The sequence below is a fragment of the Mya arenaria genome, chromosome 12 (genome assembly GCF_026914265.1).
Source record: "Mya arenaria isolate MELC-2E11 chromosome 12, ASM2691426v1".
Classification (NCBI taxonomy): Eukaryota; Metazoa; Mollusca; class Bivalvia; order Myida; family Myidae; genus Mya; species Mya arenaria.
Genome location: NC_069133.1, coordinates 8166499 through 8437330, shown reverse-complemented (window position 1 = coordinate 8437330; position 270832 = coordinate 8166499). Strand labels below are relative to the sequence as shown.

Sequence of the window (270832 nt, the reverse complement as noted above, 5' to 3'; positions counted from 1 at the left end):
ACAAACTTTTTGCGCCTGATTTAAATTATGCTGGAGAAGCTTGGTGATTTGTTCAAGGCAATCAAGTTGAATGGATTCAATTACAAGTATGTCAACGTCTTCTCGGTGTCAAAAGACGACACAAAATGACTATATTTATTGAGAGTGAGGGAGAATGAGTTTTAAAACAATTAGAAATATGAGTAGAATTAAATACTGGGTGAAACTACTGCATAGTAATGGTAGAAAGTATTAGAAAAAAAGGTTTATAACATGCAGTCAACTGGTATGGAACAGAATCGTAGCAAACCAAATTGGTGTTAAACTCACAAACGACCTGCTTTGTAATCTGGGACTATATGATGCCTGGCTTTTCTGGAGCCAATAACAAATCCTACTCCCAGATTCGGATAAATACTGTTACAGGGTGTGGAATTACGAGAATTCTTCTCACTATTAGGTAAAATTCAATTAAAAGTTCTTTTCCTGGATGATAAAAACTAATATGAGTGCTGAAAATTTGGCATTTTTTGCAAATTTTCAACTTAATATTTTTTAAGTTGACCGTTTTGGTAAGACTATTATATTAACAAATAATAATAAAATATATTATTATTATTATTATTATTATTATTATTATTATTATTATTATTTGAACTCACCATACAGTATCTCTAACAATGAAAACAGAAGAGAGACTTAGTAAACCAAGTATGGTTAATTCTCAATTCTGTGATTTACTCACTGTTTATACGTTTCATCACTCCTTATTTTTATATGTATATTATACACTTCGATTTCTGTTCTGTTTTGTTCAAGATTTTCTGCAATAAATACTGGTTAAACCAAAATATATTTGCTGGTATACTATATACAAAGTTTCCTAGGCTAGCAATAATTTCGTTTCGTTAAGATGGTAAATCATGACAGGGATTTATAGCTATGTTTATAAGCTATAGGTATTTTTCAACCATAAAACACGTATTACTGCTACCTTTATATACTTTACTGAGTAAAATTGAATGAGGATTTTTGTACATATAGGAAAAAAATTGCATCGTTATAAAACTGCACACATGGCATTAAAACGCCAATTTTAATGTCTATATTAATAATTTATTATATTGGTATAACATTCACTAAATAGTTGACATTCAGTACGAAATGCATGCACTGGTGATTACGCTCGTAAGAATAATTAATATCAGGTACTTGTTGTATTTGCACATTCTAAAAATTAATTGTTATTGTGAATTAAAAACAAGAATGAAAATGTATAGCTTTTGAAAATTTGAAACTTCTTATTTCAGTAATCACTTTATGTAAATATATAAAACGATTTCCTTAAAACATGTGAATTGGACATTAATTTTCGATAACATTGTAAAGTTGAAATATGCAATTATCAATTGAAAATGTAATAATTAGTACGCTATGTTGCCTGTATTGTATGAAACTGACTGTATATATATGTATAGACGTAAAGACATTGTTTATGCCTGTCGCCATTTTGAATGAAATTCGGGCACATTTGTCTTTGATCTTCTGTTAAATATGTTATGTTATGTTATTTAATGTCATAGTGGCGGTTCTAGTGGGGGGGGGGGGGGCACATGGGCCCGTCCCCTCCCCCAAGTTTGTTGGCCAGCAAATAAACCCTAAAGCACATAATTTTGACCGCAAATTGGTACATTAACAAGTAAAACGCTTATTAAATATATATTTATTTTATAAAAGTATTCTTGAATGAAGGGTTTAAATGCTTAAACGATTTTATACGTGTCATTTCAGTGAAATAAAAGTGTTGAGGGGATGGGGGGCATTCCCAACCGTCAGTTATGAATTCCTTAATCCGCAGGGGATCCAACGTAAATTATTTTAGCGGAATTTAAGTGGGAGGCATGTTCAGTGTGGAACAAAATGGCGGATTCTCTACGGTATGTTTGACTTGAATACTTGACTTGAATATGTGTATTTAGTCAAAATATATACCGTTTTTGGACCTAATTTAGCTAAATTATTATCGAATATTTGCATCTATTTCTTTACGACGGCTTGTGCACTAACTGTTTGCCATGGAAGTTTTAAGCATTTTGTTCGGTGCTGAGACTATCAGGCGCGTAGGAAGTTTTAAGCATTAATAGAACCGATTTCCAGTGAGTTCAGGTTTTATTTTCATGTTTTCTTCTAAACCTTTTTTCGGTTAAAATAGTTGATAGATATAAAACTAATATTGTTTAGTAACATTTATTCACTATTACATTTATTTCATATTTTCTATTTCTTTAGCAAATACAAACATTTATAAATAATCACAATAAATCAAACACAATGTAAACATGAATATGCACATTCTGTCGAATAATCTATGCACTATCATACAGAAATAGCCGAAAATGAAAACTCGGTGTTCCATACCACTGACAAATTCATTTGCCACAGTCTCTAAGTTCATAATGTCAGTGGTCACCTTGTGAACACGGAGGATCATCAAATAGTTCAGTCTTTCCTTGGTCATTGTTGATTGCAGGTAGGTTTTTAGCCGGTGCTGATGAGCCCGCTCTCAACTTTCGTGTTGCAAATCCTGCCGCCTTTTATCGCCGTCATACATGTAAAGCGGAAGGAACGACCTGTAACCTACAAGCAAAAAAATAACGTTATGAGCAACAGCGACATATTAATTATTGTGCAATCATAGATTATTAAGTATATAGTATAATATAACTAATATTGACAGAAGACGGGTGCCTGATAGTAGCACATATTATTTGTGACAGACGCATAACTGTAACCATGTTTGCTCCTGTAATAGCATTAAATAATATTACAACAAAATTAAGATTTTGCTTTTTTGAGTCTTCATATCAGACTCAACCCATGAATTTGTCAAATATCATTATTACAGCATTAACATATCAGAATAACTGTATCTTATAATCTAATATATGATAATAAATATTTATGCCATATAACATACCTGAAGTATTGAACTATTGGTGACGCTGAAATTTTGAAATTTTAAGGGTAAAAAGTTTAAGAATATAAACAGATGATGGATATTCTGAAAATTGCTAACATTCAAATCAAATTCAGCATCATACTGTCGGAGTTATTTATTTAAAAGGAAAGAGATGTGAAATGTGGCATTTATTAAAGATCATGTTTATTTAATCAAAATGCTAGATTGAATATACTTTCAATGCAAATATTATGCAATATGATAACACAGTGATTTCCCTTTGTTATACATGTGCCATTCGTTTTCTTAGACTAGCAGTCGGTTTCCAGAGAGGATTTTACTGAAAACTCTTTAAGCAGGGATAATTCTAGTAAGCGATATCCGCGATTTCTCGCATAAAAATCGCTCAAATCGCATCCAAATCACATAAATGCGAGATATCCTCGCGCTTGATCGCAGTTTGTGTATTTTGTGCCTTTTCCTTTTTGTTGTTTTACAAAATAAAGCATCGTAGTCGCAGACAGCTTCTTGTTTATATTTATTGAATATCTCACGAATTGCCTCCCCTACATTGAATGCATTTGTCTTATCGAATGTTTTGATCGATATCGTCCACGCACTTAGTCTAATTGTTTTCAAGCGTTTTTGCGACCCGGAATAATTTTGTTTACGACTTTACGAATATAAAATACCAGGTTCAGATGAAAACAACATTAGAAAAGCCTAAAGAAAAGTCAATGCACATTTCAGCAAGAATGGCTAAATCCTATTATTTGCTCAAGTATAACGAGTATGAATGAATTTCTTCTAGTCAAACAAGTGTATATATTATATCTATATATCTATATATTATAAATTTGCAAATAAATTGATATTCATGAAACAATGAAAAAAGTTACGGTTATGCATTGTTTTATCACTGTGTTATCCATGTATAAAAAAATCTCACTGTCACCAATTTTAGACAAATGGGAGCAAATCTCTCATTGAAAATCTAACAAAGAATTATCCCTGTTTAAGGGACATGTTGTTTGCTGTGCACATATTTTTAGCTAAGAAAGTTCTGTTGTTTTGTAACTGAACTTGATATTGTGCTATCATTTGAAAGTGTAAAAAAATGGATAAAATATACACTGTATATATACTAAACTTTGATATACAATATCTGAAATGAGTGCCCAATATTTTTTGTCTATTGCTAGCGCATAACAACATACTTTAAAAAATGTTTTTGCTAAAAAAACATATTATACGCAAACACATGTTAAAAATGGAGCGGTAGGAATGTATGTTTACATAAACGCGAACTATGCGGGGCCTACGAAACGTAATATTTTCTTGCCGTATTTTGAGCACATAACTGCACTTGTCTTCAAGGGTTTAGATGCACAAGCTTACGCGGAAACCCTTGAAATTCTTGAATGCAATAAACCTTTTGCAAAAATTTACAACAATAAAATTGGATTAAGTGTTGGATGTCTCGTCATATATTAAACATTGTTTCCGCATTCAAATGAAGGTTTGTGCTTATTAATTTTGCTTACAAGTTTATTATCATGCGCTTATCTAACAAGAGTTTTATAAAATGTTCACTTTTTATTATGTGTAGTCCCTGAAAGATACTGTCACCTACATTCTTACAGATATCTGTCATTTGACCCCCATTTCTGTGTATGATGACAAATAATAAACACTTCTTGTATCAAATCTTGGATAATGTTGTATTTTGGCTTTCTTAGAGCAACTGCTCCTATGTGTGGAGATCTGTCTTCGCTTCTGTTTCCCCTGGCTCTTAAAGCCACCCGGTAACTTACATCCATATTCGGTCGCGAATGATGCGAAAACTGTCCAATCAAATGTTGTTGTTTTCTTCATCTAGGTCTCTCTCTTCCTCCACCCATCTCTCACTCTCAACACTCTTCCTTCCTTCTTTTATCTCTTCTATAACCTTTACATCACAGGCTCTTGCCTCACCTTCACTCTTCTCTACTGCTTTCCCTAACCTCACTCCTACACAAAGGGTACACAAGGTAGAAAAATCGGCTCTCTTTATGGTTATCAAAATTAATAGTGCTCTCCCTGAACCAATTTTCCTCTCTTTTTCACTTCTCACTCTCCCTTTCTACCCCCCCCCCCCCCTCTCTCTCCCCCCTCTCTCTTCGCCCCTTCTGACCCCTCTCATCATCTCTTTCCCAACCCTCCCTCTATTTTCATGCATCTTACACCCCAGCCCCTCTTCCTTTCTTCTCATTTGATAACACACATGACAGAGTAGCCATGTCAGAGTCAAGGGAGCTACCGGCCAATCTCACTAATGTAATTTAGTATAACCTGGCGAAAGGTGACTACCACAGCTGCTTTTAGTTATCACGCAATGCAAATCGATAGAACTATAGCAACGAGTCTGCAGAGAAATGCGACGTTTTAGCACTAAACAGCTTGAGAAAATTCGCTTGCATTCCTGCTGTGTAAGGACTTAAATATTATTAAAGGTTGTTCCTTTTGGTTTCACTAGCATCTGCTACAGTATAATATACATTGGTGATTATATACGGCGAATTAAGGCCGTTAAGAAATGTACGATACAGCAGGCACCATGCTATCGATATACATTTCCTGGCAAGGGCTACAGTGTTGATACAAGATGGAATGAGCGATTGTCAGATTGTATGAGCAATATATCTGCCAGCGTTGATGGAGATCTAATACGATAAGCCCAGTACGAATAAACCGGATGTATACAGACACACATACCTCTATATTCTTGTAGAAACAGTGTTGTGAAAATCACTTCTATGAATGGTGAAAGGTAAGATATTTTAACTTCTCTGATATCATAATGCATTCAGAATTGTAATCTATCATACAGCATGATGTCAGTTTTTTTCCCACAGTATTTATTACTTTTTAGAGCAAACTACAAGCACACGTATTCGTTTAACTTCAAATTTAACAATTTATTACGTTTGACGTAGTTTAACGTTTAACTTGGCACGGAATTTATCGGTTCAGTTCATACATTCTATTTATGCTTATTATCATGTAAACAATGCTGTGAAAGTTGGTATAAATGAATTACATGTAAGTACGTTTTACAATAGCGTTAAATTTGAATAATTACGGGAGCATAATTATATAGGCTATCATATAATTGTATATCGTATATTCTGTTGATGTGATCATATAGTCATGTCGACGGTGTTTATGTCGACTTAAAGAGATATATTTGGACAAGTTGACAAAAATGTCGACTTTTTCACCAGTTAAGTCGACATATTGAAGTCATTTGTTTTGAAACAAACAGTTGAACATTCTATGTCGACTTAATTCCTTTGTCAACAGTTAAACTTTTTTAAAAGTTTGTCGTCGTATCTAGTTGATATGAACTTGTGTTCATTCTTGTGAACATTCAAAATAATCACAATTTTAGTACACACGATATACTCCTCCGTGTGATCTGATCAACAGTATATTCTCATCTGTACGTTCATAATCACACCATCAGAATACACATATCCATACGTTCATGATCACGTCATCAGAATACAAATATTTAAACGTACATGCTCACATCATCAGAATACACATATTCATACGTACATGATCACACCATCATAATACAAATATTCATACGTACATGGTCACACCATCATAATACACATATTCATACGTACATGGTCACACCATCAAAATACACATATTCATACGCACATGATCACATCATCAAAATACACATATTCATACGAACATGGTCACACCATCATAATACACATATTCATACGTACATGGTCACACCATCATAATACACATATTCATACGCACATGATCACATCATCAGAATACACATATTCATACGTACATGGTCACACCATCATAATACACATATTCATACGCACATGATCACATCATCAGAATACACATATTCATACGCACATGGTCACACCATCACAATACAAATATTCATACGTACATGATCACACCATCATAATACACATATTCATACGTACATGATCACACCATCAAAATACACATATTCATACGCACATGGTCACATCATCAAAATACACATATGCATACGTTAATGGTCACACCATCAAAATACACATATTCATACGTTAATGGTCACACCATCAAAATACAAATATTCATACGTACATGATCACACCATCATAATACACATATTCATACGCACATGACCACACCATCAAAATACACATATTCATACGTTAATGGTCACACCATCAAAATACAAATATTCATACGCACATGATCACACCATCAAAATACAAATATTCATACGCACATGGTCACATCATCAGAATACACATATTCATACGTACATGATCACATCATCAGAATACACATATTCATACGTACATGGTCACATCATCAAAATACACATATTCATACGTACATGATCACATCATCAAAATACACATATTCATACGTACATGATCACACCATCAAAATACACATATTCATACGTGCATGATCACACCATCAAAATACACATATTCATACGTACATGATCACATCATCAAAATACACATATGCATACGTACATGATCACACCATCAAAATACACATATTCATACGTACATGATCACACCATCAAAATACACATATGCATACGTACATGATCACACCATCAAAATACACATATGCATACGTACATGATCACACCATCAAAATACACATATTCATACGTTATTGATCACACCATCAAAATACACATATTCATACGTTAATGATCACACCATCAAAATACACATATTCATACGTTAATGATCACACCATCAAAATACACATATTCATACGTACATGATCACACCATCAAAATACACATATTCATACGTTAATGATCACACTATCAGAATACATATATTCATACGTACATGATCACCAGTTTTTACGATATAATCTCCCATACCTACATGATTATAGGAAGTCTTGTCGACTTGTATTATGTCGCTGTTACGAATTTTAAGGCGACATTTTGCAAAAACATATAATGTCAGCATTTTCACATATTCGCTGGATACATCGGCTTTCTTTTGTTCGAAAAGCGATTGATCACACCATGTGGAGTTCTATGAAATATTTAACTTCATTTGTAGACTAAGTGCCGTTGGCCCGTCAAAATGGGAAATTGTCTATTACCTCAATTTCAATTCAATTGGATTCTTAATGGATGAAATGTGCACCATAAAACAATTATGTATGCGCCGCAAATGGCACAACTTCATCAAATATTTAATGGCAGCATTAACGTTTTAATTTATGTGTATGGGTCAATAAAGGGTAAGAAAAACATCACAGTTTGCAAGAACAAACCTTTGTCCAAAATCAATATTCTTAAATATACACTCTTACTCCCAAATAAGATTTACCACGATTGATAACATTGTTAAAAGATACCAATTCGATGAAATAGGTCGCAAACAATGGTTTTTATTAAGGAAACCGAGTTTAATTTAAAAGCAAGATGCAGAAAACACGGTATTTCTACCTAGTGTATATCGCAGTTAATCTTTTAGCATTAACCAACCATTTAATATGTTTGCGTTTTCAGCTTTTAAAGCTGCACTTTCACAGATTTACCGTTTTGACAACTTTTTTTTTAATTTTTTGTCATGGAATGAGCAAATGTTTGAGTAAATATCTTCAAACCAGTGATATAAAACTGCTGACAAATGATCAGATCGCAGATTTTCATATTTCCGCTCGAAAATTAAAGTTGTCAAAACGGTAAATCTGTGAGAGTGCAGCTTTAAAACACGGTTACAATCTTGATATCAGTAATTAATATTTTCCATAAATGCATTATTCAGTCAGTAGTTTAAGGTTTATTACTCAAAAATTATGTTTGTGAAACATATGTGTGTATTGATTTGAATAAGAGTGTTACTTTAAGCACATCTGCCACATTGCCTGTCCGGCCGGTAGTTCTATTGATGTTAGTAATGTCTGTTATTATACATGTATACTGGATAGTAGGTTCAGTCATTGTTCAGACGGTGCTGAAATACTGATTAACAATTAATGAGGGAGGTGTTGTATATATTAACTTTGTACCTGATGTTTGAGAGGGTTTCCTTTGTTTTCGTCTATACATGAACTATACATGAACTATACATGAACTCGCATATCGGAACTGTAAAAATCAGGTGGAGATTATACGTCCGGAAAGTACATGGTACAGCATAAAAATAGATGGTTGAAATACCGAGTAACAATCAATTAAAGGGACTAGACACCAGCTGGTCCCCAAAAATATAGTATTTCCGCAAAACAAGTCTTGGATTGTTAATATGAGGTAGTGTGATGCCAATGATAGTATTAAATACATCATTTTACATAATTTTATTATTTAACGAATATTTTGACGCTGTCTTAACTGTGTTCACACACTCGAAAACAGGGCATATTGGTTTCCCAGTGTATATTAGGCAGGTTAAAGTCACCTGGTTAGAACAGATAGATATACTGACGGTTTTTTAATCATAACTGGGATTTACGTGGTAGACACACCCAGTAAATTTCGATTTGGAAAAATACGCAAAAACTACGAAAGATACAGTTGTCGTCTACGATGGGATACATCAGTATAAAGTAGGATTCAATGCGTTGTACACAACGATATCAATTTTATGTAAGTTTTGACTTATAAATATTTTCTTTTTTTCCCTTGCAATGGTATCATCGGGTGTCTAGTCCTTTTAAGGTGTTGTATGTCTTCAAGTAATGAACATAAACTTTTTTCCGCATATGTCAAGCATTGTTTGCCTTTCGTTATTAATTTATTTTAATAGATCACCCTGTGTATATTGATGTTCCAGTTATCTAGTCATTAATTGGAAATTAGATTACTAATTAGGGACAACCCTGGCCCGTTTTTAAATAATATTAATACACTGGTCTGTAACCTTTGATTAAACTCCATTGTTTTCCGAGAAAGTTACGCGGTACACGATGATACGGTGACATAAATCATCGTGTTAAAGAATGATTGCGTCTAAAGCAAATACAGATATATCTTTCTAAGAAGCCTGACTATTGATTTCTGTCCCTCATGTCTTTATGACAGCACTTAGCCAAATCATGCTGGCTTTAGCTGAGAAACACATTTCTCAATGTCACACAACCAGCCGTTGCTTTCTACAGAAATGTCTGCAACATATTGCCCCCGGGCTAATGTCACTGGTCGGAAAAAGCTATTAGCTAGTGTAATAATGTTTATCAAAACCGACTTGAAATAAAAATTCTCTTATCTACTCTTATCAACATATATTCGGAAATGACATTGCTTCATCATCATCATCATCATCGTCGTCGTCGTCGTCGTCGTCATCATCACCACCACCACCACCATCATCATCATCATCGTCGTCGTCGTCGTCATAATTATCTTCAGCAGTAGAAGCAGCAGTCTCATCATAATCAGCAGCAGCAGCATCGCCAACAACAACACGAGTTCCATCACCACCACCATCATTGTCTTTGGTTTGATTATCAAAATCAGTTGTGGAATAATTGGACTGTATACAATACATTTACTTGATATTCGAAGATATCATCAAAGCTTACATTTCGAAAATGATATGCAATTCAACTATTTTGTTACGAGAAAGCTTCGAATAAATTTACATCTAAGATTGCACAAGCAATAGCGTGATAAATGTTCCGAAATCTCAGATCAAGTTTCTGAATTATTCCACAGCAGTTGCGCTCTATCGATTCTTGTTTTAAGTATTTGTTATCTGCAGTTTTAAGGCACGCAAGCTATGCCATGAAAGTGAAAATCATCGGTCCAATACAATATCCCATAAGTTGCCAATTGAAACATCTTCAGACTCCTCACAGAAGTAGCCTGAAAGAAAAGTTAAACACGGATGTTTATTTTAAGTATTTTGTAAGCTACTTGTAAAAGTTAATATATGGTAAATTTCTTATTTTTCTCTCTATTTAAATGCTAATTATATTTTTTTTCTTGTGCACTAATACAAAAGTAGAAACGGTGGTAATATAAATGGATATACGAACAAACGAACACAAGGGTGGTGAACCGTCCCTACCGCATCTATCGGAATGGATTGTCTTGCTTAACCCATGTCAGTATTCGGACCGATGATTGTATACGTACGGACGGACGACAGATGATCGAACCGAGCATAGAATGCGCGTATGGACGAATATACACACGGTTGATTATCTGGTAATATCTCATTGTTCAAATGTTTGAATTACATAAGTTATGTTTATCATGTCACGGTGACAATTTTTTTTTATATCTATTGGCAATGTTTCACTACGGTTAACCATTTTCTCCCTGTATTGAAATGGAGGAATATCCTATGTGATTGGAGAGGTATTGATATTTTTCGGTGAGCTTTTTAGCACACATCGAGGAGTGTTCTACTTCCGGAGTCCGTCCGTCAACAATTGCTTTAAAGACATCTTCTCTAAAACCCTCATGTCAAATTCACTGAAACTTCACAGAAAACTTCATAGGGTCACCTATAACATTGCAGCAAGACGTTAAAATATTCCAACAACAACATCAAAATGTCTGACTTTCAGTTTTGCTTTAAAACACATCTCCTAAAAAACTTCTGAGTGAAACCAAACGAAACTTCACAAGCTATCTGATGTAACCGTCTACGAAAATATGACAAACGTCTCGATTGACCTTAAACAACAGCGAAAAATGGCCGACTTTCTAGCTACATTTTACAGCCTACAATTTCCGCCAATAGAACTGCAGACAGGCAATTTTTAGGTAGTAGACTTAATAATGCTTCTCTCACTCTGCCCATTCTTAATCATTAAGAATATACTTCAAGTCATCTAACTTATAATAACGTGTACCAGCGTAAACTCAAATAAATTCTGAGCAACTTTTCCACATAAAAGTAAAATAGAAAGGGTTTATAAAAATGGTGAGTAAATATTCTATATTGTTATTTAATCTCAGTCTAAAACAATACACTTGAAGCCGGGGGAGGGGGGGGGGGGGCAAATCTTACAAATCTTGCTACATAAAGGGAGCTTAAAGGGATACCATCTGGTCCCTAAATCGGCAAATACAGAATTTCCTATAAAAAGCCTTGAATTGTCTATACGAGCTAGCATGTGCATCAATTTACATCTTTTAAAGAATAAATGCAACAATCATGTCGACCCACGCCGTCTCAGAGGAGTTTTCCCGTTCAAAATTAGCGCGGAATGGTTTCCCCGTTTTAAAATAGCGCGGAATGTTTTTTTTTTATCCTACAACATCGTAATCGTTCAACACATTAACCTGTCAAGAAGCGTTTAATCCAACTCGCTGTCATTATCAGCAGTTTTTAATCTCTTTCAGACTGTTCCGTCGATCATATTCATCACCGATGTTAATACGCAAAAAATGCGAAAGATAGATGTGTCGTAATTAGGAGATGTGATATATCAGTAAGTGCGATTCACTGCGTCATTCACAACTATATAAATTTTATCTCAGCTTTTGAGAATTTTCTTTTTTTTCTGCAGTTGTTTCATCTGGTGTCTAGTACCTCTCGGCTATAAAACAATTATATACATACGTCATAATAACTATGAAACCTGTTTTACAGTATAATACTTACGTTTGATTACATTTCTTATAATAAATTATGTTTTATACCTACACAGCGATGCCTGCAAGATAGAGGTATTCTCTGACGATTAAGACGTTCACCGTAAGCCCATTGTTTTTCTCTATATTTACCACTTACGGTCAGCCGGATTAAAAAAATGTACGTTTTTGAAATAAGGAAAAAATGAAAGATGCCGTCAAACTCCTGGAATTCATACCATTATATTAAAGTGTATCACATTTCTTAAAAGTTTGATTAAAGTTTGGCGCGTATCAATCTTGGACAAAAATAATGCTAACAAACGTTATGGATGAATTTGACTGACAATTACGAGTTACAATCAATTCTCAAGCAATGGGATGGTTTTGAATGTGCTGAATCATATAGCTATGGTACACTTTATAAGAATTATTTTAACATTTTGCCTTTGAATTTATAATGCTATTTAATTGGAACTTATATTTATATATTTATGTGTGTGTGTGTGGGGGGGGGGGTGCGTGTGTGCGTGTGTGTGTGTGTGTGTGTGTGTGTGTGTGTGCGTGCAATGAAATGAGATTATCGTTTTCTTTCTAACTTCATGTCTGATGCTTAAACGTTTTAAAATTTATGTGTTTAATATTGCGTCACAAAATATGTGCGTATACACACTCAAGCGTACCACCTCATTATAGTTAAAAATCACGTTCATCTACGGTACGTTCAACATGAACACAATATATAACTATACGCAGTCGGAGGAAACCAGATTTGACTTTTATCGTTTAAAACTTTAAAGAATGTGCGTTGAACAGTCAGTAGCAGTAATATAAAAGTGATTAAATCATCTAGTGATTTTTTTTTATTTCTTTTTATATTATACCTTACATTTAATGAATATTTATTTATTCAAATTGAAAATTAAAAAACAAAAACATTCGACTCTTTAGTAATTTTATATGATAATTGAAGAGTTCATGCAAAATATGTGCAAAATATGTGTCACTTACTATATATATAAGACATACAGCCAATCGTCATCCAGGATATTTGCAAAACCCATTACTTGGAAGCTAGGTAATGTTTTACTGTTTTAGATACTAATTCGTTTTGGTTGTTAGTGCAACTAAGATTTGGTTACATGTATGCAAAACTTTAAACAAAAATTAACAGTACTTCAGTAAAACTGCGGTCATTCGAACCGGCGGTCGTTCGGGAACTGGCGGTCAGTCGAGGTTGAAGCTCAGTCCCGACCATTATTGCTTCTATTTTCATATAAAATATGCTGACGCTGGATCGAAACTCGAGGTTTTAGCTCGGGCCGCGGTGTGCTCGAGTGATCGCAGTTTTACTGTAAATGAATTCTGCCAGCTGCAGTCAGAAAGTACATACAGTCTAGCAATATTGTTCAATGGTATTGTGCTGATGGCATGGATATTGTTATGGAGCAATAGATGTTCTTAAAATTAATCTGAGTCAGTGCCTGATGCATGCATTTGGTATCTGTATGTGCAAAGAGACCATTGCAATTAGACGGTTCAATACTTTTAAATATGTAGAAACGTCACAATTGTACAGAAGTTGTTTTGTTTTTTATTTATATACTTTGTATTAATTTATCAATATTGGCAAAGGTCATATTCCCACAAATACGTAGCAAAATCACAAAACTATGTCACTAAGATAATTTCAATTTACGACTATAGTCGACAAAGCTCTTTATTCAAACAGCCCTACGAACATAGCATAACGTAGAAAATCATACTTTATAAGCCATTTATAAAATGGTTTATATTTGCGAGACATAATATTATTATAATTTTCTTCATTGTTTGCCTTGGAGGCTGGAGATATCGCAGCTTAAATTAGTTTAGTGTAACCGCACATTGTATAGTGCAACATAACCTCTGTCATAAATTAGCCTCGTTTTGGATGCGCAGCAGCGAATCCTTTCAGAGAAATTTTACAAATTTATGCACCAGTCAATTGTAACGAAGGCCCTCAGGTCCAGGGAATAGCCGGGACTTTGACTTTCGGTCCAGCAAAACCCGGGTAAAATCTCCGCCCTGCGGGGACGAACTGATGGTTAAACTCCGGCCAAATGCCCCCGCACCCCAGAGACTCTATATAATGCCCAATATCCGCTAAATTTGGCGCTATGACATAACCACCCCGGCCTTGCGGGGCCACCTGGAAAGTAAAAACACGGAGAGGAATGCTTATAGTTGGCGACGCTGGAACACTTCAACTTGTTAAAACCATAGTGAATAAATAACGTTATTGTTTGCTCAATAAGCTACTCCTTTATGATAAAATGTGACCTCTGAGTAAGGAAGACTAGTTTAAAGATGAACTTTTACTCCAAAACAAGCAGTACCACAACTAATACAATTGTTTTCTAATTTACCGAAAAGGATGAATACATATCGAAAACAATGGTTAGTATGAAGAATACCGTGCTTAATTTTGAAAGGAAGGTGCAGAAAACACGGTATTTCTACCTTATGAGACGATAGTTGATCACTGTTAAACTTTTAGGACCCCCTTGCTATTTAATATTTGTGTTTTTTCAGCTATTAAATACACGGCTACAATCTTGTTATCAGTAATTAATATTTTCCATAAATGCATTACTAAGTAAGTAGTTCAAGGTTTATCATTCAAAATTGATGTTTGTTTTACAAGTGTATTAAATCTGATAGTAAGATATCTTTTAATGTACTTTGCTTTTAAGATTAATGTTTGTAAGGGCAAAGCAATTTCACAGATTGATAATTGGCGATATATTGGCGACAACATATTTTAATTTTCTTTCAATAATTTCAAACTGGCTGTAGTGTCACAAGTGGTATGGGATCTTTGCCCCAAATAGAACGCCATAGGTTTTTGTGGCTTACTTTTGCAGTGGATGCGCTGCACTGCAACATGGATACGAAACAAAACAGTTTACATACGCGAGCTAACGTGGGTGCGTAGTTAGCTTATAATTGAAATACAGCCCCGGTTTGATAATAAGGTTCGGGGGTAAACTCAACAGTAATTTGTTCAACGCAGGATGTGCTTAGGTGCGTTTTTTTTCTATATCTTTGAATAAACAAGACACACACATATAAAAGATGGAATTCAAGACTGGCAAGTATTTTTTCCTGAAGCAAACACCCCATGCCCCCTCGGTCTAAAATTTGTTTTTGGACCTTTTGTAAATCATGTGATGGCCCGAGTGCCAATGTTAACTCAGGGATTCTATCCGCGACCATCATTTTGCAAAGTCGAATCAGAAGCTAGCCCCCACCCCCTCCCCTTGACCCCAGGGCTACATGCACGGTGTTAAATTTACCCGATTAAGGCATATTGCAATAAACCTTCCTTTATTGGAGTTGTCCAGAGTCGGGCCATCAAACGATCGTATTGGAATTGAAGATAAACACCTTCTGTTGGAAGTAAAGATTTCCATTGTGAGAGTATCGGTCTACGACAATTCATGATCGCAGTGATAATAGGTATAATTGAAAACCTCCGTTTCTTAAGGAAAATAAAACTGCAGACGTCATTATAAAATCGATGTCAAATAATTTTATTATCAAAACGAAATTGCATCAACAATGTAATTGTGAACAACTCAAATCGAGTTTACTTAATTAGATAGTATGCAAATATATTCGTGTGCTCGCTTTTGTATGTGATTGTGCTTTAGGCATACATTTGGTAAGTCTATCTTTACGCATAATTTATAACCGTCTTGTGTCGATAGTTATTCTTTAAAAGTCTTCGTTTTTTAAGCATGTTGTTTTAAAAACATGTTTGAATTTATACATAGTATATTTGACGTGTCATTGATGTGATCATACTTCATTGCATGAATATATAAAACGTAATAATTATTATAATAAAGAAAATAACTGAAATTCAGAAAGAGCGGAATTTAAAGTGACAGTACATACACACATATAACAAACATAAATTTTGAGTGATTAACCTTTAACTACTTACTAAATAATGCAAGTATGTGAAATATAAACCACTGATAACAAGATTGTAACCTTGAATTTAATAGCGGAAAGCGCTAAAATATTAAATGATTTGTAAATGTTAAAAGATTTATCGATTGTAACCTTGAATTTAATAGCGGAAAGCGCTAAAATATTAAATGATTTGTAAATGTTAAAAGATTTATCGTGGTCTTCTATAGTCTCATAAGGTGGAAATACTGTGTCTTATGCTCATATCTTTTAAATTAAACTTGGTAGCCTTCATAATAACCATTTTTTTATCCTTTTTGGAATGTTAAAACAATATTATTAATTGTGGTTAATCGTATTTGGGAGTAAGAGTGCATCGTTAAAGATAAGTATGGACATACAAAAGTATTAGGCAATATGTCATATATTTTATAATGTAAATTGTGAAATTACGGGCTCCGACTGTACACAGCATACACTATTCAGTAAATCGCGACGAACAGTCAATGACCACTGAGTGGTTTCATAGAATATAAAAACTCAAATTAAACATGTATACCGTGTATAAGATCTGCTATACATGCAATTAAATACTTTAATAAACACATTCAGTATATATTTTTTTAAATGTTTTTAAAAGCAATGTTTAAACTTTATCATTGCAGTGCCGTAGCTACACTGAGGCACACCGAGGCAGCTGCCTCGGTGTTTTTTGGAGGGCATATAAAAATCATCTCTATAGCTCTAAAAATAACTCTTTTCGACTTACTTCATTTGCCTCAATGTACACGAACCATTGACAAATGATACTCCAGAATGCAGGAAATCGCTTCTTGTAAAAAAACTCGGGGGTGGGGGTGGGGGGAGGTCTGCCTCGGTGTTGTTTTGGCTACGGCACTGCATCGTCGTTGTTGTCATCATAAACAGTTGAAACTCGCATCAATGTCGATGGGATTCCTTAGAGATATATGTTGTCAGTGTGTCTCGCAAATTGCCGGGAACGGCCCTTTTCCGATTTTAATCTCGCACAAATATCAGAAGGAAAATGTTCTTTGTTCTTTGGCGTTTTCAGTTGCCGTTGTCGCCCATTGTCGTTTTTTATCCGCTTTTGTCGACGTCGAAAAAAACTGTCGGCACAAGGGCATGGTGGTAGAAATTCATGCAAGGGGGGGGGGGGGGGGGGGGGGTGAAGCGCGACTTGCCTCGACATAATGTGTATTATTCACTTTCTAATTACAACACTTCACGTAATTTGCTGTTTATTAGTTATTATCATATAAACCACTTTCTGTACAAATGTTTCAAGCATTCGAACTGAACTTGCAATTTACCATTATGTCGTAGCGGGACTTGATTGTTTTGTGTATGCATATGTTCGTATATTACAATATATACGACTTGATTCCAAAGGAGAGACTGCGACCATACGATTTTTTGTTTAATTTGTAACACATGTCTGGACAGTTATATAATATATCGTTTAAACACAGGAAGGTAGATCATTATGCATGACTTTAACGCTTAAAACTATTAATCGATTCAGTACCATGGCCTAATAAACGAAATACAGTATACGAATCATTTGACTCTGATTAGCTATTTTAAAGCAGCGATGAACGATTAATTATCACATCTGAACGGAAACTTTAACTTAACTTTAACTTTAATCGTATTTTATTGCTTCATAATTGTACACTTTTTGACAATGCATGCAAAAGAAAACAGACAAAACATAAATCTAAGGAACATGAAAAGCATGACATATTTTACTTAGTCAAAGGCAAAATGGTTGGGCCACAAGTTTTTACAACATTAGAAAACGGCCCTCCTGAACGGAAACCGCTATCGTGCAATAACTTTCGTGCGAATAAAATAAAATGGTATTTCAATAGACTCATAGTGCTTATTGCACAGAAATCCTGACAATATAGTGAAAACATTTACCACACCCAATCCGTGTATGAAATTTCAATCCCTCGGGTAGTATGTGCAGTTTTTATTACTTATAGCGTACTCTGTCGAACTAATACTGTACTGGCGTCGCAATGAATCGTTCTATATCGTGCTAAATCGTGCCTTACATGATATAGAACTCGCGCTAAATCTGATTAACTCAAAGTAACTCATATTTCCCATTCGTCTAGGTTGTTCGTTTGAAATGACTGCCCATGTAACTGCCCGCATTCTGGCATTCTACGAAATCTTTAGAGATCTAAACGGAGTGAATAGGAAGGCAAGATACTATTTTCTAACAATTAGATTACACCAATCAATACGAGGCAATTAATTGGACAGTAAACGGAGGTCTTTCCCCGGGAAGGCTCCTCGGCGACCTGGCTCATGGTAATCATGGCGTACAGCTGCTATCCACGTGAACGGCTTTGAAGGGCAAATGCAGGGCGGACTATGCACACTAGACTTGAATAGCAGGCAAAACGTACGCAACCATTTCGTTGTGAAATGGCTATGATTCGACCTAACTTCCAAAGCCCAAGGCTTATAGTTTCTTTACTACTTGCTGATTTTGATAAATACAAACATTTTAGTTTGCATAGAAACGTCACCAAATGTGTTTCATTTGGGATTAGGTTTATGTAAAAGGCGTTGACGTTGCATATACAAGCCGGGCTTACTAGCTAGAAGCTGTTTTACATGCATGATGTGAACCGTGCTATCTGAGTTGATAGTTGATCAATGTGGGCTGTTTTTGTCCTGATAGTTCCTAGTCTTGCACTTGTAAATTTTTTTATGTTAACGGCGATTTGGTTGCATATTGAAGCCGTTTTTACAAGCTAGAAGCTGTTTTACATGCATGATGTGAGCCGTGCTATCTGAGTTGATAGTTTTTACCCGTGCTGGTGCGGAGTCTTTATCTGTCGCAGTATCTGTAACAATTGTTGAATAATTAAATTTTCAACAAACAGAAATTGTATTATTGACTCAACGCATTCTAGCCGCTCGTTCTAAATTGGAAACACGTATAACTTCTTAATCAGATCTCTCTGACACACGGAAACTATTGGAAAAAACAGCTTTTTACAGAGGTTTATTAATGGACTCAACCTTCAATGGTGTCCAATAATAATCAATGCTTATGTGAAAAACTACAGGAACAAGCTCAGTTGCCAAAAGTTCAAACATAAACCCTGTTTAATGGCACAGGGTAAACGCCAAAGACATATAACACAAAAACAAAAAATCACAAACAAGAAACATGGAACAACACAGAACAAAACTCCACAAACAGCACAGTGCATATATACTAAATAAAACACTAGGTATGTTTATCAAACTAATTTAAATTGGCCGATAAGAGACCGACCATTAACAGCAACAACAATCGGTCTCAACGACTCGCATAAATAAACCATTTGTTATGATGTATGGATCTCCGTAATAACTACAATTATGGTATTGTAAAGCCCAAGTATACACTATCTGCAGCCACTTTAATTAACTTAAGATGTAAGACAATGTTAACATAACTACCAAGTGTTTTAAATTGTTTGAAGGTTGCCGTCATCCCCCCGAGCGACAGGCTGAATTATGTTGTTACGTGCGGACATTTATTCGGTGTTATGATTGTCAATCTAGAGAGTTACTGAAGTCTCGTTCCTTCGCCCTTTGTCATTTGTTTATCTGGTCTTGACTCTTAGTTGTTGTGGGTTATTTTTTGTTGTTTTCTTTATAAGAAAATTTGTGCGCATGCGGTGTTAGTGTTTTTTGATGGGATTATTGGCAAGACTTCCAAATGTAAGGTTTATAAGACACAATATATAACTGATTAAGGATTGTCAAAATAGTATATAAACAAAATAGACTTCAGTCTTAAAAGTGTCTCTTTAACTCGATGGATTAAAAATCCCTCTGGATTAAAAAAAAATAAGTAAGGTAAAAATCTGTGCTTTAGTAATGTCTTTATATCATCCGCAATGTTTGTATTATGTATAATTGTATTATCAATTTGTACAAAAATATTCAAATTAAGCCGTCAGTTGTCCACTTAATGGATATTTGAAGGACTAATTGACATGTGTTATACTGCTAATAGGGTAGGAGGACTTGTTTTTCTATCAGCTTATAGGGAAGATCTGACCAAACGTTTGATGTACTCAGCTTCAACCTAGCAACGAATGGCTATACATTAAAGCTGCACTCTCACACAGTGACCGTGTTGACAGCTTTTTTTTATTTGTTTTGGAATGAGCCATTTTTGTGTAAATGTGTGGAAACCAGTGATGTAAGTCTGCTGGCAAAGTATCAGATCGCCGTTTTGTCATATGACGTTTCAAAGTTGATGTTTTTCAGGCTAAAAGTGTTACTAACGCTTTAAGAAAAAATACAAAATACCCCCGGTCATAATAATCTTTTGTAAAGGCGGGCACATGTCCCTTAATTCAAACATTTGATGTGGCTGAATTTTATCCCAGGGTTGCCCATGAAAACATCATATATACATGTTGTATTTTGCCATTTAATATTTAGGAAAAGAAAAGGTGTAAATGTATGTCTGTTTGTCCATGCATTTGTGATAAAAGCTTCTTCACATTAACCTAATGTATAATAGCAATTAGAGTAAACATCGACGGAGATATTAAGAAATATTCACATTATCGATTGTTTATGTTGTTACGTTGTTGTAGCCAAATCATTGAAACTAAATCAATTCCTTTCATGTGGGTTTTTAACTACATACGAAAACTTACCACAGAAACTATTAACCAAATTATATAACACGTATATGGGCATGACATTTTGTTTCCGTGGGTGTGTAATGGTTTAAGGCTATTGATATGCATTTACCAAATAAATGGTCTTCGGCGACGCAGTAATGTATAATAAATCAACTTGTCAGACTTTCATAATTGTGTTATGCTTGAAATGGAAAAACACTTTTTAAAAAGTATCTCTGGTATTTAAAAAAATAAACGCGTGTTTGACTTAGACACGTAACATCTAGGTTGATTGATGCTTGCGGGGTTAAGTGTTGAATAATTTCTTTATGTTCGATGATGACGAACGCATATGACCTTAGATCTTAGCGCGCCCTTGCCAAATGTGAAAAATTTTAAGATTCAAGTTAGTAATTGATAATAAAACTGTAATAATTAGTTAAGGAATGAATCGCGGGATTGATGTCAATATCGGGGTATGAACGCAGTTGGGCTGGGACTCCACGCATACTTTTACCAGCCCAACTGCGTTCATATCCCCGATGATGACATCAATTACGCAATTCATTACTTATATTTACACCAACTGTTCATTATTTCTTTCAATACCACGTGCGTAGCTTCCTATAGGTCATGTATATCGCAGCTTCCCCATTTTTTTGTTTAAAAAAGTCACAACATTAAATGAATAATTGTAACGTTGTAAACGTAAGTTCATCTTATAAGACATTTACATCTCAGGTAAATGTCTGGATATTGATGTTCTTGTAAACATATTTCCAAAATCGAAACAAAGTCCGAAAAGCACCTCTTTTGAAGTCGGCCTACACATCATTTTCGGCTAAGCTACGCCCCTGAATACAGTTTACATTTCATAAATTAATACTTTCTAACATATTTATTTTTTTCGTGGCCGGTAAAATACAAACAATCACAAGATAAACACTTTTTAATATATATGTTAATTTGTATATTGATATTCGATGGTTTCCGATCTGAACATATTCGAAGGTGTTGCGTTCATCAAAATATTCGAAATTGCCGAAAGGCAGTACAGTTGAGGTGTTTTTATAATTACATACACAACAGTGATTTTAAAAGAAATATGTGTTTCATATTATAGATTATGACAAAATTGATGGATTTATTTAGATGCATCTAAAAACGTAGAAGAAAGTGTGCTGATTGTTTTTGTCTGATCGTCAAAGAAGTGACCTACAAGAGATAGTTTATTGAAACGTTCCGACTCTTTTCGTGCCAATTTGCGGAAGGCAAAGACGGCGGGTTGCCAAGGTCAAGGCGCACATTTTATTTGCCTGTTAAAAAGGACACTGCTTCAGACTCGGACGGACTCCAAGCTTGTTAGATCAAAATACAGTCGACGTCTTCACAAGACGAGTATTAACTTATGATGTATGTTTCATATAGCTTCAGAAAGACGGACTGGGTTTCTAGCAAGATTGGAGAACGCCGAAGATAATGACAGAGAAGACATCGGCATTAGTTTCAACTTCTGGCAAAGGTAGTTCATTTTTTTCACTTTATTAATCATTTGCAGTTAGGTGTTCAAGCATTGTCAATCGTTTTAGCTTTTACTAGGGATGCAAACGAATGGCAAAATTGATATTAGAATATTCGGTTATTCTTTCGAACGAATATTCGATAACCAAAATGCATCTTTTAAAAAGTATTATTATATTCGCTAAAGTATTAGCGTGGCATTTTAGCCTTTCTTTGGCGTAACCACTACGCACAGCGGACCCTGAATTTCACCAAATGAGCCTCTGATATTTCTCATTTAAGAAAGACAAAAATTATTACAGTATGAATTTGGAAATTAAGTATTAGCCATGTAATACACACTTTTTTGAAAGCTTTAACCATCAACATAGTTATAATCACGGTACACTTTGGGACTTATATCTAAATTTTAAAGTTTTTTTTACCGTGAATTAAAAAAGTTAATGTTTTATAACACCGACCCCACCGAACCCACCGACCACCGACTTCAAGGGCTACAAAGAACGACAAGTAAATATTTTGTCTATATTTGAAATATTTTCGCATTATCAGAGATTATGAAATAAACACAAGTGTTTCTGGTAATATAAACTTCAGTTAACAGAAAACTAAAGTTCAAACGAACACAATATTGATAGAAATGAGAAAAAAATCATTTTGATTGATCTTGTGACTCTTCGGAACAGAGCAGCTTTTCGATGTTTGATAATATGTAGCAGTTTTATAAAATTTATAAAACAATATAAGTATAAGGTAACCTGGTGAAATCATTTTAGATATTTTCTATGATGTCTATTGAACAATTTAAAAGGAAATTTATGATAGTTTACCGTCTAGTTTTAAAGAAAATAAACATAATGTCATGTAACCATACAATTTTATTGCTAAAAATGCTTTAAAATCGACCCTTTTCGTGTAAAAATTTATAAAGCCTAATTTTACTTTACATTTATAAAATGTACTCTTTCAAAAAAATGCATTTTACTTATGATATTATCTCAGAAAACAGAGTTTAAAAAATAAGTGTACTATTAAACTAAAATGAGTGAAATAAGAACACTAAGCGGGCAGAAATACCGGCCTCGAAAACAGTCAAAGTGAAAGATCTCAACAAATTTTATTTTAATATTGTGACATGTAAACAATCTGTGTGGATAATTTGATGTCTATATGTTTGGCCATCTGTTTCATTATGTCATTGGTATTCTAACATTTAGATTTTATCACAATAATTCATCACTCTTCAACATTTTATGTTTGGTCTGTTCCCATGCATTTGTACTTGTAGAGTTGTCATTTGGTTTTTGTTTATGTGTTATAAAGAGAATTGCGGTCAGTTGAGCTTATAGACATATATATATCGTTATCGTTAGATATCATTCATTAAATGAACTAAGTGAAAACTGCCATAAAAATCAATCGATCCATCGGAAAGTTAATTTAAACACAAATATGTCTTTTCCAGTTTAAGATAAGCAGCTGCATTCAAACAATGTCTTCTCAATTTTAGATAAGCCATTGATACCGAGCATACAACTAGAGCTGTCCAACCCTGGCTGAACATATTGAAGCCAGAATTGTGTTACTTCAAAATAATAACAAATAAATCGCGAGGAATAAACGATGAGAGTAAGGAAGATATTTCTTGGGAAAGTTGTTCTTGCAATTGTAAGCTTGGTTTTCATCGTCCTGTTGTGGAAAACTGATGTGACAGTAGAACTACCTGGAAGTAATTGGGAAAAGCTCTCCGTAGACCGAAACAGATACGGTGATGGCAAAAATGCTGACGGTTCTTTCTTTTTTGATGCTTGGAAGTTTCTTTTTGAACATGGAAAATGTGTTTCCTCCTTGAAATACTGGACAGTTACCGCCAACTTCACTATGAACGATGTGCTAGATAAACTGAAAATAGCGTACAATACGTGGAACCCTTCCGTTGGAAACAAAGCTATCGTAAGTGAGAACAATCAGAAACTTCCCGATGACGTTCTAGAGGTTATAGTTATTCCACATTCCCATAATGATCCCGGCTGGAAAAAGACATACCAGCAATATTATGAGGACCAAACGCGCCAGATTCTGTCTCTGATCGTCGAAAAGCTGCACGAGTACCCGGATATGACATTTATCTGGGTGGAGAGCTGCTTTCTGGACACGTGGTGGGCAAACCAGACGGCAGACACCCAACAGAAGTTCCGGTCTCTCGTGAAGAGCGGGCGGCTGGAAATCACTTCCGGTATGTGGGTGGCGCCGGACGAGGCCTCCCCGCATTACTTCGCCTTGCTAGACCAGATGATCGAGGGCCATTACTGGGTAAAAAAGAACTTGGGAGTGGTGCCCGAGTCCTCGCTCAACTTTGACCAGTTCGGTTACTCCACCACGATGCCGTATTTGGTTAAGAAGGCGGGACTTAAGAACGTGCTAATTAAGCGGATACACCGAGCGGTAAAGGAGCTGTTTGGGAGCGAAAACAAGCTAAACTTCCATTGGCGACAACTATGGGACCCGGACGGTAAAGACGACATATTCGCCCATGTAAGTTGATTGCAACTTTATTTTAATTTTTTGGATGAACATAACTAATCAGTCAGGTATTGATTGGGTAAGGTGGCTCATGACTTTTTATTCGAAACGTCGAACCATCAACATTTTATCAATTCTTTATAGTATTTTCTGTTAAAACATATATATGAGGTTTGTGAATTGAACTTATGCAAATAATATTGTTAATTAGAGGATTTCATTTTATTCGGTTTATACCTTTTCTCTTTCTGGAATTGTCAGTCTATGGCAGTCGGTTTATTTTGTAATAAAACATACAGAATGTACAACTAGCATTATCAATCAATGTGGTAAAATAGTATTAAAAGGTACATACGTTGAAGTGTTTCATATTTAGCAATATATTTGACCAAATCATTCAAAAAACCCGCAGGAAATGCCTTTATTTTGTTTAATAAGTTTGAAGACCTATCAAATCATTGTATGAATGGTGCATTATATTATTCGGCTTCGTTCTTCTTTCACAAATAAAGTAAGTCTTGTTAATACGATAAGAAACCTGACTTAAAACAACGTTTACAGTATAATATTCTATTTGAGTAACTTTATAACCTAGAACAATATGTAAAATTTTCTTTCGTTCTTTTTGGATTCATTAAATGGTGATCCTTTTATTTTTCTAAAAGCTCATACTAATTATATACATGACAAATAATGAACAAAAAACTCATGTTAACATTATACAACTATTCGGTTTATACTGCTTATTAAATGACAGTAAATTGACGCGCTTCGTAGTTAATTTGCACAAAGGCAATGTTAATGTTATCATTTAAATATGAACATGCATTTCATATGAAACAATTCACACTTACCATATTATTACATGTATACGGTCTACTCAGGTTCTATCAGATTTGATATAAAACATACATACAAGGCTTTGAAATTAATAGTTTGTAAGATGATTTATTTCGCACGAATGACAGCCATACACAAAGACATTGGCCAACGTTGTATTTAATGAAATTGCGAAACTGTTACACGTTTTAGTATAAACAGTCCTGCAACCCCGGAATAATCAGTTTAGGCACTGACAACAAAGAAACTGGCCACCAGTAATTATTCTAGTAATTGTTTCTGTATCCCCAGGTTGATACGTACGAGTGGATGAGCATCTCCGATAGCTGTGGTCCTAACCGCGAGATCTGCAACAAACTCGATTTCCTGAACGAGCGTGACCTCCCGATGGCCGACGCTCCAAAGGCACCTGCGCCGCCGGGAGCCAGGGTAAATGCTGGCAGTCGAAATATGCATGCCTTCACGCAGATGTTAGTGGAACAGTTCCGGTTAAAGAATGCCAACTACAAGTATAAAGTAATGATGTTGCCACACGGAGGAGACTTCCGTTATGACACGCCGTTTGAGTGGGATAAGCAGTATAGGAATTTGAAGAGATTTATGAAATATGTCAATGACAATACTAAGTTATATAACGTTAAAATGCGCTTTGGGACGCTGAAAGATTATTTTTATGAAATAGAGAGGCAGAATATGAAGTACGATATAAAGTATCCGACGGTGACGGGTGACTTTTTCACTTACACGGAAAACACCGAGTACTGGACGGGATATTTCACTACCCGTCAGTTTGACAAGCGTCTGGGTCGGGAAGTGCTTGAGAGCCTGCGTGCTGCAGAGATGTTCACGTCACTAGCGTTTACCTGTGACATACCGTCCGATGTCAGGAAGGAGATGATAGCTGGTCTCGTGATTGCACGAAAGAACCTTGGCATTTTTCAACACCACGACGCGATTACTGGGACGTCACAGGAACATGTGGCTAAAGACTACGAGGAACTACTGACGATCGCGTTTTCGAAGACACAGCGGGTACTGTCCCTTGCGTTAGAGTGTTTGCTGAAGCCAACGAGGAAATCATTTAACAATTTAAGTCCAATGTTACGAAGAACAGTGCATAATGCACTTACATTGAAAGTGCCAATACCCGTACCACATAGCGAAACGAAGCTGGTACTTATTAATTCGTTGACACAAAATCGTCTGGAGTTAGTGACTCTTCCCGTTCATTCAAGTAATATTTCAATATATAACCATTTAAACAATGAAATTGAAATCGATATAGTATCCAACAAAAATGGGTTATATGATATTAGTTTTATCGCTGAATTCCCGCCTCTTAGTATGTTGACGTACACCTTAAAGCAAGGTGCGAAGAATAGAGCGCAATCAGTGGAAGGGCAATTAGCTCGCGATGGACGCTTTTCCTTTGACACCGCAGGCGATATCAAGGGAAGTTATTTCTGTGAAAACGACATTCTCAATGTGACGTTTTCCAAACTGACAGGCTCGCCTGTTATGCTTTGTTATAAGAAGCGCAACTTCTGTTTCAATCTCCAGTTAGACTGGCGACACTACACGAGTTTCGGCGGCGCATATTCCATGATTTCCAATGGCAACAACCAGCAGATCAACTCAAAACATTCCAGTGTAAAATTTGTGTCAGGGAGGTTATTTTGTGGTGTGGAGATTACTCATGATGTGTTTTCATATTCCATATCATTGACCAATACAAATAGTGCTATCGGTCGGGCGTTACGTGTGAACATTCTGAGTGACCTACTTTCCATGCCGAATTTTGTAGGAGATCTCGCAATGAGGGTTGTGTCTAACATCAATAGCAATGGAACATTCTTTGTAGACTCAAATGGCTTCCAAATGATGGGTCGAAAATACAGAACTAACATACCGTTCGACGGCAATGTTTATCCAATGTCGTCTATGTCCATTTTGGAAGATTCGAAAAGACGATTGGTTGTTCACTCCGCGCAGCCGCACGGGGTTATTTCTTCTGGGCCCGGCGTGATAGACTTCATGATAGACAGAATAGCAACCAGGCCGGAAATGGACATGCCCGAACCAGTCAAGGACAATAAACCTACACTCACTTCCTTTTACATAGAGCTATTGTCATCTGATGAATTTGAACATTCAGCAACACATGAAACCACTTTACCAACCATAAACAGCATTTACCTGAACGATTTACTTCAACACCCAGTCTATGGGTTCTACGCTGAAGGCAGTCTCGAGGGGACTGCTACTGTACAATCATTCCTCAAGACACAACTCTCCTGTGACGTCATACTAGCAAACGTGAAGAATCTTGCCTATTCTGGCAATAACGTCTCGGATGGGACGTCGTTAACCCTGTTTCGCCGGGCTGCTGGTTGCCATGGCAATGTTCAGGATCTCTATTGCCCAGTGACGAGCAATATTGACGTCAGACCAGGCTCGCTGTTGAAGTTTCCCGGTGTTAAACACGTTAATATTCGCGAAATGTATATCTCGTTGTTGATGGAGAAGGAATCTCTTACATCTCACCAAAGTGTTGATTTATATCCCATGGATATCAAAACATTCCAATTCACCTTCGAATAGATGTCCTAGATGGGTCTAAAATCGGCCCATGTATTGAAAGCTCTGAATATTGTTCCACTCATGTGACCAAAGTTACATCGGTTAAACTGTTTATTGTAAGGCGCGTTTGTTGTGAAGAGTGTGTAACAGTTGCCGAACATCAGTTACATCGAACATTTTCAAAGTTTCATTTCAAAAATCAGGTTTTCAGGGCGATTTCAGATCATAGTGATGTGGTAACAATAGTTGCAATTAGTTATAACAGTATATTACACCTCACTAAAGTGATGATTTATATCCTATGGATATTAAAACATTCTATTTTACTTACGAAAACATGTGCCATCCTTTGCATACACTATTGTAGTCTTAACCGCAGCGTAAAGTTTACATTTACCTTGTGTTCACAGCAAAAAGTGATATTTTGTCCAAATATCGTTTTCTGTTAAAGAACCTTTCATTAAAAATGGTATTTCATTGGTATTTCAATATTTCAATGGTATTTCATTGGTATTTAATTGTTATTTCAATGTTTTATTGGGATTCGATTGTTATTTCAATGGCATTTCATTGGTATTTGATTGTTATTTCAATGGTATTTTAATATTTCATTGATATTTGATTGTTATTTCAATGGTATTTCATTGGAAAGGAATGAACTGAAATTTAGTTCTTTGAATTGTTCATTGATTATGTGAAATTAACAACACAATGTCCGATCAAACTACATAATTTTGCGTAACGTAGTTATTATTTACGCGTTTATTGCATATGCTATTCTTTTTATATGTATGATTTGAAGAGGGTGTCTCGTCAGAAAGAGCAGGAATCGTTTTATATACATATACTCATTATTGCTTTTAATGTGCTACAGCATCATTCATGCTAACATTCAGATTTCATTTCTGTTCTTCTTTCCTGTGTTCATATTTTCTTTATGCACTCCACAAATAAATTAAAGTAACCTGCACACAACTCTTGTATTCATGTAGACTTTAATATCACATTTTTGCATTTCTGTAATCTTAGGATTTTACAGCTGACTCAACATGTATTCATGTAAAGTTTTAATTCCATTGCTGCATATTTACTCATATGTTATAAATTTGGGTTGTCAGTGTAAAGAAACAAACTTGGAGTATTCCGATACGGTTGAAGTGCTCTGATAACATCAGTTTGTCTCAACATTGACACCAACCTCGGCTTGCGAGTTCCCTTAAAGTCGGCGAGTTTGAAAACAAACTTAGTTTGAAAGCCTTTTCCTGCGAAATGCCCAATTTCCACACAGATTTCGACTTTCACAAATCAGTCGTCGGGGTCATGACAGTACATAAATATAGTGTGTATCTGGCTAGATCATCAAACATATCTACCAGGCGTCTAAATTCCGTGACATTGTTTGGCACGCAAATGATTTTTACTGCCTGAACCTGATTATCACTGACCTATTTTCGCGAATTATATGGTCAAAATTTTCAATTTGGTCTGTATGAAGAAGCATTTGTCTTTGTTTTTTTTCAGTGCCGAATGTTCGATCCGTTGTTGGACTCAATTTTTTTATCATATTCCTGCACGTTTTTACAATGGACGACATTGTCATTGATGATGGCATCAACACATGGCAGACCACCCTATGCTCAGAACTTTTTAGATATATTTCTGAAGCTGACGCGATGACGAACGGAACGCTTTATAGTGTCTATTGTCCAAATTGGTTATTAAATGATATTACCATTCAGAAACCACTCATTGCATCCAACTTTGAAAAGACTGTCATGTTCGCCAGTTTCGGTGAATCATCGTCAAGATAGTTTACCATATATCGTTCTGTTATCATGTATGCACAGCAATCCGTTACGTTCTCTATGGCACCGTTTTTTTAACATGTCATTAAGTGCTTTTTCACACTTCGGCAAGAATGGAAATGATACATTGCGGCACGCTGTATTCACACTACACGGTCGCTAAATTTCAACAGACTCGCATTTCATGGTACCCGCGATCCTGAACGCAGTGACAAGTTCATAGGCTTCACGCTTCATGTCCCTCTGCACAGCAGACTATTTTGATCGTTTCCGGGAACCATGAACACGCACAACAGAACCCTTTTATCACCTCTGTACGTCATATCAATGAAGTTACTCTTACAATCATTTCGATCAATTATGAAACACCAAGAATGAAGGCATTAGCGCCGGGTGCTTTTTCAGCGATACGCATATGGTCTCAGAAATATCTGTTACGTTTGCCACTGTATCAATTTTAAATACAATATTTGTCAAATACAAATTGTCATTTCGATTTTCTACGAATATTTCTCGTAGGTGCAACAATTTATGGAACCTAAATGGTAAACATTGTTTTTTTTATTGTTTTGGTCACTATTTTTATTGTCGCCTGTGAAATCCATATTTGATTCTACACATTATTCAATAACACTTTTGCAACACAATTCAAAACTATTTAAATTACAACCATCCTGCATTTGTACGCTGTATCTGTACGCTGGACATTTTCCCGAAGTTCCCCGTGACTGCGGAATTGTGAAAGTTTCATCACGTCGTTAACGTCGGAAACCTTGTTTGGATTTTGGTTGGCCACATCCGCCAACAGATCTAGTTTTTGCTCCTTAAAGCTCATCCAATTTGGCAGGTCCAGTCGACTGCGCTCAAACCTGAATCAGTACCAGTTTGCTATTTTGAGACGCCTTTTCCCAAGGTCAGATTGCCTTTTAACTGCATTTTCACTGACAGTTAACTTGTTGACAGCTCCAATAACTCCACATCTGTATTGATATTAACTTTAGCTCCCTGAGTTTACTCCTCATCGATATTCATGTTTACGTATTATCCAATAGCCGTACTTACTCCATATCTATATTAATGTTAACGAGATATCCAATAGCTGCATTTACTTCTCATCTGTGTTTATGTAAACGTTATCTACAATAGCTGCACTTACTCCACATCTGTATCCATGGGTAAGTAATATCCAATTGCTGCATTTACTCCACATCTGTGTTCATGTTACCGTAATATAAAATAGCTACACTTACTGCACATCGATATTTATGTTTACGTATTATTCAACAGCTGTACTCAATTCACATCTATATTCATGTTTACGTATAATCCACTAGCTGCACTTACTCCGCATCTATATTCATGTAATATCCAATAGCTGCACTTACTCCACATCTATATTCATGTAATATCCAATAGCTGCACTTACTCCACATCTATATTCATTTAATATACAATAGCTGCACTTTCTCCTCATCTATATTCATGTTTACGTCATATCCAATAGCTACACTTTCTCCTCATCTATATTCATGTTTACGTCATATCCAATAGCTACACTTTCTCCCCATATATATTCATGTTTACGTCATATTCAATAGCTGCACTTTCCCCCCATCTATATTCATTTAATATCCAATAGCTGCACTTTCTCCTTATCTATATTCATGTTTACGTCATATCCAATAGCTGCACTTTCTCCCCATATATATTCATGTTTACGTCATATTCAATAGCTGCACTTTCCCCCCATCTATATTCATTTAATATCCAATAGCTGCACTTTCTCCTTATCTATATTCATGTTTACGTCATATCCAATAGCTGCACTTTCTCCTCATCTATATTCATGTTTACGTCATATTCAATAGCTGCACTTACTCCACATCTATATTCATTTAATATCCAATAGCTGCACTTTCTCCTCATCTATATTCATGTTTACGTCATATCCAATAGCTGCACTTTCTCCTCATCTATATTCATGTTTACGTCATATCCAATAGCTGCACTTTCTCCCCATCTATATTCATGTTTGCGTCATATCCAAAAGCTTCACTTACTCCACATCTATATTCGTCTTAACTTAAGATCTGATAGCTCATTTCACAGCTATATTCATGCTTAATTAAGTTCTTAAAGCTGCAGTTACTCCACATCTATATCCATGTAAACGTAATTTCTAATAGCTCCACTTACTCAGCAACTATATTCATGTTCACGTAAAATCCTATAGCTGCATTTACTCCAAATCTGTGTTCATTTTAACGTAACATACTATAGCTGCACTTTTTCACACCTTTATTCATGTTTATTTATAATCCAATAGCTGCACTAACCCCACATCTGTTTTCATGACTTTGAGATATCACTGCTGCCCATCGCTTTACTTACCTCCACTTAATACACAGTATATGTGTAAACCACATATGAATACGTATAATGTTTAGATATAGATAGATGTTTATTTGTATATGAGATGTATGTATATTCAGGTAGAGTAATCCGGTTATGAAGGTAGACTCTTACAATCACAACTTACTTTTCAATAGTTTTACTGGCAAACATTCAGGGCATTAGTTATAATTGGCTTGTTAAGAACCTATTTTTTCATTTTTCTGTTTTTTTTTTGCATAATATGTGTCGTATTTGTTTAATGTTGTCTGCTATAAACGTTTTTTTTGTTTTTTAAAATGATATTTTATTAAAAAATATTACCATCATTATTTTTGTTTAATTAATGATGATGATGATGATGATGATGATGATGGTGGTGGTGATGATGATGATGATGATGATGATGATGATGATGATGGTGGTGGTGATGATGATGATGATGATGATGGTGGTGGTGGTGGTTGTGATGATGATGGTGATGATGATGATGGTGGTGGTGGTGGTGGTGGTGATGATGATGGTAATGATGATGATGGTGGTGATGGTGGTGGTGGTGGTGGTGTTGTGAAACATTGATTCAGTGGTTGTGTAATGGATGAAGGATATTAATAAGAACAAGATTTTATTTCATTTCAAACATTCAAAATACATGGTTTCAATGAAATAAGTCGAAATGACCCTTGATCATTGCAAAAGCTGATACATATTCATATATATATTTATATGTCGATCATAGTCAATAGGTCAAATGTAAACACATTTAGTATTCGAGCATGTATAGCACATAGATAAACTATACACACAGAGAAATGAAAGTAATATATGCGTTTAAATTCAAGGCTTAAACTCTTTATAAATTATTACGCTACCTAGTTAACTCTTTCCTTATTTCAAAAGCTGTAAATACAAAAAACTGCAAGATTTTTTAATACATTAACATTCTTCGACATAAAAAGCGCAATTGTTTTATACATGCTTGGATGACGACAATAGTATCGAGGTAAGTATCTTTGTCTAATATCGGTATACATGTTACATTCAAAAAGAAAGTGGAATTTATCTTCTAAAAAGTTACAAGATGGACATATCCTATTATCAATATCTGTACGGTTCCATCGACCGGTTTCAATACCTAATCTATGAGATGATAACCTCAATTTGCTGAGAGCAATCCTATATTTTTCAATATTAACGCATTTTAAATAAAACTGAAAATTAAAGTAAAAAGTATTTCTATAAAACAATGCCCTAGAAGATTCAATTAGCCTACTCTGAAGGTTTTGAACACAATTATCCGTTAGTCTTTGTTTAAAAAGTGATAGAAAACTCGTGTAGTCTCCTACACCTTGTGTTTACCAGACATGATAGAAACCCAATGAGCTTAGAACACTTTTAACCTGTGTTGCCCAGTTATGCTTTAAAGGACGAATTTCAATATCATCTAACATGAGTTTATAAATAAGATTAATGTATTTGTGTTCCGGAGAACAAATAACCTTAAACCAGTACTTAATCATGCTTATAGTGCTGTGTGTCTGAATATCTAGTCTACCGGTCTCTGCTAGGATAAAATCATTTTGTGTACTAGTTTTCACAGATAGTATATATCCAGATTTCTAGGCACTCTTCCACCTTTTCTAGAAATTAACACTTTTGTTTTATTTATATTAACTTTTAATTTCCATTGTTTGCTGTACTCACCTAGTATATCAAGATTAAATTGGAGTTCTTCCGCAGAATTTGCAAAAATTACAATATCGCCGACATACATAAGTAAGAAAAATTTCAATAAATTAATATCCACCCCTTTTGCCCCTCTAAGATAAAGTGTATCTTCCAAGTCATTAATATAAAGAGAAAACAATATTGGCGAAAGACATTCACCTTGTCGCAACCCTAGATGACTTTCGAATATAGTACCTATGTCATTCTGAAGCTTAACTCTTGTATATACATGACTATACATGGATTTTATAACTTTAAAAAGTCTACCCTGATTACCAAGTAATACCAAGTCTATATATTTTAAACCAAAGATTTTCCCTGCTCTTAGTTTTTTGGATATATATGTGGTTATAGAACACGGAATATACAAAACTTTATATGGATTTAAAGTGTTCAATGAGTGCTATGCATGTGTTGTAGCAATTCTGCGAATGGAATATCAGGAAAAGAGTTATTTGATGAAAACAACTTTTTCTTTGTGCAAAATCTGTTCACAATATCACATCAATTTGATTGGTGAGCGATATTTAACGTTGCTGTACACGTTCAGTGGATCAAAGATTAGGAACCTAACGGGTTCTAACTGTACCTTAATGGCCGACATCGAGTATGAGCCAATTATCGACGATGACAATACCGAGCTTAAGGTGCCCTTTGTGCGTGCGGACAATGGCGTTTTTAACACGGACAATATTGATGATGATGCAGTTAATTCGGATGCAGAGAGTATATGTAACCTGTCCGGAGTTCTCCAAGATGATAAGTTCTACCAAGAGTACAACCGTATGCTTGTCTGGTACCGTGAACTGCCATCGGGAATGTTTGTCTCCTGTCTTCTGCGTGAATACCCCTCTAGTGAACCGGACCTTGAGAATATAAGGTCGATGTTCTTTGAAGCTGTTAAAGCATACGATGACTTTCCGTTCTCGCACACCGCCGAACCTAAACGCAGGATGGAAACCCGGAACGGCGAGAGACGGTCAGTAAAGCTAGCTAACGATATTTATGCGCTGGTGTCCGTGCTGGAAAGTAAGGATTTCTCACAGATCAAGGACATGATAAGCACTGCCAAACGCACGATATCACAGACCCCGGCTCGTAAGACACAAGATGATAGAAGTCAACATCACCCGGCAGAAGTGCAACTACTCAATGACACTACTGCAGCCCTCCAGGCTGACGTTTTAAACATAAAGCAGACGATCTTTGCGAACGAAAAGTTACAAACAAGTAGATGAACAAAGTAAACAATTGTTAAAAACTGTAAATGATGTAAAGGTGGACCTATTTAACTGTGGCAAAACTATTAAAGATTGTGCTTTAAAGATGTCAGTGTACATGAATGATGTGGGATGCATTATTAAACCAATTGAAAATGCGCTTGGATCTCTGGATTCTCGTATTGGGCACCTTGAACGTTTTATCGATGGGGCTCAGATGTTCGCAGTCTCTAGCCTCAGGCACATGTTTTATTCAAATAATGCGTGCGCATCAGAACAACATGAAGTTAGATCGCCAGCATCTAGATGTGAAACAGATGTAGAACGTGACGTCACTACGGATACGAATGACGTCACCACAGATACTAATGACGTCACCACGGAAAACAGTGACGTCACCACGGAGAATAATGACGTCACTGCGCCACCGACCGTCAATGAAAGGGCATCCAGAAATGACATAGATGATGATGAGTGGCCCACGTTACGCGCCTCCATTGAAGTAACGCGTAAAAAGATACCAGTGATTGTAACTCATAACGGTGAGGAACAATTTACTTACTTGTCACGACGATCTACTAGGCGTTTTTATGTTGGTGGTTATCATAAATCGGTGACTGTTCAGAACATATACTCATATGTGAATGCACGGGGCCAAACTGTAACGAACGTGCGGATTTTCCCAGTACGTAGGTCACCGAGCAGGGTTGTTATTCGCGTCAATGTCGAGGCTAATGACGCAAGTGACTTACTTTTATGTGATGGGTTTTGGCCGGACTTTGTCAAGTGTGCGCCGTGGTTAACGCGCAATGAGCTACTGGAACAATACCAGAAAGGTGGGAGTCGGCCCCTTCCTGATCGCAGCGGCCATATGGAGAATAACCGTGGTCGCAGCAGGGACGGTCATCGGAACGACTACGAGGGTAGGCGTTACCATTCCGGACGTACGGGGGAGCGTGGGGATGTAGGGGGCCGCCGCTACCCTCCTCGTGCAGGCGGGGCTGCATCCTTTCGAGGGAGGAGAGGACATCAACGTCGGTTCACTGCGCCAAGGTTCGAGGCGCGTGGTGGTCAACCCGGAAATGGATACTCACGATACGACAGAGACATAAACTGTGAGAATAGGTTTGAGTGTCTCGGACAGATTGATACATCAGAAAACTATAATGCTGACTAATTCCATGTTTATGCGCATATTAATCATAATCTTTGTTCTGTGTCTAATGAATTTAAATATCATTACATGGAATGTGACTGGTATTTTTTCGAGTGCAACATACCTTACTGACACCCTTGTGAAACATAGCGTTGATATATGTGGAATTGCTGAACACTGGTTAAGTCCACAGAACATACACTTGTTTGATAATTTGTCTTCAGATTACTGTTACCATGCTGTTTGCGATAGTGATTTATATGACATATCGAACACTAGAAAAGTAGGAAAAGGTGGTGTTGCTATCTTATGGCACAAAAAGTACAATGATAAAATTGTACCTCTTAACATTGATAGTGACCGTTTAGTTGGTATTCAGCTACAGTTATCACCGAATGAGTATATGTTCTTTTATGTAGTAATCACTCTATTTCGTTGTATAGAGATCATATTGGTAAACTGTATGATTTATGGTACCAATACTCAAATAGTGGAGTTTGTGTGTTTCTGGGTGATTTTAATGCCAAGTACATACCAAATTTTAGTATTAGTAACCGTGACAAATTGTTAAGTCGATTTCTCGATGATTGTAATACTGTACTTGTTAACTGTTTACACATGTGTACGGGTTCACCATATTCTTTTGTGTCATATGATGATAAATATCGAACACTGATCGACTTCATATGCATTCCAAGGGAGCTCATTGACTGTATATCAAAATGTTTCGTTTTTGATGATAGTTGTCTTAATGTGTCAAGGCATGTGCCTGTCTTTTTACAATTGCATGTTCTGAATATTGTTTTCACTGATAACGAAGCCCATGTACCAAATGTATGTCCTAACTGGCGTAAAGCAAACAATTGTGACATTGATATGTACAATAATTGCATTGAAAGAGACAGAGATATTTTGCATATAGGAGCTTGTGATCTTGATATTGACGGTATTGATAATGCATGTAATATGTTAGCTGATAAACTGTCATATTATGCTGATACTTGTATCCCAAAGAAAAGATTTATGAAATTCCTTAAGCCATACTGGAACACTAATTTGAAAAATGCCCATAAACATATGCGTGCGCTGAAGATCGTTTGGTGTGCTGACGGACGCCCACGAGGTGGCACCAACAAAAGTTATACTGACTATGAAACGGCAAAGACCGACTTTCGTCGTCTGCATAGGTACTGTGTGACGCAATATTTACAGAAACTCGATCATGATATTGACAAAATGGCTGAAGTAGATGCCAACGGTTTCTGGAAACTTATGAATAAAAGGCGACATTGTGGTAAAAGTAAACTGTGTTCCGGTATAAACTTTAAAGGGACAGTGGTACGAGATCCCAAAGTGATAACGGATGGTTGGGCTGACTATTTCCGGGATCTATACACGCCGTCGGACATAGCAGACGACTACATCGACTGGGAACGGTCGGTGACGGCTGAGGTTCAGGATACTATCGCTTCACTGGAACCAGATCGTAACGCTACAGTACTTCCGGATACGGTTTATGACGTCATTTCCGCTCTTCCGCGTGGTAAAGCTGCTGGGATGGATGGCATACAATACGAACATCTTATTCATGCGACGAAACCGTTATCCCACGCTATTGCTAACGTTTTTTACGTGGATGCTTAGAAACGGGCACATTCCCAATTCACTGAAAAGAGGGGTCATCATAACACTACATAAAGGGGGGAAGAAACCGTAGGATAATCCTGACAATTATCGAGCAATTACCCTTTCTCCGGTTCTATTTAAGTTGTATGAACAGATACTCTTAGTGCGAAGTAAAGAGTGTATTATGGAAAACATCAATAAACAACAAGGTGGTTTTCAGGAAGGTCTTGGGTGTTCCATGACGTCATTTGTCCTTCGTGAAAGCGTACATTTCGCACGTGAACATGGGTCTAGGGTGTACGCAGCGTTTATGGACTGTAGGAAAGCATTCGATACCGTGTGGCACACCGGCATCCTTTACAAACTATTAAAGGAGTGTAAGATGGACCCCACTTCCATATTAAGTTATGCAGCGATGTACCGAGATATGACTAGCTGTGTTCGCTACCTGGGCAATATTTCCGTGTGGTTTCCGGTCCGGCAGGGTACCAGACAGGGGGGCAAGGCCTCGCCGTTGATCTACCTCCTATACATCAACGAACTAATTAACACTCTACAAAAAAGCGGTCATTTTTGTATGTTTGACATGAAACTCGGATCACCAACAGTGGCAGATGACATGGTGCTTATCTCTTTTTCTGTCAATGGACTAAATTCCATGTTAAACATTTGCGAGTTGTATTCAAAACAGTGGAGATATACATATAATGCTAACAAATGTTCAATATTGGTATTTAATGAATGTAAGAACATACAGAGTAGACGAACATTCAAACTTGGTGATAAACTTCTAAATGAAGCAAAGGACTATACTCATTTGGGAATTAAATGTGACGCGCATCTAAATACTTCGGATATTATTCGTGACGCATGTACCAAACTGAAGGGAACGTTCATCAGCATTTGTAATAGTGGTTTACATCCTGAAACTCTTAACCCGCTGACGTCAAAGACAATATATACATCTATTGTCATACCGAAGACTTTATATGGGTGTGAATTATGGCCATTCATATCGCCATCGGACTTACTGAAACTAGAAAGAGCGCACCGATTTTGCATTAAATATATGCAATCACTCCATAAGAGCAGCAATACAGACTGGTCACTCTGTGCTTTAGCTATTCCACCCATTGAAACATATGTGGATTTGCGAAAACTTCATTTTTTCGGGCAATTATGTCGGCTCCGAAATACATATATCGCTTAACAGGTGTTCAACATACGACTGTGTACGTACCTTGGATATGATAACCAATCTCGTGGCTGTATACCAGATTTTTACAGACTGTTATCGAAATACGGACTTCTAGATATATTGCTAAACTACATGCATAGCGGGACCTTTCCGTCACAATATACGTGGAAAGCAATCATTGATACTTACGTCAAAAATCCAATTCTCGTAAGTCAGTATAGAAGACTAAATCGGTCCAGTTTCAGCCCATTCGTTTGCACTGTACTAAGGGAGAAGACTGGAGCAACCTTATGGGAAGTGTCAAGAAATAGTCCTAGATTATCTCCCCTGTGTTGCACAATACTTCGCACAATGTGTCAACTCGTTTCGAACAACTTTACGAGACGTTGCGTCAAATGTGATATGCTGACAGATAATATGGTTGTTCACAGAATTTGCTTTTGTCTCAAGTTGCAAAATTGTAGACTGAAAATGTGGGATTATTTAATGCTCAACTTTATGAACTTCAATAACTTGCGCACGATGAGCCCATTGATACAATCTGTTCATATTCTATCTCAGGCAGGAACAGTGGATAGTACTTTGTCAATGAGTGATTTGTACCTTGCTAAAATCATATGTAGCTTGTGTCAATAACTTGTTGAATTAAGTTGATCCAGAATTAGGTATATTGTAAAATCACACTTTGCTTTCCTAGTTATTTCGTCTTTCGTACTAGCTTTGCATTTATGTGTGTAATTATACCTAGGAATAGAGGGCTGCTCTAAATCTAAATATTTCTTACCAATGCTTAATTTTGTTATCTCTCGGGAGTACTTGATATTTTATTCTGTTTGTCTACTTGTGTACATAATATGCATGTTTGGTTTACTCGTACTGTTTGAATATTATTGTGTTAAATGTAATTCATAATATGTGTCATTATTTGTATATATATCAATGTTTTGCTCTTCATTTCATGGAGGAATAAAAAGTATCCATCTATCTATAGTCAAAAGCTTTAGTAAAATCAATAAACGTACAGAATAATTGCTTGTTTTGATTAATAAAATGAGTTATTAGTCCATGCAAAGCAAAAATATTGTCGGTAGTTCCCATCTTAGCCCTAAATCCTGCCTGTGCCTCTAGTAATACATGGTAATTTTCGGCCCAGTTTGAAAGCCTACTATTAATTAAATTTGTAAATAATCTTCCAAGGACGCTTAACAAAGTAATACCTCTAAAATTGTTTGGGTCATTGATACTCCCTTTTTTGTGTATTGGAACAATAAAGCCTTCGGTCCATTTATCCGGAAAATATCCAAGGAAAAGTATTTTATTGAACAGTTTTAACAAGAAAGGTGAAAGTTCAGTTTTACCGTTGATAAAAAATTCATTTAACATTAGATCTGGTCCTGCACTCTTTCCAGTATTGCGATTTGAAATACCCTTTTGTAACTCGTTTGAAGTAAATGGAATGTCCAATTCTACAAACATGCTATTTAATTCAGTCTGCATTACTTCATTGTTAAAATAAACTACATCGTCGTCAGCTTGAAAAAAACTCATTGGGATCATTTATTGCCTGAAAGTATTCCGTAAAAGAGTCCATGCTTATATTTTTTGGTGTTTGGTGAGCCGTGCCTTCTTTTAATAGCTTCCAATAATCTTTTCATTTTAATGTTTTGCTTTGCTTTTAATATATATAATAATATTAATATCCACTCACCAAAACCAATGGTCAATGGCGACGCTGTTATATAATTTGTTAACTTGATTGCCCCAGTTATAGTATGCTTATTGGTGAAATTTATGTTTAAAAAAAATAAAAAGGCACTTTTGATATTTGAAAACAGTGAAAATGTACTTCCCTCACTTTAACACGCAACATCAATATTGATTGCAATAGCGGTTTCAGGATTTGATGTTAGAGGGGACGTAACTAAGGGGCGAGACCTTTACACATGCGCCCCTCCCTCAGAACCGAAAACTATTTCTTTTAAAGTGTTGAAAGGGGGAGGGGGAGGGGTACTCCCCCAAGATTATTTTAACTTTGATCCTCAAAATGGTGCATTTTAAGCGTATTCTTTAACTGTTTTGTTGTCCTATATTTGAATAGAAAATGGACGATTTATTGTTGTTGTTGTTTTGTTTTTTGGTGGAGGTGGGGGCTCGACGGGTGTCAATGCCGAGTTAAATTTGTAAGTATACTAATTACTTCGTGCTCGATTTGTAACGAAAGCTTAACTCAATTATTTTAACAAATGTGATATATATTTTGATCCAAGTTAGTTTAAAAGAACAAAAATACAATAATTATTAAATACAATAACATGAAAGTGATTTCGAATGAAGTAACAGCTACATACCAATAAAAGGTATACTGTAAAGATTGAACATTACTTCACTTTTCGTTAAACATTCTGTAATCCCACGTAGGAATGTCAACATTTTTTTAAACAAACGGTCCATTATACATTGACTGCGGTATAAAATAATAATTTTTAGTTAAAGCCATAAGTACAAATATAAGAGAATTACAAAATAGTGGTGACAATGTAGTGCATATAAGTAATGTAAATGTAAGACTGCATAATACAAAAATATATATTGGAAAAATATAACTGATAGAAACTATCGACCACGAATGAATTCCTTTCGAATACCAAAGGCTTTACAATATACTTTGCAACAGATAATTTGTAAAATGAATGAAGCGTTATAATTCTATATTCAAGTTGATCATGCAAGTATGTTTTTTTTCACATGATCATTCAAAGGGCAGAGTAATAAAAAGTAGTATGAATTCTCTATAACATAAACATTTCGTTTCAAACAATAAGGACAAAACCTTTAGTCCCGTTCAATGTTATCGGGTCAGCTTTTTTTCAATGTGTAATATATGACTAGAGCAACGGAATTTAGCAAACGACTTTTTTAGCATAAGTATAAATTCTTAATCTGTATCAATTACGGAACGACTCCTGATAATAACGCATATAATTATGGTACTGTTTTATTTTCAATATATGTCAAACGCAACACCTGAAATGTTTTACTTATGAATAATTATATTTTAGCCTTAATAATCTCTCTGTTCCTGTCGGGATTTCACAATACCACATCTGTAAATGAAATATAGTTAATTAGTTTATTTAGGTCGCACTTGTGTGTATCTGCTTTGTGCCTATTGAACATTTTAATCACCGCGTCGGTCCGTTTTTGACCTTTCCACTTGCTTTTAAATTTCTGTAGATACATTGTAATATTATTATGAATTTACTCTTCTATTTTATGCCTTTTCTTGATAAGCTTCTCCATATATTTCGTACATACATGAGTAAAATGCATTGAAAACGTCGATATAAAAACGGACATAATTTATTTTCAAACTTAAGATAAGGCGCTATGAACAAACAATGTCTAATTCAATTTTAGATAAGCCAATGTTACCGAACATATAGCTAAAGCTGCCCAAAGCAGACTGGTATTGATGACAAACTTGTTGTGTTGATAAATAAATATAAAATATAAATCGAAAAAAGATGCGAGTTAGAAAGATATTTCTTGGGAAACTTGCTCTTGCAATTGTAAGCTTGGTTTTTATCATTCTTGTGTGGAACAATGTTGTGACAGAAGATTCCACTGGTAACAACTGGAAAACGCGCTCGGTAGATCGCAGCACTTACGATGATGGCACCAATGCTGACGGTTATTTGCTTGAAAATGCTTGGAAATTATTGTTTGATACTAGAAAGTGTGTATCCACCTTAAAATATTGGACAGTTACCGCCAACTTCACTATGAACGATGTGCTAGATAACTTGAAAGAAGCGGACACTACGGTGAAGTCTTCAACTAGCAGCAGTCCTGTAGGAAGTAAGAACAAACAGAAACCATACGATGGCGCACTAGATGTCATAGTTATTCCACATTCCCATAATGATCCCGGCTGGAAAAAGACATACCAGCAATATTATGAGGACCAAACGAGCCAGATTCTGTCTCTAATCGTTGAAAAGCTGTACGAATATCCGGATATGACGTTTATCTGGGTGGAGAGCTGCTTCCTGGACACATGGTGGGAAAACCAGACGGTCGATACCCAACAGAAGTTCCGGGCCTTGGTGAAGAGCGGGAGACTGGAAATCACTTCCGGTATGTGGGTGGCGCCGGACGAGGCCTCCCCGCATTACTTCGCCTTGCTAGACCAGATGATCGAGGGCCATTACTGGGTAAAAAAGAACCTGGGAGTGGTGCCCGAGTCCTCACTCAACTTTGACCAGTTCGGCTACTCAGCCACGATGCCGTATTTTGTGAAAAGGGCGGGACTGAAGAACGTGTTAATTAAGCGGATACACCGAGCGGTGAAGGAGCTGTTCGGGCGGGAAAACAAGCTAAACTTTCATTGGCGACAACTGTGGGACCCGAGCGGTAAAGACGACATATTCGCCCATGTAAGTTCATTGCAACCTTAATTTTGATTTGACTTGTTATATGCATATAATCGAACAGGTATTTATTTCACCTTTAATTTCCTTTTCATTTTAAATCGAACATAATGGGGACTCATGATAACTCTATGCGAACCATTTACATTTAATCAATTAGTATTTTTAAAAATGATTTATTCATTTGATTCGGTTTATTCTTATTATTAAATGGCAGTGATTTGCCACGCTCCTTCAATTGAACAAATTTGATGCTACTAGTAATAACGTAAATGCATTCACATGATACATCTCACACTAACAATAGCATTTACAGGTTTAATCATGTTTTTAGAAAACATACATGAAACGTTTTTTGAATAAGTAGTATATGGCTATCAGTAATTGTTTAACTTTAAAACTGCTGCTGTATCCCTAGGTAGAAATGTACGAATGGATGAGCACCTCAGATAGCTGTGGTCCTATCCGCGCGGTCTGCAACAAACTCGACTTTCTGAACGAGCCTGATCTCGAGGTAGCCGACGCTCCCAAGCCACCTGCGCCACCGGCAGCCAGGGTCAGTGATGGCAGTCAAAATATGCATGACTTCACACAAACGCTAGTGGAACAGTTCCGGTTGAAGAATGCCAACTACAAGTATAAAGTAATGATGTTGCCACACGGAGGAGACTTCCGTTATGACACGCCGTTTGAGTGGGATAAGCAGTATAGGAACTTGAAGAGATTTATGAAATATGTCAATGACAATACTAAGTTATATAACGTTAAAATGCACTTCGGGACGTTGAAAGATTATTTTTATGAAATAGAGAGGCAGAATATTAAGTACGATATAAAGTATCCGACGGTGACGGGTGACTTTTTCACTTACACGGAAAACACCGAGTACTGGACGGGATATTTCACTACCCGTCAGTTTGACAAGCGTTTGGGTCGGGAAGTGCTTGAGAGCCTGCGTGCTGCCGAGCTGTTCACGTCCCTAGCGTTCACTTGTGACATACCGTCCGATGTCAGGAAGGAGATGATAGCTGGTCTCGTGATTGCACGAAAGAACCTGGGCATCTTTCAACACCACGACGCCATTACGGGGACGTCACAGGAACATGTGGCTAAAGACTACGAGGAACTACTGACGATCGCGTTTTCGAAGACACAGCGGGTACTGTCCCTTGCGTTAGAGTGTTTGCTGAAGCCAACAAGAAACACATTTAACAATTTACGTCCAATGTTACGAAGAATAGTGCATAATGCACTTACATTGAAAGTGCCAATACCCGTACCACATGGTGGAACGAAGCTGGTACTTATTAATTCGTTGACACAAAATCGTCGGGAGTTAGTGACTCTTCCCGTTCATTCAAGTAATATTTCGATATATAACCATTTAAACAATGAAATTGAAATCGATATAGTATCCAACAAAAATGGGTTATATGATATTAGTTTTATCGCTGAACTCCCGCCTCTTAGTATATTGACGTACACCTTAAAGCAAGGTGCGAAGAATAGAGCTAAATCTGTGGAAGGGCAATTAGCTCACGATGGACGCTTTTCCTTTGACACAACAGGCGATATCAAGGGAAGTTATTTTTGTGAAAACGAAATTCTCAATGTGACGTTTTCCAAACTGACCGGCTCGCCTGATATGCTATGTTACAAGAAGCGCAACTTCTGTTCCAATTTCAAGTTAGACTGGCGACAATACATAGGTTTCGGCGGCGCATACACCATGATTTCCAATGGCAACAACCAGCAGATCAACTCAAAACATTCCAGTGTAAAATTTGTGTCAGGGGGGTTGTTTTGCGGTGTGGAGATTACTCATGATGTGTTTTCATATTCCATATCATTGACCAATACAAATAGTGCTATCGGTCGAGCGTTACGGGTGGACATTCTGAGTGACCTACTTTCCATGCCGAATTTTGTAGGAGATCTCGCAATGAGGGTTGTGTCTAACATCAATAGCAATGGAACATTCTTTGTAGACTCAAATGGCTTCCAAATGATGGGTCGAAAATACAGAGCTAACATACCGTTCGACGGCAATGTTTATCCAATGTCGTCTATGTCCATCTTGGAAGATTCGAAAAGACGATTGGTTGTTCACTCCGCGCAGCCGCACGGAGTTATTACTTCTGGGCCCGGCGTTATAGACTTCATGATAGACAGAGTAGCAACCAGACCGGAAATGGACATGCCTGAACCAGTCAAAGACAACAAACCTACACTCACTTCTTTTTACATAGAGGTATTGTCATCTGATGAATTTGAACATTCAGCAACATATGAAACCACTTTACCAACCATAAACAGCATTTACCTGAATGATTTACTTCAACACCCAATCTATGGGTTCTACGCTGACGGCAGTCTCGAGGGGACTGCTACTGTACAATCATTCCTCAAGACCCCACTCTCCTGTGACGTCATACTCGCAAACGTGAAGAATCTTGCCTATTCTAGCGATAACGTTTCGGATGGGACATCGTTAACCCTGTTTCGCCGGGCTGCTGGTTGCCATGGTAATGTTCAGGATATCTATTGTCCAGTGACGAGCAATATGGATGTCACGCCAGGCTCGCTGTTGAAGTTTCCCGGTCTTAAAAACGTCAATATTCGCGAAATGTATCTCTCGCTGTTAATGGAGAAGAAATCTCTTACACCCTACCAAAGTTCTGATTTATATCCTATGGATATCAAAACATTCCATTTCACTTACGAATAGCATACACTATATTAGTCAAAACCACAGCATTCAGTTGACATTAAACTAAAATTGATATTATTCCAACTTTTTGTTAAACCAAATTCGACTCCTCTGTCCAAATGTCGCTTTTAGTCAAGAAACGTTATTTGGACAAACATGCACGCGCTTTAAAATCTTTAAGAAGTCTTTGATTGTACGCTTAATATTATCAAACCTTTTCTGACATTTATATTAAAATAACAACTCGATGCCTAATCAAGTGCTAACTTAATTTAATGCAACGTAGATGTTACTAACACGTTTACAGTACATGTTCTTCCTATTATTTGTATGATTTCGATGGGGTAACACGTCAGACAGTGCAGAGATCATAAACACATTTTTGTTTTAATGTGCTACACCATTATTTATTCATACGTCAAAATACTATAGCTGCACTCCATATCTGCATGCATGCTTACTTTAAGATCACATTTCTGCAATCAGCACCTGTATTCATGTAAGACATAGAATCATTCACCTCCATGCACTCCTCATCTGTATTCATGTAAGATGTGAGATCACATTTCTGCACTCCACACCTGTGTTCATGTAAGATTTAAGATCACATTTCTGCATTCCACATCTGTATTCATGTAAGATTTAAGATCACATTTCTGCATTCCACACCTGTATTCATGTAAGATATAAGATCACATTTCTGCAATCCACACCTGTATTCATGTAAGATATAAGATCACATTTTTGCAATCCACAACTGTATTCATGTAAGATATAAGATCACATTTCTGCATTCCACACCTGTATTCATGTAAGATATAAGATCACATTTCTGCATTCCACACCTGTATTCATGTAAGATTTAAGATCACATTTCTGCATTCCACACCTGTATTCATGTAAGATTTAAGATCACATTTCTGCATTCCACACCTATATTCATGTTAGATGTGAGATCACATTTCTGCATTCCACACCTGTATTCATGTAAGATTTAAGATCACATTTCTGCAATCTACACCTGTATTCATGTAAGGTTTAAGATCACATTTCTGCATTCCACACCTGTATTCATGTAAGATGTGAGATCACATTTCTGCATTCCACACCTGTATTCATGTAAGATGTAAGATCACATTTCTGCATTCCACACCTGTATTCATGTAAGATTTAAGATCACATTTCTGCAATCCACACCTGTATTCATGTAAGATTTAAGATCACATTTCTGCATTCCACACCTGTATTCATGTAAGATATAAGATCACATTTCTGCATTCCACAATTGTATTCATGTAGGATTTAAGATCACATTTCTGCATTCCACATCTGTATTCATGTAAGATTTAAGATCACATTTCTGCATTCCACACCTGTATTCATGTATGATATAAGATCACATTTCTGCAATCCACATCTGTATTCATGTAAGATTTAAGATCACATCCTTGCACTCCACACCTGTATTCATGTAAGATTTAAGATCACATTTCTGCATTCCACACCTGTATTCATGTAAGATTTAAGATCATACTAACTCCACATCCACATTTGTCTTAACTTTAGATTCCATAGAATTACCATACTCCTCATCTGTATTCATGTTTACTTTAGATCCCATAGTTGCACTGACTTCACATATGTAATCCCATTAACTTCAGATGCCATAGATGAACTTATCCCATAGATGTTTTCATGTTAACATAGGATCCAATATTTGTACAAACTCTACATCTGTAATATTAATTTCAATCCTGCGCTGAAACTTAATAACATTACTCTTGAGAATCTCAATCATGAGAGTAACCAGATTATGAAGGCACTTGCAATCATAAATTAAATTTTATTAATATGTTTTGGCAAACATTCAGGGCATGGGTTTTAATTGTTTTGTAAAGAAACTATTTTCTCTATGTTTGTGTTGTATATGCACATTATGAATTTGTTTTATGTTATGTTTGCTTAATAATAACTATACATTATGCTTTTTCTTTCATAAATCATACTTCAATTGAAACATATTACCACGATTAATATTGATGATGATGATGATGATGATGATGATGATGATGATGATGATGATGATGATTAGTTCGGTTTAAAAATCAACAAAAGAAAACTAAAAAAGGACGATGATTATTCTTTCGAGACCTTGTTTATGTGGAAAGGAGTTGTACACGACGACTGCGACCAACATGTTGTTATTCATGGTCTTCACTCTCATGTCATCATTATCTGATCCTTTGCACATGTTTGTACAAGAGCGCTCGTAGCTATGTCTTACGTTCTTCCTGCCCCTTGTTTATTACATTTAATTATTTTGTCACTGCTCAACTGGACTCAAGTTTTCGTATCCACAGGATTTGGAAAGTCAGTATCCCTGCCAGTACCATGGTAAATCCGGAGAAAACGAGCGTACCAACATAGTTTCCCGTATTGTCTTTCAGAGCCCCTGGAATCAGAAAGACTTTTTAGTTCTGTTGAAATTATTAAAATCAAACGATTTACAGGTATAACCGTATTTGGAATGATAAAAACAGAAGAAAAAAACAGTTGACTTCGAACGGATATTATTTGATAATATAAAGGTAACATGCCTACATGGCAGAAAAAGACAACTATTTTTAGAAAGTATAAGTAACTCCAATGTGTCATAGCCAGGCCAACCAAACATATTTTTGCTGTACTACTAAACAAGTTTTTTTCGATTCTAACAGGTCATACCATTTTATTCTTTTAAAATACAGATGCAAATGAAGTCACACAATTCCGCTAAACAACGTATACGAAGCAGGCGGACATACGGGTTTGTTAATATATATAAATATATATATATATATATATATATATATATATATATATATATATATTTATATATATATATATATATATATATATATATATATAAATACACACACTGAAATTTATGAGCTGAACTTATTTTCCATAACGAGTTTCATTAAATTGATCAAGATTGCATTCATTTTTTGTTAGAAAATTGCCCTTAATTAGTAAGGCGAAATAAGTACGTAATGGTCGCACAAAACAAGCAAAGTTGGATAGAAAGACTGCCATACTGACTCTCGTATATACTTACTATATCTCAAAAAGCTTTGCTTTACGGAAAAGAAAATACTTACCTAATACAGTTGATATAAGGCAGAAAACCGCCCGTGAAAGATTCTAATATATTTGTGACTCTAAAGAAACATGTCCAGTAGTCGAAAGCTTAAACATAAACCCCTTCAATGGCACAGGGCCAAAGCTACACATTTTACAAGAGGAAAATAAATTACATGCCTGATACAGGAGCACCAAATAAAGCAGAAAAACCGTCTGTGAAAGATACCAAACCAAATGCCGAGGCAAACTTGGCCTTTTCTACAAGTTGCAAAACAACCACTGGTTCATTTGTAGTCAATGTACCTACAAGATATGTATAAAAGTTCAATGCAGATTTCCGAACCTGTCCGCGCGATGGCTCAATAATACTGTCTTTTTAATGTTAGTCTCGACGGTTCCTTATATAATAACAAAAACATAGCTGTACTGTTATTTTTTGCTATGATTATATAAGTCTACTTTAAAATGCCTGCACAAATTTTAAAAAAACTGCCAACACTTATACAACAGAACATAAAGAATCTAACGCTGTTGTTCTAAAAAAAAAAACGTTTTATGTAGACCAAGTTTTTTTTAATATAAATCAAGTCTTACCCAAACAAATTCCAAAAACAACGCAGTATACAATAAGCGTCGCATAATTTGGATAAAAAGGGACAAGTACAGTTGATATACCCGCAATCAACGATCCTAAGGCATAAATCAAAATAGGATTTGCCCACGCCTGGTCAGACACCCAACCACTGATAAATACAAATACAGTGCTCACAATTCCAACAGTTGAGAGCAATATAGTACTTTTCTGTGCCGAAAAAACCTTTACTTTGTCCAAAAGCAGGCAAAAATGCAAACGGAATAAACGACCCTGAAAATATAGAGTGTAAGATGTAACATATATTTACGATCAACACTGAGATTATTAAGTATCAAGTAATGAGTAATATTTCGGAACAATTCTCAACACAATATGCCCTTTAATAAATACAAAATGAACGAATTTCTTACCGAATACACAAATACATTTGAAGATTGCAAACGATACAAATGATGGACTTTTTAAAAGGTCCAGATGAAAGTGAGACAGACAGCAAAATGTCCCGTCCTTACACTCGCTTTTATTCTCATCTTCATTTGTTTTGTGTTCATCTTTTTTATTTGCTTTAAGCGTCTTTACAAAACGAGGTTGCAGGAGAAAACCCAAAGGAACGCCATTAAGAATAATGGCTGCCACAATTCTCATTGCCCCACGCCAAGAGTATATCCGGATCAGGTGTTCAACAAGGGGAGGCATTGCGAACGTCCCTATACCGCATCCAGAGAAGGCAATTCCAACAGCTAAAGCATGTCGCTTTACGAAGTATTCGCCTATGGCAACAACAGGCGGGATGTACATCATTCCAATTCCTAATCCTGAAAAGAAACCAACCACTAAATAAAGAAACACAATGTTCAATGCAGAGTAAAACGTGCCGCCACTTAGGGTTACTTGATGCTTAATCGATCTATATGTATTTTCATTTTGATCCGTATCTTTGTTTCTGTGAAACGTAAGGTTTAATCACCATACCTCCTACCAATCCATACAATACAATCATCAGCTCAATGTTTGGACTGTACGTGCAAGCAAACAAGGCTGCAGATGTGACAAGGGATCCGACGATAGCTACGCGTCGACATCCAAACCGGTTTACCAAGGCACCGGCCAGGGGACCTGTTGTCAGAAAATTATGTTTTTCATAGAATTATATTCGATACTTTTGCATTGATGGTACTTGTAGGTACATTATCACTCCGTAAAAGTCAATCAAATTATACGAAATATTACATAAATCCATACAACATTTCATACCGTTACATCATACATTTATATTTCATCTCTTTCTATTCACATTAACATTAGAAATTTCATAACACATGCTATATTTTTTCTTCGTCAGAAATCATGAAATGATTAACGTTTAGCAAGAATTCCCAAATGGGATTTCTGTCATGTGGGGTGTACGTAGGTGTACGTATCTTAATATTTACTTAAATAAATAATAATAACAATACATACCGACAGAAGATATGTGCCCAGCAGAACAGAAACCACCCAGGACGCGGACGAGCTGCTGGCGTTGAAGGTGTTCATTACTTCCACATAGAAGACGCCTGAGGAGAAGGATATTCCGTCAATGACAAAGTAAAATATGAATGCTGCCAGAATCACATCCCATCCCAATCCACCATCCGTCCCGTCCAGTCGGCTTTCAGGCTTCGAGTTTGAGTTCTCCTGCATCGTTGACTTTTTACTCAGCTCCTCTTCCGATGAAGAAATTGTCTCATTTTTATCAGATGGTGTATTCAAACTTTCCTGGTGCGATTGGTTGCAAGCGTTGTGAGTGGTAGTTTCCTTGTCTACCTCTGTGGTGTTTCGTTCTGCTATTTCATTAATATAACACGTTATGTTATCGGAATCATGAGTTTTACGTTCTTCAACAAAACATCCCTTCTCCATTTTGAAAGATCGTGTGACCTTTGCAAAAAAAATGATTGTCTTTTCATATCTTAATTTTTACCTAGTCACGACCTAGATACGATGCCCTTTCTGAACATTTTAAAAATCTTAAAGCCACTGTCGTCCAATAAAAAAAGAGTTAAATGTGGGTTTCGACGAACACTCAACAAGTTTAGCACTAATCGATCAGGCTACACCTAGATAATATTTTATTTCTGGCATTTTGCCAAAAAAACACATTGGAGCGACGGAGCGCATTTTCTTCTTTTTATTTGTCATGAATAGCGATTTTTGACATTTTCTTAAGATCAATATAAATATGTTAGAATATGCAATATAATCACACTTTCACCCTTTTATTTAAACACAATATTGATCTTAATCTTTATTGGACAATGGAAAAAAAGTTCAAATACTATTCATTCATCTGTTTTGCGCATGCCTTGATATGGATAATACAAATCACTAAGATAATTATCATAAACATTAACTCTGCTTTTAGGAAAACGTTTTAAACAACTTATCTATCAAAATCTCTTTAAAATCGTTTGAAACTGTATTTAGACATTTACTATGATTGCTTTTGGATATTTAAAAAAGGTTAGAATAGTTTCATACAGGCAGAATAAAAAGTAGGAGTCCATATACATTTCAATTTCTTGATTTTAATTTCGTCTTGAATATCACTGTAAATGAAATGAATGATCAGAATATTATTTAGGTCAGCGGCTGTTTTATTCATCTCATGTATTAAAGTAGGCTTAACTATTTTTGATGTGTCCGAACCAGTGTTCCTTTCTATTAATTGTCTAATAAAAAAACTCAAAATGTTATCACTTATCTTTCAAAGACGTATTGGTGAGGTAACAGCTTTAAGAAAATGTTTAAATTACAAACTCATGATTGATGTGTGTTGTTTCATATGGTAATTTCAAGTTTTTATGACAATACTTACAACTATGTTGATGTATTGCAGTTTTGTAGGTCGACTAGAAGATGTCACTGGTGGGTGTCGCTGCCGGGGCATTACCTAGCACTCTCTCCAAATAAGCCAAATTGTTCGTGAGGAAGGACACCCAAACCCCGTTTCCACGATTAGAGTCTATAATATTTCCAATTTCTGGGGATGTGGCTTAAGTTGCGTCCACAAATTGTACCCCCTCTAACATTAAATCCCTATTTGCCCATGCATGTTGACAGTAACTGATCAGTTCATTTATTGAATAATAAAACAGCTCAAACATTTAGCCTCTGCCTTGTTTGATGTTTTGGTTTGATCTGACAAGCGAATATTTTTCTAGATTCCTTGGCAAAACTAATCATCTCATGTTGGCCGACTACTTGCCGTACGTGCAACCAGGTAAAAATTAATGACAACCCCAGATTTATGTAAATATTATTAAAAACGGTCGTAAGATGAAAACGGCAGACTGCTAAATTTCAATGCAGCCATTAAATAATACTCGGTTGAACGTATTATCACCATCGGTAAGACAATGAGGATGAAGCTGTCCAACGCGTAAGACTATCTGTTTTAGAGTTATTTCAATTATTACAATTATTACAATGAAATCATAGAAATCATATTATGAAACAATGAATTGTTCGGTACAGGTTTTCGTACAGAGGGATTAAATTATCTGTATTCTAATGATATATCAACTTTGATGTACAGTGTGAACTTAGTGTTTTTAACATATAGTCGTTCATTTATTGATTTGAATATCTAGTAGCACTTTGACGTTGACTAATACATAGATGTAGCTATACAAAACTGTTTATCATATATAACATTCAAACATCATATAAAATAAGCATTTGAGTTAATAAACACAATCTTCTTTCAGATATCTCACACTGTAATAATGCTTACACCAGTTTACCCACATATACACACATATACACACATATACACAACAACGATCATCTTAGATAGCACTAAATGCTGATTCAACATTTTACTATATCGAAATTACTACAATTATATAACTTATAAAATTAGTTTATTAACTCGACCCGTTTATTCTAACGTTCCTAAGCTGAATGACTATTTAGCACCTAAAAACCACCCGTCTAGAACATATATCACGCCACCTGGACATTTCATCAAATCAAGGTAAATCATTTTATTCTTATTCATAATTTCAAACGTAGAAAATAATATTGTCGATCTGTCGGTATCCCTAAATCCATTTGTTTGTTTGGGCAGAGACGCCAGGGACATTAAAATATGACGGAAAGACGAAGACTGTACAAACTAGACTAAGTGTTTCTATTCTATTGCGATTTGTTATCGAAAATTATCAAGAAGTATATTCAGTATTTAACAAGTTTTATTTTAAGGATTTCAAACGTAATAATAACAATGCATTGTTATCTTCGTCCATTCGCAAACAAACATGAATGTATGTTCGATTTCCTGTCGGAGCGCATGTGACTTTTGTTTGTGCTGACTAAGCCGGACAAGTTGGTTTCCTCCGGGTACTCCAGTTTCCCCTAAACACCAGACCACGAACATTAAAAAATAAACAAAACCCTGTTTGGATGCCCAAAGCAAGGGCCCAAACGACAATGAACTAGAGACACAGACGACAATGAACTAGAGACACAGACGACAATGAAATAGAGACACAGACGTATAAGAACCACCGCCATACTACATACCAAACACCACAACCAGACCTCACACGCAACAAAATATCTTTACCGATAAAGGATGGTTTGAAATTAAATTTAAACGGCATATTTTATTTCATGGAAAGGTATAAATGACAACATATGTTTCAATACCAAAAATGTAAGAATCTGATTTGTTTCTAAACGCTTGATAAGATCATCTTCTTCGGCTCCAACAGCTAACAGATATGGTTTCTGGCTGGTTGTCTTCTTAACTTTAGCAATGTTTTTGCTGGAAGATGCAATTTCAAAAACAAAACAGGACAAAAAATAAAACGACTTGACTTGAATGTTATTTAATATTTTGACTGGCAAAATATATGCAATATGTATTATGCATTATACCGTAAATATTGTATACGACTAAGTCTATACGTATTACGGTAAACAGATAGCTTACAACCGCATAACAGCATATCAAGTCCTATTAAACAGCACAACATGAACTCAGCAGAACTTTATAGGAAGTAATGTACAGAATTAAAGATTTCAGAATTTATTTACATTGTATTCAGAAAAAAACGCATGTCAGCATGCAAGAGAACACCTACGGCGATAGCTGCTCTAGGAACTCGCCGAAGAAGAATGAAATATTGCAATGAATAAGAAGCATTGCAGTAAAAAGTGATAATGGTGAGTAGAGAATGCGAAAAAAGAATACTTCTTGCACGTTTAACCATTGCCATGAATTCAGATAAAAAAAGCTTATTTTTTCTAATTTATTTCATTCGTTAACCTTAAGTTAATGAACAAATAAACGCAGTGAAGGTGTTCCAACAATCAGCGTATTTTATTTCATATGTAATAGCAATTTAAACATATGCACACAGGTACTGATTCCTCTGATTGAGTAGCCAAAATTGATGAATGGCTGACAGTTTATATACGCTGTGGGTTCATGCCTCTACATTTTGGTCATGTCCGGTATCGATGCTCCCAGTAACTCTCAACAAGAACAAACCTCGAACTCGCACATTGGTAACAGAAACAGTAACAAACTGAAATATAATTCGGATGTGTTAATGATACTTAACAAACAACTACATCCTATTTTTTTTATCATCATATGCTATTATTTTACAACTTCGATGTGTACTACAATCCGCTTGCTAGCCGAATGATTTACTAAATCAGCATGTCACTAAATATTAGTTTTCCCCCCGAGTGAAATGTAAAATTTTATATATGCAATAGTACTGTATCAACTTTAAACACACTGCCGTATTTAACCTTATCAATTCAGAAAATAAATACATAATTTTTTTATGAAATACTTACATGCGATGCGCTCCGTCACGGAGCATGGATTTCAAGCCCATCTCTTTTGAATAAAAGTTTGCGTGTTCTCTTGAATTCCAAGCGGTTAATCCATGTAATATGTAGGCCAATGAATCCCGCTAGCACCATTGTCATGCCAGAAAACAGGAATGTCCATCTGTAATTTCCAAACATGTCATAAAGCGCACCTGTGGAAAAGAAAGATTAATTAGTGAACATGCATGTATTGCATCGTCTTGAAATTAATGGTTCAACAAAAAGGCTAAGAAAAAAAATCATATGCACTCAGTATACGACGATTTGAAAAGATAAAAAACACAATAATCATTGATGATCGAACAGTCATTGAAACGTACATCTTTATTATTGTTATCAATACAATTGACACTGCAGGGTCGAACCAATCCCAGCAGCACAGCCATTATTTATCATTTCGTTTATATACAAGGTTCAAAACCCAACAGACGCAATCCGGGATGGACATCGTTACAAGACAACACACCTTTACACATAATCAGAATAAATACACATTAAATCATCGTTATCAATAAACCGTGGGCAACCGTATTGACACAAAACAGTCAATTGTTTTAATGTTAGACACACATCATCAAAGGACAACAAAATGCTATACAATATGGGAATAAATAAAACTAAAACATCATCATCAATTAACATCTTGTGTTGATGCTGGCTCTGCTAAGGCTCATATTTTAATAGTGTAATTGTTGCTTAATGCTAGGCCAGGTTTGGGGTTAATGTTCGTACAATAAATTTAACCCCCCAACAGACTCATCCAGTGTACCACTGACGTTCCAAGGCGGGAATCCCATCATTTATCGGTAAAGGTATTGTGATGTAGGAACCTTTGTGGTGTGTGTGTGTGTGTGTGTGTGTGTGTGCGTGTGTGTGTGTGTGTGTGTGTGTGATCTGTGTGTGTGTGTGTGTGTGTGTGTGATCTCTGTGTGTGTGAGGGCGTGCTTGCGTGCGTGCGTGCGTGTGTGTGAGTGGTCTGTTTGTACGTTTGTGTCTCAAGTTTATTGTCGTTTGGGCACTTGTCTTGTGCCTTTAAACAGGTTGCTGTTCTGACTACTGGGCTCGTCCATGTAGTTTTTAGTTGAAAACAAAACAGTCGATCCTATAGTCAACTTACCGGATATAGGAGCTCCGACCATAGCTGATATACCGTCTCCCATTGCCACAATCCCGAAAGCAGAAGCAAACTTTGGCTTGTTCACCAACATGGTCACAACTATCGGCTCATTTGTCATGATTGTACCTGGATGTAAACAAACGTATATTGTTTGAATACATCTGTAAACTAGGTTATAAAATACACCCGTTTTGGAAATCTCTAACACAATATGATAAAATTCAGATAAGGCAAAATAAAGGTTTGATTAGGGTTACATCAGTTTCAAAATACAGGCAGGGTAGGCAGGTTTTTTTAAATATTTATAAGGCCTTCTGTCAGATCGTTATTGTCATCATTAGAGGATGGTGTTAAAGTAACCTTCTATATAAAGCCTTAAAGGTTTTAAACTACGTATTAAAACAGACACTTAAAAAAGATAAATTAAATGCACACATAAAACAAACCATAATATACATTTACATATAACGATATAATGACCACCAACAATATTGTAGCACATCTTTCTTAAAACCCCGCCAAGAACTAAAGCACAAGGGAAACAAGAAAACACTTATTACCTATACATATACCGTATAAAACACAGTAAGCCACCAGTACCCAGTAGACTGTGTAATGTGCTACCAGTGAAGTTGCTGCACCACCCAATATCGTAGCCACAGAGTAAATAATAATTGGGTTTGCCCAAGGCTGATCCGAAACCCATCCGCTAACCACTCGAAACACCGTGTTCAAAATTCCAATCACCGACACCAATATGGCACTTGCTTTAGATGTAAAACCAATACTTTGTCCAAAGGCAGGCAAAAATACAAACGGTATGAAATAACCTGAAACGTGAAAAGAAGCTAGATAGCTTAAACAAAGTTACATACGTACTTGAAAAACAATACACGTAATGGAAAAATAAAAAAGTAACACACGTTCCTGCAAAACAATACACGTAATGGAAGAATAAAAAAGTAACACACGTTCCTGCAAAACAATACACGTAATGGAAGAATAAAAAAGTTACACACGTTCCTGCAAAACAATACACGTAATGGAAGAATAAAAAAGTTACACACGTTCCTGCAAAACAATACACGTAATGGAAGAATAAAAAAGTAACACACGTACTTGCAAAACAATACACGTAATGGAAGAATAAAAAAGTTACACACGTACTTGCAAAGCAATGCACGTAATTGAAGAATAAAAAATTTACACACGTAATGGAAGAATCAGCACATTTTAAACGAAACACAATGACTCACTGTTATTATGATGGATAACAATATGTTTATGGTTAAAAAAAACAGAAAGAATTCACTTACCAAAAGAGCAAATCAAATTCATCAACGCAAAGCCCATCAACGATGGACTTCGAAAGAGATCCAAATTTAACGATGACAGGTCACAGCAACATCCTCTAACACATTTTTTCCGACAACAACTCTTGTTTCCATGGAGATCCCCTGATTCTTCCACCTCGACGGCTTGCCCATTGGCAACTCCTTTGTTCACCTTTTCAATGGGCCTAAGAAGCAGGCCAAGAGGAACGCCGTTTAAAACGAGTGCGGACAATATTTGCATCGCACCTTTCCAAGTGTATGTCTCTATCAAATACTCAGAAAGTGAAGCCAGAGTTAACGTTCCTATACCGCTTCCACACAAAGCTATTCCAACTGCTAAGGCGTGTCGTGTTTGGAAGTATTGACCGACAGCAGTTAAAGGAGGAATGTACATCATTCCGAAACCACAACCTACCAAGGATAACATAAAAAACACATTTCAATCCGACAAATACTACAAACGAATACATTTTTATCAATTAGGATGTGAATGCGAAGTTGATCATTGTGGCGGAAACGTGACTAACCAGAAAAGGCGAGATAAACAATGTGTCCACTGTGTGTTTTACATAATTTCAAAGAACACTACAACAAAACAAAGAAGAAAATAATTGTGTTCTTGATTTCTTCATGAATACTCAATTTGCTTTAAAATGAGTATATGAATTGGTAATAAAGTTTTTTTTTGCTTTTGTGTTCAAACGGTACATTATCACATAAAATGTTTACATCGTCATATATTTTGTGGCGAGAGTAATTTGAAATACATCCATTGCATATTTTCGAAAGACCGTTATGTATTCTCAAACAAACCTCCAACCAATCCGAATAAAATGACTAGAACTTCTATGCTTGAGGCAAACGTGCAGGCAAAGAATGCTATCGATGACAACGCCGCTCCGGCTACCGACACTGGCCGACACCCAAACTTGTTGACTAGCACTCCAACAATAGGTCCTATAAATATATTTTTTTCAATTAATGTACATGTTATGGCAAATTATATCTATTTCTTCTTTGAAATTCTGATATTATGCAATACAGCGTGATTGCTATTGACTTGCTGAAATAAAAGAATGGGCTTTAAGACAATTAATCAAACTGGTCGGAGTTATATTAAACCAATGGTGCTTTGTGAAATACCGGCATTTACTGACGACTTTCTGAAAATAGGTTACACACATACATATTCAAGTGCATATAAGAGATTTGCCACAATGAAAACATTTAAACAATCGAACAAATGATCAAATCCGGAAAGATACCTATACATAGGTAAGTCCCTGTCAGGACGGATACATTCCTTCACAAAGGTAAGTCCCTGTCAGGACGGATACATTCCTTCACAAAGGTGAGTCCCTGTCAGGACGGATACATTCCTTCACAAAGGTAAGTCCCTCTCAGATTGAATACATAACTACACAAATTTAAGTCCCTATCAAAACTAATACAAGCTCGCAAAGGTAAGTCCCTTTCAGAACTAATACATACACACAGAGGTAAGTCCCTGTTAAAACGGCCACATACCAACACAAAGGTAAGTCCCTCTCAATACTAATACATACACACAAAAGTTAAGTACCTCTCAGAACTAATACATGCACACAAGGTTCAGTCCCTGTCATCACGGATACATATATTTATGCAACATACATACACAAAGATATGTCCCTGTCATCACGGATTCATACCTTCACAATAGTAAGTACCTGTCAGAACAGATACATACCTACATAAAGGTAAGTCCCTGTCAATACTAATACATACACCCAGAGGTAAGTCCCTGTCATCACGGATACATACCTTCACAATAGTAAGTACCTGTCAGAACAGATACATACCTACATAAAGGTAAGTCCCTGTCAATACTAATACATACACACAAAGGTAAGCCCCTGTCATCACGGATATATATATATATATATATATATATATATATATATATATATATATATATATATATATATATTTATGCAAACATACCTACACAAAGGTAAGTCCCTGTCAGAACAGATACATACCGACACAAAGATATGTCTCTGTCATCACGGATACATACCTTCACAATAGTAAGTACCTGTCAGAACAGATACATACCTTCACAATAGTAAGTACCTGTCAGAACAGATACATACCTACACAAAGGTAAGTCCCTGTCAATACTAATACATACACACAAAGGTAAGCCCCTGTCATCACGGATATATATATATATATATTTATGCAAACATACCTACACAAAGGTAAGTCCCTTTCAGAACAGATACATACCGACACAAAGATATGTCTCTGTCATCACGGATACATACCTTCACAATAGTAAGTACCTGTCAGAACGGAAACATACCTACACAATTGTAAGTCCCTGTCAATACTAATACATACACTCAAAGGAAAGTCCCTGTCATCACGGATACATACCTTCACAATTGTAAGTACCTGTCAGAACAGATACATACCGACACAAAGATATGTCCCTGTCATCACGGATACATACCTTCACAATTGTAAGTACCTGTCAGAACGGAAACATACCTACATAAAGGTAAGTCCCTGTCAATACTAATACATACACTCAAAGGAAAGTCCCTGTCATCACGGATACATACCTTCACAATTGTAAGTACCTGTCAGAACGGAAACATACCTACATAATAGTAAGTACCAGTCAGAACTGATACATACATGCACAAAGATATGTCCCTCTCAGACCGGATACATACCGACACAATAGTAAGTCCCTGTCGGAACAGGTACATACCTACACAAAGATATGTCAGTGTCATAACGGATACATACCTACACAATAGTAAGTACCTGTCAGAACGGATACAAACCTACATAATAGTAAGTCCCTGTCAGAACGGATACATACCTACATAATAGTAAGTCCCTGTCAGAACGGATACATACCTACACAATAGTAAGTCCTTGTCAGAACGGATACATACCTACATAATAGTAAGTCCCTGTCAGAACGGATACATACCTACATAATAGTAAGTCCCTGTCAGAACGGATACATACCTACATAATAGTAAGTCCCTGTCAGAACGGATACATACATACAGAATAGTAAGTCCCTGTCAGAACGGATCAATACCTACATAATAGTAAGACCCTGTCAGAACGGATACATATCACATAATAGTAAGTCCCTGTCAGAACGGATACATACCGACACAATAGTAAGTCCCTATCAGAACGGATACATACCTACCCAATAGTAAGTACCTGTCAGAACGGATACATACCGACACAATAGTAAGTCCCTATCAGACCGGATACACACCTACACAATATTAAGACCCTGTCAGAACAGAAACATACCTACAAATAGATATGTCCTTGTCATCAAGAATACATACCTACCCAATAGTAAGTCTCTGTCAGAACGGATACATACCTACACAATAGTAAGTCCCCGTCAGAACGGATAAATACCTACATAAAAGAAAGTCCCTGTCAGAACGGATACATACCTACATAATAATAAGTCCCTGTCAGAACGGATACATACCTACACAATAGTAAGTCCTTGTCAGAACAGATACATACATGCACAAAGATATGTCCTTGTCATCAAGAATACATACCTACACAATAGTAAGTCCCTATCAGACCGGATACATACCTACACAATAGTAAGTACCTGTCAGAACGAATACATACCGATACAATAGTAAGTACCTGTCATAACGGATACATACCTACCAAATAGTAAGTACCTGTCAGAACGGATACATACCTACACAATAGTAAGTCCTTGTCAGAACAGATACATACCGACACAAAGATATGTCCTTGTCATCAAGAATACATACCTACACAATAGTAAGTCCCTATCAGACCGGATACATACCTACACAATAGTAAGTACCTGTCAGAACGGATACATACCTACCAAATAGTAAGTACCTGGCAGAACGGATACATACCTACATAATAGTAAGTACCTGGCAGAACGGATACATACCTACATAATAGTAAGTCCCTATCAGAACGGATACATACCTAACGAATAGTAAGTACCTGTTCGAACGGATACATACCTACACAATAGTAAGTCCCTATCAGAACGGATACATACCTACACAATAGTAAGTCCCTATCAGAACGGATACATACCTACCCAATAGTAAGTACCTGTCAGAACGGATACACACCTACATAATAGTAAGTCCCTGTCAGAACGGATACATACCTACATAATAGTAAGTCCCTGTCAGAACGGATCAATACCTACATAATAGTAAGTCCCTATCAGAACGGATACATACCTACACAATAGTAAGTCCCTATCAGAACGGATACATACCTACATAATAGTAAGTCCCTGGCAGAACGAAAACATACCTACATAATAGTAAGTACCTGTCAGAACGGATACATACCTACACAATAGTAAGTACCTGGCAGAACGAAAACATACCTACACAATAGTAAGTACCTGTCAGAACGGATACACACCTACACAATAGTAAGTACCTGTCAGAACGGAAACATACCTACACAATAGTAAGTACCTGTCAGAACGGATACATACCTACACAATAGTAAGTTCCTGTCAGAACTCATGCATACATACACAACGGTAAGTCCTTGTCAAAATGGAAACATACACATAAAGGTAAGTCCCTGTCATAACGTATACATACCTAGACAAAGGTAAGTCTATCAGAACGGACACTTACTTACGCAAAGGTAAGTCCCTGTCAGAACGTTTACATTCCTAGACAAAGGTTAGTCTATTAGAACGTATACATACCTACGCAAAGGTAAGTCCCTGTCAGAACGGATACATACCTAGACAAAGGTAAGTCTATTAGAACGGATACATACCTACGCAAAGGTAAGTCCCTGTCAGAACGCATAAATACCTAGACAAACGTAAGTCTATTAGAACGGATACATACCTACGCAAAGGTAAGTCTCTGTCAGAACGTATACATACGTAGACAAAGGAAAGTCTATTAGAACGGATACATACCTACACAAAGGTAAGTCCCTGTCAGAACGTATACATACCTAGACAAAAGGTAAGTCTATCAGAATGTATACATACCAACGCAAAGGTAAGTCCCTGTCAGAACGTATAAATATCTATACAAAAGGTAAGTCTACCAGAACGGATACATACCTACGCAAAGGTAAGTCCCTGTCAGAACGGATACATACCTACGCAAAGGTAAGTCCCTGTCAGAACGGAGACAGCCCACGATGTTGCAGAAGAACTGGACCCGTAATAAGCCAACAGTTCCACGTAGAATACACCAAATGAGAATGATATTCCGTCCACAAAGAAACAAAACATGAAGGCAGCAAAGGTGACTACCCAGCCCCATCTTTTCTTTGAGTCCTGACCAGTACATTGTACACCAGGCATCCTGTCATTATCTTGGATGGCGATGGTGCCCTTATTCTTAGTCTGGTCGGCGCTAATTGCCTGTTCCTGATTTATTTCTTCGCTTCCATCTGGTTCACAATACCCGCTTTTCTGATATTTCTTATCGTAAGAGGTATCTTGCAAACTGCCGTTCTCATATTCGAAGCAAATGTTCTCCATCTCAGTGCTTTAAGTATGCGTTTAATTACCGAAAATATTTTGAGTCTCGACTTAAATTAATTTAAGTCCGTTTTCACTTCATTACAATATATAGTCAAAATATACAGTCAAAACTTACAAATGTATCTCATGTTCGTTTAATCAGTATAAATTATAATATTAAGAGATACTTCTGTTCGCTCTATATGCTATGAATTCTCAAATCAGTAAGATTAACATTTTTTATTTTGGTTAAGTACAGGTACACCTACGCTCATTTCATGCTAAAATGAAGTATTTGTCATTATGAGGTTAAGTCAGGTCTAAACTAGATTTAACTTAACGGTATATACTTTTTATCCACAACATCTTCTCCGCACCTTGACATACGACAAACGTCATACAGTAAAATTGCTTTCATAAACAAGCAACATGCGTATTATGAATGTTAAATGATCTCAAAAATCAAAGTGAATTGCGTATTTAACATAACAGTAGTAATGAATGTTACAAGAGCGCAATACACGATGTGTTGTACATCTATAAACGTGTTTTTGTCACATTAAAATGTACGCTAGTTATGTTCATTTCTAAGTTAATACCATAAATAACTATATAGCTTCATTTCTATAATAAGATTTGTATATACGCTTGAAATGACGCGATCATTAAGAAATGTCATGAGTCATTTAAAAACAAAATATTGAAAATGAAAACAATTTCAAAATGAAATGTAATAACCTGACCTTGTATTAAAAAATGTTATTTTTACTCGGGTAACAAGTCTACTAATTCGACCATATGCTTTCAAACACCATAGCTACCATGGCTATAACTAGTAATAGAGCAATTTGACTGACTGGTTCGGTAAAAGAACAAGCGCTTTGGGTGAGAAATGATTTTATGCTCGTGTTTTGATGAAAAATCAGCGACGTCAGGACACTGGCAAATATTACATGATGTATTCTACAAATATAAAACTGACATAAACTTGGTATTAATGTGTACAATGCATTGAATCTTACTAACTGAAGTACCACATAGTTTACAATTTATTTTAGCTAAGCAGTGATTTTGTATTTTTCCATTAAAAATATTACTGGGTATGTCTACGAAGGTATATAGCTTAAAAATACCACCCGCTTGAAGTAAGCCTTTGTAGCACAGCGGATACAACACTGGACTGCTATTTTTTTACATTTTGGTCCTTTCTCTATAATTATGATTCAAAGCTTAACACATTCTATTAAATAATTGTCCTGAGTTGCGTTACAGGAAAAAAAAATTGGCGCCAATCTGGTGTACAGTCCCTTTAAAGTAACCCGAGAACAACAATGATGAATTGTTTTCCAAACATAGCAACATTTTATTGCAGAGGCCACAAAAATAAAAAAGTAAGTGAAAATGTCACAATCATGGTTAGCCAAACACAACATTCATAATTATTCTTAAAGCAGTACATTTTATGAAAGAGGGTCAAAAGGTCACAGTAAAGAAGATCTGGGGACAACATTGATAATTGTTTTGCAAAACTTACTGAACTTTCGTTGCAGTACCTTAGAATAGAAAAGATGGTCAAACGGTAATTATCAAGGTTATCCAAGTACAAAATTGATATTTGTTTTAAAAGTTATACACATGGTCTAAAAAAATTTGCTGTTGCTTCAAAAATAGAATGTATGTCAAAAATCATATTCTATGTCATCAAAGCACAACATTGCTTTTTGTTTTGAAAACTGTACTAAAAAACTTTCATTGAAGTAGCTTAAAAATAGGAAAGTATGTCGAAAGGACAACGTTATCAAAGCACAATTTTGATTTTTGAGTTCGAATCAATGGTCTTAATTTCATGGCTGAAGCTTCAAATTTTAATGTGTGTCAAAAGGCCACAATCTAGGTCATCAAAAGACAACATTAAATATTGTTTTCAAAACTGTCTAAAATGCTATAGCTCTAAAAAAATAATTAGGTCAAAAAGGTCCCAGTCAGGGTCATCCGAGAACGACATATATAAATATATGTTTGTTTTCAAAACAGTACTGATGTCAAGTTTTCATTGATGAAGCTTTAAAAAACATATTCAACAACTTCAGGAAATGTGTAAATAACTTAGCCTTTGTCGATCTTACTAACATATTTTCTTGACGAGTTGTATAATACAGTCTATTATATGATGACGAGTTTTAGTATCTTTTTATCAAAATATTCTTTAAGTAAAGACAACGAAAACAACTTACCTGTTTTACTTCTCTAGTAAACAAGAGCTGTCACAGAGACTGCGCGTTCGACTATTACGCCGCTGTTCAATGTAAGGATTAAAAAGTTTTAGCGAAACATGGATCACTGTAAAATTAGATTAGATTTCAATGCAATACATTATGTATTTGTTGAGATATTAACATGAATGTGGTTACATGGAAAATTTTAAGTCCAATACTTGAAACTTAAACAGTATTTCTAAGTTGCATAATAGAGGGGCAAAAATGATAAAATATAAAAGATAGAGTTATCTTTCCTGATTATTTAAGAAGGTTGAATAGTTGGGAGCCTGTGTATAAAGTTTCAATGCAATACATGATGTATTTGAATTTATTTGTCAAATAATAAAGCAAAACCTTAACCAGAATTTTTAAGTCGAATAATAAAGGGTCATTATTTGCATTAAATGCAAAGTAGAGTTATCTTACTTGGTTAATTAGGAAGGTTGGATGGTTGAGTACTATTGTATAAAATCTTAATGTAATACATCAAGTAGTTGCTGAGATATCAACCTATGTGTGCTTACATGCAAAACATTAACCAGAATTTCAAAGTCAAATAATAAAGGCCCATTTTTTGCATTAAATTCAAATAAGTGTTATCTAACTTCATTAATTTAGTAGGTTAGATAGTTGGGAATACATATCTAAAGTTTCAATGCAATACATGATGTATTTGCTGAGATAATGACTTAAAGGTGCTTACATGCAAAACCTTAACCAAGGTGTGACGCCGACGCTTGGGTGAGTAGTATATAGCTCTCCATATTCTTCGAATAGTCGAGCTAAAAACAGGATACATGTACCATTAAAGCGATGCTATTCTCTGGACTACAAGCATGCATTGCAAAAATTTGTATTAGGAAAAATTTCAAACCAAAGAATCATGCGATCATTCTCACACTGTTTGTAAGAAGAATACATATAAAGGTGATATCAAGTACAGCAGAAAGGAATAACAACAAAAAACTAAACTCTTTTTAATTGTGATATCATAATGGTCACCGGTAAGATGAAGTCATAGATTACTATGTGTTCATGACGTCATTTCCTATTTAAACCAATATATAGTACCCCATTCAGTACCCAACGTGATTGAAAGTTTTTATCAGGAGATAAGATAAATATCACATTTTCCTCTTAAGAATTGGTTGGAAATTTAATTTTACATTTTTTTCATAACAATGAATACAAAATGACAAATTGTCATTTGAAAAAAAACATTCTTGTCTATGAATTTGTTTAAAAACATGTGGAAGGATACTATAAGTTCCATGGTCAGTAGGTAACCCGCGATATGGGATATTCAATGTAAAGGAAACCATATTGCTGTGGAGTGAAGCTCAAACCTAAATATGGATTCTTGCCCCCCATATTTCCAATACTATGTCACCTACTAACCCCGTAATGTAAGTATAACGTTGACAACCTGTTCTCCTGTTTAAATGTTTTATTTATTCATTGAAATATTCATCAAATCCGAATAAAGACGCCATTTTGTTGTAATTTAAATTTGGAAAATGGAAAAATGTGGTGTCACCGCGTGACCTGTCCTTGACCAACAGCGGTGTATCATAAATATTGGGAGTCGTGACATTTTTTTGACCAATAGAAATAGACCAATGTTATATTGATATCCCCATGTGTATTTAGGAGAGAAAAAATGTGTGATGGCTGTATTTAACTGGATATAAAGTATACAAGTAAATAAAAAACACAAAAAAAAAAAAAATCTTTATGAATAAACATTATTCAGAATGGGTGGAGTGATTGATGATAATGAGCCCTTCTTAATCATTAAGCTAGTTACTTTAGGTCATTTAATTGACTTCGAAAACAACCTCATTGTCTAATTCATTGTCGACGTAAAATCTTATGCAGGGATTGTGCATCAGGTGAGTAACAGTAGGCTGAGGAAAAAACCCAACTTGAAGAATGAAATTGTTAATGATTAAGGATAGCACTTCATTTATACCTATCTGAAATTTCATTTGCTTAATTGTAGGTTTGTTCTATTTTTGTTGTTAAAGCTGCACTCACACAGATTGAAAGTATTGACAACTTCTTTATTTTTTGTTTCCGAACGAGCCATTTTTTTGCGAAAATCCATGGAAACCAGTAATATAAGACTGCTGACAAAAAAATCAGATCATAGATTCTTATACTTAAGTTCAAAAATTGATGTTTTATGCATTTTTTCTTTAACCGTTAGTATCAGTTTAAGCCATTAAGCATCAATTTTTGAACATAAATATGAAAATCTAAGATCTGATATTTTATCAGATATCTTATTATTGGTTTGCACATATATATTTACGCAATAATTTGCTCTTTCCAAAGAAGGTGTTAAAATAGTCAATCTGTGGGAGTGCAGCTTTAAGGGCTCATTATTTCTTAGTAGGGATGGAAACCGGATACCAAATCGGTATCCGGATATTCGTATCAAGTATTCGAATACTATCCGGATACTTGTATCAAATTGTTTTCATAATAAGTAAATTTCCTATTATATGTCACCCACCTTCTGTTATTTGACGTAATTGTCCACTCAATTTATTATTCGTCATATGGCAAATTAACTTTTTCATTCATTCTTTCTCAGTCTTAATAATTTATAATGTTATAATCAACGCTAAACAACTCATTTTACGTCAAAAACTCATGATGAATACCACATAAACACCTCGCGAATTTGATAGTCACTTCGGCCGAGGTGGTTGCTTGGTTACTGTCACGTGCTTTCGAGTTTGTTATTTATCAGCAGCTTATTTATCAGCAGGTTTCATTTTAAATGACGCTTTGATTATTTGATAGTCTATTGTAATTTTATTTCATTACATTGTTTGATTTAAAGATGCACTATTACTCCCAATTTAGATTTAACACATTTAATACAATTGTTCTAATATACCCAAAAGGATGAAGAAATGTCGAAAAGAATGGTTCTTATGAAGGATACCGAGTTTAATTTAAAAGAAAGGCACAGAAAACATGGTATTTCTACCTAATGAGACCATAGTAAATTGCAGAAAATCTTTTAGCATTCACCAATGATTTAATATTTTTGCGTTTTCATCTATTAAATACACAGTTATAATAATGTTAATAGTAATTAATATTTCGCAGAAATGCATTATTTACTAAGTAGTTGAGGGTGTATCACACAAAATTTATGTTTGTTTTACATGTGTATGTATTGATTTTGAATAAGAGTGTCACTTTAATGCAATACCTACAATTTCTGCGGTGTTTTGTAATGAAGGATATAATTGCGGAAAAGATAAGAAGACAAAAAGACGATCTGATTTTTCTTTATTTACATGCGTGTACTTTTTTTATTTATCAATAAACTAAACATGTTTACATATCATATGTAAAATAAAATACACTACACAAAATAAAATGTGAATAAATACTAAATTGGAAATAAATCATTTATATATTTGATAATTTAATTAAACACTGTACACACACTACTTTCAAGCCCGAAAGGTTCGAATACTTCACAACAGTTTTCATTCGATGATAAAATTTGTTTTTGTATTTATTGTTCAGAAAGCAATAATTTCTTCTTGCATATTCACCAAAAATACGATTGGTCATTATTAGCTTTGATTGCACGACCCTTATCTTGTGATTGGACGATCAATTCCTACGGATTAATGATCAATCCGTTTAATATCAACTAGTGCCAATTAGTGTCAATTAAGCACACCTGAGATCATAAAACAACACTTGTCATTGTAAACAAGGTCATAGAACTTCACAGGGTGCTGCACAAGGACACAATATCACGCCTTGTGCAAACACCCAATTAGCAGACGATTTGACACATACCCGCTTCGCGACAGACACTGTTGATCACCTGAAATATTTCATCTGAAAAGTTTTATAACAATTGCTATGTCTCTGCTAAGCTATTACATTGAAATTTTAATTCTTTACGAATATTCGAATACCCATTTTGGTATCCGAATACTTGCTTGATATCCGGATATCCGGATACTCGGATGTTCGCTTCCATCCCTATTTCTTAGTCTAAACAAGTTTATGTTCAAATTAAGAGTCTTCTTATCCATAAACATCTATTAAAACAAGTTTTTAAAAAAGAGGGTGTTTTGAAAATATCAAAATTGAATTAAGGAAAAGAATTTCATATTTATCAGGTTTGAACTGACATTTCCAAATGCTTTACCCTTTGGAACAAGCCATGTGGTAACTAAGAAATATGTCAAGTCCATGATATACGCATTAGCACAAAATTAATCAAGCACAATTTTGATCACAATTCACACACTGTGCAAGCATGTCAAAACATGGCTATGTTAAAATTGCAAAATTTCCTTCTGATTGAAATAAAAAATCACAGACTGTCAGACTAAATTACTGACACTCCTTTTCTATAAAAGTTCATGCTGTCTTCAGAAATAAATTGAAATAACAAATAAGGGTAATGTAACATTCTGCCAAAGGGGGAATGCATTCATAGTATGTGGATGTCCTGGATTAAATATGCAAATTAACATACCAGGTCTCTGTTAGGAGGGAGAATATATGTAGATAAAAGGGTTATGCATGATTTTCTCTGAAGGGATCTGTTAGCCTTGAACATTTCAGTAATATGGCTTGTTTTTATTGATCTTTTTTAGACATACATGTTTGATGCTTTATAGGCATACCAATGAGAATGATTTGCCCAAAATTGCAACAGAACAATTTCAGGGGCGTAGCCAGCGTTACACACTTACGCACATGCGTAACATCAATTTGAAAAATGAAAAAAAAAGGTCAATCATGGCATCAAAGTCGAGGGTTATGTTTTGACATCAGAATAAAACCTTAAAGGGTAGATCAGCTATAGAAAGCATTGTTTCTCTGTGCTAGATAGCTAACACAGCCTTAAAAATCACTTAAAAAAAATCCGTGAGGAGCAGCCCCCCCCCCTAACCTCCTACGGTTACAGGGATTCCCCATCCCATAGCCTCTCACAATTAGTACAGCCTGGCTACACCCTTGAATTCAATTAATTGCCAAAAAATGTCAAAATCCTGTCTACATTCTAGTATTTTGATTTTTTTTTCATTAAGTAAGACCCTTTTGAGCTATTTAAACACTGTAAATATCCGTAAAGCTATATGCATGTATACAATATCGATATCCCCAGCATGCACAATTAAGTTATGCATTATCTTTTACCATTGTTAATTTTAACATACAAGAAGATACTGTATTTTACTCTTACCTAAAAAATGTGTAGACAATGATAGAGAATAATAAGTGGCAGATTTCAAATCAAGGCATTTAAGGCTCACCAGGGGCTTAGCACCATCCAGATAATACAGACAGGCTAGCTCCATGTCCTAATGCCAGGATCATTTATAGTAACTTTATCTTGTTGAAAAGTTTAATACTTGACTAGTCCAAATAAACAGCAACTTCAGAGTCTTGGACAAATTTTGTTTTGGCGAGTCTTCATGTCCACATCCAACTTTTTCTCCTAGCTAAGAATGACATTTCAAGTTAGTTCAAATAATTGTACATTGAATGATTTTTTACCATTTTTGATATGGCACGTCACATAGTGAACACATCTATAATTTTCGACTTGATGTATATTGAGCTTCAAGATGACGCGCATCAGCTAGATAGGTCCAAACTGGCAATGCTATGTTGACAGAATCTGATCGGAATTTAAGTGTTTAATGAAACACTTGTGTAATTATACACACTTGTGTGATTAAACAATGATATTGGCTTAAGATAAATTATGTGAAACTTTCGTGTTCCTATTTTGCAATGCAATGTTTAATATAGAAGTGTTGTTACAGTTGAAGAAAATATTTTACTATGGTAGGAATCAGATCAAAATGGCATAAAGGGAACCAAATTATGCACTGGTCAGTCAATTGTAACCATGCCCCCCGCCCCCCACCCCCACCCCCAGATCTTGGGAATAGCGGGGACTTGGACTTTCAGTACAGCCAACACCGTCTAGATTCCATGCCATGCGGAGACGAACAGTTGGTAAAATCCCCACCAAAGTCCCTGCACCCCGGGGACTCTAGGCAAGGCCAATTACCCGCTGTATTTAAAACAGACAAAACCACCGGCAATGTGTAGTTGGACTAGGCAATGTGGGGCCACCTGACAAGCATAAACACGACCCATTTCACCGGCTATTCCCCGTATATCCCCGGACCTGGGTTGGCCGTGGTTACAATTGACTGGTGCATTTTAAAGAAAATCTGAAGTACCTACTGTACTGTAATGTATGTTTTATGCAGAAAGATGACAACTGTGACGCAGATGCAAGTTGTTTCGAGTTATTTATATTATCATTATTTTTCACATCAATATTTGCAACAATTATTGGCACGAAGCAAAACGACGTCATTGTTTTTTTGATTTTCACTGTTTGTATTCCCGTGTTTTACTGCAACTTACTTTTAGTCGTGGGTGACCTTTCACCAGATGTATATCAGTCATTAATTGTATTGCGTTAAATTCAGCCAATTTGACCACAAGGTGATGATGTTATTCAATTATTTATTTTTAATTCTCCTTTTTAGCACTAACAATCCATTGTAAAACTCGAGTGTGATGCCTTAAATCCAATTTAACATCGGAAATTCCACGGACATGTTTTGATTCATCCGCCATCTTGGATAAACCGGGTCATTTTGGGTCATGCCATTAACACATCATATTTTGATGATTCTACTTAAAGAATCTACAGCATGATATATATTTTAAAATATTTCGATAGTTCAAAGTATTGAATTAATTATGTTTAGCAACAATGTACTTCAGTATTCAGTTCGAAACATTTACGGATTTATTTTTATCGATACAGTAAAATGGCCGAGGAGTTCCGAATGCATTTTTGTAGTAATGTAGTGGAACTATTTCCATGTAGTAGTCAATATTGGCGAAATGATTTATCAATATAAAAATTTGATTTCAGTACCAATTGGCAATAAATTATACATGACCCACTTCTCTCACTATTCGCCCAGACATTTTAGAAAAAAACTATGTAACAGCCACTTTAAATCAGCTGTGTATTCAAAACAATGATGAGAACTATTTACTGAGCGCACTGGCGTTCTTTGGCTTGTAGTTTGCTCGGCTGATGTGCCTACTTAGGACGGGCCATGAGGGGCACCGTCCAAAAAGGGCACATTGTTCTGAATCGTTCTGAATTTGCCGGGAAAAGATAGAAATTGTGTTAAATTGAAGTAATATTAGATTTCAACTGCCAGATATGTTAAGTGTGGATGTATTTATAATCTTGATACAATTTAAACAAAAAGAAAGTGGACAGTCTTGAGCATTTCATTCCATCAAGGCAGATATGGGACCTCATGCTGGTCTCCATGATAGCGGGATGTAGCTACTGAAAAAGGACAGGTGGCAGCACCCTTCCATAGCCCTTTAGCAAAAACCTTGGTAGAGATCCCTTGTTTCAAACAATGTTGATTTGACCGGTCGTAAGTTGTAGTCTGGACTCGACATTTTGGGAAAATCTCAATTGAAAAGGGCCATTAACAAAGTCAAGATTGACCCGTATTGTATGGTGTTCAACGTATGCATCACAAATAGTCCGCCAATCCTTTCAAGATTAGCTGTCCGGACACCGTTTTCGTACTGGAAAGTTTAAGATAAAAAGGGACATAACTTCGTGAAAAGCGAGTTGTAACAAAAGTAACCAAAGTGAAACTTCACTAGTATTTTATGTAATTCATCACGTGTACCAAATATTATTTAAATCCGCCAGCCCTTTCTTGTGTTATTGTTCGGACACGGTATTATTGGCAAATTCTGAAGTTGAAAAGGGGCCATTACTCCCTCAAAAGTGGGTGGTTTGTAATTTCAGTCAAATTTCACCTGCATTGCATAGATTCATGATTCAAACATATTTATTAATTAACGTCAACATACACTGTTTCTTGTTACATTGTTTAAATGATTAACATTATTGGTGATCACAACTAATAGTATATATAGGTATTTAAAAATAAATAATAACTACATGAGTGATAATGAAAACCAGGTAATAGAGTAACCTTATCATACGAAAAGAAGCATAATTCTTTCATGTAAGTAAAGCGTTAACACAAGTAATGCGAGGTTGGAGTTGCATTAAGTACTTATTTCAAACACATGATTGCTATCGTTCATAATTACAATACATTATTGTCATTTTCCGAACGAATAATTAAAGCTTCATTTATATATTTTCATAAGCGTACAAGTACATTAGTGTTCATTTTTTGCAATAATTCTATGTATTTCATAACACTTGCTGTAAGATAATACGATTACTTAAGATAGTTTTTCCTAATATATAGTTTTACAATTAAATACACAATAATATTCACCTTCTTACTCATCAGAGCATCACATAAGAGGGTATCTACTAGTTTCAATGTGTAAAAGGTTCGAGGATAGCTTAGTGAATGCAATGCAGTAAGTTTTCGGAACTTTATCCAAGTATAATGAGAACACAAATTCACTTTTAAACTCATTGTCCACATACAAAACATGGATAATCTATTGAGGTATACCATACTTGCCTGAACTGAACTAACAGCCTTTGTTTGAATACAACATAGAAATATTTCAAGTTTACATTACTTGCATTATTCCAAATATGTAAGAAAGCTGCAATGTCTTAACAAATTCTTACCATCAGATGCTCAATTCCTTTTCTTCGAGCAATATCAACATATTTTCATATAGTGTATGTACAATACAATTATAAGATTATAATATTTTACACCAACATTTAATAATACTAGCATATAAATTAATATATAATGGGTATCATCCAAGCTCGCCAAACACAACTGGTATAGATGATAAATTTGGCATGTAACACAGTATCACTGAATATCAGATGTATACGTTCTGTTTCCTTATTCTGACTTAATCCCCATATATCACATCCGTAATTTAATATTGAAACAACCAATGGATAAAACAACTGACACGCCGTACTTGGCTTAAAAACAAAAGGTTTAACATTTATTAACAATGTATGTAATGCCTTTACTCCTTTACCAGCTAAAGTGCTTTGATTGAGTACAAATTTTAAAATAAATCATAGCATTAAACGTGTGTCCAAAAATCATTTTAATCGGTCATCCCCTTCAAGAGTCATTGTCCGGGCACCGTATTTTTGGCAAATTCTATGATAAAAGGGCGCCATACATCCGTCATTAATCAGTGAAAATTGTTCTAAAAGCTATCTAAATCCGTTGACCCTTTCATAGGTACCCCATGCGGACAAAACCGACCGATTAACATACCGAAAAGCTCACTCCTACATAACAATCGCCACCGTCCGTCTTTGCTTTGAGGAGGTATTATACCTAGATGTTTAGAAAATAGGGCAAATAATAAATATTTAATACTATTCATCTAGACCATAAATCAAATCAAACAAAATCACCAAAATCGTTAATTGCGTTTAAAATTTTGTCATATACTAAACACGTAAACAGAAAACAGAGATGTCCATAAAAATATAAGTAATACATGACATACATATATAAACCCTTGTCTTCCGGCAGCTAAAACATGCAGGCGGTGCGTCAATATAACGCTATGCAATTAAGTATGATCTTTTTATTCGAAGGTTCTCGGTAAGTTCCGTGTTGCTGTACATAAACGCAACCCTGTTAAAAAACAATGTCCATCCTAGTCATCAAATATCAGTAAATTTCCTTTCTTGGGTGGTTGGTCTTCTGGGGTAGGTTTAGGTGGCTTGTGTTCTTCCTCTCTCTTTGGTGTGGTCGTGTATACGTAATCATACGTATTCTCATTATCGCCTCCAGTACTAGCACTTTGAACAGAAGGGCCCGCTAATTTACGCGGTAATGGTTGCTTTTCAAACTGTCGTTTGGGTTTATTTTCGGAGTCCTTTTCCCTATTAATAATACTCGTTTTCCGACTTTCATTGCCATCTTGACTGGAATACGTTTTACCCTTGCTATATCTTCTGTTGGTGCTATCTTCCATACTTCTGGCGCCATTCTCGTAACTACCATCACGTTTCCGAGTTTCACTGATATGCGTTTGATCGCGCTGAGACCTGTTGCCTCCTGAACCATCATAGCTATTCTGTCGTTTTGCGTGGTGGCCATATCTTTTAGTCGCTGTATCAAACACTCCCATCAGTGCTTTACGAACAGTCTCATCGTTATTAATTAAATGGATTTCTGTAATTTTCAAGCTCTTTCCAGCATTCTCATCACAGAACTTGTCAAATGCTTGTAAAACTGCGATGCAGCATTTCTTCAGCTTTTCCTCATTTGTTTGAATAAGACCTAAAGAATAACGACTTAATGAAATTGTATATAATTATATATACATATTATCATTTCATACAGGTTGTATACAGATCATTTGGGTCAATTATATGTGCAATGGGAATGAAACGAATCAGAAAATGAAAGCTTTGTAAATATGGGGATTATGTATAAAAACTACTGCACCTTGTGAAGTTACAAAAGGTTAAAAAAATGTGTTTGAATTTACCTGTGGCAAACATTGGCATAGCAATTTTCTTCAATCCCTCTTTTCTAGACTTTTCCAACACCTTGACAACACATGTTTTGTAATGTTTTAGTTCGTCATGGTTGGCATCTTTCAGCTTTTCCAAAATCACATGAAAAACATTCCTGACTTTAAGGTTACCCGCCTTACATTTCACAACGGATCCAACATCTGGCTTTAAGAATTTCTTTTTCTTGGCTTTGATAGCAGCCCCCAGACTGTCCTTATATGCTTGACCGCCTTTTGTTTTAAGAGCATCAGCAATAAATCCCTTGGGCTCCAAATCCTTTCCTATTCCACAAACAACAACATCCATGCCAGTAATCTTGTCAATATCCCCTTTGAATATTTTTACAGTCATATCTGAATTGATATTGTAAACATTTGCTGTTTCACCCCAACGAAACGTTTCAGGTTGGAGCTTCTTAACTTCACATGTTATGCCCAAGTCTTCAAAAGCTAGTGGTTTATTGCCATCATTCGGCCATGATGCACCACGAGTGCCTGTAAAATTCGCTCCGCCTGACAAGCCCGCTTGCCCAGAACCTTGCTGAGGAGGACGATGTCTGCCTCTTCTCCAGGCTCGACCAGCAGACATCGGGTTGTCCTTCAAGTACATGGGTATAGTCTTTCTCTGATCTATCGACCCCGGGTCTTTTTCCCATTTTTGCACCGACTCTTTTACAAGTTTTAGAATTTCGTTGTCAATGTCGACAAAGTGAACTTCAGTCGGATACTTGTATTGACCTTTTGAGAACATTGTGTCGAAATCTACAATCGCCTTGACATACATGTCAGAGCACAACTGCTTGGGGACACCAAATATTCCTGAAAAGGTAACGATATTTGTTTAGTATATAATTTAATACATTAACAAAGCAAACCTTTGACAGTCTTGTAAATTTACTATGCTAGCATATAAATAAACTATCTGAAATCAAAACACAACAATAACAACAACAACAACAGCAGAATACTGTAGTTTACCTGCACTTATAGCTGGTATCGCTACACTTTTAATTCCATCTCTCTCGCAAGTCTCGAACACCTTCATGATGGTTTCGTGAAGAACGTCTAGACACTCCACTTTATCATCATACCTGTTAATTCACCAAGATATACATTATAAAAAATGTCAATTTTTATCATAATTACACAGAATTTTCTAAATTACCCTAAAGTTGTTCACTCCATGCTTTTAGAAAAAATTACCGACATACACAATTCAACGATTGAATAAACAGTTGAGGCATAATTGTTATTAGTAATTACCCATGCATGTGCCACTGTGGTCCCACATAGGAATAACTAGAAATGCCTCCATAGCACACGGATGCCATAATTGTGTCTATTCTTCATTAAATTGAATCAAATTCATGAGTTCCTCAACTTAATAACATCAGATACCTTCCTGAATGATATCTAGTGTATGACTAATAATAAGTTATAAGCGATACAAGTTCATCAAGCCCCAAAATGCCTTTTTGCTTATTCAGGGGCCAAATCTCTGGTTGTACTAGGTGCAGCAGGAAACAAAAACCCCAGGTGCACACATCCATTGCCCGAACAACATTCTCCAAAGGTTATATGACTCTAGGTGAAATAATTTGTAGTTTTGAACGACACAAGCCCAAACATGCATATTCGATGGATACTCTAAATATACTATGTGCAGCGGCCTACAAGGTGCACAACTTCACCACCCAAACAACATCCCATTGAGCTTTTATGACTCATGATTCATGAGTTATGAGCGACACTCTTCCAGAAATGTCATTTGTTGCTTATCCAAGGGCCAAAACTCTGGTTTTATTAGGTGCAACTTAAAAACGAAATCCTAGGCACATAACACCATCCCCTAAATAACATTCAACCAAGGTTTCTTGGTGAAATCGTTTTTGAGTTTTGAGCGACGCAAGTCCAGAAATGCCATTTTGTTTGCAAATTCAAGGGTCATAACTCTGGTTTTATTAAGTGCGGCGGGAAACGAAACCCCAGTTACACAACTTCATCACACAATAAGCATTCCCCTAAGGTTTCATGACTCTACGTAATAGGTTTTGAGCGACACAAGTCCAGAAATACCATTTTTTGCTAATTACTCTGGTTTACTAAATGCAGCGGGAAACGAAACCCCACTCGAAAACATTCAGCACCTAAATAACATTCTACCACGGTGTCTTGACTTTATGTGTAATACTAAGTTTTGAGCGACAAATGTTACAATAGTAATAATAATACTTAAGTACGGAATCACGCTAGGACGTACGCACGCACGGACGGATAAGTGCAAATCTATATACCCCCTTGTGTATTACCATACCCCATGTGTATCATCCTTACATGTGCCACTGTGGTCCTACTGCGTGTATAACACTTTTGTATCGAAGCTTGCCAGCAGATGTTACTATATTCTCGGTAACATTTAAATCACCATGTTTGTCAACATAGGCACGACTTTCCATGTCAAGTTGTCGACCAGCACCGTCTGATATTACCTGTAAGGAAAGGTTATAGCGTATCACAACAATAGATTACTCTTTAATATTAGATGGTTAAGAATGGCTTTTAGTTGATAATTGCCCCAATGAAAAAATAAGCCTCAGGCAAAAGCTCCCGGTCAATTAATCTTCCCACTGGGGCAATTATCAACCAAAACCCATGGTCAACCATGTATTATTCTAGAACGAATTACAACATTGAAAACGAATGCAATTTGTGATCTATAACATGATACTAGAGAGAAGACAGACATCATCACCATTACTATCGGCCATAATGACTGTTTGCAGGGTTTGATAAATGCGTCCTTCTGTATAAGCCACCTTGAGGCTTTTTTCATCGTCCGACATGCATAAAACATACAGCATATTAACGTAGCTCAAAGATACACTGTTTCTAATATGATGTATTTCATGTCAATATATATGCAAAAAGCTACAGAAACATGCTCAGTAGCAAAAAGTTTAAACATAAACCCGGTTTAGTGGCAATGGGCAACGCCAAAGACATAGAACACAAAACTTCCATTCCTTAAATTAACGGACTTTCCGCAATTGCGACCATCATTTAATGAACGCAACATCTTCGGATATGCTCAGATGGCGAATGATTGCGTATAAATATGCATGTGCATTAAAAATTGTTTATCTTGTTATTGTTTTTATTGTGTCAGCAGGCCACGAAAAAAATAGATGAACATGTTGAAAAGTATTGATTTATGATTTGCTATAATATTGTTGTCACTAGCGTTTCAATTCTACGTTGAAAATCATCTATGAAGTTGTTCACTTTTTCTCGCGTTGTTATGACGTCATATGCCAAACTGTTTCCGGTTACGGTCGGGTCGTTCTATTTATAGAATGGGTGAGGAAGAATGATTGAAAGGTTTTCTTCATTGAAATAAAGTATTTTTTAATAAAAAATCTGGAAATAAATAATGAACTATTGGTGTAAATATAAGTAATGGAATGCGTGATTGATGTCATTATCGGGGATATGATTGCAGTTGGGCTGGTTAAAGTACGCGTGGAGTCCAAAGGAGTCTTTTGGACTCCACATCTTTTAACTAGCCCAGCTGCGTTCATACCCCGATAATGACATCAACCACGAAATGTATTCCTTAAATAAGCCAAATAGATAAAGGAGCAAAGACTCGATGGTTACCCTGGCTACACCTCCTCCGTGCATCATACAGTCATTGGCCGCATTCACGATGACGTCCACCTTGAGACGAAGAATCGATTCATTATACACCTTAAACTTGAATCCACTTTTAAACTTCTTCTCAAAAGAATATTTTCCACTGGGCAACTTGTGTTCCGAGCCGCTTGTTTCCCAGTCCATTTCCTCATATTGACAATCATCGTCATCGTCGACATTTCCTGATGCTTTGCTACCAAACTTGTAAAATGAAACGAATATCAAGTTAGAAGAAATACCTCTTATAAAGACATGTTGTACTGTGTCCTTTAAATTAATACCTTATTAAATAGTAAACCTTAACACAACGAAATAATACCAACATTGGACATTAGGGCATATGCATCTCAAAGATCTATTGCCTTTAAATTGTCAAAGTTTACATGAAACAGCCAGGGCTATTTCAATCCTTTAAAAACAATCTATAATAGAAGAAGAAGAAGAAGAAGAAGAAGAAGAAGAAGAAGAAGAAGAAGAAGAAGAAGAAGAAGAGAAGAAGAGAAGAAGAAGAAGAAGAAGAAGAAGAAGAAGAAGAAGAATATAAACGTCATGAATACGTATGCGAACATTCCATTGCATTTTTTGGTGATAAAGGGTAGGAACAGAACCTAGATTCCCAAGTTTGTATCTCACCTTTATCAAACCATGGTTGTAATGCCTTTTGTAAGGGGCATAAGGTATGGGTGCCGTAGAAATGGACCTACAGATGCTGTATTGTCAATGAGATTATCCTTGAGGCTACAGTTATTGAAGGGATCCGTTGTACAAATTAGCTCTTCATTTCAACAGCCTTTGACAATAATGCAAAATGTGGATGCCAGGTGACCCCATATGGTATCATTTCAAAGGAAATTGTCGAAAATACACTTCAGACAGAGTAGGTGGGTTTTTTTGTTCTTTATTTAAATGAAATCGACGCTATTTTGTTTTGCTATATTTCAAAGCCAATTATTAAAGTTGGCAATAAATTGGTTCCGTATTCTTTTTATATTTGTCTTCATATCAAAATTTCGAATTACACCAAATAGTATGTGTTTCCCGGACATCCAAAATAGTAACATAACTGTGCATAGAAAACCTTCATATCCCCAAATTACCCCAAGTCTTACTTTCATGGCGTCGTCAAAATTGCGTCTCGGGTCACCTTGTGGCCGCACGTTTGAATTGTCATGATACACATTCATCTCCTGTTCCTCTTGCTGTGTCTGCGTTCTCCTCCTACGAGATCCTTGTTTAGGTATGATACCTAGCTCCCTCTGATCAGCATAAGAATAAAGACATTGGGTCAGTTTGAAACAAAAGGAACAATGAACTTTGGATTATGTTAATGACATCAGTGTTATTTAGGTTTTCATGCAAGCTGTTTTATAAGGTGCAGACAAAACTACGTATATTATCAAAGAAAACTACTGATGGAACCACTAATCGCATTTTTGGCTAATAGACTGACAAAGATCAGGTATGTTCTGGCTATGTGGATTTTGGTAGCATAAAAATGCCCTAATTCTGGGTACAGGTATAGTAAGTTCATATACTGCCTTTATACACTTTACTGGGACACATACCCTCAACTTAATAACAATGTGTCTGTCGTCTTCCCTGTAGTAAACCCTAACATTATGATTGGCTGCATCTGGCAGGTACAGCACCGGGCTCTTTGACTGCTCCTCCTTCCTGATGTAGTCCGCTAGCAAACTGAAGTTCTCGGTCATAGAAACATCCTCGTATTGAAATGATTCTATTTCCCGATCAAGTTTGTCTAGAAGTGGGGTAAGCCGTTCCCTTTTTGATGGAACGCATTTGATAATGAACTTTCCCTGTTTGCCTATTTCCGGATCTCTTGTTATAAGACCTACATTGTTTATTTTAAGCAATTGGTCTGTGAAGAACTTTTCGATGACCTGTGTCTTTTCTGGCTCATAAACTTTTACTGTTTCTGAAAACAATCGGGGAAAATCAACACTGTAAGAGTTACTACAAGGCTGCAATGGTTCAAAACGTGTTACTTTAAAATAATTCGGTTGTCCGGCTAAAGTGCAGCAGTTAGCGCATTCGCTTCTCACCTAGGCGACCAAGGTTAGTTTCCCGGCATGTGAGTTTGGATTGTGGTCACCAAGTTGGACAAGTAGGTTTCCTACGGGTACTCCGGTTTCTCCCACAACATAATGCCACACTCTCGCGTAACACCGTGCCAAGGAGAGTGATTCATATATATATATATTATGTTGCATTTGCTTATTTCTAAATCATTGTAAAAAAAGTTTAAGTGTGAAAATGATTCGACAGGTACTCATTTTGCAGCACTGAATCAATTACAATCAAAACCAATATCTATTTAGCAATTTATTGAAATATAACTGCAAGCTTAACTTTCTGAAGTGTCGTGTGGCACTATTAAATACCCGTGCCCAAAAGTCATCCTAGTTCAGACAGGCCAACTTACCAGCTTTTCCGCCGTCCCCAACGACCGGTGTCTCTTCTGCCTCCTCATCCACGTCCCCGTACACCCTCAAGTTGCCGGACATTTTCGGGCTTCACTCACGTCAGCCTTCAGCCTATCTCAGTACTGTAGAAAAGAGACGGTGAAAATATAGGATAATTAACATAGATATTCTTTGTATTTCTGTAACGTCGTACAGCCTTAGAATGCAAGGTTTAGTCAAGTAAACTTTATTGAATCTCTTCTGACACTTTATGCAGTAACATGGGTAAGGCATCCACACAAAACAGCATACAATTTAATGTACGTGATATGACAATGTTAATTAAGTATAAATAGCAATTAAGCAAACAATCTGCTAAGGCGGAAATCGAAATGTTCGCAATAAAATGTAAATAACTATTATGATATAACAATTTTGTAAGTACAACATAGTGGTGCAGATATAGGAAGGTGGGGTTGAGATTAACTCTTCACAGGTCTATCGATGTACAGCCTTCGATTGTCGTTGGGACCGCTTTGACGACCTATCAATGTGTGTGTGTGGGGGGGGGGGGGGGGGGGTAGGGGAAGGCGTGATTAGCACCACACCGCTCTATCGCCGTACAGCCTTCGATTGCCGTTATAACCGCTCTGACGACCTTTCTATCGCCCTAAAGCCTCCGATTGCAGAGCTTGCTTTATATAACGAAATTCCTTCAGTTTCTTGTTGAAGGGCCAGATTCCAAACATAAGTGTTTAACGATTCTTAGATATTAGATTCAGTATCCATAAATTGTAGAAGATTCAATCAACTGGGTCGAACCTATGATTTAAATTTGTTTATAGACTCAGCCTCACTAATTCACTGGTCACAATGGGAGACAACTCGAATTTACACTACTATTACTATTTAAACAAAACATGAAATTCGGGTTTTCAATTACGCCCCAGTAAAGTAGTTTTGCATTGCTGAAAAGTAAAATAACTGGTTGTTCGTCAAAGTTCAAGACTTTGATCATGCTGAACATGTTATTTCTATACCATAATCTGGTAAACAAGACCTCCCATTCTCCGTGCCAACCCTTGAGGGAATAACAAGTACATGTAATGAAAAACTAAATAAGGAAGTTAGATGATGTACAATTACATCGAGATAAAAACAGTATTGGTGATGAAATTCATTATTTATTAGAATGTAGCTGTTTTGCCGAATATAGAATAAGATTTATTGACAGACAATTATACCGATATCCTAATGTTTTGAAATTTAAAGAAAATATGAATATCAATACCAATGATGATATAAAATTCATAAAATTATGTAAATTCCTCAAGTGTATTGTTAACAAAATTAGTATAAGAATGTAACACTATGTTCTCCTCCACATATATTCATATATGTTTGATATTAAAGTTTCAATAACATAAAAAAATATTCATATTTAGAAAATCTGTATTATTATGTCCAATATATTTTGTAATGCCCCATTATGTTGTATTGTAAATGTACTCATGGTTTTTTGTCATGTACTTATGACATGGATGATGTTAAATAAACTTGAAACTTGAGAAATGTGTAAATAACTATCAAGGCTTATATGTGTGGCTGTCAATGATTTGGATTGATTGTATAATCATGCACAAATTAACAGATTAAATAAACAGATAATTATCTTTCCAGTAACATTTTTACATTATGTCTGTGTTTGTGTGTGTGTGTGGGGGGGGGGGGACTTACAAGCGTTGGTAATATGTTTTATGAGCTTTAAAGCCCTTTATAGAGATAATAATTCTTGGAAGATGCACTCTTTCTCCCAAATAAGATTTTTCACAAATAATACAATTGCTTTGATGTACCAAAAAGGATGATTAAATGTCGAAAACAATGGTTCTTATAAAGTATACCAAGATTAATTTGAAAGAAAGGTGAAGAAAACACAGTATTTCTACCTAATGAGAAAAAAGTCTCAGTAAATCTTTTAACACTCACCAATCATTTAATATTTTAGCGTTTTCAGTTATTTAATACATGGTTAAAATCTCTTTATCAGTAATTTATATTTTCCATAAATGCATTAATAGTATTTTGTAAGTAGTTAAAGATTAAAAAAGATAAAGTTGAACGTTATTCAAAGTCGTGGATTTCATAGACAATATTTAAGCATACATCAACATTTGTTGAAGGGTTCCAGCCATTATCTTAGTTTTATCACTCCTAATAGTAATCACTAATGCCACACTTTATATCTTGATAAAAAGTTATTTTTACAAAACATGAGCAAGTCCCTTTAATGCGGTACCCAAATAGGAATGAATGGACAAAACAATTTGTGTGAACAATCATTTGGACTAACACCGCCCCCCGCCCCATTCCACACAAAAATATATATAAATAAAAATGGTTTACAAAGCCAATTCACATATTTCTAGTAAAAACAGAACTCATTAAATTGTAATTAAGAAATGTGCTGGTATCCTTGTTGAAACAACCATTAAACTAAGAATTTTTTCTTCAATTTCAAAAAGTAAACTGTTCTGAAGTACTCCGCTTTAATTTTAGTGATAAGTGTGCAGATATTACTTGTTTCAATATTTCACAGATAAATCTCTATAAACCACTGGCAAGTATAAAACAAACTGTTAACTCAGTCAGTAACCTAAGAATAATCATTTCATACATGTACTTGTAAAGAGGCTGATCCAGAATTTGACTTTATGGGGGCATAAGCTTTTGACTTTCGCCCTTTCCTTTAGAACAGCCATTTTTTTCTGTTTAAAGTGTTACGAGGGGGGTTTGGGGGTACAATAAATTTTAACACCTTTTAGTCCAAAGTTGTGCATTTTGGGAGTATTTTATTTCATTTTACTCATAAATTGAAATAAAAAGTATTTTTGGACAATGGAGGGGGGGGGGGGCAGGTGTGTCATAACCTCAGCATGACAGGGGGGGATCCACAAGTGTACTGCATGTACCATACCCGGTAACTACAGCATGACAATAAGACAATAAGATAACCTCAATTCCCTTAGGGGGCGCCTAGTGTAATACATGTATCATTACCGCAGCATGTCAATTAGACAACAAGATATGCTCAATTCCCTTCGGGGGCGCCTAGTGTAATACATGTATCATTACCGCAGCATGACAATTAGACAACAAGATAACCTCAATTCCCTTAAGGGGCGCCTAGTATAATACATCTATCATTACCAGATAACCTCAATTCCCTTAGGGGGCGCCTAGTGTAATACATGTATCATTACCGCAGCATGTCAATTAGACAATAAGATAACCTCAATTCCCTTAGGGGGCGCCTAGTGTAATACATGTATCATTACCCCAGCATGACAATTAGACAACAAGATAACCTCAATTCCCTTAGGGGGCGCCTAGTGTAATACATGTATCATTACCAGATAACCTCAATTCCCTTAGGGGGCGCCTAGTGTAATACATGTATCATTACCCCAGCATGACAATTAGACAACAAGATAACCTCAATTCCCTTAAGGGGCGCCTAGTATAATACATCTATCATTACCAGATAACCTCAATTCCCTTAGGGGGCGCCTAGTGTAATACATGTATCATTACCGCAGCATGTCAATTAGACAATAACATAACCTCAATTCCCTTAGGGGGCGCCTAGTGTAATACATCTATCATTACCAGATAACCTCAATTCCCTTAGGGGGCGCCTAGTGTAATACATGTATACAACCGCAGCATGACAATTAGACAATAAGATAACCTCAATTCCCTTAGGGGGCGCCTAGTGTAATACATGTATACAACCGCAGCATGACAATTAGACAATAAGATAACCTCAATTCCCTTAGGGGGCGCCAGGTGCGTCCCTAGCTACAATAATGAGCGATCAGGGATACTTTTTTATTATTTTGACATTTCATGTGTATCCCTGTCTGCCATAGTCTAAAAATTGTCAAAACTGGTTGATGGCCATTTAGGTGGACTAGGTGCGTCCCCTCCCCCGCTAGATCCGCTAGTGTAATACATGTACATGTATCACAACCGCAGCATGTCAATTAGACAATAAGATAACCTCAATTCCCTTATCGCAGAAACACAGGTGTGTCATAATGATGGGTAAAAGTTTGCCCAAAAAGTGCATTGATTTTAAATGGAAAAATAAACAAGAAAATTAGAATTTAACATGTTTTCAACCTACACAGGACCAAGTCGAATTCCTGTGGGAGGTGGCAGCACAGGGGTTTTCTCCATGTTTTTACCCTAGATATATATAACCTATTGATTAGCAAATAATATATATTTATAATAGGGTGAACAAAATAAAGAGAAATCCCTGTGAGTGGGAGTGGATAGCCCTTCTTGACTTTTCATTTATATATCTATTATTATAAAGACTATTACACGACTTTACTGCACTGAAAGTATGTATTCTAGAAAAGTATAACAAGTAGACCTAGTATACATGTTAAAAGAAGTTTTAAAACTGATTTACCTTAAGCAGTTAAAATTTCCAGTTTGACTTTCTACTTTCGATTTTGCCTAATAAGCTTACTTCGGAACGTTTTGTGTTTGTCGTAACATTACAGGTGGCGCTTCTTACTTTCTGTTTCGCACTGGTTTTCCATCTGCCTACAAATAATCAGGAAATTCCGCATTCGCCAGCCAACTACACAGTAACTGAGTGAGGTAAGATGTGTTTACATTGAGTTAAGTATGTTATGAATTGATTTAGCTGTTCATTACTATGATTAATATAAAGATGTTGTATTCTATCTTGTATTAGGAAGTATGTTTTTTTTTTAAGTATGATACATGTACATGTACAGTAGAGGTACTTGCCCAACTAAGTCACTTAGTACAGTGAAGAATTTAAATTAAGATTATCGATAAAATCAATAAATTTATTCCTAGTTATTTATGTTTTTCTTTCAGATTTTGGTCAAGGTTCTACTGCCCTCTCAAACAACCGTTTAACAGTAGGTAACCTTTGATAAAATCGTAGTCACATCAACACTTTGTTTACATGTTTGTGTACTTAGGTGTTTCAATATGCATACGCGGGACTTATCTTTGCACTGCAAGATAATCACTACAGTACATGATAAGTGCGGTATATAAAACTTTCATTTTAAGCTGCACTCTCACAGATTGACCATTTTGATACCCTTTTTTTATATTTTTTGTCTTTGATTGAACCAATTTTGCCGAATTATTTAAAAACCAGTGATATGATACTGGTGACATAATATCAGATCGAACTTTTTAACGTTCGATTTTTTTTATGAATGAGATTTACGGCATAAAACATCAATTTTCGAACGTAATTATGAATAACAGCGATCTGATCTTTTGTCAGCAGTCTTACAGGCGCGTAGCTATGGCCAATTTGGGATTACGCAGATCGTTGATGGACAGCATATTAACCCCTTCACCCCTTCACCCTTTGGTTTTTATTTCAAATTCGGGGGTTTTGGTATAAAAAAAACTTCGACCTGTCAAAAATTCATTACGCAACTGCGTATTTGCGCACAGTCAGCTACGCGCCTGTTCAGTGGCGTACATGTAGCAAGGATGTTTATGATGTGTACGCAAGACCATTTTGACGGGCAGTGGGGTTTATATCCTTGAAAATAATGTGTGTTTTTTAAAAAAAAATGGTTTCATTGAGAGCGAAGAGCGAATGAAGTTGATTATACATGTAACAATGATATTGATCATCCTGACATCATCCGATAAAATCAATGCCATTATAATGCCACCGTAATAACCGATAATATTATTGAGCAGCTCTACACATCGTATGTACTCATGTTATGCAGCATTATAACCACGGCCTCGCGGTCCGGAGAATAGCGGACACTTTGACTTTCTGTCCAGCCAAGCCCGGGTAAAATCCCCAACCTGCGGTGACGAACTGCTGGTAAAATCCCGCCAAATGACCCCGCACCTCAGGGACCCTAGATAAGGCCCATGTCCCCGCTATATTTGGCGCGAAGCCAAAACCACCGCATTCACCCGACACTGCGGGGCCATCTGGAAGGTAAAACGCGTCCCATTTCACCGGCTATCCCTGGTATACCCCCGGACCTGGGAGGGCCGTGGTTACAATTGACTAAGTCGAGTGCATTAAAAAGGCGACGCGTAGATTTGTTAATAATTGTGGCAATGTGGAAAAATCTATTTAAATCTTAAATAAACAAAACATATCAATTGATTTCATTACATTCACCCTTCTACATGTATGGGTCATTTATGGCTGCTGGACGATACGCGCCTGCATGTTAATAAATATTTCCTCATTTCTATCATCATTATCCGATTCGCTAATAATCTCTGAAACATTAACAGATAGGGTGGCATTTTTGTTTGTTTTTTGGAGGGGCGGGGGTTTATTGGTGTGAGGTTTCCGTCGGTTGGTCTGTTATTTTTTACAGTGTACTGATAAGAACTATTGAAAGAGCAAACGGATTTAGACAGAGTTTGGTTCACATGTTTAACTCAGTAAAATACAGGTCAGGGCTGACTTTGGTACAAACAACCAATTTTTGACGGTGTTATGTCCCCTTTTCAACTAAGAATATGGTCACTCGTGTCATAGTCCAAATAATTATGCGTCGATATTTTTACGATTTCTGATATGGCAAATCCTTCTTTTTAGGGGATTTGAATAATCCCGTATAACACGTCTATTATTTTAGACTACTTGTGTCTCAGCTCGAGTTGTTTTTACTTTTTCAACGTAATGTACCGGTACATGTTGGGCAATCTTTGGAGCCACACTATCTCGTTATGGGTTTAAAATGCTCCAACGCATAAAAACGCACATAAACCTCTAAAAGGGAAACTTAGTAAGGCCATAGTGACCGTTTACGGTGTCAAGAAATGTAATGATCTAGTCAAACGAAAACCTTATAAATTTAAATGCAAACAAGTATTTGACGTTACGTTTATGTGCCGGATTAGCTAGAGCAACGTAACTACTTTTCCAAAGTCGAGTAGTTACTCAAACGGCGTATGTGTCTAAGCAGTGATTAGGTTTTATCTAAGTCAATACTTTCTACTTAACACATGATGTATTTGTTTCAGAGGCTTATTAGTTATGGAGAAAGGGGACAAGGACACGTTTCTGAAGATTCTTCCCGAGTTTTGCCGGGCAGTCGATCCCAAGACGCTTGTTAATGATTTACAATGTCTGTCTGAATCAACAAAAGTGAGTGACATATTATTATATATATTAAAAGCTAATACTGAAAATACTGGGGGGCTGTTTTTTATGAAAGTGTGTTTTATCACCATGATGTTGCACAACAATAGGAACTGATTTATGTAATTGAAGAAATCTTAATTTCGCAGGATATCGGCTGTTCGATTTTTAGAGTGAACATTTAATATATAGAGAATAATTTATTGCTTCATTGTAAGGTCGCAATATATTTCACGAAGTCGCAAACTTTATATTTCACGAGTGGCCTTATAGCCACAGTGGAGTAGTTACGCTTTGTGTTCAAAAGGCGGACTATATAAGGGGTTAGTTTTAGTTTCAGTGAAAGACCACCATATATTTCGCCAAGTGAGCCCCCAAAACTAAGTTTTACGAGCCGCCTAGCCAGGAATGAAATATTTACGTATTATGGTGTTCACGCGATGAACTATATTCAGATCAAATCGTTATTTCCGAAATGACGTCGTTGAAACTGTGTCCCAATCCTGTGCGCGTTGACGTTTTATTTGGGACGTGAGAGCGGGCTAAAATTTCAACACTTAACCATATCAAATTGATATTTTCATTGTTGAAACAGTGAACTACTACTTGTTATTTCATTTTTAAATATCTATAACCCACCAAAAAGCATATAATAAACATTTATAAATGAGCCAGCGTATATCGTTCACGCATTTGTTGGTTTTTTTTAAATAGGAAGAAGTAGTGAACTCGCAGATTGCTCCATATCACGGTTCAAGTTCTCTAGCCGCTCAGAAGCTCCACAGTGCTTTGATTCGGAGGCCACATGGATTTAAAGAGATCGTGTTAGCCTTAAGGAAAAACAACAATGGCTCCCTCGCGGACAAACTAGACCCCCTTCATGTCTATATGGATGTTGGTACGAGTTTAATTAATTGTCTAAAATCTTATATACATTTTTGTATTGCCAAATTTATTCACTTAATTAAGTACTTGATCTTTGCTGTAAACATGCATCGATTGACGAAAACAAGTTTTGTTACTATAATTAGTTTGGTTAATTTTCTCAGTAGCATTCAACACCATTTTATATTTATTTAAAGAAAGTCAATGCAAAAGAAGGTTGTAAGTGCTTTATAATATGACGTTGTGTTTCTACAGATGAAGCCACTTCATCTAAGTCTGCAACTAGTCCTCCTGCTGTTATGCCAGCTAGTGCCACCGGCGACATAGGCCCGACCCCCAATACCCGGCCCTCCATCACCCTGGAAACATTGTGGAATCAACTACCGGTACGGGTCACTAACTCGTTAAAGAAGATGGACAGAAACACACACACGGTCGAAGATCTTGCTGAACACTTCGGTAAGTGTCAGATGTGTTATTTCATACATCGTCTTGCAAAACTTCCAGCACTTTTGCAAATGAATTTACGCTGACTTTAATTTTAGCCAGACTACGCCAGAAAGTGTCGCCCTTCGAAGTCTTCGAGCAAGTATTATGTTGTTTAGTGTGACTAAACAATTCAGCAGAAGCAAAAGACTAAACGTGAGAACAACATGAGACATGGAACATGAGACATGTAACATAAGACATGTAACATGAGACAGACAACAAGAGACAAGCAATTTGAGGCAGAGAACATGAGACAGACGACATGAGACCGACAACATGAGACAAGCAATTTGAGGCAGATACCATGAGACAGACAACGTGAGACAGACAACGTGAGACAGACAACGTGAGACAGACATCATGAGACATGCAACATGAGACAGACAACGTGAGACAGACATCATGAGACATGCAACATGAGACAGACAACGTGAGACAGACATCATGAGACATGCAACATGAGACAGACAAAGTGGAACACAACATGAGACAGACAAAACATGAGACACAAGATGAGACAGAAAACGTGAGACAGACAAGCAATTTGAGACAGACAACATAAGACAAGCAACATGAGACAGAAATAGACCATGAGGCATGCAACATGAGACAGACAGACAACATGAGACAGACAATATGAGACATAAAACATGGGACAGGAAACATGAGACATGCACCATGAAACATGAGACATGCAACATGAGACTGACAACATGGGACATGCAACATGAGACAGACTGTGACATGCAACATGAGACAGACAACATGATACATACATCGTGAGACAGACAACATGAGACAGACAACGTGAATTATAAGACAACATGATGCTTTTAACACGAGACAGACAACATGAGACAGACAACGTGAGACAGACAACATGAGACATGAAACATGAGACAGACAACATGAGCCAGACAACATGGGACATGCAACATGAAACATGAGGCAGAGAACATGATACAGACAACATTAAACATGAGACAGCCAATCACGAGACGGAAAACACGAGACAGACAACATAAGATAGACAATAGGAGACAGACAAGATGAGACATACACGAGACAGACAACGTGAGACAGACAATATGAGACATGAAACATGAGACAGACAACATGCGGCATGCAACATGAGACCTGGAATTTGAGACATAAAACATGAAACATGGAATATGACACAAACAACATGAGACATGCAACATGAGACATACAACACGATACAGACAATATGAGACATGCAACATGAGACATACAACACGATACAAACAACATGAGGCATGCAACATGAGACAGACAACATGAGCCAGACAACATGGGACATGCAACATGAGGAAGAGAACATGATACAGACAACATTAAACATGAGACGGCCAATCACGAGACGGACAACACGAGACAGACAACATAAGATAGACAGTAGGAGACAGACAAGATGAGACATACACGAGACGGACAACGTGAGACAGACAATATGAGACATGAAACATGAGACATGCGACATGCAACATGAGACATGAAATTTGAGACATAAAACATGAGACAGAACACATGAGACATGGAATTTAAGACATAAAACATGAGACAGAACACATGAGACATGGAATATGACACAAACAACATGAGACATGCAACATGAGACATACAACACGATTATTATACAGACAACATGAGACAGGCAACATGAGCCATACAACATAAGACATGGAATATGAGACAGACAACATGAAACATACAACACCATACGGGCAATATGAGACAGGCAACATGAGACATCCAACATAAGACAGAGAACATGTGACACGCAACATGAGGCAGACAACATGAGACATGGGACATGCAACACGAGGCAGACAACATGAGACATGCACCATGAGATATGCAACATGAGCCATGCAACATGAGACTGACAACATGAGACTGACAACATGAGACAGACAACATGATCAGACAAATATGATTCAGTCGACATGAGATTTGCAACATGAGACAGACAAAATGATTCAGTCGACATGAGACAGACAACATGAGATATGCAACATGAGACTGACAACATGAGACTGACAACATGAGACAGACAACATGAGACTGGCAAACTTTGCTTAGCGGCATTTGTTGGAAAACATTACTTACATTTAAGTGTATTTACAACAGAATCTACTTAAGATCAGGCAAACGTGGCTTTTAGTAACAGTCTGCTTTCATTTTAGTTCATACTTAACACTAAATGAATATACAGGCAATAATCTCTTGCGTATAAATGCTTCGTTTAATCTAGCTGTTTTGCTACGAAATGAAAAAAGTATATATTTAGAAATATTCATTTCGAATGTTTTTGTTTTTATTTCAGATCTCACTAATGAAGAATATGAGGAACTTAAATCTAAAGCAGATGGAAGCAGCATTACTTTGGATATCCTTAAGTTAAAGCATTCCCAGGCTCCCGAGTTTAAGCTCCGTACCATATACCAGGCACTTCAGGCAATACAAAGATTGGACATTGTGTCTGAAATAGAACAAAAGACTGGCGTACAGTCCCCCTTTCATATCGTTGAACAGCAAGCTGGTAATGATAATGGCCAAAATACTGCTCCAACTGGCAGTACTGTACAAGTCACAAATCACAGTAATGACGGTAGAACAATTTATAGAAGGGAAGAAACCACGCGACCAGGGCATGAATATGCAAGAAATGAAGTTCTTAATCGGAATGATGTTGAAAGGAAAATGTATGTTGGGGAACAAAAACTGCCATCTACATACGAAGCGGTACCAACTAATGACATGGAAACTGCGGAAAATGTAAATGCAAAGTCCCCTTATTCAGCAGGTAGGACAACAGAACCAAACATTGGATCGCCGGGCTTTGATGGAGGACCGAAGCTGTCGTTATCTGAGCAGTTTCAGCAATCAAATTCGGTATCTAACGGTCAATCAACAAACATCTTACCCAAACCGACTTGGTCGATGTCTCAAAGACCTAAATTGACAAATTCTGACCGTTCAGAAACTGCATCGGGGAGGTCTACGACTAAAAAGACTTCAATTCATGACTCTAACCATGAAGCTGAAAATGATCTGAATATTGACAGTACTATATGTAATAATATTGTTGCCGAAGACTCCGATTCTGATAATAATATTAAGGAAATCAATAATGAAACAAATGATGGCATGAAAGGTACGGAAAAAACGAAGTTAAAACCAGGTGTCACTGAGCAGAATGACAAAGAGCTCAAACCAAGTGAATATAGATTCAATCCAAAAATGGCCCCGTTTGAGAGTATTGATAAAGTTAATCAACAAATCGAGGAAACAGCCAATAGAGATAATGAAGAACAGAGAATGTTAATGTTGAAAGACAACAACAGCACTGAAATGAGACAATCTCTGACAGCCTCGTTTGATAGCGGAACAAGTTTAGCTGCACCCAATTTATCATGTGAAACACCTTCGAACCAAAAAGAAGAGTGGTGCGAATCTAAGCGTTTGTACGAAAAAGAAATTTCTGCCGTTATGGAAAATATCCAGATTGTTCAGACAAGGGTTAGTCACCCAAAGTCACCTTCAGACGAACTTCGAATGGAAAGAATTCGGGTATTTGAAGAAAAGATAACAAACGACAATAACATTGAACATATGCATTCTGAAATATTTCCATCAACATCTACAACTGGAATTGGCCCAGGTTCTTTATCGTCCGTCAAAAAGGAAGATGTCCAGAAATTAAACAGTGAAACATTCAGAAAAAATGAAGTTAACGAAGCGGTGCCGAGTAACAATAATGCCAAAGAAAACACTAACACAAAAGCAGAGACTCGAAGAAAATATAGCTGTGAAAATTACATAGATCATTCCTTAGAGGACAAATATATTCACGTCCCCAAACATGTTCAGAGCGATACGGAACTAAACAGTATACGGGAGAAGGGAAAGAATAAAGATTTGCCTGGTTTTCGCGAAAGTCAAGATCTGGACTCAGCTGAGTATAAAGGTCATGATTCAGTATTTACCATCAGTAAAGAGTCTTTTAACAGTTATGCTAGTGGTGCTGTGTCATGGATATCATACATGCGGGAAAAAATGTTGTAGAAATAAGATTAACACCACTTTTTCTTGATAGTGTGCCTCACATTTGTTGCTCATTGTTGTCAAGTTGTCGCCAAATCACCAACGCGCTATAATAATACTCTTTATAGTTTAAGATAGAGAGAGCCGATTCATATTCATCTTTAGTGCTCAAAATTATATTTTGTCCAATGGGATGACAGTATTTTCCAATTTTGTCGTGCATAGATATTGTTAAATCAGCAGTATGTGATAGGTACATTGATTGGTTAAAAGATAAGCTAGGCAAAAAGACAACTTACATGTAAATGGATGGCGGAAGATAATAGATAATGTAGTCTTCACTGTCTGAAATGCGATTCCTTTATTTATTTTACGAAGGATAAGTTTTCTTTTGGCGTATGATCTTCATGGCAATATTTGTAAATTTGAATGATAAGCAAATGCATTTATTGGTAATTCATGATATATTCATAAATTATTGTTTACTTACAACTAGTTCATGATTATATTTATACTATGCATGCTGTTAATAGTTATTATCACATTCTGTGTATGATTAAATGGAAAGAATGTGTCACTGTTCTGTAGATACATGGACGTGCATTAGTCTCATCTTCCCTCTAATAACAAAGTCATGATAAATGTAATTTATTCCCACCATTTAAAGAAAATTATCGAGAGAGAATGATGTTTTCGAGAATGCTAATGAAAAGAGCATACATATTCTAGGTACCTTTTCTGAGACAAACATGGGCATTGATAATAGTTTTAACTTCATAGGGAATAAATAAAGTTAATATGTAAAACTATAGAAACCAATATATATAAGTTAAGTAAAAATATTAATTTTGGTGCTCACTCGATGAAATATAATCGATATCTTACTGAGAAAAACAAACAATTATCCCCTACCACATGCATTTTAAATTGATCAATTTAGTGTTTAAACTGCTCTGTAAAGCCGCGCTGTCACATGTCTAAGGCTTGACCATTTGCAAAAGACTTGCTAACTTTTAATGCACTATGTTTCACTAATATATCTAAGATCAGCACCTTAATCTGGTTGTTGAAAAAAAGGAGTTTCGAAGACTATTTATGTGTTTACGATCGGGGCATGGCTAATATGTACCCTAGTTGTATGGTAACATCATGTGGCTTCTGGTTTCACAGTTAAAAGTTACTTCTCTGTAAGTTCAAATAAAGACAATGAAACAACTGACAGCAGAAACACAGATGAAAAAATCTTGAATTATAATTCCAATAGTTGATGCTTCATGTCAAATATTAGCTTAATATAGTTAGCAGTTCCTGACAATTCCATCGTAAAATCCATTTCTAGTCATCGTGTGGTTTATTGAACCGAAAACAGCCATATTAAGGCAGATATGGACCTAATACTTAGTATATTAAATTTATAACTTATTTTTAATAACTTCACTGTGAAGACAGCTGAATATAGATATGAATCATTTGACTAGTCTTTCTGAACGGTCATTTTAATAACGGTATAGTTTGTAACCATTAATTATGCCCCCCTTCGAAGAAGAGGGGTATATTGCTTTGCACAGGCATGTCGGTATGTCGGTCGGTCGGTCCGTCGGTAGACCAAAGCTTGTCCGAGTGATAACTCAACAATTCCTGGACGTATGGTCATCAAACTTCACATGAAGGTTGGGCCTGACCAGTAGATGACCCCTATTGATTTTGGGGGTCATCGGGTCAAAGGTCAAGGTCACAGTGACCTTTAATGGTAAAATAATTTTAAAGCTTGTCCGAGTGATAACTCAACAATGCCTGCACCAATGGCCCTCAAACTTGACATGGAGGTTGGGCCTGACCAGTAGATGACCCCTATTGTTTTGGGGGGTCATCAGGCCAAAAGTCAAGGTCACAGTGACCTTGAATGGTAAAAGGTCGTCCGAGTGATAACTTGACAATGCCTGCACCCATGGCCCTCAAACTTGACTTGGAGGTTGGGCCTGACCAGTAGCTGACCCCTATTGTTTTTGGGGCTCATCGGGTCAAAGGTCAAGTTCACAGTGACCTTGAATGGTAAAAGGTTGTCCGAGTGATAACTCAACAATGCCGGCACCCATGGCCCTCATAATTGAATTGGAGGTTGGGCCTGACCAGGAGATGACCCCTATTGTTTTTGGGGGTCATCAGGCCAAAGGTCAAGGTCACAGTGACCTTGAATGGTAAAATGTTGTCCGAGTGATAATTCGACAATGCCTGCACCCATGGCCCTCATAATTGAATTGGAGGTTGGGCCTGACCAGTAGAAGACCCCTATTGTTTTTGGGGGTCATCGGGCCAAAGGTCAAGGTCACAGTCACCTTGAATGGTTAAAGGTTTTCCTTGTGATAACTTGACAATGCCTGCACCCATGGCCCTCAAACTTGACTTGGAATTGGGCCTGACCAGTACATGACCCCTTTTGTTTTTGGGGGTCATCTGGCCAAAGGTCAAGGTCACAGTCACCTTGAATGGTAAAAGGTTGTCCGAGTGATAACTCGACAATGCCTGCACCCATGGCCCTCAAACTTGACTTGGAGAATTGGCCTGACCAGGAGATGACCCCTATGGTTTTTGGGGGTCATCTGGCCAAAGGTCAAGTTCACAGTGACCTGGAATGGTAAAAGGTTGTCCGAGTGATAACTCGACAATGCCTGCACCCATGGCCCTCAAACTTGACTTGGAGGTTGGGCTTGGCCAGAAGATGGTCCCTTTTGATTTTAGGGGTCATTGGGCTAAAGGTCAAGGTCACAGTGACCTGGAATGGTAAAAGGTTATCCGAGTGATAACTCGACAATGCCTGCACCCATGGCCCGCAAGGTTGACTTGGAGGTTGGGCCTGGCCAGAAGATGGTCCCTATTGGTTTTAGGGGTCATTGGACCAAAGGTCAAGGTGACAGTGACCTTGAATGATAAAAGGTTGTCCGAGTGATAACTCAACAATGCCTGCACCCATGGCCCTCAAACTTGACATTGAGGTTGGGCCTGACCAGTAGATGACCCCTATCGACTTTGGGGGTCATCAGGCCAAGGTCAATGTCACAGTAACCTTTAACGCAAAAAAGTTAACAAATCTTCTCCCACTGATCTCTCAACAATGCCTGAACCTATTATCATTAAACTTGACATGGATGTTAAGCCTGACCAGTAGATCACCCTTATTGATTTTAGGATTCATAGAGCCAAAGGTCAAGGTCACAGTGATCTTGAATGGTAAAAGGTTGTCAGAGTGATAACTCGACAATGCCTGAACCCATGGCCTTCAAACTTGACTTAGAGTTGCATCTGACTTGTAGATGACCCCTTATGATTTAAGGGGTCATTGGGTCAAAGGTCAAGGTCACAGTGACCTTGAACGAAAAAAACTTGTATGTGTGATAACTTGACAATGCCTGCACCCATGGCCCTCGAACTTGACATTTAGGTTTCTGGTGAACAGCTGATGACTCTGGATTTTGAGTTCATAGAGTCAAAGGTCATGGTCATAACACACTCTATCCTCACACTTTAATGGTCATAATCTGAAAACTGCCTTAATGGCAACAAATCAGCTGTCATTTCGGTCCATGCATATTTCATTCAATTGTCCATATAATCCTGACAACATGGCGTTCAGGGGGGGCATAATGTTTGACAAACATCTCTTGTTATACTTAATTTCCATCAAGACCGCCTTGTTAATGATTGCAGACAAATCATAATCAAAATGATAATTCAAAATAATTGGTTGAAGAACGGTGAATTACAGATTATTACTACAACACTGGTAAAACACTTACTCATTGACTTGCAGAAATGTCAAACCCTGCTTTGACCATAGACAGATTGACCAATTCAGGGGTGTGTGTGTAAGTTTGTTATTACTCGCAATCTCGCACTCGGACAAAGCCCATTCGGCGAGTTCTCCGATAAGAGTGTTAGTCATATTAGGTTTTTTAGCATAGTGCACAGAGAGAATGTAACACTGGTTAGAGCTTCCCTGGTTCTTTAACGTGCACCAGTTATATAAAACTATTGAGATTAATGATTATTATATAAGTCACTTATATTCCTAATAAGCGTCAACGTGATCCAATATTTCAATTGCTTTGTAATGATTTTAAAAGGTTTGTCATTATTGATAAACGGTATGGATCATTAAGTCAATTGTAATCTTACTATTATCGGCAAAAACAATGACAATAAAATAACAAAGAGAAGTACAAGAAGCTTAATCTTAAACCTAAGGTAGCCGTGTAGAACTTGTGAGAGACGAAGACAGATCAAGAGAAAGTGCCACAGACTTCTTTGGTGAGGGGCAAACATAAAAACCACTAGAAAACATTTTGTAATCACACGGGGAGCGGTGCAGACGACGCATTTCGTTCTCATGTGAGTTACAACGATTTGTGTGTCAATAATGTTGTGTGCTTCATTTAAGACGTCACGTCCGTATTATACTTTCGATTTCAACGATTCTTTAAATTATGTTTGTTTGTCTTTCTCATTGAGTTTGGAACTTACAAAATTCCACAGAGAAGTGATCACAATATAGACCGTAGGTTATATCTTTAACGTAACTATTGTCCGGCAAAATAAGAAGAATATTTATTTCGTCTGGGCTTAAACAGATTGAGAGGTCAGTTAATATCATGTATACAATTATGATATAGAATAGTAATTTGTGGAAGGTTAAAAGAAGTTAAGATAAGTTATGCATATGTTTAAGACGATTAAGACTCCTATTTGTTTTGAAGGTATGAGTATGATTTCAGATTTCTTTTATTTCACGTATATGATTGATTGGCAAACATAGTGTATATTAACGTTTGGCAATAGTTTAATATATTAAGCATTCAGTGGACTGCTATATGTACATCCCTGTAAATGCACCATCTTCCTAAACTCTGCAGCACCACAGAGCGCACGACTCAATATTCGAAGATCAATTACAACAACGTTATTTAACTAAATAAGTGAAATTACCTTTAACCTGATATATTAAAACAAAATGAGCAATGCAACTATTTGTTTGGAACTCATATCTTTTAAGGACAATATATTACTGGTGTGTTTTGCTAAGCGTTATGGATATAGTTACTGCTATAAAGTTGTTAAAAATGTTGTTAAAAGTCATATTATCCTCCAATTTTTAGAGACAATGTTTACCAAAATATTACGATAGTTTTACTGCTTTTCCATTGTTTTTAAATTCCGTTTTTCATGGGATGACTTTTTGTATTGCCACTGGTCGTTTAGTCACAACTTTATTTGAAGAGAAAGGAATCGCAAAAAATGAACAAAGAGGAAGAAGACGCATTCCTAAAAATTCTGCTTGAGTTCAGCGATACAGTGGATCCCATGACGCTGCTCCTCGACTTACCATGTCTATCTCGAAGTGCAAGAGTGAGTGCTTCGTTTGGTTTATATATATATATATATATATATATATCAATCCAGGACGTTTAAACTGATTCAGGGAAAACAATCAACCAAAACGATTAGATATGGAATGGTTTTTAACAAATTGCAGTCGCCAGGCGAAGGCTAATACAGTATTTAACATGTTGCGATTTCTATTATGTATCTGTTAAATTTATTAAAAGCACTTTAATTTCGATACAAAAGTATCATATTTACTCTACGGTGTACATACATATACTACTTATATTGGCAAGTCTGTGAATCAATTTTGGCTACATATGACAACAGATATTAGTATAGCCCACATTTGAATACGATTACAGAAAAATGTAGTGAACTCGCAGACAGGAGCATGGTGTGGCTCGAGTGAAAAAGCAGCTCTAAGGCTACATGGTGCTTTAGCTAAGAGGCCAGAAGGATTCCGAGAGATCGTGTGGCATTAAGGAGGCATAATCATGACGAGCTCGCAGACAAATTAGACCCTCGTCATCAAATACAAGGTGGTACCAACATCGTGTTTTTTAAAAATCTTGAATTAATTTCAGTTTGATATAAATCGAGTTATCGTCCTTCATCCTTCGTACCTTGATTTTCAATAATACCAAACTTCATTAGTTCTGATGAGAATAAATCACTGTCTGAATACTTAGCTGTTGGGTTTTAAATAGTCATTTCAATGCAAGCGACTAACATGGTTATAATATCGTTTTCTCTACCATATTATATTATTGTAGCCATGTAACAAACAGAAATATGTTCTAACATTTGCGTTTAACTGTTTCTCTACGCAGAAAAAGATACCACTCTATGCTTAGAAGTCCGCCATCTTTCTGATATGCCAACTGGTGCCGGCGTAAATATGTGCAAAACTACGAAAACTGTTGTTGCAGCAAGACAGATGACAGAACCAAATATTGGATCGCCGGGCTATGTCGGAGGACCGAGGTTGTCGTTGTCTGAGCAGTTTCAGCAACCAAAACCTGTAATTAGCGGTCAAACAACAACCAACTTGCCTGCACCGACCTGGTCAATGTCCCAAAGACCAACATGGTGTTCAACGAATGAAAAGTCTTCAATACACGATTCTTATGGTGAACCAGTACAGGATGTTGATATTGCGAATAATTTTGGTGAAGATTCCGATTCTGATAATAATAATGATAATAAGGAAAACAATAAAGAAGCCCATGTTGCCAAAAAATGCACAGAAAATACGAGTGAATTTAAAATGGTGATTGTTGAGACAGAATTAAATCTTCCGAAGTCACCTGCAGACGAACTTCTTCTGAAAAGAAATGAGCTACGAAATCGGGTATTTGAAGAAAAAATAGCAAACGACAATAACATTGAACATATGCACTCTGAATTATTTCCATCAACATCTACAACTGGAATAGGGTCCAGCTGTTTGTCGTCTGTCGGAAAGATAGATGTCAAGATATCCAACGAAGAAACACTCAGACAATTTGAAGTGAACGAAGGGGCATCAAATAACAATAGTGCCAAAGAAAAAGGAAACACGAAAACAGAGACTCGAGGAAAATATAGCTGTGAAAATTACATAGATCATTCCTTAGAGGACAAACATATTCACGTCCCTGAACACGTTGAGAGCGATACGGAACTAGACAGTATACGAGAGAAGGGAAAAAATAAAGATTTGCCTGGTTTTCGCGAAAGTCAGGATCTGGATTCAGCTGAAAATAAAGGTCATGATTCAGTATTTGCCATCAGTAGCGAGGACCAAAGTGCAAGTAGTTCAACAATACTAGAAAATCAACGTACAGACTCACCAGGCAGTGTTTGGCCTCCAAATTTTGATCAACCGCGTGATGTGACTGTTCACAGAGAACATGAACGTCGTACGAACAATAACATTTGTGAAAATGTTAGTGTAGAAGGGCAGTCAACAGAAACACGATGCCAATCTTCAAACATGTATGTTAACGGTGTGGTGTCATGGTTACTATACATTGGTGATAAGATGTTGTAGTTGTAATCGTAACACCGCTTTTATATGATAAAATGCCTCGCATTTGTTTTCTTATTGGTGTCAAGTTATCAGCGCGCTTTATGCTATTGATGATTTAACAGAGAGTGCTGATTTGCATAATTCTTAAGTGCTTTGAAGTAATATTTTATCAAATGAGATGACAGTATTTTTTGAATTCGTCGCGCATTTGTGTTGGTTAATCAGCGATCAGTAGATGCAGTGTTAGACAAGGCCAACAGACAACTTATTTGTTATACCACTTTGCCGATTAGTGTTTGTTAATTTGCATATATGCGATGAAAGTTATGTTCGCGCCAGACCTGACCTCTTGTAAATTAACAGGCAATCTAATCGACTGTTTGAAATGTGAGGTGCAATAGAATAAATATATTTTGAATTTATGGTTTGCATGTGCCGTATAATCTCAATGTTTATATTTGCAACGATAATGACCCTTTCAACTTATTTGCAAGTGAATATATTGGTAATCCGTAATGGTTATTCAAAACTATTTCGTTAATGTATTTTATACTAAGCATGATGTTAATAGTTAATAATTATGACGTGTATGATAATTGAAATAAGTAATTTGAAAGTATGATGTTTAGGTGCTTTCAAAACAAAGTGACCAATATCTATTAAAGTTATCGATAAGATATTAAATTTAACCTAGTTTAATTGATTTTTCATATTTTGATCACGTAACTATTAATTGCCTTTCAAACAGACGTTTTAAAGTAGTTATTTTTATAACCGTATTTATACGATATCCGATAATCAACGTGTATGTTAACACGTTTGTTTACTTAGCGTTATATTTTTTTTAGAATTTATTAGCAAATAAGGCATGATAAATAGTAATGACCTTTTTCAGCTTATAATTTGGTCCCTCCGTTGGTAGCTCGAGGTTGTTTTGCTTTGTTTTTTAACATAATGCGCCAGCACTGCAGTATATTTTGCCAAGTTTTTTAAAAAAAAACACGCTCATCGGTGAAATTTAGTTATATAGTAATACCAACAACCATTATTTACTTTACAATGAAGACGTTCCATTGTTTGAAACAGTGAACTGCAATATCATTACTGCATGATAAACATAAAAATGTAGAAATTATTAGCAAATACAATCGCGCCGTATTCATATTGGATATAAGGTACCGATAAATGATAATCATAATGAGTTTAGCATTATATTTTTTTGTATCTGCATGTACAATATATATTTCCTAAATTATATCATCATTATTATCCCACAAAAAAGGTTGTTGTTGTTTGTTGTTGTTTATATGGAGAGGTGGGGGTATACAAGTGTGAGCTAGTTGTCGCTCGGTCTGTTGGTTTTTACGGTGTCCGGGGAATAGCCCATGAAAGGATCGATTAAATAAACGAATTTGTATTAATAACTCTGCCTCCCATTTGCAATTCATAACGAGCGTTTGATAAAGACGCTTCGCTTCAACTAGCCGAAAACAATTAGCGAGATTAATCAAACCTGAAACAAGGTTCCACAGAAATCGACCAAGCGGTTAATTAACATTACTTTAGTAATTTATTAAGCTCGAATTTGAAGACGGCTTTGGGCATATAGCAGATGAATTTACATTCCAACTTAAGTTTCGGTACGATGAAATTTGCTTTGAACCGGGGAACCGGTCGACCTTACGTGACCTGTAGGCGGAGTCTTGCACTCACTCGCCCACTCACTGGGGCATGCATATATGTATGTAAAACACGCATTAAAAATCTCGATATTTTTCTTGCTAAACGCGAAATAATAAAACAAAACTTTTAAGTCGAAAATGATAAAGTTATGAACAAGGGTAAATGCTAATATTAGGATTGATTCTTATTTACCGCGCGTTCATGCTAGCACGATTCATGGATTTGCAAAACTTTCGACCAAGCGTGCATACTGTAAAAATCAGTCCTTAAATGACTTACTCTGTAGACCGTCAGGTACTTTTGAGAGACAAGACTTCTGGATGATAAGCTGACATATGATTGCGAGCTTCGTGCTAAGATGCGATACAAAGATCGGGTTATGTCTTCGAGATGTTAACGTACTTCATACAGGGTAATCAGTTCCCCAATTATCGCCCACCGTAGTGAATATAACAACGTCTAAGTTATTCTTGCTTCTTTTTTAACCCATTATTTAACGGATACGTATAGTTTAAGAATTATTATTTGCGGTAATAGCAAAAAGTCGACGACAAAATAGCTATTTTCGTAGCACTTCTATGATTATGTATTTACATATTCGTCAAAAGCTCGCTGACCAACAAATTTCCTGAACTCCTTGAATGACTATGTTTTATATGACGACTTGTGACCAAAAATTCCAAAATAAATGCTTAAATTACCAAAACAACTTTCGATTTAAAATCTCACTGAATTGTTCGGGGTTTTTTTTACTTTCTACTACAAAAAAACGCTATCGTGCATGTGTAAACTTGCATAAAAGACATGACATGGATGTTTGCTATGTTAAGATTTATTTTGCAAAAAAATCGCCATATTATATGTATATTCATACTTGTTTGGAAGATATTTTCCCAGATGACTATGTACAAGATGAATATATGCATAGAAGCAATTTAGATAAAACTGTAAATGAATATGGGAATATGATGTTAGATTTCTGTAAAATGTCAGGTTTGAGAATTTTAAATGGTAGGATTGGATTAGATGCCAATATAGGAAAATATACTTTGGTTAATGCAGCAGGATGCAGTACTATTGACTTAGTTTTATGCTCAAAAAAGATGTTCTGTTGTGTAAAGAGTTTTAATGTGTTAGATCCAAACATTCTGTCTGATCATTGTGTTGTTAGTTTTAGCTTGGGATGTTCACAAATTTGTGGTAATAATAGTCTTTGTAATGAAGATGTGAAAATTGATGATACAGTTGATAATATACCATATAAATACATGTGGAGTGATGACAAAAAGAATGATTATGTTAACACATTAAATAATGAAGAGACTACACATATGCTTGAAACACTGTGTGATGACATTGAAAATTCACATAGTAATGATGATATTGATTCCAATTTGAAATCATTCTGTAATATTATAGAAGATATATGTTCACCTTTGTTTAAAAAATATTGTGATAATAATGTTGCACATGTATGTAGAGCAAATGATGGCTTATATTTTGATGATGGTTGTAAAAATTTAAAACACTGTTATTATAAAAATTTAAACATGTATAGAAATTATCCATGTGATGTAAATAGAAAGAATATGGTAGAATCCAGAAGCTTGTATAAGAGTACTGTGAGAAAAAAGAAATGTATGTATGATAAAATGCAGACTAAGAAATTAGAAAGTGTTAGATTATCAAATGCTAAGATGTATTGGAAAATGTTAAAAGGGTCAGTTGTTAAGGAAGAATGTGGTAATTTGTCAAATGCAGATTTTCTACAATATTTTAAGGCTATTAATGACCCAGATTCAACATTTTATCAACCTGATGAAGATATTTTGTATTTTCATGATAGATATATGAATGAAGAATTGAATATTATGTTTGAAGAATTGAATGTCCCATTTTCACATGAGGATATTGTTAAGGCATGTAACCAGTTAAATAATGGTAAAGCTGCTGGGCCTGACTATCTGTTAAATGAGTTTTTTAAACATGGTATTAATAGTAATAATTTCTTTATTGTTGTATGTACTTTGTTTAATAAGTTGTTGAGTTGTGGATATTTTCCAGAGGCTTGGTCTGAAGGGTTTATTGTACCTTTGCATAAGAAGGGTGATAAGAATGATACAAATAATTATAGAGGTATTACATTATTAAGTACATTTGGTAAATTGTTTACTAAAGTAATAAATAATAGATTAAATTGTTGGGCTGAAAAATATCATGTATATATTGAGGCACAGGCTGGTTTCAGAAAAAATATGGGCACAGTTGATAATATTTTTGTACTACATGGTGTTATAAATTATTTGTTAGAAAATAATAAGAGACTTTATGCAGTTTTTGTAGACTTTACTAAGGCCTTTGATTTTTTAGTGAGAGATGTCATTTGGTATAAACTTTTGAAGTTAGGAATTAGAGGAAATATGTTTAATGTTATTAAATCTATGTATGCCACTGTTAAGTCTAGAATTAAAATGCATAATACTATTAGTAAAGATGACTTTACATGTATGCTTGGTGTTAGACAAGGAGAAAGCTTATCTCCATTCTTATTTTCTATGTATTTAAATGATATTGAAGAGTATTACATGTTAAATGGTTTTGATGGTATTGATATAGGTATGCTGAAACTGTTTCTGTTATTATATGCAGATGATATTGTTATTATGGCTGACTCTGAAGACCAGTTAAAAAAGGGTTTGTTGTTACTAGAGCAGTATTGTGATAGATGGAAATTAAGTGTTAATTCTACCAAGACTAAAGTTATGATTTTTAAAAAGGGAGGCAGGTTAAGGAAAAATATTGTTTTTTCTTATAAGGGGGTCAATTTAGAAATAGTTAAACATTTTACATATTTAGGTATTATTTTTACCTGTGGTGGTTCCTTCACCACCACCTTTGATACTTTAGCAGGACAGGCATCCAAGGCTATTTTCAAGTTAAACTCATATTTAGCTAAATTTCCATATATGTCTATTAGTAATAAGTTAGATTTGTTTGATAAATTAATCTTACCAATTTTAAATTATGGATCAGAAGTATGGGGATTAAAGGATTCTATTGTTTTAGAAAGAGTACATTTAAATTTCTGCAAAAGATTATTAGGTGTTAAAATTCAAACTCAGAATAACTTTATATATGGCGAACTTGGTAGAACTACATTGTACACTAGGAGAGTTGTTAATGTTATAAGATATTGGTTGAAAGTTATAAAATTAGATGCTCATAAATATGTTAAAGGTATGTATTCTCATATGTGTAGTTATATTGAAACAAGACCTAATTGTAAATCTTGGGCAAATGATGTGTGTTCTTTATTGCAATCTCTAGGCTTTCATTATGTATGGTTAAACCAAGGAGTTGGTGATGAAAATATGTTTATATCATTGTTAAAAACAAGACTAAATGATATGTTTATTCAGAATTGGATGTCAGAATTAAATAACTCATCTCGTGCAAGATCGTATACAATGTTTAGTAATTTTATGTTACAACCTTATCTGACAAATGTTAATATGTACAAATTTAGAAAAGACATGTGTAGATTGAGAGTTTCTTCACATAGACTGTCAATAGAGTCAGGCAGATGGCACAAACCTGACCCAATACCATATATTGATAGAAAATGTTTGTGTTGTTATGTATTAGAAGATGAATTTCATTTTATTTTAGAATGCTCATTGTATAGTGATTTAAGAAAAACTTATATTAGTAAATATTATTGGACTAGACCAAATGTACCAAAGTTTGTTGAGTTAATGCAATCGGACAATGTTAAAGTGAATAGAAATTTAGCTATGTATATACATAAGGCATTTAATGTTAGAAACCAATACCATTATTACTATGAATAATATGTGTTTTTCATGTACACAATGATCTCTCGCTGTCATATACATGTACATAATGCTATATTGTGTCTCTATTATGACATGAAACATGAATATTTATTTATATGATCATTGGTGATTTATTTGACCATTTGATTACTTACATGCATATAATTCTCTATTTGTAAATGTATACTCATGGACATATTGTCTGTTGTATTTGTTAATAAAACTAAAACTATATGTTCTAGATTAAAACGAATATTCAAAAAAAATCCTAGCAACTTTTTTATTTTCCATACAAAAACACATTTTAAAAATAATAAAAACTACAGGGACGAAACTTAGAAAAACTAAACCCTGTTTAGAGGCAGAAGGCAAGGGTCCGAACCAAAACGAACTAGAGACACAAACATATAAACACCACATAAACATATACACACAGACCACACGCGCATCAAAATAGCTTTACCCATCAATGATGGGATTGCCTCCTTGGAACAGTCAGTAAAACACGAATCCACTGGAAGATGAGTCTACATGGGACTTAAATGAGAGTGTGTATTGTCATAACCACACACCTGTCCCAACAACTATCAATATAACAAAATTAAAAATATAAATCTTATCAATGCCAGCATCAACTTTAAAACAATGAAGTATAATTTAAAGTTAAACAGTCATATTATCTGATATATTAATTTCAACACCTCAACGACGGGATACAAAAGCCACATGCAAACGAAAGAATCAGTCATTTGATAAAGCTACAGTACTAGTGCTTGCTATGAAAAGGTACGATAAAAGTCATTCAAAGACAGCCTCATAAACGCGGTTTAAAACGTTGTCTTCTTGAGTCTAACGAAAGTATCATTGCACAGACCAGTAGGAAAACCACAATGAAAATAGAATAAATCATTAAAAAATAAATAAGTGCTGTCGAATAACCTTCGAGCTATAAAAACGTATCGTAAAACTTTATCAATATTTTTTATGAGGCAGTATTGGCTAGCTGAAACGGTGTTAATACTTTTTTAATGAATATCACAGCTTCAACAAACTATCTGAGGGGCTTATTATTTTAAGAATTACTACCAGTCAAAATTTTATTTATATATCCGTTTCTACTTTCGATTTCACTGGTTATTTTAATTTCTGTTTTAAACCGGTCTGGACTTGGGTGTTTACCAGTTGATTATTACCTCGGGATCCACCTGATTGCATTAAAACAATTCCGTACAGAAGTGATACTGGTTTAGACTTCGGAAAAGGTATTTTACGTATGTATATTTATAATTATTAAGTAAGAAGTTAATATAATATCATGATCAAGTTTTGTCACCGCGGCTAAAATCGTCCAAAAATAATCAGAAAAAGTATGTATACAATTTTGCCATAGAGTATTGATTTGTCGATTGTTTAAAGACAGTTAAGATAAGCTAAGCACCTTTAAAATGTCTCAATTTAGTTTTCAATGTATATCTACGATATCTGAAAAATATGTCACACGTATTATTCATTGATAAATAAGCTATGTGTATGTGAGGGACATGAATGACTTTTAATGCATTAAAACAAATCCGTACAGAAGTGATACTGGTTTAGACTTCGGGGAAGGTATTTAACATATGTATTCTAATAATTATTAAAGAAGAAGTAAATATAGTTATAGGATCAAGTTATTTCACCGTGGCTAAATTCATCCAAAAAATCAGAAATAATTATGTATACAATTTTATTATAGAGTATTGATTTGTCGAATGTTTAAAGATATTTGAGATAAGATACCTGATATGTACCTTTAAAAGATTTGTGTCAATTTAGTTTGCAATGTATACATACGATTTCTAAAAAATAGGTCATCAGACATATTATTGATTGATAATAAAGGATTTATGTCACGCCAGCAAAATCCATGAAGCACTCAAGTGTTAACAGTTAACTTTATCATTGAAACTATGTTCTAGCTGAAATATTAAATCAAACGTTTACAAAAATACGCAATAAGATTATTTGTTTGGTAATCGTAAGTATTAAAAGCAATAACTTCTGCACCCATAGTAAGTACACGATATGGATAATTTAAATTGTTTCAGAATGATAAATCGACATACACTTTTTGGAACCAATATGTTTGCTAAAATGTCAAGATAATTTTAATGTTCTACATTGTTGTTGTTGTTTTTTATTTTTATCATCTAGGTTGGAAGAGGGACCATACAAAATGAACAGACGGGAAAAAGAAGCATTTGAAATGATTCGACCCGATTTTTGCCGAATGGTTGATCCAATGACACTCACCATTGACTTACTTTGTTTATCCGAACCTGATAGGGTGAGTGTTATATTGTTTTCTGTTTATTACTAATTAACGGATTATGATTTCAAGAAAAAGGAAGACATTCCAACAGCCTACAACAAAGTTGTCGTTGGAACGAGCAGGACTTCAACAATGGTAATGCATGATGGGCTTAAAAACATTTAAATATTAAAATAAGTTGTAAATGACAAGTATGCAGATTTGTTTATATAGGAAAGTAAGTCATTTTCTTTGATATGCAATTTCTTAAGTAGCTTTGAACCATTTTATCTTTTTTCCTTGCAGCAAAAGATACGTAACACGCAGATAGCCGCTGTTCATGGTTCTATGTCTACAGCCGCTCAGATTCTACACAGTGTTTTGATTCGGTGCCCACGTGGATTTCGAGAGGTCGTGCTGGCATTGAGGAACAATAATCATGGCGATCTGGCAGATAAATTAGACCCAGATCATGACATTCAAAGTGCTGGTATTAACATCCTATTATATTGTTATAGAATCTTGATTATTTTTAAATTTGATGTACATGTTATGAGTAGTCGGCCTTTATATGATTTCAATGTTACCAGAATCCATTAATTTCCATTCTTTTGAAACACCATTTTATATTTATTTAAAGAAAGTCAATGCAAAAGAAGGTTGTAAGTGCTTTATAATATGACGTTGTGTTTCTACAGATGAAGCCACTTCATCTAAGTCTGCAACTAGTCCTCCTGCTGTTATGCCAGCTAGTGCCACCGGCGACAAAGGCCCGACCCCCAATACCCGGCCCTCCATCACCCTGGAAACATTGTGGAATCAACTACCGGTACGGGTCACTAACTCGTTAAAGAAGATGGACAGAAACACACACACGGTCGAAGATCTTGCTGAACACTTCGGTAAGTGATGTGTTATTTCATACATCGTCTTGCAAAACTTCCAGCACTTTTGCAAATGAATTTACGTTGACTTTAATTTTAGCCAGACTACGCCAGAAAGTGTCGCCCTTCGAAGTCTTCGAGCAAGTATTATGTTGTTTAGTGTGACTAAACAATTCAGCAGAAGCAAAAACTAAACGTGAGAACAACATGATACATGGAACATGAGACATGCAACATAAGACAGACAACAAGAGACAAGCAATTTGAGGCAGAGAACATGAGACAGACGACATGAGACCGACAACATGAGACAAGCAATTTGAGACAGATACCATGAGACAGACAACGTGAGACAGACATCATGAGACATGCAACATGAGACAGACAAAGTGGAACACAACATGAGACAGACAAAACATGAGACACAAGATGAGACAGAAAACGTGAGACAGACAAGCAATTTGAGACAGACAACATAAGACAAGCAAAATGAGACAGAAATAGACCATGAGGCATGCAACATGAGACAGACAACATGAGACAGACAGACAACATGAGACAGACAATATGAGACATAAAACATGGAACACACAACATAAGACATGCACCATGAAACATGAGACTGACAACAAGGGACATGCATCGTGAGACAGACAACATGAGACAGACAACGTGAATTATAAGACAACATGATGCTTTTAACACGAGACAGACAACATGAGACAGACAACGTGAGACAGACAACAAGAGACATGAAACAGACAACATGAGCCAGACAACATGGGACATGAAACATGAGGCAGAGAACATGATACAGACAACATTAAACATGAGACAGCCAATCACGAGACGGCAACACGAGACAGACAACATAAGATAGACAATAGGAGACAGACAAGATGAGACATACACGAGACAGACAACGTGAGACAGACAATATGAGACATAAAACATGGGACACACAACATGAGACATGCACCATGAAACATGAGACTGACAACAAGGGACATGCATCGTGAGACAGACAACATGAGACAGACAACGTGAATTATAAGACAACATGATGCTTTTAACACGAGACAGACAACATGAGACAGACAACGTGAGACAGACAACAAGAGACATGAAACAGACAACATGAGCCAGACAACATGGGACATGAAACATGAGGCAGAGAACATGATACAGACAACATTAAACATGAGACAGCCAATCACGAGACGGCAACACGAGACAGACAACATAAGATAGACAATAGGAGACAGACAAGATGAGACATACACGAGACAGACAACGTGAGACAGACAATATGCGACATGAAACATGAGACAGACAACATGCGGCATGCAACATGAGACATGGAATTTGAGACATGAGACATGGAATATGACACAAACAACATGAGACATGCAACATGAGACATACAACACGATACAGACAATATGAGACAGGCAATATGAGACATGCAACATGAGACATACAACATGCTACAAACAACATGAGGCATGCAACATGAGCCAGACAACATGGGACATGCAACATGAGGCAGAGAACATGATACAGACAACATTAAACATGAGACAGCCAATCACGAGAAGAACAACACGAGACAGACAACATAAGATAGACGTTAGGAGACAGACAAGATGAGACATACACGAGACAGACAACGTGAGACAGACAATATGAGACATGAAACATGAGACAGACAACATGCGACATGCAACATGAGACATGGAATTTGAGACATAAAACATGAGACAGAACACATGAGACATGGAATTTAAGACATAAAACATCAGACAGAACACATGAGACATGGAATATGACACAAACAACATGAGACATGGAATTTGAGACATAAAACATGAGACAGAACACATGAGACATGGAATTTAAGACATCAAACATGAGACAGGACACATGAAACATGGAATATGACACAAACAACATGAGACATGTAACGTGAGACATACAACACGATACAGACAACATGAAACAGGCACCATGAGCCATACAACATAAGACATGGCATATGAGACCGACAACATGAAACATACAACACGATACGGGCAATATGAGACAGGCAACATGAGACATCCAACATAAGACAGAAAACATGTGACACGCAACATGAGGCAGACAACATGAGACATGGGACATGCAACACGAGGCAGACAACATGAGACATGCACCATGAGATATGCAACATGAGCCATGCAACATTAGACTGACAACATGAGACTGACAACATGAGACAGACAACATGAGACATACAAATATGATACAGTCGACATGAGACAGTCAACATGAGATATGCAACATGAGACAGACAAAATGATTCAGTCGACATGAGACAGACAACATGAGATATGCAACATGAGATTGACAACATGAGACTGACAACATGAGACAGACAATATGAGACTGGCAAACTTTGCTTAGCGGCATTTGCTGGAAAACATTACTTACATTTAAGTGTATTTACAACAGAATCCACTTAAGATCAGGCAAACTTGGCTTTTAGTAACAGTCTGCTTTCGTTTTAGTTCATACTTAACACTAAATGAATATACAGGCAATAATCTCTTGCGTATAAATGCTTCGTTTAATCTATCTGTTTTGCTACGAAATGAAAAAAGTATATATTTAGAAATATTCATTTCGAATGTTTTTGTTTTTATTTCAGATCTCACTAATGAAGAATATGAGGAACTTAAATCTAAAGCAGATCCTGGAAGCAGCATTACTTTGGATATCCTTAAGTTAAAGCATTCCCAGGCTCCCGAGTTTAAGCTCCGTACCATATACCAGGCACTTCAGGCAATACAAAGATTGGACATTGTGTCTGAAATAGAACAAAAGACTGGCGTACAGTCCCCCTTTCATATTGTTGAACAGCAAGCTGGTAATGATAATGGCCAAAATACTGCTCCAACTGGCAGTACTGTACAAGTCACAAATCACAGTAATGAAGGTAGAACAATTTATAGAAGGGAAGAAACCACGCGACCAGGGCATGAATATGCAAGAAATGAAGTTCTTAATCGGAATGATGTTGAAAGGAAAATGTATGTTGGGGAACAAAAACTGCCATCTACATACGAAGCGGTACCAACTAATGACATGGAAACTGCGGAAAATGTAAATGCAAAGTCCCTTTATTCAGCAGGTAGGACAACAGAACCAAACATTGGATCGCCGGGCTTTGATGGAGGACCGAAGCTGTCGTTATATGAGCAGTTTCAGCAATCAAATTCGGTATCTAACGGTCAATCAACAAACATCTTACCCAAACCGACTTGGTCGATGTCTCAAAGACCTAAATTGACAAATTCTGACCGTTCAGAAACTGCATCGGGGAGATCTACGACTAAAAAGACTTCAATTCATGACTCTAACCATGAAGCTGAAAATGATCTGAATATTGACAGTACTATATGTAATAATATTGTTGCCGAAGACTCCGATTCTGATAATAATATTAAGGAAATCAATAATGAAACAAATGATGGCGTGAAAGGTACGGAAGAAACGAAGTTAAAACCAGGTGTCACTGAGCAGAATGACAAAGAGCTCAAACCAAGTGAATATAGATTCAATCCAAAAATGGCCCCGTTTGATAGTATTGATAAAGTTAATCAACAAATCGAGGAAACAGCCAATAGAGATAATGAACAACAGAGAATGTTAATGTTGAAAGACAACAACAGCACTGAAATGAGACAATCTCTGACAGCCTCTTTTGATAGCGGAACAAGTTTAGCTGCACCCAATTTATCATGTGAAACACCTTCGAACCAAAAAGAAGAGTCGTGTGAATCTAAGCGTTTGTACGAAAATGAAAATTCTGCCGCTATGGAAAATATCCCGATTGTTCAGACAAGGGGGAGTCACCCAAAGTCACCTTCAGACGAACTTCGACTGAAAAGAAATAAGTTACGAAATCGGGTATTTGGTGAAAAGATAACAAACGACAATAACATTGAACATATGCATTCTGAAATATTTCCATCAACATCTACAACTGGAATTGGGCCAGGTTCTTTATCGTCCGTCAAAAAGGAAGATGTCCAGAAATTAAACAGTGAAACATTCAGAAAAAATGAAGTTAACGAAGCGGTGCCGAGTAACAATAATGCCAAAGAAAACACCAACACAAAAACAGAGACTCGAATAAAATATAGCTGTGAACATTACATAGATCATTCATTAGAGGACAAATATATTCACGTCCCTAAACATGTTCAGAGCGATACGGAACTAGACAGTATACGTGAAAAGGGAAAGAATAAAGATTTGCCTGGTTTTCGCGAAAGTGAAGATCTGGACTCAGCTGAGTACAAAGGTCATGATTCAGTATTTACCATCAGTAGCGAGGAACAAAGTACCAGTAGTTCAACAATGCTAGAAAACCAACGTACAGACACACCAGACAGTGTTTGGTCTCAAAATTCTGAGCAACCGCGAGAAGTGACTGTTCACATAGAACATGAACGTCATATGAACAATCGCACTTGTGACAATTTGTGCTTAGAAGAAGAGGGGAAGTCAACAGAAACACAGCGTCAATCTTTTAAAAGTTATGCTAGTGGTGCTGTGTCATGGATAGCATACATGCGCCAAAAAATGTTGTAGAAATAAGATTAACACCGCTTTTTCTTGATAGTGTGCCTCACATTTTTTACTTATTGTTGTCAAGTTGGCGTCAAATTATCAACACGCAATAATAATAATACTCTTTATAGTTTAAGATAGAGAGAGCTGATTGATATTCATATTTAGTGCTCAAAATTATATTTTGTCCAATGGGATGACAGTATTTTCCAATTTTGTCGTGCATAGATATTGTTAAATCAGCAGTATGTGATAGGTACATTGATTGGTAAAAAGATAAGCTATGCAAAAAGACAACTTACATGTTAATGGATGGCGGAAGTTAATAGACAATGTAGTATCCACTGTCTGAAATGCGATTCCTTTATTTATTTTATGAAGGATAAGTTTTTTTTGGGTATGATCTTCATGACAATATTTGTAAATTTGAATGATAAGCAAATGCATTTATTGGTAATTCATGATATATTCATAAATTATTGTTTACTTACAACTAGTTCATGATTATATTTATACTATGCATGCTGTTAATAGTTATTATCACATTCTGTGTATGATTAAATGGAAAGAATGTGTCACTGTTCTGTAGATACATGGACGTGCATTAGTCTCATCTTCCCTCTAATAACAAAGTCATGATAAATGTAATTTATTCCCACCATTTAAAGATAATTATCCGAGAGGGAATGCTGTTTTCGAGAATGCTAATGAAAAGAGCATACATATTCTAGGTACCTTTTCTGAGACAAACATGGGCATTGATAATAGTTATAACTTCATAGGGAATAAATAAAGTTAATATGTAAAACTATAGAAACCAATACATATAAGTTAAGTAAAAATATTAATTTTGGTGCTCACTCGATGAAATATAATCGATATCTTACTGAGAAAAACAAACAATTATCCCCTACCACATACATTTTAAATTGATCAATTGAGTGTTTAAACTGCTCTGTAACGCCGCGCTGTCACATGTCTAAGGCTTGACCATTTGCAAAAGACTTGCTAACTTTTAATGCACTATGTTTCACTAATATATCTAAGATCAGCACCTTAATCTGGTTGTTGAAAAAAAGGAGTTTCGAAGACTATTTATGTGTTTACGATCGGGGCATGGCTAATATGTACCCTAGTTGTATGGTAACATCATGTGGCTTCTGGTTTCACAGTTAAAAGTTACTTCTCTGTAAGTTCAAATAAAGACAATGAAACAACTGACAGCAGAAACACAGATGAAAAAATCTTGAATTATAATTCCAATAGTTGATGCTTCATGTCAAATATTAGCTTAATATAGTTAGCAGTTCCTGACAATTCCATCGTAAAATCCATTTCTAGTCATCGTGTGGTTTATTGAACCGAAAACAGCCATATTAAGGCAGATATGGACCTAATACTTAGTATATTAAATTTATAACTTATTTTTAATAACTTCACTGTGAAGACAGCTGAATATAGATATGAATCATTTGACTAGTCTTTCTGAACGGTCATTTTAATAACGGTATAGTTTGTAACCATTAATTATGCCCCCCTTCGAAGAAGAGGGGTATATTGCTTTGCACAGGCATGTCGGTATGTCGGTCGGTCGGTCCGTCGGTAGACCAAAGCTTGTCCGAGTGATAACTCAACAATTCCTGGACGTATGGTCATCAAACTTCACATGAAGGTTGGGCCTGACCAGTAGATGACCCCTATTGATTTTGGGGGTCATCGGGTCAAAGGTCAAGGTCACAGTGACCTTTAATGGTAAAATAATTTTAAAGCTTGTCCGAGTGATAACTCAACAATGCCTGCACCAATGGCCCTCAAACTTGACATGGAGGTTGGGCCTGACCAGTAGATGACCCCTATTGTTTTGGGGGGTCATCAGGCCAAAAGTCAAGGTCACAGTGACCTAAAATGGTAAAAGGTCGTCCGAGTGATAACTTGACAATGCCTGCACCCATGGCCCTCAAACTTGACTTGGAGGTTGGGCCTGACCAGTAGCTGACCCCTATTGTTTTTGGGGCTCATCGGGTCAAAGGTCAAGTTCACAGTGACCTTGAATGGTAAAAGGTTGTCCGAGTGATAACTCAACAATGCCGGCACCCATGGCCCTCATAATTGAATTGGAGGTTGGGCCTGACCAGGAGATGACCCCTATTGTTTTTGGGGGTCATCAGGCCAAAGGTCAAGGTCACAGTGACCTTGAATGGTAAAAGGTTGTCCGAGTGATAACTCGACAATGCCTGCACCCATGGCCCTCAAACTTGACTTGGAGAATTGGCCTGACCAGGAGATGACCCCTATGGTTTTTGGGGGTCATCTGGCCTAAGGTCAAGTTCACAGTGATCTGGAATGGTAAAAGGTTGTCCGAGTGATAACTCGACAATGCCTGCACCCATGGCCCTCAAACTTGACTTGGAGGTTGGGCTTGGCCAGAAGATGGTCCCTTTTGATTTTAGGGGTCATTGGGCTAAAGGTCAAGGTCACAGTGACCTGGAATGGTAAAAGGTTATCCGAGTGATAACTCGACAATAACTGCACCCATGGCCCGCAAGGTTGACTTGGAGGTTGGGCCTGGCCAGAAGATGGTCCCTATTGGTTTTAGGGGTCATTGGACCAAAGGTCAAGGTGACAGTGACCTTGAATGATAAAAGGTTGTCCGAGTGATAACTCAACAATGCCTGCACCCATGGCCCTCAAACTTGACATTGAGGTTGGGCCTGACCAGTAGATGACCCCTATCGACTTTGGGGGTCATCAGGCCAAGGTCAATGTCACAGTAACCTTTAACGCAAAAAAGTTAACAAATCTTCTCCCACTGATATCTCAACAATGCCTGAACCTATTATCATTAAACTTGACATGGATGTTAAGCCTGACCAGTAGATCACCTTTATTGATTTTAGGATTCATAGAGCCAAAGGACAAGGTCACAGTGATCTTGAATGGTAAAAGGTTATCCTAGTGATAACTCGACAATGCCTGCACCCATGGCCCTCGAACTTGACATTTAGGTTTCTGGTGACCAGCTGATGACTCTGGATTTTGAGTTCATAGAGTCAAAGGTCATGGTCATAACACACTCTATCCTCACACTTTAATGGTCATAATCTGAAAACTGCCTTAATGGCAACAAATCAGCTGTCATTTCGGTCCATGCATATTTCATTCAATTGTCCATATAATCCTGACAACATGGCGTTCAGGGGGGGCATAATGTTTGACAAACATCTCTTGTTATACTTAATTTCCATCAAGACCGCCTTGTTAATGATTGCAGACAAATCATAATCAAAATGATAATCCAAAATAATTGGTTGAAGAACGGTGAATTACAGATTATTACTACAACACTGGTAAAACACTTACTCATTGACTTGCAGAAATGTCAAACCCTGCTTTGACCATAGACAGATTGACCAATTCAGGGGTGTGTGTGTAAGTTTGTTATTACTCGCAATCTCGCACTCGGACAAAGCCCATTCGGCGAGTTCTCCGATAAGAGTGTTAGTCATATTAGGTTTTTTTAGCATAGTGCACAGAGAGAATGTAACACTGGTTAGAGCTTCCCTGGTTCTTTAACGTGCACCAGTTATATAAAACTATTGAGATTAATGATTATTATATAAGTCACTTATATTCCTAATAAGCGTCAACGTGATCCAATATTTCAATTGCTTTGTAATGATTTTAAAAGGTTTGTCATTATTGATAAACGGTATGGATCATTAAGTCAATTGTAATCTTACTATTATCGGCAAAAACAATGACAATAAAATAACAAAGAGAAGTACAAGAAGCTTAATCTTAAACCTAAGGTAGCCGTGTAGAACTTGTGAGAGACGAAGACAGATCAAGAGAAAGTGCCACAGACTTCTTTGGTGAGGGGCAAACATAAAAACCACTAGAAAACATTTTGTAATCACACGGGGAGCGGTGCAGACGACGCATTTCGTTCTCATGTGAGTTACAACGATTTGTGTGTCAATAATGTTGTGTGCTTCATTTAAGACGTCACGTCCGTATTATACTTTCGATTTCAACGATTCTTTAAATTATGTTTGTTTGTCTTTCTCATTGAGTTTGGAACTTACAAAATTCCACATAGAAGTGATCACAATATAGACCGTAGGTTATATCTTTAACGTAACTATTGTCCGGCAAAATAAGAAGAATATTTATTTCGTCTGGGCTTAAACAGACTGAGAGGTCAGTTAATATCATGTATACAATTATGATATAGAATAGTAATTTGTGGAAGGTTAAAAGAAGTTAAGATAGGTTATGCATATGTTTAAGACGATTAAGACTCCTATTTGTTTTGAAGGTATGAGTATGATTTCAGATTTCTTTTATTTCACGTATATGATTGATTGGCAAACATAGTGTATATTAACGTTTGGCAATAGTTTAATATATTAAGCATTCAGTGGACTGCTATATGTACATCCCTGTAAATGCACCATCTTCCTAAACTCTGCAGCACCACAGAGCGCACGACTCAATATTCGAAGATCAATTACAACAACGTTATTTAACTAAATAAGTGAAATTACCTTTAACCTGATATATTAAAACAAAATGAGCAATGCAACTATTTGTTTGGAACTCATATCTTTTAAGGACAATATATTACTGGTGTGTTTTGCTAAGCGTTATGGATATAGTTACTGCTATAAAGTTGTTAAAAAATGTTGTTAAAAGTCATATTATCCTCCAATTTTTAGAGACAATGTTTACCAAAATATTACGATAGTTTTACTGCTTTTCCATTGTTTTTAAATTCCGTTTTTCATGGGATGACTTTTTGTATTGCCACTGGTCGTTTAGTCACAACTTTATTTGAAGAGAAAGGAATCGCAAAAAATGAACAAAGAGGAAGAAGACGCATTCCTAAAAATTCTGCTTGAGTTCAGCGATACAGTGGATCCCATGACGCTGCTCCTCGACTTACCATGTCTATCTCGAAGTGCAAGAGTGAGTGCTTCGTTTGGTTTATATATATATATATATATATATATATATATATATCAATCCAGGACGTTTAAACTGATTCAGGGAAAACAATCAACCAAAACGATTAGATATGGAATGGTTTTTAACAAATTGCAGTCGCCAGGCGAAGGCTAATACAGTATTTAACATGTTGCGATTTCTATTATGTATCTGTTAAATTTATTAAAAGCACTTTAATTTCGATACAAAAGTATCATATTTACTCTACGGTGTACATACATATACTACTTATATTGGCAAGTCTGTGAATCAATTTTGGCTACATATGACAACAGATATTAGTATAGCCCACATTTGAATACGATTACAGAAAAATGTAGTGAACTCGCAGACAGGAGCATGGTGTGGCTCGAGTGAAAAAGCAGCTCTAAGGCTACATGGTGCTTTAGCTAAGAGGCCAGAAGGATTCCGAGAGATCGTGTTGGCATTAAGGAGGCATAATCATGACGAGCTCGCAGACAAATTAGACCCTCGTCATCAAATACAAGGTGGTACCAACATCGTGTTTTTTAAAAATCTTGAATTAATTTCAGTTTGATATAAATCGAGTTATCGTCCTTCATCCTTCGTACCTTGATTTTCAATAATACCAAACTTCATTAGTTCTGATGAGAATAAATCACTGTCTGAATACTTAGCTGTTGGGTTTTAAATAGTCATTTCAATGCAAGCGACTAACATGGTTATAATATCGTTTTCTCTACCATATTATATTATTGTAGCCATGTAACAAACAGAAATATGTTCTAACATTTGCGTTTAACTGTTTCTCTACGCAGAAAAAGATACCACTCTATGCTTAGAAGTCCGCCATCTTTCTGATATGCCAACTGGTGCCGGCGTAAATATGTGCAAAACTACGAAAACTGTTGTTGCAGCAAGACAGATGACAGAACCAAATATTGGATCGCCGGGCTATGTCGGAGGACCGAGGTTGTCGTTGTCTGAGCAGTTTCAGCAACCAAAACCTGTAATTAGCGGTCAAACAACAACCAACTTGCCTGCACCGACCTGGTCAATGTCCCAAAGACCAACATGGTGTTCAACGAATGAAAAGTCTTCAATACACGATTCTTATGGTGAACCAGTACAGGATGTTGATATTGCGAATAATTTTGGTGAAGATTCCGATTCTGATAATAATAATGATAATAAGGAAAACAATAAAGAAGCCCATGTTGCCAAAAAATGCACAGAAAATACGAGTGAATTTAAAATGGTGATTGTTGAGACAGAATTAAATCTTCCGAAGTCACCTGCAGACGAACTTCTTCTGAAAAGAAATGAGCTACGAAATCGGGTATTTGAAGAAAAAATAGCAAACGACAATAACATTGAACATATGCACTCTGAATTATTTCCATCAACATCTACAACTGGAATAGGGTCCAGCTGTTTGTCGTCTGTCGGAAAGATAGATGTCAAGATATCCAACGAAGAAACACTCAGACAATTTGAAGTGAACGAAGGGGCATCAAATAACAATAGTGCCAAAGAAAAAGGAAACACGAAAACAGAGACTCGAGGAAAATATAGCTGTGAAAATTACATAGATCATTCCTTAGAGGACAAACATATTCACGTCCCTGAACACGTTGAGAGCGATACGGAACTAGACAGTATACGAGAGAAGGGAAAAAATAAAGATTTGCCTGGTTTTCGCGAAAGTCAGGATCTGGATTCAGCTGAAAATAAAGGTCATGATTCAGTATTTGCCATCAGTAGCGAGGACCAAAGTGCAAGTAGTTCAACAATACTAGAAAATCAACGTACAGACTCACCAGGCAGTGTTTGGCCTCCAAATTTTGATCAACCGCGTGATGTGACTGTTCACAGAGAACATGAACGTCGTACGAACAATAACATTTGTGAAAATGTTAGTGTAGAAGGGCAGTCAACAGAAACACGATGCCAATCTTCAAACATGTATGTTAACGGTGTGGTGTCATGGTTACTATACATTGGTGATAAGATGTTGTAGTTGTAATCGTAACACCGCTTTTATATGATAAAATGCCTCGCATTTGTTTTCTTATTGGTGTCAAGTTATCAGCGCGCTTTATGCTATTGATGATTTAACAGAGAGTGCTGATTTGCATAATTCTTAAGTGCTTTGAAGTAATATTTTATCAAATGAGATGACAGTATTTTTTGAATTCGTCGCGCATTTGTGTTGGTTAATCAGCGATCAGTAGATGCAGTGTTAGACAAGGCCAACAGACAACTTATTTGTTATACCACTTTGCCGATTAGTGTTTGTTAATTTGCATATATGCGATGAAAGTTATGTTCGCGCCAGACCTGACCTCTTGTAAATTAACAGGCAATCTAATCGACTGTTTGAAATGTGAGGTGCAATAGAATAAATATATTTTGAATTTATGGTTTGCATGTGCCGTATAATCTCAATGTTTATATTTGCAACGATAATGACCCTTTCAACTTATTTGCAAGTGAATATATTGGTAATCCGTAATGGTTATTCAAAACTATTTCGTTAATGTATTTTATACTAAGCATGATGTTAATAGTTAATAATTATGACGTGTATGATAATTGAAATAAGTAATTTGAAAGTATGATGTTTAGGTGCTTTCAAAACAAAGTGACCAATATCTATTAAAGTTATCGATAAGATATTAAATTTAACCTAGTTTAATTGATTTTTCATATTTTGATCACGTAACTATTAATTGCCTTTCAAACAGACGTTTTAAAGTAGTTATTTTTATAACCGTATTTATACGATATCCGATAATCAACGTGTATGTTAACACGTTTGTTTACTTAGCGTTATATTTTTTTTAGAATTTATTAGCAAATAAGGCATGATAAATAGTAATGACCTTTTTCAGCTTATAATTTGGTCCCTCCGTTGGTAGCTCGAGGTTGTTTTGCTTTGTTTTTTAACATAATGCGCCAGCACTGCAGTATATTTTGCCAAGTTTTTTAAAAAAAAACACGCTCATCGGTGAAATTTAGTTATATAGTAATACCAACAACCATTATTTACTTTACAATGAAGACGTTCCATTGTTTGAAACAGTGAACTGCAATATCATTACTGCATGATAAACATAAAAATGTAGAAATTATTAGCAAATACAATCGCGCCGTATTCATATTGGATATAAGGTACCGATAAATGATAATCATAATGAGTTTAGCATTATATTTTTTTGTATCTGCATGTACAATATATATTTCCTAAATTATATCATCATTATTATCCCACAAAAAAGGTTGTTGTTGTTTGTTGTTGTTTATATGGAGAGGTGGGGGTATACAAGTGTGAGCTAGTTGTCGCTCGGTCTGTTGGTTTTTACGGTGTCCGGGGAATAGCCCATGAAAGGATCGATTAAATAAACGAATTTGTATTAATAACTCTGCCTCCCATTTGCAATTCATAACGAGCGTTTGATAAAGACGCTTCGCTTCAACTAGCCGAAAACAATTAGCGAGATTAATCAAACCTGAAACAAGGTTCCACAGAAATCGACCAAGCGGTTAATTAACATTACTTTAGTAATTTATTAAGCTCGAATTTGAAGACGGCTTTGGGCATATAGCAGATGAATTTACATTCCAACTTAAGTTTCGGTACGATGAAATTTGCTTTGAACCGGGGAACCGGTCGACCTTACGTGACCTGTAGGCGGAGTCTTGCACTCACTCGCCCACTCACTGGGGCATGCATATATGTATGTAAAACACGCATTAAAAATCTCGATATTTTTCTTGCTAAACGCGAAATAATAAAACAAAACTTTTAAGTCGAAAATGATAAAGTTATGAACAAGGGTAAATGCTAATATTAGGATTGATTCTTATTTACCGCGCGTTCATGCTAGCACGATTCATGGATTTGCAAAACTTTCGACCAAGCGTGCATACTGTAAAAATCAGTCCTTAAATGACTTACTCTGTAGACCGTCAGGTACTTTTGAGAGACAAGACTTCTGGATGATAAGCTGACATATGATTGCGAGCTTCGTGCTAAGATGCGATACAAAGATCGGGTTATGTCTTCGAGATGTTAACGTACTTCATACAGGGTAATCAGTTCCCCAATTATCGCCCACCGTAGTGAATATAACAACGTCTAAGTTATTCTTGCTTCTTTTTTAACCCATTATTTAACGGATACGTATAGTTTAAGAATTATTATTTGCGGTAATAGCAAAAAGTCGACGACAAAATAGCTATTTTCGTAGCACTTCTATGATTATGTATTTACATATTCGTCAAAAGCTCGCTGACCAACAAATTTCCTGAACTCCTTGAATGACTATGTTTTATATGACGACTTGTGACCAAAAATTCCAAAATAAATGCTTAAATTACCAAAACAACTTTCGATTTAAAATCTCACTGAATTGTTCGGGGTTTTTTTACTTTCTACTACAAAAAAACGCTATCGTGCATGTGTAAACTTGCATAAAAGACATGACATGGATGTTTGCTATGTTAAGATTTATTTTGCAAAAAAATCGCCATATTATATGTATATTCATACTTGTTTGGAAGATATTTTCCCAGATGACTATGTACAAGATGAATATATGCATAGAAGCAATTTAGATAAAACTGTAAATGAATATGGGAATATGATGTTAGATTTCTGTAAAATGTCAGGTTTGAGAATTTTAAATGGTAGGATTGGATTAGATGCCAATATAGGAAAATATACTTTGGTTAATGCAGCAGGATGCAGTACTATTGACTTAGTTTTATGCTCAAAAAAGATGTTCTGTTGTGTAAAGAGTTTTAATGTGTTAGATCCAAACATTCTGTCTGATCATTGTGTTGTTAGTTTTAGCTTGGGATGTTCACAAATTTGTGGTAATAATAGTCTTTGTAATGAAGATGTGAAAATTGATGATACAGTTGATAATATACCATATAAATACATGTGGAGTGATGACAAAAAGAATGATTATGTTAACACATTAAATAATGAAGAGACTACACATATGCTTGAAACACTGTGTGATGACATTGAAAATTCACATAGTAATGATGATATTGATTCCAATTTGAAATCATTCTGTAATATTATAGAAGATATATGTTCACCTTTGTTTAAAAAATATTGTGATAATAATGTTGCACATGTATGTAGAGCAAATGATGGCTTATATTTTGATGATGGTTGTAAAAATTTAAAACACTGTTATTATAAAAATTTAAACATGTATAGAAATTATCCATGTGATGTAAATAGAAAGAATATGGTAGAATCCAGAAGCTTGTATAAGAGTACTGTGAGAAAAAAGAAATGTATGTATGATAAAATGCAGACTAAGAAATTAGAAAGTGTTAGATTATCAAATGCTAAGATGTATTGGAAAATGTTAAAAGGGTCAGTTGTTAAGGAAGAATGTGGTAATTTGTCAAATGCAGATTTTCTACAATATTTTAAGGCTATTAATGACCCAGATTCAACATTATATCAACCTGATGAAGATATTTTGTATTTTCATGATAGATATATGAATGAAGAATTGAATATTATGTTTGAAGAATTGAATGTCCCATTTTCACATGAGGATATTGTTAAGGCATGTAACCAGTTAAATAATGGTAAAGCTGCTGGGCCTGACTATCTGTTAAATGAGTTTTTTAAACATGGTATTAATAGTAATAATTTCTTTATTGTTGTATGTACTTTGTTTAATAAGTTGTTGAGTTGTGGATATTTTCCAGAGGCTTGGTCTGAAGGGTTTATTGTACCTTTGCATAAGAAGGGTGATAAGAATGATACAAATAATTATAGAGGTATTACATTATTAAGTACATTTGGTAAATTGTTTACTAAAGTAATAAATAATAGATTAAATTGTTGGGCTGAAAAATATCATGTATATATTGAGGCACAGGCTGGTTTCAGAAAAAATATGGGCACAGTTGATAATATTTTTGTACTACATGGTGTTATAAATTATTTGTTAGAAAATAATAAGAGACTTTATGCAGTTTTTGTAGACTTTACTAAGGCCTTTGATTTTTTAGTGAGAGATGTCATTTGGTATAAACTTTTGAAGTTAGGAATTAGAGGAAATATGTTTAATGTTATTAAATCTATGTATGCCACTGTTAAGTCTAGAATTAAAATGCATAATACTATTAGTAAAGATGACTTTACATGTATGCTTGGTGTTAGACAAGGAGAAAGCTTATCTCCATTCTTATTTTCTATGTATTTAAATGATATTGAAGAGTATTACATGTTAAATGGTTTTGATGGTATTGATATAGGTATGCTGAAACTGTTTCTGTTATTATATGCAGATGATATTGTTATTATGGCTGACTCTGAAGACCAGTTAAAAAAGGGTTTGTTGTTACTAGAGCAGTATTGTGATAGATGGAAATTAAGTGTTAATTCTACCAAGACTAAAGTTATGATTTTTAAAAAGGGAGGCAGGTTAAGGAAAAATATTGTTTTTTCTTATAAGGGGGTCAATTTAGAAATAGTTAAACATTTTACATATTTAGGTATTATTTTTACCTGTGGTGGTTCCTTCACCACCACCTTTGATACTTTAGCAGGACAGGCATCCAAGGCTATTTTCAAGTTAAACTCATATTTAGCTAAATTTCCATATATGTCTATTAGTAATAAGTTAGATTTGTTTGATAAATTAATCTTACCAATTTTAAATTATGGATCAGAAGTATGGGGATTAAAGGATTCTATTGTTTTAGAAAGAGTACATTTAAATTTCTGCAAAAGATTATTAGGTGTTAAAATTCAAACTCAGAATAACTTTATATATGGCGAACTTGGTAGAACTACATTGTACACTAGGAGAGTTGTTAATGTTATAAGATATTGGTTGAAAGTTATAAAATTAGATGCTCATAAATATGTTAAAGGTATGTATTCTCATATGTGTAGTTATATTGAAACAAGACCTAATTGTAAATCTTGGGCAAATGATGTGTGTTCTTTATTGCAATCTCTAGGCTTTCATTATGTATGGTTAAACCAAGGAGTTGGTGATGAAAATATGTTTATATCATTGTTAAAAACAAGACTAAATGATATGTTTATTCAGAATTGGATGTCAGAATTAAATAACTCATCTCGTGCAAGATCGTATACAATGTTTAGTAATTTTATGTTACAACCTTATCTGACAAATGTTAATATGTACAAATTTAGAAAAGACATGTGTAGATTGAGAGTTTCTTCACATAGACTGTCAATAGAGTCAGGCAGATGGCACAAACCTGACCCAATACCATATATTGATAGAAAATGTTTGTGTTGTTATGTATTAGAAGATGAATTTCATTTTATTTTAGAATGCTCATTGTATAGTGATTTAAGAAAAACTTATATTAGTAAATATTATTGGACTAGACCAAATGTACCAAAGTTTGTTGAGTTAATGCAATCGGACAATGTTAAAGTGAATAGAAATTTAGCTATGTATATACATAAGGCATTTAATGTTAGAAACCAATACCATTATTACTATGAATAATATGTGTTTTTCATGTACACAATGATCTCTCGCTGTCATATACATGTACATAATGCTATATTGTGTCTCTATTATGACATGAAACATGAATATTTATTTATATGATCATTGGTGATTTATTTGACCATTTGATTACTTACATGCATATAATTCTCTATTTGTAAATGTATACTCATGGACATATTGTCTGTTGTATTTGTTAATAAAACTAAAACTATATGTTCTAGATTAAAACGAATATTCAAAAAAAATCCTAGCAACTTTTTTATTTTCCATACAAAAACACATTTTAATAATAATAAAAACTACAGGGACGAAACTTAGAAAAACTAAACCCTGTTTAGAGGCAGAAGGCAAGGGTCCGAACCAAAACGAACTAGAGACACAAACATATAAACACCACATAAACATATACACACAGACCACACGCGCATCAAAATAGCTTTACCCATCAATGATGGGATTGCCTCCTTGGAACAGTCAGTAAAACACGAATCCACTGGAAGATGAGTCTACATGGGACTTAAATGAGAGTGTGTATTGTCATAACCACACACCTGTCCCAACAACTATCAATATAACAAAATTAAAAATATAAATCTTATCAATGCCAGCATCAACTTTAAAACAATGAAGTATAATTTAAAGTTAAACAGTCATATTATCTGATATATTAATTTCAACACCTCAACGACGGGATACAAAAGCCACATGCAAACGAAAGAATCAGTCATTTGATAAAGCTACAGTACTAGTGCTTGCTATGAAAAGGTACGATAAAAGTCATTCAAAGACAGCCTCATAAACGCGGTTTAAAACGTTGTCTTCTTGAGTCTAACGAAAGTATCATTGCACAGACCAGTAGGAAAACCACAATGAAAATAGAATAAATCATTAAAAAATAAATAAGTGCTGTCGAATAACCTTCGAGCTATAAAAACGTATCGTAAAACTTTATCAATATTTTTTATGAGGCAGTATTGGCTAGCTGAAACGGTGTTAATACTTTTTTAATGAATATCACAGCTTCAACAAACTATCTGAGGGGCTTATTATTTTAAGAATTACTACCAGTCAAAATTTTATTTATATATCCGTTTCTACTTTCGATTTCACTGGTTATTTTAATTTCTGTTTTAAACCGGTCTGGACTTGGGTGTTTACCAGTTGATTATTACCTCGGGATCCACCTGATTGCATTAAAACAATTCCGTACAGAAGTGATACTGGTTTAGACTTCGGAAAAGGTATTTTACGTATGTATATTTATAATTATTAAGTAAGAAGTTAATATAATATCATGATCAAGTTTTGTCACCGCGGCTAAAATCGTCCAAAAATAATCAGAAAAAGTATGTATACAATTTTGCCATAGAGTATTGATTTGTCGATTGTTTAAAGACAGTTAAGATAAGCTAAGCACCTTTAAAATGTCTCAATTTAGTTTTCAATGTATATCTACGATATCTGAAAAATATGTCACACGTATTATTCATTGATAAATAAGCTATGTGTATGTGAGGGACATGAATGACTTTAAATGCATTAAAACAAATCCGTATAGAAGTGATACTGGTTTAGACTTCGGGGAAGGTATTTAACATATGTATTCTAATAATTATTAAAGAAGAAGTAAATATAGTTATAGGATCAAGTTATTTCACCGTGGCTAAATTCATCCAAAAAATCAGAAATAATTATGTATACAATTTTATTATAGAGTATTGATTTGTCGAATGTTTAAAGATATTTGAGATAAGATACCTGATATGTACCTTTAAAAGATTTGTGTCAATTTAGTTTGCAATGTATACATACGATTTCTAAAAAATAGGTCATCAGACATATTATTGATTGATAATAAAGGATTTATGTCACGCCAGCAAAATCCATGAAGCACTCAAGTGTTAACAGTTAACTTTATCATTGAAACTATGTTCTAGCTGAAATATTAAATCAAACGTTTACAAAAATACGCAATAAGATTATTTGTTTGGTAATCGTAAGTATTAAAAGCAATAACTTCTGCACCCATAGTAAGTACACGATATGGATAATTTAAATTGTTTCAGAATGATAAATCGACATACACTTTTTGGAACCAATATGTTTGCTAAAATGTCAAGATAATTTTAATGTTCTACATTGTTGTTGTTGTTTTTTATTTTTATCATCTAGGTTGGAAGAGGGACCATACAAAATGAACAGACGGGAAAAAGAAGCATTTGAAATGATTCGACCCGATTTTTGCCGAATGGTTGATCCAATGACACTCACCATTGACTTACTTTGTTTATCCGAACCTGATAGGGTGAGTGTTATATTGTTTTCTGTTTATTACTAATTAACGGATTATGATTTCAAGAAAAAGGAAGACATTCCAACAGCCTACAACAAAGTTGTCGTTGGAACGAGCAGGACTTCAACAATGGTAATGCATGATGGGCTTAAAAACATTTAAATATTAAAATAAGTTGTAAATGACAAGTATGCAGATTTGTTTATATAGGAAAGTAAGTCATTTTCTTTGATATGCAATTTCTTAAGTAGCTTTGAACCATTTTATCTTTTTTCCTTGCAGCAAAAGATACGTAACACGCAGATAGCCGCTGTTCATGGTTCTATGTCTACAGCCGCTCAGATTCTACACAGTGTTTTGATTCGGTGCCCACGTGGATTTCGAGAGGTCGTGCTGGCATTGAGGAACAATAATCATGGCGATCTGGCAGATAAATTAGACCCAGATCATGACATTCAAAGTGCTGGTATTAACATCCTATTATATTGTTATAGAATCTTGATTATTTTTAAATTTGATGTACATGTTATGAGTAGTCGGCCTTTATATGATTTCAATGTTACCAGAATCCATTAATTTCCATTCTTTTGAAACACCATTTTATATTTATTTAAAGAAAGTCAATGCAAAAGAAGGTTGTAAGTGCTTTATAATATGACGTTGTGTTTCTACAGATGAAGCCACTTCATCTAAGTCTGCAACTAGTCCTCCTGCTGTTATGCCAGCTAGTGCCACCGGCGACAAAGGCCCGACCCCCAATACCCGGCCCTCCATCACCCTGGAAACATTGTGGAATCAACTACCGGTACGGGTCACTAACTCGTTAAAGAAGATGGACAGAAACACACACACGGTCGAAGATCTTGCTGAACACTTCGGTAAGTGATGTGTTATTTCATACATCGTCTTGCAAAACTTCCAGCACTTTTGCAAATGAATTTACGTTGACTTTAATTTTAGCCAGACTACGCCAGAAAGTGTCGCCCTTCGAAGTCTTCGAGCAAGTATTATGTTGTTTAGTGTGACTAAACAATTCAGCAGAAGCAAAAACTAAACGTGAGAACAACATGATACATGGAACATGAGACATGCAACATAAGACAGACAACAAGAGACAAGCAATTTGAGGCAGAGAACATGAGACAGACGACATGAGACCGACAACATGAGACAAGCAATTTGAGACAGATACCATGAGACAGACAACGTGAGACAGACATCATGAGACATGCAACATGAGACAGACAAAGTGGAACACAACATGAGACAGACAAAACATGAGACACAAGATGAGACAGAAAACGTGAGACAGACAAGCAATTTGAGACAGACAACATAAGACAAGCAAAATGAGACAGAAATAGACCATGAGGCATGCAACATGAGACAGACAACATGAGACAGACAGACAACATGAGACAGACAATATGAGACATAAAACATGGGACACACAACATAAGACATGCACCATGAAACATGAGACTGACAACAAGGGACATGCATCGTGAGACAGACAACATGAGACAGACAACGTGAATTATAAGACAACATGATGCTTTTAACACGAGACAGACAACATGAGACAGACAACGTGAGACAGACAACAAGAGACATGAAACAGACAACATGAGCCAGACAACATGGGACATGAAACATGAGGCAGAGAACATGATACAGACAACATTAAACATGAGACAGCCAATCACGAGACGGCAACACGAGACAGACAACATAAGATAGACAATAGGAGACAGACAAGATGAGACATACACGAGACAGACAACGTGAGACAGACAATATGAGACATAAAACATGGAACACACAACATAAGACATGCACCATGAAACATGAGACTGACAACAAGGGACATGCATCGTGAGACAGACAACATGAGACAGACAACGTGAATTATAAGACAACATGATGCTTTTAACACGAGACAGACAACATGAGACAGACAACGTGAGACAGACAACAAGAGACATGAAACAGACAACATGAGCCAGACAACATGGGACATGAAACATGAGGCAGAGAACATGATACAGACAACATTAAACATGAGACAGCCAATCACGAGACGGCAACACGAGACAGACAACATAAGATAGACAATAGGAGACAGACAAGATGAGACATACACGAGACAGACAACGTGAGACAGACAATATGCGACATGAAACATGAGACAGACAACATGCGGCATGCAACATGAGACATGGAATTTGAGACATGAGACATGGAATATGACACAAACAACATGAGACATGCAACATGAGACATACAACACGATACAGACAATATGAGACAGGCAATATGAGACATGCAACATGAGACATACAACATGCTACAAACAACATGAGGCATGCAACATGAGCCAGACAACATGGGACATGCAACATGAGGCAGAGAACATGATACAGACAACATTAAACATGAGACAGCCAATCACGAGAAGAACAACACGAGACAGACAACATAAGATAGACGTTAGGAGACAGACAAGATGAGACATACACGAGACAGACAACGTGAGACAGACAATATGAGACATGAAACATGAGACAGACAACATGCGACATGCAACATGAGACATGGAATTTGAGACATAAAACATGAGACAGAACACATGAGACATGGAATTTAAGACATAAAACATCAGACAGAACACATGAGACATGGAATATGACACAAACAACATGAGACATGGAATTTGAGACATAAAACATGAGACAGAACACATGAGACATGGAATTTAAGACATCAAACATGAGACAGGACACATGAAACATGGAATATGACACAAACAACATGAGACATGTAACGTGAGACATACAACACGATACAGACAACATGAAACAGGCACCATGAGCCATACAACATAAGACATGGCATATGAGACCGACAACATGAAACATACAACACGATACGGGCAATATGAGACAGGCAACATGAGACATCCAACATAAGACAGAAAACATGTGACACGCAACATGAGGCAGACAACATGAGACATGGGACATGCAACAAGAGGCAGACAACATGAGACATGCACCATGAGATATGCAACATGAGCCATGCAACATTAGACTGACAACATGAGACTGACAACATGAGACAGACAACATGAGACATACAAATATGATACAGTCGACATGAGACAGTCAACATGAGATATGCAACATGAGACAGACAAAATGATTCAGTCGACATGAGACAGACAACATGAGATATGCAACATGAGATTGACAACATGAGACTGACAACATGAGACAGACAATATGAGACTGGCAAACTTTGCTTAGCGGCATTTGCTGGAAAACATTACTTACATTTAAGTGTATTTACAACAGAATCCACTTAAGATCAGGCAAACTTGGCTTTTAGTAACAGTCTGCTTTCGTTTTAGTTCATACTTAACACTAAATGAATATACAGGCAATAATCTCTTGCGTATAAATGCTTCGTTTAATCTATCTGTTTTGCTACGAAATGAAAAAAGTATATATTTAGAAATATTCATTTCGAATGTTTTTGTTTTTATTTCAGATCTCACTAATGAAGAATATGAGGAACTTAAATCTAAAGCAGATCCTGGAAGCAGCATTACTTTGGATATCCTTAAGTTAAAGCATTCCCAGGCTCCCGAGTTTAAGCTCCGTACCATATACCAGGCACTTCAGGCAATACAAAGATTGGACATTGTGTCTGAAATAGAACAAAAGACTGGCGTACAGTCCCCCTTTCATATTGTTGAACAGCAAGCTGGTAATGATAATGGCCAAAATACTGCTCCAACTGGCAGTACTGTACAAGTCACAAATCACAGTAATGAAGGTAGAACAATTTATAGAAGGGAAGAAACCACGCGACCAGGGCATGAATATGCAAGAAATGAAGTTCTTAATCGGAATGATGTTGAAAGGAAAATGTATGTTGGGGAACAAAAACTGCCATCTACATACGAAGCGGTACCAACTAATGACATGGAAACTGCGGAAAATGTAAATGCAAAGTCCCTTTATTCAGCAGGTAGGACAACAGAACCAAACATTGGATCGCCGGGCTTTGATGGAGGACCGAAGCTGTCGTTATATGAGCAGTTTCAGCAATCAAATTCGGTATCTAACGGTCAATCAACAAACATCTTACCCAAACCGACTTGGTCGATGTCTCAAAGACCTAAATTGACAAATTCTGACCGTTCAGAAACTGCATCGGGGAGATCTACGACTAAAAAGACTTCAATTCATGACTCTAACCATGAAGCTGAAAATGATCTGAATATTGACAGTACTATATGTAATAATATTGTTGCCGAAGACTCCGATTCTGATAATAATATTAAGGAAATCAATAATGAAACAAATGATGGCGTGAAAGGTACGGAAGAAACGAAGTTAAAACCAGGTGTCACTGAGCAGAATGACAAAGAGCTCAAACCAAGTGAATATAGATTCAATCCAAAAATGGCCCCGTTTGATAGTATTGATAAAGTTAATCAACAAATCGAGGAAACAGCCAATAGAGATAATGAACAACAGAGAATGTTAATGTTGAAAGACAACAACAGCACTGAAATGAGACAATCTCTGACAGCCTCTTTTGATAGCGGAACAAGTTTAGCTGCACCCAATTTATCATGTGAAACACCTTCGAACCAAAAAGAAGAGTCGTGTGAATCTAAGCGTTTGTACGAAAATGAAAATTCTGCCGCTATGGAAAATATCCCGATTGTTCAGACAAGGGGGAGTCACCCAAAGTCACCTTCAGACGAACTTCGACTGAAAAGAAATAAGTTACGAAATCGGGTATTTGGTGAAAAGATAACAAACGACAATAACATTGAACATATGCATTCTGAAATATTTCCATCAACATCTACAACTGGAATTGGGCCAGGTTCTTTATCGTCCGTCAAAAAGGAAGATGTCCAGAAATTAAACAGTGAAACATTCAGAAAAAATGAAGTTAACGAAGCGGTGCCGAGTAACAATAATGCCAAAGAAAACACCAACACAAAAACAGAGACTCGAATAAAATATAGCTGTGAACATTACATAGATCATTCATTAGAGGACAAATATATTCACGTCCCTAAACATGTTCAGAGCGATACGGAACTAGACAGTATACGTGAAAAGGGAAAGAATAAAGATTTGCCTGGTTTTCGCGAAAGTGAAGATCTGGACTCAGCTGAGTACAAAGGTCATGATTCAGTATTTACCATCAGTAGCGAGGAACAAAGTACCAGTAGTTCAACAATGCTAGAAAACCAACGTACAGACACACCAGACAGTGTTTGGTCTCAAAATTCTGAGCAACCGCGAGAAGTGACTGTTCACATAGAACATGAACGTCATATGAACAATCGCACTTGTGACAATTTGTGCTTAGAAGAAGAGGGGAAGTCAACAGAAACACAGCGTCAATCTTTTAAAAGTTATGCTAGTGGTGCTGTGTCATGGATAGCATACATGCGCCAAAAAATGTTGTAGAAATAAGATTAACACCGCTTTTTCTTGATAGTGTGCCTCACATTTTTTACTTATTATTGTCAAGTTGGCGTCAAATTATCAACACGCAATAATAATAATACTCTTTATAGTTTAAGATAGAGAGAGCTGATTGATATTCATATTTAGTGCTCAAAATTATATTTTGTCCAATGGGATGACAGTATTTTCCAATTTTGTCGTGCATAGATATTGTTAAATCAGCAGTATGTGATAGGTACATTGATTGGTAAAAAGATAAGCTATGCAAAAAGACAACTTACATGTTAATGGATGGCGGAAGTTAATAGACAATGTAGTATCCACTGTCTGAAATGCGATTCCTTTATTTATTTTATGAAGGATAGGTTTTTTTTGGGTATGATCTTCATGACAATATTTGTAAATTTGAATGATAAGCAAATGCATTTATTGGTAATTCATGATATATTCATAAATTATTGTTTACTTACAACTAGTTCATGATTATATTTATACTATGCATGCTGTTAATAGTTATTATCACATTCTGTGTATGATTAAATGGAAAGAATGTGTCACTGTTCTGTAGATACATGGACGTGCATTAGTCTCATCTTCCCTCTAATAACAAAGTCATGATAAATGTAATTTATTCCCACCATTTAAAGATAATTATCCGAGAGGGAATGCTGTTTTCGAGAATGCTAATGAAAAGAGCATACATATTCTAGGTACCTTTTCTGAGACAAACATGGGCATTGATAATAGTTATAACTTCATAGGGAATAAATAAAGTTAATATGTAAAACTATAGAAACCAATACATATAAGTTAAGTAAAAATATTAATTTTGGTGCTCACTCGATGAAATATAATCGATATCTTACTGAGAAAAACAAACAATTATCCCCTACCACATACATTTTAAATTGATCAATTGAGTGTTTAAACTGCTCTGTAACGCCGCGCTGTCACATGTCTAAGGCTTGACCATTTGCAAAAGACTTGCTAACTTTTAATGCACTATGTTTCACTAATATATCTAAGATCAGCACCTTAATCTGGTTGTTGAAAAAAAGGAGTTTCGAAGACTATTTATGTGTTTACGATCGGGGCATGGCTAATATGTACCCTAGTTGTATGGTAACATCATGTGGCTTCTGGTTTCACAGTTAAAAGTTACTTCTCTGTAAGTTCAAATAAAGACAATGAAACAACTGACAGCAGAAACACAGATGAAAAAATCTTGAATTATAATTCCAATAGTTGATGCTTCATGTCAAATATTAGCTTAATATAGTTAGCAGTTCCTGCCAATTCCATCGTAAAATCCATTTCTAGTCATCGTGTGGTTTATTGAACCGAAAACAGCCATATTAAGGCAGATATGGACCTAATACTTAGTATATTAAATTTATAACTTATTTTTAATAACTTCACTGTGAAGACAGCTGAATATAGATATGAATCATTTGACTAGTCTTTCTGAACGGTCATTTTAATAACGGTATAGTTTGTAACCATTAATTATGCCCCCCTTCGAAGAAGAGGGGTATATTGCTTTGCACAGGCATGTCGGTATGTCGGTCGGTCGGTCCGTCGGTAGACCAAAGCTTGTCCGAGTGATAACTCAACAATTCCTGGACGTATGGTCATCAAACTTCACATGAAGGTTGGGCCTGACCAGTAGATGACCCCTATTGATTTTGGGGGTCATCGGGTCAAAGGTCAAGGTCACAGTGACCTTTAATGGTAAAATAATTTTAAAGCTTGTCCGAGTGATAACTCAACAATGCCTGCACCAATGGCCCTCAAACTTGACATGGAGGTTGGGCCTGACCAGTAGATGACCCCTATTGTTTTGGGGGGTCATCAGGCCAAAAGTCAAGGTCACAGTGACCTAAAATGGTAAAAGGTCGTCCGAGTGATAACTTGACAATGCCTGCACCCATGGCCCTCAAACTTGACTTGGAGGTTGGGCCTGACCAGTAGCTGACCCCTATTGTTTTTGGGGCTCATCGGGTCAAAGGTCAAGTTCACAGTGACCTTGAATGGTAAAAGGTTGTCCGAGTGATAACTCAACAATGCCGGCACCCATGGCCCTCATAATTGAATTGGAGGTTGGGCCTGACCAGGAGATGACCCCTATTGTTTTTGGGGGTCATCAGGCCAAAGGTCAAGGTCACAGTGACCTTGAATGGTAAAAGGTTGTCCGAGTGATAACTCGACAATGCCTGCACCCATGGCCCTCAAACTTGACTTGGAGAATTGGCCTGACCAGGAGATGACCCCTATGGTTTTTGGGGGTCATCTGGCCTAAGGTCAAGTTCACAGTGACCTGGAATGGTAAAAGGTTGTCCGAGTGATAACTCGACAATGCCTGCACCCATGGCCCTCAAACTTGACTTGGAGGTTGGGCTTGGCCAGAAGATGGTCCCTTTTGATTTTAGGGGTCATTGGGCTAAAGGTCAAGGTCACAGTGACCTGGAATGGTAAAAGGTTATCCGAGTGATAACTCGACAATAACTGCACCCATGGCCCGCAAGGTTGACTTGGAGGTTGGGCCTGGCCAGAAGATGGTCCCTATTGGTTTTAGGGGTCATTGGACCAAAGGTCAAGGTGACAGTGACCTTGAATGATAAAAGGTTGTCCGAGTGATAACTCAACAATGCCTGCACCCATGGCCCTCAAACTTGACATTGAGGTTGGGCCTGACCAGTAGATGACCCCTATCGACTTTGGGGGTCATCAGGCCAAGGTCAATGTCACAGTAACCTTTAACGCAAAAAAGTTAACAAATCTTCTCCCACTGATATCTCAACAATGCCTGAACCTATTATCATTAAACTTGACATGGATGTTAAGCCTGACCAGTAGATCACCCTTATTGATTTTAGGATTCATAGAGCCAAAGGACAAGGTCACAGTGATCTTGAATGGTAAAAGGTTGTCAGAGTGATAACTCGACAATGCCTGCACCCATGGCCCTCGAACTTGACATTTAGGTTTCTGGTGAACAGCTGATGACTCTGGATTTTGAGTTCATAGAGTCAAAGGTCATGGTCATAACACACTCTATCCTCACACTTTAATGGTCATAATCTGAAAACTGCCTTAATGGCAACAAATCAGCTGTCATTTCGGTCCATGCATATTTCATTCAATTGTCCATATAATCCTGACAACATGGCGTTCAGGGGGGGCATAATGTTTGACAAACATCTCTTGTTATACTTAATTTCCATCAAGACCGCCTTGTTAATGATTGCAGACAAATCATAATCAAAATGATAATCCAAAATAATTGGTTGAAGAACGGTGAATTACAGATTATTACTACAACACTGGTAAAACACTTACTCATTGACTTGCAGAAATGTCAAACCCTGCTTTGACCATAGACAGATTGACCAATTCAGGGGTGTGTGTGTAAGTTTGTTATTACTCGCAATCTCGCACTCGGACAAAGCCCATTCGGCGAGTTCTCCGATAAGAGTGTTAGTCATATTAGGTTTTTTTAGCATAGTGCACAGAGAGAATGTAACACTGGTTAGAGCTTCCCTGGTTCTTTAACGTGCACCAGTTATATAAAACTATTGAGATTAATGATTATTATATAAGTCACTTATATTCCTAATAAGCGTCAACGTGATCCAATATTTCAATTGCTTTGTAATGATTTTAAAAGGTTTGTCATTATTGATAAACGGTATGGATCATTAAGTCAATTGTAATCTTACTATTATCGGCAAAAACAATGACAATAAAATAACAAAGAGAAGTACAAGAAGCTTAATCTTAAACCTAAGGTAGCCGTGTAGAACTTGTGAGAGACGAAGACAGATCAAGAGAAAGTGCCACAGACTTCTTTGGTGAGGGGCAAACATAAAAACCACTAGAAAACATTTTGTAATCACACGGGGAGCGGTGCAGACGACGCATTTCGTTCTCATGTGAGTTACAACGATTTGTGTGTCAATAATGTTGTGTGCTTCATTTAAGACGTCACGTCCGTATTATACTTTCGATTTCAACGATTCTTTAAATTATGTTTGTTTGTCTTTCTCATTGAGTTTGGAACTTACAAAATTCCACATAGAAGTGATCACAATATAGACCGTAGGTTATATCTTTAACGTAACTATTGTCCGGCAAAATAAGAAGAATATTTATTTCGTCTGGGCTTAAACAGACTGAGAGGTCAGTTAATATCATGTATACAATTATGATATAGAATAGTAATTTGTGGAAGGTTAAAAGAAGTTAAGATAGGTTATGCATATGTTTAAGACGATTAAGACTCCTATTTGTTTTGAAGGTATGAGTATGATTTCAGATTTCTTTTATTTCACGTATATGATTGATTGGCAAACATAGTGTATATTAACGTTTGGCAATAGTTTAATATATTAAGCATTCAGTGGACTGCTATATGTACATCCCTGTAAATGCACCATCTTCCTAAACTCTGCAGCACCACAGAGCGCACGACTCAATATTCGAAGATCAATTACAACAACGTTATTTAACTAAATAAGTGAAATTACCTTTAACCTGATATATTAAAACAAAATGAGCAATGCAACTATTTGTTTGGAACTCATATCTTTTAAGGACAATATATTACTGGTGTGTTTTGCTAAGCGTTATGGATATAGTTACTGCTATAAAGTTGTTAAAAATGTTGTTAAAAGTCATATTATCCTCCAATTTTTAGAGACAATGTTTACCAAAATATTACGATAGTTTTACTGCTTTTCCATTGTTTTTAAATTCCGTTTTTCATGGGATGACTTTTTGTATTGCCACTGGTCGTTTAGTCACAACTTTATTTGAAGAGAAAGGAATCGCAAAAAATGAACAAAGAGGAAGAAGACGCATTCCTAAAAATTCTGCTTGAGTTCAGCGATACAGTGGATCCCATGACGCTGCTCCTCGACTTACCATGTCTATCTCGAAGTGCAAGAGTGAGTGCTTCGTTTGGTTTATATATATATATATATATATATATATATATATATATATCAATCCAGGACGTTTAAACTGATTCAGGGAAAACAATCAACCAAAACGATTAGATATGGAATGGTTTTTAACAAATTGCAGTCGCCAGGCGAAGGCTAATACAGTATTTAACATGTTGCGATTTCTATTATGTATCTGTTAAATTTATTAAAAGCACTTTAATTTCGATACAAAAGTATCATATTTACTCTACGGTGTACATACATATACTACTTATATTGGCAAGTCTGTGAATCAATTTTGGCTACATATGACAACAGATATTAGTATAGCCCACATTTGAATACGATTACAGGAAAATGTAGTGAACTCGCAGACAGGAGCATGGTGTGGCTCGAGTGAAAAAGCAGCTCTAAGGCTACATGGTGCTTTAGCTAAGAGGCCAGAAGGATTCCGAGAGATCGTGTTGGCATTGAGGAGGCATAATCATGACGAGCTCGCAGACAAATTAGACCCTCGTCATCAAATACAAGGTGGTACCAACATCGTGTTTTTTAAAAATCTTGAATTAATTTCAGTTTGATATAAATCGAGTTATCGTCCTTCATCCTTCGTACCTTGATTTTCAATAATACCAAACTTCATTAGTTCTGATGAGAATAAATCACTGTCTGAATACTTAGCTGTTGGGTTTTAAATAGTCATTTCAATGCAAGCGACTAACATGGTTATAATATCGTTTTCTCTACCATATTATATTATTGTAGCCATGTAACAAACAGAAATATGTTCTAACATTTGCGTTTAACTGTTTCTCTACGCAGAAAAAGATACCACTCTATGCTTAGAAGTCCGCCATCTTTCTGATATGCCAACTGGTGCCGGCGTTAATATGTGCAAAACTACGAAAACTGTTGTTGCAGCAAGACAGATGACAGAACCAAATATTGGATCGCCGGGCTATGTCGGAGGACCGAGGTTGTCGTTGTCTGAGCAGTTTCAGCAACCAAAACCTGTAATTAGCGGTCAAACAACAACCAACTTGCCTGCACCGACCTGGTCAATGTCCCAAAGACCAACATGGTGTTCAACGAATGAAAAGTCTTCAATACACGATTCTTATGGTGAACCAGTACAGGATGTTAATATTGCGAATAATTTTGGTGAAGATTCCGATTCTGATAATAATAATGATAATAAGGAAAACAATAAAGAAGCACATGTTGCCAAAAAATGCACAGAAAATACGAGTGAATTTAAAATGGTGATTGTTGAGACAGAATTAAATCTTCCGAAGTCACCTGCAGACGAACTTCTTCTGAAAAGAAATGAGCTACGAAATCGGGTATTTGAAGAAAAAATAGCAAACGACAATAACATTGAACATATGCACTCTGAATTATTTCCATCAACATCTACAACTGGAATAGGGTCCAGCTGTTTGTCGTCTGTCGGAAAGATAGATGTCAAGATATCCAACGAAGAAACACTCAGACAATTTGAAGTGAACGAAGGGGCATCAAATAACAATAGTGCCAAAGAAAAAGGAAACACGAAAACAGAGACTCGAGGAAAATATAGCTGTGAAAATTACATAGATCATTCCTTAGAGGACAAACATATTCACGTCCCTGAACACGTTGAGAGCGATACGGAACTAGACAGTATACGAGAGAAGGGAAAAAATAAAGATTTGCCTGGTTTTCGCGAAAGTCAGGATCTGGATTCAGCTGAAAATAAAGGTCATGATTCAGTATTTGCCATCAGTAGCGAGGACCAAAGTGCAAGTAGTTCAACAATACTAGAAAATCAACGTACAGACTCACCAGGCAGTGTTTGGCCTCCAAATTTTGATCAACCGCGTGATGTGACTGTTCACAGAGAACATGAACGTCGTACGAACAATAACATTTGTGAAAATGTTAGTGTAGAAGGGCAGTCAACAGAAACACGATGCCAATCTTCAAACATGTATGTTAACGGTGTGGTGTCATGGTTACTATACATTGGTGATAAGATGTTGTAGTTGTAATCGTAACACCGCTTTTATATGATAAAATGCCTCGCATTTGTTTTCTTATTGGTGTCAAGTTATCAGCGCGCTTTATGCTATTGATGATTTAACAGAGAGTGCTGATTTGCATAATTCTTAAGTGCTTTGAAGTAATATTTTATCAAATGAGATGACAGTATTTTTTGAATTCGTCGCGCATTTGTGTTGGTTAATCAGCGATCAGTAGATGCAGTGTTAGACAAGGCCAACAGACAACTTATTTGTTATACCACTTTGCCGATTAGTGTTTATTAATTTGCATATATGCGATGAAAGTTATGTTCGCGCCAGACCTGACCTCTTGTAAATTAACAGGCAATCTAATCGACTGTTTGAAATGTGAGGTGCAATAGAATAAATATATTTTGAATTTATGGTTTGCATGTGCCGTATAATCTCAATGTTTATATTTGCAACGATAATGACCCTTTCAACTTATTTGCAAGTGAATATATTGGTAATCCGTAATGGTTATTCAAAACTATTTCGTTAATGTATTTTATACTAAGCATGATGTTAATAGTTAATAATTATGACGTGTATGATAATTTAAATAAGTAATTTGAAAGTATGATGTTTAGGTGCTTTCAAAACAAAGTGACCAATATCTATTAAAGTTATCGATAAGATATTAAATTTAACCTAGTTTAATTGATTTTTCATATTTTGATCACGTAACTATTAATTGCCTTTCAAACAGACGTTTTAAAGTAGTTATTTTTATAACCGTATTTATACGATAACCGATAATCAACGTGTATGTTAACACGTTTGTGTACTTAGCGTTATCTTTGCACTGCAGAATACTCACCAACTAATATTTTTTTTAGAATTTATTAGCAAATAAGGCATGATAAATAGTAATGACCTTTTTCAGCTTATAATTTGGTCCTTCCGTTGGTAGCTCGAGGTTGTTTTGCTTTGTTTTTTTTACATAATGCGCCAGCACTGCAGTATATTTTGCCAAGTTTTAAAAAAGAACACGCTCATCGGTGAGATTTAGTTATATAGTAATACCAACAACCATTATTTATATTACAATGAAGACGTTCCATTGTTTGAAACAGTGAACTGCAATATCATTACTGCATGATAAACATAAAAATGTAGAAATTATTAGCAAATACAATCGCGCCGTATTCATATTGGATATAAGGTACCGATAAATGATAATCATAACGAGTTTAGCATTATTTTTTTTGTATCTGCATGTACTAAAATATATAGATATATATTTCCTAAATTATATCATCATTATTATCCCACAAAAAGGTTGTTGTTGTTTGTTGTTGTTTATATGGAGAGGTGGGGTATATAAGTGTGAGCTAGTTGTCGCTCGGTCTGTTGGTTTTTACGGTGTCCGGTGAATAGCCCATGAAAGGATCGATTAAATAAAAGAACTCTGCCTCCCATTTGCAATTTATAACGAGCGTTTGATAAAGACGCTTCGCTTCAACTAGCCGACAATAATGATTTGTAATGCTGATAAGCTTTTGCAGAATTTCAACATGTCCCTGGTATAAATGCGTATGACTGTTTAGGTCTGCTAGTATGGTTTGCATTTAACCGAAAACAATTAGCGAGATTAATCAAACCTGAAACAAGGTTTCACAGAAATCGACCAAGCGGTTAGTTAACATTACTTTAGTCATTTATTAAGATCGAATTTGAAGACGGCTTTGGGCATATAGCAGATAAATTTACATTCCAACTTAAGTTTCGGTACGATGAAATTTGCTTTGAACCGGGGAACCGGTCGACCTTACGTGACCTGTAGGCGGAGTCTTGCACTCACTCGCCCACTCACTGGGGCATGCATTTATGTATGTAAAACACGCATTAAAAAATCTCTATATTTTTCTTGCTAAACGCGAAATAGTAAAACAAAACTTTTAAGTCGAAAATGAGAAAGTTATGAACAGGGGTAAATGCTAATACTAGGATTGATTCTTATTTACCGCGCGTTCATGCTAGCACGCTTCATGGATTTGCAAAACTTTCGACCAACCGTGCATACTGTAAAAATCAGTCCTTAAATGACTTGCTCTGTAGACCGTCAGGTACTTTTGAGAGACAAGACTTCTGGATGATAAGCTGACATATGATTGCGAGCTTCGTGCTAAGATGCGATACAAAGATCGGGTTATGTCTTCGAGATGTTAATGTACTTCATACAGGGTAATCATTTCCCCAATTATCGCCCACCGTAGTGAATATAACAACGTCTAAGTTATTCTTGCTTCTTTTTTAACCCATTATTTAACGGATACGTATAATTTAAGAATTATTATTTGCGGTAATAGCAAAAAGTCGACGACAAAATAGCTATTTTCGTAGCACTAGCTCGCTGACCAACAAATATCCTGAACTCCTTGAATGACTATGTTTTATATGACGACTTGTGACCAAAAATTCCAAAATAAATGCTTAAATTATCAAAACAACTTTCGATTTAAATATCCCACTGAATTGTTCGTTTTTTTTTTATCATTTTCTACTATAAAAAAACGCTATCGTGCATGTGTAAACTTACATAGAAGACATGACATGGATGTTTGAAATGTTAAGATTTATTTTGCAATAAAAAGTCGCCATATTTATATGTTCTAGAATAAAACGAATATTGAAAAAAATCGTAGCAACATTTCTATGTTCCTTACAAAAGCATATTTTAATAATACAATAAAAACTACAGGGACATGACGAAACTTAGAAAAAAATAAACCTGTTTAGAGGCAGAAGGCAAGGGTCCGAACCAAAACAAACTAGAGACACAAACGTATAAACACCACATAAACATAAACACACAGACCACACGCGCATCAAAATAGCTTTACCCATGAATGATGGGATTGCCGCCTTGAAACGGTCAGGGAAACACGAGTCCACTGGAAGATAAGTCTACTTGGGGCTTAAATGAGAGTGTATTGTCATAACCACACACCTGTCCCAACAGTTATCAATAATTACAGAATTAAAAACATAAACCTTATCAAAGCCAGCATCAACTTGAAAACAATGAAGTATAATTTTAAGTTAAACAGTCATATTATCTGATATATTAATTTCAACACCTCAACGACGGGATACAAACGCCACATGCAAACGAATGAATCAGTCATTTGATAAAGCTACTGTGCTAGTGCTTGCTCTGAAAAGGTACGATAAAAGTCATTCAAAGACAGCCTCATAAACGCGGTTTCCTTGCAGCAAAAGATACGTAACACGCAGATAGCCGCTGATCATTGTTCTATGTCTACAGCCGCTCAGATTCTACACAGTGGTTTGATTCGGTGCCCACGTGGATTCCGAGAGGTCGTGCTGGCATTGAGGAACAATAATCATGGCGATCTGGCAGATAAATTAGACCCAGATCATGACATTCAAGGTGCTGGTATTAACATCCTATTATATTGTTATAGAATCTTAATTATTTTTAAATTTGATGTACATGTTATGGGTAGTCGGCCTTTATATAATTTCAATATTACCAGAACCAATTAATTTTTATGAGAATGAGTCAATGTTTGCGCACTTTTATCATTGGGTTGAAACCCATTTCAATGTAAATAAGTAAAAGGTTTATAGTAGCGCTATCTCTAAAGTGACCAATAATAAGATGTGCTAACATATGCGTTTCACTGTGACAGAATCAAACATTGGATCACCGGGCTGTGTCGGCGAACAGAAACTAAACGCTGTATCTATCGGTCAAACAACAAACACATTGCCTATACCTTCTTGGTCAATGAATAAAGGATCCGAAAAGTCTCGTTCAGAAATTGCAACGGGGCGTTCAGCGACTGAAAAGGATTCAATACACGATTCCGACGGTAAAGCTGAACATAATCTGAAAATTGCCAACAATGTTGGTGCCAATATTGTTGCTCAAGATAAGGAAAACAATCATAAAGCTAATGATGCCAAAACATGTACAGAAAAAGCGGAGATAAAACTAAGTGAGCAAACTGACAAACAGCTGAAACCAAGTGAATACAGATTCAATCAAAATATGACTATGCTTGATAGCGTTGATAAAGATATAAAAACGAATGAGAGCATGCAGTATAGAGAAAACAAAGAGCATAGAATGCTAGAGTTGAAAGACAACAAAAGCCCGGAAATGAAACAATCTGTTTCTGAAGGCGTTTTGAAAAGCGGAGATATTTATGAAAATGTGAATGTTGACGGGCAGTCATCAGACATACAGAGTCAGTCGTTGAACAGATATATTAGTGATGCGTTGTCATATGTATTATACATTCGTGAAAATATGTTGTAGGAAATGTAATACAACTGTTTTTTGATAATATGCCTCGCCGTTGTTACCTATTGGTGTCAAGTGGAACCGTGAATGATACTGCAACAGAGCTCGAAATGAACGTTTGTCCAATGGAATGACAGTGTTTGTTGTAATTTTCCGTGTCTTTATCGTGTTGAATCAGACGTCAGCCGTTATTTATTTGACCAAGTATATCGGTGAATATAAATATAGGTTAGGACAGATAACAAATAAACAAAATCAAGTATCATGCCGATTCATGATTGCAATGTAGATTGATCAAGTTAATGTGATCGTCTGGCTGCGCCTGACCTGGCCACGTTTCAATTAATAATTAACAACGACCGATGCGTTATCTGTTTGAAATGTGTCAAATTAATGTGTGCATTTTAAGGATTATAGCCAATTCAGAAAATCATACCGATGAGTGTTCATGTCTTCTGTTATATTTTGAGTTTAACAAGTGTCATTTGATCTGAATGATTCTCATTATTTGGAAATGTTTCGCTCGATAGTCCATTATCAGCTCATGAATGATTGTTTGTTACTTTGAATATAATATTAGTGAACTTAATACTAAGCATGAGGTTATCTGTTGATGATAAATGTTACTCTTATTCAAAATCAATACATACACGTGTATAACAAACATACATTTTAAGTGATAAACCTTTAACTTCTTCCTAAATAATGCACTTACGGAAAATATTTATTACTAATAACAAGATTCTAACTGTATATTTGATAGCTGAAACGCAAAAATATTAAATGATTGGTGAATGCTAAAAGATTTACTGCGATCTACTATCCTCTCATAAGGTAGAAAGACCGTGTTTTCTGCACATTTCTTACAAATTAAACTCCGTTTCGACATTTATACATCGTTTTTGGTGTATTAAAACAATTGTAGTAATTCTGATAAATCTTATATTTGGGAGTAACAAATACTCAGTTGCAGAAGATACTAACAATTTTTAATCGTTATGAATATTTTTTAATATAAATATGAGTATTGACCGCATTTCTTGCATTCAGCAAGCAACTTACACAAAAAGCGCTAGCGCGCTTCATGTAATTTGCTCGCGTGCCCTTCTGCGTTTATACAGCATACACGAAAGAATAAAAATGCGATCAATCCTAAAATAACAACAATCAAGATGATGATAATTTATTCCCGCCGTTTAGAAGTTATTATCCGTGTGAGGATGCTCATTTCAAGAAAAGTTCTGAAAAGAGTATACATTACATTTATCGGAGGCAAACAATGCAAGTATAGGATTCAGAGGAATACTTAAAGGAAAACTTCCAAAAAAATAGACTCATACATTAACTGTTACTGACGCTGTCTTGGTGCCAAAATATGCATTTCGGTTCTCACACGATGAAATATAATCGATATTTTTATGACAAAAAAAATTATTATCTATTTAAAAACATTTTATATCAAACATTTTGTTTTTTGTCTACTCTTAAAATCCACACTGTCAAATGTCTAAGACTTGTCCAATGGACAAAAGATTAGCTCAGCTTGATCCTTTTATAATTAAGGTTCTTCGAGCAAATGGGGTTAGGCCGCAACTTTCTCAAAAATACTTCAGTTATATCTCTGTCGTATCTTTAACTGATTGATCCGCATTCCAGCATGGTAAAAAATCAATGAAAAGTAGTTTGAGAGCAAAAAATGTATTTGAGCAAAAACTTATATATTGGACTCAAGTACAATTCTTGCTCTAGAACTATTTGTCTATAAAATATTGACATTTTTTCCAATATAAGCAATAAGCAACTGCGCATTACGAAGTCTAAAACATCTACAAATTTGAACTATACTATGCAGGTATGAGGTAACATTACTTGAGTTTGAGAATGTATTTAAGTGGGGCCAGGGACAGGGAAAACCAAGTCTGACCCCTGTAGCACAATTTGCCCAAACGTCGTAGACTACATAACAGATTCGGACAATGCGTTCTTTAAACAAACCTTTAACTCTGCAAGTGGTATGATTTTCATTGAACCTAAAACTAAGGGAGATCCATTGAAGGAAAGAAGAAACATTGGGTTTCCAAATAATATGACCGCTTTTTCATAAGAACGTATTTCAAATTTTATTCTGACAAATATAAAAGTATCTTTCCACATTCAAAGACCGTCAGTATAGCAAAAACAGATGACTTAGAATTTGATACAAAATTTTGGATATCAATAAAGCAATAACTATTTTACATGTTTTAACTATGAAAAGATTGTTAGGAGAAGAATATAATTCTGTATAAAAGAATGTTTTCAGAATTTTCCATTTTTACCCTTTCTTTGCCGCAAAATAAAACTACGGAACATGTAAAAACTAACTTCCATACATGATTTAGGATGAATGATTTGTAACGCTTTATTGCAATAATGATTAATTCTATTTAGTTTTGCATTCCAGATGGAAAACAGATATTCCACTTGTTTTGGTGTTTATCAATCAAAAACACGAGCGTTTAAATAATTTTTCAATTTCATTTTTTATGAACATCAAAGTCTCAACATTTTTCCCTATTAAAACATCTTAGAATAAAATTATCTTTATAGGACGTACATGTAATGTCAAGCCAAAAAGTTATTTATATATCCGCTTTATTCTACTTTCGGTTTCAACGTTTATTTTCATATCTGATTCATACAGGGTGGACTTTGTGTTAACCGTGGATGTTAACCAAGTGACACTTTGTAAAGAATACAGGGTAAGATTTTTGAAGAATCTCGTCTTGTTTTTTAGTTCTTTAAATGTAGGAAATTAAGATTACACATGAAGTTAACTATGTTTCACCGAGCTTTGAAAATCTGAAATATTAATTATTTAAAGAGATTCCGAGTCTAAAAAAAGAAATATATTTTTAAACGATCATGTATAACTACGATTTCCGAAAGATAGTTGACACATATAATTGATTGATATACACCATTGATCTTCACTATTGGCTGATTTAACTAATTACATACTAACATGTATGTATGGTCCCAGAAGTAATGTTACCTGTAAAACCACGTACCTCTTAACCTAGCATGACTAAATATTCTAATATCAAGTAAACAAAGGGGTAATAAATGAAATCAAGTACGCTGTACCTGAATTACATTTATTAAATTTAACTTTTACAACATATTCAACGAAACTAATTGTTTAACATAGTTAATTTACGGTATGGATAATGTCAAATGTTTCAGAAAGTATTATTCAACCTATTGCTTTTGGAAACAATGTATTTGCTGAATTTTACTGTCAATGTTAATGTTCCTCCTATTTTCATGTCGATCGTCTAGGTGAAAGGACGGTACACAATGGACATGAGGGGGAAAGAAGCATTTCGGAAGATTCTGCCAGAGTTTTGCCGAACGGTTGATTCCATGACTCTAATCAATGACTTACAATGTTTATCCCAAACTGATAGGGTTAGTAACATGCTGTTTATTGACATGAATTAACAGATAACATCCACAACTCAAACATGATTTTGAGACGATTTTTTTTATCAATAGCTTACAAAGAAGATGTCTTCGTAACGAGCAAGATTTCCGTAACGGTCATGCAGTATGGGATATACAGGCTTTTTTCGTTAAAATATATTTTAAGTGGGGTTGGATTGCTAGCCAAGCTGTTTCTTAACTGTTTGGACTATTTCTGCCTCATCCAGTATGCATAGTTAGGTTCTGGCATCTTTGATACTAGTTGTATTTCTGTTATGCATTTTGTGCAGTAGTTAAATACTAAACAGTAAACCAACCTGTGGGCCTTGTCTATTTTACATTCCCTTTAAAGGCCTTGTTAAAGGAATGTTTGGCATGTTAACAGTAGGGGCCAATTTCCTGTTTATTTGTTTATTGGCTCAGGGTCATTAAGGGTTCATTTCAAAAATAACACCTCCAAAACTGCACAGCAGGATATTCAGATCAGAGATCTTATAAGACAATTTGGCAATTATTTTAAGAAAATTACACAGAGGTTGTGTGCAATACACGGTTGGGGTGGGGGGCACTTATCAAAGGATTAAACTAGGCATTTAAGGGTCCGTCTGCTTACATAATTGTCATATGTATACAAGTAGGAACACAACAGTTTGAAGACTGAGTTATAAAAAATAAAGTCCTTAATTTGAACGATCGGTGTTAAAATTGAGACACTAGTGCTCATTTGTCCACTGTATCAAATGCCCGAGAAAAAATCATTTTCTTTTTTTCCATGTAGGACCAAATAGTGAACTCGCAGATAGGCGCGTTGCATGGTTCCACCTCTCTCGCCGCTCAGAAACTACACAGTGCTTTGATTCGGAGCCCACAAGGATTCCGAGAGATCGTGTTGGCATTGAGGAACAATAATCATGGCGATCTGGCAGACAAATTGGACCCTGGTCATAACATTAATTAGCTGTATTAGAAGTGCTGTGGATTTAATGATATTGAAGTGAATGTGTGAATCAGTGTTGCTTGTACGCCTCAATTTGTTATTAATTGTTACCAAGTATTCTAAATTTTATGTTTCGACAGAGTGAGCTGATTGACATGCACTCTTTAGTGTTCGAAATAAAATTTTGTTCAATGGGATGGCATTATTTTTCTTTCAGATTAACCATACATTTCTTTTAACAAATCAGCAGTTACCCTTTTTTGGTTTTAACCAGGTTTATCTACAGTGGCCAGTTGAACGAGGAGCCATATTGTGGCAATCAGGTATGAATACAGAGGTCTGGTGAAAGGTGAGCCATTTAGATAGTGCCAGCCAGGAACATCTTAGTTGTTTGGTGAAATGTGAACAATTTAGTGTCAACCTGGTACAACTACTGTTGCCAGGTGAAAGTTTAGCGGTTAACTGTCAACCAGGAACGTATTCAGTAGTTTGGTGAAAAGTGAGAGTGATTTAGTGTCAACCTGGTACATCTACAGTGGCCAGCTGAAAGGTGAGCGATTTAGTGCCAACCTGGAACATCTCAATTGTTTGGTGAAATGTGAACAAATTAGTGTCAACCTGGTACATATACAGTGACCATGTGAAAGGTAAGTCGGTCAGTGTCCACCAGGTACACCTACAGTGCTATGGTGACGGTGAGCGGTTTAGGCTCTTATTGGTACTCTTGCAAAGGGCATAAAATATATGTTTTCAATCACCTGACACAAACATCACAAGTAGATGTGCATACTTATTTACGAGAAAACGCGACTTGATTGAGTCTTAAATCGCACAGAACTGTATGTAAGTAATTCAGGACAAAATCAAATAACATGTTTCCTCTTGGAAAGCATTCTTATAACCAATTATTTGTCAGGTTTTATAATATATATATATATATATATATATATATATATATATATATATATATATATATATATATATATATTCTGGGCCTTTTAAAATACCTATAAGGCCATAATTCGCTCATCTAGCAATTGAGGGGACATCCGATTTAAACAGAGGCTATCCCAGTACCCAAGCAGTGCCATGTTTGTTCATTTAAAACAATCACTTTCCTGGCTGTGCAAGGCCTTATCACATCAAGTTTTATTAAACGTATTCGTAAAATCATATTCGAAATGTAGCGTAATTTAAGAATTAAAGTAGTATATATATATATATTCAGGTGTGTTCTTTTTTGGTTATATATCGATTCCATGTGCCATTTGACCTTAATCCCTCTATTTGCAAATATGAATATGATTAATTACCATCTTATCGAACATATTCGTGGTTTAAATTCTCTGTAAAACCACATTGTCAAGTATCTAAGGTTTGTCCAATAGTTTTAAGTTGATTAAGCTTTTGATGCAATGGGTTTCCGAGTGTTTCTGAAAAAAAATATAATATCATTGTCTTAAGTTGGTTGTAATGCATTTTAAGTCGAACATTTAGTGTTTTAACTTCTCTGTAAAACCGCACTGTCGCGTATAGCCAAACCATTTGGCAGGTTTTGCTGCAAAGGGATTCCATAAAATCTCATTGCCTTTTGGTTGTTTAAAAAAGTTTTTAAAATTATCTACCACTACCATACTAGTCTACACCATGAGCTTGCCTATTCTGTACCCTAGTTGAACAAACGTGATAGATGACTTTAAGCTGATCAATGTAACACATCAAAACAGTTATCACCTGGGCGAGATCAAGTCTGAGCACGAACGAACGATTTGAACAACCCATAGTTGATGCTACATATCAAATATCTAAGCCCTGTATGATTAGCAGTTATTGCACTTTGTGATTTAACTCTAGCATCGGTGATCATTTTGTCTTTAGGCGAAAACAAGTAAGGGAGATCAATGCAAGGACACTTCAAATCCGTAGAAAAGTTTATTATTATTTATTAGTAATTGTAAGCCGGTATGCCAGGAGAAGAGAAGGAGCCACCTTCTTCTTTGATAAGAGGCGAACACTTAAATGAACTAGGCCAGTACACAGGGGCAGAGGCTCGCGGCTATGCATCAATCATATAGCCACGCCCCCATATCAGTTACAAAAAAAGTCAAAACTTATTTGTTATTTTTTAGTCTTGGTATATTTTTTGTAATTGATGTTGGTGAACGTAGCTATAGGGGTATATCCACTCATACTGCCCCTGTAGGCCCGTCTTACTCTTTTCTGAGGCCTGCGGGAAGTGGCAAAGCGGTTTCAGACGGGACGCGCACTGTGTACTACAATCAGAAGAAAGCCAAAAATAGATCCGCGCGAGAGTAATAAACTGTTTCGTACTTAATTTCTACTTTCGATTTCAATGGGTTTTCCTAAATATGACAGTATTTTCTTATTCACATAGGGATATGCATGTCTGCGTACTAATATAAATCCACACGGAAGAGATCAAAGAATCGACTTTAGGTAAGATATTTTACGTAGCTTTTCTTTAAATATAAGTTGGAAATAAAGATAAAATTCTCCTTTCAAGGTTTGAAAATGGAATAGTCAGAAAATATTTATTATTTTAAATGATGTCATAAATATTGATTAAGTTAAGGTTTAGAAACTATAGATAAGAAATTTATCTCTAAAATATGATCATAGTCTGCATTAAGTTTTAAATGTATAATTATGATTCCTCATATCTTATATATAAATGACTTATACAAACAGTTGATTTTAATTTTGGTATTTAATACCAACTGCTGCATATGTATGTATGTATATGGACCTTGGAGTAATGTTTAATATCTGTAAATGCACTCTCTTCCTGTTTCAAGTATAATGATTTTAACACTCATTGCCAACATAGGCACGATGTATGAAAGGCCAAATGTAACACGCAAAATATATTTTACTATTATTGAAAAAGACGAAAAATATATAATGGGAAAAAGTTGCGGAAATTGATAATTAGGTTTTTGTGATAAATGATGATGTTTCAATCATTTTTGGTCTAGATTTTTTTTAGTTACGAATGTGGGGGGGGAAGTGGTCATAGGGTGTATCCTGTCAACGGCATATTCGGCCATGCTCGAAATCCTTATCATTCCCACGGCATGCACGGGCAAATATAAAAAGTACCTATATGTACATGTACTTGGTAAACCTCGTTTCCGCAATACGCCCTACTATCGGGATAGGGTAAACCTATCTTACACTCGGTCATGGAACATACTTATCATCACATTCAATATAAGCATAAAAAACTTGTTTCGTTAACCTTTGACTAATCTACCAATAAAATAAAATAAAAAAATCAATAGTATTACTATAGGCTCCCAATTCACCTTTCACCAAAGCGATGTGATTAGACTTATATTTGTAGGAGGAGTCCAAAAATGAACAAAGAAGAACAAAAAAGACTTCGAGAGACTATGCCGGACTGGAGCAGGGTTGTTGATCCCATGACCCTAACCATTGACTTGCCTTGTTTATCCGAAACAGATAAGGTACGTGTTATATACAGAAAACGAAATCTCCCACACGAAAATCTCCTCTGATAAATTTTGTCACCACGAACAAGTTTTTCAAAGAAAATAAACCCTTTTTGTTTACACGTATTTATAAATGATTGATTAGAGTTTCATCAAATAACGTTGTTTTTTAACATAACATATTGAAATGATGTCGAGTGATTTAGATAATCATCACGTGACATGTGAGGGATACTGTCAGCCAAATGGAAATAGCCGTTGTTTGCAGTTGTTAACAAACGTAAAAAAAAATTTATTTCGAGAGGACTATTTATCCGACCAAAAAACAACTTATAACAATGATCAGTGGCCTTAAGCAAGCTTTCTTCAATGTTTGCTAAAAAGGCTTTAATAGTTTGGATAAATGTAAAAGGACAATACTACAGATTGAGAAACAAAGTCCTTAACTTCGATAGGAATTGCGCTGTTTACTCTTGTATGGTGTACACATATAAATACTGGTGAGCACGTATCTATGTAGTTTGTACCTTTAGTAGCTGGCCAGAAGGCTGTTTCTGTTTCATTTGTTCATGAAACAAGACGTTAATAGTTGCATGATATTTACAATAGACTACTTGTAATTGCCTCGAGAATATAAACAGTTGATAACAATTGATCGTATTTGATTCAAAAATATTTATTTATGCTTAATATTGTAAGTAATATATCGGGAGTGGTGTACATGTTTTGGTGTTTGCAATGTTTGTAATTTATAGTAGTTCTATTGCAATCAATTACTGGTCCGTTGACATAAAACGCAGAAGACATACAGATATAATGGGCATAAATAAGATTGGCGATGAAGGGCGTTAGAAAACACGCACAAAGAAGGTGTTGGAAAACGCAGATAACATATACTGTGTAAAGGTCTCAAGTTCGTACTTTAAAAATGCAAATTTAATACTCTTCGAAGACATTTACATTGATACACGTGCACAATTGTTCCAGTGCCATTGATTCCATTCATCAATTTTCTCTTATATGAATCTTATCTCTTTACGTGTAGCAACGAATACGGAATTCGCAGATAGGTGTTGTCCATGGCTGCAACGGTCTCGCCGCTGGGAGTCTATACAGCGCTTTGATTCAGAAGAAACAAGGATTCCGAGAATTTGTGTTGGCGTTAAGGAGACAGGATCATGAAAGCCAGGCAGACAATTTAGACCCTGGTCATGACATTAAAGGTGGTACCAACATCGTATTTTTTATTTTTGTAATACTAGCAACCGAGTTGTGAACAAACATTTTCAAATATGTATACAACTGTTAAACATTATGACCGCTTACTTCATGATATTGAGTAATTAAAAAAATCATGTGATCAATGGTGTGTGTAACTCTTTTTTATGCAGAGGAAGACGCCTCCTCCAATTTGGCTGCAATTTCTCCCCCAGATATACCAGTTGGTGCAAGCGGTGGAACGTACTCGACCCCCATCCTCTGCACTAATGATGAACAAGAAAAGCATCTTCGAAATGGTAATTTGATGTCCAGAAATGAAACTGTACCGAAAGCCTACATGAAAAGTAAGAAAATCGTCATTGACAATTCCCCTTATTCAGCGGATAAAACAACAACACCAAACATTGGATCACTGGGTCATGCTGAAAACAAACATAATCGAAACATGTCCAATACATTAATTGCTAATTTGTTTGCAGAGGATTCAGATTCTGATAACAATGCTAAAGCAATCAATAATGAAACTGATGTTTGTCAGAAAAAAATGTCAAATTTAGGTCCAAGCGACCGAAATGTCAGTCATCTGAAACCCGATGAAATAAGATTAAACCTAAACATTGATGCGTATGAGAACGTTGATTCCAAAGAAGAAACATTTCGAAAACAGGTAGTGAACGATTCCATCGAAGTTGTGTCGTGTAACATAGGCAAAGTCCACACACGTCAAGCACGTGAAAAACATATTTGTGAAGAACATGTAGATCACTCATTTGAAGACAGGCGCAATTCCGTTCCCAGACACTTAGATGGTGATGATGAACTCGATAGTATACGAGAAAAGGGGAAAAATAAAAGATGGCCAGGAATTGATGCAAGTTGTGAAACAAAGAATTCTGCGTTTGACGATCAGGATTCTGTTTCATGGAGTAGCCAAAGTGACAGTACTTCAACACAGTTTGGAAATAAACTCACTGAATCACTTGACAATGTATTGTCTCCATATTCTGAGCAACCACGTGGTGTCACCGGGCAAGGGGAAGATGAATCCTTTACAAACGATTGTCAAAATACAAGAGGAGATGTTACAGAAGTGAAAGAGAAGGATTTGCCTCTGAACAACGAACAGCCAGTTAATGTTATTGAGCAATCTGTGAACGAATGCCCCATTATAGGAGATGATGCAGCTCAATCAGAAGAAAACGTTTTGCCTCCTGATTTTGACCAGTCACGATATTTGACTAGGCAAAGAAAAGATGAACGGTTAACAAACAATCGGTCCAGTACTGGAGTAGAAGAAACACAAACAGAATCAAATATTGTGCCTACAAATAATGACCAGTCACGTGATTTGACTGGGCCAAGAGTTGATGAACAGTTAACAAACAATCTCTCAATTACTGGAATAGAAGCATCACAAGCCGAATCAAATACTGTGTCTTCAAAAGAGGATCAGTCTGGTGAGGTGAATGTTTGTGTGGGAAAGGCCAAGAAACAGTCAAATTCTTTAAACAGATATGTTAGCCATGCGGTGTCAGCTTTTTCATACGTGCGTGAGCATGTGATATAGTTAAATAGTACAGTCCGTTATGGAAACCCGCTTCATTTGATAGTATGCATCAATTGTAAAAAGAAGGAAGGCTTGATTGTAAGTTGTAATTCACGATATGGATACTTGAAAAAAATGAGTAATATATATTTCCAGGTCAACTGTTGAATGTGACGAAAAAAGTGATGTGTAGTCTAAAAACAAGATATGGTGATACAAAATGTAGTTTCGACCTATTTCAAAATCCTGATTCCTGCATATGGAAATCGATGAAAATGCGTATTTTCCTACACACAGGACTTCACATTTTAAACCAATGAAAAAAATATCAATTGATAAAAAAATAAAATAATATATATATATTTAAACTGGGACTTGTCCAGTATCATGGTCCTGCTACATATAGATCAAGGCCCAACAAACATACACCGTCATGTAGGAACGTCCATGGTGATCTAAACATGCCTGCTAGTTTTGTCACCCGCCTTATCTCATTATCATTCCCACACGGCCATGTAAATGAACAGTTTATCATTAGGTGAAATAAAGTTATATTGTGATACATTCTCATTTAATTATAGATAATGAAGCACTCCCCGAAAACAATGTTTACCAAACATACCAAGCTAGGAAAAATTTGTAAAAACTGTTACAAAGTAAGACAATAATACGTACATCTGTATTGCTATTCCGTGACAGTTTTAAGCTCCATCTACGACCGAACCCATGAGATTATATAGTTCCGAGATCTGTCTGTCGCTGATGCTCCCCTCACTGCCCCTTTCATGGCTTGAACTGGTTTGACATCTAACACGGAGTCAGTATTGTTAAAACAATGGGCGGCTTTGATATTTTGTCACGTCACTTTCTGTGGAATCACTATGCAACAGTGTCAGTAACCTTTTAGACAGCATTTACCTAATGCCTACGACTGTAACTTTAAATATTTTTGCCAAGATTGTCTAGTCATTTCTGTAAAAATTACGATGTAATTGTTCCATTATCTCTTGATTGATGATTGCTTATCCAATTAAGGTCAGGTCCATGTTATTAGTTCCGAATTGTCTTGTTCACATCTGATTCTATTTTGTCATGTCAGGCTTCTGTTAAATCACAGTGTTCGAGTGTCACAAATATCTTCAGCGTTGTATTAAAAAAGTTTATGTTCATAACATTATTTCAATAAATACACTACTACAAAATGCATCTAAGACAACAACGATTCGGTGCTTAAATCAGTGTGTAATCAATGCCACAACTAAAACGAAGCCCACCTGGTTTCGTCAATTGGTCAACCGATTTTGAATCTTTTGAATTAGTTGGTTTCCATTTTCGATTTAATCCTGGTCCTTATTTTCGGAAATTAAGTGTTCGAATGATATCTGAATATTTTGCGCATGTGCCATACCGCAGTTCAATAATCCTCACGTCTAATACGCTTTCAAATAGCTTTTTTATGCTCATACGACGGAAAATGATATATATATGGTATTTAAACCTTTCACTTATTCCTTTATTCCATTTTTTTTAAACCTTTTTTTGGAAATCAATGCTTTCTTTTCTAAAAATCGCAATAGTTAGGTTGACATAATGCCATATATTTGCTTGTTTCTCCAAAATGATTTATTTGAGCGTCCCGATCCACTAAGAGCTTAATAATCACTATGAAATGTACTAATATAATTAAATAAATGAGTATGACAATATTTAAAATCCAGAAAGGAAGTTTATTAAGTTATTCCATATATTTGCGTATTTATAGAAATACTTAGAAAAACTGTTCATGAGAATCTTTGGTGACAGATTTCATATCAGGTTCATCGTAGAAAGGGGTCTAGATAAGGCATAATTATATCGATATTCTGGTAAAATATAAAATTAGTTTAAAGGACCTGGTATTATAAGGGTCGAAATTGGCCCGCAAAATATTTTATCTGCTCTTTTGTGTGTATAATTTGAAACTCCTAAGTTTAAGCGTTAAAGTTGATATGATTAAATTAGGTTATGTACTTTTGATTGCGTATAAAAGCGCTCGAGGGACGTGAGCAACGTGCGAAAAGTCGTGACACGAACAAAGCAATAGTGCACAGAATATCACCCCAAAATAGTATGCATATATTTTTAGCATTAAGTTCATTTATAAATAACTGGTTATTGTTTTGAAAACATCCGGTAGGAAAATAAATACGTGAGATTTGTTGCATTAAAAAGTTAGAAAGTGACCAACGTGGAAATATGCATTTCAGAATAATTATTAATTTGGCGAATGTCTATCCTTATAATACCAGGTCCTTTAGATTTTAGAAATCTTTTATATTTCACTTTTTTCAATGCACAAACTATATTTCCTGGCATTTAAGTACGCAATATAAAATAGTTATCAGATATTGATACTATTTTGTTCTCCAATAATCAGGTCAGTTGGTTTACCTTATTTAAGGAGTTGTTTTCATTTTTGAAGCTATAATAAAAAGTAGATAGGATGTACACATGAACCTCATAAAACATTTCTACACAAAAAAGAATCTCGCACTGAAGGCGAAATCAAAATGTGAGATTCTATAAAAGATTCTCGACTTTGTCCACTGTATGCATACATCTTTGCACTACCTTAGAGAGCACGACGTACTATTTGAAGTTCGATTATAATAAAAAAAAAAACGTTCACTAAATCGGTGAAATAACGTTTTGTATCAAATAATTGGAATATGCATTGAAAGAATTTGTTTGGAAATCATAATTACGAAGAATAATATAATCATTTTTCAACGTATAGTATTTGGAAAAAGCATGTTTGCCTTAATGTTAAGTTCAATGTGCTTCCATCATTTTGATTTTGCTAAATGGACATAAGGGGAGAGTGCTCTCTATGCAAACATAGATATTAATGTGAGTAAAGGACCTACGGGGATACTTTAAGGTAAACAAAAGGGTAAACATTCCAAAAAAATAGAAAATCAACTCATATGCTTAGCGTTGCCATTGGTCGTCTTTACCTGGAAATATGCATTTCGGTGCTCAATCGATGAAAAACAACCAGTATTAAATGCTTTTGAGAGAATTACAGAAAGTAATTTTTAGAGTCATCTTAGTCTTTTCCTGTTTATAAGCGTATTAAGGCCGGGCCCCAATTATCTCGAAAACACTTAAGTCATATCTCAATCTCATTCTCAACTGTTATGGATGGCAAGGTCAATACTTTCATGAAAGGTACATTGAGATAAAAATATTTGAAGAAAAACTAATAAAGTGGATTTGTAAAATTCTTGCTCTAGAACTATTGTTCTATAAAATATTTATTTTTTCCCGCCATAATCAATGAACGAATGCGCATTAAAAATGTAAACATATATACATTTAAATCATGCTATGCGTGTATGGTGTAAAAGGAGTTCAGATGAGTTTGAGAATTAGTGTAAGTATGTTCGTGATTTTGGGACCAGGGCGATACCAAAACTGACCCCAGTAGCATGATTGCACAAACATGGTAGACGAACTGTTTAGCAGAATACGTTCTTTTAATCTTTACCTCCGGTAGTATGGTAAACAATAAAGGAGATCTATAAAAGGAAACTTGAAACACATTTCCACAGAAATCGGCCGATTGGATAGTTTACTCTCTTATCATAATTTATTTAGCAGACTGGGAGGGGTTCAGTGGTTCCAAAAGAGACGACGCACTTCATGCTCAGATGAAATACAAAGAACGGCTTTATTTCTTTCAGAAGTTGACGAGCTACATTTAGGGTATATCTTTAAAATTCGCTCATCGTTGTAAACATAGCCAAGTTATTCTTGGCTCTTTTTAACACGAGTATTTAAACGAATGCGTATAGGTTAAGGATCGTCATTTGCGATAAGATAAACAAGACGACAAGATAGCTCACTTAGTAGCACTTCTAGCTCATTATTCGTGGTTGGAAGTCCGATTCCCACATTCATCACATATTTTTATCGAGGTAAATATATTAGAAACCCACTTGCATTTTGCGAGCTGTTACAAGAATCGGCCAAGAAAAAAACTTGAAAAAAGTTCTACCAATTTCCTGAGAGGTACGTATTTTTCATTGTATTCTGCAAAATTTAAAATGATACTTCCCACATTCGAAGGCCGTCAATATCGTAAAACAGGCCAAGGGATTGATACAAAAATTAAGATATATATCAAGCAATAATTATTTTTAAATGTTGTTTTTATTATCTATCATAACAGGGTGAAGTTCGGAAGTTTTTATAAAAGCTTTTGTCAGAGTTTTCCGATTTTCCATTTTCTTGCCGGCAAATAAAAGTACCGTACTAATTTAGAACTATCCTTCCGGGGATGATAAATGACGTTTGATATGTAAAGAATTGTTTGCAATAATGATTTTTCTCTATATCTTTATATGCAAGAAGTAAAATGGTCATTTCATTGTTTTTCTATTTATCATCCGAAATCGCAAAAAAACTTTGAAAAACAAACACCTCGCAATGTTTTAATAATTCCTCCAAATTCTTATTTCATTAAAAAAAATAACCTCAATGTTTTAACAAGCGAATTTTATATATCCCTGTAAGTATATGCAAGCAGGTTCCTCGATGATTTCTAGAATAAAGTGACTTCTCTTTCAGAAGTACGTATTACTTTTCATTGTGTTCAAATAAATCCGACACTTATCTTCACACATTCAAAGTCCTTCAATATCGCCGAAAAATGCGTAGGCTATTTTTGCAAAAGTGATTGTTTACTCCATATTTATATATTCAAGATTTTAAACGGACATTTAACATTTTTTAGATTAAAAAACAACAACACCTGTGATGATTTTCTATAATTCCTGCAAAATCTTATTTTAATACTTTTTGTTTTGAACATCAAAGTTTCAAAGTGGTCCCCCGAAAAATATCTGAGGGGTCAATTATTTCAAGACTTAACATCCAGCCAGAAAGTTATTAATAGCCCCGTCTTTTTCTACTTTCGGTTTCAATGGTTATTTTCTTTTCTTTTCCAAACAGGTCTGGATTTGGTGTTAACCTTGTTTGTCTACTAGTTTACATTTCTTCGGGACCCACCATCTTGCAATTATATTTTCTATACAGGAGTGATATTTGTCAATACATAAGGTAAAACAATTTACGTATGCCTTCATATAATTTTAGATATTATCAAGATACAATTCTTTCGCCGCGGCTTGTAACATACAAATTTAAAAAATATCATATATACAATGTTGTCATAGAGTATTGATTTGTAGAAGGTTTAAAGACATTCAGTATAGGTATGTACTTTAAGGAGATCATGTTTCCATTTAGTCTGAAATGTATAGTATTAATTTCTGAAAATTATAGTCCACTTATTGATTGATATAATGGATTGATATATATACAATTGAATTCACGGTTGGATTGGTTCAACTGCTAACATACCTACATAAATGTTTAATCTCTGAAGTAATGCTATCTGTTAAATTCTGAACTACCAATGAGAGCAGGATAAAATATTCGAGGACCGATAATAAACAACAGTAGCACATTGTATAAAACTGGTTAGGTCTTTGGATTGGTTAAAGGTGGCCAAACTATATATTGATTGGTCAATATTTATCCGAAAATTAATATTAACCAATGGAATCATTTAAATGTTAAATCCTGTGGACAAAATGTCTATGTTTTAAACCATTGGATTCTTTTAACTAAAGTGAAATAATGATTTATCTAAATTATTTGAATTTTGCAAAAAAAAATCCATCGAAGGATTGGCTTGTAAATCGAATGTCATAAGTAATTATTTAACGTGTTGTTTTTGAAACCAAAACATTTGCTATATTGTTCTTCTATTATTCCAATTGTGTTTGTCTAGATTAGAAGAGGGCACTTTAAAATGGACGTAAAGGATAAAGACGCATTTCTGAAGATTCTGCCGGAATTTTGTCAAACGGTTGATCCCATGACACTCATCATTGACTTACCATGTTTATCCCAAACAGATAGGGTGAGTACTATGTTGTTGTTGTTGTGTTTTAATATAAATGAATAGATAACATCAAACGAATATGATTTCGAGATGAAAAAATATATCAATAGCCTTCAACGAAGTTGTCTTCGTGACAAGCAGGATTTCAGCAACGGTCCTGCATTCTTGGCTGAGGGATTGTGTATCCTTAAAATAGATTTCAAATTAAGTGTATGTAGTATTTTAGCCATACTATGGACTCCGCCTACCACATCCAGTTTAAATGATGAGTCTCTGGCATCATGATACTAGATGAATGTTTGCTTTGCATGTATGCAGTATGCAAATATTAAACAGTAAGCCATCCCGCGGGTCTGATTTTTTTCTAAATCCCGTTAACGGTCTGCTAACATTATCGCGACATGTAAACAAAAACACTACAATGTGAAGACTGAGTTATAAAAAATCCTTCACTTCGATAGGAATTGGATTATTCAGTCTTGCACGTCCGGTGTTTAAATCTATTGATACACTAGTAGTCACTTGTTTATGTAGCACTGTATCGAATGCCCGAGAAAACTCCATTTCCATATGTATTTTCCATGTAGGAACAGATCATGAACTCTCAGACAGGCGCTTTGCATGGTTCAACCTCTCTCGCCGCTCAGCTACTACACAGTGCTTTGATTCGGAGACAACAAGGATTCCGAGAGATCGTGTTGGCATTAAGGAAAAATGGTCGTGACGATCTAGCAGACAAAATGGATCCTGGTCATAACATCAACTAGCTGTATTGGTAGTGTTTGGAGTTTAATGATATAGAAGTAAATGTGTGAATCAGTGTTGGTTTGTACTTATTTAATTTAGCTCGATTGTGACGACAGCTTATAGTTGATAAGATCACTCTTGAGTCCGTTTCCTGGGCAGAAACCAGTACTGTGTCCTTCTTTGAAAGGCCATGAGAAAGTACCTCTGGTGGGGCTCGTACCCACACCCACTTAGGTGAGAGGCGGACTTCTATACCACAAGACCACTCTCACCCTTGAATCATTGTTGTTTGTTCGCCTCAATTTTATTTTCTTAATTCGATATGTATTTCTTTAGACCTTGCGGTAAATAGTTCAACAGAGTGAGCTAAATTGACATAAATTATTAGTGTTCAAAATCACATTTAGTCCAATTGGATGGCAATAATCTGTTTTCAAGTGAGTCATTTATTTTGAAAAATTACACGTAGTTGGTTTTAATTTTCATCTCCAAATGTTTTGTGAAAGGTAAGCGATTTATTTGCAACCAGGTACATATACAATGGCCAGTTGAAAGGTCACCGATTAAGTGTGAACCAGGCACAACTTAAGTGGTTCGGTTAAAGGAGAGCAGCATAGTGTGAACCTAGTTATATCTTAAGTGGTTCGGTTAAAGGAGAGCAGCATAGTGTGAACCTAGTTATATCTTAAGTGGTTCGGTTAAAGGAGAGCAGCATAGTGTGAACCTAGTTATATCTTAAGTGGTTCGGTTAAAGGAGAGCGCTTGCGTGTCAACCAGGCTCATAAACAGTGGCTTGGTGAAAGGAGAGCGCTTGCGTGTCAACCAGGCTCATAAACAGTGGCTCGGTGAAAGGAGAGCGCTTGAGTGTCAACCAGGCTCATAAACAGTGGCTCGGTGAAAGGAGAGCGCTTGAGTGTCAACCAGGCTCATAAACAGTGGCTTGGTGAAAGGAGAGCGCTTGAGTGTCAACCAGGCTCATAAACAGTGGCTTGGTGAAAGGAGAGCGCTTGAGTGTCAACCAGGCTCATAAACAGTGGCTTGGTGAAAGGAGAGCGCTTGAGTGTCAACCAGGCTCATAAACAGTGGCTTGGTGAAAGGAGAGCGCTTGAGTGTCAACCAGGCTCATAAACAGTGGCTTGGTGAAAGGAGAGCGCTTGAGTGTCAACCAGGCTCATAAACAGTGGCTTGGTGAAAGGAGAGCGCTTGAGTGTCAACCAGGCTCATAAACAGTGGCTTGGTGAAAGGAGAGCTCTTGAGTGTCAACCAGGCTCATAAACAGTGGCTTTGTGAAAGGAGAGCGCTTGAGTGTCAACCAGGCTCATAAACAGTGGCTTGGTGAAAGGAGAGCGCTTGAGTGTCAACCAGGCTCATAAACAGTGGCTTGGTGAAAGGAGAGCGCTTGAGTGTCAACCAGGCTCATAAATAGTGGCTTGGTGAAAGGAGAGCGCTTGAGTGTCAACCAGGCTCATAAACAGTGGCTTGGCTAATAAACAGTGGCTTGGTGAAAGGAGAGCGCTTGCGTGTCAACCAGGCTCATAAACAGTGGCTTGGTGAAAGGAGAGCGCTTGCGTGTCAACCTGGCGCATAAACAGCGGCTTGGTGAAAGGAGAGCGCTTGCGTGTCAACCAGGCTCATAAACAGTGGCTTGGTGAAAGGAAAGCGCTTGCGTGTCAACCAGGCTCATAAACAGTGGCTTGGTGAAAGGAGAGCGATCGAGTGTCAACCAGGCTCATAAACAGTGGCTTGGTGAAAGGAGAGCGATCGAGTGTCAACCAGGCTCATAAACAGTGGCTTTGTGAAAGGAGAGCGATCGAGTGTCAACCAGGCTCATAAACAGTGGCTTTGTGAAAGGAGAGCGATCGAGTGTCACACAGGCTCATAAACAGTGGCTTTGTGAAAGGAGAGCGATCGAGTGTCACACAGGCTCATAAACAGTGGCTTGGTGAAAGGAGAGCGCTTGAGTGTCACCCAGGCTCATAAACAGTGGCTTGGTGAAAGGAGAGCGCTTGAGTGTCAACCAGGCTCATAAACAGTGGCTTGGTGAAAGGAGAGCTCTTGAGTGTCACCCATGCTCATAAACAGTGGCTTGGTGAAAGGAGAGCGATCGAGTGTCAACCAGGCTCATAAACAGTGGCTTGGTGAAAGGAGAGCGATCGAGTGTCAACCAGGCTCATAAACAGTGGCTTGGTGAAAGGAGAGCGATCGAGTGTCAACCAGGCTCATAAACAGTGGCTTTGTGAAAGGAGAGCGATCGAGTGTCAACCAGGCTCATAAACAGTGGCTTGGTGAAAGGAGAGCGCTTGAGTGTCACCCAGGCTCATAAACAGTGGCTTTGTGAAAGGAGAGCGATCGAGTGTCAATCAGGCAAAAAACAATGGTCTGGTGAATAGTGAGCGATTTAGTGATCAGGCAAATCTGCAGTGATTTGCTATTTTATATTAAGCGCGATAATAACTGTTGATGTAAAATTATATCTCACTGTTTTGTAAATACACGAAAGTGCAATATTCTCAAATCCCACCTTATAACAATAGTCGAGATAATTTAAATTCATTCCGGCCATTTCCAGATAATTCTCTTAGAAAGCAATGCTCTTTTCGAAGCTTAAAACATTGAGACATTGATTATTCCATACATTTCGAGAGTGCTACTGAAAAGATCATACATATATTTAAAAAAAACCTATGATGAGGTAAAATGATAACATTAATAATGCTTTGTCATTGGCACAGAATTAATCAGTTCAAACGTCTTTACGCGAACATACGTATTTTGCTGCTTGCTCGATGAAATATAATCGATATATTACTGAAACAAACACTAACCATCTAATCGAATATACAGTGTATTCAATTCTCTGTAAGACTACAATGTCAAGTGTGAAAGGCTTGTACAACAGAATACAAATTTGCCATATTTTGATGCAACGGGTTCCGAATGTTTCTTCAAATATCTAAGCACTTTGCCTTAAATTATTTGTTGAAATACATTTTAAATCGAACATTAAAGTATTTTAACCACTCTGTACAACTACCCTGTCATGTGTTTAAGGCTTGTCCAATAGACAAAAGTTTTGCCAGCTTATGATTTTATGGGATTCCATATAATAGCTTAGCTCATTGTCATTTTGTTGTTTGATAACAATTTTGAAATGTATCTGCCTTTACCATACGGGTGTAAACCATGAGCTCCCAGTTGGACAAACGTGATAGATGACTTTTAGCTGATGTAACCCATTAAAGCAATTATCATCTGGGCGGGATCAACTCTGAGCCCGGAAGCACGATTTGAACAACCCTTTAGTTGATGCTACATTATATATCTAAGCCCTTTATGATTAGCAGTTTTAGCATTTTATTATACAAATCTAGCATTGGTTCTAATCTTGTATTTGAAGCGAATATAACTAAGGGAGATCAATGCAGCTTCTGTGATAAGAGGCAGACACTTAAAACAACAAGGCCAGTCCACAAGGGCTGGGGCTCGTCGTTATGTCACACCCAACACACGCCCCCCCCCCCCATATCAGTAAGAAAAAAAACAAGTCAAACAATATTAATTATTTTTTGTAATTGATGTGGGGGAGCGTGGCTATAGGGGTGTGGCATATCCGTGCACCCTGTCCCTGTAGGTCCGTCTCACTCTCAATGTCCTGCGAGAAGTGAAAAAGCGGTTCCAGAGCGGACGGCACACTTTGTAATGCAATGTAATGCAATGAGAACATAGTCAAAAATAGATCCGCGCGATTTGTACTGAAGTGAACTAATCGTTTTATTCTTCTTTCGATTTCAATGGTTATTCCCAGATCTGACAGTGTTTCCATATTGGCATTGGGATATGACTGATTACTAATACAAATCCACACAAGAAGTGATCAAAGTATCGACTTTAGGTAAGATATTTTACGTAGATTTTCTTAAAATACAAGTAGGAAATACAGTTTGAAAATGGAGAACTTAGAATATATATGTATATATTTAAATGATGTCATAAATATTGATTTGGTTAAGGTTTAAAGAATCTACAGATAATTCATTTATCTCTAATTGTTCATAATAGTCTGCATTTAACTTTTAATGTATAAATTGAATGATATCTACAGTGTCTCTTAACTTTTGCATTACATTAGCATTCGACGAACAGCTTCATTGTACGTGTGTATGGACCTTGAAGTAATGTTAAATATTTGTAAATGTACTCTCTTCCTGTTTCATGTATCACGTTTTTTTATACTCGCAAGTATGAACATTGAGACAAATCATAAAACAGGAAATAAAGAAAACATATGTGCAACAAATTAACAGCTAAATACAGCTTAATCAATATTGAAGTCACATTAAGCAAACAGGGCTACGTTTATCCATAGGCGACAGTTCTGTTAAAAGGACCCACCCTATGGCGTCCCCCCCCCAAAAAAATAAAAATAATAAAAAACAGCCCAAAACACATCATTATTATTATAATTATTGTTACAGGACACGAAAAGTATATACTGTATTGATAAGTAAATGATCGTGAAAGTTTGGGTTGATGTATAGGTTTCCGTGATAAATAGGGATGGGGGTGGGGGTACAATGATAACTTTGAATTAGATAGAAAGGGAGACGTAGAACATAAACCACATCTGAAGAAAAGGACATTTAGTTATTTAATGTCAAAACGAAATACGAGGTTGCAATCATCATATCATATTTAAACGATTAGTATTTTAAGAGTCCAAACAACCGCGTGTAGTTATCATAAAGTAAACAAGTATCTTGACTTAAATCATGACACTAAATATAGCTTTAAATTGGTCTTACCAAAACTTACCATTATAACACTAATTGAACTTCAAAAAATTAGAGGATAAAGTTCACTTTGAATACTATTTTTGAAAATTAAATTTTTAATTGATTAGTACCCGTATCGCTTGAATTACTTTGTTTATAGAACTCATTGTCTTTAGTAGTTATGTAAAAATAGGTACATTTTTGACTAGTATGATGAAAACAGAATCCCCATTCTTCTAGTTCAGGCATTAAAATTGGACAAAAGCACATTACAGGAACTATAATATAAAACAACTCTTACAATGCTAATCTCCACAATTTTAGATAGTATCACATAAGAGAAACCATAAAAAGGAGAGCCTTGCCAATAGTGTCAAAGTTGCAATGTTTGCTAAAATATGGAAGAAATTCAAGTTTCTTCCATTGGTTTTATAATCTTTTTCCTTGACCTTGTTTTTCTGCTGAGTATCGAGGTACAGCCTTATATTTGAAGGAGGAGTCCTAAAAATGAACAAAAACGAACAAAAAAGACTTCGACAGTGTATGCCGGACTGGAACCGGACAATTGATCCCATGGACATAATCATTGACTTGCCATGTTTATCCGAAACTGATAGGGTAAGTGTTATTAACAGAGAACGAAATGTCATAAACGTATACATCCCTTGACGAGCAGGGATCATTTCGGCCTATACCTGTTTTTAAAAAAACACACAACAAAAACCCTTGTTAATAAGACGCATTAATAAATGATTAATTACAGTTTCATTAAATAACGTTGTTTTCAACATTAAAAGTTGAAATGACGTCGAATGATTTAGAACATCATCACGTGACATGTGAGGTAGCAGAGGTCCGTAAGCCAATTGAAAGTTGCCGCTGTTCGTGGTTGCAGTGAAACAAAGTTTGAGGAGACAAACTGTCCGAAAAACAACATATATTAATGATCAGTGGCATTCGGCAAGATGTCTTCATTGTGTGTTAAAAATGCCTCCAGCGTTTGGATAAATGTAAAAGGACAAATGTACAGATAAAAAAAACAAGGTCCTTAACTTTGATAGGAATTGGACTCTTTACTCTTTTGTGATGAACATAGAAATACTAGTGATCACGAGTCTATGTAGTGTGGAACTTTAGAAGCCGGCCGTAAGGCGGTTCCTTTTTCATTGTGTTCATGGTAAAAGGCGTTGATAGTTAGATAATTACAATAAACTACTTTCAATTGCCCCGAGAATGTAAACGGTTGAATGGTCGTATTTGATTAATAAATAATTATTTATGCTGAATATTGTTATGTTATACATTGTATATCGGATGTGCTGTACATGCATTGGTGTTTTTAATATTTGTTATTTAAAATAGTTTAAATTCAACCAATTACTGGCCCATTGACAAAAAACCGCAGATGACATATAGATATGGTAACACAAAGTAGATTGGCGATGAAGGGCGTTAGAAAACACGCACACAGAAGGTGTTAGAAATCGCAGATAACATATACTGTGTAAAGGTCTCAAGTCCGTACTTTATAGATGCAAATTTAATACTCTTCCTAGACATTTACATTCATAGACCTGCACAATTGTTCCAGCGCCATTGATGCCATTCTTCAACTTTCTCTTATATGAATCTTATCTCTTTCAATGTAGCAACGAATACAGAATTCACAGATAGGCGTTGTCCATGGCTGCAGCGCTCTCGCCGCTGGGAGTCTTTTCAGCGCTTTGATTCAGAAGAAACAAGGCTTCCGAGAGTTTGTGTTGGCGTTACGAAGACACAGACATAATAGTCAGGCAGAAAAATTAGACCCTGGTCATGACATTCAAGGTGGTATCAAATTTTCATTTTATTTTTATTTTTGTAATAACCGAGTTGTGAACAAACATTTTCAAATAGATTTACAACTGTTAAACAATATGATCGCTTACTTCATCATATTGATTAATGATAACAATCATGTGACCAATGTTTATTAAGTGTAACCAAGGTAACGACTTGTGCGAAACTATTTCTTTATGCAGAGGAAGACGCCTCCTCCAGTTTGGCTGCAAATTCTCCCCAAGATATACCAGTTGGTGCAAGCAGCGGAACGTCCTCGACCTCCATCCTCTGCACTATTAATGAACAAGACAAGCATCTTGGAAATAGTAATTTGAAGTCCAGAAATGAAACTGTATCGAACGCTGACATGAAAAGTAAGAAAATCGTCAAAGACATTTCCCCTTATTCAGCGGATAAAATAACAGAACCAAACATTGGATCACTGGGTAACGCTGAAACCAAACACTACCTAAACATGTCCGATACATTAACTGCTAATTTGTTTGCGGAGGATTCAGATTCTGACAATGATAAAGAAACCAATAATGACACTGATGGTAGTCGGAACAGTACAAAAGAGTCAAATTTAGGTCCAAGTGACCGAAATGTCCGTCATCTGAAACCAGATGAAATCAGATTTAACCTAAACATTGATACTGTTGATAGCGTTGATATACAACGCGAGGAAATGCTGTATAATTCTAACAAACAACAGATGATGTTGTTGAAGGATAGCAGTACCTCTGAAATGAAACCAAATTTGACAGGATCTTTTGACACTGGAGATAATTTTGTCAGTCAAGGGAAATTACCTTGTGATGCACCTCCCTGCCAGAGAGAAATATTCCATGATTATGAAACGTTAAAGGAGAAATCTAGTTGCTCACGTGATGATATGAAGCAGAATGTTCAGACAGTGTTGAATGGTCCACAGTCAACCTCACGCGAGTTACAACTAAAACGACATGAACTGCGAACTCAAGTATTACAGGACACGATTAAAAACGAAAGTGGCTATAAAGACGTGCGTTCCGCAATATTTCTTTCCGCATCAACAACTGGAGATTTGTCAAGCACTGTGTTATCTAAATCCGATACTGCACGCGATTTTGACCAAAAGGCTGTACAGAATTCCAAAGAAGAAACATTCCAAAAACAGGAAGTGGTCGATGCCATCGCAGGTGTGCCATGTAACATAGGCAAAGAGCACACAAGACAAACACGAGAAAAACATAGTTATAAGGCATACGTAGATCACTCACTTGAAGACAGACGTATACCTGTCCCCAAACACATAGATAGTGATGATGAAATCGATAGTATACGAGAAAAAGGGAAAAACAAAAGATGGCCAGGAATTGATGCAAGTTGTAAAACAAAGAATTCTGCGTTTAACGATCATGATTCTGTTTCCTGGAGTAGCGAGGAACTAAGTGTCAGTACTTCAACACAGTTTGAAAATAAACTCACTGAATCACATGACAATGTATCGGAGCAACCACGTGGTGTTACCGGGCAAAGTGAAGATGAATCTTTTATAAACGATTATCAAAATACAAGAGGAGATGCAACAGAAGTGAAAGAAAAGGAATTGCCACTGAATTACGAACAGCAATCGGGTGTTATTGAGCAATCTGTGAACGAATGTAATATAATAAATTACCCCAGTCTAGGGCTAGATGCAGCTCAACCCGAAGAAAACGGTTTGTCTCCTGGGTTTGACCAGACACGTGATTTGACTGGGCAAAGAGGAGATAAAGAGTTTACAAACAATACCTCCAGCACTGGAGAACAAGCAACACAAACCAAATCAAATATTATGTCCCCAAATGTTGACCAGTCACGTGATTTGACTAAGCAAATGGAAGATGGACAGTTCACAAACAATCGCTCCAGTACTGGAGAAGAAGCCATACAAACCGAATCAAATGTTTTGTTTCAAAATGTTGACCAGTCACGTGATTTGACTGAGCAAAGAGAAAATGGACAGTTCACAAACAATCGCTCCAGTACTGGAGAAGAAGCCATACAAACCGAATCAAATTTTTTGTTTCCAAATGTTGACCAGTCACGTAATTTGACTGAGCAAAGAGAAAATGAACAGTTCACAAACAATCTCTCCATAACTGGAGAAGAAACAACACAGACAGAACCCAATGGTGTGTCTCCAAATTTAGAGCATCCCCGTGATGTAAGTGTATGTTTGGAAGAGGCCAAAGAACAGTCAAGAGAAACACGTTTCCAATCTCTATACAGATATATTAGCGATGCAGTGTCAGCTTTTTCATATATGCATGGGCATTTAATGTAGTGAAAAAGGTACAGTTCGATATGACAAAACGTTTTATTTGATAATATGCATTCATTGTAAAAATACACAAAAAAACGCTGGATCGTGATATGGATACATCAACTATGTTTTATATATAAATTGTTGAATATTAGGAAAGAAATACTTAAATTGTATATATATATGTTGTAGTTTTTATTTTATAATTATTCGGTTATGTGTGAATGATATAAATTATGTATAACATTTTTGCCTTTGCTATTTCACCACATAATTCTACTGTTGCTTGATCATAGAAATTGCATATCGAAATTAATCATAAATGAATTTATTGATACACCGTAGTACACAATTGATCATTTGCATGGGTACATTGTAAAACATGGTAGTCAATGTGTGATTGTTTGGCGACAAGTATAATTTCATTGATATCTAAGCATGTGTTGAGAACAATAAGAATGTGATTTTTCATGTATTGAAGTTTTTTTTTGTATTATTTTTGTAGCTTTCATACGTCCATCTTTGCAAATCAGATTTAGAATGTTTCATATAAGATTGTAAATATACACTATCATTTAATGCATGTAGTCTGTAATTTGTTGCACTTGAACTCACATAGGACTTTGCCTTGACCCCACATAAGGAATTGCCTTGACCTCACATAGGACTTTGCCTTGCCCTCACATAGGACTTTGCCTTGACTTACATAGGACTTTGCCTTGACCTCACATAGGACATTGCCTTGACCTCACATAGGACATTGCCTTGTACTCATATAGGACTTTGCCTTGACCTCACATAGGACATTGCCTTGAACTCACATAGGGCATTGCCTTGAACTCACATAAGACTGTGCCTTGACCTCACATAGGACATTGCCTTGAACTCACATACAGGACATTGCCTTGACCTCATATGTAGGACATTGCCTTGACCTCACATAGGAAATTGCCTTGACCTCATATGTAGGGCATTGCCTTGACCTCACATAGGAAATTGCCTTGACCTCACATAAGACATTACTTTGATCTCACATAGGAAATTGCCTTGACCTCATATGTAGGGCATTGCCTTGACCTCACATAGGAAATTGCCTTGACCTCACATAGGACATTACCTCGACCTCCATTAGCGCTTTGCCTCGATCTCACATAGGACTTTGCCTTGACACCACATAGGCCATTGCCTTGACATTGCCTTGACCTCACATAGGACATAACCTTGACATTGCCTTGACCTCACATAGGACATAACCTTAACATTGCCTTTAACTCACATAGGACATAACCTTGGCATTATTTTAACTCACGAAGGACACTGCCTTGACATTGCCTTTAAGTCACACAGGACACTGCCTTGACATTGCCTTTAACTCACATAGGACACTGCCTTGGCATTGCCTTTAACTCACATAGGACACTGACTTGGCATTGCCTTTAACTCACATAGGACACTGACTTGGCATTGCCTTTAACTCACATAGGACATAACCTTGACATTGCCTAGCCAGCGGGACAAAATGTGACATTGTCAGCGAAATATGTGTGTATGGAAAAGGATTCTGCACCAACATGAAAAGTCGAATTTTCCACCACATTACCAATACCGATGAAAAAAATAACAATTGAAAATTTATGTTCTTCTAACACAAGAACCACGGCTCAACATACTCTTAAGGAGAAGCATACAACATCATATAGGCATACAGTGGTCAAAACAAGCTTGTAATTATTGTTCTCCGCCTTAATACTGTCGCCTCACGGCATTTCTATGAAAAAAACAGTATATCAACAAGTTGAAATAAATTTACATTTTTAATACTTGAAAGGTAAATAATCACTCTCCGAAAAATATGTTAAAAAAAACATTACCAGCTAATGAAAATTGGTTAAATCTGCCAGAACGTAAGACAATAATACGTACATCTGCAGAGCTGCTCCGTGACAGTTTTGAGTTATATCCAAGACTGGACCCATGATGTTGTTTATTACTGAGATATCTTGCGTGTCTCGGATGTCCTCTTCGCGTGTTATTTTGTGCCCTTCACTGCCATTTTCACGGCATAATCAGGGTTTGACTTCTTACACGAAGATAGTCCTGTTAAATCACTTTTTGTTATGTCACTATCTGTGGAATCACGATGGAGTCACAATGTAACAATGTCAGTACCATCCAACGCAGCTTTTGCCTAATGCCTACGACATTAATGTTAAATTGTTTTTTCCAAGATTGTCTAGTCATTTTCTGTAACATTGCGATGTAACAGTACCATTATTTCTGCCTAACCAAATTGGGTCGAGTCGATGTTATTAGTTCCGAAATGTTTTTTTAACACCTGCTTCTCCTTTTGTCGTACCATGCTTCTGTTAAATCCCATTTTTCGAGTGCCACAATTTTTTTTTTGGATTGTGTTGAATAATGTTTCTGTACAAATGTTTTTTTCAATAAATATAAAAATTCAACCGAAAAGATTCAGTGCTTATATCAGTGGGTATTCAAAACAACAAGTTTGCAATGTCAGCATTATTAGTAGCTTAGGATGACGCCAACTTAAATCCTCCAATGGTCAGTCGATTTTGAACCTTCCGAAGCGGTGGGATTCCATTTTCGATTTATTTTGGTGCATACTTTCGGAAAACAGGAGGTGTTCGTATTCTAATTTTCTTAATTATATCAAACATATTACATATGTCAAGCATGAACCTGAGCGTTTTAATAGTTTCTGTCCGGTCCATACCGTTGAAAACAACTTTCTTCATTTCCATACCACTGAAAATGATAATTTCGTTTGAACAAATAACACGTATTCCTTTCAATCTTATATATAAAGGCCATTTTTCGAAATTGACCAATATCTTCGAAATTAACCTTATCTTTTTTTTTAAAAATTGCAATATTGAGGTCGACACTTCCCTATATTTTCGCTATATATCTTTCAAAATGTTTTATTTTAACACACTGAACAGACGGTCCTGTAAAAATCCACTCAGCGCTACTAAAGTATACCACTACGATCTAGCAACAATAGCTACCAAGAATCACTTAGATGCCAAAACTCCTAAGGACTACCAAGAAATACTTCAACACCACTATGAAATGTAATAATGTAATTAAATAAATGAGTATGACAATATCTGAAATACAGAAAGAAAGTTTATTCTCAGGTTGTTCTATGTATTTGTGTATTTATAGGAAAACTGATTATGAGAATTTGAGAAGTTGGTTTCATTTGAGTAGTTAGTTTCCCTTATTTGAGAAGTCGGTTTCATTTGAGTAGTTAGTTTCCCTAATTTGACAAGTTGGTTTCATTTGAGTAGTTAGTTTCCCTAATTTGACAAGTTGGTTTCATATGAGTAGTTAGTTTCCCTAATTTGAGAAGTTGTTTTTATTTTGGAAGCTATTATATTATAATAATACTTTCAAAAGGTGAACATGAATAAACGCTTCTTGACAAAATAAAAGAATCTCACCCCGAAGACGAACACAAAATGTGGTTAGGATGTTCAATGTTAAATGTTCGCACAATATTATTGAGCTAATTGATGATGAATGAAATATAAACGATTGCCCCACTCTAGGACTGAATTCACCTCAATAAAAAGGCTTTACCCCAAATTTTGACCAGTCACGTGATTTGACTGGACAAGGAGAAGACAAACGGTTTACAAATAATTGCTCGAGTACAGGAGAAGTTGCAACACAAACTTAATCATATGCAAGAAAAGCTGATTACCTGCATATGAAACACGATTCTGCACCAAAATGAAAAGGCGTATTTTCCTTCACATGACCAATTTCCACAAGACGGCACAAGTTATACCGATGGTATACACAAGTTATACAAAATATAACAATGGAACATATTTGTTTCTAGTATCAGGGGGATCCAACGTAAATTATTTTTGCGGAATCTTAAGTGAGAGACATGGTTCTGTTACACAAGGATCAATGCCCAATTAACAGACACTAAATCAGACTCTTACAACGGCATGTAGGCCATTGCCTCACGGCATTTCTATGTAAATATACACTATATCAACAAGGTGAAATGAAGGTATATTCTGAATACATTCTTAAAGATGCACTCTTACCCACAAATAAGGTTTACCGCAATTAATACTATGGTTTTAATATTCACAAAACTATTGATAAATGTCAAAAACAATTGATCTTATGAAGGATACCGAGTTTAATTTGAAAGAAAGACGCATGAAACACGGTATTTCTTCCTTATTGGACCATAGTAGATCACAGTAAATATTTTAGCGTTCACCAATCATTTAATATTATTGCGTTTTCTGTTATTATTTAGAGGCTAACATCCTTGTTATCATTATTATTTTTTTCCATAAATGCATTATTTAGTAAGAAGTTAAAGTTTTATCAGTCAAAATTGATGTCTGTTATACATGTATATGTATTGATTTTGAATAAGAGTGTCACTTTAATTAATGATATATTATGAAACCCTGGTTCATGGAAATTGATAAAAACTGCCATTATAATTACGTAAGACAATAAAACGTTCATCTCAATTACCATAGACGCTGAAAGCATTTAAGCTGGAGCACAGAAAAACAAAACCAGGAAATAAAATAAAAGTTTAATAAATTTCGGCCGAAAAGCAATGACCGCTCGACTGGAAGTGCGCTTAACAATGAAAGCGCTAAAACAGCGCCACATATCAGGGAATTATGGAAAAAGAGTGATGTCAGAGAGCGCTTTATAATTATCTTATGTATGTCTTAATACTTACATTGCCACTCCGTGATAGTTTCATCCACGGTCCAACCAATGAGGTTATGTAGTTTCGAGATTCGCCCGTCTCTGATGTTCCCTTCACTGCTCATTTCTGGACTTGGGTCAGGTTTTGTCTTCTTACATGGAGTCAGTATTGTTAAAACTCTTGCCGAATTAATCCCCAGTCATGTCACTTTCTCTGTAATCATAGTGTAGTAATATCAGTGTGCTCCAGAGAGGCATTTGCCTAAAACCAACGACATTATTTGTAGAAAGGTTTTGTCCAGACATTTTCTGTGGAATTGCGGTGTTTGTAAAAATACCATAATTTCGCCGATCACTGTTTGCCTACCGAAATTGGGTAGGGTCCATGCCATTATATGTAGTTCCGAATTGATTGCTTTGTTAACCCCTGATTCTCCCTTTGTCTTGCACCGCTTCTGTTCGAGTGTCACAATTTGCTTTTCCATGTGTTAAATATTATTTCTATACAGATGATTATTTCAGTAAATTAAACTCAAAATCCATCTTAGACCGAAACGATTCGGTGCTTACACCAGTGTGTCAGTAACTTAGGACGACGCCAACCTGATTAGTCCAATGGTCAGCAAAATTTGAATCAACTGAGGTAGTGGGTTTCCAGTTTCGGTTTATTCCTCGCGCTTATTTTCGGAAAATAAATGTTCGAATGATATTTGATTATTCAGCAAATATGCCGGACCACAGTTAATTAATTGATAGTTGATAGCTTCCTAATGTTCATACGACGAAAAAATGATAACTATCCTTGTATGGTATTATAAAAAAAACTTTCACGTAACTAAATTAAATTTCCGAAATTCAAACCATTTAAAATAATAATATTAATCCTGTCTGTTCTAAAAATCGCCAAAAATAGGTTGAACTAATATTATGTTTCGCTATTTATCTTCAAAATGATTTATTTGAACACACTGAATAGAAAAGTAAACAGTGCCGTTATTTGCTTCGATTATGATTGCAAGAGGAGTTTGCTATGAACAAATCATAACATTATACCCAAATGTTCAAATCGGAGTTCCTGATAAACCATTGGCTTTAGCCTCGTTCAAAGATGTATGCCAAATTATGCTGTTTTGGGCAACAAAATACTTCTTAACCACATTCGCTTATTTGTACAGTGTATTTCAATTGGGGTCAACATTTCCTTCTTTTGTTCATTAATTGCACGCCAATGTAAGGGAATGGAAGGTCCGAGTTTGCGAACCAATCTGACCCCCACTGACCAAGGCGGGTAAAAATTTGAGTGGGACTGGTCAATATTTTGCCTGATTTAATATGGACAAAGAACAAAATGTATGTAAAATGAGTTTTCCTGTTGGTTAAAGCTTGAAATCTTTAGCGACGTCTGGTTTATACTGGGTATCGTGGCAGTGATGCAATTATGAATACCCTTGATTATTCGACTACGTATACAATGTAGGCTCACATAATCTGACCTGAAGATTTTATTGGGATAAAACAGGAGGACATTGAAAAGGAAACAACACATATCATTCTGAAAAAAAGGTGTGCTTTAAACTTTCCGTCCTGTTTAAATTCATTGATCGCTGTCTACTCTTTTTGCAAATTTAAAAGTATTTTATCCTGAAAGGACACCACACACACACGCACGCACGCACGCACGCACGCACGCACGCACGCACACACACACACACACACACACACACAAGAAACAAGGTACAGCATTGAAAGATAAAAACAATATGTAATGGTTTCTTAATATTTAATTCATCCTTTTTTTAAATCTACAGAATGGGTAGATTTAAACAATCTAAGCCATTTCAATATCCTAAAGCCTTTCAACAGGGCAGTGTTCCATTGTTCAGGAAACATGACAAACCAAAACAAATAGTGTGCAATATTCAAAGATATAGAGGTTAATAATATATAAATATTAAATAATCATTCAATGACCAAATCAAATAGTTCACCCCTATCTTATAGGTTTATTTAACCTAAATGAACACCATTTTCAATTAATTGTAACTTTCTTATGGTTGTACTTTTTTGTATTTTTAGAAAATCGTACAAAAAAGTCAGGGATTGTAAATAAATGTTGTTATGCTTATGAATATCATTAGGTGTGTTATTTTCATAATTTCATCAAAAAATAATGGTGTACATATATAATTAAACTTGCAATAATTGTGGCAGAAAAAGCTATGCTGACAAATATGGGAGTAGCTAGTTTTAATTAATTTCATGGCTACTCAGCAGTGTAGGAATCTACAGATGCACAAATATGGAGTTTTAATGTGGTGATAAATTTATACAAACAAGCCTAAAGCTTCTGTCAAGTAATCTGTGTTTCCAAAAGCCCTTTTCGGAAAATGTACACAAACATACATTATCAAGAGCTGAATCAAGATACTGGTGAGTAATAGATATATTTTAAAAAGTAAACTTCCATATACTGTGACTTCCAAATGATTTTACATACAAAGCTGATCTGTTTAAAATAAAAAAATAAAAATTACACAAAAAATTACAACAATACAGTCTTGTTTGTTTTTCCACATCAATCAACTACACCTTACATTGTGGCGCTAATACCAGAAGGTTAATACAAGAAGATTTGTCTCATGGAACCTCCTGTCAGTAACCCCACAAATTATGTTCCATGTAAAATTGTTTAAGTTAATGTTTAAATCAAATATCTAAAATTGTGAAAGAACTGGCCAAAAACAGACAAGCCTTTGTATTAAAATTCGAAAAATTAAAAAAATGTAAACAGCATCACCTTCAAAAAATCGTTTAAATCATTAAAAAAGTAAAAAATGCCATTGGTTAATAAAAGAGCTTAAATTGGAGTTACAAATACAAGGGCAATGTTCAATGTAAAATTTCTAGCACACAAATGCTTTTTAACAAATAAGCAATCAATGCGTTATTTTACAATATGTACAGCAAAAATACTGCAATAAATATATACAATACCTGATAAATTATGTTATGAACACATAGATACAATGAAAGCTCCATTCTTAGGCCTAAAAAAGAAATATATTTCGTTCCGGATAGGCGTGGCCACCCCTACCATGTTAATAGCCAGTTGGGAAAAAAAAAAAAAAATTAGTGTGTATTTTAATATGAACTTTAATCCTTTTAAGATTTAAACAGAAAAAAATATTGAACACAATTCTCCAGTGATAACAATAACGTTCCTACATAACCTTATAAAGAAATGAAAAAAAGCCTACCTACCCTACCAGTTTTTTAAAAGAATGTAACCCTAACCAAACCATTTTATTATTTTGGCCTTATCAATATACATGAGCACTTAAAGTAGTCATGTACACATAAGCCTGTCATTTCATCGAACCATTGGAAATGATGCTAAGCTTTGGATACCTGGTGATCCCATAAAATTTTGGTTTCATTTCAAATTGCTTGCTAAAAAACTGATATATGTGAATGAAATGAGTAATTTACAATAGATAAATAAGATTTATTACAATTTGTGTTATTGCTCTTTATTTTGAATGAAATCTGGTGTGTAATGGCCTAGTTTACAATCTTTCATGGCCCAAAAGGCTCGTTTGTAATTCAAATAAAAAAAATTGGCATCTTTTTTCCCTACACATCTAACACTCTCAGATGAAACCAACATAATAAAAGGTCAACAGGCATCAAGATTTCACATAATTGAACAAGGGGTACCTTAAATACTGATGCAAAGACATTTTCTTCCATCCCTGACATTATAGAACCATGTAACTGCAGCATCATTTAATTTATGCACTACTATTATCTATTAAAAAGGTCAGATAAGTCACGGGTATCAATTACATTAAACCATACTCATGACATCATTTCATATGTCTTTTCAGCGTACATTCAAAGTACAGATAACAAAAGGGCTTGCAATTTTGAACTATCATAAAGAAAGTGAGCATTTAATCTATATGCTGTTGTATATAACAATGCTATACACATGTGTCACAAAATATGCATGTGTAACATAACTTTGTAGTACATATGTGTCACATAACTATGTGGTATACATGTGTCACATTACTATGTGGTATACATGTGTCACATAACTATGCAGTATTCATGTGCCACATAAATATGTTGTTTGCATATGTCACATAACTATGTTGAATACATGTGTAACATAACTTTGTAGTACATATGTGTCACATAACTATGTGGTATACATGTGTCACATAACTATGTGGTATACATGTGTCACATAACTATGTGGTATACATGTGTCACATAACTATGTAGTTCACATGTGTCACATAACTATGTGGTATACATGTGTCACATAACTATGTAGTTCACATGTTTCACATAATTATGTTATTCACATGTTTCACATAACTATGTAATTCACATAACTATGTTATTCACATGATTCACATAACTATGTTATTCACATGTTTCACATAACTATGTAATTCACATGTTTCACATAACTATGTAATTCACATGTTTCACATAACTATGTTATTCACATGTTTCACATAACTATGTAATTCACATGTTTCACATAACTATGTAATTCACATGTTTCACATAACTATGTAGCACACATGTGTCACATAACTATGTTGTTAACATGTGTCACTTAGTACCTATTGCATTCAAAAGCGAAAATATAGGTACAAGCCTGAAAATGTGGATAATGTATATCATATGTAATTGTGTACATTGTGATCGTCAACAGTTTCACTGGAAAACTAAATAGTTGCATTACGAAATATTAAAAGCAAAAACATACAGTAAACTGTGTTTGATAAACACCAATCAAAAATCTAGAAAATTACGCTTTACCTCGTGCAATGTTAAAATGATGTCAAATAACAAAAAAGTGCATTATTAAAATATAATGCAATATGCTACAACGTGACTTCTGAATAATTTAACCAAAAACATATATATATTGTGAAATTAAGATCGTATTTGACTCTTGTGGATACTTGCAGACTTTGCTTTCCCACTGCTAGAGCATCATGTTATCAGAATCTACAAAAATCCATTTAGGGCTTTTCCAGTAAAACATATTACCACCGGGGAGAAGGCAATTATTTTCATAGTAAATGGGTGGGTGTCTTTTTTCGCTAATTTGAACCCCAAAAGCCTAAATTTGTCTTTGTAGTGGCGTGGCATAATTTAAAATTGCCTTTCCCCCTGGGGGGGTATATGCTTAAATGGAATAGCCCTTAGGTCAAATACAACCTCCCAGATCGACATGCAGCAGTTATATCATTATTGTATTTGGTGACTACAACCTTTCAAGACGATTTTAAAACAATAGAAGTTAAATAGGATAAAGCTCACATAATTAAAACAGTCAGTTTTTAATAAATAACCATTCAAACTATCAAGAAAATACATTTTTCTATTTTCTTTGAAACACTCAAAAGTCTAGATTATAAATACTGGTTACATAATAAAGCCTTCGACTTTGTATCTTTGGAAAGACAATACTGGTCATAATAAAAGAAAACAACTAGAATTTAGTGAAATCAGATGGTTACCTGTCAGAAGCACCCATCATTTCTCTAGTAAAGGACTCTGTGACCTTCACCTTTAATCTACTGACCTGAATATCAAGAGAGGTCATCTACAGACTATGACCAACGTGCATACCAAATATGACACTACAGTCATTCAAAAGTTATTGATCAGAAAATGAAATTTTAACGCCCATGAAGATGGGACACAGTAATCCTTATGCTTGCAGGTAACACAATAAAACCAGCATGAATGCTTTAACTATCAGGTAAAATCAACAGGAGTCTTAAGGCAACATATTGCTGTGTTGGTCCTTGTTTCTAATGATTTTTTATTGATCCATTCTTTTTGCATTTTATTGCTAAATCATAAATTTATTTAAATGATCATTTTCAGTAATGTTTTCTGCAAAAATAATCATTATAATCAAAATGGTAACAACTCGGTGAAACACAATCACTTTTTAAGAGAATGCCGATTCCGATGTGCCCTACTGTGATAAGAGGAATACTCCACAACAAACAATAACATGTGTATCACTGTCAGAGTTTATGGGAGGATGACTAACCCTGGAGGTTACTTCTTGTACCTGCCATAACACCAGACCCGACTGTTGGCTAGCTATTGCAGAATAACTCAACAATACAGTCATTATTGAAGTTAAGTATTACAATGCCTGCAACTCAATACTTGGAGAGCTGAACAGATGCATTGGATTGAAGACGGCCGAAGCTGAAGAACATTGAAGCATCAACATCCCAACACAGTAACTGTTGTCAAACAACACAATCATTGTTTCTATGGACAGCCTGACTACATCTATAACTGTATTGTCTAGTTAATATTCAGATGAGCTGAGGTGACACACATTACATGCTCTCTCAAAGTGAGCTACAAACTGTGGAGAGAAGGCTGCATCAGCTTGTTGATGTCTAGTTGAGTGCCAGGGTAGTATCGCAATCCACACACTCATTCATCACTGTTCACAATGACAGTCAGATTATAATTATCACTAAGTCTTCCCAGTGCTAGCTAGATGCGGTGGATCGTAGACTGCCGCAACTCGAGGAGCTCGTGGACTGTATACTGCCGCTTCGTATCTCCTTCGCCTCGCCCATCAGCGTCGTCAACATGGCCGTCAACTTGTCATCCTCGACTCGTAGGTCCTCTGACAACCGTAACGGCTCGCTCGCTTCTGGAAGAGAAAGGATATTGGACCCTGATTATGAAAAAATGCTCAGTCACTTAATGATCCATAATATGCAATGATAGTTTGCTTTGGTTGTAAGGTTAAGAACTTAGCTGGATAGTTGAGATAATGCACAGCATAACAAGAAGGCCGGGAAGAAAACATCATAATTTGTTTGATAAGAACTATTTCAGCTTAAGATTTTTTAAGCCTTGCTATACATGTGTTCTCGCAGCTTGTGTTTCAAGTTTCATTTGTATATCTTGAACAGTTTTTGAGTTATGGTGAATATGGTGATGGTTAACGTTTTTTGCACACCCACATTGATGACACCATGGTTACATCAAGGTTTTCTTCGAAAAACAAACTACCGTAGCTAAAAAGATATCAGCATATATTAATTTATTCCTGTATGCTACATGCAGAGATCACTAACCAGGTAGTCGAGTATCATCGTATATGGAGGTTTTACGCGACATGATGGAGCTCTTCCTGTTTGGCGCTCTTTGTACATCCATCACAAACTCACACGCCTGCTTCCAGAATGCTATAAAAGAAAACAGTAGATGCTTAACAACTATAAATGTGATCTTTTGCCTAACTTTGAGCTTCTTTAAATCAATTTTAACATTGACATTTGAGCTTGTTATCCTTATTGTTAAGTTATGCCAACCTACTACAAGCAATATTTTTTATCACAGTCCCTGAGTGTTAAAGTCTGATAAACGCATGACTTTATTTACATACAGGTAATAATAAAAGCCAGTGTCATTGTGCCATACCTTGATCCAGCAGGTGTTGTTGTAGGCCATCCCACCACATAGTGAGCTGGTCCTGATTGTCGGCGGCGAACGTCGTCTCTGAGATGAATCGCTCCCCAAGGGTCTTTGTATGGAAAGTGTGCGCCCGCTGGCTCGTTCTTGGGTCTGCCTCACAGATCTGGGTGTTCTGAAGAAATAAATAGTTATTGAAGGGTAAGGCTGTATGACTCTGTGGAAGAGTAACATGTTTGTACATATAGATGTGTGGGTAAATTCTACTGTACTTTTACTAGAATTAACAAACCATACGAGGGGTACAGTTGTCAGAGAATACAAATCAACTGGTGTATATTTGTCTGTAAGTTTATAATAATAAGGTTCTCAGATGAGCAGAGGTTGTTCAGTATGCACCATGGAAAGTATACAGCAGTAAGATAGTGCCTTAAACGCCACTACAAGTATACACCCATTAGATGGTATATCAGTAACAAGGTAATAATGTAGAAGTAAGATGGTAGGATACACTATGGTAAGTTTTAAGGACTATCTCACCTTTGTAACAGGTATGGTAAGGAGAGGTGCAGTGACTTCTACATCGTCCGGGGATGACCAACAACTGAGTTGGAGGTTCTTCAGTATGCACCAATAGCGCTTCCACTTGGACAGGTCATCATCCTCCTGCAAGGTGGGATTCATAATTATAATGAGGAATGAAAGCTATAAGGTTCTATTCAAGTGTCATTAAGTAAAGTGGCAGATAAAATCTTTCCCTCTCACCTGCTTTATAAGCTTAATTACAAAAAAGCATTTATCTCAGGATAATAATTTTCAGGTAATTGCAAAAAATTGCAGGTGTGTAACCTGAGGTGAAGAGATGTAAACAATGCATAACCAGATGAAAATGTAAATTAAAACTCATTTATGGTGTGGTGAGATGTTTTTTTCAGTATGAGGAGGAACTATTAATGCTATGTTGTCACTTCTTGAAGAGTATGTAAGAGTTTGTCCAAAATTATGACTTTGTAATATAAAGCGGTCACGTCATTCAGGTAAACAAATATACTTATCAAAAAAAAAATGGCCTCCAAAAACATTAACATCCAAGATAGTGGGGAAACCAACAAAACTGAAACAGAACTGAAACGAAAACGTAGTGAAAACTCGAGTGTTAGTGAGATAGAGCTAGAACAGAGTTTAGTTAGTAATGAACAAACACCGAATGTTAAAGAAAAGCAAAAAAAGAAAAAGTCTAAAAAACAGGAGAACGTTAATACAAATGGCAATGATTCGAAACATGAACACAGTTCAAACAGCAATGACATTACGGACATGGTAAAACAAATGAAACAAATAAATGCAAAACTAGAACGGGTTGATTGTGCTATGAAGAAAATTAACGAGAAACTGGAAACAGTTGTAACAAAAGGTGACGGTTCTATTAAAAGTACAATTAAAGATCTTCTTACAGAGATGAAGGAAGACCTCTTACAATCAGTGATAAAAAGAATAGAAATCTTAGAGGGCAAGCTTTTTGATAAAGAACAAGAAAATGACAAGTTAAAAGAAAACATAAAAAATTTAGACATAAAACTAAATGAACAAAAATTATGCAATGAAAAACTTGAGCATGAAATTGAAGTTCAACAAGAACAGCGCAAACGGTTTGAAAACGATAGCGAGCAATATAGCCGCCTTAACAATGTTAAATTACATGGGCTACCCGATCTAAACCCACGAGAAACAGCCGAAGAAACACTTGGAAAGGTTATTGAGTTTTTAAATGATAAAAAAATCTACAATCTTAAACCATACGAAGTAGAGTATGCTCATAGACTGCCTAGCAGGAAAAGCCAGTGTAGAGACATAATTGTTAAATTCGTCTCAAGGTATACAAAAACTTCTATTTTGAAAAACAGAAGAGCATTAAAAGGCAGTGGCGTATTCATAAATGAAGACTTAACACAATTAAATCTTCAAGTCTTAATGTGTGTTAAGAAGAAACTGCCAAATATAGTACAGGACGCATGGGCCATCGGGGGAAAGATTCTCTTCCGGAATGATACTGGGCGAATTCAGGTCGTGAGATATGACAACTATGCGTATTGGCTCGACATGCCGTGGCCAGTCGTCGCACGAACAAGCCGCACCGGAAGTACAGACAGCACTCACTAACATTTTGTACGTTAAAGACTTACTCCAGGGCAGTTTCTTTTTTATGCAGTGTATTGAATGTCCACTATACTATACTCCTATTGATCATTTACATGTATAAAGCTTTAACAGTGTGGTAGTATATACTGATAATCCGGACTACCTGTGAAGGTTTATTGAATTGATACTTAGGCTAAACCAATAATACCTTAAGTTTCCTGTACTACATTGTATACACATTTAAATAGGTGTATTTTTTTATCTTTCTACATAAACACTTATTTGATATCATTAATATATAGAACACACATTATGTTTACACACACCTTCAATCTAGTGAGGGGTAATAGTTATAATAGCTCTCATTTGAAAACATTTAGCATTTCTGTCTCAGAAGTTTTGTCTAAGATATTATATTTATTTGGCTGTGTATTGTGCTTAGTTTTTCATGCTGTAGTGTTATACTTCATACTGTACCTAGAAACTATAATATACAGCATACTTTGCCTTTGATATACAGTACATATGCACTACCAATAATTGTTTAATACAATATGTATTAAGTGTTAAATATCAATGAAAAATGCATGCACTTATGTCAAACAAACATAGTTATAATGTTGTTTTTATGTACATTTAGAAGTTGGTATTATAATACACATACTTTTTATAACTCCTAAAAATTGTTTAAAAACATGTATTTTTGATAGACTTACATTACACTATTTTCAAACAAACATAGTTACAATGTGTTTTTTTATGTACATTTAGAAGTTGGTATTATAATACACATACATTTTAAAACTCATTTACATTGTTTAAAGACATGTATTTTTGATAGCCTTACATTATTTAAAAATATCATAAGTGACCGACACAAACATATAAAATTTCAGTATTTTATTCTTGAAATTTAAGAATAATTACAATGCTGGACAACAATTTTAAGGCTTAACCCAGACTTTTAAGTTAAAGTACAATATATCTCCCTACATGCAGTTTTGGTCTTTTTCGAGCATGCATTCATGTTTTTCGACCAAAATATGCGTACCTAGGGGAGTAATTATTAAATAAGCCTCAATGTTTTGAAACATGTATAATGTTTGATAAAAAGATATATTACTATATGCATTGTCATGATGCGATAAAACATTCAATATATAAAAATATTTGTAGTTACAAGTGAAACATTTTTCTTTCTTTTTCCTTTGTACAATATATGTTTTAGTACTACACTGCCCTCTTAAGATGTCAAACTAGTAATTAAATACGTGTAATTCTCTTTATGTTTGTATGCATGTTGTTCATTTTAATTTTGGCTAGCATACGTTAAGCGTTTATAAATAATACATGCACTAAATGTAAAATATTCATATATAAGGTGTGCATATTCAAGAAGAATGATAATGAAAATTCATTTCACCACACTTCCTATCTACATAAGTACATTTTCTGTGCTTTTGCTTTTGTTTTTCACTTAATATGATTTTTAGTTATCACAGTATTTTTTGTAGTACTAAGTGGCTTTCATTCGTTTGCAATCTACGTCTAAAGGAGTGTGTTTTGTACTTGACTTTCTATATAGGTAGCATTAATACTTTTTGGTCTTCACTTTTTAAATATTATAATCAGCACAGTTTTTTTTGTATTGTTAAGTGGGTTTCATTCGTAAGTATACTTCGTATAAAAGAGAAAATTGTGAACATGAATACCAGTTATAACAACCATGCCTGTAGATGTATGTACTTTTAATGTTAATGGCATAGGTTCTCGATCTAAGCGCGAAGAAGTTCTAAGCTGGTTAAAAACAAATAACTTTTCAATATGCTTGCTACAAGAAATACATTTTTCACATACAGTAAATAATGTTGATGACTGGAAGAAACCTTGGGCAGGCCAGTGCTTTCTTAGTGGAGACAGTACAAATAGTAAGGGCGTGGGAATTTTCTTAAATACAAACATCAATTACACAGTTGAAGAATATAAAGAAATAATACCAGGCCGACTACAGCTTCTAAATATCAAAATAAATGATATGAGTATAATAGTTATTAATGTTTATGGTCCGAATTCAGATGATTTAGAATTTATACAAACTTTAGAAGAACATATTGACCTCTACAAGGATAAAACTCTTTTAATAGGTGGTGATTTTAATACTGTTTTAGACCCTAAAGTAGATAAACTTAACGGTAACATAACAACGCATAAAAATTGCAGGAGACAGCTTAACATGATACTAGAAAGTTATGATATGTGTGATGTATGGCGCGTCAAAAATAAAGACAAACGGAGGTACACATGGCACTCTAATAGCAAACCAACAATTTTTTGTAGACTTGATTACTTTTTGGCATCAAATGAACTCTTAAATAAAGTTATCGCATGCAAAATAAAACCCGGTTTTAAATCTGACCACTCACTAGTAAGCATACAAATTAATTTAATTGAAAATAACCGAGGTCCAGGATATTTTAAATTTAATAACTCAATCCTTGCAGATAACAATTTTCAAAATCAAATCAAGCGATGTATAACAGAGATCGTAGAATTAAATAGAGAATCAAACCCAAATACCCTATGGGAAATAATTAAAGGCCGCATCCGTGATGAATCTATAAAGTATTCAAGCAATAAAAAGAAAACAACAATAGAACATGAAAAAGAAATTTTGAAAAACATTACTAAAATTGAACAAGAACTTCTGGAATCGAACAACGCCGAAATACTGGATAAACTTAATCAAGAAAAAGAAAAACTCGATAAAATTAATGAAGAAAAAATAAAAGGTATATTACTACGGTCTAAAGCAGAATGGATAGAAGGTTTTGAAAAGAACACAAAATATTTCGCTAATTTAGAAAAGAAACGTGCACAGCATAAAACAATCACACAATTAAATATTGATGAAAATATTGAAACTGATCAACGTAAAATATTAGAGTATGTAAAGTCGTATTATGAATCTTTATACAGACAGGACGAAAATATAGAAGACTCTAGTAATTCACGATTTCTGACAAACATTACAAACACTATTACTGAAGAAAATATGCATCCCGAACATTTATCAGAAACTGAATGCTATAATGCTCTTAAAGATATGAAACTTGATAAAAGCCCAGGGTCTGACGGTTTGACTGCAGAATTTTACAAAATGTTTTGGAATGAAATAAAAACTTATCTAAAAGCCTCACTCAATTTTTCATTAGACAACGACAATCTTACTCAGCTACAAAAACAAAGCGTCATAACACTTCTTCCAAAAAAAGACAAGGACACAAGTAACATCAGTAACTGGAGACCTATTTCCTTATTAAACATTGACTATAAAATCGCTTCAAAAGCAATTGCTAATAGGATAAAAGCCCTGCTAAATAATATAATCGGTACTGAACAAACAGGATTTATAAAAGGAAGATATATTGGGGAAAATGTTCGTATTTTACAAGAAGCTATTAATTTTGTAAATGAAAATGATATAAATGGCCTCATATTTTTTTCAGACTTTAACAAAGCATTCGACAGCTTAGATCACAAATTTATGTTTGAATGTCTTAGAAAATTTAATTTCAGTGAAAATATAATTAAATGGGTTCGATTATTTTATAAAAATGCAATGGCTTGTGTTACCAACAACGGTTATCTTTCTGACTTTTTCAACATTAAAAAAGGTGTACGCCAAGGATGCCCGTTATCTCCGTACTTATTCCTTATCTGTATAGAAGCGCTTGCTGTTGAAATCAATACAAACAAAAATATTAAAGGTATAAATGTATATAATACAGAACTGAAACAAACCTTATTTGCTGATGATGCCAGTTTCCTTATGGATGGAACACAAAAATCTTTCGAAGAGCTTATGATTAGTCTAAACGATTTTGGAAAAGTTTCAGGGTTAACATTAAATAAAGCTAAATGTGCAGTTTTACGATTAGGTCCACTTAAATACGCTGACATACCGTTTTGTAAGAAATATAATTGGCAAATCACCAAAACATCTGCGCTAGGCATTACATTTACCAACGGCACAGTTGAGATGGAAAAAGTAAACTTCACTGATAAGATTTTAGAATTTGAGGCATGTCTTGAAAAATGGAAAAAATGGAATCTTTCGTTACTTGGAAAAATCACTGTAATCAAAACGTTTGCATTCCCAAAACTTCTGTTCCCACTAACTGTCTTGGAAACACCATCTGAGACATGTTTAAAAATGATACAAAACAAAATGTACAAATTCTTATGGAATGGAAAACCCGATAAAATATCAAGAAATCAAATAATTCAAGAATATGAAAATGGTGGTTTAAAAATGCTCAATATATCTATTTTTGTCAAAGCAATTAAAGCAAGCTGGGTAAAAAGAATTGTTTTAAACAAACAATCTATATGGGTTAAATTATATATGCAAATGACCAAACAGTTTGGAGAAGATCTAATTTTTAAAAGTTGTATGGATCCGAAAAGCACTCAAAATCTTAAATTAAAATCTGTTTTTCTCACAGAAGTCATACAATCATGGGCATCGTTTACATATAAGACGGATACTGCGATCGTAGCAAAAGAAATTATATGGAACAACAGCAAAATAAAACTCCCTAATAATAAAACATTTTTTTACAAAGAATGGCATAATAGGGGTCTAAAATATGTCGAACATTTGTATGACTACAGAAAAAAAACTTTTTATGACTTTAACGACTTATCGAGACTATACGATCTTGGTACACACGATTTTTTGAAATACCATGCTTTAATCAGCAGTATTCCTGATGACTGGAAATTCCGGTTGAAAAATGAAGGCATATCATATAACACACCAACTTACTTTGTAGATAAAATGGAGGAAAATACAAAAATTAGTAAACTAGTCTACAAGAATCTTATTATACAACTTAAACCTGAAAATAGAACTCGAGAAGAAAACTGGGAATCTCAATTTGATCTTAACTCTATACAATGGAAAAATGTGTACACACAGGCGCTCAAACTAACAATAGATACGAAACTTCGGGAATTCCAATATAAATACATAATGAATATCCTTCCAAACAATGATAAGCTTTACACGTACAATATTGTTGCATCAAGGTTATGTGATTTTTGTGTAATGAACATCGACTCAAATATCCATATGTTTTGGGAATGTCATATTTCGCAGACGTTTTGGGGTGAATTTAGAACATTCATAACAAACTCTTTCAATGAAGTGAGCTTTAGAGAACTATCATATAAAACCATTAGCTTTTGTGATTTAATGCCAAACAATGAAAAATTTGGTTATCAAGTAAATTTTATGATACTTCTAGGAAAATATTTCATTTTTAAATCAAAATGTGAAGGAAAAATACCAACATGTGCCATGTTTGTCCAATATCTCAATAAACGACTAAAAATAGAGAAAACAATAGCAACAATGAAGAATAAAATCAACACCTATAATAGACGATGGCAACAATTAGAACACTTATTATCTTAGAAAAAAAGCTCCAGTATATAGTAGTATTGTAAAAGCGCATTTGAATGAAATATCCACCAAAGAACTGTACTTTATAAGATCCATTCTTTTAAAGCAAGTAGGTTTTTTAAAGTTAGTAGGTGTTTTTTTTTCATTTTTAAATTTAACATTTATATTAGGAACACTATTCCGAAATATCAAATACACACCACCTCTCCCATTTTTTTTATTTTTTTTTTGTCTACCTTTTTTATTTGAAAACAAGTCCCAAACGCTAATAGGAATTTTCAAACAAAAAGTTAGATCAATATTTATTTGTTCACATTGATATTATTTAGTATAACGGTTTGTATTAAATGGTATGCATATATAATTATGTCATTTATAAATGTTTGTATGAATGAACATTTGGGCAATAAAAAATCAGAAACCGCAAAAAAAAAAAAAAAAAAAAAAAAAAAAAAAAAAAAAAAAAAATTATCTCCTTCCTCAGCCCATACATGTATATCCTTGTGCTCTGCACACTCAATTTTCAATATTAACTAGTAAACTCATCTTCCCATACACATGCACAAGAGAAGGCACACACATATCATAAAACACACTACAGGGTCAATGTATGTGCATGGTTGAAGTAGCCAGAGACACAGGCTGTATCAGACGGTTGGGCAGGGCCACAGGTCCTAGGCAGTAGTGACCAAGATGTCCCCACACACTCTCCTGTCATCCCCCATCCACCTCTAAAAAGAAAGATGTACTTACATGAAGGTTGAGGTAGCCAGAGACAACAGGTTGAACCAGACAGTGGGGCAGAGCCGCCAGTCGACAGCAGTAGTGACCAAAGAGAGGCAACTCACAACCAACCGAGTCTGAAATACACACAATCAAGGGTTTTAACAACTGATAATTATCAGACCTGAAAAATATGGGGCCTGTTTTATTTAGAGGGATTCATGCTGAAGCCGGGTAAAGGTGCTTAGACCATCTTTGATTGTTGCTGTTTCCTAAATCATTTGTATTCATTTCAAGATTCTTTCTAATGTTTTTTATACAAATAGTCTGAAGTTAAAAGATTTTAACCCTTAAGTTTAGAGCCTCGGCTAATCTAATGTAAGTTCTCACAAAGATGAGTATGCAAGATTTGTCAGATACATAGAAAAAAGTCAATAGATATTAGAGTCCATGCAATTTATTTTCTTTATGATGAAGACTTGTGTTAGCAGAATGATCTGAAAATATTTTTCACAAAATATGGTTACAATCTGAGGAAAATCTCCTCATATGTTGTAATATGGACCTATATCAAATAGGTTAGCTATCATTTATCTCTTCCTGCAGTCATTAGTTCCAGAACAACAGACTTTGTATGTGTATTAAAAAAGGAGAACTGTGAACGCCAATGTTACAATAAAGCCTAGTTGGCCAATACATGCAGCTATACACTATAACCGATCCTCACCATTTGGCACTTCCAGTTTGAGATCAAATGTGCGCACCACATCATCGACATCCTGTAGACTCAGAACTCCACTAGCTACCATCTCGAACTTCGGACCTCTGTAATACATATAGAAATAAGAATAAAGGGTATTGTGAACAGATTGGTTATATACCAACCATCATAGGTTTTGTTGATGTTTTTGTTACATTAAAAAATGTGCATGTCAGAGACTCTAACTCAAGACTCGAGACCTTAGTGAATAATGACCCTGGGTATAGCTTATAGTGCCAATGGCACAACATGTTACACTTACAAGACCATGTTTCCCATGATGTCGGAGTCATGAAGACCCGACAGTCGTTTACCGACGGACCGGCCGACGGACTCGGAGATGCCTGCTACCTTCTTCTTGAGTTTCCGTGGCGTACTGGCCATGGTGAGGTCCTCGTGTAGCTTGTGGCAGTAGATCTCTATCACACACTCAAAGTCGTGGGGAATGTTGTCACTGCAAATATATAGGATAGATGTCAACTTTGTATATCACATGCATCATTTATAGTATTGTATAGATAGATATCCAAAGAAGATTTCTGCAAGGCAATCACTATCATTATTTCAAAGAAATGAAGGGTTTTTTTACTGGAAATTAAACAATAATCTAACAGTACTTCTTCAAGTTTTTAGGTTATGGTTTTAGCTAAAGAGTTATGGGAGGAAGCTGCACCACTTCGCCTTCATGGAGATCAGAATGAGCACCATCAGCATTGGCACCTTTTGTTTTGATTAAATGTATATTATGATTATAAATACACACAAACTTAACAAATTTGGCAGTTAAAACCTAATATTACTTCAAGCTAAAACAATTTCCCATATTTTCTGTCAAAAGCATAATGTTCTAATTAATCACAGCCCAATACAATGTTAGCTATACTCCATTTGCATCCTGTCTCTGTTCTGCAGAACCATTTCCTATTTAAAACCTGGCTTAAACCCAACAGGCGGCTGTATTTATCTTCATAATAATAATAATAATATAAAATATTATATATATAAACATTCTAATACATTGTAAAGAAACATTTAATGATTTGCAATCATATATACACAGCTTTTATTTAAAATGCTTCAATTGAGAGAATACACTGTGCACAACACATCAAAATATTAGGGGACTTTCTGAATTGAAATGACTATACAATCTTCTTGTTGTGTAATTAAACGAAAGGTTTCTGACATTGTAAACTGTTCATACAAATCTGAGGATGTTTTCAATGGAAAATGGCTGAGGAGTTCCCAATGAGCCATGCATATAATGTTTAATCTTAATGGAGTAGCCTCCCTTTCATAAGACGCTGAATCAGCACCCACATCTGCATTTTCAATTGAATATCTGCATTTCAATCATAAAGTAACATAAAACAACAGTCCCCTTGCACAGTTTTACTGTCATAGATATTTCAAGAAGCAGATAAGGAGAGGGCAAATTAAAGACATGATTCATGGAGACACCATGTTGATAACTGCGTAATAGTTAAAAGATGCTGATAGAGTGGATGTTAAAGAGGATTTTTTGTACTTGTCAAAGAAGATTAAGGAAAGATTGATGGTGTTTTGTAGTGATAACGTGATGACATTTCAGGAAACTGAGAAAACATTTAAAGGGTTTTCTTTATTTAGCCTACGTGTATTTTTGTATACAAGAAACTGATATGAATGTGTCACTGCAAATAAGGAAGATGGATTAAAAAAAAAATTCAAAAGTCTTTGGCCCAATGTATATTTTTGTATAGATATTCAAATTCTTTCATATATTGTGATTTGTGCCAGCCAACCACTATCATTAACACATGAGGAAGTCTTGATGTTGTAACAGGAAACAGAAACAATTGGCTCACAGTACCAATTTTAACTGGTATTTTCCAGGAATTATAAAGGACAAAAAACCCCAATCCTAAAAAATGTAGAGTCAGAGCCCTGTGGAAATTGAAGTGTGAGTATAAAGCATTCAAACCAAAGGTAGGGTTAAATGCCACAGGACTCTGTGGAAATTGTAACAAAGCCATTTATATCCATATTGAGGTACTTCATACTATTTTTGATGCCAATTCCAACAGAAAAACACACACTTATACGATGGTGTGAAGTTGGAATTTCTCAATCTTGATTATAGGATGAATCCTGAATGTTATCATCCCTGTGTTTGTGAAGTAGCTGAAATTTGTCTTATTCCAAGTTTTAAATCACATGGGGCATTTAAGTGTATATTTATAATTATCAAAGATGCCCTCTTGCTCCCAAATAAGCAGTACCGCAAGTAATACAATTTTTTTAATTTACTGAAAAGGATCGAAAACAATGGTTTTTGTGAAAGATACCATGTTTAAATCGAAAGAAAAGTGCAGAAAACATGGTAATACTACCTTATGAGACAATTATGATCACTCCAAATCTTTTAGGACCCACCAGTCATTTCATATTTTTTTGTATTTTCAGCTATGAAATACATGGCTACCATCTTGTTATCAGTAATTAATATTTTCCATAAATGCATTATTTAGTAAGAAGTTTAAGGTTTATCATTGAAAATTGTTTGTTATACATGTGTATGTATTGATTTTAAATATGAGTATCACTTTAAGAATATACATATATTAACATTTTCGTCTTGTAAACGCTTTTGAATTTCTTTCATTGTACAAGGGCATAACCCATGCAGCCATACATAACATAATGTCTACTTTCAGAATTGAGTAGCCTCCCTTACATCAGACACTGAATCACTTCCCCTCAATGCATGCACATCCATACCATCATAGATATATTAAGAAACAGATAAGGAAAGGGCAAATTTAGACATGATTCATGAAATAGGAGTCTCTTTTTTCCATCAAGTTGCGTAATGCGTTAACGTTTTTAGATGCTGATTCAGTGAATGTAAAATAACAAAATTCGGTAATTGTCAAGAAGATTAAGACGAGATTGATGATGGTGTTTGTAGTGATAACGTTATATCTTTTCAGAAAACACCTAAATGGTTTTCTTTATTTAGCCTATGTGGATATTTTTTGTATACAAAAATATTCAAAGCCTCTGTAAATATGTAAATTATAGATTTATTTTCCTTGCAGTTATGCAGAATGTTCACAGACAATTTATAAAATTTACCATAATCACACTGGGTGATATTTTCAAATGCCTAGACACTATCATTGTAATTGTACATTATTACACACTGTGCAACAGTATATAGACAGTCTGAAGACTTACAAAGCAATGACGTCATCGAAGGACAGGTCAGTCATATTCCGGTCTACGTTCGAGATGAGCGCCGTATCGTAAATCTCTGTGCCGATCTTCACCAGACAGAACACTGCATAACGACGGTGGTCTGAAATTGTACGTAAAATTTCCTGATAATGACATGTTAAATAATTATTCATTAAGCAATTGAATAGTTATTTGACATGTGATTTCAGGCGCGTAGCTAGAGCCAATTTGGGATTACAACGATTGAAAATAATTTATTGACAGACAGCATATTAACCCATTCACCCCCTATCCCCCTTAGGTTTTTATTTCAAATTCAGAGTTTTTATTATGACAAAAACATTAACTGTCAAAATTTCATTACGCAACTGTGCATTTCCTTACAGTCAGCTACGTGCCTGGATTTAACAAAATTCTCTTGGTTATTTTTCACCCTTACTTCTCATTCTTAAATTGTTATGTGTCACTGTAATCATAATCTACTTCATCATCACAAGTTTTAAGTTGTTAGCACAGCATAAATTTTACTTTTTTACCCTAGCCTATATAATACTCCATGTACGAATAATGAGTGGACAGTACCATCCTAGCCAGTACAAGAGTGTTTACCTCCTTTGTTCTTGAAGTGGTCGGAGTCCTTCCACATGAGTGGAATACGGAGGTCGGACACATTCAGCTTCGCTTGACACGGAGTCTGGCTCCCCTCAATGTCCATGCTAAAGACAATGTGAAGCATCATAAATATGTGTTTATACAGGGGTTTTAACAAGTGATAATTGTCAATCATAAAAAATAGCCAAGGGTCTATTTGAGTACCGGTATGAGGGATTCATGCCCCAGGCAGGGTAAAGGGCTTCCCTTTTGAAATTGTCATGAAAAGTTATTTAGTTGTACACAATGTTATCACTTATATGTAAGTTTTTGACAATTTTCTTTTTTTCTTGAAATGGTATCATCTTGTGTCCAGTCTCTTTAATGGCACTTCCATGTTTAGATGAAAATATCCAAGCGAAAAAAACACTGCAACTGTCAAAAAGTCTGAAGTTGAGACATTTAACATTAAATCCTGATTTCCGGAATCATCTTGAACTTTAGAACTCCTGTCTTTTGCTGTAGTAAGTGAACAAGAAATCTACTTATGCAATAATGTCTTCTCAAAATTTGATCGATTATAGAAAAGGTCTGAACCTGATCTGTTAGATAATAGGAATGTCTGAATGTCCTTCCAAACTGAAATTTAAATCTATTTCTAATATTGCAATATCATGTAATGCAGGTTTGGAGGGTACGTTATGATTCCTGTTGTCTGAGAGAATCAGTATAGGAAGGTTGATCTAAAGATACAGTTAACACTCATGTATTGCAAGGTCTATGTATTCTTTTAGAACAAAAAGGAGTAAAGGAAGATTGACCGAAGAAGATACAGTTAACACTCATGTTTCGCAAGGACATTTTATTTTTTCTTGAACCAAATGGAGTATAGGAAGGTCGACCAGAAAATGATACAGTTAACACTCATTTTTCACAAGGACTTTTACTTTTTTCTTGAACCAAAAGGGGTATAAGAAGGTTGACCGAAAAAGATACTGTTAACACTCATTTTTCATAAGAAATTTCTTTTATATCTTGAACCGTAATGAGCATGGGAATATTAACCAAAAAATAAACTGTTAACTCTCCTGTTTCATGAGGACATTTTTTTATTTTTTTTTAATATGGATCAACATTAAACCGCTTACCTTTTGCCAAGGACCTGTGCAGTTTTCCGCCGCTGTAGCTCAGCCATGTACGCGATGATGCGAGTGTTGCTGGTGAGAAGATTCTTCGCGGCCTCCATGAGCTGTGTCGGGTGCTTGGAGGCAGCCAGCAGCCGCGCCGTCCCCTCCCGCATCTTGATCTCATAGTCGATCTTCTGCTGCATCTCATCATCCTAAAAACAGAACAGAAAGTCTGAAATGTTACATTTACTCTGTGGTCAAAATTAGCACAAGCCCGCAAGCCCATAAGCCCTAGAGGGCTTTCCGGGGCATGCTCGAATTCTGGATTTTATACAGAAGGGCTTGTCAGGCACTGCTGCAGAAATTCGGGGTTGTTCATCCAAGTCTAATTTAGATGACAATAAAAAAAATCCAAAAATGTAAGGTTATGATATCATTTTCAAAACATACACAAATGAATGAACATTAAAGAGCTTAGGGGCAGGGGTTCTCCTGTGACCTTGATCAATTCTCCCAGATGTGTGCTCAATTTTTTTCAAAAATATAATGCAGTGATTCCACTAAAAATGCATATAAAAGCCAAGGGTAAACATGATATTTCTGTTTTAATATCTTCTGTGGATGCTGGCAATATGTGACCTCTAAATCCACCATTTTTAATACTTAGGCCTAAAAAAAAAATATGTCCATTTCGGGTAACCAGACCCTACCTATAAAAATGCGCCGACCCTAACTATTTTTTCCCTTTCTGAGCAAAAAAAATATTCGTTAGCGAATAGAGAGTAACGAAGGGCGGATAAATGCAGATTTTAATCAGAATTATTGTTTATATGATAAAACAAAGTCAGGCAATGACAGTAATGTAGGAAAGACAGCCATGTGCAAGAAAATACTCTGAACATACGACAGATTTTGAAAAAAAAATAAAAAATCCCTACCTACCCTACCTAGAAATTTTGGGAAGGTTACCCTAAACAAACAATTTTTTTTTTGGCCTTACACTTTTTAATGCCATTATATGCACACAATTTAAATTCATGGGCAAAATGTAAATTCATTTCTTCAGACAGGTGGATACAACATAAAACATACATCACAAAATATATCAACTGTAGTACTACTTATGTAGGCAACATAAAATATATTCAACTTTATGTAAAAAAATCGTACTGAATTAGCACACTGCAAAAAATTCATGTCCTGTATACTGGGATGCACTGATATTGCAGATATACATAATCAAATGATACATTTTGCATAAAATCTTGCTAAGAGCATCTGAACACTGCAGCTAAATGTGTAATTGAATTTGCACAAAAACATTTAACCAGCTGATTATACCGAACTAAAAACAGTAAAATTTATGCTAGTAAGTGCTTTAGATGATGATTCATTCATTGTTTCAAGTACATAATACTGGAAGTTAAAACACTATACATTACCATTTATTTTTTAAATTTACTTCCCAATTATTTCAACCAACAATGTGTCCTGTTGTCACTGAAAACTTTAACATCCTGCTGAAAGGTTAAGGGTTAAGATATAAACATAACTGACATAAATAAACAAATTGCCCCATTAAATGTAGCAATTTTTTTCCCAATGAAAAACCTGAAAAAAAACAGTCAAACATTGACTTAAGGAAGTCATGTACTTCAGTGACTGTCCATTTTATAGCGGCCTTGTGGCTGTTGTTAGGATTTAGTGTAAAAATGCTGTAATTTATTATGTCTCCTTCACTGGTCAGAGAAATAACAAAGAATACTTGGACAATTAACGTCATTGAACATGACTTTTAACTCCTCCTCCTGATCAACATCCTCCTGTTCAACCTCCTCATCCTCATTTTTCATCATCATCATCATCATCATCATCATCATCATTATTTTTCATCATCATCATCATCATCATCATCATCATCATCATCATCATCATCATCATCATCATCATCATCATCATCATCATCATCATCTTTCTTCTCCATCACCATTGTCATTGTATCCTTAAAACTTTTTAAGGACTTACTAGAAGAAATACCTTTATGAAGTTTACAATAAAACTATAGTCATAATATATCAAGTGTTACAATATATACCATTATAAAAAATAAAGTCTGCAATGAAAAACACAAGAAATACTTCTAATTATATTCATGAATGAAGAGAATTTCCATATGTCTAAAAGATGATTCATTTATCATCTGACTGACAAACAGAGGCTGCATTGTGAAACCAAAGGCCTGTTTAAAATTGGCAAACATTTCAACCAGACAAACCTTTCTAAGCATGTGCTTTTCTGTTTTTTGTCTAGAAAATTAACATTGGTGAAAGTTAACGTGAATCTGGTTATCTTTCAACAATTCCATTGACAAATAAAAGGAATATATTTCATAATACACCAGTCAATTGTAACCACGGCCCCCCCAGGTCCGGGGAATAGCGGGGAATTTGACTTTAGGTCTAGCCAACCCCGGGTAAAATCCCCGCTCTGACGAACTGATGGTAAAACCTCTGCCAAATGACCCCGCACCCAGGGACCCTATGTAAGGCCAATTCCCCGCTATGTTTTGCGCAAAGACAAAACCACTGCATTCACCCAGCACTGCGAGACCACCTGGAAGGTAAAAAAATGGTCCACTTCCCCGGCTATCCCCTGTTTGCCCTCGGACCTTGGGGGGGGGGGGGGGGGGGGGGGGAATCGGTTACAATCGACTAGTGCATAAGTAAACAAAAAGCTCATCATTGTTAGTGTTTTAGCCAGGTTTTAAAAAGCCATGTGTTGGTGGATGGCACCATGTGGCCTATCCGTGGTCAAAAGGTCAATCCAGGGGTCACAGGTTTGATTCCCTGTCACACCACAATAAAATATACTAATCATCTTGGGGGGGGGGGGGACCTTAAATGGTGGTTCAATTTGACAGTGCGATACACTGGTGCACGTTAAAGAACCAGGGTAGCTCTAACCAGGGTCATATCCAGTCTGTGCAGGTGTTTTGGCTATGCTCTAAACACCTAAAATGACTAACAATCTAATTGGAGTACTCACAGAATGGGCAAGGCCCGAGTGCAAGTATAAATAAGCTAACACCCAGGAAATTGAAACAGGGTGCTAAGAGAGGATGGGGCACATTGTATCAGGCTCATTACGAATTTGGCAAAAAATGTTCGATATTCTGTTTCATTGTAATTTTAGATTTCAACTTCAAATATATTAAGGTTATATGTAAGTATAATCATATTATAAGTTTTAATCAAAATACAGGAATATTTGATTATCTTAAGCATTTAATTCTAGAAAGGAAGAAGGGGGTAGAGATGTCGGTCTTCATGAGTGCAGGAGTGTGCTACCAAAAACGGACAGGATTGTAGCATCCTTTCATATCTCTTTAGCTAACATCCAATGGATGCTTTGACCACCTCTGACAAACAGCTTCTGACAAGTGGCCAGACAGAGCTAGGCTCCCATTTCCTTTCATTTCAATTAAATTGTTATGTTGAACTTTTATAATACAAATAAAGATGATACATTCATGATTAAACCTTTACACTTGTTATCATATAACAAATTACATTAATTTAGAATGATATCTTACAGTCAACTAAATACAAAGGTCAAAAGTCCAACATTAAATATGTTGCCACCCAAAAAAAAATTATGAATGACGAGCAGTATTAAATAATTAAAATGTTTAAATTGTTTGCAATAGGGTAAAAGGTCAATGTTCATGGCTTTTCTATGAAATCATTACAGCATGGAAGTCAACGACACCCGTAAGTTACGGTCGCACAAATAAAAACACTTCATGACTCAGACTCTGGGATCGGATCTTTGGTCTCTGTTTTATAATTGTGAAAATCATTATATTTTATTGACAATAGGAAACCGAAAACCTTGTATCTGGGAACCACTGGTCAATAAAAACAAAACAGATCAGCTTTAAGCAAACATTGACAATATAACTGCACTAGAATTAAGTCAGGGTTACAAGCAGACTTGAAAACAGCCTGACAGATGGTCGTTTTCATTTTTAATCAGTCTGTGGCTGTCTCACTTCATTGATGGAAATGTAAACAGATAGGAATTGATTTCTTCTGCTAATAATCTGCAGCAATAATTTATTAGATGAAAGATAAAAGACCATTTAGATTACTTCCAATTAGAAATTAATGATGTTTATTGTCATTTGTGAATTATTGTTAACATGGTAAGACTTGCAAATGATGTATTTGCTGTTGTTGTTGTTGTTGTTGTTGTCAACTGTCACTTTTCAAGTTTACTGATGTACTGAGCGTTCAGGGCTTTTTCTGAAGTACCCATGGGTCTGACTAACGGACCCATTCCCAAAGCAAAATACACAATATTTTTTTCCAATCTTCTGAATTTTTTATTTTTTATGAAAGTCTCTTTTCCTGTACTGCTTCATTCAACATCAAAGTGATAAGAAACTACTAAATATTTAATTATTTCCTCATTCGCAGGAGACTGAAAAACTTGTTCTTTTACTGTAAAATTTCCCAACTTGGGCATATTCTCGACGCAATTTTTTTCCAAAATGACTAGAGTCTTTTTCCCAAAATAGGCAGCAGAAAATCACTGACATATCAGTTTCAACACTGATGAGACCAAGAACTACGGCCTTATACGTACGTAAGATATTCATCGAAGCGAGGATAGCCATATCCTGCCTATATAATAACAACCAGATTACGTTTGATATTTACACACCTGTGAGTCATAGAAAATAGGAAATGAGCAGTAATCTCTTACTAAATAAAAATCTTCAAGTTCAAAGCTATCTACGCCTATAAAATTGTGTCATCCCATATTGGGCTTAAACTTACAATCTATTCAATACTTAATGAATGCAACAACTATCTTCACTGCATTCTGTGCTTGCAATTAATTGTTATTTATGACCAATTCGTATTCTTCTCATGTTCACAATTTTGCAAAATCGCGCCCAGGCATTCAATAACATGTACTGCATAAGCCACAAAAAATATAAATCAATCCTTATTATAGTTTACACTTATCTCTGTCTGTTATAAATTTAATAATTTAATTAAAGTTATTTCAGGTAAAATTTAGCATAGAAATCTGTTTTTGGGCATTTAACGCCTGTGAACTGGTTTCACTTACATTCAGGGATGCCAGCGCAAATTTGTAAAATTAGAAACTTAAGTACCAAATAGGAGTACCCCCATCACACTTTACACAAAAAATCCTTTTGTATAGATCGGACAAAAGGCAACAATTTTAATTTTGTGGCCCAAATTAAAGAAGAAATCACCTGAATGGAGGAAAATTGGCATCCTTCTGTGATATTCCAACCATTGTTTTAATACCATTGGTCAAATTATGTCCAATTACAGAGCAGAAATAATATAAACGTTGACATCATATTGCCTATTGATTCACGCATTTTACTCCATAGAATTTGTTTTTAGAGAAATGAAAATATCATAATATGAGAAATTGCGTACAGTTTTACAATCACCATGTGAAGTGTGAGTGGTCAAGAGGTATAGGTGTTCACCTCTCCCTCATGAGGTTGTTGGTTCAAACCAGACCATGAGAATGTTCCATAGGCCTCTCAAACCAACAGAACAAGTTACTATCCAGGACACAGACTAGATTCACATCATTAAACAGCTTCAGGGATGAAATTGACTGGGAAACTGAAGGGCTGAAACCATTTTGGCAATGGGTTTGGGCAGTGCTACAGGTCCCAATGGGGGTCATAGGGGGTGAAGCACCCTGCCACAGAAACAAATCTGGCTTTTAGGTGCACTTTTGAGGTTTCTCCTGACTTCGAATTTAAAGCAAACTTGAGTACCAGTACTAACAATCAAGAAAGTAACAACCAAAAGCAATCAGTTAATCTTTTTATAAATGGATTAGAAAAATTAGTATAAACTAATGTACCCCCAAATGTTGATTTCCTTACCCCTAGACTCTGTGCGAGCTGCTTGTAGTAGTAGAGGCTCATGTCCCCTATGATGATGGGTGGGGAAGTAGCATCCCCCTCCCCCGGTCCTGACCCCGGGGAGCTACGTGCCCGGAACACATCCAGGGCCCCCAAGGGTAAACACTTGTCCATCCTGACAACACCCCCGCGTGCATCTATATCGCCAGGGTAGCCCTGGGTCAGCGAGATAAATTAATGTTTACAGCTACTCCTACTCCTAGATATGTTCTTTCCTAGATATGAACTTATAAAAGTTCAAACTTTTCTGCTTGAGGTGTTTCAAAACAACAAGACAATCATAAATCCAGAAGTATCTAGTCACAGTTATATGGGTTCAAGTTTTAAGCTATCCCATTCCATGATTCAAAGTGAAGACACACAAATAACAGTGATGCACTTTTCACCTGAAGCGATTCCAATCAGTCATGGATTGCTCCAATTGCTCTGGTACTTGAATCAATTCCTGGCACTTTTATTCCACTATCAGACATTGATTTGTCTGAATATATCCTGAACACTCCATGTAATCCCTTCTATAAGATTCCAGACACGAAATATCAATCAACAGCTATTAGTTTTAGCAACAGTTTTAGCCACGTTTGTCCAATGCAAAGGTAAATTCTGTTTAACTCTTATTTTTCTGATTTTCTGCCACAATGAAATATTATGTTTTCCGTTGTTTTAATAGAGTTTACCTGTAGAATGGAAAAGAATAGATAACGCAATGCCAAGTGTAGCTCGTTAGAAGTTAACAAGTGTAAGGTTACATTCCACTAATACTTAACTTTTTTTTTTACCACAGAGCCACTTGATTTACCATAAGAACATCAAATAACTATAATAAGAATGATAATAGGGTCCATGTTAAAAGGTAAGCACATTATTCCAAAAAATCACACAAAATACTGAGAGATACAATTCAAGATGTTGAAATAGTCAAAAAGTACAACAAGTTTATTGTCGAAACATAAAAAGACCTATTAATCTACAAGAAATAATCACTTTATTAAGCCTAAAAGCTTACTCAAAGACCATGACTTCTGAATGTCCATATCAAAAAGAACCATTAATGATTTATCATTAAATCCTGTTCTCAAAGAATTGAAATAAATATCCAATGAACTGATATCTAAAATGGATCAAACTGAAAAGATGGCTATTTTCAGAAGGAAACACAAGAAACGATAACAAAATGGAAATGTACGAAACTGAAAATGAAAGTCCTCACATGTTTGTTTGCTGATGGCCGAATCTTATCACCTATGTACACTGAGGATACTGTGCCATAGGGAGCACTCAATAACTATGTTAATCATTTTGTAAACAAGAATGCTAATTCAAACCGTAATATCAAAGAATGCACAGCCTGGTGAAAGTATGTGACACTGTGCTTAAGATATTAGCACTAACACCATAATCTGTAAAGCCTACTATTCTAAAACATTTTCAACAATATTTGTGTATCGGTAATTCCTACATTAATTCTATATACCGAATGCACCACAATATTGAATGTTCATGCAATATTGTCACTCCATTTGGCCTGTAGGCATTTCCAATTTTAGTTTCATTGACAATTTTTAAGCAAGTCTGAATTTATTTAACAAACAAGCTACGAAGACCACAATGGACGGCACATGTATCTACCAGTTAACACCCCCATATAGGGTTAATGTCGCGGAAAATGAACCCGGTCATTAAACTTCGATAAAGAGCATCTTGCGTGCACGCGATGTCAAACCACCATGTTAATCACTGCCTTCCTTGATTTCTGCCATCTTACAAAGTCAAAACATTAGCGGCAAAAAAAAAAAAAATATATATCGAAAATATTTTACTTCACAAGTATTTAATCTGCTATTGCCTATTATCCAAATTCTTCATAACACATGAATTTATTCCAATCCTGAAGTTCACAAGTCCTTCAATACCACTTGGGTTTGAGTTATATCAAAACTATTGGTATAACGAACAGTAATTGAATTCAATTTAAATTTATATTGAACTAAGGCAAATACATTTTAGCAAATTAACAGCCTTAGATCATGATCATACCAATTACAGCAAAAACCACAAACACCGAACTACAGTGAAATGTATCAGAATGTTTTAATGAATAAAGACCCCGCAGTGAATTTCACAGCAAGATGACTTCCTGTCGGCATGTTAAAATGTTGCACATTTTCACCTTTTAAGTGACACAAACATTGTTCATGTTACTTTTTACAAGATGTGACAAGAAAAATGGTTAAACATAAACCTGGTGAACATAAACACTAGATCTCACAGTCATGTTCAAAACAACACTCCCACAATCAGATATCCAGCCAAGATAATCACAACAAATTTCCAACAAAACATTACACCTATCTAAAATAAAGACAAAGAAGTCCTTTAGTACAAAATAATGTGAATACATCAATTTTAATAACCTAAATAACATCTAATCATTTAACGACCCTATACCACTTGTGAATACAGGACAACTGTTGGCAGAAAGTCAAAACACCTTTATCTCCATGTAGAGAACATCCGAAAACTCGTAAAAAATTACCTCATTTAAAAACTCCCTGAATTCAAACTCATTTAACTGCCAAATTAATGGCTCATGTAAAGACCAGAACCTATTGTCCAAATAGATATCTTTGACATAAACTTGTCACCTCATTCAATATAAATGTCAAAGGTTAACATAGCCGATTCAATAAAACACAAAGAGTATCTACAGTCTCTGACCTTGAAACTCAACTTCAGAGTGCTTTTGAAACAAGCAGTTCACTCTTACATCAAACAACTTATACAGAATCCACAGAATACAGAACTCTTGTCATTTTTCAGAGAGCCTCAGATGTTTAAGCCCTATTCAAACTGTGAGAAATGAAATATATATTACACTCACATCAAAGAAGATATGGATGATAACCAAACCATGAAACTGAATATATTAAGCTAAACACACACACACATACACACAGGTGGTTTGAAATTTATGTAAAAAAGATCTTCACCCAGTTGACAAGACTTTCCCCCCTCATCTTTATATGATAATATATCATGTCTCACGAAGCTTGTCAAATATTACAACACTACTTTGCTATATGATTTAATGTTATCTACCACCAGATAATCACTTGCCCCTTGTGGTTGATAAAATCGTCTACTGAAAAGATTGAAACTCTTAGTCAATGATTTATTTAACATATATTATGATAAATGGTATAGCTTAATTTAAAGATGCAAAACACGTTAATTTTCCATGTTATAATTTCCAAGCAAAACTGCACAGTATCTGTGCACAGTATACGTTTCAGATAAACATGCATTCAAATTTCCTGAAAATTCACAAACTACATGTTTCAGAAAGTTTCAATATTATATTGCCTTTGTTCAGAATTGATGATTTTTGCATCACCTATGAGCCAATCAATAACGTGGGCACACTTCGACTTTGAGCCCACACAAAGCCTGGCCCTTTGTGAAAGGGTCATAAAGAAAACAAACTTTCCAATGCAAGGTTTTCAAATCTTGAAATCTCTGATCTTGCATACAATTGAATAATGTTAAATGTGCACTAAGTGAACAACTGGCAAATACGGTAGACAATGGACTGCTTAAATAAAGTAAACAAAGATCGAAACGAAGTAAACAAAGGTCCTGATGACAAATATACCACAAGTCATATCAACATTGTGCAAACAACGAACCGGATCAGTGCCCTGGACCCATGGGGCCCTGCAGGGAGGATTGAACTGTGCCTTATAATAATCATTTTAATTTATATATTTGACTGTATAGTTAAGAACATTATATAATGTGTCACAGACATGTCACACAAATATATTTATACAGGTAAATTTGCTTGCGTGCTTCATTATAGAATTTGCTTGCAGTCACCCTACCGTTATACTGCGTTCATACAGCATAAATGCAAGAAAAATGTGAGCAATCCTTAAATAAAGCCTGTTCTTGTATTTCCCAAAAGGAAATACTTTGTTGCGGATGTTTTATCTCAGTGAGGTGCCTCCTGCCTTCAACACCAGCTGCTGCAGTTTTAATGGGCTTTCACTTTCCCCACCAGGGCTCGTAACCTGTTTTGTCTATGGGACTGAAAACACGGCAGCAGGATCACTTCATACATTATGCATTGCCCTGCATTATTTAAATGGATTATATTTTAAATTCATAAGCATAAGTCTGCTCCTATAGCCTCAAGCTTTTCCTAAATTATATTGTATTGGATTATTGATATCATCTTTTAATTACTTTAATATGACTAATATTGCATATTTGTCGTATTAAAAATCTGTTAAGTAGCCATTTTTCAGATTTTTATCAGATGTATTATTTTTATCAGATGTATTATGGTTGAACCTTTTAAATTTGACACACCAAGATGATAATCATTGGTTCACGACCCTGTTTGTTGACAAGTCATAAACCACCCTAAAACAAAAGTGGGTGTCACATGGGTATGAATGGAGCACATGGGCTGGAATCTAGTGCATCAGGATATATGATACTCCAACAAGACAAAGGCCTATCAAATGGCATGTGTACACCAAATCACCTGCTAGAATAATGCTGAACAAACAATAGCATTAATATTTTGAACAGGGACTTACTTCCCTTGAATTGAACTAAAACAATAGCAAGTCAAGAATTGTCTCCCTTGATCATCTCTTGACAGCATCACCTCCTTTACTTTCTAATTTTATTAAAAATCAAACACTGAAGTAAAGAAGACAACAACAACAACAACAAAAACAACAACATGAAGCTACCTTACCTTGTCTGGTGGCACTTTCTCTGGTGTTGACATTTTCTGATTTCCTAGTATTTTGAACAATTATAAAAGTTCACAGAGCATTTCAAATGCACGTCCCCACGTGTCCAGCTACATAAGTTGTACACCACTTTATTTTTTTATTTTCCTTTTAAGAACCTATTTACACTGCTTGGTGAGAACACACTGACTTTGAGTTGGAAACTATTTTTTTCAAGGACCTAGCACTTAATTATTAACTAAGAGCTTATTCACAAGGATTTAAAAACAAATGAGAAAATCCTTGTCTATTAACCGCATATGAAGTGTGCATGAAATGATGGGAAAGTATAAATCTCATCTGCATTGCCTTTGCATTTTTCTCTCTTCATGATTGTGTTCATTGTCCAATTTCCAGAAAATTGCCATAAAATAGTCCACAGACTGGTTATTAATTCCCGCTGTTCATGGAGTAAACCACATTAAAAAAGAGAACAATTGCTACCATATCATGCATACGGAACTTATACACTCATATATAGAAGCTGATAAAACTGAAGTATCAAACAAAACATGTTTAGCTTGTTGCATTTAAATGTTTTCAATTTGATAAGATAAAGCCTTCATGATACTGCATACAACTTCGTGAAATAACCAGACTAGTAGGGTTTTAGCTTACACAACTAGGGTTTTAGCCAGGTTTTATTAAGGACAATTGTGCTTAATTGAAGTTATATTACATTTCAGCCACAAGATATGTAACATTTTTTGCATTCATATCATACTTCAAGTTTTAATCAAAACAAAAGAAATATTTTATTATCAAGAGCATTTAATTCTTTGAAGGCAGGAGGGTGCACATTTTGCTCCCATGAGGGCAAATGAGTGCTACCAAGAAGGAGAGGGTGCAGCACCCCCCCCCCCCCCCATAACCCTCTATCAAAAACCTTGTCCATATAACCAGCCCCTTCAGTCTTTGAAGATTTTTTGTTTTGGCGGCTCTACCCAGCATTAAGGGAAAATAATGAATGTTAAAAATAGTTCCCTCAACGCAAATAAGTGTGGCTATCTAAAACCCTAACAACACACAGACACAAGACCCCCTCCCACATCAGAAATAACTGAAATAACAGAAATGTCATGTACACAACACACAGACACAAAAACCCATCTGAAATAAGCTGACAAAAGCAAAAAAGTAAGTGACACCAAACACTATAATCTCTGATTTCGTTCTTACCAGTGAGGACCCATTACAAAATACTGCAGTGATTTCCTCAAACAATTATCTTCAAAACCATTAAAAAAATATGGCAAGCTTTCATGGGAGCATGACTAACAGGGTTAAATTACTTCCCAAGCACATGTTCCGGTAGAAATAATGAAGTCATGCACAACTCGTTATGTGCAGCACTCTGATATTCCATCATCTGACATGATCTGTCTTTGTTCCAGAGCATGAACCTGTTCTCAAAGCAAACCAAACATGCACCTTTTACATGCATGAACATATACATTATAACCATTCCCAAGCATATTTATGGTAAAGAAGCAACTGATGTCAGAGATGAACTGAATGACACGTGCATTAGTAAAACTACAGTGAAATAATAGCAAACTATCAGCAAAATGTTAAAAAACATTAGCATTAAATGATCAATAAATATTCACATGGGGGTATGTATCATATTTTCCAAAAAACATCTTGTCAACATAATTTATTTACTTACAAAAAACATTTACAGCCAAATAACAGACACACCACTTTACTCCATGTTTCTATTAAATCTTCAACATCACATCTGCACTTTGTTTTATATACTATCCGATCCTACAGCAGCCGGCTCAATTCCCTATACACAAGCACACATGTTCCCTATAACTCTTGCACACAGGGGCCCCACTTCCTGCCTGGTTCCCAATAATGTCTGGTTCCCAGGCCAACTCTGTGGCAAAAATCAATGAGCGGCTGGAACAAAGCCACAGAGCAAGAGAGATAGAGGCCAGCTTCCAGCAACAGAGTGATAGTGATGATCGCTTTCAAAAGTATTCTTTCCGGACAAAAATCAATGTCAGCCATGTCAAAATGTCTTGTTCAACATAAAATGTATCCAAATGATTCCAATCTTAGACATGCTGTATCTGAGAATATATTTACATGTATCAAGAGGGATAATTAGCCAACTTTTTAAGTAAAATATTAAATGTCAGGGAAAATGTTGGAGAGTTGTTTTTCATGACAGGAGTTAGATATCATGGGAATTTTAAGAAAAGTGACAGTGTCATGACTTGGAACAAATTAATTGCAATCATTCATCCTTTTTTTCTTAAGGGATCAAGGAAAATAACTTGACAATTATTTTAACCAGAGTTACGAAACTTGACGCACATGTACATATTTTATTATAGCAAACATGTTACTAAAAGTCATATCAATGCCTTAAGCAATTTGCAAGTGCGGCCAAGATCAACTCCTTGCACAAAGATATTAAATGCAGTGGGGGGTTTCTGACCAATCTGGGGCCATAACTACTGTTCAACTCCCAATACTAACCACACTCCCCCCCCCAAAAAAAATCCCTCTTCATTTCATATTATTATTTCATCAAAAAAGGACCCTTAACCAATGAAAGAATTGTGTATACTTAAATAACCAAATTCATCACATTCCTTCATTTTTTCTGTCCATTTTTTAAAGCTTTCTTGTTCATTTTCATGTTCAGAGTGACAGCTATGCCATGACAGTGCCAGAACATTTTTCTTTGTAAATCAGACAATAGATGTGAAACGGAAGAATGTTTCATGTCTAAGGCATTCTGTAAATGTCTTTATTGCAATTAAGAATTACGTATTACACCATTAGTACTGTTATATAAATCTAATATGCCAGAAAAATGTACTCATTTCTCATTCTAAACAATGATGACAAAATTAGAATTTTATAATGGCTTACCACAGCTAAAACTTTAACCGGCATCTTGAAGAGCCTTGAGGAACAATTAATATTTAATAAAAAGTTTACATAAAAAATCTAACACTTTTTTATTTATCAATATTTATCCATCTTTTTGCTGGGAAGTTCGTTAGATTTAAGGTAATACAAGAAGTGGAAAAGTAATTTTAAGGGTAACTCTGTACTCATATTTGGGGGTCAACCTGTCACAAAATCTGATTACAATAATGACTTTATGACATAACATAAGTACCCAAAAAAAGAACAGTTGTAATAAATATAATGTACTTATTAACAAGACATCACAGGAAAAATGTCAAAGTCATTATCATCATATGTATGAAAATGTCAACGTAGGAAGCTTTTTGTGAATTAACGTCATTAGAGGTAATTGATTTGGTATTTTATACGCCATATAAAACTGTTTCAAGGACAAGTTCAACCGTTGGGAGACTTTTTCTTGTCTAATTACATCACTTGATCATTTATTCCAGTCTAAAACATGTACAAACCATGCATACAGCTTTTTATTAGCAGTTTTCATTTCAGTTATTCAGCTAAATGTTCCAAACAGTAGTTTTTTTCAAAATTAAATGGAAAAAAATATATATGAATTTGAGTTTTCAATCCTTATTTTTAAGCAATAGAGTCTTGTCCTTCTTTTTTAATTTTCTGCAAAAATTGTTCATCATTCTAACTTCTTAATTAGATTACACTGGGCCGATTATTTAGGACTTTGTTAAACTAACAAGGTTGTGAACATCAGTGTCAAAATGGAAGCATTACCAAGGACAAGCTCCAAGAAGCTCATTTATTCCAGTAAGTCCATGCATGAAGTATGTTTTGAGCAGTTCATTTTCTGTTTTGTAAACCAATGAAAAAGAACAAAAAATGCTTATGCAGTGCTCAGGCTAAGCCTAAAGTAAAAAGCAGGGTGGGGCTGCCTGCTGCCCTTTTCAAGCATCTTGCTTGCTGCTGTTTGACTACACCCTGCTACGACCTTTTGCTCGAGTCAATTTTCAGATATCAGTATAAAATGAATGAATATTCTTAATTTTGAAACCAAAGTAAAGATAACGGCTAAGGTATTCACAAACTATTAGTATTTAATGTAGTTACAACACATACACAATTAAAATTGAACATAATTGTTGGCACTTGCAAGTGCCCCATTAAGGCTCATTCAATGCGCATCAGAAGTGCTCTTTCCGACCTAGCACCCTGCCCTTTTCAAATCCTGGCTGGAGCACTGCTTACGGCACGGCCCTGTACACTGCGGGTATTGGTGTAAGTCTTTCTTTCATTAGTCGCTATTGGGGTTGACGGTTCACATTATGTCATGCATTTTATTTTCTGGTGCATAATCGTTTCATAATTACCCATTTCCTGTCATTATATAAACTGTTTCCTGTCACAATGAACACAAAAACTTTCAGTTTCTGTACAGGTTTGACTCATATGCAAGTAATCATTGTAATCATCCAGCACAACGGCACCACATATTGATGCTAATGCTCATCTGTTTTTCTTGCATGTCAAGGGAGATAACTTGACAATTCTTATAAATCATTACCTTACTTTTACAGATGAGATGTATAAACACCTATTATTCAGAATAACTTTAAACTTACATATTTTACGATTGTGAAACGAGTTATAACAACACCATATTAACCACTATTGTTGGTATGATGTTAATGAGATGTATCTTAAACTGCAGGGTTATCTGAAGTGCCCAGAGGTAACCCACTGGAACATATTATATAAACACAACATTACTTAAGCTATATAAGCCCTCACCAGTGCAGGATGGCTGTTCCTTATTCCCATCACAGGGCTGTTACAGAAGTCTGAGATGACTCGCAGGAATCTAAAGTTGTCTGTCTGGCACGGCAGTGAGTAGTCCTGCAGTTTCTTCATCTTCTGACGCATTACAGACATGGAGACCCGCCTCCGGAGGGTGCGCCGTAATGTGCTGCGACCCCCAGCATTTCGAGACAGCGGGCCGGACCGGTCGTGCCTCATACCCTCATCATTCTCCTGGGGAAGCAAGATCGGAAAACTTATGATAGCATAATTAGTATATCATTCTCATAAAATAATACATATTTAGTCAGTTAGCTGCAATTCTCATTTAGAAAATGTGTTTTTTTATATTATATTCATACACTCTTTTTGCCTTTAAAGTGAACATTCAGTGTTTTTTTCGATTTGTAAGCGAATGGTGCCGGGCCCTTTAAAAGGGGAAAAATAGCATCATTTTAGCAAAAAGAGGAATAAACCTAACATATGATTCTTTTAATGTTCATTTCAACTTGTTGTCAAACCTTCTATTCAACAAACCTATTTTCATATTCATGAATGGCACTAAATAGTTACATTTGCTAAATGTTTAGAGGTCAATGCTCCTGTGTTGAAACTGTTTCAAAAGCCATTTATATCCTTTTCAGGGTACTTCTTACTTTTTAATACAATTGTCCAGCTAATTTCAAAACTAATCAGAATTAAATCCCAGCAGAGGGGAGGTAACTCAATCTACACTTTAATATACTTAATTAGGTACTACCTCCCTTAATCCTTACAAAAAAACAACAACTGATTTTGCCCAATTTGTGCATTAATACATAAAAATCTGATCTCAAAAAGAAATTGTCATCATGTCTTTGTATTCTTACAATAATATTACATTAAGGACATACCTGTTCAACATCCATTTCCATTGTAAAATCATCCATTTTTATAGAGTCTCACTTGCTATATCACACAATTATACTTTTAAAACATAAGCTGTAACTTGCAGCTTAAAATTGTAACAGGAAATGAATTGAATTGACATTTACCAAAAATGATTACATTATTCTGTCAGTTTCACTGACAAAATCATATGGCTATTTGCCCATCTGTATTGTAAAAAGTGTAAATAGCCTGGAGCTTGGAGTGGTTAAACAATTAAAAATAATAAAGATGGATACCTGTCTTATCTCATCACATCTGACATCATGTACATTTTTATTGTAATTTGAAATATATATTTTAAAATTATTGGAAAATAAAAGAAGCAAAAAAATAAACTCATTCAATTCAAAATAATAAAAAATAATAATACCTGGTAATACAACCAAATTATGCCAACAATGTCTGATAACAGGGATAATCATACAAGGTATGATTAATTGCAATGGAGGTTGCCATCAGGTTTTTTTTTAACCTATATAAAGGCAGTTGAACAGCCCCTTCCCCTTGGAAAATAAGCTTAGTCTTTCCCCTAACTACACAAATTCCCAAATCCCCTAGGGTATTTGTTTTATCTTTAAAATAAAGAAATATATAAAAAAACTAGAAATGTGTCCATAGGACACGGATGCCCCCACTTCGATTTTTTGTCACAGAAAATAAGCCATAATGATTATTCAGGATAATCTGCACATATAGGATAAGTTGAGTTGAGTTGGGTTTTACGGCATCGCAAGACTGTATAGGTTATATGGCGCCATTCAGGCAGGAAAAAAACTTGTTGGATCCACATTGGACACATACTTTTCAAGAATTAGATTGGAAACATATATTTTTGAAGTATTTTTGGCAAAAAAGGGCCGTAACTCCTAAATGACTAAAGCGATTTCCATGACTATCGAACTTGATCAAGATATTATGGTCACAAACATGTGTTTAAAGTTTGGTGAGGATTGGACAAACAGTTTTCAAGAATTAGATTGGAAACATATATTTTTGAAGTATTTTTGGCAAAAAAGGGCCGTAACTCCTAAATGACTAAAGCGATTTCCATGACTATCGAACTTGATCAAGATATTATGGTCACAAACATGTGTTTAAAGTTTGGTGAGGATTGGACAAACGGTTTTCAAGAATTAGATCGGAAACAATCTTCGGGACGTACGTACGTACAGACAGACAGACGTACGTACGGACAAGGGCAACCCTATATGCCGCCACTTTGTGGGGGCATAAAAAAATATAGTGATAATATCACGTTCATTTATTGATGTTTCTGACTGAATTTGCTTTATTGATAGTTTTACTCCATTTGTCCCCAAATTTGCTTGAAAAAAAAAATGGTACTCAGACAATGATTCACCAAAACTGAAAAAAACATGTTATTTCCCTTTCAAAAAGGACTTCTCCATAACTGTTAAAAAGGCCCTGAAGATGTTTGAAGGAAAATGAAAAGTTAAACATGCACATTTAATATATAAAAAATCAACTTTTTTACTTAAACGTCACAAACGTTTCCACTTCTCTAAGGCCCCAGGCCTCTTCCCATTTTTCAGAAAAACTATGCAATTAAAGAAACAAACCCAGATTCTCATTCTGTGTGATAAAAAGTAAAAACGATTTAAGTATTGTATAACTGATACCCTCAGATCAGCCTCAATTCAGGCCCTGTAAAAACTTCAACATAAGCTTGATTCTAGGTATCATCCTGCAAGAAATAATATTGAAAGAGTTTCACCATATTGGTTGAACTCTTTAATTTCTTTAATTATCACCATACTGGTTGGGAAGCAGTTTCCGACAGTTTTCACAGGTTTTCATTTAATTATACATGTTTTATTCCATACTAAAATCATTCACATTTTAGATATTAAACTGCAACTGCTATTGTAGATGCAGTTTAAACCGCTGCTTTTAGGCGCTAATCATCACAGGCATCTGGATCATTGTTTGTCACTTAAATGTTGCTTAAAACCATTTTGGGTACATACAATGAGATAAACAACACATCTGAAGATATTTAGTCTCTTTGATATACAAAAAAAGAAACAAGGTATGTAACTCAAACTTACCCGAGTTCACGGTAGAGTCCAGTTTTATGCAAATTTCTCAACCAACATATAAACAATCCATTTTTAAATAAGTGACATGGAAAGAAGATTCAATTACCTTTAAAATGGTGTGTGATATGTTGGTATAACTATATTGTCTTTAGACAAACAAGCATAATCCAATGTCCAATTCTCGTGTTTTTCTTTAGTCGGAAAGAGTACAGCAAATTCAAAACTTCAATTTTTCCCGTGTAAACAGTACTAATCACAGTCCTATTGAAGTTATTTAATGCTCCAGTGTACAGATAAATTAATTCCATTCCTTAATATCACAATAAGACTAACACCACAGTTTAAGAAATAACCGTATCAGTCTTCAAATTAAATCCACTTTTATATTTTGTTTGAGGCGGACATTTTCCTGACAGCGCTCAGATGTTTCTTATCAACCTCCAAAGAAGAGTATTTGACCCAGCCAAGGCTGTGTGGCTCACATTCAAGCCGGTACAAAGATGTTAAATGTATATGTCAATGACATCATCTGGGCGCTTGTCGGTAAAATGGCAGGATGCCTACGAAATTTAAAGAGGATTTAGTTACAAGACTGATACAGTTGTTTCTAACATTGTGATTTTAGTCTGTTCGTGATATTATGGAATGGAATTAATTTATCTGTACACTGAAGCATAAAATAACTTCAATAGGTCTGTGATTAGTACTGTTAACCGGGGAAAATTGAAGTTTTGAATTTGCTGTACTCTTTCCGACTAAAGAAAAACACGAGAATTGGACATTGATTTATGCTTGTTTGTCTAAAGACAATATAGTTATACCAACATATCGCACACCATTTTAAAGGTAATTGACTCTTCTTTCCATGTTACTTATTTAAAAATGGATTGTTTATATGTTGGTTGAGAAATTTGCATAAAACTGGACTCTACCGTGAACTCGGGTAAGTTTGAGTTACATACCTTGTTTCTTTTTTGTATATCAATCTTCAGATGTGTTGTCTATCTCAATGTATGTACCCAAAATGGTTTTAAACAACATTTAAGTGACAAACAATGATCCAGATGCCTGTGCTAATCATGTGTTTTTTATCTGTTTATTTAATGAACAAAATATTAGGCTAGAATAAGGCAAATTAAGTTCAAATGCGTGCACAATTCGCTGTGCATAACAAACGCCCATATGCAAGTTTGTGTACAAAATGAAAAATAAACATGAAATACTTTTGATTCCCTAGTTACCATGATACTGAATTGCAGATCCTTCTTTATAACGATCTACAGAAAGTACACGAAAAAGCCATCTGTATGCTCTCCGTTCAAAACTGCTTATCAACCAGTACTAGTCTAAAATAATAGACATGATTTACGGGATTCTTCCAATCCCTAACGTCTAAACGGGAATGTGCAAAAAACGGGGGTGTCTTAAAAATATTGAAATTGTTTAAAGTGAAGTATTTTATGGTTGAAATTGATCATAAAGAGTTATATTCATATTTTACCATGTAAGTGAAATGTTATTTCGCACTAAACAAGCATTTAATGCATTAAAACAAGTTGTTTACCTTTACAATAAAACGAAAGTTGACTGACACAGAAAACAATTATGCGAAGGGAAACAACTCGATACAATCGTAATAACTCGGCCTCCTCCGGCAAAGCTTCGAGATAGACCTCGTTATACAATCGTAACAACTCGGCCATGGCCGAAATGTTCCGAGCCATTTAAAACTGTGCCCTGAAGCATTGCAGGTGCCTTTCATGTATATATCGTTATGTTTTGACAGAATGAAATGAAGAAAAGCCGTCAAACTCATAATTATAAGTTGGATATTTATTTTTTTGTGTATGGAACTAATATAAAATAACATTATCTGGTAATATTTCTTGTTTTTATGATGTTTTATAGACGCTATATGCTTTAACCCGGAATCCTGATTGGAACAATTACCCACTTTTGATACTTAACAATTTGTACGTGAAGGATTTGCAATATCAAAAATCTAAAAAAAATCCGTCAAAGTACAATTATTTGGACTACAAACAGTACTATCTTATGCAATCAAGTATAAGTTAGTAAATAAGTTTGTCTGTATAATTATCAGTGAATAAAGTACTGGTGAATAAGGGATTGATTCTCCCATGTCATTGAAATTTACAATGCCAAAGGCACAAAGGGCTGAAGCCCTTTCCAATAATGTAGAATTAGTGCCATACTTACATATAGTCCAAATAATTGTACGTTGGCGGATTTTTTTTAGATTTTTGATATGGCAAATCCTTCACGTACAAATTGTTTAGTATCAAAAGTGGGTAGTTGTTCCGATCAGGATTCCGGGTTAAAGCATATAGAGTCTATAAAATATCATAAAAACAAGAAATATTACCAGATAATGTTATTTTATATTAGTTCCGTACACACAAAATAAATATCCAACTTATAAATATGAGTTTGACGGCTTTTTTTCATTTCATTCGGTCAAAACATAACGATATATACATGAAGGGCACCTGCAAGGCTTCAGGGCACAGTTTTAAATGGCTCGGAACATTTCGGCCATGGCCGAGTTGTTACGATTGTATAACGAGGTCTATCTCGAAGCTTTGTCGGAGGAGGCCAAGTTATCACGATTGTATCGAGTTGTTTCCCTTCGCACAATTGTTTTCTGTGTCAGTCAACTTTCGTTTTATTCGAAAGGTAAACAACTAGTTTTAATGCATTAAATGCTTGTTTAGTGCAAAATAACATTTCACTTACATGGTAAAATATGAATATAACTCTTTATGATCAATTTCAACCATAAAATACTTCACTTAAAACAATTTCAATATTTTTAAAACACCCCCGTTTTTTGCACATTCCCGTTTAGACGTTAGGGATTGGAAGAATCCCGTATAACACGTCTATTATTTTAGACTTCTATTATTTTAGACTAACTTACATACTGATATCATGTCACATAATTTGAGACAACTGTTAAACTTAAAATTTAAATGCCACTTTGGTGATGTTGGTGTTTTTGGGGCATGCCATGATGATTGACCATCATAACTATGGACATTCAAAGGTTTTACAGGATTGAATGTTTAAGTATGACGAGTTAACGCTTATTTAATGGAAATATTTATTATACAGTACATTCTTTTCTTCGCTAAATTTTGGTCTCAAATAAAAAATAAAGAGTTAGAATCCCTAAAGCAATGCCTGTTGATTAAGACGGCTCATTCCCATAGAAAAATCGCTGAAAATTTTTCAAAGCAACATACCAATAATTAGAATGCCGATAGACATTTTCGATTCGCGAAATTGTGTGACAAAATAACACGCGTTGAGTTTGATTGTTTACCTTGCTTATCGCGCGGAGTTCTGCCGCACCAATAGACTTTCTTCGCTTCCTGGACGAAAGAACAGCCGAAAATCCACAATTCTCAACATTAAAACTGTCATCCAAAGACAGAGTTTCACCTGAATCTTGAATATCGCGCTTCCGTTTCCTATTTGCTGCCTCCATTTTGAATGTAAATAAACAAATTTACATGCCACCTAGCGGCCATAATTTCAGGCGAAAGGGAAATAATTCTACACGCGCTTTCACGGTTCGCTGCATCGCTTATCCATTAATTAATTGATAATGCTTGCAATAAATTACTGCGTAGATATATTAGTGAAAGATGTGACAAGATTACAGTACAAACATGTAGATAATTTCTAAATGAGCACTGAGAATCGTGTGTCATCACCATTTATCTAAGGAGCCAATATATTAATCTGATCCTGAAAAGCGCGATATCTTTCAGCTTGCTTCCATTCTAAAATTATGATTTAATCGCATTAGCCTTAGGTTAAACTTATGTCTTATCAGGTACACTGAATTTATAACACATTTGGGTGCTGTTAAACAGTTTAACTGAAACTGTTACCTGTACTGTATTGCAAATCGAACTGAACTTGTGTTAAAAGGGAAAGAAGACAACCTTTTGAATGAAAACATTTAAAAGTCAGCTCCATAAACATGCGCCTTATCGGTCCAAACAAATGATTTGACCCATCTTTCCTACAAACACAAACAAAGAAACAAAGTAGAATAATTTAAAACTTCACTCACACGATTGACAATTTTGACATTCTTATAAACATTTTGTCTCAGAATCAGCTGATTTTGGCAGCAATGCCTTCAATTCAGTCAAATAAGATAACCCACAAAAGAATATACATATCTCCATTGTTTAGAAAACAGCCGAAAATTTCATTTTTTCTTAAAGAGTTAGTAACGCGTTTAACCATAAAGTATCAATGTTCGGACATGATTATGAAATCTGCAATCTGATCTTTTGTCAGTAGGTAGCACTGGTTTCCAGACATCTACCCTAAAATTAGCTTATTAAAGGTAAGAAAATAAATCTGGAGTCGTCAAAACGATCAAGCTTGAGAGTGCAGCTTTAATAAAAGAGTCCAAACGAGATTCCATGGGAGCAACAGCGATCGTTATATATGTTATTAATAAACGAGTACCTCGGAAATTGTGCGAATCATAATGACGGTGGTGTTGGTGGTGTAATATATGCTGCTGGCAGTGGTGTTCTGGGTGATAAGATACGTAGTTCAAAACTTATAATGAAGCCAAAAAAAAGTTCTTTGATTACACTTAATAAAAATAAGGTAGGTAGGTATAGACAGGTAGGCAAAACACTTTTTTGAGATTCTGTACCAAACCGACCCGTATTAGCGTATATCACTATTGTACTAAATAGTCAAAGTTTAACATGTTCACTAAAAAATATGCATTGTTTATAGGAAATTACGAAAATAAATCCACACCACAGTAAAAAGCGAGGTTCGTGAGGAAAATAGGATCGGCCGGTCTGGTCATATCCATCCTCGGCACCCCAGCGTATCATATAGGTTATGGTACGCTTGGGTGCCAAGGATGGGTCATATCATCACATGAAGTAACCAGGGGTGGCTCCAGGATATGACGTTAGAGGCCCGGGGTGCAACTTCGGGAATCAACCTTCGTCACGTACCCGCCGTGGTTACACAAAAACTAATGTATATAAAGTTTAAATGCAGATAGGATGGGGATCTGATAAATGTTGATTATTTATAGTCTGAAATGGTGGTCTTGTATTTCATACTAAACAAAATCCGATATTGACATAAAAACATACATGCGCTGGTGGTAACAATACATTTTCATTACTCACACAATCATGTACACTGATGCAGGTAAGCTGAGTGAGTCACGTGACGGACCAGATGTTGCACAGGTAACTTATACATATTTAATGGCCCAACAACCTGGCGTGAGACTGCTTCCGGATGATCCGAAACAGCCGATACCGCCGACATCACACACACACGCACAGGTAGCACCACAACAACAATACCTTACTAAACATGTACGGTTACATCAAAGTTATGGAAGCTAACTATTTTGTGATTCTCAGTGGGATCTGATCAAGGTAAGAACATGAGAGATAATTATAAAATAAATCGAACCTACATTAGATAGTTATTGATAAAATACACCTTAAAAGAGTGCGCATAGATAAGGTTGTATCGCAAGTGCATGCTAACTGATTTACCAACTGTTAAATTATCATTTGATTATACTTCACAGGAATATCCAGACTTCACATTATCATAGCTTATCGGCTTAATAACAGTTCGATCAGTTTACTCTATTTGTTATCTTTCTTTTTTCCTAGAATATAACTGTACTATTTTTTATATGCAAACGTGTAATTAAATCATCATTCTGATATATGTTGCTTCAAGTATGTACATAGTGTATTTACAGAAAATAAAAGAGCCCTGAGTGATGGATCAGTCGGGCTTAATTTTAAACGACTTCCCCAGCTTACCTTTTTAATATTATAAAAGAGATTTATACTATAAAATGATTACCAGCAAGATTCTGGAGGTTAAACTTTTACTACTCATGTAATCTAGTCATAGCTCCATATTCCACAGCCCATGTCCTCCCTCCCAGCCCCGACCGGAGGCGGTGAGGAGGTTCCGGCGTTCCTGCACGAGCTAGTTCCCTTTCGGTGTCCAGTGTGCGGTCACAGCCGCCACTTCCCCACGCTCCGCGAGCTGCGTCAACACCTTCAGCACGAGCACAAGTTCAAGGTATGTGAGCACCGTCCACATACATATTTGAGCATAGTACAGTCCATCGTCGGCAACCATGGTACTTTTTTCCGTTACACTTCATACACAACGAAGTGTGTATCGGAGGTATCTGACGATGAGTACAGTCCAACCTGTATTAAGTGGCCACCTTTGGAAAATCGTCAAAGTGACTTCGTTTATAGAAAGGATAACCAAATTAAATTTCGTTGGTAGTGTTTTTTCTGCATATTTGCTTCTTAGTACATGCACGTTATGTTTCGCAAAATCCATATCGTTACGAAGTTACATTGATAATTTTGGTATTACTTCTAATTTCAGATGGGGTTTGTGAAACCTCACACCCGAGCACAGCTATTTGACCAAAAACGAGGTAACAGAGGCAATTCAAACAGCTCCAATTCTTCTTCGAATATAACTAACAACACTTACGATCATACCGGAAGCGTGGACTGGCGGGCCGCCCTGCGCGAGTCCTCCCCTTTGCTCCAGACATTCAAGAACGAGGCGAACCAACTCGAGAATGACCTGCTGAGAGCCAAGGAGATGGAGCTCAAACATAAAACCATGTCCATGCAGACCCTGGCTAAAGGTTCCGGGTTTCGGATTCCCGAAAACAAGAGACCAGCAGCTGAGAATTTTGAAAGACTTCACCTCAATTATGAAGTGAAAACCAAACAGAAACCTGCCTCAAGTGACTTTCAGAGTTCTGCACAGAACAAGCTCGTTAAAGAATATCTTGACAAACAAAATTGGTTATACAGTGGACCCAGACCAACAACAACAACGTCGGATATCCACAACCAGGACACACTACTTTTAAGGACACCTCTGACCACAGAGCACTATCGGAGGCAACACCCCAGCGGCCGTGCACCTCAGGAAGGGACATTCAACCAACCAACGACCGTCGAACACTCTGGGGCCGCCCTGGCCAGGTCAGACGAGTTATTGAAGCAGATGGAAGAGTTCGCAGAGGGAAGATGCAGGCAGCAGAGGCAGATAATTGAAGAGCTGGTTCAAGGTCGGTAACACCTTTATAATGTTTACCAGAATAGTCGTGTCGCTGGATTTATGATTTTAATAAAGATTCTATTACACGATTGGCAATAACTGAGCTAGAATTTAGTCTCCATTTCCCATTTAACTAACGCATGAATTTATTCATGCATTTTTTTTGCATGTGAGTGGAATACTTATGGTGTTCCGTGAATTTAAACCTCTTTATATTTGACGTTTCAGATATGCGGACAAAAGAAGTGGATCTGAACCACTTGGCCACGGAGCGGGATCGGCTCCAAGAAGACAGGTCCCGGCTCATGGCCAACACCGAGCGTCTGGTGACCCAGGCGGGTGAGTATGGCACCAGTGTCCGCCAGGCGCATGACGACCGGGGAGCTCTTCTAGACAGTGTCAGCGAGGAGCTTGGTAAACTTCGAGATCTGTCGGAACAAGAGCTGAGAGCGAGAGAGAACGAAGCTAAGGTAGGAGTTGTATTTTCTGTCTATTTTTTATTTATATACTATTTACATTATTAAGAATATGTCCTTTATCATTTTAAACAAAAGTGGTATATTCCTGATTGGATCAAATTTTATTTATGGAATTCATGTATTGAAGTTCCGATAACATCAGTGAAAATAAAGCAAAATTGTACATTGCCTCTGGAATTTGTTTACAGTTATGGTACCAAATCTATACCATTCATTAATATATATGTTTATTTCAATTACTTATTGACAAGTATTATCCTCGGTTAACCACACAGACGGCATGGGGACGCTGTCAGACGGCCGAGTGGGAGCGGGATCAGCTGTCGGCGGAGACTCAGCGGCTGCTGCTGCGGGCGGACGCGGACACGGAGCGGCTGAGGCGCACGCTTCAAGCAAAGGACGATCGACTCGCGCATGCTAAAACCGAGCTGGACAGAGTCAGGTAAAGACATGGTATCCTTAACAGGTGGCCGAATTATTACATCTATGCTTTATATCTCCATTCTTTACTAACAAGCAACTAGTATACGTATAAGTCACACTCGATAAATGACTGATATGTATAAAAATAAATTGGCGTTTATAGCTTATCTGATTTTATTGTGTAGAACTCGTGGTATGCTTTTCTTTTAGGTTCGAGCAGGAGTCGGTGCTGGAGAAGACGTTGCGGGTGTACCGAGCAGCGGAGGAGAGCCGACAGGCGGCGCGTGTCGCCATGGAGACAAAGGAAGGACAGTTGCAGGAGGCGGGCCACCAGATGGACGCCATGGCCGCCCTTCACCAACGCCTCGTGGAGCAGTCCAGGATACTCACTGGTTTGTACGACACCCTCTACAGAAAGCGGATTAGTTATCGAATCATTATTACTATTTGTACCTCATAAAATCTTAATACCGTTTAATTATTTTTGACTAAAGAAATTAAAACCTTGACAAGCGTTTTGTGGATGTTGTTCTGGTACTAAATCAGGACTTCCAATTGTTCCAGAGCAAGCTGATGAGAACACGAGCCACCTCCAGCGACTGTTGAAGGTCAAGGTCGAACAGATAAATGATCTCATGACACAGCTAGACACGCTTAGAGCTGGTAGGTTATTTGTTTTATAAAATGTTTTCAACTCACTTGCGTTGTATTTATTTGCAAAATGTTCTCATTTTTACCTCGAAAATGGTATGCTTGTTCAAACGCGAAACATGATGATTAATCGTAACCTATTACCGTACAAAAACGCGCGTAAATTATATTTGTAATAACCTTTGTTCCTGAAAGCCAAGCCGGGCGGACTATCTCTTGAAGTATTGGTAGAGCAGTTAATAATTTCAGAAAAACGGCGTCTGGAGGAGAACAGTGGGAGCCTGGCGGAGCTAGCGGAAGGGAGCCAGTCGGAAGTGGCTGGCCTCAGAACACTGGTCGGGGAGAAGGAGGCGGAGCTTAGGACTACACAGGCGTGAGTAAAGAATCTCCCGGCATGCTAAAACGTTTATCAAAGTCTTAAGATATAACCACAGCTTTGGTGAAAATAAAGCTTTCATAATAAATGTTACATAAATGTCTTCATAAACATTATTGACGAGCCTCTTATAAAGTTATAGCAAATGTGTTACCCCATGCCAAATGAAGACGGGATGCTACGTAAAGAGGCTCCATATACACTGTCAAAACACATTTCAGTCAGTTGGAAGAGTTGAAGAAGTTTCTGCAAGACACGGCAGCCAAGGAACGAAAGGCAAGGGCGGAGCTTCAGAGCTTTATTGAGGAGTTGATTGATCGGACGCAGCGTGCGGAGGCGGAGCTACACACTTTGAAGAGTCTATCAGCGTCCACTACTCTGAACAACGTCACAACGGTGGAACCCTCCTCCTTATCACATGCGGTGGACAGCTCGGAAAGGACAGGGTAATTTCGACTTTCCTCTCTTAATAAGACAAAATTTGCCTTTAAATAAATTAATGATACACGTACATGCATCCCATTATACGCATAACAAATTATAAACGATACTGTACTTGTGTCTTATGTCTGGTGTAAAGCAAATTAAGACATATTTGTATTCGTTTAGGCTTCCAGCGGCGCCATCGAGGAATGATATACCTTTGAGGAACAGCAGACGAACCATGACGTCCAACGTCGCCCACCCTCATACTCCAGCCTGGCGTTCAGGCTTGCCGCTCTTCAGTGACGTCTCTGACACCAACGTCCACAACCCCAAACCACCCAAGGTGCCATCTGATGCTTCCCGTAGGCGTAAACACACTCCAAAGACTTCCAGTAGATATAATCGTGATGATATCTCAATGAAAACAGAGGAAAGATTACACACTATTGATAACTCACATCGAAGGTCACAGACTCAGCGAAATATTGGCTCAGATGACGAGGAGGTTCAGGACTGGCAAGAGTCAAGTGGGAAAGGTTCTTTGTCAGGTTCAGAATACATTCCAATAAGAGAACGGCAATCGGATACTACCGATAGTAGTGAGATTGAACATAAGGAAAGTATGCCCGATAGTGACAATGAATATTTAGCGAAGCAATTAAACAAGCAATTTTTAAAAACACATAGGAAAAGAGTGTTAAAAACTTTCCAGTCTGGCTCGAACGAGTCAAAGACTCGCAGGCCAACGTCAGTCGGGCGATCTTATAACGGCAAAGACATGTATAGCAAAGAAGAACCAACTAAACCAAATAAAGACAAAAACAAAATAGACTCCACCAAAATCAAGCACACCTTAGACAAATCCTGGGATCCAACCTACCCGTCTGGTCATAAGAGTATGGTAGACCTGTCAGTCAAGAGATCACAACGGCACGAGGACCGTTGTAGGTCAAGGTCACTGTCTCCCGGTGCCCTCCTTGACGAGCACCCGGGCAGCGAGGAACGGTCGAAAAAGAAATTGACAGGAACGAAGACTTCTCGAAATGACGGTATTTGATATAGCTTTGAACTATAACGTTAATGAGTGCAGTGACATTGACACTATTGAACAATATGATGACCATAACAGGATATTTACACGACGTTCACATACTTCACAGATTTCAGCACAATAAACCTGAAATTTCATCATTTTGACTCAATTGGGATCATGGAAATCATTGATAAAGAAAAGAAATAATCGTCGTTTATTCTATAGTAACCCTATCTGTAATGTCCTCACTCAAGTACATCACAATGTTTGCATACCCATACTTCTCAACCAAATGCTACTATTTCCAGCCGTGACGTCAGACCACGTGACCGAGGACAGCGGGCTGCGCGGTTTAATGGACGAGAACGGCATTCTTTGGGACGACATGGACACACTGCCGGATGTCTCAGACTCCGAGTTAGGAAGGGTATTACAGGAGTTGGCTCTTTTTCACTTATGTAATATAATTTATAGCATATTTGATTTTGCAAATTACTGACAACATGACACTCATTAGCATTGTAATAAACGTATACACTTGTTGTTTAGCAACAACCTAATTCGCATCATAAATAGTTTCACACTTGAAGTCAATAAGATCAATCAACAACAATTGTATTTTTTATACAAAAATGATTATTTTTGAACGCAATCTAAAGATGTAACGTCTGTTTCAGATGAGCCCTTCTGGAAGCGAAGCAATCGCAACCAAAGCAACACACGTTCCATCACAGGTTACAAAGAGAATGGTATCTAGTCATACAGCTATACACGTACCACAAGCAAGATGTACGGATATACAATCTGAAATGGTCAAACGAAATACAAGACGATTGTATAATGATAATAGCAATAAATTAAGTTCTGGTAGTGTAAAAAAGAGCAAAAGCTATTCGAACTTCAAGTTTAGGCCTATAAAGCAAGCATCGTTGGAACAGAAAAGTTTGTCAGATAAAGACATATCATCAGGCGGAAGAGAGGTTTACAAGTACATCACCAAGCCTCCTGAAGAAGAAAACTATGACACTCATTGCATCAGTGGTTACTCACCAACATTGTCCAGGTCTGATATGTCTTTGTCAGTCCGGTCAAATGACGATGGAAAGAGCTATCGAAATGTAGAATCACTTCAGGACAAAATACAGAGAATTTCAGAAAGGTTTAGCAATCAAAGAAAATCCAGGAATAGTAGGTCCACACCCTCTCTGTCTGAGAGAATTGATGAAATTGCAGAAAAATACCGACACAAACGAAAGGACATTTTTGAAGGCAAGGGTGTTACACCTATTGAAAACAAATCGTTACAAAGTCTTACCAGCAGGCAATTAACAGACCAACAGAATATTACCGTTTCTGAGGCGAAAGCAACGTCGGCTATGGCATTCAATAATTCAAAACATTTTGACAATACAATGAAAAACAGCTATTCTCAACAAACAGCTTTAAATGATAATATACAGCCGCGTGAGTTTGAATCCACTTTCAATAAGCCAAAGAATCAAGTACCGAATAATGATCCGTGGTTGCCTCTTCCTGCTAGTACCGGTAATATTTCCAAGACGAAAAGTGAACTGACCAATGTTACTTCCATGGAAGAAGTTAGAAATGAAGAAAGTTTTAACAGAAAAGATACACAACAGGTACAAGACAGCAATCAGACAGAGCAGACAAAGTCATTTGATCCGTTTCACATTTATTCAGAATGTAAACCTGAAAATGTAGAAATGCCTAGTCAAGAGACCAGTAATGTGACGTTACAAGGGGAAGCGATGGACTCTAATGATGCACTTAGGTATGGGATGAAACCGAACATGGCCATAAATGGGAATCATTCAGACAGCGGAACCAGACGAGAACCATTGGCGATAACAAAGGAGGTTTATACAGACATTCGTAGAGCTGATTCAAAACACGAACATGCTGGTAAAGACGATGACGATGTTAGTTCGGCCAAGGACAGTGCGGTCGGCTACACGGTTTTTAGAGACGAAGAAAGTGATTCTAAACATTGCATGAAACAGAAAGCAGATGATTTATCGTTTTGCAGGGAGTTGCATGAAAGTATAGATTTAACTCTGAGGGAACCAGTAACAACAACTCAGGAATCACATTCAAGTGGACATGGCGAGGTTGCAACAGATGGAGCTGGCATTGTAAGTAAAGATAAATATAACGCATCTGACAGAGGCCAAAGTGCGGTAAATGCTTCCCTTAAAACACCGTCAAGAGCAGTCGTATCAGCTTTTGCTGAGGAAATAGATGATGTCTCACTGCGTAACTGCGGCTCCAACACGCAATCACTTCTCGATCTTCCCGGTGACATTACTGACAACGATGTCGACATGGACACTGACACTGAATCAGTGAGGAGGAATCTGTTTGAGAGTGTAAGAAGGGTGAAAAAAATATTACCTGATGAGGACACCGATGACACCGATTATTCAGACTTTCCTGCTACAAGATATAGGAAAACAATGTCGTCAGCTTCGTCACAAGGTTAACAGTCACTTATATGGGACATGGTAGACATATAGAATTACAATACATATTAATCTTACCATATACATATACTAGTATTGGCTTGCACCGGGTAATTGTAATACATGTATGTGATGTACGGTTGTTGGAAACTACTGGTTTGTTCGTTTCTTTGGGATATGTACGATCATAACTGTTTCTGTTCCTATGTTTTGTACTAGTATCCATATTCTGAAATATTTTGCAAATGGTTAGTTACCTTTGATTTTTTATGTTTTCTTTGTACTTATAAAGGTTAATGTACATTGCTTGTTTTCTTTTTTGGAATTGGTGATAGTTTTTGTTGGCAGCATTTCTTATTATTGTAAGGCTTAAAATGATTTATCCGATATGGGTCACTTTGAGTAAACTAGCCAAGTTAATTTGCAATAAGACGATTGATTATCGATATAAACAAATTAACAAGTAGACAAATGTATACAATATACATACTTTTTGTCGAACCCATTGCACGGAGAACGAAACATAGTTCTCACAATAGTGGTTCCGTGTGTGTGTGTGCGTCCGTCCGTGCGTGTATCCATTCGTCCGGAATAAACCTTGTCCGGGCTGTATCTTGTTCATTAATTATTAACTTGCCACTTAGGTTCACCGTGATTAGGTGGTGTGTCGTGAACAAGACCCAGGTATGTACATCAAAGGTCAAGGTCAAACTAAGAGGTGAAAGGATGGAATTATTACTGATGATATGACTGTAACTTGTTTGTGTTACCACTTAACCAATCATTATAGGATTTCCAGGAAACTTGACATGAATGTTCAACACGATAAGGCCGCTTATCGCTCACAATACCCAGGTCTGTTCCTCAAAGGTCAAAGTCACGCAGAGAGATCTAAGGTTAAAATTATCCTTGTACGGGTTGTATCTTGATTATGCATTGTAGGATTTTCAAACACCTTGCCCTGAGGTTCACTAAGGTGAGGTGGCTTGTTGCAAACACAAGAACCAGGTCTGTACCTCAAAGTTCAAGGTCACGTTTATATGTCAAAGGTTAGAATTATCCTTGGTCGGGCTGTGTCTTGACCTTGCATTATAGGATTTTCAAAGAAACCTTATCATGGGGTTGACCATGATGAGGCGGAGTGTCGCATGTTCCACGTATGTGCGACAGTTTGTCTGTCTGTCTGTCCGGACTGATCATTGTCAGGGCCGTATCATTAGCATGCATTTATAATAACCTGTGGATTATTCCACCCCATGTTATATGCATGTTGCAAATGCATCGAACATCATTATATATATGCGGCAAAGGCTCTTTCAATGGGTTCGACATGTTGTGATAAGGCGTCAAGTTATGTATGTGCAATCAATATAGGTCCTCCTCATCAAAGGCGTCAAGTTATGTATGTGCAATCAATACAGGTCCTCCTCATCAAATGCTTATTGCAACTTATCATAATATAATGAAAGGTTGAGAATTTATTTAACAGACTCAAAAATATATTGCTGAAATGCAGAGTGAGACGATTTGTTTCTGTATATTCTTCATTAATTTATTCGAAAAAAAAATGTTCGAAAGAAGCGATGCTACGCTTGGTAATATTGAAAAGGGACGAGAAAATAAGATTGTAACTATAATATATCAATGCCAATATACACCCAGCCTCCATTGATCTGTTGGATGGGGTTCCGGCGGCTAGACGGGAGGCAACCCGGCGACGGCGTGCTGCGCTCATACACGTGTTCTCATGGCTGGACGCGCGGACACTGGGAGCCGTGGCGCGTGTGTGTCGCGAGTGGCGCCTGGTGGCCCGCAGCCCCAGGCTGTGGAGGCGGGTGGAACTTAGTCACGGACAGATATCCTCACAGGTGGGTCTAGTGTCCGGAAACAAATATCAAGGCTTCTTAATGATTTTAGTGATTCATTTTGTCTATCATAAACAAATTATGTTATGTTTAAGGTGATCCAACGTAAGTAGAATAACTGCATCATCATCCAAGTTGTCGCCATCGACACGACCATTAAAATGACATGATTAAAAAAATGTATACATTTTTCCATATGCATGACAGTTTCTACAAAGACTTGCAAGGCGCTGCGCCAAAGCCGAAGTTCTTATATTGGAAGGTAATTTATTATACATCTTTCTTTCTTCTACGTTTGCAATATTAAATACAATGGTATACACTATTTCGAATAAATATATTATTTTTGACATTGAACTTTTTTTTTCTATTATTTTTATCCAACACATGTTTATTTACGCCTGGTTTCAGACTTGTTACCGCGGCACCGGCGGCGGGACGAGGGCATTGAAGACTACCACGAGAATATTAGGTACGCGTTGACATCCCTCAGGCAAACAGTAATAATGTTATGTTTTTATTTCACTGAGTTGTTTTGTCATATGTTGTCGCCCAAAATAGTCGATTAACAATAAACCAACATCTTCATAATATGTTATAAGCAATCAATTTAAATACTTTTCAACTCAGTTTTCAACATTTTCTCTCTTCTAGCTCCCGCCCTCTTCTCTCGTCAGCACCATTCTATCCCGCCCCCCCCCCTCTCTCTCTCTCTCTCTCTCTCTCTCTCTCTCTCTCTCTCTCGCTCTCTGCATTTCTCTTGTCTTCCATTTTGTCTCAAGTTCTCTTTAAATGTTATATCCCACTCCTTCCAACCTAGATCCAACTCTGTCCCTTTGACCATTTGTTTTCTCAATGAGAAAATTATATGACAGGTTTAATAGTTACTACGATGTGCATTTAGCATGCAAGAATTGCTACTATATGTTAGTATTCCTTTTTGTTTACAGACACAACTTCAAAACAATTTTTCTCAAGCACATTTTACTTAAAAATGGAGGGAGCGCGAATTGCAAATCTTTGCTAAAACTACAGTTTAAAGAAAATAATCCAAACAGTATACTAAAATTAACAATTCGTTAAAAAAAGAGATAAAAAATTTAAAAATAAAATAAAAAAATAAATAAATTATTTAAACATTATTTTCATATGAAATATTTACTTTCGATTAAATGTTTGCGATCTTTCACAAACAAACATGCTTCGGTTTTTATTCTTCAATTTGAGGATTCAGTCACCCCAGCGCCATTCGACTTTATGTTTGTGTTCGCAACTGCGTTCTTTGCGAATAGAAAGGTACACGACTGCTTGAGGACATAGTGTAATTTCCGTCGACAACAGTGATTTTGTAATTATCCGGTCAATGCTCAACGCGTATGGTAAGAAACATTAAACTAAATTGTCAACCATTGCTTTACTTTTTTTCGTTTAGTGTATACATACAATACATTGTTCCAGATGGTCCCTGGAGCCCGGGCTGGATTGTCTCCTGAAGAAGGCAGAGGCCACCCTCCATACCGTCACCATAATCAACTGTGGAATGCTTCTCTCGGCAAAGTGCATTAGTTTTATTATAAGTTGGCATATTTACCATAACAAATGAAATTGTATATTATAAGAATGCCACTGTCTTACTTGGGATTATAAATCGAAGATAAATAGTCCCAAGTAAGACAGTGGCATTTTTATAATATACAAGTTCATTTGTTATAATGGTAAATCGTGTTCGTATTGAATGGTCGCAAATCCTTTCTTTCATCTAAAATAGTAAGGAAATTGTGCGAATAAAAAAGATGTATTGAAAAATATAAAGTTTGTTACATTAAGGATCATAATAAAACCACAACTTTTGTATTCCCCCAGGAGTATATGGGCGGCAAGCGTAAGCTGCCGGCGTTTGCGTCACGTGACGTACCTTAGCGACCAGGACGCCGTAAACCAGGAGGTGATGTGGGCGCTGGGGTCGGGATGCCGAGACTTACACACTCTCAGGATACACCCTATCTTCCCCTGGTAAGTTGACTATTTTTTTTTATTAAAATAGCGAATAACGGTTGTGTTACTTCCGGCGCTTCCGATACGCCATGGTTCCCTGTCAGGCAAAGGGCGCATCAAACTCTTATCTAAAACTATGAATAAAACTAGTTCTACTTCAATGCCAGCCGCTCAATGGACACCGTTTCATAAGCCGTTTGTTATTGGTTAGGGCTTATCAGATCTGCAAACCGTAAACCAATGGGTACACACCCGGATCAAATAGTTATAAATCATGTAAATCAAGATTCATGATCCGTGCGTCCAAATGATCAGACAGTGTTTACCCGGACAAGCGGACCTCAAACGTCTTACCAGTCCCGAGTTTCTTCATCTCATGTATAACCATACAGCAAGGCCGCTAAGCGGTTCAAGACTCGGCTCCCCTTCTGCATACCGGATATGCATTCCCTTAAACCTCGTCCTAGTCCCTAATAGCCTTGTTTCGTGTATACATCTACAGCACGGTCGCTGAGCGATTCACGACCCGGTGCGCCCAGATGATTGGACAGTGCTTCCAGGATCTGCGGACCCTCTCCCTAGGCGGTCAACACGTCGACGTATCCGCGCTTGAGTTCATAGGTAGGCAGTTTTGTAATCCTTTTAAACATAGGTTGATTCATATTGGTATTCATTACATTATATGGTCACATATATTGATTAGATAGCCAGGTACATCGGTTTGCTTTCTGGTAAATAACTTTGCAGAACAAGTCCAAATATTAATCATTCGAATGGACCAATCAAAATGTATTAGTTGATAATTCAAACACGTTTTGTTTACTGTACACCATTGTACACCAGCTTTCTGTAACGTATTCTCCCCATCAGTGAGCCGTTGTCAGAAGCTGGAACGCCTTGAGCTTCACCGGATTCGTTTCCTTTCATGTGAACTTGTCGACCGGATGTGCCAGAGTGGGCTGGCGGACCTACAGGAACTGGCTTTCTACGGAACACCAGTAGCCATCGGGGCAATCCCGCTCTTTAACAGTGCGTTCAGTTCATAATTGAAAATATTATAGTATTTCAAGAAAATTTCGTCGTAGACTTTAGTCAGAAGTCGGTGGCAATTGTTTTTAATCAGTTATCTGTGCGCATAATGCAGGCCGCTGTGCGCACCTGCGGAGGATCATGCTCACTCTGAAGGAAGATGACCACGTGACTGATGGGGAGGAAGTGACGTCACTTCCGGATTACGAAGATCTTGTAGATGGATACAAGGTACTGGGCATTTAGGGAAAATATTAATAGACTTCACAATTTGAAAACTAAATTAGGATCTCAGTGCGACCCGTAACTCACAATTTTGATTTGATTTCTTAACAACTTGACACATTTACTCGCCCCCTCGGGACCAAGTGCAATCGTAATCGTTAATAAGTTAGCTGTGCCGGTATATATATGAAATAAGTGAAATTGACAAAGGTTATTCATAATGAGATATTATTTTCCTTACAAGTGCATGATTGTCATTTGCAGGAGTTGCAAAAGAGCGCCGCGCTGAGGTCCAAACTTCAGTTGGATGTTGCCAGACCGAAAGTGAAAAAGGAAGCACCCAAAATTACCGAACCTGAAGAAAAATCGTTCTTCCAAAGTCTCTTTAGTTAAACTGTTTAATTTAACTGATGGTTTATAAATGTTGATGATATACATGTCTTAGTATAATTCCTGATTACAAAGGTTAAATAGAAACCAGTTATTTAGAACGAACGGCCGATCGCCCATTTTGTGGGGACACAAACTCTCTTGGCAAATAAGACACTATCAGAGATACAGAGCTAAAACATCCACCTATCAAGCTTGTTTGCCCTGATAATTGATCTTTGATGGGGAATCCTCCATACATACACATACTAGTTTTCCATATTGATATAATCCTTATTATTGTTAGTCTAAAAAATTGCAAGCCGGAAGCCGACAGACGCAGGGTAATCATTTAGAAGACTTTTTTCATGCAAAATTTCTTACTGCGTGTCCTACGTTTTAAGCGGTAAATGCACTTATGGATGCCTTTGTGTGAGCCAGTGCGCATGCGCGAGCCTCTGAATGACTCGCTTAATAAAACCAACTAATGACTAAATGGAACTGTTCTGGTTGTTTTCGATCTTTAATGGACATGTGCCGGTTGTTTTCGGTACTACATGGAAATTTGCCGGTTGAAATCTGCTTAATGGGATTTTGGTTGTGAGAGCTCCTCTAATATATTAAATGTAAACATGTTCTCCATTTCCATGTGCGGAGGTATGAGACTGAACACTTAACTTTGTTAAGACTGAGTTTGCGTCACATGACGTTCCTAAGCGTCTGTCACGATCATCTACACGTCCGTGAAATTCAAGGCATATCCCTCAAAATAACAGAAATGGGAAACACATGTGAAAAAACGTGGTCGATGTTAACATTTATTTATATAACATGACGTGCAGACAATATAACAACATGTATGAGTACGATGACAGCGACCTTGAACATATTCATAAACTCGTGCGCTCTTTTTATGTTTAATACATGTAGGCGAAGATGAAAGTGTACAACACACTGTGATGTACACAGACACACAACGATGAAGTTATTTTACATAAACATGACGTGTGAACATTAAAGTGAATCTTTCAAAAGTATATTTACGATAATCATAATGCATGTAAGTATTATTATAATGACTAACTTATTGATCAAATTCATCACGTAGCTTTATAAAACTGTGCCCATTTAGCTTTCTATGTCCAATTCATTGCACTGGATGTCTCTTGCCGCATCAGCTGTGTGTTTTGCGGCAAGTCGGAGTAGTCGGTCGAGTCAATACGGAAAGCGAAATAATATTTCTAGTGTCTCATTTTCCTTGCAGTTAGTGCTCAATTATTAGTCCATGGTACTTTACAAAGTTCAGAGATGTTACATTGAAGTGTAAAACGAAAGACAAACATGCGTATGGTCGGTTGAAGACTTTATGAATCTAGTTTGCACGACAAACCTTTCATAAGCCAGTATGATGGGCGATCTGCCTTTTTGTCTGAAGCAACATGAAGAGGATTCAACTCTGTCGAAGTGTCATTTGAATGCTTTTTCATCGACATCTTCATCCAGTCCCTACTATGAACCTCAGTCTGATCGCTGTTCGTTGCAGTCTCTCCGGGAGCAACGTTTTGGACCGCCTTCACCTTTGAAGCTGAAATACTGTTTAAATATTCGCGTATCATATTTTTGCGCTCAGCTTTTAAACTCTCTGGAATTACCTTTTCATTCAGCAGATTTCGAATACCAACGTTCTTGACGTCAGAGTTTTCCTCGCCCTCATCTTTTATGTGCGGTATCCACATCGAGGTCGAAAAAAAGCTTGTCCTTTGTTTTTTCAATTGCTGTCTTCTCGCAAGTTGTTCGGAAGAGCACTTTTCATCGAGAGAATTGTTGAGTCTTTGAACAGGCATCTGTGGTTTTTCGTTTTTGCGCACAAAATCAGCCATTGGTTTGACCAATGCTTGATGTAACTTCGAGGACTGGTCCGTCCTATCCATTGTAACACCGTCTGATTGCTTCTTCTCACAAAACGTTTCCTTCGAACCTTCCCCACTGGATTTTCCGAGTAGGTCTATCTTTGTTCAAGCTGATCTCTTCTTGTTAATGGACATTCCCAACACATCTTACAGTGAGAGGCGCTTGTATTATATACTAGTACAGTTCCACAGTTTTACTGAAACGTCTCTATTTTAAGCCAGCTTGGCATCTTGTGGCATTACACAACAACATGTATTCTAGGCCTTCATATTATTTCGGGAAAAGATAGGTGAGATAATTGAGCCAACGTTGTAGGAGGTATAACAGAATACGATAATAACCACAGACTGTTTGAACGCATTAGAAGCACTCCTTGAATGGTGACGATGCTTTAAAAGCAGGTGAGAAAAACATGGAACGTTCAACTCGAATGTTTTGCCATGTGCGTTTTTTTTACCGGGGCGGGGGGGGTTGCGATTGACAGTAGTTATCTACCGTCGCCATCGACCCTTTCTGCAATAAACACATCGGACCTACTTAGTTTAACCTATTTCAACCAATTTTGATAATGCTTAATGAAATTGAATGTTTTCACCAAATACTTGATTCTACTGTCTATGAAACACACGATACGAAAAAATATGTCAGTTTAATATTCGTCTTACACAACCAATGTGTGTGTGTGTGTGTGTGTGTGTGCGTGCGTGCGTGCGTGCGTGCGTGTTACAAATCGGTATTGTACTTTAACTTTTAAGTTTGTCGTTTGCACTACATAGAGATTTGGTATCCTGGGATGATAAAATTCCGGATTAATCCGGAATTCCGGATTTAAGGCCTCACGAATCGATTTTGAGATATATGTAAATCCGTTGAGTTTTTTCTAGGGAGGGAGGGGAACAGGGGGCGATTCGAGCCCAGTTCGAACAATATGGGTACGAAAGGTGAGTTTTCCGGAAGTTTAAAGCCGGAAATTAACGAACCTATTTACGTCTTGGCAATCGAGCCATATGATTGGTTAAGAAAGCATCGGGTGATTACGGAAATAACCGATCGGACTATAAGACAGTATCCGGATATGACAGACGACGAAGACGAATAAACGAGTATTGGAAAAAACACGACTACCACCAACTTCTAAAAACATCGATTCGTCGATTTAAAGGTATATTTGCTATTTATTTTTAAGAGAAATTCCCGAAACGTTTCTTTTTAAGTTAATAAAATGTGTTAAAACTGAGAATGGCTTTTGCGCGTGTAGCAATATTTCGGACATCCCGATTCGGATTGTGTTATGATAAACGATTTTTATTTTACAAATTTTATTTGGCCGATTGAAATTTACGCTGCAAACCGTTTCTTTATTGTTCTCATAATGTTTGAAGCATTGTTCTCAATAAGAAGTGGCTGTTGACCATAATGGAAGGTTCAAATGAAAATTGGGTTGGTTAAATTAAAAAAAAAATGAATTAATATTTTGTAGTAGTAATATATATTAAGTAGGAGCAGTCAGTTTATTTTCTATTTGAGACAGTTCAACAAAACTTCTTGAGGACCCAGTTTGAGTGAGATTTAATTTCTATTGTTGTATTTCCAGGTATGTTGATGGTTCCAAAAGTCAGGGATGAACAGACACCAGTTGTTCCTGTCAATGACCGCCATGATACTTGGATTTATGGCTGAACATGACCTTCCATACTCCCGGGCACCACATGTAGTGAGTCTTACCTAAGACACTTGCCAAAGATACAAAAGCTCTCAGCGAAATTAAAACTTCAAAGGTGTTCAGAATCATATAAGATGACTTACGGAGTGGCAAGCCATTTCAATGATGAACTCGTGGAGGAGTTACGTGAAACTCGGTTTTATTTGAATTTAGACAAGTCAACAAACACACACAATGAGAAAACTGTTGCAGCTATTTTTCTGCTATAGAGAAAGAAAAAGTGTTAAGACATTTGTCCTCCTTAACAATCACAAGGGCTGATTCTGAATCAATTTTCAAGGAATTTGAAAGCCTGTTTTGAGAGACTTAAACTGCTGTGGGACAATCTAGTTTGTCTACTGGACACCTGTAACACCATGAGGGGAAAAAATCTGGCTTGGAAACCAGAATACGTCAACTTGTGCCTCATAGACATTGATGGTGACACAGTCCACCATGTCCACAACGGTTACCCTGTTACCCTGCCAAAGCATTTACAGTCCCATTTGGATATTACTTGGAATAATATATATAAAAATTAATAATGTTATATTCTCATAAAATGTGCAGATAATGGAATAAATACTCTTATGATATATAAAAATTGAATAAATAACACTTTTACAATAAACATTTGCAAGCTTGATAATTGATATGCTGTTCATTATTATTTATCAAACATCCCACAGTGTAGACTATTCATACACAGGCATTTGATCATAGCCAGTTGAGTTTTATGGGAAGTGGACAACTGAACCAAAATGTCAGGTACATGTCTTATGCCTGTGACTTCAGGTAAAAAAGTAAATTTAACTTTGTTTAAAAACAAAGGTGTTAAACTTCACTGCTAAGATTCCTGATAATTGTTCTGATTGCGGATGTCTCCTGTTGAACATAATTATATCTACCAAACCGAAAGGTGTACTCCTTGAACACTATTCTAAGGCAAAAAAGGGTATTAGAAACCCTGAAATACTGAAAGCTTCGGGGGCTTCGCCCCCCATGTCCCCCCACCAGGGCTTTGCCCTGGACCCATCAGGGGCCTTTAGCGGCCCCCTGAACCCCACGCAGATATTTTCAGGATTGGCACTTTGGCTCTGTTATCATCCCTGGGTATCGTAGCATCATATCTGTTTTGTATGATATATGAAACCACGAATATAACTTACATATAATCATTAATCACATTAGAGAAAACCTTTGCTGAAGCCATAACAGAGAATACTTTGAATGAAGACAACCATAAGAGAGAATACTTTGAATGAAGACAACCCTAAGAGAGAATACTTTGAATGAAGACAACCGTAGGAGAGAATACTTTGAATGAAGACAACCATAAGAGAGAATACTTTGAATGAAGACAACCCTAAGAGAGAATACTTTGAATGAAGACAACCCTAAGAGAGAATACTTTGAATGAGGACAACCCTAAGAGAGAATACTTTGAATGAAGACAACCCTAAGAGAGAATACTTTGAATGAAGACAACCGTAAGAGAGAATACTTTGAATGAAGACAGCCGTAGGAGAGAATACTTTGAATGAAGACAGCCGTAGGAGAGAATACTTTGAATGAAGACAACCATAAGAGAGAATACTTTGAATGAAGACAACCATAAGATAGAATACTTTGAATGAAGACAACCGCAGGAGAGAATATTTTGAATGAATACAACTCTAAGATAGAATACTTTGAATGAAGACAACCCTAAGAGAGAATACTTTGAATGAAGACAACCATAAGAGAGAATACTTTGAATGAAGACAACCGTAGAGAGAGAATACTTTGAATGAAGACAACTCTAAGAGAGAATATTTTGAATGAAGACAACCATAAGATAGAATACTTTGAATGAAGACAACCGTAGAGAGAGAATACTTTGAATGAAGACAACCCTAAGATAGAATACTTTGAATGAAGACAACCGTAGAGAGAGAATACTTTGAATGAAGACAACCCTAAGAGAGAATACTTTGAATGAAGACAACCCTAAGATAGAATACTTTGAATGAAGACAACCATAAGAGAGAATACTTTGAATGAAGACAACCGAAGAGAGAGAATACTTTGAATGAAGACAACTCTAAGAGAGAATACTTTGAATGAAGACAACCCTAAGATAGAATACTTTGAATGAAGACAACCATAAGAGAGAATACTTTGAATGAAGACAACCGTAGAGAGAGAATACTTTGAATGAAGACAACTCTAAGAGAGAATACTTTGAATGAAGACAACCGTAGAGAGAATACTTTGAATGAAGACAACCGTAGAGAGAGAATACTTTGAATGAAGACAACTCTAAGAGAGAATACTTTGAATGGAGACAACCGTAGAGAGAGAATACTTTGAATGAAGACAACTCTAAGAGAGAATACTTTGAATGAAGACAACCATAAGATAGACTACTTTGAATGAAGACAACCGTAGAGAGAGAATACTTTGAATGAAGACAGCCGTAGGAGAGAATACTTTGAATGAAGACAACCATAAGAGAGAATACTTTGAATGAAGACAACCATAAGATAGAATACTTTGAATGAAGACAACCGCAGGAGAGAATATTTTGAATGAATACAACTCTAAGATAGAATACTTTGAATGAAGACAACCCTAAGAGAGAATACTTTGAATGAAGACAACCATAAGAGAGAATACTTTGAATGAAGACAACCGTAGAGAGAGAATACTTTGAATGAAGACAACTCTAAGAGAGAATATTTTGAATGAAGACAACCATAAGATAGAATACTTTGAATGAAGACAACCGTAGAGAGAGAATACTTTGAATGAAGACAACCCTAAGAGAGAATACTTTGAATGAAGACAACCGTAGAGAGAGAATACTTTGAATGAAGACAACCCTAAGAGAGAATACTCTGAATGAAGACAACCCTAAGATAGAATACTTTGAATGAAGACAACCATAAGAGAGAATACTTTGAATGAAGACAACCGTAGAGAGAGAATACTTTGAATGAAGACAACTCTAAGAGAGAATACTTTGAATGAAGACAACCCTAAGATAGAATACTTTGAATGAAGACAACCATAAGAGAGAATACTTTGAATGAAGACAACCGTAGAGAGAGAATACTTTGAATGAAGACAACTCTAAGAGAGAATACTTTGAATGAAGACAACCGTAGAGAGAATACTTTGAATGAAGACAACCGTAGAGAGAGAATACTTTGAATGAAGACAACTCTAAGAGAGAATACTTTGAATGAAGACAACCGTAGAGAGAGAATACTTTGAATGAAGACAACTCTAAGAGAGAATACTTTGAATGAAGACAACCATAAGATAGACTACTTTGAATGAAGACAACCGTAGAGAGAGAATACTTTGAATGAAGACAACTCTAAGAGAGAATACTTTGAATGAAGACAACCGTAGAGAGAGAATACTTTGAATGAAGACAACTCTAAGAGAGAATACTTTGAATGAAGACAACCGTAGAGAGAGAATACTTTGAATGAAGACAACCCCAAGATAGAATACTTTGAATGAATACAACTCTTAGAGAGAATACTTTGAATGAAGACAACCATAAGATAGAATACTTTGAATGAATACAACTCTAAGAGAGAATACTTTGAATGAATACAACTCTAAGAGAGAATACTTTGAATGAAGACAACCATAAGATAGAATACTTTGAATAAATACAACCATAAGATAGAATACTTTGAATGAAGACAACAGTAGAGAGAGAATACTTTGAATGAATACAACTCTAAGATAGAATACTTTGAATGAAGACAACCATAAGATAGAATACTTTGAATGAAGACAACCGTAGAGAGAGAATACTTTGAATGAATACAACTCTAAGAGAGAATACTTTGAATGAAGACAGCCGTAGAGAGAGAATACTTTGAATGAAGACAACTCTAAGAGAGAATACTTTGAATGAAGACAACTCTAAGAGAGAATACTTTGAATGAAGACAACTCTAAGAGAGAATACTTTGAATGAAGACAGCCGTAGAGAGAGAATACTTTGAATGAAGACAACTCTAAGAGAGAATACTTTGAATGAAGACAACCGTAGAGAGAATACTTTGAATGAAGACAGCCGTAGGAGAGAATACTTTGAATGAAGACAGCCGTAGGAGAGAATACTTTGAATGAAGACAACCATAAGAGAGAATACTTTGAATGAAGACAACCATAAGATAGAATACTTTGAATGAAGACAACCGCAGGAGAGAATATTTTGAATGAATTCAACTCTAAGATAGAATACTTTGAATGAAGACAACCCTAAGAGAGAATACTTTGAATGAAGACAACCATAAGAGAGAATACTTTGAATGAAGACAACCGTAGAGAGAGAATACTTTGAATGAAGACAACTCTAAGAGAGAATATTTTGAATGAAGACAACCATAAGATAGAATACTTTGAATGAAGACAACCGTAGAGAGAGAATACTTTGAATGAAGACAACCCTAAGAGAGAATACTTTGAATGAAGACAACCGTAGAGAGAGAATACTTTGAATGAAGACAACCCTAAGAGAGAATACTTTGAATGAAGACAACCCTAAGATAGAATACTTTGAATGAAGACAACCATAAGAGAGAATACTTTGAATGAAGACAACCGTAGGGAGAGAATACTTTGAATGAAGACAACTCTAAGAGAGAATACTTTGAATGAAGACAACCCTAAGATAGAATACTTTGAATGAAGACAACCATAAGAGAGAATACTTTGAATGAAGTCAGCCGTAGAGAGAGAATACTTTGAATGAAGACAACTCTAACAGAGAATACTTTGAATGAAGACAACCGTAGAGAGAATACTTTGAATGAAGACAACCGTAGAGAGAGAATACTTTGAATGAAGACAACTCTAAGAGAGAATACTTTGAATGAAGACAACCGTAGAGAGAGAATACTTTGAATGAAGACAACTCTAAGAGAGAATACTTTGAATGAAGACAACCATAAGATAGAATACTTTGAATGAAGACAACCGTAGAGAGAGAATACTTTGAATGAAGACAACCCTAAGAGAGAATACTTTGAATGAAGACAACCGTAGAGAGAGAATACTTTGAATGAAGACAACTCTAAGAGAGAATACTTTGAATGAAGACAACCGTAGAGAGAGATTACTTTGAATGAAGACAACCCCAAGATAGAATACTTTGAATGAATACAACTCTTAGAGAGAATACTTTGAATGAAGACAACCATAAGATAGAATACTTTGAATGAATACAACTCTAAGAGAGAATACTTTGAATGAATACAACTCTAAGAGAGAATACTTTGAATGAAGACAACCATAAGATAGAATACTTTGAATAAATACAACCATAAGATAGAATACTTTGAATGAAGACAACAGTAGAGAGAGAATACTTTGAATGAATACAACTCTAAGATAGAATACTTTGAATGAAGACAACCATAAGATAGAATACTTTGAATGAAGACAACCGTAGAGAGAGAATACTTTGAATGAATACAACTCTAAGAGAGAATACTTTGAATGAAGACAGCCGTAGAGAGAGAATACTTTGAATGAAGACAACTCTAAGAGAGAATACTTTGAATGAAGACAACTCTAAGAGAGAATACTTTGAATGAAGACAACTCTAAGAGAGAATACTTTGAATGAAGACAGCCGTAGAGAGAGAATACTTTGAATGAAGACAACTCTAAGAGAGAATACTTTGAATGAAGACAACCGTAGAGAGAATACTTTGAATAAAGACAGCCGTAGGAGAGAATACTTTGAATGAAGACAGCCGTAGGAGAGAATACTTTGAATGAAGACAACCATAAGAGAGAATACTTTGAATGAAGACAACCATAAGATAGAATACTTTGAATGAAGACAACCGCAGGAGAGAATATTTTGAATGAATACAACTCTAAGATAGAATACTTTGAATGAAGACAACCCTAAGAGAGAATACTTTGAATGAAGACAACCCTAAGATAGAATACTTTGAATGAAGACAACCATAAGAGAGAATACTTTGAATGAAGACAACCGTAGAGAGAGAATACTTTGAATGAAGACAACCCTAAGAGAGAATACTTTGAATGAAGACAACCGAAGAGAGAGAATACTTTGAATGAAGACAACCCTAAGAGAGAATACTTTGAATGAAGACAACCCTAAGATAGAATACTTTGAATGAAGACAACCATAAGAGAGAATACTTTGAATGAAGACAACCGTAGAGAGAGAATACTTTGAATGAAGACAACTCTAAGAGAGAATACTTTGAATGAAGACAACCCTAAGATAGAATACTTTGAATGAAGACAACCATAAGAGAGAATACTTTGAATGAAGACAACCGTAGAGAGAGAATACTTTGAATGAAGACAACTCTAAGAGAGAATACTTTGAATGAAGACAACCGTAGAGAGAATACTTTGAATGAAGACAACCGTAGAGAGAGAATACTTTGAATGAAGACAACTCTAAGAGAGAATACTTTGAATGAAGACAACCGTAGAGAGAGAATACTTTGAATGAAGACAACTCTAAGAGAGAATACTTTGAATGAAGACAACCATAAGATAGACTACTTTGAATGAAGACAACCGTAGAGAGAGAATACTTTGAATGAAGACAACTCTAAGAGAGAATACTTTGAATGAAGACAACCGTAGAGAGAGAATACTTTGAATGAAGACAACTCTAAGAGAGAATACTTTCAATGAAGACAACCGTAGAGAGAGAATACTTTGAATGAAGACAACCCCAAGATAGAATACTTTGAATGAATACAACTTTTAGAGAGAATACTTTGAATGAAGACAACCGTAGAGAGAGAATACTTTGAATGAATACAACTCTAAGAGAGAATACTTTGAATGAATACAACTCTAAGAGAGAATACTTTGAATGAAGACAACCATAAGATAGAATACTTTGAATGAATACAACTCTAAGATAGAATACTTTGAATGAAGACAACCATAAGATAGAATACTTTGAATGAAGACAACCGTAGAGAGAGAATACTTTGAATGAATACAACTCTAAGAGAGAATACTTTGAATGAAGACAACCGTAGAGAGAGAATACTTTGAATGAAGACAACCCTAAGAGAGAATACTTTGAATGAAGACAACCGTAGAGAGAGAATACTTTGAATGAATACAACTCTAAGAGAGAATACTTTGAATGAAGTCAGCCGTAGAGAGAGAATACTTTGAATGAAGACAACTCTAAGAGAGAATACTTTGAATGAAGACAACCGTAAAGAGAGAATACTTTGAATGAAGACAACTCTAAGAGAGAATACTTTGAATGAAGACAACTCTAAGAGAGAATACTTTGAATGAAGACAACTCTAAGAGAGACTACTTTGAATGAAGACAACCCCAAGAGAGAATACTTTGAATGAATACAACTCTAAGAGAGAATACTTTGAATGAAGACAACTCTAAGATAGAATACTTTGAATGAAGACAACCGTAGAGAGAGAATACTTTGAATGAAGACAACTCTAAGAGAGAATACTTTGAATGAAGACAACCGTAGAGAGAGAATATTTTGAATTAATACAACCATAAGAGAGAATATTTTGAATGAAGACAACCATAAGATAGAATACTTTGAATGAAGACAACCGTAGAGAGAGAATACTTTGAATGAATACAACTCTAAGAGAGAATACTTTGAATGAAGACAACCATAAGATAGAATACTTTGATGGAAGACAACCGTAGAGAGAGAATACTTTGAATGAAGACAACTCTAAGAGAGAATACTTTGAATGAAGACAACCATAAGATAGAATACTTTGAATGAAGACAACCGTAGAGAGAGAATACTTTGAATGAAGACAACTCTAAGAGAGAATACTTTGAATGAAGACAACCATAAGATAGAATACTTTGAATGAAGACAACCGTAGAGAGAGAATACTTTGAATGAAGACAACCGTAGAGAGAGAATACTTTGAATGAAGACAACCATAAGATAGAATACTTTGATTGAAGACAACCGTAGAGAGAGAATACTTTGAATGAAGACAGCCGTAGAGAGAGAATACTTTGAATGAAGACAACTCTAAGAGAGAATACTTTGAATGAAGACAACTCTAAGAGAGAATACTTTGAATGAAGACAACTCTAAGAGAGAATACTTTGAATGAAGACAGCCGTAGAGAGAGAATACTTTGAATGAAGACAACTCTAAGAGAGAATACTTTGAATGAAGACGACCGTAGAGAGAGAATACTTTGAATGAAGACAACCGTAGAGAGAGAATACTTTGAATGAAGACAACCGTAGAGAGAGAATACTTTGAATGAATACAACTCTAAGAGAGAATACTTTGAATGAAGTCAGCCGTAGAGAGAGAATACTTTGAGTGAAGACAACTCTAAGAGAGAATACCTACAATGAAGACAACCGTAAAGAGAGAATACTTTGAATGAAGACAACTCTAAGAGAGAATACTTTGAATGAAGACAACTCTTAAGAGAGAATACTTTGAATGAAGACAACTCTAAGAGAGACTACTTTGAATGAAGACAACCCCAAGAGAGAATACTTTGAATGAATACAACTCTAAGAGAGAATACTTTGAATGAAGACAACTCTAAGATAGAATACTTTGAATGAAGACAACCGTAAAGAGAGAATACTTTGAATGAAGACAACTCTAAGAGAGAATACTTTGAATGAAGACAACCGTAGAGAGAGAATATTTTGAATGAATACAACCATAAGAGAGAATATTTTGAATGAAGACAACCATAAGATAGAATACTTTGAATGAAGACAACCGTAGAGAGAGAATACTTTGAATGAATACAACTCTAAGAGAGAATACTTTGAATGAAGACAACCATAAGATAGAATACTTTGATTGAAGACAACCGTAGAGAGAGAATACTTTGAATGAAGACAACTCTAAGAGAGAATACTTTGAATGAAGACAACCATAAGATAGAATACTTTGAATTAATACAACTTTAAGAGAGAATACTTTGAATGAAGACAACTCTAAGATAGAATACTTTGAATGAAGACAACCGTAGAGAGAGAATACTTTGAATGAAGACAACTCTAAGAGAGAATACTTTGAATGAAGACAACCATATGATAGAATACTTTGAATGAAGACAACCGTAGAGAGAGAATACTTTGAATGAATACAACCATAAGAGAGAATATTTTGAATGAAGACAACCATAAGATAGAATACTTTGAATGAAGACAACCGTAGAGAGAGAATACTTTGAATGAATACAACTCTAAGAGAGAATACTTTGAATGAAGACAACCATAAGATAGAATACTTTGATTGAAGACAACCGTAGAGAGAGAATACTTTGAATGAAGACAACTCTAAGAGAGAATACTTTGAATGAAGACAACCATAAGATAGAATACTTTGAATGAAGACAACCGTAGAGAGAGAATACTTTGAATGAAGACAACTCTAAGAGAGAATACTTTGAATGAAGACAACCATAAGAGAGAATACTTTGAATGAAGACAACCGTAGAGAGAGAATACTTTGAATGAAGACAACCGAAGAGAGAGAATACTTTGAATGAAGACAACCATAAGATAGAATACTTTGATTGAAGACAACCGTAGAGAGAGAATACTTTGAATGAATACAACTCTAAGAGAGAATACTTTGAATGAAGACAACCGAAAGATAGAATACTTTGAATGAAGACAACCGTAGAGAGAGAATACTTTGAATGAAGACAGCCATAAGAGAGAATACTTTGAATGAAGACAGCGGTAGAGAGAGAATATTTTGAATGAAGACAACCGTAGAGAGAGAATACTTTGAATGAAGACAAACGTAGAGAGAGAATATTTTGAATGAAGACAACCATAGAGAGAGAATACTTTGAATGAAGACAACCGCAGAGAGAACATATTTTGAATGAAGACAACCGTAGGGAGAGAATACTTTGAATGAAGACAACCCAAAAAGAGAATACTTTGAATGAAGACAACCGTAGAGAGAGAATACTTTGAATGAAGACAACCGTAAGAGAGAATACTTTGAATGAAGACAACCGTAAGAGAGAATATTTTCAATGAAGACAACCGTAGAGAGAGAATACTTTGAATGAAGACAACCGTAAGAGAGAATACTTTGAATCAAGACAACCCTAAGCGAGAATACTTTGAATCAAGACAACCGTAGAGAGAATACTTTGAATCAAGACAACTATAGAGAGAGAAAATACTTTGAATGAAGACAACCGTAGAGAGAGAATATTTTGAATGAAGACAACCGTAGAGAGAGTACTTTGAATAAAGACAACCGTAGAGAGAGAATACTTTGAATGAAGACAACCGTAGAGAGAATACTTTGAATGAAGACAACCGTAAGAGAGAATACTTTGAAAGACGACAACCGTAAGAGAGAATACTTCGGCTCGATACAACCATTAGAGAGAATACTTGTGTGTTCTATGTATGGAAACTGTTCTAAAAAATAAACCCTTTTTATTTTATTTTTTATTTTTTGTCTTTTTTTTCTTCTGCATTCATGCCAAAAGTAAAAAACAGTGTATTAAAAGACTGCTACAATGACAGCGCAAGGATACCAATGGTGTTTTATTGGACATTAAAATTGTTCAGTAATGATACGGGCTGCACATTTGTCTCTTATTAATTGAAAAGCGATGTATTAAGTATTTTTGCTGTTTCAGAAGGAGATCGTAACTTTGCAAATAAAAATAATCTTTAATTCAATAGTTCCCGAGTGTTACTTAAAATAACTTAAGGAAGAGATATGTGATAACCGTACTAACATGATTGTCGTTGTACGAGGAATGTCGGAACATGATAATAACCTCCTCTGCTCATATACGTAAGACGAAATCCTTAAATGAAAACAATGCTGTGAAAGAAGGTGTGAACAAATAGGACGTTAAACTCAAAGCTATTCGAAGCAAGTGTGTAGGCGTGCGTGCTTGTGTTTGTGAGAGGGGGATTGAGCGTATGTACCCTCGTCACCGACCCATTCGGCGATAAACACATCAAGCGTGTTCATGTTTAACCGATCATCCAAGCCAAATTTCATCACGTTAAATGAAAACAAACAAACAATTGTTATCACCAAAGATCTGGATCTAGTGTCTGTGAAACACACAATACGAGAAGTACTTTAATATCCATAAACAATCACTTTTGTATTCCTAATTTGTCTCTTCGGTCTCGTACCTGACCGACTGAGAAAGGTTATTCAGTGCTTCATGCATGCTAGGCACTACATGGAGATGTGGCTGTTAATTACCTTAGTGCTACCAATGTGGACGAGCTAACAACCAACCAGTTGACTACACAAAGTACCTTCGTTATATGATTGGTGAATTGGCGTGCCCCTATGGTTTCAATAATATTTATGAAACACACGACACGAAAATCTGTGTGTGTGTGTGCGTGTGTGTGTGCGTGCGCGCGCGCGCGTGCGTGCGTGCGTGCGTGCGTGTGTGTTTGTGTGTTACAAATCGGTATTGTATTTTAACTTTTAAGTTGTCATTTACACTACATGGAAGTTTAGTATCGTAGCATCATATCTGTTTTGTATGATATATGTTTAGTTATGCAAAAACCACGAATATAACTTACATATGATCATTAATCACATTAGAGAAAACCTTTGCTGAAACCATAAGAGAGAATACTTTGAATGAAGACAACCATAAGAGAGAATACTTTGAATGAAGACAACCCTAAGAGAGAGAATGCTTTGAATGAAGACAGCTGTTGAGAGAGAATATTTTGAATGAAGACAACCGTAAGAGAGAATACTTTGAATGAAGACAACCGTAAGAGATAATACTTTGAATGAAGACAACCGTAGAGAGAGAATACTTTGAATGAAGACAACCGAAAGAGAGAATACTTTGAATGAAGACAACCGTAGAGAGAGAATACTTTGAATGAAGACAACCGTAAGAGAGAATACTTTGAATGAAGACAACCGAAAGAGAGAATACTTTGAATGAAGACAACCGTAGAGAGAGAATATTTTGAATGAAGACAACTGTAAGAGAGAATACTTTGAATGAAGACAACAGCAAGAGAGAATACTTTGAATGAAGACAACCATTAGAGAGAATACTTTGAATGAAGACAACCGAAAGAGAGAATACTTTGAATGAAGACAACCGAAAGAGAGAATACTTTGAATGAAGACAACAGTAGAGAGAGAATACTTTGAATGAATACAACTCTAAGATAGAATACTTTGAATGAAGACAACCATAAGATAGAATACTTTGAATGAAGACAACCGTAGAGAGAGAATACTTTGAATGAATACAACTCTAAGAGAGAATACTTTGAATGAAGACAGCCGTAGAGAGAGAATACTTTGAATGACGACAACTCTAAGAGAGAATACTTTGAATGAAGACAACTCTAAGAGAGAATACTTTGAATGAAGACAACTCTAAGAGAGAATACTTTGAATGAAGACAGCCGTAGAGAGAGAATACTTTGAATGAAGACAACCGTAGAGAGAATACTTTGAATGAAGACAACCGTAGAGAGAATACTTTGAATGAAGACAGCCGTAGGAGAGAATACTTTGAATGAAGACAGCCGTAGGAGAAAATACTTTGAATGAAGACAACCATAAGAGAGAATACTTTGAATGAAGACAACCATAAGATAGAATACTTTGAATGAAGACAACCGCAGGAGAGAATATTTTGAATGAATACAACTATAAGATAGAATACTTTGAATGAAGACAACCCTAAGAGAGAATACTTTGAATGAAGACAACCCTAAGATAGAATACTTTGAATGAAGACAACCATCAGAGAGAATACTTTGAATGAAGACAACCGTAGAGAGAGAATTCTTTGAATGAAGACAACCCTAAGAGAGAATACTTTGAATGAAGACAACCGTAGAGAGAGAATACTTTGAATGAAGACAACCCTAAGAGAGAATACTTTGAATGAAGACAACCCTAAGATAGAATACTTTGAATGAAGACAACCATAAGAGAGAATACTTTGAATGAAGACAACCGTAGAGAGAGAATACTTTGAATGAAGACAACTCTAAGAGAGAATACTTTGAATGAAGACAACCCTAAGATAGAATACTTTGAATGAAGACAACCATAAGAGAGAATACTTTGAATGAAGACAACCGTAGAGAGAGAATACTTTGAATGAAGACAACTCTAAGAGAGAATACTTTGAATGAAGACAACCTTAGAGAGAATACTTTGAATGAAGACAACCGTAGAGAGAGAATACTTTGAATGAAGACAACTCTAAGAGAGAATACTTTGAATGAAGACAACCGTAGAGAGAGAATACTTTGAATGAAGACAACTCTAAGAGAGAATACTTTGAATGAAGATAACCATAAGATAGACTACTTTGAATGAAGACAACCGTAGAGAGAGAATACTTTGAATGAAGACAACTCTAAGAGAGAATACTTTGAATGAAGACAACCGTAGAGAGAGAATACTTTGAATGAAGACAACTCTAAGAGAGAATACTTGGAATGAAGACAACCGTAGAGAGAGAATACTTTGAATGAAGACAACCCCAAGATAGAATACTTTGAATGAATACAACTCTTAGAGAGAATACTTTGAATGAAGACAACCATAAGAGAGACTACTTTGAATGAATACAACTCTAAGAGAGAACTTTGAATGAAGACAACTCTATGAGAGAATACTTTGAATGAAGACAACCGTAGAGAGAGAATACTTTGAATGAAGACAACTCTAAGAGAGAATACTTTGAATGAAGACAACCGTAGAGAGAGAATACTTTGAATGAAGACAACCCCAAGATAGAATACTTTGAATGAATACAACTCTAAGAGAGAATACTTTGAATGAAGACAACTCTAAGAGAGACTACTTTGAATGAATACAACTCTAAGAGAGAATACTTTGAATGAATACAACTCTAAGAGAGAATACTTTGAATGAAGACAACCATAAGATAGAATACTTTGAATGAATACAACTCTAAGATAGAATACTTTGAATGAAGACAACCATAAGATAGAATACTTTGAATGAAGACAACCGTAGAGAGAGAATACTTTGAATGAATACAACTCTAAGAGAGAATACTTTGAATGAAGACAGCCGTAGAGAGAGAATACTTTGAATGAAGACAACTCTAAGAGAGAATACTTTGAATGAAGACAACTCTAAGAGAGAATACTTTGAATGAAGACAACTCTAAGAGAGAATACTTTGAATGAAGACAACCGTAGAGAGAGAATACTTTGAATGAAGACAACTCTAAGAGAGAATACTTTGAATGAAGACAACCGTAGAGAGAGAATACTTTGAATGAAGACAACCCTAAGAGAGAATACTTTGAATGAAGACAACCGTAGAGAGAGAATACTTTGAATGAATACAACTCTAAGAGAGAATACTTTGAATGAAGTCAGCCGTAGAGAGAGAATACTTTGAATGAAGACAACTCTAAGAGAGAATACTTTGAATGAAGACAACCGTAAAGAGAGAATACTTTGAATGAAGACAACTCTAAGAGAGAATACTTTGAATGAAGACAACTCTAAGAGAGAATACTTTGAATGAAGACAGCTCTAAGAGAGACTACTTTGAATGAAGACAACCCCAAGAGAGAATACTTTGAATGAATACAACTCTAAGAGAGAATACTTTGAATGAAGACAACTCTAAGATAGAATACTTTGAATGAAGACAACCGTAGAGAGAGAATACTTTGAATGAAGACAACTCTAAGAGAGAATACTTTGAATGAAGACAACCGTAGAGAGAGAATATTTTGAATTAATACAACCATAAGAGAGAATATTTTGAATGAAGACAACCATAAGATAGAATACTTTGAATGAAGACAACCGTAGAGAGAGAATACTTTGAATGAATACAACTCTAAGAGAGAATACTTTGAATGAAGACAACCATAAGATAGAATACTTTGATTGAAGACAACCGTAGAGAGAGAATACTTTGAATGAAGACAACTCTAAGAGAGAATACTTTGAATGAAGACAACCATAAGATAGAATACTTTGAATGAAGACAACCGTAGAGAGAGAATACTTTGAATGAAGACAACTCTAAGAGAGAATACTTTGAATGAAGACAACCATAAGATAGAATACTTTGAATGAAGACAACCGTAGAGAGAGAATACTTTGAATGAAGACAACCGTAGAGAGAGAATACTTTGAATGAAGACAACCATAAGATAGAATACTTTGATTGAAGACAACCGTAGAGAGAGAATACTTTGAATGAAGACAGCCGTAGAGAGAGAATACTTTGAATGAAGACAACTCTAAGAGAGAATACTTTGAATGAAGACAACTCTAAGAGAGAATACTTTGAATGAAGACAACTCTAAGAGAGAATACTTTGAATGAAGACAGCCGTAGAGAGAGAATACTTTGAATGAAGACAACTCTAAGAGAGAATACTTTGAATGAAGACAACCGTAGAGAGAGAATACTTTGAATGAAGACAACCCTAAGAGAGAATACTTTGAATGAAGACAACCGTAGAGAGAGAATACTTTGAATGAATACAACTCTAAGAGAGAATACTTTGAATGAAGTCAGCCGTAGAGAGAGAATACTTTGAATGAAGACAACTCTAAGAGAGAATACTTTGAATGAAGACAACCGTAAAGAGAGAATACTTTGAATGAAGACAACTCTAAGAGAGAATACTTTGAATGAAGACAACTCTTAAGAGAGAATACTTTGAATGAAGACAACTCTAAGAGAGACTACTTTGAATGAAGACAACCCCAAGAGAGAATACTTTGAATGAATACAACTCTAAGAGAGAATACTTTGAATGAAGACAACTCTAAGAGAGAATACTTTGAATGAAGACAACCGTAGAGAGAGAATACTTTGAATGAAGACAACTCTAAGAGAGAATACTTTGAATGAAGACAACCGTAGAGAGAGAATATTTTGAATGAATACAACCATAAGAGAGAATATTTTGAATGAAGACAACCATAAGATAGAATACTTTGAATGAAGACAACCGTAGAGAGAGAATACTTTGAATGAATACAACTCTAAGAGAGAATACTTTGAATGAAGACAACCATAAGATAGAATACTTTGATTGAAGACAACCGTAGAGAGAGAATACTTTGAATGAAGACAACTCTAAGAGAGAATACTTTGAATGAAGACAACCATAAGATAGAATACTTTGAATGAATACAACTCTAAGAGAGAATACTTTGAATGAAGACAACTCTAAGATAGAATACTTTGAATGAAGACAACCGTAGAGAGAGAATACTTTGAATGAATACAACTCTAAGAGAGAATACTTTGAATGAAGACAACCGTAGAGAGAGAATATTTTGAATGAATACAACCATAAGAGAGAATATTTTGAATGAAGACAACCATAAGATAGAATACTTTGAATGAAGACAACCGTAGAGAGAGAATACTTTGAATGAATACAACTCTAAGAGAGAATACTTTGAATGAAGACAACCATAAGATAGAATACTTTGATTGAAGACAACCGTAGAGAGAGAATACTTTGAATGAAGACAACTCTAAGAGAGAATACTTTGAATGAAGACAACCATAAGATAGAATACTTTGAATGAAGACAACCGTAGAGAGAGAATACTTTGAATGAAGACAACTCTAAGAGAGAATACTTTGAATGAAGACAACCATAAGATAGAATACTTTGAATGAAGACAACCGTAGAGAGAGAATACTTTGAATGAAGACAACCGTAGAGAGAGAATACTTTGAATGAAGACAACCATAAGATAGAATACTTTGAATGAAGACAACCGTAGAGAGAGAATACTTTGAATGAATACAACTCTAAGAGAGAATACTTTGAATGAAGACAACTCTAAGAGAGAATACTTTGAATGAAGACAACCGTAGAGAGAGAATACTTTGAATGAAGACAGCCATAAGAGAGAATACTTTGAATGAAGACAGCGGTAGAGAGAGAATATTTTGAATGAAGACAACCGTAGAGAGAGAATACTTTGAATGAAGACAAACGTAGAGAGAGAATATTTTGAATGAAGACAACCATAGAGAGAGAATACTTTGAATGAAGACAACCGCAGAGAGAACATATTTTGAATGAAGACAACCGTAGGGAGAGAATACTTTGAATGAAGACAACCCAAAAAGAGAATACTTTGAATGAAGACAACCGTAGAGAGAGAATACTTTGAATGAAGACAACCGTAAGAGAGAATACTTTGAATGAAGACAACCGTAAGAGAGAATATTTTCAATGAAGACAACCGTAGAGAGAGAATACTTTGAATGAAGACAACCGTAGAGAGAGAATATTTTGAATGAAGACAACCCTAAGAGAGAATACTTTGAATGAAGACAACCGTAAGAGAGAATACTTTGAATCAAGACAACCCTAAGCGAGAATACTTTGAATCAAGACAACCGTAGAGAGAATACTTTGAATCAAGACAACTATAGAGAGAGAGAATACTTTGAATGAAGACAACCGTAGAGAGAGAATATTTTGAATGAAAACAACCGTAGAGAGAGTACTTTGAATAAAGACAACCGTAGAGAGAGAATACTTTGAATGAAGACAACCGTAGAGAGAATACTTTGAATGAAGACAACCGTAAGAGAGAATACTTTGAAAGACGACAACCGTAAGAGAGAATACTTCGGCTCGATACAACCATTAGAGAGAATACTTGTGTGTTCTATGTATGGAAACTGTTCTAAAAAATAAACCCTTTTTATTTTATTTTTTATTTTTTGTCTTTTTCTTCTTCTGCATTCATGCCAAAAGTAAAAAACAGTGTATTAAAAGACTGCTACAATGACAGCGCAAGGATACCAATGGTGTTTTATTGGACATTAAAATTGTTCAGTAATGATACGGGCTGCACATTTGTCTCTTATTAATTGAAAAGCGATGTATTAAGTATTTTTGCTGTTTCAGAAGGAGATCGTAACTTTGCAAATAAAAATAATCTTTAATTCAATAGTTCCCGAGTGTTACTTAAAATAACTTAAGGAAGAGATATGTGATAACCGTACTAACATGATTGTCGTTGTACGAGGAATGTCGGAACATGATAATAACCTCCTCTGCTCATATACGTAAGACGAAATCCTTAAATGAAAACAATGCTGTGAAAGAAGGTGTGAACAAATAGGACGTTAAACTCAAAGCTATTCGAAGCAAGTGTGTAGGCGTGCGTGCTTGTGTTTGTGAGAGGGGGATTGAGCGTATGTACCCTCGTCACCGACCCATTCGGCGATAAACACATCAAGCGTGTTCATGTTTAACCGATCATCCAAGCCAAATTTCATCACGTTGAATGAAAACAAACAAACAATTGTTATCACCAAAGATCTGGATCTAGTGTCTGTGAAACACACAATACGAGAAGTACTTTAATATCCATAAACAATCACTTTTGTATTCCTAATTTGTCTCTTCGGTCTCGTACCTGACCGACTGAGAAAGGTTATTCAGTGCTTCATGCATGCTAGGCACTACATGGAGATGTGGCTGTTAATTACCTTAGTGCTACCAATGTGGACGAGCTAACAACCAACCAGTTGACTACACAAAGTACCTTCGTTATATGATTGGTGAATTGGCGTGCCCCTATGGTTTCAATAATATTTATGAAACACACGACACGAAAATCTGTGTGTGTGTGTGCGTGTGTGTGTGCGTGCGCGCGCGCGCGTGCGTGCGTGCGTGCGTGCGTGTGTGTTTGTGTGTTACAAATCGGTATTGTATTTTAACTTTTAAGTTGTCATTTACACTACATGGAAGTTTAGTATCGTAGCATCATATCTGTTTTGTATGATATATGTTTAGTTATGCAAAAACCACGAATATAACTTACATATGATCATTAATCACATTAGAGAAAACCTTTGCTGAAACCATAAGAGAGAATACTTTGAATGAAGACAACCATAAGAGAGAATACTTTGAATGAAGACAACCCTAAGAGAGAGAATGCTTTGAATGAAGACAGCTGTTGAGAGAGAATATTTTGAATGAAGACAACCGTAAGAGAGAATACTTTGAATGAAGACAACCGTAAGAGATAATACTTTGAATGAAGACAACCGTAGAGAGAGAATACTTTGAATGAAGACAACCGTAAGAGAGAATACTTTGAATGAAGACAACCGTAGAGAGAGAATACTTTGAATGAAGACAACCGTAAGAGAGAATACTTTGAATGAAGACAACCGAAAGAGAGAATACTTTGAATGAAGACAACCGTAGAGAGAGAATATTTTGAATGAAGACAACTGTAAGAGAGAATACTTTGAATGAAGACAACAGCAAGAGAGAATACTTTGAATGAAGACAACCATTAGAGAGAATACTTTGAATGAAGACAACCGAAAGAGAGAATACTTTGAATGAAGACAACCGAAAGAGAGAATACTTTGAATGAAGACAACAGTAGAGAGAGAATACTTTGAATGAATACAACTCTAAGATAGAATACTTTGAATGAAGACAACGATAAGATAGAATACTTTGAATGAAGACAACCGTAGAGAGAGAATACTTTGAATGAATACAACTCTAAGAGAGAATACTTTGAATGAAGACAGCCGTAGAGAGAGAATACTTTGAATGAAGACAACTCTAAGAGAGAATACTTTGAATGAAGACAACTCTAAGAGAGAATACTTTGAATGAAGACAACTCTAAGAGAGAATACTTTGAATGAAGACAGCCGTAGAGAGAGAATACTTTGAATGAAGACAACTCTAAGAGAGAATACTTTGAATGAAGACAACCGTAGAGAGAATACTTTGAATGAAGACAGCCGTAGGAGAGAATACTTTGAATGAAGACAGCCGTAGGAGAGAATACTTTGAATGAAGACAACCATAAGAGAGAATACTTTGAATGAAGACAACCATAAGATAGAATACTTTGAATGAAGACAACCGCAGGAGAGAATATTTTGAATGAATACAACTATAAGATAGAATACTTTGAATGAAGACAACCCTAAGAGAGAATACTTTGAATGAAGACAACCCTAAGATAGAATACTTTGAATGAAGACAACCATCAGAGAGAATACTTTGAATGAAGACAACCGTAGAGAGAGAATACTTTGAATGAAGACAACCCTAAGAGAGAATACTTTGAATGAAGACAACCGTAGAGAGAGAATACTTTGAATGAAGACAACCCTAAGAGAGAATACTTTGAATGAAGACAACCCTAAGATAGAATACTTTGAATGAAGACAACCATAAGAGAGAATACGTTGAATGAAGACAACCGTAGAGAGAGAATACTTTGAATGAAGACAACTCTAAGAGAGAATACTTTGAATGAAGACAACCCTAAGAGAGAATACTTTGAATGAAGACAACCATAAGAGAGAATACTTTGAATGAAGACAACCGTAGAGAGAGAATACTTTGAATGAAGACAACTCTAAGAGAGAATACTTTGAATGAAGACAACCGTAGAGAGAATACTTTGAATGAAGACAACCGTAGAGAGAGAATACTTTGAATGAAGACAACTCTAAGAGAGAATACTTTGAATGAAGACAACCGTAGAGAGAGAATACTTTGAATGAAGACAACTCTAAGAGAGAATACTTTGAATGAAGACAACCATAAGATAGAATACTTTGAATGAAGACAACCGTAGAGAGAGAATACTTTGAATGAAGACAACTCTAAGAGAGAATACTTTGAATGAAGACAACCGTAGAGAGAGAATACTTTGAATGAAGACAACTCTAAGAGAGAATACTTTGAATGAAGACAACCGTAGAGAGAGAATACTTTGAATGAAGACAACCCTAAGAGAGAATACTTTGAATGAATACAACTCTAAGAGAGAATACTTTGAATGAAGACAACCATAAGATAGAATACTTTGAATGAATACAACTCTAAGAGAGAATACTTTGAATGAATACAACTCTAAGAGAGAATACTTTGAATGAAGACAACCATAAGATAGAATACTTTGAATGAATACAACCCTAAGATAGAATACTTTGAATGAAGACAACCATAAGAGAGAATACTTTGAATGAAGACAACCGTAGAGAGAGAATACTTTGAATGAAGACAACTCTAAGAGAGAATACTTTGAATGAAGACAGCCGTAGAGAGAGAATACTTTGAATGAAGACAACTCTAAGAGAGAATACTTTGAATGAAGACAACTCTAAGAGAGAATACTTTGAATGAAGACAACCGTAGAGAGAGAATACTTTGAATGAAGACAACCATAAGATAGAATACTTTGATTGAAGACAACCGTAGAGAGAGAATACTTTAAATGAAGACAGCCGTAGAGAGAGAATACTTTGAATGAAGACAGCTCTAAGAGAGAATACTTTGAATGAAGACAACTCTAAGAGAGAATACTTTGAATGAAGACAACTCTAAGAGAGAATACTTTGAATGAAGACAGCCGTAGAGAGAGAATACTTTGAATGAAGACAACTCTAAGAGAGAATACTTTGAATGAAGACAACCGTAGAGAGAGAATACTTTGAATGCAGACAACCCTAAGAGAGAATACTTTGAATGAAGACAACCGTAGAGAGAGAATACTTTGAATGAAGACAGCTCTAAGAGAGAATACTTTGAATGAAGACAACCGTAGAGAGAGAATACTTTGAATGAAGACAACTCTAAGAGAGAATACTTTGAATGAAGACAACCGTAGAGAGAGAATACTTTGAATGAAGACAACTCTAAGAGAGAATACTTTGAATGAAGACAACTCTTAAGAGAGAATACTTTGAATGAAGACAACTCTAAGAGAGACTACTTTGAATGAAGACAACCCCAAGAGAGAATACTTTGAATGAATACAACTCTAAGAGAGAATACTTTGAATGAAGACAACCATAAGATAGAATACTTTGAATGAAGACAACCGTAGAGAGAGAATACTTTGAATGAAGACAACTCTAAGAGAGAATACTTTGAATGAAGACAACCGTAGAGAGAGAATATTTTGAATGAATACAACCATAAGAGAGAATACTTTGAATGAAGACAACCATAAGATAGAATACTTTGAATGAAGACAACCGTAGAGAGAGAATACTTTGAATGAATACAACTCTAAGAGAGAATACTTTGAATGAAGACAACCATAAGATAGAATACTTTGATTGAAGACAACCGTAGAGAGAGAATACTTTGAATGAAGACAACTCTAAGAGAGAATACTTTGAATGAAGACAACCATAAGATAGAATACTTTGAATGAATACAACTCTAAGAGAGAATACTTTGAATGAAGACAACTCTAAGAGAGAATACTTTGAATGAAGACAACCGTAGAGAGAGAATACTTTGAATGAAGACAACTCTAAGAGAGAATACTTTGAATGAAGACAACCGTAGAGAGAGAATATTTTGAATGAATACAACCATAAGAGAGAATATTTTGAATGAAGACAACCATAAGATAGAATACTTTGAATGAAGACAACCGTAGAGAGAGAATACTTTGAATGAATACAACTCTAAGAGAGAATACTTTGAATGAAGACAACCATAAGATAGAATACTTTGATTGAAGACAACCGTAGAGAGAGAATACTTTGAATGAAGACAACCCTAAGAGAGAATACTTTGAATGAAGACAACCATAAGAGAGAATACTTTGAATGAAGACAACCGTAGAGAGAGAATACTTTGAATGAAGACAACTCTAAGAGAGAATACTTTGAATGAAGACAACCATAAGATAGAATACTTTGAATGAAGACAACCGTAGAGAGAGAATACTTTGAATGAAGACAACCGTAGAGAGAGAATACTTTGAATGAAGACAACCATAAGATAGAATACTTTGAATGAAGACAACCGTAGAGAGAGAATACTTTGAATGAATACAACTCTAAGAGAGAATACTTTGAATGAAGACAACCGAAAGATAGAATACTTTGAATGAAGACAACCGTAGAGAGAGAATACTTTGAATGAAGACAGCCATAAGAGAGAATACTTTGAATGAAGACAGCGGTAGAGAGAGAATATTTTGAATGAAGACAACCGTAGAGAGAGAATACTTTGAATGAAGACAAACGTAGAGAGAGAATATTTTGAATGAAGACAACCATAGAGAGAGAATACTTTGAATGAAGACAACCGCAGAGAGAACATATTTTGAATGAAGACAACCGTAGGGAGAGAATACTTTGAATGAAGACAACCCAAAAAGAGAATACTTTGAATGAAGACAACCGTAGAGAGAGAATACTTTGAATGAAGACAACCGTAAGAGAGAATACTTTGAATGAAGACAACCGTAAGAGAGAATACTTTGAATGAAGACAACCGTAGAGAGAGAATACTTTGAATGAAGACAACCGTAGAGAGAGAATATTTTGAATGAAGACAACCCTAAGAGAGAATACTTTGAATGAAGACAACCGTAAGAGAGAATACTTTGAATCAAGACAACCCTAAGCGAGAATACTTTGAATCAAGACAACCGTAGAGAGAATACTTTGAATCAAGACAACTATAGAGAGAGAGAATACTTTGAATTAAGACAACCGTAGAGAGAGAATATTTTGAATGAAGACAACCGTAGAGAGAGTACTTTGAATAAAGACAACCGTAGAGAGAGAATACTTTGAATGAAGACAACCGTAGAGAGAATACTTTGAATGAAGACAACCGTAAGAGAGAATACTTTGAAAGACGACAACCGTAAGAGAGAATACTTCGGCTCGATACAACCATTAGAGAGAATACTTGTGTGTTCTATGTATGGAAACTGTTCTAAAAAATAAACCCTTTTTATTTTATTTTTTATTTTTTGTCTTTTTTTTCTTCTGCATTCATGCCAAAAGTAAAAAACAGTGTATTAAAAGACTGCTACAATGACAGCGCAAGGATACCAATGGTGTTTTATTGGACATTAAAATTGTTCAGTAATGATACGGGCTGCACATTTGTCTCTTATTAATTGAAAAGCGATGTATTAAGTATTTTTGCTGTTTCAGAAGGAGATCGTAACTTTGCAAATAAAAATAATCTTTAATTCAATAGTTCCCGAGTGTTACTTAAAATAACTTAAGGAAGAGATATGTGATAACCGTACTAACATGATTGTCGTTGTACGAGGAATGTCGGAACATGATAATAACCTCCTCTGCTCATATACGTAAGACGAAATCCTTAAATGAAAACAATGCTGTGAAAGAAGGTGTGAACAAATAGGACGTTAAACTCAAAGCTATTCGAAGCAAGTGTGTAGGCGTGCGTGCTTGTGTTTGTGAGAGGGGGATTGAGCGTATGTACCCTCGTCACCGACCCATTCGGCGATAAACACATCAAGCGTGTTCATGTTTAACCGATCATCCAAGCCAAATTTCATCACGTTGAATGAAAACAAACAAACAATTGTTATCACCAAAGATCTGGATCTAGTGTCTGTGAAACACACAATACGAGAAGTACTTTAATATCCATAAACAATCACTTTTGTATTCCTAATTTGTCTCTTCGGTCTCGTACCTGACCGACTGAGAAAGGTTATTCAGTGCTTCATGCATGCTAGGCACTACATGGAGATGTGGCTGTTAATTACCTTAGTGCTACCAATGTGGACGAGCTAACAACCAACCAGTTGACTACACAAAGTACCTTCGTTATATGATTGGTGAATTGGCGTGCCCCTATGGTTTCAATAATATTTATGAAACACACGACACGAAAATCTGTGTGTGTGTGTGTGCGTGTGTGTGTGCGTGCGCGCGCGTGCGTGCGTGCGTGCGTGCGTGCGTGCGTGCGTGTGTGTTTGTGTGTTACAAATCAGTATTGTATTTTAACTTTTAAGTTGTCATTTACACTACATGGAAGTTTAGTATCGTAGCATCATATCTGTTTTGTATGATATATGTTTAGTTATGCAAAAACCACGAATATAACTTACATATGATCATTAATCACATTAGAGAAAACCTTTGCTGAAACCATAAGAGAGAATACTTTGAATGAAGACAACCATAAGAGAGAATACTTTGAATGAAGACAACCCTAAGAGAGAGAATGCTTTGAATGAAGACAGCTGTTGAGAGAGAATATTTTGAATGAAGACAACCGTAAGAGAGAATACTTTGAATGAAGACAACCGTAAGAGATAATACTTTGAATGAAGACAACCGTAGAGAGAGAATACTTTGAATGAAGACAACCGAAAGAGAGAATACTTTGAATGAAGACAACCGTAGAGAGAGAATACTTTGAATGAAGACAACCGTAAGAGAGAATACTTTGAATGAAGACAACCGAAAGAGAGAATACTTTGAATGAAGACAACCGTAGAGAGAGAATATTTTGAATGAAGACAACTGTAAGAGAGAATACTTTGAATGAAGACAACAGCAAGAGAGAATACTTTGAATGAAGACAACCATTAGAGAGAATACTTTGAATGAAGACAACCGAAAGAGAGAATACTTTGAATGAAGACAACCGAAAGAGAGAATACTTTGAATGAAGAAAACCGAAAGAGAGAATACTTTGAATGAAGACAACCCTAAGAGAGAATACTTTGAATGAAGACAACCGAAAGAGAGAATACTGTGAATGAAGACAACCGTAAGAGAGAATACTTTGAATGAAGACAACCGTAAGAGAGAATACTTTGAATGAAGACAAGCGTAAGAGAGAATACTTTGAATGAAGACAACCGAAAGAGTGAATACTTTGAAAGAAGACAATTTACAGAGAAAATATTTTGAATGAAGACAACCGTAGAGAGAGAATACTTTGAATGAAGACAACCATAAGAGAGAATACTTTGAATGAAGACAACCGTAGAGAGAGAATACTTTGAATGAAGACAATCGTAGAGAGAGAATACTTTGAATGAAAACAACCGTAAAAGAGAAACTTTGAATGAAGACAACCGTAGAGAGAGAATACTTTGAATGAAGACAACCGTAGAGAGAGAATACTTTGAATGAAGACAACCGAAAAAGAGAATACTTTGAATGAAGACAACCGTAGAGAGAAAATACTTTGAATGAAGACAACCGTAAGAGAGAATACTTTGAATGAAGACAACAGTAAGAGAGAATACTTTGAATGAAGACAACAGTAAGAGAAAATACTTTGAATGAAGACAACCATAAGAGAGAATACTTTGAATGAAGACAACCGTAAGAGAGAATACTTTGAATGAAGACAACCGTAGAGAGAGAATACTTTGAATGAAGACAACCGTAGAGAGAGAATACTTTGAATGAAGACAACCCAAAAAGAGAATACTTTGAATGAAGACAACCGTAGAGAGAGAATACTTTGAATGAAGACAACCGTAAAGAGAGAATACCTTGAATGAAGACAACCGAAAGAGAGAATACTTTGAATGAAGACAACTGAAAGAGATAATACTTTGAATGAAGACAACTGTAAGAGAGAATTCTTTGAATGAAGACAACCGTAAGAGAGAATACTTTGAATGAAGACAACCGTAAAGAGAGAATACTTTGAATGAAGACAACCGTAGAGAGAGAATACTTTGAATGAAGACAATCGTAGAGAGAGAATACTTTGAATGAAAACAACCGTAAAAGAGAATACTTTGAATGAAGACAACCGTAGAGAGAGAATACTTTGAATGAAGACAACCGTAGAGAGAGAATACTTTGAATGAAGACAACCGTAAGAGAGAATACTTTGAATTAAGACAACCGTAAATAGAATACATTGAATGAAGACAACCGTAAAGAGAATACATTGAATGAAGACAACCATAAGAGAGAATACTTTGAATGAAAAATGTGTTGACAACCGTAAGAGAGAATACTTCGGCTGAAAACAACCATTAGAGAGAATACTTGTGTGTCCTATGTATGGAAATTTTAGCTATGCATTTAAAAATAATCGCTTTTTGAATTTTCCCCGTTGTAATTTTGTGTTTTTGAATTCGATTACACCAAGAGCGAAGAATCGGGCTGGACATTGATGATTTCTGTACTTCTTAATTGGCACGATCATTTACATGTGAAATATGCATGTATAATACATTTGAACAGTTCACCGGCCTGTCAGGGTAACTACAAAAATGTAATAAAACGTAATATATTCCGCGTCTTGCTATTCCACTGTGTAGGAAGAGACACCGGATATAGCTCAAAAAGTGATAAGTAAACAGACAATTATTCAGTTGTTTTAATTTACCAGAGGTAAGATCTTGCTGTGTTAAAGCATATCTACCGTATCCACAAACGAAGCAAGTATTTGAACTAATAGCTGAATGCTATATTTGGCCTATGGTATACTTTAAAGTGCTTACGATTTAGCAGACCTCGTAAAAGTTTTTTTTTCAAATCTGAGATGATCACCTCAAAACTTACTGAATTTCGACAAGTATTGTTATTTTTAGGAAGTATATCGAATAAATAAAAAATCTGAATCGAAGGATTTCACAAGATTAAGCTCAGCTATTTTTATTGTAAGAAATGGCAATGTAACTTTTAAACTGTTCAAGATATGCCCTTAGAAATGTACTGGGGATAGCCGTATTATGTACTGGGGATAGTTTCAAAGTTGAGAAATGTGTGTCCTGGTGATAACATGTAAAATGGGACAAAAAATTATAGTAACACTGTTAATATACACTATACATGTATATGTCTATTTCGAACTTCCAAATAATCTGCAAAAAGTGAGAGTACAATTTGATAAGAAATTATTGAGTAAACTTTAGTTAACAATGAGTTTGATCCGTACTCTCCTAAATGAACGTATATATGCAAGCTGCGTAAATTTGATCACAATATCCCTACTGGTGACTTTCTGTTTCAAAAACGTACCTACTTGATTTACAAAGCAATATTATATATAGTAAACACCACTTAAATTCTACGGCCATATGTTTTGTGTTTCTCAATAAATCAGATTACCGGCGTATTTCAAATATTTAGATATTGATGCTTGTTAAAAAACACATCATGGTTGACTAATATGTATGAATGAAACAGTTTTAAGTGCATACAGATACAAAGAACAACAACATGTTTTTGCTCTCATCCTTCGATATGGACAACATCGAACAATTTCCCTCGAGCTCGCGTATAGATCAATAGCCGTAATCATTACCACAGTCTCTTATTTCTAAATACATCGTTACTATCCTCCGTCCACTTAATAGCTATCCCCTGTGCAGTTATTTATTTGCTTCATCTATCCACAGTACACTGCCAGGACATCAAAAGGTATGAATATCTCCGTAACAACAAAATATATCATATTGTTATTTTACACATAACTAGATTATGTAATTACAATGAAATCGCTCGATTCAGTTTTTATTCTTACTTTCAATTTGTTCATTTATGTTTGAAATCGTACCACATAAATGAACATTTGTGAGCGATCATGCAACTTTCGGCGAGAATTGGGCTATTATACAAAAGAGGAGACACATTTCCATCATAATCGTATATTGCACAGTATCAAGTAATTCAAAACTCTTCGATTTTGTTAAATATATCACCATAAAATACAAAAAATGATAGAAAACTGTCCATGTGTCAAAACCAAACGCTTATCGATTGATCATTTTTTGAGCTATATCCGGTGTCCGTTCCCTCACAATGTATTCGTAAGTGATAATTAAACCAACGTAAGCCGTTGTAATAGGAATGACAAAATACGAAAATAACCAAATACTGTTTATATACGTAAGAAACAAGCCTTGAATCAAAACGATGCTGTGAAACCAGTTGATATACACATGAAACACAAAACTGCATGTCACGCGCGCGCGAGTGTGTGTGTGTGTGTGCGCGCGTGCGTGCGTGCGCGCGCGCGCGCGCGTGTGTGTGTGTGGTAAAAAAATACTGTGTTCTACTGTATCTTTAACGCACGGCAAGAAGTCATTCATCCGTCTGATACAACCTCTGTATGTGTTGCAAAATGGTCTCCGGTCTTGTACCCTACCAACTGAGGAGATTTAATTATCCTCTTCATGTTTTAGGTGTCTTTTAGTACTACATTTAGATGTGGTTGTTAAATGCTTCATCGCAACTTATAGGCACGAGAAAGCAACCAACCATTTCACTTGGTATAGTAGCATCAGATCTGTAGGGCATGGTAAAGTTGACTTATGCAAAAGTCCAGAGTATTGGCTGCAGAGGATCACTGGCAATAGCACAGTATCAGGACACAAAACATTTGCATAATAGCTATGATATAGTTGATCATACAAGTATCATAGAAGCATATGATAGTGCGTGGTCTTTAAGCGTTATAGCTCAGTTAAGGGCAGCATCAACAGAGTATCGGCACAACACACAAAAAGAGAGAATACCTTTGAAACAGAATGTTTGACTAACTGGTGTGTCCCTTTAGTTGAATCTACTGTGTTCATAATACATTGAAGAGCTACTTTAGCGGATGTCAACCATTAGAGAGACTACTTTGGCCCAAT

General features: G+C 35.8%; 13 protein-coding genes and 3 long non-coding RNA genes across 38 annotated transcripts; 12 read left to right on the top strand and 4 right to left on the bottom strand.

Moving 5' to 3' along the window:
- Nucleotides 1-2383: 2383 nt before the first annotated feature.
- LOC128211249 (uncharacterized) lies at nucleotides 2384-5828 on the bottom strand. Its single transcript, XR_008257247.1, has 3 exons — nucleotides 5693-5828; nucleotides 2957-2981; nucleotides 2384-2616 (listed from the first exon to the last, which is right to left on the bottom strand). It is a non-coding gene; the product is annotated as an uncharacterized LOC128211249 (long non-coding RNA).
- LOC128211246 (alpha-mannosidase 2x-like) lies at nucleotides 4318-33146 on the top strand. Of its 9 annotated transcripts, XM_052915802.1 has the most exons (5): nucleotides 4436-4457; nucleotides 5709-5747; nucleotides 22592-22685; nucleotides 24195-25219; nucleotides 26339-33146. In XM_052915802.1, exons 4-5 carry the CDS (start codon nucleotides 24308-24310, stop codon nucleotides 28646-28648), a joined length of 3222 nt encoding a protein of 1073 aa, XP_052771762.1. In that variant the 5' UTR covers nucleotides 4436-4457; nucleotides 5709-5747; nucleotides 22592-22685; nucleotides 24195-24307; the 3' UTR covers nucleotides 28649-33146. The 9 variants fall into 9 exon arrangements, with proteins under 9 accessions (XP_052771760.1, XP_052771762.1, XP_052771761.1 ...); XM_052915800.1 differs by lacking the exon at nucleotides 5709-5747 and having other exon boundaries at nucleotides 4318-4457; XM_052915801.1 differs by lacking the exon at nucleotides 4436-4457 and having other exon boundaries at nucleotides 5421-5747.
- A 22919-nt stretch (nucleotides 33147-56065) lies between these two features.
- Nucleotides 56066-63739, bottom strand: LOC128210995 (monocarboxylate transporter 12-like). The gene is made up of 7 exons (XM_052915362.1): nucleotides 63721-63739; nucleotides 59766-59909; nucleotides 58935-59363; nucleotides 58179-58448; nucleotides 57619-57744; nucleotides 56466-56653; nucleotides 56066-56185 (listed from the first exon to the last, which is right to left on the bottom strand). The coding sequence occupies exons 3-6, from the start codon at nucleotides 59347-59349 to the stop codon at nucleotides 56481-56483; spliced, it is 984 nt and encodes a 327-aa protein (XP_052771322.1). The 5' UTR covers nucleotides 59350-59363; nucleotides 59766-59909; nucleotides 63721-63739; the 3' UTR covers nucleotides 56066-56185; nucleotides 56466-56480.
- A 10917-nt stretch (nucleotides 63740-74656) lies between these two features.
- LOC128211363 (uncharacterized) lies at nucleotides 74657-177571 on the bottom strand. 4 transcript variants are annotated; one of them, XM_052916080.1, is made up of 9 exons: nucleotides 176487-177571; nucleotides 83461-83583; nucleotides 82583-82953; nucleotides 82127-82273; nucleotides 80982-81218; nucleotides 79659-79813; nucleotides 78303-78415; nucleotides 77298-78143; nucleotides 74657-77086 (listed from the first exon to the last, which is right to left on the bottom strand). In XM_052916080.1, the coding sequence occupies exons 2-9, from the start codon at nucleotides 83540-83542 to the stop codon at nucleotides 76458-76460; spliced, it is 2580 nt and encodes an 859-aa protein (XP_052772040.1). In that variant the 5' UTR covers nucleotides 83543-83583; nucleotides 176487-177571; the 3' UTR covers nucleotides 74657-76457. The 4 variants fall into 4 exon arrangements, with proteins under 4 accessions (XP_052772040.1, XP_052772041.1, XP_052772039.1 ...); XM_052916081.1 differs by lacking the exon at nucleotides 176487-177571 and adding an exon at nucleotides 159656-159795; XM_052916079.1 differs by lacking the exon at nucleotides 176487-177571 and adding an exon at nucleotides 87924-88046.
- Nucleotides 88008-96651, top strand: LOC128211367 (uncharacterized). The gene is made up of 6 exons (XM_052916086.1): nucleotides 88008-88117; nucleotides 88364-88407; nucleotides 90518-90641; nucleotides 91350-91533; nucleotides 91776-91979; nucleotides 94357-96651. The coding sequence occupies exons 3-6, from the start codon at nucleotides 90531-90533 to the stop codon at nucleotides 96096-96098; spliced, it is 2241 nt and encodes a 746-aa protein (XP_052772046.1). The 5' UTR covers nucleotides 88008-88117; nucleotides 88364-88407; nucleotides 90518-90530; the 3' UTR covers nucleotides 96099-96651.
- LOC128211362 (uncharacterized) lies at nucleotides 99122-109223 on the top strand. 5 transcript variants are annotated; one of them, XM_052916076.1, is made up of 4 exons: nucleotides 99122-100463; nucleotides 101349-101477; nucleotides 101819-101995; nucleotides 102287-109223. In XM_052916076.1, the coding sequence occupies exon 4, from the start codon at nucleotides 105792-105794 to the stop codon at nucleotides 108999-109001; it is 3210 nt and encodes a 1069-aa protein (XP_052772036.1). In that variant the 5' UTR covers nucleotides 99122-100463; nucleotides 101349-101477; nucleotides 101819-101995; nucleotides 102287-105791; the 3' UTR covers nucleotides 109002-109223. The 5 variants fall into 5 exon arrangements, with proteins under 5 accessions (XP_052772036.1, XP_052772035.1, XP_052772034.1 ...); XM_052916075.1 differs by having other exon boundaries at nucleotides 101331-101477; XM_052916074.1 differs by having other exon boundaries at nucleotides 99122-100710.
- On the top strand, nucleotides 110580-117426 carry LOC128211364 (uncharacterized). The gene is made up of 5 exons (XM_052916083.1): nucleotides 110580-110594; nucleotides 111180-111312; nucleotides 111583-111766; nucleotides 111975-112178; nucleotides 114850-117426. Exons 2-5 carry the CDS (start codon nucleotides 111202-111204, stop codon nucleotides 116796-116798), a joined length of 2448 nt encoding a protein of 815 aa, XP_052772043.1. The 5' UTR covers nucleotides 110580-110594; nucleotides 111180-111201; the 3' UTR covers nucleotides 116799-117426.
- On the top strand, nucleotides 121078-124166 carry LOC128211371 (uncharacterized). The gene is made up of 4 exons (XM_052916093.1): nucleotides 121078-121095; nucleotides 121617-121745; nucleotides 122095-122272; nucleotides 122564-124166. Exons 2-4 carry the CDS (start codon nucleotides 121635-121637, stop codon nucleotides 123763-123765), a joined length of 1491 nt encoding a protein of 496 aa, XP_052772053.1. The 5' UTR covers nucleotides 121078-121095; nucleotides 121617-121634; the 3' UTR covers nucleotides 123766-124166.
- On the top strand, nucleotides 130856-137686 carry LOC128211365 (uncharacterized). The gene is made up of 5 exons (XM_052916084.1): nucleotides 130856-130870; nucleotides 131456-131588; nucleotides 131859-132042; nucleotides 132251-132454; nucleotides 135126-137686. The coding sequence occupies exons 2-5, from the start codon at nucleotides 131478-131480 to the stop codon at nucleotides 137072-137074; spliced, it is 2448 nt and encodes an 815-aa protein (XP_052772044.1). The 5' UTR covers nucleotides 130856-130870; nucleotides 131456-131477; the 3' UTR covers nucleotides 137075-137686.
- LOC128211369 (uncharacterized) lies at nucleotides 140659-145320 on the top strand. Of its 4 annotated transcripts, none has more exons than XM_052916091.1 (4): nucleotides 140659-141006; nucleotides 141892-142020; nucleotides 142374-142551; nucleotides 142843-145320. In XM_052916091.1, exons 2-4 carry the CDS (start codon nucleotides 141910-141912, stop codon nucleotides 144042-144044), a joined length of 1491 nt encoding a protein of 496 aa, XP_052772051.1. In that variant the 5' UTR covers nucleotides 140659-141006; nucleotides 141892-141909; the 3' UTR covers nucleotides 144045-145320. The 4 variants fall into 4 exon arrangements, with proteins under 4 accessions (XP_052772051.1, XP_052772050.1, XP_052772052.1 ...); XM_052916090.1 differs by having other exon boundaries at nucleotides 141874-142020; XM_052916092.1 differs by lacking the exon at nucleotides 140659-141006 and adding an exon at nucleotides 141016-141253.
- Nucleotides 150969-152935, top strand: LOC128211373 (uncharacterized). Its single transcript, XR_008257275.1, has 3 exons — nucleotides 150969-151079; nucleotides 151660-151788; nucleotides 152582-152935. It is a non-coding gene; the product is annotated as an uncharacterized LOC128211373 (long non-coding RNA).
- Nucleotides 153056-159540, top strand: LOC128211368 (uncharacterized). The gene is made up of 5 exons (XM_052916088.1): nucleotides 153056-153063; nucleotides 155136-155197; nucleotides 156105-156228; nucleotides 157259-157436; nucleotides 157605-159540. The coding sequence occupies exons 3-5, from the start codon at nucleotides 156118-156120 to the stop codon at nucleotides 158999-159001; spliced, it is 1686 nt and encodes a 561-aa protein (XP_052772048.1). The 5' UTR covers nucleotides 153056-153063; nucleotides 155136-155197; nucleotides 156105-156117; the 3' UTR covers nucleotides 159002-159540.
- Nucleotides 163947-165753, top strand: LOC128211372 (uncharacterized). The gene is made up of 3 exons (XR_008257274.1): nucleotides 163947-164083; nucleotides 164820-164951; nucleotides 165521-165753. It is a non-coding gene; the product is annotated as an uncharacterized LOC128211372 (long non-coding RNA).
- On the top strand, nucleotides 169414-175142 carry LOC128211366 (uncharacterized). Its single transcript, XM_052916085.1, has 4 exons — nucleotides 169414-169572; nucleotides 170946-171070; nucleotides 172102-172279; nucleotides 172474-175142. The coding sequence occupies exons 2-4, from the start codon at nucleotides 170960-170962 to the stop codon at nucleotides 174582-174584; spliced, it is 2400 nt and encodes a 799-aa protein (XP_052772045.1). The 5' UTR covers nucleotides 169414-169572; nucleotides 170946-170959; the 3' UTR covers nucleotides 174585-175142.
- Nucleotides 177572-181053: 3482 nt separating the features above from the next.
- LOC128211456 (rhotekin-like) lies at nucleotides 181054-222789 on the bottom strand. Of its 5 annotated transcripts, XM_052916266.1 has the most exons (13): nucleotides 213260-213416; nucleotides 211554-211990; nucleotides 206747-207462; nucleotides 200821-201011; nucleotides 199691-199797; nucleotides 199082-199202; nucleotides 196125-196316; nucleotides 195830-195927; nucleotides 195133-195239; nucleotides 187314-187439; nucleotides 186783-186948; nucleotides 186437-186547; nucleotides 181054-186006 (listed from the first exon to the last, which is right to left on the bottom strand). In XM_052916266.1, exons 3-13 carry the CDS (start codon nucleotides 206897-206899, stop codon nucleotides 185840-185842), a joined length of 1539 nt encoding a protein of 512 aa, XP_052772226.1. In that variant the 5' UTR covers nucleotides 206900-207462; nucleotides 211554-211990; nucleotides 213260-213416; the 3' UTR covers nucleotides 181054-185839. The 5 variants fall into 5 exon arrangements, with proteins under 5 accessions (XP_052772226.1, XP_052772224.1, XP_052772225.1 ...); XM_052916264.1 differs by lacking the exons at nucleotides 206747-207462; nucleotides 211554-211990; nucleotides 213260-213416 and adding exons at nucleotides 216283-216522; nucleotides 222625-222789; XM_052916265.1 differs by lacking the exons at nucleotides 206747-207462; nucleotides 211554-211990; nucleotides 213260-213416 and adding exons at nucleotides 216283-216522; nucleotides 217182-217265.
- Nucleotides 222790-224575: 1786 nt separating this feature from the next.
- LOC128211746 (uncharacterized) lies at nucleotides 224576-238250 on the top strand. The gene is made up of 21 exons (XM_052916779.1): nucleotides 224576-224740; nucleotides 225252-225410; nucleotides 225732-226434; nucleotides 226653-226894; nucleotides 227179-227345; nucleotides 227537-227718; nucleotides 227891-227989; nucleotides 228227-228350; nucleotides 228575-228799; nucleotides 228963-229828; nucleotides 230121-230239; nucleotides 230490-232308; nucleotides 233955-234160; nucleotides 234365-234419; nucleotides 234569-234629; nucleotides 235616-235714; nucleotides 236021-236170; nucleotides 236655-236773; nucleotides 237023-237181; nucleotides 237297-237412; nucleotides 237671-238250. Exons 2-21 carry the CDS (start codon nucleotides 225255-225257, stop codon nucleotides 237797-237799), a joined length of 5796 nt encoding a protein of 1931 aa, XP_052772739.1. The 5' UTR covers nucleotides 224576-224740; nucleotides 225252-225254; the 3' UTR covers nucleotides 237800-238250.
- The last annotated feature ends 32582 nt before the right edge of the window (nucleotides 238251-270832 follow it).

Excerpts from the sequence above, each read along its gene's own strand:
- LOC128211246 (XM_052915800.1), top strand. The coding sequence starts at position 24,308 with ATGAGAGTAAGGAAGATATTTCTTGGGAAAGTTGTTCTTGCAATTGTA. Across the intron at positions 25,220-26,338 it reads AAGACGACATATTCGCCCAT|GTTGATACGTACGAGTGGAT; the intron begins GTAAGTTGATTG and ends CTGTATCCCCAG.
- LOC128210995 (XM_052915362.1), bottom strand. The coding sequence starts at position 59,349 with ATGATGTACATTCCTCCTTTAACTGCTGTCGGTCAATACTTCCAAACA. Across the intron at positions 58,449-58,934 it reads GAATTTGATTTGCTCTTTTG|GTTATTTCATACCGTTTGTA; the intron begins GTAAGTGAATTC and ends TTCACGTTTCAG. Across the intron at positions 56,654-57,618 it reads GGTCGGAGCTCCTATATCCG|GTGCGCTTTATGACATGTTT; the intron begins GTAAGTTGACTA and ends TCTTTTCCACAG.
- LOC128211363 (XM_052916080.1), bottom strand. The coding sequence starts at position 83,542 with ATGTCCGGCAACTTGAGGGTGTACGGGGACGTGGATGAGGAGGCAGAA. Across the intron at positions 81,219-82,126 it reads ATTTTGACGACGCCATGAAA|TTTGGTAGCAAAGCATCAGG; the intron begins GTAAGACTTGGG and ends TCATTTTACAAG. Across the intron at positions 79,814-80,981 it reads ACGGAGGAGGTGTAGCCAGG|GTAATATCAGACGGTGCTGG; the intron begins GTAACCATCGAG and ends CTTTCCTTACAG.
- LOC128211367 (XM_052916086.1), top strand. The coding sequence starts at position 90,531 with ATGGAGAAAGGGGACAAGGACACGTTTCTGAAGATTCTTCCCGAGTTT. Across the intron at positions 90,642-91,349 it reads GTCTGTCTGAATCAACAAAA|GAAGAAGTAGTGAACTCGCA; the intron begins GTGAGTGACATA and ends TTTTTTAAATAG. Across the intron at positions 91,980-94,356 it reads AGATCTTGCTGAACACTTCG|ATCTCACTAATGAAGAATAT; the intron begins GTAAGTGTCAGA and ends TTTTTATTTCAG.
- LOC128211362 (XM_052916076.1), top strand. The coding sequence starts at position 105,792 with ATGACTATGTTTTATATGACGACTTGTGACCAAAAATTCCAAAATAAA.
- LOC128211364 (XM_052916083.1), top strand. The coding sequence starts at position 111,202 with ATGAACAGACGGGAAAAAGAAGCATTTGAAATGATTCGACCCGATTTT. Across the intron at positions 111,313-111,582 it reads GTTTATCCGAACCTGATAGG|CAAAAGATACGTAACACGCA; the intron begins GTGAGTGTTATA and ends TTTTCCTTGCAG. Across the intron at positions 112,179-114,849 it reads AGATCTTGCTGAACACTTCG|ATCTCACTAATGAAGAATAT; the intron begins GTAAGTGATGTG and ends TTTTTATTTCAG.
- LOC128211371 (XM_052916093.1), top strand. The coding sequence starts at position 121,635 with ATGAACAAAGAGGAAGAAGACGCATTCCTAAAAATTCTGCTTGAGTTC. Across the intron at positions 121,746-122,094 it reads GTCTATCTCGAAGTGCAAGA|AAAAATGTAGTGAACTCGCA; the intron begins GTGAGTGCTTCG and ends ATACGATTACAG. Across the intron at positions 122,273-122,563 it reads CCCTCGTCATCAAATACAAG|AAAAAGATACCACTCTATGC; the intron begins GTGGTACCAACA and ends TTCTCTACGCAG.
- LOC128211365 (XM_052916084.1), top strand. The coding sequence starts at position 131,478 with ATGAACAGACGGGAAAAAGAAGCATTTGAAATGATTCGACCCGATTTT. Across the intron at positions 131,589-131,858 it reads GTTTATCCGAACCTGATAGG|CAAAAGATACGTAACACGCA; the intron begins GTGAGTGTTATA and ends TTTTCCTTGCAG. Across the intron at positions 132,043-132,250 it reads TCATGACATTCAAAGTGCTG|ATGAAGCCACTTCATCTAAG; the intron begins GTATTAACATCC and ends GTGTTTCTACAG.
- LOC128211369 (XM_052916091.1), top strand. The coding sequence starts at position 141,910 with ATGAACAAAGAGGAAGAAGACGCATTCCTAAAAATTCTGCTTGAGTTC. Across the intron at positions 142,021-142,373 it reads GTCTATCTCGAAGTGCAAGA|GAAAATGTAGTGAACTCGCA; the intron begins GTGAGTGCTTCG and ends ATACGATTACAG. Across the intron at positions 142,552-142,842 it reads CCCTCGTCATCAAATACAAG|AAAAAGATACCACTCTATGC; the intron begins GTGGTACCAACA and ends TTCTCTACGCAG.
- LOC128211368 (XM_052916088.1), top strand. The coding sequence starts at position 156,118 with ATGAACAAAGAAGAACAAAAAAGACTTCGAGAGACTATGCCGGACTGG. Across the intron at positions 156,229-157,258 it reads GTTTATCCGAAACAGATAAG|CAACGAATACGGAATTCGCA; the intron begins GTACGTGTTATA and ends CTTTACGTGTAG. Across the intron at positions 157,437-157,604 it reads CCCTGGTCATGACATTAAAG|AGGAAGACGCCTCCTCCAAT; the intron begins GTGGTACCAACA and ends TTTTTTATGCAG.
- LOC128211366 (XM_052916085.1), top strand. The coding sequence starts at position 170,960 with ATGAACAAAAACGAACAAAAAAGACTTCGACAGTGTATGCCGGACTGG. Across the intron at positions 171,071-172,101 it reads GTTTATCCGAAACTGATAGG|CAACGAATACAGAATTCACA; the intron begins GTAAGTGTTATT and ends CTTTCAATGTAG. Across the intron at positions 172,280-172,473 it reads CCCTGGTCATGACATTCAAG|AGGAAGACGCCTCCTCCAGT; the intron begins GTGGTATCAAAT and ends TTCTTTATGCAG.
- LOC128211456 (XM_052916264.1), bottom strand. The coding sequence starts at position 222,789 with ATGGAGGCAGCAAATAGGAAACGGAAGCGCGATATTCAAGATTCAGGT. Across the intron at positions 216,523-222,624 it reads AACTCCGCGCGATAAGCAAG|GAGAATGATGAGGGTATGAG; the intron begins GTAAACAATCAA and ends TTGCTTCCCCAG. Across the intron at positions 199,798-200,820 it reads GCACAGGTCCTTGGCAAAAG|CATGGACATTGAGGGGAGCC; the intron begins GTAAGCGGTTTA and ends CATTGTCTTTAG.
- LOC128211746 (XM_052916779.1), top strand. The coding sequence starts at position 225,255 with ATGTCCTCCCTCCCAGCCCCGACCGGAGGCGGTGAGGAGGTTCCGGCG. Across the intron at positions 226,435-226,652 it reads AATTGAAGAGCTGGTTCAAG|ATATGCGGACAAAAGAAGTG; the intron begins GTCGGTAACACC and ends TTGACGTTTCAG. Across the intron at positions 236,171-236,654 it reads ATACACCCTATCTTCCCCTG|CACGGTCGCTGAGCGATTCA; the intron begins GTAAGTTGACTA and ends ATACATCTACAG.